Below are 286,852 nucleotides of genomic sequence, written 5' to 3'. Positions count from 1 at the left end.
TTCGAAGGTTTCGATTCCCTTTAAAAAAAAAAAAATCTTGGAAGGTTTATGATTTTTTTTAAGTCCAAGTGCGCAAAGTTCGAAGTCCGGTTTTCATGTTCCGCCACCAGTTTCAGTTTCAAATAACGTTTTCACGCCTCACTGGTTTTCACGAAATCAGGTTTAGAAAAGTTCCAGTGTGATATTTAGACTGCGCGAAGTTGGTCAGGCAATTAAATGAGACGACGAGTGCCCCGGATGCGCTGGAATATTTGCCAGTGCAGTGACGTGTAACTATAGATCAGTAATTGTGACCGACAGCCCGGGGTGGTCATTAACGTGCATTACGAAGTAGTGATCCTACGAACGCACTGTTTAACGATACTCATCCAGTTCGAAACGGCCAGGGGCAGGAAGGTGGTTGAGGTTCAGAAAAACCTTTTTAAGTAATCTGGCAAACTGCCCCCCTACCCCCTTGCATGCTGGTAGTAATCCGATCGAACGCCGCCCGAGTGACGCTGGCATATATAGTAAGTTTAGTTTGTACATGATGCAAAATCCTGAGACTGGGAATGAAATTTGAAAGAAAAAGTGTAAGAAGACAGAAAAAAAAGGGATAGGACAACGTCTCAAACCTAACTCAGCTGAAAACTCAGCTCAGGACAACGTTTCAAACTCAACTCATCTGAGTTTGAGACGTTGTCCTGTCCCCTTTTTTCCCTTCTTCTTACACTATTTCTTGCGCATTTCATTCCCAGTCTCGGGATTTTGCATCATGATCAACATACACCAACTCGCCTGCACCTTGACAATTTTTTGTTTGTTTGTAATTGCTTTGGGGGTTTATTTTCTGAGGCGGAAGAAACGCCGAGCAAAAAGCAAAGAAGCTGACGCCACTTGAGGTCGAGGAGCGTCCTACCATACCAGTGGCGTCGGAAGAGTAAAAACGGGGGGGGGGGGGGGGGGGGGGGGGAGCTCCAGTCTCTCCACCCCCCTCCCCCCCTCCCAGACATTTCGGACTGTTAAAGAACACAATACGGGGAAAGAGGGCATGGTCCAGCTTATTTTAATCTAAATTATTTATGCATATGTATAGCTACTGTCGCTCTTCGCTGCATAAAAGATCGCGTAGATGGTCATTGCAGCGAAGCGCTGATGTAACGCTGCTCACGTGCCGTCAGGTACTTATCGTATGCCATGAGCAAGTTTTGACGGTGCGATACAAAGCTGGTGAACGCTCCCGTCGGCACGTGCTTAGCACGAGGTCAGCGCTATGCTTGTAGCGCTCCGCTGCATGTGTGAGCAGGCCTTTAGAAACCCGTTGTCAGGAGGCACTACTCGTCACATGCTCGGTGGCTCGAAAGTTCAATGCTATGTCTTTTCGACCTAAATAACTGTGCCATTGGTAAAAATAATCAATAAATAAACATAACAATAAATGCAAAAATAAAAAGCTGGAGAAAAAAAAAACACTATCAAGAACCCGCCGGAAGTGTTGTATTCTTGCATATTCAGAGGCCCAGAACTATGAAACAAGTTTCTCCTACCGAAGTGTACAGGCCAAAAGAAACACGTTCCAAGAACATAAAATGAAAAGAAAATAAATTTTTATGACGCACTGAAATTGAACAATTTTAGAAATCTTCCCCCATGAGTTAATTTATTCCTCAACGTGAAAAAAAAAACAATAAACACATTATTTTGTATTCTGCAGATGGTAATGATATGTACTGTCTCTGGTGTTAATTTAAATGCGATACCCCAAACAATCTAGGCGAGAAAAAAAAAACAAGTTTAGGGCATAATTGTCCGTAGGTACATGTTTGGATATTTATTCGAAACTCGGTCTTGAACAACAATAATCATATCTTAAGACGACACTCACCTAGGCTATATATAGATCATTCTTAAAAAGTTTAAAGGCGCGTTCACACTCTTGCAACCGAGTACGACCGAGAAAGACTTCTTGGGACCGGATGCGCTGAGCGGAGCTGGTCCTAAGAGATCGCAAGAGGCTTAAAAACCGGTTTGGTCTCTCTCGGTCGTACTCGGTCGCAAGAGTGTGAACGGCGCTTAGCGTCTCTACCATAAATAGCTTCGGCTATAGCGCGCTTCAAATATGGCACAAACGACAACTCTCAAAAACCCGTCGTCCTTCCTCGCTCCTTCGGGAATCTATTTTTCTAAAACCAAGCATGCCAGATGATTGAAATAAACGGCATTGTCTTTCGCAAGGAATGCAGCACCCCAAGTAAAATTGCGAAAAAAAAATTACGAATGTACCTCACTGCTTGAATCCAAATGAAACCGCCCGCCGGTCTTTCGAAGTTCGACAAACTTCGACTTTTACCCTAAAAGTTCGAAGTTCGTCGAACTTTTGACTTTTCAGGAATCGAGAGTTCGACAATTTTTGAATTCTTTAGATTAATAAGTTCGAAAATTATCGAATTTCTTAGCGTAGGAAGTTCGAAAGTTCAAAAAGCTTCGAACTTTTTAGTGCAAGAAATCGAAAGTTCGAAAATCATCGATTTTTCGGTCTATCAAGGTCGAAAGTTCGACAAGCATCGAATTTTGCAGCGTAATAAGTTCGAAAATTCGACTTCCGTCAAATTTCTCGATATGGAAAGTTCGAAAATTCGAAATGTTTCGACCTTTCGACCGCTTGATTCGATCATCAAAACTTCAATTCCAAAAAAGTTTGCGGCATCCCTACTTGCCCTACTCAGCACTACGTTCAGGCCCTAAGTACCATAGAGTTAGTACAATAAACGCTAGAGGCTCAGCTGGCGTTAGTGTCTACGGGACTTCCGGTTGCAAATTGAAGCAGACAGCATGCAGTCTACTTTTCCAGCTTCCCTGTGTATTCCTGTGGGAAAACGCACGTGAATTTTGTCTCGTCGCCGGAAAATAACATGAATAACCTTTGTTATTTCGGTTGTACCGAATAGTATGTACCTTTGTAATTGCTTTAGTTACAGCGTTTTTCCTTTACGAACGAACGATGCTAAACTTCGCTATATTTCAGTCCCAAACCTCTGTTCCATGGCAGGTATGTATACGAGCGACGATTATAAGCAAAAAAACGATCGAAAGGAATGTAGAGTGTTCAAAGTTCGCTAGCATTGCGTGTCCTCTCACTATATGAACATGACCCCGTCGTGCATCTTTACGAGTGGTTAAAAAAACATTTGAAACGTAAAGAATAAAGTACGTGGGCTACGAAAGGTGTGTTTTCTTATTCTTTCCTATGTTTGGCAGTTTTTATCGCGCACCTGTTCTCTGGCTTCCCCCTATTTGCAAAGATTTGGAGCGTGCGGGTGGTGATTTCAACACAGAACAAGCATCTTCGCACATATTCATGAGCAGAAAGAATAAAGCAGTGCTTTTTTTTTTCTTTTTTTATCGCAAATCGGACTATATTACGTGACTTTATATTTATTTTTATCGTCTGCAAGCACAAGGAGTTACTTATCCAGTGTTACTGCGTAGTTCTTGCCGTCTCTCTTGGTTTTCCAAATGTCCTTCGTTCGTACTTATATCCCCAATGTTGGGAAGCGTCGACGCCGTGTTCGCGCTAACAGTGTCCGACAGTGCACATAAATACACGTACGAAGCGGTCTTAAAGGGATACTACAACAAAATTTCGGCTCTCATTTTTTGGCCTATATGTGTTCAAAGGAGCAGCATCACATCGAACATACCAATATCTTGTTAAAAAAGTCACGAAAAGGAATTTTAAAACGAATTAAACAATTAGCAAAGAGCACCTGGTGGATGTCGCTAACGCCTCGCTTGTAATGCCCGTCTAGGAACCTTGACAGCTAGTGACAGAGGTTGTCTCGCCTCCGGCCACGACGAGAGAAGAGGGGCAGGAGGAATTCCCCTCTTCCCGAGAATGCCTTTTGTGTGTCGCAGAAGTCGCAAGATTACAGAAGATTAACCCGTCACTCTAAATTCGTACAAAAGCAGCCGCTTCGGCGGCTGGAACGACTAGGCCATCCTCTCGACGTCAGCCTCGCCGTAGCTTCGCTCGTCCTGAGACGACCTACGTCACGATTGCGTTGGATGTCACGTGGTCTCCACTGGGCCTTCTCCGAGCGCTTGCCAGAGTGGGCCATTTAGAACGAAAAATACAGCCACACGGCTCAAAATACAAGCGTGCGATTGTTATTTACGGGTATTGTAGATCATATTCAATCTATTTTTGAACACGACGGGAATATTTCAAATTTCGTTGAAGTATCCCTTTAACACCGTTTTTCATGCCGTGAATTTCAAATAAAAATGCTGTAACTGACCAATTATTTCGTCTGCGTGACTGAGAAATGTTCCAATGTGCCTAGTACGCACAAGTTATTCGTGATATTTGCTCTTATAATCGAGCGCAGAGAGAAAATGCACTCGCTTTTTCCCATAGAAATGCATTGCGGGAAGTCAATTTCTGACTGCTTGCTGTCTGCTTCAAAATGCAACAGCACACTAGCGCCAGCTGAGCCTCTAGCGATTATTGTAATAACTCTATGCTAAGTACTTCACGTTGTGGCGCTACTCTTACGGGCATGTTGTCGTCACGACATTCCATCGAAGCTTCACAGACATCCACGAGGTGGTTTTTAGATATTGTTTTATTCAGTTTAAAATTCGTTTTCTCGCGTTATCCTACGGAATATTGGTATTGGTGGAGTCATATTTTAACCCTCTTTATGTTCAAGAATTCGGTTTCCGTTGACATCGCCGTTAAATTCACTCCTGCCCTGTAAGCTCCAGCCGCGGCCGAGGTTAATGGAGTATAACAAAAAAAAACAAAAAAACTAATGTCCTTACTCTAGGTATGGAATTCGGGTCCATATCACAAGAGCGAATGACATTTTAGCGAACAGCGACATTTGAGCGAATGGACGTTTTAGCGAATAACGGGGGCGCGCGTTAACCCATCCGGCGCGCTGCGCTTTACGCCGCTTCGCGGCGACAGCCTGCGGCAGCTCATTACTAAAATATGAACCCACTTGGGCCCACCCGAAAACGCCGCTTCGCGGTGTCCGACTATTCGCTAAAGTGTCGTTCGGTGAAACGCGGGCGTTCGCTAAAACGTCATTCGATCAAGTGAGTGCCTCCCTAATTCTAAGTAGTTTGTAGCAACTGCAAGATAGTCTCATGACCCCCACTACGAAGGAACATGTTCAAGCAAGTGTCTGAGGAAAGTGTTTTACATTCAAATTAGATGCACTCAAATATTCAGCTTCTACTGAATTGCAGTACGCCATCAGATATAGAGTGTGGACCGCCATACGCAGATATCCTACCTGCGTTTCTAGCTGACTATCTAAAGCAATGCTTGAACCAGAGGGCCCTATTTTCCGGAATCGTAATTTTTCTAAGTCGTCATAAAAAATATATAATTTCTGGATGTTTCTGGACACAAAATCTAACGGCGAGCCACACAAGGGTACCGCAGATCAACTAACGCCCGATGACTCCATTTCTTTTTCTTCCAGATTTGAAAAATATAATAATGTAACAGCAAAAACATTATGCGAAAATCATTTCCGGAAAATCAGAACAAGGATCCCGACATCGGCCATCCGGGATCCAATTCCACTCGTACAGGGGAAGACCTTCCAATTATAAGCGCGCCTGCGGACCAACTCCCTTCGGACGAGCAAGTCCGGTCTAATGCAGCACAGCGGCCCACCAATGTACCCACAAGCCCAGCTCCAGCGTTCTCCACCGACCAGCGTTTGGGAAACGTTGACGATAATTTCCTGGACGTTTCCGGCGCTCGGAACTGCACGCCCAGCCTTGGGGAGCCTCCACCACCACCTCTGCCTCCACCGCTCGATTCCCAGCATGTCGTCGAAGCCAGCTCGGACCCCTCCCTCCGCCGCTTGTCCGACTCTGACCTGTTTCCAGAGCAGGGGTCGTCGCTGCAGCACTTCCGCTCGGGCACGAGTCTGCTCTCCGATCGCCGGTTGAGTCTGCAGAGCTACACTATGAGCTCCAGGGGGAACCAGCCTGCCGATGCTCCAGGAGTCTTTCCTAGACCACCAGAGGTAACCACAGCTGATGGTGCAGGACCACGGGACGTGCCACGAGCGGAAGAGGAAGCTCTTTCTGGAGCTCCGCCAGAGCTGCAGCCCTGGTTCCGGGACGAGTCATCTGAACCGCGGCAACCTCCCCGCAAGCATTCCGGCCTCAAGGGCTTGGTTAATACTGGGGCCAGCTCTGTGTCCCGCATCACGTACAACATCTCACCGTCAGTGTCCTCGCAGTCCGTCGCAGAGGCCACGAGCCCGCCTCCAGAAGAAAGCCTTGGTCGGCAGTCATCAGAATTTGCAACGTGCAACCACACTGTTTCCCACTCTGGCAGTCTAGAGACGATGACGTTGCTGAACAAATGGCCGTTGCTCAGAAAGCAAGGTACTGAGCCGAGGACAACGTCTAGCGTGGCCCCACTGCTGAGGCAAGGACCATCTTCAGTCACCGTGCATCAGCAGATCAACATGGACATAATGCTTAATTTGTCCGAAAGCGATGCAGCGGAAAAGCGGAATGCTCCGCACGAGAAGAGGCTCGACGTTCCGAAAGCACGTGCAAAATCTGCTCTGGATGTGCGATCTGAATATGATCCAGAGGAAAGACCGGCCCAGGTCGCGAAAAAAACCAGATCCGTCAACTTGGAAAATATCAAAGAGGAAGACATAATTGAACTAGTGCGTTTTATTAACGCTGCTTTTGCATCCCAAAAATCCGCATCTGGGACAACAACTATACGTTCTCAGGCACTATCATGTCCCGAACAGCAGAGTGACTTCATTCAACGGGTAGACAGCGAGCAGACATCAACTACAGAAGAGGCTGCTAAGATATCCCACATAACTCCCTCTGAAAAGGCCAGGAACGTTTGTTCAAGTGCATTGCTGACTGAGGAATTAATACTCGGGCGACAACAGCCCCCACAGCAGCTTCCAGTAATTGTCGCTGACAAGTCGTTGACTCAACCCAAAACCGAAAAAGACCTAGCCCCTCAACAGGTCATACAGGTAAAAGGCACGCGGGTAAAGCGTGGCTCCGAAAGTATGGATCTGATCATTAGATTCCCAAGCATGGAAGTTCTCCTACGGAAACCATCTGCAGAAAAACCTAAAGAGGTTATTTACGGAGCAGAGCGAAAAAGATCGGTGAGCGAAAAAGACCAGGCAAGCCCATCGAGCTGGCTCGGCGAGTTCTTCACGGCAGCAGACGCACCGCGAGTCGGCAGTACCATCGAGAAATTTAAACGGGGTCATGAAACAATACTCCCCCTTGCCGAAACAGAAGCAGGATCACAAGCAGGTGCGACAAAATCATCTAAAGGGGAGCCTGCTATTCAGTCAAATACTGCATTAGAATTTGACAGAGACGAAATGCTTCCATTTTTCGAGGGAAATGCACCTTTCTTGTATTCTAACATGGAACACAGAAAAAATAAAAATGACCTACAGCAACAAAAAGCACCAAAAAAGGGCTTAGGAGAAAAAAATATCTCATCGCGATCAATTCAGTCTGCCAAAATTGATGTGGAAACTGCTGAACCTGATAAGAAAATTGAATTACCTAAACCGCAATACCAAGAAAGAATACCACTTCAAATAGATTCAGGAATGGCACAGGCTGGAGAGAAAAAAACAGTCTTAAGTATAGAAATGCTCCAACAAGTGAAGGTCAGAGAATTAGCTGCACATACTCGGACGGTTATCAAAACAGCCTCGACAAAAGATTGTCACATACAGGTAGCAGCAGGCCTGCATCTTGACATATCTGATGTGCAAATACCAGGGCAGAAACGGCAAGACCAAAACCTCCAAGTTTCTGACGGAACATTGCCGGCAGTGGTATTTTCATCGGAGGTTGCTGAACAAGCAAAGCAGCTGAAGGTCAGACCGGTTTCCGGAGAGGCTTCTGAAATTTCACAAGAAACTCCTGCGCTGAAACATCCAGTGGAAGAAATACCCGAGGTAGAGTTCCCAGCTGGCGAGGAATTTTTTCCAGGTGGAATTAGAGGTATCCAAGGAAAGAAACTGGAGTCTAGGATGCCTGTCAAAGGACCTCTTAATGTGGCATCAGATACCATCTCAGGTGCAATACTGCCATCCATAATACGCGAAGAATTACCATCCAGCTTCGGTACTTTCGGCGTAATAGAAGAACAAAATATAATTGAAGAGGTTTCAGAAACCCTACCAGATAATACAAAATTATTTGTAAAGGTGACCATAACACCAGTGGTGTCAGACGGTGACTTTGTGCCAAGGACACATCAAGATTTATCGAAAGAAGTTCTAGAGTGTGTTCCTGAAACAGATCAAAGGCCTATGGCGTCGGAGTTTTACACAGTGATAAGCGAGAACACTATCACACAAGGGGAATTGATAACTGAAGATAAAGAAAACACGATGGTGTATACAGAGTTTCCTACAAAAGTGCCAGCTGCAAAGTTTGTTCCTGAGACACATCAAGGGCCATTACCATTGGAGTATTACGCAGAGCAAAGCGTGATGCCAGAAACTGTGATGAAGCATAGAAAGCCTTCTACAGAAGTGCCAGCTCCAGAGCCTGTTTCTGAAACACATCAAGAGCCTATGCCATCAGAGTATTATGCAGAGCCAAGCAAGATCACTGTCCTGCAAGAAGAGGCTAAGACAGAAGATCAGCAAACAATGATAGAAGTGCCAGCTCCAGAGACTTTTCCTGAAACACAGCCGGAGCATGTGCCATCAGTGTATTATGCCGAGCGAAACAAGGACACTCTCCTGCTAGGAGAAGATGAAGAAACAACGAGAGACATGCGAGGTTCAGAGCCTGTTTTTGAAACAGATCAAGAGCCTATGCCATCAGAGTATTATGCAGGGCCAAGCGAGGTCAATGTCCTGCAAGAAGAGGTCAAGACAGAAGATCAGCAAACAATGATAGAAGTGCCAGCTCCAGAGACTTTTCCTGAAACACAGCTGGAGCATATGCCATCGGAGTATTACGCCGGGCGAAACAAGGACACTGTCCTGCTAGGAGAAACAATGACCGAATATCAAGAAACAAGAGAACTGCGAGGTTCAGAGCTTGTTTCTGAAACACATCAAGAGCCTATGGCATCAGAGTATTTTGTAGGACCAAGCGAGGTCACTGTCCTGCAAGAAGAGGTTAAGAAAGAAGATCAGCAAACAACGATAGATGTGCCAGCTCCAGAGACTTTTCCTGAAACACAGCCAGAGCATATGCCATCGGAGCATTACACCGAGCGAAACAAGGACACTGTCCTGCTAGGAGAGGCAATGACCGAAGATCAAGAAACAAGAGAAGTGCCAGCTCCAAAGACTATTCCTGGAATACATCAAGAGCCTATGCCATCAGAGTTTTATGCAGGGCCGAGCGAGGTCACTGTCCTGCAAGAAGAAGTTAAGACAGAAGATCAGCAAACAATGATAGAAATGCCAGCTCCAGAGACTTCTCCTGAAACACAGCCAGAACATGTGCCATCAGAGTATTACCCCGAGCGAAACAAGGACACTCTCCAGCTGGGAGAGGCAATGACCGAAGATCAAGAAGCAAGAAAAGTGCCAGCTCCAAAGCCTATTCCTGAAATACATCAAGAGCCTATGCTATCGGAGTTTTATGCAGGGCCAAGCGAGGACACTGTCCTGCAAGAAGAGGTTAAGACAGAAGATCAGCAAACAACGATAGACGTGCCAGCTCCAGAGACTTTTCCTGAAACACAGTCGGAGGAAATGTCATCGGAGTATTACCCCAAGCGAAACAAGGACACTGTCCAGCTGGGAGAGGCAATGACCGAAGATCAAGAAACAAGAGAAATGCCAGCTCCAAAGCCTATTCCTGAAATACATCAAGAGCCTATGCCATCAGAGTTTTATGCAGGGCCAAGCGAGGACACTGTCCTGCAAGAAGAGGTTAAGACAGAAGATCAGCAAACAATGATAGAAATGCGAGCATCAGAGACTTTTCCTGAAACACAACCGAAGCATATACCATCGGATTATTACACCGAGCGAAACAAGGACACTGTCCTGCTAGGAGAGGCGATGACCGAAGATCAAGAAACGAGAGAAGTGCAAGTTTCAGAGCCTGTTTCTGAAACACATCAAGAGCCTATGCCATCAGAGTTTTATGCAGGGCCGAGCGAGGTCACTGTCCTCCAAGAAGAGGTTAAAACAGAAGATTGGCAAACAACGATAGACGTGCCAGCTTCAGAGACTTTTCGTGAAACACAACCGGAGCAAACGCCATTGGAGTATTACCCCGAGCGAAACAAGGACACTCTCCAGCTGGGAGAGGCAATGACCGAAGATCAAGAAACAAGAGGAGTGCCAGCTCCAAAGCCTATTCCTGAAATACATCAAGGGCCTATGCCATCAGAGTTTTATGCAGGGCCAAGCGAAGTCACTGTCCTGCAAGAAGAGGTTAAGACAGAAGATCAGCAAACAATGCTAGACGTGCCAGCTCCAGAGACTTTTCCTGAAACACAGCCGGAGGAAATGTCATCGGAGTATTACCCCGAGCGAAACAAGGACACTGTCCAGCTGGGAGAGGCAATGACCGAAGATCAAGAAACAAGAGAAGTGTCAGCTCCAAAGACTATTCCTGAAATACATCAAGAGCTAATGCCATCAGAGTTTTATGCAGGGCCGAGCAAGGTCACTGTCCTGCAAGAAGAAGTTAAGACAGAAGATCAGCAAACGACAATAGAAATGCCAGCTCCAGAGACTTCTCCTGAAACACAGCTGGAGCATGTGCCATCAGAGTATTACGCCGAGCGAAACAAGGACAGTCTCCTGCTAGGAGAAGCAATGACCGAAGATCAAGACACAAGAGAAGTGCCAGCTCCAATGCCTATTCCTGAAATATATCAAGAGCCTATGCTATCAGAGTTTTATGCAGGGCCAAGCGAGGACACTGTCCTGCAAGAAGAGGTTAAGACAGAAGATCAGCAAACAACGATAGAGGTGGCAGCTCCAGAGACTTTTCCTGAAACACAGCCGGAGGAAATGTCATCGGAGTATTACCACGAGCGAAACAAGGACACTGTCCAGCTGGGAGAGGCAATGACCGAAGATCAAGAAACAAGAGAAGTGCCAGCTCCAAAGCCTATTCCTGAAATACATCAAGAGCCTATGCCATCAGAGTTTTATGCAGGGCCAAGCGAAGACACTGTCCTGCAAGAAGAGGTTAAGACAGTAGATCAGCAAACAATGATAGAAGTGCCAGCTCCAGAGACTTTTCCTGAAACACAGCCGGAGCGAACGCCATTGGAGTATTACCCCGAGGAAAAAAAGGACACTGTCCTGCTAGAAGAGACAAAGGCCGAAGATCAAGAAACAAGAGAAGTGCCAGCTCCAAAGCCTATTCCTGAAATACATCAAGGGCCTATGCCATCAGAGTTTTATGCAGCCCCAAGCGAAGTTACTGTCCTGCAAGAAGAGGTTAAGACAGAAGATCAGCAAACAATGATAGAAATGCGAGCATCAGAGGCTTTTCCTGAAACACAACCGAAGCATATACCAGCGGATTATTACACCGAGCGAAACAAGGACACTGTCCTGCTAGGAGAGGCGATGACCGAAGATCAAGAAACAAGAGAAGTGCAAGTTTCAGAGCCTGTTTCTGAAACACATCAAGAGCCTATGCCATCAGAGTTTTATGCAGGGCCGAGCGAGGTCACTGTCCTCCAAGAAGAGGTTAAGACAGAAGATTGGCAAACAACGATAGACGTGCCAGCTTCAGAGAATTTTCCTGAAGTACAGCCAGAGCATATGCCATCGGAGCATTACGCCGAGCGAAACAAGGACACTGTCCCGTTAGGAGTGGCAATGACTGAAGATCAAGAAACAAGAGAACTGCCAGCTCCAAAGCCTATTCCTGAAATACATCAAGAGCCTATGCCACCAGAGTTTTATGCAGGGCCAAGCGAGGTCACTGTCCTGCAAGAAGAGGTTAAGAAAGAGGATCAGCAAACAACGATAGACGTGCCAGCTCCAGAGACTTTTCCTGAAACTCAGCCGGAGCTTGTGCCATCAGAGTATTACGGAGAGCGAAACAAGGACACTCTCCTGCTAGGAGAAGCAATGACCGAAGATCAAGAAACAATAGAAGTGCCAGCTCCAAAGCCTATTCCTGAAATACATCAAGAGCCTATGGCATCAGAGTATTATGTAGGGCCAAGCGAAGTTACTGTCCTGCAAGAAGAGGTTAAGACAGAAGATCAGCAAACAATGATAGGAGTGCCAGCTCCAGAGACTTTTGCTGAAAAACAGCCAGAGCATATGCCAATGGAACATTACGCCGAGCGAAACAAGGACACTGTCCTGCAAGGAGGGGCAATGACCGAAGATCAAGAAACGAGAGAAGTGCAAAGTTCAGAGCCTGTTTCTGAAACACATCAAGAACCTACGCCATCAGAGTTTTATGCAGGGCCGAGCGAGGTCACTGTCCTTCAAGAGGTTAAAACAGAAGATTGGCAAACAACGATAGACGTGCCAGTTTCAGAGCCTTTTCCTGAAATACAGCCGGAGAAAATGCCATCGGAGTATTACCCCGAGCGAAACAAGGACACTGTCCTGCTAGGAGAGGCAATGACCGAAGATCAAGAAACAAAAGAAATACCCGCTCCAAAGCCTATTCCTCAAGTACATCAAGAGCCTATGCCATCAGAGTTTTTTGCAGGGCCGAGCGAGGTCACTGTCCTGCAAGAAGTTGAGACAGAAGATCAGCAAACAACGATAGAACTGCCAGCTTCAGAGACTTTTCCTAAAACACAACCAGAGCATGTGCCATCAGAGTATTACGCCCAGCGAAACAAGGACACTCTCCTGCTAGGAGAAGCAATGACCGAAGATCAAGAAACAAGAGAAGTGCCAACTCCAAAGCCTATTCCTGAAATACATCAAGAGCCTATGGCATCAGAGTATTATGTAGGGCTAAGCGAAGTTACTGTCCTGCAAGAAGAGGTTAAGACAGAAGATCAGCAAACAATGATAGATGTGCCAGCTCCAGAGACTTTTCCTGATACACAGCCGGAGCATATGCCATCGGAGTATTACGCCGGGCGAAACAAGGACACTGTCCTGCCAGGAGAGGCAATGACCGAAGATCAAGTAACAATGAGAGAAGTGCAAGGTTCAGAGCCTGTTTCTGAAATGCAACAAGAGCCTATGCCATCAGAGTACTATGTAGAGCCAAGCGAGGTCACTCTCCTGAAAGAGGTTAAAATAGAACATCAGCAAACAATGATAGAAGTGCCAGCTCCAGAGACTTTTCCTGAAACACTGCCGGAGCATGTGCCATCAGAGTACTACGCCGAGCGCAACAAGGACACTGTTCTACAAGGAGAAGCAATGACCGAAGATCAAGAAACGAGAGAAGTGCCAGCTCCAAAGCCTATTCGTGAAATACATCAAGAGACTATGCCATCAGAGTTTTATGCAGGGCCAAGCGAGGTCACTGTCCTGCAAGAAGAGGTTAAGACAGAAGATCAACAAACAACGCTAGAAGTGCCAGCTCCAGAGACTTTTCCTGAAACACAGCCGGAGCATGTGCCATTGGAGTATTATGTCGAGCGAAACAAGGACACTCTCCTGCTAGGAGAAGCAATGACCGAAGATCAAGAAACAACGAGAGAAGTGCGAGGTTCAGAGCCTGTTTCTGAAACACATCAAGAGCCTATGCCACCAGAGTATTATATAGGGCCAAGCGATGTCTCTGTCCTGCAAAAGAAAGCAAAGACGGAAGATCAACAAACAACGATACAAATGCCAGCTCCAGAGTCTTTTCCCGAGACACAGCCAGAGCCTATGTCATCAGAGTATTACGCAGGGCCATGCGAGGTCACTGTCCTGCGAGGAGAAGTAACGACAGAAGATCAACAAACGGCTATAAAAATGACAGCTCCAGAGCCTTATCCTGAAACACAGCTAGAGTCTCTGCCATTGGAGTATAACACCGAGCCAAGCGAAGTCACTGTCCTGCAAGTAGAAGCAAAACCAGAGGATCAACAAACAACGAGAGAAGTACCAACTTCAGAGCCTGTTCCCGAGACACAGCCAGAGCCTATGCCATCGGAATCAGAGTATTACCCAGGGCCAAGCGAGGTCACTGTCCTGCAAGGAGAAGCAATGACCATAGATCAACAAACGAAAGAAATGCCAGCTGCAGAGCCTGTTACTGAAACACATCAAACGCCAATGCCATCAGAGTATTACGCAGGGCCAAGTGGGCTTGCTGTCCTGCAAGAAGAAACAAAGACAGAAGATCAACAAACAACAATAAAAATGTCCGCTCCAGAGCCTTTTCTCGAAACACAGCCAGAATCTGTACAATCGGAATATTACGCATGGCCACGTGAGGTCACCGTCCTGCAAGTAGAAGCAATGACCGAAGACCAACAAACAACGAGAGATTTGAGAGCTCCAGAGCCTGTTCCTGGAACACATCAAGAGCCTATGCCATCAGAATATTACACAGGGCCAAGCACTGTCGCCATGCTGCAAGGAGAAGCAAAGACAGAAGATCAACCAACGAGGATTGAAGTGCAAGCAGCAGAGCATTTTCCTGAAATATATTCAGAGCCTATGCCATTGGAGTACTATTACGCAGAGTCAAGCGAGGTCACTGTAGAGCCCACGTCTTCTAAGTTCTACGCTGAATACACCGAGATTTCACTTCCAGAGGAGGCAGTAAAAGGGGAAACCATTCTTCCTTTGGAAGCAGAGCGTGAAGTACAAGGAAGAGAATTGCAGTGCAAAGAAGTGGCACAAGAGCTTTCTACTGCTGATGTAGTTTCAGAACAGCGTGTAGAACCCATGCCCTCTGAGTACTATGTTGCACCTACTGAGATTCCACTTCCAGAGGAGGCAGCAAAAGAGAAAACCATTCTTCCTTTGGAAGCAGAGCGTGAAGTACAAGGAAGAGAATTGCAGTGCAAAGAAGTGCCACAGGAGCTTTCTACTGCTGATGTAGTTTCAGAACAGCATGTAGAACCTATGCCTTCGGAGTACTATGCTGCCCCTCCCGAGATTCCACCTCCAGAACAAGCAGTAAAAGAGAAAACCATTCTTCCTTTTGGAGGAGAATGCGAAGTATTGGGAGAAGAAGTGCAATACAAAGAAGTCACACAAGAGCCTTTCACTGCTGAAGTAGTTCCAGAACAGCTTGTAGAACCTATGTCTTCTGAGTACTGGGCTGCACATATTGAGATTCCATTTCCTGCGGAGGCAGTAAAGGTGAAAGAAATTCTGCAGATTAAAGAACAAACTGAAGTATTGGAAAAAGAAGTGCACCACACAGACCTTCTGTCTGAGCTTCCCGCTGCTGAGGTAGTCCCAGGAAACCCTGAAGAGCTTATACCTTCCGAGTACTATACCGCACCTGCCAAGACTCCTATTCAAGTGGAGGAAATAAAATATGAAATTTTGCCTTTTCAAAAGAAAGACCCTAACATACCGGTTGAAAAAGTGCAGTATGAAAAGCTTCCTTCAGAGCTTTTCTCAGATAAAGCTTCATTTGAACAGTACGAGGAGCACACGACTTCTGAGTGTTATGTTGCACCTTGCGAGATTCCTCTAGAGGACATAGAAAAGGAGAAAGATATTCTAATTCCCACGGCAGCCCTAGAACAGTATGATGAGCCTATGCCTTCCGAATACTATGCAACATCCGACATGATATCTCCAACAGTTGAGACAGTAAAAAACACATTTCTGCCCTTTGATGAAGCAGAAAATGAAGTGCCGGAAGAAAAAACTCTGTATCAAAAACTTCCTCCACAGCTTCTTGTGGCCGAGGGCTTCCTACAGCAGTATGCTGAGCACATGCCTTCTGAGCACTTTGCGGCCGCTGCGGAAATTCTTCTGCCTGTTGATGCAGTAAAAGACAGCATACCGCCTATTATTGAAGTCGAACTTCAAGTACCGGACGAGGAACCAGACTATAAAGAGCTCCCATCAGACGTTCCTGCTGCTGATATCGTCCTAGAACAGTATGCAGAACCCATGCCTCCCGAGTACTATGCTACAGCTGTCGATATTTATTTTCCAAAAACAGTAAAGGAGAAAAATATCCTGCCTCTTGATGCCGAACCCACAGTTCCGGAAAAGGGCATGCAATACAATGAAGTTCCATCACAGCTTCCTTCCACTGAGGCTGTCTTAAAGACGCTTGTCGATTCCATGCCTTCCGATTACGATGCTACACGTACCGGCATTACTCTTCCAGAGGAGAGATTACATCGGAAAGAAATTTTCCCTGTTGAAGAGACGGAACGCGAGATATCGGGAGAAAAAGAGCTGTACGCAGCACTGTCTTCAGAGTTACCAACAATTGAGACCATTCTAGAACAATGTGCAGAGCCCATTCCTTCTGAATATTACGCTACACCTACCGAGAATCGACTTCCACTAGAAGAAAATGAGATTTTGTCTTTTGAAGAAACACCTCAAATACTGACAGACGAACTTCAAGAAAAGGAACTTCTGTCTTTCGTAGAACGATATACCGAGCCAATGCCATCCGAAAACTATTACATACCTACCGAGGTACTTCCAGTGAAGCCAATAAAGGACGAAATTGTGCCTTTTTTGCCATCAAAATCTGATGTACCACAAAAAGAAGTTGAGTATAAAGAGCTTCCTTTAAAACTTTCCACAACTCAAGATGTCCTAGAACAATTCATAGAACCCATGCCTTCTGAGTACTATGCTGCATCAATTGAAAGCCCCGATCCAAGCAAGACACGAATGGACAAAGAAATTTCGATTTCTGAAGCAGAACCTGAAACACTGGTGAAAGAATTGCAATGCAAACAAGTTGTTTCAGAGGCCCCAATGGCTAATATTTTTCCTACAGATGTCTTAGCAAAGGAAAAAGAAATGTCACTTTTTAAAGATGCAATGCCTTATCAACCGGGAGAAGGGGTGAAATATGAAGAACTTCATTCTGCAAGTGAATCAGCTAAACTTGACCTAAAGGAAGATCTAGAATTTCTACCTTCACAATTAATTTCTGAATGCAGTGAAATTTCTCCTCTCCCTCCGACAGGTGTGGATGTAGAGGAAAGCGCTAGTGAAACTGGCGCAGTGCCCGTTGAAGCTCTAAAAAAAGAAAGCGCAGAGGTCTTGAAATATTTAAAATTCATAGACAAAATGTGTACAGTGGAACCTCTTCCTGAAGAAGCTTTGATTTCAGCAAAAGCAGAATTTGATAAGCTTTCTTTTCCACCTGACAAGAGTAACTTCAGTAAAGAGGCACAGGAGCGACCCAAGCTGAGTTCATCTGAGAATGACATAAATCTTTCAGTACCCCTAGGCGTTGTTACCAGAAGAATCCTTAGGGAAACTACTGTCACAGAAGAGTTCCAAAAATTATTTCCTTTAGAGCCTGGAATTCTATCTAGTTCATCTCAAGGAAAGGTTGACGAATCTGGAGGTCCAACATTACAACCTTGGGAGCCCACAGAACATTTTGACGTCATTACAACACGGAAAGAAACAAAAACGAAAGAGAAAGTGGAATACACTGAGCCATACAAAAATGAAGATTTCGATACGACTGAAATTTCATTGGATAGTGGAAGTGTGTCGAGAGGGGCATCCAACGAATATCTCACTAAAACAATCGTTTTACAATGCAATAAGGAGGAGGAAGTTAAATATGCAGAACCGCTATACAGCTTTTGTTCTTGCACTCCTGAAGAACTAGGAACTGAAGTTTCAAATACAGCTGCCCAAAACGAATGTGTCGTGCACACAGAAGACACGACGGGGACATATGATAGATCTCATGAAGAATACTTAACAAGAGTAGCAAAAAAGGAAACGGTCGTGAAAGAAACATTTCAAGTAATAAAGCCATTTAGACCCCCAAAACGTGTAATATCATCTACAAAACAAGAAGGTTTGCCGGGAACCTCACAAGATACCAAACAAGGAAGCAAACTCACAAAAGCTTTATCAAAAAGCATAGTTGTTATAGAACTTAGAGAGGACACAAGGCCACGCAAGAAATCAAGTGTGGAAGCTGACCTGAATAAAAGTTTAATGCTTACAGGTGACATGCCCACCAAGGAGGCCGGAAAAGAACCTCATGAAATCAATGTGACCATTGAGGGGCATGTTCTTGATAAAGGTACTTCAAAAAGCTCGGATCATTTTACTATTACAAGAATAAAACAGTTTCCAGGGACCTCACTGGACCAGGGGACAGCACCCTTTACTGAATTTCAAGAAGAACTTCCATCCGTAGAAGAATTAGAACAAAGATTTCGACCTCCGATGGGACTACACCGCGATCTGCTATCGCTGCACGAGTTTGACATAGGGGCAGCACGCGACCATAGAAAACATATTTCTTCCATGGAAGGGGGTGAAGAAACCATTACAGCTTCTAGTGATGAGCCTACATTTCCCTCCAGAATAAAGTTAACTGACACACCAGCCAATGAGCATCCTATGGAGGCAACTCCGATTGAGGACTATTTCCCCTCCAGTGATACAGAGGGCCACGAAACTGGCGAAATTGAACACAAATGCCACTTGGTAGCTCCATCTGTTCATGAAGGCGAGTTGGCACTCAAACCACTCGCACAATCTAGACAGCTTGAGCACCCACAAGAGCCATCATCAGTCCAGGAACCTTTCCATGGTATGAACAAAGAGCCAATAACAGTAATTCATTCAATGTTCACATCATACAAGGACACGTCCCTTGATAAGGCACCGATCCAACATAAAGACGAGAAGGATGACCAAAAAGAGATGCATCAAGATAAGCTAATGAACGAACAGGACGTAAGGCCATCACATAAGCAGGTTCCGGAAGAAATTTTGATAATGGCATCGTCACCACAATCTCCTACATTTCAACATGTTCTAGCACCAACTGCAGCTAAATTAAAAGCAGAACCTGCAGAAATTACCCCCAGTGAAATTCTACCAAAAGCTGATCCTCAGAAACCCACTGAAGACAAATTGGAGCTGTCAAATGACGCGCCAGAGTATGAAGCAGTCTCGGAAGAAAAACATGCAATTATTTCTACATTAAAAAGCACAGTAGTACAAATGCCTGCTGAGTTTTCCACAAAAACAGAAAACATTCCTGACTCCGAAACAGAAGTTGAACTTGAAAAGCCTGTGACTGAACACTTCCAGTCATCAGTTGATACGTTAGAGTCTCAAGCCATGTTAGGAGAGGGACCTTTAGTGATTCCTACTTCAGAAATTAGTGTCGAACTGATGCAAGCTGAGAAGTATGGAAGTGCAACAGAGATTTCCGGAGCAGAAACGGTACCAGCATCTCATTGTCAAAAGTCTTTGGTTGAAGAATTCCAATCATCACATGCTGTTCCAGCGTACAAAGTTGTGCCAGAAGAGAAATCTTCAGTTCCTGTTTTAGACATTGCAGTAGATGGTGCAACAGCTGAATATTACGTTGAAAACTCGCATATTCCTGCCGCAGGAACAGTACCAGCAGTTGAGCCTCAAACGTTTCAGACTGAACATATTCAAACATTATCTGGTGCATCAGGACATGTGGCTGTGCCAGGAGAAAAACCTATAGTGATCCCTACCTTACAAAGTGAAGTAGAAGTAATGCCAGCCGAATATTATTCAAAAGCAGTGGAGAATTCCATCGCTGAAGCTGTATTGGCAGCTGAACCTCAAAAGCCTGTGTCTCAAAACTTTAAACCAACGTGTGCCGCCCTAGAATATAAACCTGCGATTGAAGAGGAATCTGTACTGCTTCCTCCATGGAGGAAAATAGTAGAGCCAATGTCAACTGAATGTTCTCTAAAAGTTGTGGAGATTCCCTCTGTAACAGTGCTACCAGAAGTTCAGCAACTTCTGGATGAAGAAGTCGAACCCTCGTACGCTGGGCTAGAAGAGATACAAATTGTAGTTCCGACCTTGGAGAAAAAAGCAGAAGCATTGCCACCTGAACCTGATCAAAAAAATTATGAGATGCTTGGCACAAAGATGGTACCAAAAACTGAACCTCATAATCTTGTGTATGAAGAATTTGAATCCACAGAGTATGAACACAATACCAACGACATGTCTACTATGGCGGACCTTGCCCTCCCCACTGCCGTAGAGTCCACGTCAACAGAATACTTCGAAGAAGTCCAGAGAATGTCAACCATGGACACCCTGGCTGACCTCGAGCAGACCCGGCATGGAGAAATTAAAGGTTCATCAGAAGGCGATGCACAACAAGGTGCAACGCTTCCAACCGAAATATCCTTGCCAGTGGAGTACTATACAATCTCCTCCGAGGTTTCAGCAGCAGAAGCAAGACGGGAAAAGCAGTCTACCGAAGAAAGTGAACCACGCTATGCAGCTGCAGAGTACAACGTCCCACAAGTAAGGCAGGAATTATTCCCCGGGGCTCTAAATGTTGTACCTGGAGAATACATGACACCGTCGGACTCCAGCAGTTCTGGTATGCTGGTCACACCTGAGTACTCCGACACTGAAACAATGAAAGGTGTCGACCCACTGTCAATGCGTGAGTCAGAACGGCGTTTGCTGGAGTGGTACCCTTCAATCGAAGTTTCGCACGAGACACCCCAACCTTCGGAAGTAACGGAACCCCTAGAATTGCCGTGTAGAACATTGAGTGGCCCACCGACGAAACTTGCCTTAGTGCCGTTGCAAGAGGGCATTGAGTATGCGAGCCTCTCCTCCGTAGAGTACCTTTGCGAAGATCTTCTGGAGTCATACCGCAACACAGATATTATGAGCACCTTGGCCGATGTGCAGTCTGAACTCTTCATGTCTGTTGGAGCACAGGAACCGAGGCAGGATCTGGTGGCGGCCCCTCTAATGGAGCTTGGCTCGGCACTGTGTGGGAAGCGCCGAAGCTCCGACGTGTCGGACTGGTTAAGAGAGGCGTCAACCTCGCAGGTCAAAGAGCTCACAACACACCAAGAACAGCTTGCAGTGTGTACGCTGCCAGGAACCAGCACAGATGTGGGCCACATCCCCTGGACGAGCCAACTGGACGAGCTGGCCAGCGAGAGCACACCTGTTGATGAGCTCAAGTCGGCAGAAGAAGTAAACGAAACCAGGTGAGTTTCACATCTAACTTGATGAAAACATTCTAAGGAATTAAGCCTGAGTTCCAGTAAGGAAGACAGTTCTAATCGTATTTGTAGTTGTCCCTTCTCTCTCAAGTCTCCCCCAAGGCTAGAATATCTATATGAAACCAGCCCACCTGTATTATTCCTTTAACTTAATTGAGGAATGGTTTATTATTTTTCGTAATTTGTATTAATATCTTCCTTGTGTAGTGCATCAAGTGTGAAGACAAGTAGGCTCATAATCCGTGAAAGCAGCAGTACAAGCATCCGTTCACGCCATGTAGGTAATAGACTGTGCCTCACCGACTTTGATTAATTTTATGGTGATTGTAGCATTCCTATCATCACAATAAACATTATGAAACCCGAAACTTGCTTTAATAAGCATACACCCCACCCCAAACCATTAGCAGACGCAATTTACCTAAAGAGGTCATGCAACGACGCATGGACGCATGATGGCACTATTTAGAGTAAATCAAGTATATTCGCGCGCAACGCCACTAACCTGGGCTTCTTTTTTATGGTGCAAGTTCAGGAATAAAAGCGGACTACTACTTTCAGTCTCTTAAAGCTTGATGACGAAGTCACTGAGGTCGCAATGCTGTTGTAGCCGCAGGGATGGCCCCTTGGGGACGATAGTCAAACGCGCCCCTTAGACTGCACGCAAGCATAGCACAAGCACTCGACCTGGGCTGGTGATCGTGGCAATCAGTGCCTCGGTGAACATTCTGGTCGCTGCTTGTGTCCAACCGCTGTTGATGGGAATTGCCGAACTTTAAAAGGAAGTTTTAGTTGATCGTTCCGATAACTCCGATAACTATGCCCAAAATTCATATGACGCCTCTGCGTGCACATGCATTTTATTATTTTTTTATTTTTTGCTTTGTGAAGAATGTGTTCTTTTTTTTGAAGTGCTTTCATTCGAATGCACAATCGGCAAAAAAACAAGTGAGACGATCTTGAAGTCCTTTTGGACCTGCTGAATTCCAGTTTCGACGTGATAATGCTTAATGAGACTTGGTATATCGATAGCGTAGACGTTATTAACCTACACAATTGTAACAGCCATTTTCTAAACCGCACTGGGTGTCGAGGGGGGGGGGGGGGGTCTCGTTACAAAAGATTATCTTGTCTTGACGCCAAACTTATCTCAAGCTTGAGCTGCACAAACCGCGACTTTGAGGCAATGCCACTACACTTAGTAATGCCGTCTTTAGCATTGTATATCGGTCACCTAGTGGTTGCCCTGCCCTATTCCTAGACCACCTAGTTTTTTTGTTTTGTTTTTTTTTTAAATTTTATTAACAATAACAGGTATGACGTAGTATGCGGAGGAGACTTTAATATCGACATGCTGAGTGACACCACTTGAAAAGAGAGATGAAAAGTGTAATCGACACACATGGCTGTTTAAATGCAATAACAATCCCTACACGAATTACTTCAAAACAGAGACAACTATTGATATGTTCGTTACAAATTTTGAGCATGAAAGTTGAGCGATTCAATCATAAGTTTCAAAATAAGCGACCACCTTCATGTACTTCTTTGTATAACAGGAAAACACAAGAGTAAAAAAATTGCAAAACCCATCCACCTCACGTGAAAATGGAGGACCAGCGAAGCTATTATTTTTAGGACAACTTTACTACAACTATACAAAATCTATACGATTTACATATGATTACAATGAAGACACGTACACGCCTTCGTTGTTTAATTGTCTTTAATTCTTAGTGACTAAAGTGATAATTGCCTTATGGACACTATGGTAAACCGCCATTGGTTGTATTTTGACTTTGGATACATTCTTGCTAAACGTGAGGTCGATACACGTTCTGTTGTTGAACTGTTCTAGGTTTTACAGCAAAATGGGTTCTTTATCAGCGATGCTGATAAAGGGCCCAAGTCTCTTTATCAGCATCAAGGGAAAGAAAGGAAAGTTGCAAGTTGATTTAGCTGAGATAAGTCCATTTCCCTATACATGATAACAAGGGGTTAGGACCTCACTATCTAATAATGTCAAGGAAGGCTGACTCACACGGGTTGCCCCCTCATTTTATTTATACTTGCCACGACCAATCAGAACAAAGGAGTGCCGTTTAAACGGGAGTGTTTTTTGTAACATCCACAGACACATTTTTTTTCGAGATCCAAGCAGATAACAGCTTCGCTGTAAAAAGCAAGTCCAGAAACACAACGCTGTTTCAAGGTCCTTCTATGAAACATTTAGACGCATTTAGACAAGAACTGTCGTCTGCGACTTGGGATTCCTTGTTTAAAGGGGCACTGACACCCCAAAGGTCGTATTTATTTTTATTGTCTAAAACGATGTAAGTTGCAGTCATAGACACGCAAAAAAAACCGCACCGCGAAAAAAAATTTTCCCGGGCCCGCGCGCGCCTTTTTATTTTTGGCGTTTGATTTTCCCGCCTCTCGCCTCCTCGCTTCTTTTGATCGGTGACGTCAAGAATCAGGAAATTTAGAAGCTTTGTAGGCGACATCTCTATAACATTTAATTACGGCAATCCTAAAACATGTTTTTTAACGCAATTGCGAACGCACTACAGCCCTTCTTTTTGAAATACCAAAAATCGGGAGTTCGTTGTGGTGCCGTCTCCTGGATTGGTATCCTCCAACGGAAAACAGGCGACACCGCTCAAAACCGGTCCGCCGCAACGAGCCGGCGCTCGCTCCTTTCCTCCTCGCTTTGGGTCGCCATGGCAACAGCAGGGAGTGGAGAAAAAAAAGTGGACTCTCAAGTCTCACCAATTTTTGACGTCAAGGCACCGGCGCCGATCGCGCGGGAACTTCGAATTCGGCATTTGGAAATTGTTTTTTTACTTCACGAATACTGAATTCCCAAATTTCAAATTTTGAGGGTAATGTCCCGGCATCGTTTTCGATCGTTTCGGATAATAAAAAAAAATATGATTTTGATGTGTCAGTGCCCCTTTAAGTTAAAAGATGTTGACATGGCATACGTGTTCATAAAAAACTTCCGATGTGTACATAAGTCCCCTTCTATAATTTTAGCGTTCAAGAAAAACGCATAAACCATGGATTACTGCAGAATTACGCTGGAGCAAATTCATATAAAAAACGTGTTATATCAGAAGTATATAAAAAGCAGAGGCACAAGTGACCTACATTCAAGACTTTTCGTAATAAGGATAAAAAGAAAGTGCGCTCTTCCAAAGCGTCATACTTCAATAAATCGTTTAGGTCGACTGCTGATAAAACGAATATCACCTGTAAGAAAATCAATTCGTAACCAAATCGTAGCTGGTCATAAGATGCTATTGATACACTTCATATCGGGGGCTAGCAGCTGTCCGGGACTTCTTTGGCCAATTCCTTTAATCGTTTATTCGTGAGCATCGCCCGGCAAACAACTACTTCTGGTACAGGAAATACCAAAAATGATTCCATTTTTTATATCCAGTGGCTGATGGTGGGGTAATTTCCGTGTACTCACAACTGAAAAACAGCAGTATGTGTGATTATGACGATGTTCAAGCTCAACCTATAAAATATGTTTTCGACCTGATAACCCCGTGCTCATCTCATGTTTTCAACCTATGTTTCGAGGCTGGTGTCTTCCCTAAGCACATGCAAACACCAAAGGTATCTGTGATACATAAAAAGGGTGACAAGAACAATCTGAATAATTATAGGCCAATATCGATTCTCCTATATCTTCCGAAAGGAATAGAAAAGCTACTTCATAAACATTTAACCATATTTTTAATAAGCACGATGTATTAACGACTTGCCAATACGGTTTTCATAAAAATTGTTCAACTGAATCGGTGCTTCTTGCACAAAAAGAATTGATTTTGAGTAACTTCCAAGCAAAAAGGATGGTTCTTGAAATTTTTGTCGACTTTACAAAAGCTTTTAATTTTTTAAACCACGGGTTCTTAAAAAAAAAAAGCTCAACCTGTTAGGTATGCGAGAACAAGCTCCGTCATTATTTTGGTCATACCTACAGTATCAACATCAGTATGTTTATATAAATAGATCCTCCTATCATGTGAAGCCTATCCTCTCGGGGGTTCCACAGGGCAGTATACTTGGCCCCCTCCCTCTTAATAGGTACATTAATGGCATTGCTTTAATCAATCAAAACGCCAAACTCACAATTTACGCAGATGATACACGCTTATTTTTTCCAGGTGTAACTTGTGACGATATTATAATTAGTGGATTCGGCACAGCGCACAAGAAACGAAGACAAAGCAGAAGGGTGTACACAGGACAAGATGACTAGAGAAATTTTAGAGGCCCACACGATCAAAAAGAAGGGACTGGTCAATGCGTAAGCCAAACATCGGTCATTATACATAGCAAAGAGACATGTTATCTCGACACGCACCGAATTGGCCATGATGGTGTGGAATGATGTTGCTTACAGGCGCTTGTCCTGTGTACACCCATCTACTTCGTCTTCAGTCTCTTGTGCGCCGTATTGAATCGCAATGACACCAAGCTTCTGCCGTGCTTCTTGGACACCGTCGAAATTGTCGCGCATAATCCTGGTTGTGACGTCGCAGATGGGACCCCGACCGTGGGCTAATTCGCCGATTGCTTTTAGGTTGACTGTGCGAATGGGGTACTATTGCATCGATCTAGACCAACATATGATGCACAACATCCCCGCCATGGCTCATCATTAGAGCTACTGGAGGCTTCGCCCATGAGAAGCAAAACTCCGCCTACACGGAGCCTACTTCCGACTAGAAAAGCACAGCAACAGGTGCAAAATATCGTCAAGCAGTCACTTCCATTAACTATACGAAGTTTTGGCTTTTCTTTTTTGTTCTTTTTTAAGCGGTAGTTTTATAGGTTTAACCACACTGAGATCACGTCACCAAGGTCACGTAATGCCCATGGCTTCACCGTTGGTCTCGTAAGTGCCTGTTGCGTAAGCTGACGTGACCCGTCGTCCTCGACGTGGTCCTAGAGGTCGTCTTTGACGTCGACCTTTGACACGTTCTCCCTGATATCATCCTAGAGGTTGTCCTAGATGCCATCCTTGACGTCGTCCTAGAGGTCGTCCTTGAGGACGGTCTCTACGACGTCGTCCATGAGGTCGTCCTCGACGTTGTTCTTGACATTGTTTCCGATATTGTCCTCGACGCCGTTCTCGATGTGTGCACAGCATATTACAACCATTCATCATCGTACCATTTTCTTTCCTAATTGTTTTCACTAACGATGTTCCTGTAAAGCAACCGCATTTCATCGCGTTTGGGGGGGAGGGATGTTTTTTAGATATAGAAATGTGGTCTCAGCAGGTGAGTGATACAGCCACTGGCAAATCATCACGATAAGTGTGGTAATCAACTATAGTCGACGACAGGTTAAGAGTAAAGTGGAAGCTCCTCCCGCTTCTTTCCGCATTAGTAGAGCAAACGCTGGAGAGGAGGCGACCTCCCCTCCAGCGTTCGCTCTATTAAAGTGGAGAGAAGTGGGAGGAGCTTCCACTTCACTCTTAACTTGTCACCAACTATAAAATCGTTTAATTCTTTTAACAAGTGAAATCAAACATATGGTGCCAATTAGAAACTTGCTGAGCATCATTAAAACCATTACCTCTGGTACAACTGGCCAAAAGCTGGCAGTGCAAAACACAAATAAGCACACTGCTAGTTTGTCTTCGGCGCACGGCGATTATCATCCGCGTTTCTGCACAAGTGGTTACTTCAGCGTGCCACCGCGTTTTGAAAGCGAGCCCATCTTTTCTTTCTAACGATTAGCCCACTATATTACAACACCTGGCTATAACACTCACCTGCACAAACTGGCTTTCACAGCTTTATTTAAAACAAATATTTAAAACCTAAAAAATTTTAGAAGAACCTGTGTAGTGTTTATTTCCCACCAACTGTATGTGGTTATAGAAGCATACATACTACAGTGTACCATTGTTAGTCCAGGAAAATGGCACATTTTTACCGAGTACTAGCGAAGCGGTGTAAATTTTCGCTGGAATTTCGGGGGCAGAGCCTTTCCCAGCAGATCTTATCTGCTGCAACAGACAATGAACCAGACAAGGTCCACGCAGTATAATGTTGATGCCGTCGCACTTTGACCGACCATAAGCACAGATTGGACGCCGTGGTGCGCTGGCATTCGGCTAGGACTAGGACTCGGTGCATTGGCGGACGCTTCATTTTGGGCCAAGGCCGAAATGCCAAGTCGTAGGAATCGCAGTGTACCGTTTCATGAAGAGCAGGAAGCGAGCAGGCCTTGTTTTGTCTGGGTGGTCTTGAACAGTCACTAAATGTGCACCGCCATTTTGGTGCTTAGTGCAGGGCCGGCACAACTGGCGATTGTTACCATTTGAAAATGAGACTTCCCGAACTTTAGGGATGGTGTAGGGGATCTCGAGTGGCATCATCTTGCTCCATCTTGGACAGTTTTGGTAGTTCCGAACAGGAAACGGAAACCTGTTTCCTGTTCCGATAAAGCCTCGGATAACTGGCAACAATGATTTTCAGCACCGAGATGGCTCAAGTGTTGTCACTCTAAAGAATAGTTAATGAAGTGGCTCTAGCAACGGGTCCTCATCGTTTTGTCAAAACACGTTTCGTGGACAAACATTTCATGAACATACGTTTTGTCGACACTAGCATTTCATAGGCACTTGTCATGCTAATTGCTCGCCGTAGGGACATTTCGTCACGCATGTATCACTGGAGTGCGTGCTAACCTACGCAGTCCACCGCGGCTTGTCACAGAAAAGAGCTAATTGGAGCAGTCAATAAAACAGTGTGTCTAAGCAACGATCTGTCGATGAAACTTTGTTCAACAAATTGATTGCAACCGCTATAGCATTGACGAGATTCGAACGTGCCCTACCTGGCATCCCGTGTACAAGGACGACACTGCCCTTTCGCTACTTGCAGCAGCAGGGAAGCGGAGCCTGTGGACGCCTTCGAGCTGGCAGCCCCCGCTATCGCCTTGTCCTTTGCTCTGATTGCCTTCGTGACAGCTGCCATCATTTTCTTTGATTCGGTGCCCAGAGGTACTATCACCCAGCAGGCTAGCTGTACCATCTTGTAAATAAAGCTCGGCTCAAAACCGCTCCACTAGCCTGTCACTGCATGACTGTTAAGCAATGACAACTACAAGCATGTCTTTCTCTTTACAGGGCCAGGGCACTAGCAAGGAGTGGGACCGCGTAATAAAAAAACAAATGTGTGTTTCACCTTGGGGTGTGTTTATTTGAAAACTGTGTCGATTCCTTGCATGCAAATGTCTAACAATGGCTAGAAATTGATTTCCACCGAACTTAAGAACAGATATCCCGCATCTTTTATTTGCAGAAAACCGCGAGAACCTCCATGCTAGTAATTCCTCTGGTTTTGTCTTCGACCTGGAAAGGAAAGGGATGCTTTAGAATTACTGTAGACAAGTGATGGGCCAAACTTTTGCCGAATCGAAAATTCAGCTCCCAATTTTGGGATTCGGCAAAGTCGAACTTTTGGCGAACTTATCTAAAGATTCGGCAAAAATACATTCTTACCAGACTTAACGTTGATATTTAGTTTTTTTTTCTGGAGAAACAAGGTTTTCCAATTTATTTTTCATAATTTAAATTCAATCTGTAATGCATATTGACACAGTTATTACTATGTAAGGTGATATTCTAAAAGATAATTGTATCGGTGTCGTTTTTAGTGACTGCTTGCAGAAGTGGCATGACAACAAGGTTGGGTGGTAGCGGCGCCGTCACGAATCACGCTACAAGAGTCTGTTTTGAGGCCTCATCAGCATAAGAATGCAAGTTTCTGTGCATTGCTAAAATAAATTGCAATAACACTGCATTCTTACTTTCTCTGGGAGTTACAGTTTTGTGTGCGAAAACGAATGCAACAGTTGTTCACAGAAAAGATGATATTATTGTAAATATGCATGTTTTCCGATTTGAGCCACTTGACGTCAGCTTTGCATGAAAGTGTGTGTCCCATATTCGCAACGTCTCGTTTTTAACCTTTAAAATTCCAGTTTCTGGTGTTTAAACACACCGACGTTTAGGAAGATGGGAAGAGTTGGGAACGTCGGATGTGCAACATCAAGCATGATAGCTCTGCGTTCAGTTTTGTGCAGATACATCAAAATCGCGAAATAATAATAAAAAAGCAATATTATTTTGTTTTGGCACAAACTACTTGTGAGCCGAAAACAGGATTGTTATAATTGCGAGGAGTGCTTTAAAGTAACTGTCAGTCAATGTTTCAACTACCTTGTTGCATCACTGGAAAGGTCAAATTTAAATCATGTTATCCAGAATGTACCGCATCATTTGTCACTTGCGCAGTGGACTGTGTAAATTACTGGTCAATCTGTTCATGCGGCAAAAAATATTGAAGAGAACCACACTCGCTCACAAATGCACAATTACCATGTTGCCTACTCCACAACTCGATGCGCGACCGCTGGTTGTACTGCACTGTACAATGGTAACAGCACGACTGCACGGCGTCCATTTGCACTCCATAGCCCTGTTGGACTTGTCGCGTTCTCACGCGTGTGCAGACATTTGCCGAATCTTTGCCAAATTTTCGCCGAACTTTCCTTAAAAAGTTTGGCATGTGCCGAACTTTGCCGAATCTTAAGTTCGGCAGATTCGGTCCATCACTAATGTTGACACTAGCAGCCATGTCAAAGCAACTACCATGATGTTAAAAGGGTCATTTTTAAAATTCTGGCTGAGGAAGATGGTTTTTGGAAGATGATGTTCATGCTGAATTGCCATAAAATACTAAATGATAGCTTCTTTCTAAAATCCCACCTAATGCAAATTAGGCAAAAAAATTGTTTAGAGGAAACCTTTAACAGTATTTCATAGGGCTTGTTTCTATGAGGTGAGCCCAATGTCGCTAAAGGGTCATGAAAATCTTTCCCAGGCCGCTAAACCTGGAGGGCTAGAGTGCAATTACTAAAAAATTATAGAAAATAAAACAACATTTTGCATCTCTGGCTACTAATCTCTAATACATAAAAAAAACACTATTCTATAAAACAAAATAAAAAATAAAAGAAACTTGCCATCTGATTTTTTTATTTACATCCTAAAGCATGGTTGGTTGCAAAATGTACTAGTGCCACCATCTGGTCCTCGAGCACTGATTGGCCGCTAGAAGTCAGCGTTTAAACTTTGGTTCCAGTTGTAAATAGCAGTGATGTGATTGGCCTAAGCCGTTTTGGAGCACCTTTCGGAGCAGCCAAAACAGTGTTTTGGAGCAGCAAAAGTGGCTTTTGGAGCAGCCAAAACAGTGTTTCGGAGCACCAAAAGTGGCTTATGGAGCAGATATTCTTAGAAAAATAAAAATATTTGTTTCAGGTGCTGGACAAACGAGGGGCACTTTGTTTGCCGAAATAAACAAATTATGGTCAAGTTCAACCACCTAGGAGTCTTTCAAGGTGTAACTGAAATGTCAATGACATGACACATTTTGCAATGCTTCAGTTAAATTATACATATATATGTACCCACTATATATAGATAAGAACCAAATTTCACATATTAAAATTTAATTGAAAACGACCAGCTTTGTAGTAAATATCACAGCATTACGTTGACTAGTGATATAATAAATGGAAGCAGCCTCCGACTGATCAAACTCATAGCTACTGCAGTGCAATGCGAAATTGCACACAAGAAAGAGGTGCATTACATCTAGGGGGTATTTTTTGCTTTTCGAAAATTTCTGCAAAGCTGCTGAAGCTTCGCTTTGGCTTAGGCTAGTAATGAATGTCCACTTTCAATGTCACCAAAGAGACATTGAGACATCCCACAAGTGTAAAGTGCTGTATACGCGTTACCGAGCAATTCTGAAAAACCGCTTGCCACCGTTTTACCGATTCCCGACGTGCCAGATTTTCATCAAAAGTAAATGTGAGACAGTGGATTGTAAGCGTCCCGGCTGGTGCCTCTGTCGTGCAATCAAGCTTGCATGCACGTCAGGGCAACTTCGGCAGGTTTGCACCTGCACGTGCTTCGTCGCGCGAGCGGAGACGGCTGTTCGATTGAAACCGAAACCATGCCTCTCCGCTCTGTTGCCAACTGGTCTCCAAGAATGTATGTAAAATGTAACTGCCCAGCATGCGACAATGAGCAGTCCAGCGGTGCGTGCTTGCAAGGCCGGCAGGCGAAGTACAAGCTAAACATACAGAGAAAAAGAACATGAGCGCATCGATGCAGGACATCGCGAGTCAGAATCAAAACGTTCTTGGAGCGCTTTGTGCAACGACTGAACTCGAGACAAACAAGCGTGCTGTGCGGGTTCGGCGTGCAGACATTGCGTTATTTGCTTTATCTCACTTCTCTTCACCAACTTTCTTTAGCGACAAAATTTTATGTACCGGGGTCCCTCTCGAAAGAAAGCCAACCAAGAGGAACCTGGTAATCAATACTTCCACACAGCAGTCTTTGAGTTAAAAAGGGATTTTTGTAGTAGCGTATGTTTTAAACAACAACAGGAATGTTGATGAACATGCGGCGGTCCTTATGTTTCAATTTAGGAAGCTCCATATATGTAGCGACGTGCGGACTGGCCGGCAGGGACAAAATAGTTTTCCCACGGCCGTTGCTTCCAGAAGCGGGTGTTTCAGCTCAAAAAGTAACTCCCGCCGCGCAAAAACGTAATTTCGTTTCACAGCCTGACGGCATGGCTGCTACCCAGCACGTTAGCGTCGGAGCGTCCGCACACGCCCGCATCTATCGTTTAAAAAATTAAAAGAAAAAAAAAAAAAGACGCGAGACGAGATTCACGAGACTGCGAAAGAAGAAACAGCGGGGAAAACCATGCGAGACCGGATGGACGATTGATGTAATTAAAGCAAGGGTGCAGGCGAGCCGGTTCAATACTGACATTGGAGTTTTGTTCCTGTCCTACGTCCCATCTTTTCCCCGGCTCCGAGGTTACAATGCCACGATTGATGCAGGGTACTTTGTTTCGGGCTGCCGCTTGCGCCACCTAGCTCACGCATGCTCAATTACGGTACTCAGTTTAGTTTTGAAAGGCGACCAAAACTGGTCCTTTGGCGCAGACTTGGCGCAGATTACCCATATTTTGGCAAAATGTAGCAGGACATAGCAGGGTTAGCCCCTTGGCGCAGTTTGGCGCAATTGGCGCAGCAATCACATCACTGAAATAGTTGAGTTAAACTTGCAAATTTGCAAAGTCAGCTAAGTCTGGCAGGCGAGACATTCACACTAAATTTACCATGATTACCGGGCTCAGAAATGCTAATAAGTAAACATACTGCGCCGCTCAAAACACGCCGTATAACCTTCAGACTTTATACGTAAAATAAAAGAATGTATGTTAAGGAAAAAAAAAAAAAAAGATTTTAAACAGCCTGGATGATATAGGAATTCACAAAATGAGTTTACAATTTAAAAAAAAAAAATATTTTAGAGCTATATCTTTTTGCGCAAAACGAATTTGTAGTTGGTGTGAGCAGGAGCCGCCACTAGTCACGTGGTAGACCTGAGCGCCACCGCAAGTTACGCCGGAGCCATTCAGCGCCGCCGCTGAAGTCCCCCAACCCCCCCGCCGCCGCCGCACGCTGAGCATGGCGCACCACCGGCTGAAGGAGTTTCTTCACGCCGCTGCCGGAAGAAAGCACTCTGACGCACCGCCGCCGTGAATTTTCGTCCGGCGCACAGGTCTATCAAGTGATGCTTGCCACTCTTTTGGGAGTTTCCTACAAGCTCGAACAGTTACTTTGTTGTTGTGGCAGAAAATATTGAAGAGAACCACGCTCACACAGTGTGGTTCTCTTCTGCTAGCGCCGCTCTCCCTTTCTTTTTCGGTGTCGTCACCTTTGGCAAACTGCGTATAGTTGACCCTTCGAGAGATGGCGTCGAAAGTGTGTGCGCTCGGAAAGCCCGAAAAGCTCGGCGGCGGCTGTGGGCCACAGCCGGCGCAGTCGCGCGGTCGTGCGTTTTCCCGCTTTGCGACAGCAAAATCATCCGTCTCCTGACGACCTAACCAACTAGCCCGTCACATGATCCTTGTACATCCGTCTCCGTGGTTAATTTTTTTTTTTTTTTTACGCGCGAAGTGGTGGTGCAGCCTTTAGTTTGAAATGAAAATGGTTTGTTATATCCAATGCTCAAATAATTTCTTTTTGTCAAGGGTGCGTCTATACACCAACGTAACGTCGACGGGCGCGCGCACCCAACCTTGTTGCGTCAAGTTGCTGCAAAAGGAGCGTCTATACTCTGATGACAGTCGAACGTAACGTAACGTAGCATGCCTCAACGACCGTCGGCGAAAGTTTCGCCGAAGTAGGCCCTGCTCGAATCTCGGCGTCGACTGGCGACGGTCGTTACCCAGAAGCCTTTACGCCAGCTCCTGTGTTTGTCGTCCTAGCATTGTTGCCCCAGTCGGGCATCGGTCGGGCTGTGTTATGTGTTTGTCTCAGGCTTGTGTCATGCAGTGTAGCTGCTTATCAGTTGGATGAGCTTGTGTTGGCGCACAGTTTGCTGATAGTCGTTGTGTTTACTCTGTTCACTCGATGGAGTGAGCCAGCATGTCAACGTGGACCTGTCTCGGAGCCGTGAAAATGTGTAGACCTAACGACACTGCGGAGGCGCTTGAAGCTCTTCGACGGACATCAGCTTCCCATTTCGGGGTCATACCCGTGAGCTTTTTAAGCAAAAGGCTAGTCGCGAGGTTTGTGCACAAGGCATGTTAGAACCTCGTCGCTACGAACCACCATCTGCTTCTGTTTCGTTCATGTTGGTCGACAAGACGACCGGCTGACAGTTTTGTGTTTCTTTGACTGACCGCGCATGGCTTTCGTCAGGAAATAAATGCTTTTCTACGCAAGCTGTCTTCATTATTTCTTGGCTTTCGGGTGTACCACAATGCGGAGATGTCAACTGCCGCGAATCGCAGCTTTTGACACATTTAACTGCTTTCATCATCACCGTCACAGGGCAGCCAGGCAGCGCTGCAAGTTGCGAACAGAAGCGCAAATTCGCAACCAGCGAGACCAAACCACGCGGTCGCCATGGTGACGCACATGTGCAATGTAAAGCAACTCGTTGGAGCGCATTGAACGACACCAGACTATAAACACAGCTGACAATTCCTTTCGCAGCGCAGCGAGGCAAAGTGGACGACGAACGTCGTTTCACGTCGTCAGACGTTAGATTCTTCAACAGTAGAGTATAAACGTGCCTTAAAGGGATGCTGAACCGAAATTTGGATTCCACAAAACACGTGGCAAAAGAGTGCAACGGGATGCTACAAACACCAAAACATCACACATACAGCGATGTCTCGAACAGATGACCGTATTTTTCAAGAAAGGGAGGAGCATTTGACAGAAATGTTCACGTCATGTTTCTCCGAGAAAGAGAGAGAACGGTTTCGCGTCCTCTCCGCCTCGCGGCCTTGAGGGAGCGAAGTGAAGAGAGGAGGAAACTATGTATCTTCACGGTCACGCGCTTCGTCGGCCTGGTTCAATCTCGACCTCTTTTTCCAAAAATACAGCCGTCCATTCGAGATATCGCCTTACGAGCAATGTTGTAGGGATTGTAGCGTCCCGCCTACATCTCCTGCATTGTTTTTTCTGAAATCCAAATTTCGGTTCACCATCCCTTTAAAATGAAGATTTAATACATTGCCGTCTATGGAAACTCTCAAGGGGAATTGCAATTATTTCGTTATATCCTTTTTTTCATTATCGCCAATAACATTATACAAAAGATTTACTGTAGACCTAAATCTTTCTCTTCGTTGCATATTTGTTTTCTGGCATTCTTTTTTCATCCAAGCTGCTCAAAAAAAATTTATTTCCCCTGCATATGTATTTTAAGATACACTTTAATTTTTAACCAAAGCATTAAAAAAAAATAAAAAAAAAGTTTCTATTACATGCATTTTAGCACTTAATTTTGCAGCAAAATTTCCTCCTCTCACCCTGCCGAGGTTTTCTCAAAAACTCAACTATTTCAAACTTTGATTTTTAGAGAAACACGACCTACCAAAGAAAAAGGAGCCTAACTATAGATAAAATATTTCTGGCTTGAAATTGGGCCTGCGGATGTCATCATATAGTTGAGTAAGGTACGTTGTTGGGCTAGTTGGTTCATCTTAGTAAAACATATAAAATAGCGCAACAGAAACAAGGACAAGAAGTAAACAGGACAGGCGCTACCTGTTCATCTTAGTAAAACATAAAATAGCGCCTGTCCTGTTTACTTCTTGTCCTTGTTTCTGTTGCGCTATTTTATATGTTTTACTAGGATGTCATCATGCTTTTAAAGGAATGCTGACCTGAAATTTAAAGCTCACAAAACAAGGCTGGAGCAATAGGCGGGGCGTTGCAACACCCGAAAACATCACTCATACAGCGATATCTCTAACAGTTGGCCGTATCTTTGGAAAAGAAATGTGTGACTGAACACGGTCGACAAGGCCGACGAGACATGTCACGTAATGATTCTCATTCTCTCTCCTCTTCGCTTCGTCCTCCCTCGAGCAGGTGAATCGAAGCGAGGTGGAGAGAAGCGAAGCCGGTTCCCCTCATTTTTAAAAGTTCAATGAGAATTGTGATGTCACATTTCTCACTTGATTGCACCCTTCTTTTCCAGTAATACAGCCATCCGCTTGAGATATCGATGTACGAGTGATGTTTTGGAGTTCGCAGAGTCCCATTCAACGATTCTGCGTCCTTATTTTGCAAAATACAAATTTCAGTTCAGCATCCCTTTAAAGGCCGACGTCCAGACTCGAGATCCTGCAAGGCAGAAGATCCTCCTCACCATGGGGGAGGAGGAAACAGGCAACGGTGGAGAAGGTAGAAGGGGGGGAGGAGGAAGCAAGGGAAAAGTGCAAAGCCTGAACTGGTCGTCGGCCCTTAAGCACTCCTGGGTCAAGCGAACCAGACTTTTTTTTCTCAAAAGCTAAGTTTGCTAGGCCACCATTGACTCACCCCAGTTGCGGTCCCGCTGTCCATAGCCTTCCTTCTGGTATCCATCCCGGAAGCCTTGCATACCTGAACAAAGCACAAACTAAAGTTTATGGAAAAAAAAATGGAGCCTCATCTACTTGATCAAGCATAACGGTGTCCATACATAAAACTAAGAACCGAATAAACGTCCGAATTAGCGAGGTCTACATTTTTAACTGATCGTGAAAACGCAGTTTCAATGAAACCGTAAAGACGTCGATTGTCGAAACGACGCGTTACTTCAGAAACCAGAGGCACTACTTCGTGTTTTTTCCATGGTTTAGCGGTGACAAAATGGGACGATTTCTTTTACGTTGTGTTTATTTTCTAATTACCAACCACAGTCTAAGCTCATTACAACAGGCCTGGTTACAACAGATACAGTGTAGACCGCATATAACGTATGTCGCGGGAGTCGCGAAAATCCGCACTATAAGCAGTACCGCGCTATAATCAAAACATCAATTTTTCAGGCCAAAATACATGCCATGAGACAACTTACCTTTGTAAAACAATTTATTTTATATTAGATGAAAACTAAAGCTTAGTTTGAGGAAAGTCTTCATTTCACCAGACTAGGACACTTCTCTCTCAAGTGTGTCACTTGAAAGAAATGAGTGACTTTTGCCTGACGCAGCCTTTTAACGGCGTAGCGGGTTGCGGACGGATGTTGCAAGCGTTCAGGATTGCTAACCCTAATCACTTTTCTCCGGTGATGAAAACGCGTGAAAATTCGCATCCTTTATACGGTACGCACCAGTAATACCTTCAACTTGAGCACAGGCATGAAATGCTCCAAATCCGGGCGATGTTCGAAAACACAAATGCTTAGAAAGCACCACTGTAGTCGAAGTAAACAAACACGACGATACGGGCATTTCTGCTGTCTTGAGAGTGCCGCCACGACATCGCCGCACGAGTAGGTGAATCTTCCCTTCTAGTACGTGCTGGATTATCATAGCATCACACAACGAAAATTCAGTCAAGGATAGCGCTTTTACGCGGAACGATAAGCTCTTGCCTCGTCAATGACTGGCCACGCATGAAAGGCAGGGAAGATGCAGACGGATGATGCGAAAGGGTCACGTACCGGTGTTGCGTCCGAAGAAGGAGCCCTGCTTGAGCTCCCAGAGGCGCTCGTTGTACTCGACGAGGTTGGTGACCTTGTCGCACAGCTGCAGGGCCAGGGCCTGGATGCGGGACGGCTCCGTCTTGTGCAGCACCACCATCAGGTTCGGCTCATCCAGGGACGCCTGTTTGGGTGAAGACGCGGGCGGAACCAATGCGGCCGCGTTAAGTCGCGCCAGCCGTGTCATGTGACGGACCATATTTGTGCGGAGTTGTAATGGATACATCAATCAATCACCCGAGAACCGAGGCACGTGATGGCAATGTAGGTACATGCACCACACACACTTTCCTTGACTTAAAAAAAGATTCCAAGTAAACAATCACAATGAGGCATTAACAAGCGCAAATGCTATGCGTCATTCACTTTTTTAGATTCAAGATTTAAAGCTGTAGTTGCTGTGTGCAACTACGCTCGGAGCACGCTTCTTGGTGCTTGAGGAATTCTGCAAAAGGTCTATGCGGAGCGCAAGTTCATCTGCTTCTTTTGCAGGGGTTGCAGTGACACAACAACGCAGAGCTCCGATTGGCTCCAATTGAAGGATCGTGGGTAGACCTCAAAGCAAGCTGCCCCGACGTCTACCGACTATCCTTCAATCAGAGCCTATCGGAGCTCGGCGTTCTGACGTCACCACAACCCCTGCAAAAGAAGCAGGTGAACTTGCACTCCGAACTGAGAAATGCAAGCGCATCGAGGGATTTTCAAAAGCAGGGGTTCTCAAACTTCTTGGCCTCACGGAACCCCAGGAAGCCTCAAAAATTGCTGCAGAACCCCCCACCCCCCCTTCCCCTCCCCATTTGCTGACCGAGAGGCAACATATGCACAATTGTAGGCAATTTTGCTTGTGTTGCTTCCCACATATCCCCACCATATCAATTGTAATGTCAGTACAAAGTGAGATGAAGGCGCTTTGCATGGTCCCGCCACGCAGCCTAAGGCATGAAAGGGGGGGGTTGCAATTTGGGTGTTCGCGGAACCCATAAGACCAGCTCGTAGAACCCCTGTGTTCCCCGGAACCCAGTTTGAGAACCCCTGTTCTAGAGTTTCTGGCGACGTCCAGAGCCCCCTTCCCGGGATCGAAGGTCTACAGGGGAGGAATTGGAGGCCGGCGCAAGAGTAGGAGGAGGAGGAGGGAGACCCACCATGAGTTCCTCCCCGATGATCATCTTGCTGACGATGGAGTGGACGACGGCCCGGTTCAGCTCGAACATGTCGGCCAGGGTCTCAATGGAGAGAGAGTCGTACACGCACGAGTAGGTGAACAGGTACGTGCGCAGGGACTCCTCCTTGATCTTCTGGCCGATCATGGCCCGCACTGTGTCCGCCTGATGGAACAGGTCCCACACCTTGGCATTCATCTTCTCGTTGATGATGAAGCCCCGGCAGGCCCGCCAGTTGCCCACCCGCATTGCCTTGGAGGCGGCCACAACATGCTCTCGCATGCTCTCCGGGGGACCTGGAAGGGGCCGTGCGGACAGACTCTATTAAGTTAAACATGTGATACAAACAAAAGCCTTCACTATGGCAGAACGTCGGCAAGACATTTTTTGGAGCAGGAACCCCATCTCAAACCACACTTCACCAAATTGGGAAAAGAAGTCTTTGATTTGCAAGCGGCAAACACTTGAGCAGTGACACTGTGATATTGTTCTCGGTTCTTCTGCTAACTTATTGTTTTCGTAAATAAATTAAGCGGTACCAGTACAGTCAGAGCAATAGCTCCGACACGTCATGCCAAAGTCATCAGGCATTGGGTCGCGTTCACACACCGTGGAGTGCCTGAACAAAAGCATTTGGAACAAAAATAGACATCTGACCATTTTGTTCCAAATGCCTTTTGTTTTGTCTTTTGTTGCAGAACATGCAAAAGTACCTCCCCCAGCACAAGCTCTTGGCATTCAGTTCTATACCATCTTGTTATCAACTTTTTCTTTTTCTTTTCTTTTCTTTTTTTTTTTTTTTTGGAGAAGGCGCCTTAAGTGGGCGTCAGGTACTACAGAATTGAAATAGACATCTGACCGTTTTGTTCCGAATGCTTTTGTTTCGTCTTTGTTCTGAAGCGCGTGAAGGTGCATCTCCCGGCACGAGCTCCAGGCATCGACAATTCTATGTCTTGTTATCAATTTATTTTTTTTTTGTTGCAGAGGGCAGAGTACAGTGGGTGTTTAGTACTATAAAAACAATACATTTTACCATTTCGTTTCAAACACATTTGTTTCTTTTTCGTTCCAGAGTGCATCCAAATGTGTCTCCCGGCACAAACCCTTTGCATTGACAGCGCTACAGCATGTTGTTATCAATTTTTTTTAGCGAGCACATGTAGTAGGCATTGGCTACTACAAAAACCCTAAGCATAGACCGGGTTATTAAAGGGGCCGTGCAACTATATTCGCTTGGAATGTTTATCACTTTACACGAGCTTGCTGGAACTAGTGGGACCGAAGTGTACTCGCACGCAACGTCACTGACCAACAAACTCCTTTGTTGCGGTGTAATTTCAAGGACAAAAGCGAGCATTTTTAATCCGAAAGCATTAACTATCCCATAAAGAAAAGCCGGCAGCGTCTGTAACTGCAAAAAAAAATGCGAAAGAAATGCCCATTCTCGATTGGGTGAGCAAAACGGCTTTTAGTTAGCCGCTGGCGGCCGCTTCACCAGAGCGCGCGCCTGGCCACCGCTCTCGTGTCAGGCGTTGCAGGAGGGGAGGGGGGCTGCGACCGCTTTACAAGAGCGTGCGCTCGTCAACCTCGGCAGTAGCAAAACGCGGCCATCCACGCCAGTACACCGGAGATGAATTAAGGGAGCAGAAGAACGACATTCATGCTTTTGCATTCACAACTGATAAAAAGTGCTCAAATATCCCAAACAAAAAAAAAAAATTTTCAATTTTTCTTTTTTGCAAAATTTGCTGAGCACAATGACAATATTTGAATGCGGCTCATGGATTCGACCCGAGGATTGCATGAGCACTCGATTTGGGCTCGTGATAATCAATAGCTCGACAAACATTCGGGGGGTAGTGGCACGTGTGCAATCGCTGCAATGACGACAATAGCCTAACCGTAACAATGTCTGGAACACGGCGAGTCCTGTGCTTTGCCAAACCCAGCGCGTGGCTATGATCAACATTGGCAGCCTACAATCGGCTACAGATCACGTGGCCGTTTGTTCTAGCTGCAAGTCAAGAAAGTGAATGCCGCTCGTTTTTCTTAAATTTGTTTGTGACTTCTATTGCGTGCAGTGAAAAACGAACGCATGTTCCATGGGACGTCAGGAATTTGTTCTAAGCAGTATTTGCACAAAGTATGAAAATTGTTGCATCGCCCCTTTAACGCTGTGGCATAGCTTAGTGATAAAGCCTCCTCTTTGCACGCAGCGGACCCAGATTTGATTCCCGAAGGGCGCCAACAATTTTTTTTTAAGGATTTGGCAACATCGCCGACGGACGCCCTGCATCGCCAACTACACAACAACAACTACAACATCAACCATGGACGTAGATTCTAATGGTGGAAAGAGTCCACAACGGCTATTGCTGTGAAATTCTTTTAAACTTCTGAATTATTACCAGGTGCTTGAAAACTGACATTAAGGGGATACACTGGCTAGAGATTTAACTCCTGAACTACTCAAGTGATCAGAATTAAATTTTTATGGGAGGTTTAACATCGGATGTATGCGTGTTGTGCAAACTTTCGGCTCTCTAGGACAATTGAATATACCTGCATAAGATGATGTGTCACTCTTCGTTAAAAAATCTGATATGCATATGAAGTTATTAAGCACCATTTTGACTGCTTGAATATAAAGTGGGGGATGTGGGGCTTTGGGCTAACTAGATTTATAACTCAAATGTATATATTTCAGGATGAGTTATTACCTCAAAATATGAGATGGATATCTGTCTTAATTTACTGACATAATGAACGCACCCCCCCCCCCTCCCCCCCAATAAGCATCAATATTTTTACTTTTTTTTTTTTCTCACGCAATGAACACACTTTTAGTTTTCGGCTCCGAGAGTCTCGAACTGCGTCCAACTTAGCTAGCCACCAAGCCCACCCAAGCCAATTTTCTTTTCCCGCCAGGCAGCCAGGCCAAGTAAGCCAAGCCAAGCCACTCTCGTAATGGCTGTAAGTGCGTAGTTGCGGAAGTGATGAACCGTGGAACCGAGCAGCGCGCACAACTAATGAAGCTGGGGTCGAGGAATTGCCCAGCCCCGGACATTCTTTGCCCATCGGATGCATTGATGTCAACAACACGCTGTCTGTGGTCCCCTTTTGGATAGAAATCGTGAAAGTGGTTAGGCCTAAGAACGGTCGCGTCGCTCCGTGCTGGGCAAGCTTCGTAGGGCACTTTTCCTTCAACAAAAAGCACGCCAAAAGCACCCTAAAAAGGTGCGCAATTTATAGAGGATGGTTACTGTGGCGCACGCACTACCAGCCCTGGGTGCACATCTGTCAGTGGGGACGTGCCTCATCACCCTGTCGTGTCATATTAACACCTATAATGACATTTGCGCAAAGTGTGCACATGCAAAATTTTTATCCCGCGTAATGAACCCACACCCCAAATATGTCCCAATTTTTCGAGGAAAAAACTGTGTTCATTACGCGAGTAAATACGGCATCTCAATTTTTTGAAAACATAGTTTTTTCTCAATGAGGACTTCAACTTAAAGCAAAATAAAGTAGACAGCCCGATTCCCAAGGAAATTTCAGTTCAGAAACATCTTCTTGATTGTGGTACTGTTGAGATTGGTCATAACGAAGTCGGTTATAACAAAATAGCAGCTACAGTGAAGCGATCCCTGTTTCCCATTCCTTTCTGCACTTCGTTAACCGAAGTCAGTTATAACGAAATAGCGGATATAGCGAAGTGATTTCCAATTCCCACTGACCTCGTCATAATTGGTCTCGACAGTATCGGAATACTTTTACCTTCAAACAGAAAATTCCTTCGTATGAAATTTGCAGCAAAGAGTGGAACTGAGAAAAATGCATTCAAACATTGAACTCCTTTACATTGTTACTGCCTCACAATGTGTTGACAATATTTTATATAAATTTGACTGTATTTGGCATATGGTTATCAAATTTAGTGTAAGAGTGTATAATTAATTTCTAAATTTGAAAACCTCAAATTTAAAAAATAAATAAAAAAAATAAAAATTTACATTTTTAGGACACTTTTTAGAAAAACAAATGTCTGTAAAAAAAGATTTTGAAAAATACTCTTAACACCCACCAACATCCAGAGAGTATCCCCAGAAGGTTTCATTTGTTTACAGTTCCTAGTCCTTTTTTTTTTTATAAATTATTTTCAGTTTACCAACGCTAAAGAAAAGGTAGAGGTTCGAGCACTTTGAATGCATTTCTCTTCAATCCACTTTTTGGCATACATCACACCTTAATAAAACTATTGTTTCAGTATGAAACTATGGAGAGACTTAATATTTGCAGCTTACATGCCGAAATTTTATGGAGCTGGTTACTAAGAACTTAGATGTTGAATTTTCAAGTTCCTTTATTATTAAAAATTGTAATTAACAAGACTTAATTTTACAAAAAAAATCAAATTTTTTTTTATTTGCAAAATGCATATTTTTTGTTTATTTTTATAGTGGTTGATAATAACAGACAAGTAGTTGATAATAAGGGGGAAGTGTGAAGTGGTTGATAATAAGGGACAATTAGATCTAATCTTTTTGGAGCTCAAGAAAGCATTCGATAAGGTCAGTCATAAAAATACTACTAAATTAAAATCACTCATGGGAGAGAATAACGTCGTTATTGGATCAAGGCATTTCTTATCGATCGTAAGCAGTTTGCAGGTGAAGAAAAATTGCCTAAAATAAGTCACGTTGAGTCGAGGAGTGCCACGGGGTTTGGTGCTTGGGCCGCTGTTTTATATGTACATTAGCGACCTCATAATTAATTTGCCCATTCAAGCCAGATTATTAGCAGATGATTGTATTATTTACACTGGTCAAATCTATTGCAGACCAAATTAGGTTAAATTAATATTTGTCTAAAATAACTGATTGGTGCACATCATGGCAGATGTCCCTAAACAAGCAAAAAACCCTACACATGACCATACCAACTCTGACAGTTCTCCCTCGTGCTGCTGGCGCTTGACGGCTCATCAACACGAGAGCACGAAACGAAATGGAACACTGTTTATGTACCTGGTCCGGAACAAAATATTATAATTCTTGTTAAAAAAAAATAGGCACTTGGCGCCTGTTTTCATCAAACGAGACATCTGCTTTGACGATGACACGACCTAATCGGTATGGTGCTTTCGTTACATTAGTTCAGAATTATCTAAACGAGCAGAACACAATAAACAACTGTGGCCACTAACATAGAGTAACCCAAAAAATACAGCTTTAAAAAAAGAAAAAATCGGAGAGTTTTGGCGCGGCATTTGCGCTTTGAAGCAGGATGGCACAGCGAAAGTGGATTGGTGCACAATGGCACAATTGGCACAGCGCTTCCAGCCCTGTGTTAGGTAGCCGTAAACACAATCTCACAAAGAAGCACTGTATCAGAGTTACGCACCAACAAGAGGCTGGCGCTCCGTGTTGCGTAGCTGGTAGTGGAATGACTTGCTGATCATCCTCTTGCGACCATCTAACTCGTGAGCTGCACAGGAAGAACAACGAATCAGGGCACTGTGAGCACAACAAAACAAGACACGAAAAAGTTCACCTTCCTTTTTCACCGTTTGTAATCACTGCCCAATACAAATGCCATGTAACCGTTGCCATATAACAGACATCACTTAAGGTACTCTGTGTTTTTCTAAAAGCCCACTCGCTACTCGCATGCGCGTCCCCCTGTAACCCAACACGGAGTGAAGCGAAGTCACTTTATTTTATTATGTTTCCCAATCACACTCCAAACAAGTTGTAGGCTTAACTTGACTCATTATTGTCCCAGTCCCAGCCGTTGCCTCTGTGCATATCCTGCCAATTCATATTCACACATTGCGCTTTCTCCTTGGTTCTTTCTTTTTCCCCCATTTTCCTAGCCCCATTGTACCTAGAGTGCTCCCTAACTTTTTCTCATGCCCTCATGCTCCTTAGACCCTCACAATTTAAACTTTCAGTTAGGTGGAAGTGTGAATGTATAACAATGGCTATGAAAAAAAAATCTGGCGGTAATTCAGACTATGCTTCCAGAACTGAACAATTTGAAGGATTCCTTGTGTTTGCGTGTTCCACAAAGTATAGTGCCCAAAGGGCAAGAGAGAGAAGAAAGAAAAGCTGACCGGCCATCTGTGGGATCTCGAGCAGCATGGCCGAGACCAGGTAGACGCACTCGAGCAGCTCCAGGTTGATGTGCTTGTGGAAGGGCATCTGGCGGCGCTTTTCAATTTTCTCCTGCTCGGAGGTGCGCTCGTGCTGGCGCTGGGGCAACAGGCCCTGGGAAGGAGAGACGTCGGTCAGTCAACGACCTTCCCAAGGACGCCCTTGGACAAGTAGCAAAGCGACATCAACGGCCCCCACCCCCAATACGTCGAGCCATTGTAGATTACAGCCTCCTGTAAGCTTACAAATAACGAGATCCTAGTGTCAAGCTTTTGTCGGTATTTTCTCAGTCATTAAGATATAGCTACGTACAGAGCAACTAACTGTGTCCAGCTTCAGTGAACACGATTCAATGAAAGCATACAATGAAGTCATGTTTACTTTTCAACAGTTTTGCAGTTTCCCAGCACCTTGTCACGCCAAGACAGCGACGAATTTTGGGTCCGAAGTCGTGCGTCGAAATTGCCCCGAGCTCGATACAGGTGCTGCACACTTCCGTGAAGCGGCCAGTCAGCTTCCTCGTAATAATATCTGTGGTTGTTACTTTTCAGGTTTCCCATACAGCAGAAGCTTGCCAATTCAAAGTCTGTCAGGCAACCAAGGGCATTTGTATTAAAAGGATCAACAAATAGTTGCATGTAGAAAACCAGGACCTTTCTTTCTTTGTAAACAATGTCACTGCGACATTGTCACAGCACACCTGAATGTACAGTTTAGCTTCTGGCTGGAGGTGGTTTTCTATTTTGCTAATTGTAAAGTCTGACACATTGTATGGCATTTCTTGTTCTTCCTCTGGCCAGCCAACTGGACAGATAATACCGTCAGAATTTTTTAAGTACAGATCATTGCATCGGTTGACAAACTATGCAATCTGGACAGCTCGTGAAAGAAATAAAACTGGTAACTCTATCACCCTGTATGGTACTTGAACTGCCCGTAATGATCACTACTAGTACTTCAGAGCCGGCAAAGTATTTGCAAATCACTCGCAAAAGGGGCTAACCTAGAATTAGCGCACCCACTAGCTTGCGAGCAATCCAAGCAGGGGCAAAAGCAGCAGCGTCCCTCACCTGAGCCAGCATCTCCTTGGCACGGCCGCCGCTCTGAATGTCCAGCAGCGCATTGTGGGCGTCTCGGATGTTGCCGTGCCGGAAGGCACACAGCCCCAGTTGCACCAGCGCCCGGTTGTACATGATCTGAAACAGCGGAGGTCTGTCCAACGCCCCTCCACACACCACTCCCATAACTATGTCGGCGTGCATTTCAAATGCCCAGCGTTAGCCCGGAGGCTTGCACAGAGAGAAAAATGTGCATCCAACGGGGCTATATTTGAAGTCAAGAGCTAAGAATGCGTTTGGGAGATGTGCTGACGATACTTTAGCTATGCCCGCAATAGTTTGTGCCGGTGATACCTTAGCCTTGCCACTAACAAAACTTTTTAAACTCTTTAGGAATGCATTGCTTGCAAAAATTGTAGAGCCCTTCCACCTCACGTGAAGATGAGGGACCAGCAAAGCTGTTATCTTTACGACATCTAGGACGATGCCTAGAGGACGACGTCTAGGATGACCTCAAGGACGACGCCTAGAGAACGACGTCTTGGACGACCTCAAAGACGACTTCTAGGACGACCTCGAGGATGACATCTAGGACGATCTCAACTATGGCTTTTAGGACAACCTCGAGGACAACCTCAAGGAAGACGTCGAGGATGACCTCAAGGATGACGTCTAGGACGAGCTCAAGGACGTCTTCTAGGATGATGCCTAGAAAAATTCAGCTTTTCCACTCTGGTTTTCACCAGAGTGGAAAGGCTTCTGGAAACATAACCACCATCCCTGAACAACGGTGGATGACTATGAACGACGCTCATAGACGGCGGTAGCTGTCTGGAGTTTTGTGTCGACATTTCTTTGTCCAGACACGATAGTGGGGAAACTAGCCCCTAAAGCTTCGCTGTAATATAGCCTTTCTTTACTGTAGAACTCATTTGATTTAATATTCAAAATTATTCTAGGGATACGACTACTCGATTTGTACTTGATTCCGTCCTAATACAGTGCAACCCATTTATAGTGATAATGAGAAAACCTGAAATTTCAATCGTTAAACCGATTATCGTTGTATATGGACTAGACGCTGATCATCTCCAGTTTAGAAACTCTAAAAAACTGATCGTTATAAGTGGTACGTTGTTATATGCGGTATCGTTATAGGTGGGTTGCACTGCACACATACATAGTGACAAGATGAGGACGGCAGGACGCGCTACTGAAGCTAGGAAGGTGACGCTGGAGGCGGGACAACTGCCAATCCCGCCCTCTCAGCAACTATGGCGCACACGATCCAAGAAAGCAGGGTGGGCCCAGAGAGGGCGGCCCCACCTGCGTGGGCACGTCCGAGTGCTGGATGCTCTCCTGCAGATGGGACATAAGCATCAGGTCCCTGGCCTGGTACCAGTTGTCGTGCAGGGCGTGGTGGTAGATGTGGCACAGGATGGCCTGCGTCCGGATCCGGTCCGTGCTGTCCTTGGCGTAGATGTACTTGCACAGGTGCTCCATCTGCTCCAGGCTGTTCAGCGTAGAGCGCATCGGAGCCACCCGCTCTGCCCGGTGGACTCCCTCCTCGTCCTCGTCACCCTCGGCCGGCACGTCCGCCGCCGGGGTGTCAGCCGCGGCTTCTGTCGGGGCCACGGCCGGGGCCTTGTTGGTGTCTTCGGCCGTGGGCTCGGCTTCGGCTGGGGCCGGCTCGGCAGCGGCCGGCTTCTCAGCCGCTGGAGCGTCTGCAGACTCCTTCTCTTCGCCGCCCTCACTTGTCTTGGGTCGGCGTGCCAGCACGCTGGCATCAAACTGCAGACGAGAATCGGGCGTCTCGGTCATGATGCAGCACAAAATGTAGGCAGATCTATTTTCTACGTGCCATCAGTTATCACTGAGTAGAATTCATTGCCAAATTTTATTGCATTTTGGCAATCTCAAAGTGAAGGAACATGCCCCATACTCCGTTTTATGTTGTACCGCAGCAAAGGCTAGAAGCACGAGCTCATGCGTTGGCAGTTGCCCTTAATGCACGAAAGCTTGTGCTGCCGACCCTAGAGCAAGGACCTCATGTTTGTAGTCTTTCCTGCGGTACATGCTAAAGTAAAATAAAGTATAAAAAGCATTGTTAATTCCCCATACAGTCGTCTGAAATAAATGCCTAAATACCGTATTTACATAACTGTAGGTCGACCTATTTTTAAATTTTGAAAATCGGAATTCGAAGGGCGCGGTCGACTCACAATCGGAACCACAGTATTCAACCACCAGCAAAGCCAAAAGAGCCGCGATATTGGGAACGCAATCAGTTTACAACGGGCTCAGCCGGCTATACCTGTATCATTGCGCCATACTGTCTGCTCGTTTTACAATTAGCTTCTTTTTATTTGCACAAACAAATATCAAGATTACGGTGATCGCGATTCTCGCAATGGCACAAATACACAGCAGCGAACGCCGTGCGGTACACCGTGCCGCGTGACGGGCGAGGCGGCACACCGAGTCTCGGGTCGGAGGCACTTGACGTAAGAGCCATGCCGGAACTGGCGCAATGAATTCATTGGAGAGCCATGATATTGTTTCCAAAAATTCACCATTAATGTTAGTGCGCCTTGAAACAACTTGAACCCCTCAGACAATTTTTGAGTCGAGAAAAAACAACAAGGCCCCACTGCGAGATATAGGTGCACCGTGCTATTCACACAATGCCTGCCATCAAGCGAGCACTATTTAATTTGTTGAGGCCACGAAATAAGTCGAACATTGAAAGCAAAACAGTATACTTCCCTCTGAAGCATACAAAACTGCATGCATTTGTTTTCCTCTCATTCTTCAGTGCACTCGTCTTGCAACCCTGCTTACACTCTGCCATTTCGTAAAACTAGGAATGCGCAACAGCTGCGACATCTCGGGGACTGGAAGGAAATCGCGACTTCTACACATCAAAGATTCCCCACCCGTCCTTCTCTGATCTGCGAGAGACCCCCCCCCCCCTATCCCTGTTGGCAAACCAAGCAACAAAGGCCTCCTTACCTTGTAGTAGAGGTGCTCGATGCGGCGCAGGTAGATGCGGCAGAGCTCCGAGGCAGAGCCTCTGCCCTCGAGGTAGCTCTGGAGGCGCTCAATGATGCGGCACACATTCTTCTCGTCCTTCAGACGCTCCACGTACTCGGGCGAGTGGGCGTCGCAACCCTGGGGAAGCGGCGACCCACTGTTAGGGCCCATTCCGAAGGGAAGCGTGGTGGCCGGCTGTGCCAATGCACTGCAGCTGAACGGCGTGCGAGGTGAAAGCTCCCGCCACAGACTTAGTCACAGAACCAAATCTCTGCTGGTTTCAACACCCTGTTGCAAAGCGTTGCTACTCTCTAGAACCGTTTCCGAACACAGCTTTTTTTGTGGTGGCTTCAGCAGATCGCAGGACTAAGAATACAATAGACTCTCATAAATTCAAACTCCAGAAAGTCACAAACTTTGCTTGAATCATCGAAATTTTGAATTATCAAAAATTCATCTAAATTTGATGAAAGACAGTGCATTGACAGTGCTGTAGCACTGTCAATGCTTTTGGCATTGACAGTGCTACAGCAACATTCTATTATCAACTTTTTTTCTTTTTTTTTTTTTCGGAAAGTTTATTTATACTACAAGAATCCTATATTTTACATGTTAGCAAGCATGGTTTCTGGGTACTGTCATCTTGCTGCTATGACGCCAAGCTAATCCGATTATGACGCCTTGCTAAGGCGTCGTAATCAGATTAGGGCCTCGCCCAAGCGCACCCGAAGTGAGCAAGATACCGGAGGCCATACTTGCAAACATGCATAAGATGGGTTGTCAAGGGACACTTCGGCATTTTCTTCATAGTCCCCAATTTGACTGAAAATTTGATAACACACAAACAAACACGGCCGAAATAGTGACCCAAATATTGGGCCAAAATTAAATTTTTTCGCAAAGCTATTGAATTTACACTTTTGATCCACACCGTGTGTTTCAAAGCGAGTCTCTAACAATGAAAAAGTGACGTCAGGGGAAGGCAGGGGTTCACTCTTTGCACTGTAGACTCTCTTCCCAACTAATTACAAGCCTTTTCATGGCATCAAACGAATGCTAGGGAAGCTCGCTCCAGCACCTGTGCAGCAGCACAAATCAAATGCTCGGTATAGTCCATTTTTAGACTGCCCGCCGCTCGACCTGCAAGCCCGCCTCCCCCTGACGTCACGCCACTGAAAAGAGTGGGCATATTCGAATGTTCATTTTGGCATCATTTTCACCTGCCGATTTCACAAAAACTGTTCTGAATTTTGAGGTACTAAATAGCATACATGACGTCACGCCACTGAAAAGAGTGGGCATATTCGAATGTTCATTTTGGCATCATTTTCACCTGCCGATTTCACAAAAACTGTTCTGAATTTTGAGGTACTAAATAGCATACAGGGAAGAGTAAACGCCAGTGATTCCGAAAATATAGTAAGTTGGGGTAGCTCAATAAATCGCTGAGTACACGTTTAATGCTGTTGAGTAACTCAGTGGTAATGCCTCCGCTTCGCACGCAGCAAACCCAAGTTCGACTCTTGCGGGTGGCGAGTAATCTTTTTCAAGGATTTAGCAACATAGGCAACGAACACCGTACGCCCTACTATGCCAACTACAACATCAACCACTGCACCATCATCCTCAACTACACCATCAACTACAACATCAACAATGGATGTCATCTTTTGGTGGTGGGAAGAGCCCATAACAACTATTGCTCTAAGAAGTTGTCTATTGTGGACCACTAGCCCCGTTGAGCGCGCTTCTTGGCGAGCACCGGAGCACTGCGGAGAAGCAACACCTGCAGAAGCGAGCTCTATGGGTGTTGCTTCTCTGCAGCGCACCACTGCTTGGAAAGGAACCACGCTCAATGGGGCCGCGAGAACAAAAAGTATGAACTAGTACACGAAAACGCCATTCGAATTTGGGACGCAAAAATTGAAAACCGAAAAATTGTGAAAATACTGATTTTCAGAAAATTACACTTTTGGATTGTATATTCCAAAAATTACCTACTCCTCTGTAATTATCACCCCGTAATTCACTGAAAAAATATGTTTAAAAAAAATATCTACATGGACCCGGCGGCTTCCAAATTGCGCTAAAGATGCAAAATTGAGCCGAACTTTGAGCGATTCCACCACACTTTCAACGTGGCGGACGGCCGCTGTATTAATCTTGTTTTGAAGCAGAGTTTTTTTTTTTTTTTTTTTCTTTTTATTGCCCTTCAAAATAATGTCTGCAGCATAGTTTTGGCATAGTTTTCTGCAGCATAGTTTTCCCGCTTCGCTAAATCGAGACATAAAATACTTCAATGGAAGCAAGATGGGGAGACGAAAAAAATATTGTTAAATTGTGAATTTCATTAGAGCGGGGTTCGTTAGATTGAGGTTCAACTGTACTACAAAAAGATTGAGGTACACCAAAGCACTTCTTATGAGTTGTGAACATGTAAATTATTATTATAATGCAATTAAATGAAAAGGTGCAAGCGGGCTGGACAAAAATGACGAAAATAATACCTGGAGAAGGGGAACAAGAAGGGGAACACACGTGTTGGCACGCTGACTGGTGCTGACCTGGCACTGACGCACGCAAGGCGCCATGAGGTGGCCAATCGTTGAAACTGACGCGCAGCGTCAGTTTTAACGACCGGCCACCCCATGGCCGCTGCGTGCCCGGTGAATGGGATCCCGGTCAACGCGCGCTAGCCAATGGGATCGAAGCAGTGTAGAAGGTGCCGTGGCTGACGGGCGAATGGGAGCTGGCTTGACTTGGTGAAGGATTTAAGAGCCGTTTAGCGTGGTTTCAAAGCCGATGACGTCGGCCCGCTCCATGAGACCAGATAATGCTTTCACATTAAAAACCCATCATCCAGTTGAGAACCGGAAGTGGGCTATCTGCACACTTGCGCGACCATGTTGCAACTTTCAAGAGAAAGAGCGAATGCCTCTCTCTCCCCACCTCTCCCATAATACATTCGACATAAATGTCTCCGAGGGTAACGAAACGCCACCTTGACATCGTCAGCCAGTGATGCAAAAGACGAGGCAAGCAGTGGCGCCTACCTGTAGCATCTTGGTGAACTCCTCGTCCATGCGCTCCACCACGGTGAGAATGCAGCCGCGCACGCGGTAGGGAGGGGCCGTCAGGGACTCGGACTCCTCGGCCACGTGCTCTCCGACTGAGATGTTGCTGTTCTCCGTTAGCACGTTGATGCACAGGTCGATCTGCTCCATGCACCTGCACCATGGGACGTTCGAGTGGCAGAGTTCGATTTCACGTCTGCAACGTGCCGAACAGGTACCCCGTGCAAAACTTGGCCAGCTCAAATCCGACGTAAATTGTTACAGAAAACGTGCGATCGAGCTTTCGTGGCTGTTCGTCGTTTAATCGAGCAAGGACAACCGAACACAAACATAACCCGACGTCGATCAAACCTACATGTAGAACCGTTGCATTCAAAATGTTTTTTCCAGATGCCGTCAGTGATTGAAACAGGCTTCTTGAAATTGTTGTCATTTTGGAAACAACATCAGCGTTTAGTCACCCCCATCTGAAGCGCTTTTCTGTTTGGTAGTTATGCTTGCAGCGCAGTGCTCTTACCCCTTTTCTGTTACATTCGCCGACCGATTTTTCAGACTTTGGCAGGGGCCGGAAAAAAAAGTCCAACAAATAGAGCAGTCCGAAAAATTAGCAGATAAAAAAACTTGCCTTTATTACGTCTAAGCGGGCTAAGAAAAGCAGTCAATAGAGCCCTCCTTCGGGTTATGCCTCCGCTTGCATTCGGCCACTTTCTATTAGCTTGAGAATCGCTGCATTCTTTTCTAGCATTATGGTCGAGTACTCTCCGCGCGTTTTAGCGACGCTTCGCAGTGACGGAAGAACAGAAGGGGCCATGACTTCCAAGCTAGCGTAGTCCATAAACACGATTCACCGAGACGAGATGAAAGGCGCAAGTCCACGACTGCAGAATGGTGAGGGAATAAAGCAAAATGGTAACAACAATGAGCTAGAGGAAAAAAAAAAGTCGTAGCATAGCGTCACTTAGCGGTAGGACTTAGCTAAACTCAAGTAGCGATGTCAAACCAAGCCAATCCATGTGCAGCCAACATAAAATCAATGGTGTATTCTCGGTAGTGTTTTCCACTGATCGCTCACGACGATTTTGTCCGCAAAATCTAACTTTCGGACTTTAAGCTGTCTGAAACATCACTTGTGAATACCGTATAATCGCTTGTAAGGGCCGCACCCCCGTATTTAGGACAAAGTATGGCAAAAAAAAATTGTGGAAATTATTTGTGTATGCGCTGCACCCCCTTGTTTTTGAGGCGCACCGACTGTAATGCCATGTTTCTGTGAATATATATCGCTAGGTGGCGCTAGCCACCGCCCGAGCACGAAGCGGCACGTGTTTACATCCTTGATATTTGCTCTCCACTCATCCGTATCATCATATGGCATAACGGCTGTCGACCTCGATCGTAGTTGGCCGCACTGTCAGGATGCATTTATGTTGAGGCAAGGCATTGAGAAAAGATAAAGGATATGTCAGGTTCCGTGGCAAACGCGAGGAATGGGGATTCAGCGGGCTCAGCTCGCGCATACACTCAGGTTTCCGAACGCCACTGTACGCTCCGGGGAGGTTTCCTTTTGTTCCTCGATTCATTTCAAAGCGTCATGATTTGTCTGCCTTATCGTGCAATCTGAGAACTATGGGCTCTCAGATCAGTTCAACAGTCATGCGGAATTGAAGCCGAAAGTTGCCGCACATGCTATCAAGTACGGAAAAAAAAAAAAAGAAAAAGAGTGTATTGCGCAGTATGTAAACTACAGTAAAACCTCGTTATAACAAAGTTGAAGGAGCGGTCGTAATTATTTTGTTATAACCATTAGTTTGTTATAGCCAATGTCCATTTCTTCCCACTATTAGCAAGCAAGGGAATTCTGATTGCTTTGTTATATCCATTAGTTTGTTATATCCCATTTTGTTATAACGAGGTTTTACTGTAATTAAATCTGACTGACAATTGAGTTTGGATTCCGGAATGAAGGCTTTTCCGACCAGTGCAGCCGAGCGCGCTCATGTACGTTCATTTAGGAATGTGGATACAGATATTTTCTTTTAATCCGTGTATGTGCCGCACCTCGAAAATTTGCCCTCAAATCGGGAAGACATAGTGCGGCCCTTACACGAGTTTATACGGTATGCACTATTTCTATCGGGTAGGTCACGGTTCCTCTTTTAGGTCTGAAATATCAAACAAGTCAAAATTATCGGCGTCCGAAAAATTGGTCGGTGACCGCAGTTTCTTTTGTATCTTTTTATAACATGCTGCCTTAGGGTCCAATTGAATGCTAGCAGTACTTGCAAGAAAATAAAAAATTAAAATTCTTCGTCCCAGTTAAAGCAACTTTAAAATGATTTCCTCTTTCGCCACATTCTCTTCGGGCTTAGCCCTTAACATTCATGAAGTCCCATCGGTAATGCGCCTTTCCGTGCCTCTACTTTTCAGCGGGGCACGTGGAGGTCTATCACTGTCGTTAACAAAAAGAGAGCAGCAAATAACGAAGCAGGGTTATTGTCTCGTCCTTAGACCATACTTGCGACAGCATGTGCATGGCAGGAAGGAACTAAAAAGTGATTGAGATATCTCGGCTTCCCGCAACCGCAAGGGTTAAACTCAACCGAACTGTCACGGTCCTCTCTTCAAAGATTCCCCTCCAAGTCCGTCTTCCTGGCAGGGGTGCACTCACTTGTGCCACATGTCGTGCTTCATGCAGGTGGCGATGTTGGGGTTGTAGTCGAAGATGGCCGACACGACGGCAAAGATGATCTTGAGCTGGAAGCCCGGCCCCAGGTTGTGTGCCTGGGAGATGGTCAGTAGCTCGCTGAGCAGCTCAATCTGCTCAGACCGATCCGTGCCTTTCTTGCCCCTGGCTGCCAGGATCTCGTTCAGCTTCTTCAGCACCACCGCGTGGTTGATCTCTGCATCCTTGGCAAACATCTTGGGCTTTTCCTGCAAGAGCAGAAGGGGAAGGGGCCGTCAACGGAAGACAGCCAAGCTCTAGCAACCTTGGCTTTGTATTGCCTTATAAGGCCAAAAAGTTAAGCTCCTCGCACAGGGAGTGAAGGGTGACAACACAGTGTCGAACTGCGATTAGAAGATGCAGTGGATAAGCAAATGTGTCCTCGTCAGCTAGTAGCAGCGACGGCTGCCTTGCCTTTTCTATAACAGTCAGAAATTCCAGTGGATATATACCAATGAAGAACCGAACCCTGGCAATAGGCATGCAACAGACAGTTTTAACAGGGCGTCACTTCTAGATGTCTAATGTGTTTGCATTGACCCCTAAGTAATCTGAGACTCGGGATATTCTTGGATGTTTAACCACGACCAGCTCACCTACAACCTAACATTTAAACAACTTCAATTGTACGGAAACGTTTTCAAGTTCCTAGAATATTAGATGAAACAGAACAAGCTTCAAAAAAGAAACATGTTCTCCGAGCACATTTCTTGGCCCCTGTGTGCTCTGAAGGCACGTATCACCTGCAAAACCATTTCACCACCCAATACGTTGCCCATGAGCTCACAAAGTAAGCATAAATCTAATTCCTCACTTTGCAACTGCAAAACAGACTCGAAGAAGGCCCTCTTTAAGAGTACTCAAGTTACAACACCTAATGTAATTGAGTCACAAATACAGTTACATTCTTTTTTGTATGTGTCCAATCATAGTTACTGGCCCTCGTAAAATGTATCCAAGTTACGTCCCAATAACTTCCAAAATATCCCACGACATCAACATTAAACAGGACTACCGACCAACGGTTCAGTTTTCCGAAGCGGAAATGATATTGGCACAGTGCCTTCTTGATTCCACTCTCTGCTCAGAGCAGAGTCTGAAGCAGTAACAGCAGGCATGAGACGAAATCATTGTGCGTATGCGTATTAGATGGCCCACATTTTATAAGCACCCGCAACCGAACTAAGCAACGAGTCAGTCCAAACGCATAACAGAGTTGTTTACTGAAGCTTCGCTGTAACTCAGGAAGTACCGCTCAATTATGGAAACTGCAACAAGTTACGGCGCCTCGGATCTGTCCCTCACCATGATGAGGGGCACGCCCCCCTTGACCTCCTCCCAGCCCTCCTCGTCGTCGTCCCTGCGCTTGTCCTTCTGCTCACGCTTCTTCTCCCGCCGGCGCTGCTCCTTCTGCTCGTCCTTGTCACCTCCGGCCCTGCAGCCCACGGACCACAAACAATGACGTATTGTAAATCTCAAATTTATCGAAAGAGAGTACCATATTTTCCGGTCCGGGGACTAAGCATGTTTCAAAGTTGAAATTTTGCACTGTGCAGACTATACAAGAATTCCTTCTTACGAGGTCCTTCATTAGGAAGAGAGCGATTTTGGGAATGACAGATTACATTAATTATGATTTTTGTATTGCAGTTAAATCTCGTTATTGCAAACATCAGACTAACTAACTTTTCACACTTCCGAAAATTTCAAAAAGACCTTCTGATTTCTTATGGTTTCAATGTAAAAATATTTCAGTAGTATGAATTTAAAAATGTCAAATACATCAAAACAATGTACTTAATCGCTTTTGTATGTTGCAAACACCTCAATATTACAAATCTATTTCCTAAACATTCAATGGAAGAGTCAGAGTGCTCCCGCTAGTTGGCGACCTCTGCCACTGGGCAGCTTCCGAGACCGACAACTATCGTCATCAGCAAACACTGGCGTGCAGCAAATGCACACTGGGCCGCTAAGGTCTTATCTCATACTCGATACAGTATGTCGGCTGGTGAGGCTTCTTGCCAACTTTCAGGTGCCGTCAGCTTCGGTTTGATTTTCTTACAGTAAGTTCTTCTGAAAACGGGACTTCTGAAAACACCAGACCAAGTAAAAGGTGGCGAGCACCCAGACAAACACAACGCAAGCGAACTGTGGAGCAAAGCTACCGGGAAGATTGCCGCAAACCCTTCGATGGAGTTCGAAGATTACTTGCAGTGCATTGATGCAGCATGGATGTCAACAGAGCCAACAACCGACAACGTTCTAGACAACGTTCACGAATGCCACGAGCTATCCCAGCCAATCCAGCGCCGGGAGAAAATTGCGTGACCTGCCGGTTGGGCAGAGCGCCACAGGGAGCTCAAGGTCACATGACACTCTCTTCATGCTGGATTGGCTGGGATGGCTCCTAGCGTCCGCTGCGCTCGGACTGAAGGTGAAACGGAGTATAGACAACGTCCACGAAAAAAAAAAAGTGCAGCGATAGAGGCGCGGAAGCAGCGCCTGCAGAACAATGGGGAGTATTCACTTGCGGCCATAGCTGTGTGCGCGACTGCTGAGCATGTGCTAAAGGCGAGCTTCCAGTTCTTTTGCCACGTGCATTCCGCACTATAACGATTGCCGGTCTTAGCAGCCTATTAGTGTGAGCTTGTTCTGAGCATGCGCTCAAAACATCACCCTCAAATATGTCGTCCAGTGAATACCCCTTATAGGAAGAATCCGTTTCCACATCCAGCGTCCCGAGTGCCATCGCCAAGTTGTGCATGTTTCTTGGAAGCTGTCTTTGTGTGTTGCACCCACCAGAAAGAGATACCAGATTTATTCTAATAAATATTCAGTGTTTCAACACGTATAATGCTTTTTGATCGGAAATGACCAAGCTTTGTCTTATTGTAAAGATACGTCATTTCTTTTGTCCAATTTGCTTATAATAGTGCCACTCTGAGTTATTCACTATAACAATAATATTTCAGAATAACAAACGATTTTCAACCGTCTCGTGAAATTCATTATATCAAGATATGACTGTATACAAGCTTTATACTCTAATAAAGCAGCAATTTTTGAAGGCGTGCTGCGTACAAGAATTTTTTTTTCGTACGGACAATGTTCAGGATATGGACTATGCACCGGTTGTAAACTATCTAAGAAAAACCTTTTTTTTTTTTTTTTTTTTCAACTTGAAATTTGTTTTTGCAGGCAACAAACAAGGTGCAGCCCGTAAAATATGATAATGGTCCCTTCTGACCAGTCTGGGCCAATTCTAAACAGAGCCCCGGCTTTAGGAGAAGTCTAAAGGTAGCACTAATGCGATGTCCCGTAGCTTGAATTTTCGTCCAACTTGGCTAGAGCAAGCCGAAGCAATTTAAGACTATGTCCGCCCTTCTCTCATTGGGGGTTTCGGGTTGATTTCGCGACGAGCTCGGCATGGATGCACCGGGCTTTCGTAAAACCACGTACCCCACCGGCTTCCGGAAGTGGAAATAATGATCATGCTACAAAAGGTACACTCGTACACAAAAGGCATAGACCAACGGATCGTCGCTTTTCCAACCCGAGCCCCTTGCTGCATTCCCGTAGGTGTTAAACGCATCTTAGATAATCGCTCACTAACGGTGCGATGGAGTGTTTCGGTACAGAATGGGCGCTCACGCCGGATCCGCTCAGTCATCCACAACCGCCACAAAGCGAATCGCCGCGCATTTCGCCTTTTTTCGGGGTCGTCGATCTGTTGTGTCGGCCCCGAGCAACTGGCGAGATACACTCACTTTTTGAGGAACTTGATGGCCAGGTTCCCGCCGTACTTCTCGTCGTCACTGGAGAGAGAACTCTCACCCTCGTCGGAGGAACCCCAGTCCATGGAGTCGTCATCCGATTCCTGCAACCGAGCGGGAAATGTCTCGCACGGATCTCGACGCCAACCGGTAGCAGCTGCGTTTTACGCTCCCCGGTGGAGAGCCTAGAGGCCTCCCAAACTATGACCCATCGCAACCCTGTGAACCACGAGACACCGTCTGGAGTGACGACCCAAGTTGACCGCTCTTCGTCTGCTAACAGTGCATGCCGAAGCTCGTGCAATTTGACAATGCCAAACCAACTGGTTTCGAGAGACCGAGTCTCCAAAAAAACAATAGCGAAAAACACAACAGGATGAATATAAAATGAAAGAAGGCTCAAGCCAGAGCAGCCTCCGAAGCACATTAATACACGATTGTGTAATGCTTTTTACAACACCCAGTGAACTGTAAGGAGATGTGTTCCTAAAGGCCCGTCCAAACAGAATACTTCAAAAATTGTAAGGCGACACAACTCCGACATAAATTGTGTAGCGCTCTGCTTCCATCCTTCTTTTTTTTTTTCCCCGGGGGAGGTTTTTTTTGTGGAATCTTGCCTATGTCCTCCACGGGGGCCTTGAGCATGCACAACACATCGGTCCGGACAGCCACTCACAAGCTCTGTTGGCCGTCAGTCAATCGCTCAAGGCCTCCGCATCTCCTCAGGTCCCGAAAATGGGAAAGGGAAGGGCCGTGTTCGAAATCTTACCCAAATAGGTCCGAGCTACTCTCCAGCGGGTCATGCCACGTAATAACACAGATAGTGCGACGCTGGACACAGGTAGGTTTTTGAACGCAAAGGTACAAAACCCTTACTCTGGAGTAAGGACAAGTAGATTTTGGAACATGATCAGGAATACAAAGGCCTAGCAGAACAGTTGGACTGCAATAGCAGGTAGCGTGTGATGTCATGTCTGACGAGCACCAAGGTCACCGAAAAGCAGAGGAAGAGAGGAGGAAAATTATGATGTTTGCTTGGTGCTGTTCAGATAGACATCGGGCTGCTGGACACTTCAACTTCCACAATTTTTTATGGAGTCGTGTCGCCTCACAATTTCTGAAGTGTCTTGTGTGGACAGGCCTTAACACTCTCGAATTTGAGAACCACACCTCCAACAAGTAGTAGAGAAACAATTTTGTATCATTCAAAAATAGACATTTGGTTTTCTTTAAGCCACAAAAGGCCAATACAAAATGTCACCCCAGAATCTTGATAACGAGGCACATCTAAATTAACTTTAGAAAGGAACATTCAAAGATACACCCCCCCGAACTCCGGATGCCACAAGCTGATGCAAGCCTTTTGACAGCTTTCCTTCCTCGTCATCCAAGCGAAGCAGCAGCATTAGAAAAACCTGACCTGGCCAACAACCAGTGATGTCAAGGACTACAACCAGCGGGAAGACCAAAATGGCTGACCAACACAGACGTAAGCTTCCGAAAGCCCAGTTCAAAATAAAATTTTCCATTCATTTGCAATTTCAGCCGCATGATTGAAACAATGCATCACTTACAATATCAATGCCTAACCTAATCTAGCCTATAAATAATGTAATCTTTTGAGTGAAAAATTTCTTTTTTCTTTTATCTATATAAATGTGTTGAGGGAAAAAAGAGTTTAGAAGAAATGACACGACTGAAGCGGCTTGTTTCAAATAAAGACGTCACCTCGTCGTCAGAGCCGCCCTTCATGAACTTGGAAGCAGGTTCATCCTTCTCGACCTTGGCAGCTGGCTTCTTCTTGAAGCTCATGTCGTCGTCATCATCAGAGTCTGAAAACACAGTTGCCAAGCTCAAATTTTTATGACCCATAGCATTAGCTGAAAAGTCATGCACGCAACAGATCCCTTCCGAAAACCAAAGGCATCTGAGAGACTTGATCGCCGCCAGGATCAACAGCAAGTTAGAGGGATGCAAAACAGTTTCAAGGTGCCGTCTTCTGGAGTGCATCTGGTACAATAAAACAAAGACGTACTAGAATGCAGCTGTTAGCACCAAAAGATTTTTGTCAAGTGTGAAAATGTTGGGAGGGGGGGTGGGAGTAAGACTGCTTTCTTAAATAACTTTGTACATTTTACTTTAAAACAATGCCTCATCAAAGGAACACTGTAAAGAACTATATTCATTTATATTTTCTTACAAAGTAATATGCTTTATAGAATTAAAAATAAATCCGTATCCCCAAAGAGTCTGTTGTAAACGACATTGTGTTACAACCTTATTAAGCGCAAAGCCCATACTAGTCATTGAGCCTGCTACTCAAAACTCGGCACAAACTACAACTCTGTTTGCCACCAGAGTCTGTAGCTCACTGTACAAAAGGCCCTCATTAAGTTATGTACCAGTGTATATGGAAAGCAATTCTGAAGAAAATAATTTACCTCCCAGTCTTAAAACACCTTCAAGTTCAACATATGATTTTCACATTGATTTTGAAGTCATAATTCCTCGAGAATAATGTTACCTAAGTTATGGGGTATGTGAGACACATAAATTTATTCGCTCACAAAACAACTCCCAACTCAGGAAAGACCCTCCAGAGGTCAGCTCTGGGCTAAGTGCCGTAAACCTGACACAGCGATCCATCTCTACTCAAGTTAAAAAGAGATCCTCATAAGGAAAGTTATCACGCTAATGATGCGCCGAAACTTCCGTCCAATTTGCTTTTATCTACAAGTTCCACATCGTAGTCAGCTGGATAACAGCCCGCTTAAAGCTGCACAAATCGATTTACAAAGCACCAAAACAAAATTTTAGAGCCCAGAAATCGCGCCGCGTAGTGTTTCAAGACCACACGGCCAACATGCAAAGTGTGGACGTCTGCCCAGAGGGTGACGCGACCTCTAAAGCTTACCTTTTTCGTCGTCCTCGTCCCGCTCTTCGTCCTCCTCCTCAGGGTTCTCTCGGTACCTGGTGATGTCCGCCTCGTAGTCCTTGCTGTACTTGCGCAGCTTCTGCCGTAGCGTCGCCAGGGACTTGGAGTTGTTCTTGGACATGTTCTTGCGGCCCTCGCGGTCCTCCCAGCACTGCCCCCAGAGGACACCGTCAGCACTCATCCGTGTCGCACGCAAGAAACGAAGGCCAAGCATCCTGCTCTTTCCCACCGCAGAGCCGACGACAGGCATTGTGAACTGCCACGCGTTCGTGTCACGGCGACACTCTTTCCGATGCCCAACCTCCGGCACACGCTCATAATACTCCATTTCACAGTAACTTGGCGAACTGCAGGTCTACGGCCACTGCGACCCAATAAGAGAGCGTCGGAGTGAGACACGTCACACTACGTTATGGGGAGTGTGCATCAATGCGCTAAATGCAAGGCCTGGAGAAACCGGCCGTCGTCTGCTGGCCAAGGGTCGTCTGCTGCGAAACCAACCGACTTCGGATGAACGTCCACGTCTGCAACATTTTCGTCCGCTAGAAATAGCGAGCTCTCAGGGAACAGTTCACAACCGTACGCTCAATGTACCCTCAAATCTGCGACGGATGCTAATGCTGGGGCCCGTGCGATGTTTTGAGCGGAAACAGTCGATTGCAAGGCCGTGATCGCCAACGGCCACAGCGTCGCTAGAAAAAAATCTTGAGCAAATACGGATGTGACGTCACCTTTTTGGTTTAAATATCATTGCAACGCATAAATTTCTGATTACAGTAGAACCTCGTTGATACGTTTTTCAGGGGACCGCGGAAAAAAAGCGTATCAACCGGGAAAGCGCAGCAACCGATAACGCACTTAAAGGCACTCTATATAAGATAGAAAGCAGCTCTTATGCAATGGTTTATTTTATGCACTTACCGACTTCTTTTGGACTCAGACACGTTCACAAAAACGCGTAATATCCACCTGCCGCTTCGAATTAATGGTATGCAGTAAAAGTCGTTTCTCCAGAAGCCGCAGTCCCCTCTCACTCTCCGCGCAGTCATGAACGTTTACGTAGCGGCGCAAGGTGTCCAACGCAGCGATCGCGTCCGCAAACGTGGGTGCAGCGTAATCGTTGGTTTTTTGTTCGTCTTCTTCATTACTTTCTTCGTTGTCGGCAGTAGTGAGGTCGGCCACAATGTCCGCTATGCTCGATATCCGAACGATCAGCAATCTCTTGCGCCTTCTCTCGCAAAATCCCTCCGTCGATGTTGACACAAGATGCCCGGGCTTGTTTGAACCATACCAACAGGGCCTCCTCTAACTTTGCGTGTTTTGCCCCCCGAGCCTGTTTAAAGCCTGGTTGGCCTGGTTGGTAGAAAGGAGCCTTCGCCTCGATCTCCTTTCGTCTCGCGACGATACTGTTTAAAGTTGACGGCGCGAGTCCAAGCTCTCTTGCGACCTCAGACCTCTTCCGGCTGGGATTTCGATCCACCGTGCGAAGTATGTCAAACTTCTCTTTAAAAGAGAGTGCTTTTCTTTTCGGGATGTCATGGCCGTCGTCAACGCGCACGCACTCAGAAACGGCACTGTTCACGCAGTCGAGCTGTCGAGCGGAACAGAAACTGGAAGTGCAGCCGTCGCGGCGTGCGTGCGGCGCGTAAACAACTCGCGCCGGAGAGAGAGGACAGATGAAAAGAAAGAGCAAGAGAGAACGAGCGTTTTCGCAGAGCTCAGCAAAGCCCAGTCGGCCCAGTGAGGAGACCGGGAAAGAGGGGGAAAGGAGTAAAGGGAAGGGGGGCGCCCGCGTGCCGCGCGGCCGCGCGATCCGCGCTGCGTGGTTCGGCTGTTCGGCTCTGCTTCGCTTCGCTTCAAGCCGGCGTGGCACCTTGGCGCACGGCGCGCCGAGGCGCCGAGGCGCCGCGATTCCGGCACTTTTGGACGCAACAACCGGGAAAGCAGACGTAACAGGCAGGAAACTAATACATGTATCTCTATGGAAGTAAAACGGGACCGGCGTTTTTGAACGCAACGGACAGGAAAACGTATCAACCAAGAACGTATCAACGAGGTTCTACTGTATTTATTCCTTATTTTTCGTATCTTCTTAATAAAGATGGAATCGCGCGAGCTGAATTTGCCGTTAAAGAGAGAAAGAAGCCCAAAACTACTTTTTGTCACAAACGGCGGTGTTGCTGTGGCAGTAGCAAGGCCTCCGTAGCCTCAACTATGGAGCGTCACCAAGTGCCTTGCTCCGGCGCTCTTATTGGGTCACGGGGGCCGCAAGCTCCTCAGTTCACCGAGTTATTGTGCCCGGTCGCGTGTATGCACTCGAGGCCCACGACAAGCAGAAGCGTTTGTTGGAGGTGGGACAACCTGAGGACTGCCCTGCCGCTCTACTCTTGTCCGTGACTACAGTAAGGTACCGCAAAAGCGCCGCTTCATTCCAAAGTCCTCCGTTAACATTTCCCAAACTTAAGAATTCCGCAAATTATACGTTAAAGGCCCGTTCACACTCTCGCGACCGAGTAAGACTGAGAGAGACCAGACCGGTTTTAAGCCTCTTGCGATGTCTTAGGACCAGATCCGCTGCAGCGCATCAAGTCCTAAGACGTTCCAAGAGGCTTAAAAACCGGTCTGGTCTCTCTCGGCCTTACTCGGTCGCATATAATGTGAACGGTGCTTAAGCACCCGATTTGACCGGAAAAGCGCCCGTGTATAAATTGACCCAATCTTCAGTGAAAGTAAGGTGGTTGCTCCTTTGGTATCTTACGGTACAGAAGAGTGGAGAGAAAACGCTAACTGCCTGGTCTGTGCACGCGCTCTGCAAGTCGTTCGGGAGATAGACCCGATGCCGTGCCGGCCATCTTTACATTTTTTAATGGCTGCGACGGAGTCGACTGTGCTGCTTTCCATATGTTTATAAGATGTCTGTCTCTAGCTAATATTGATTTTCCTTCCCCCTCAGATGCATCCCAGCCACCCTTTGACGAGACAACATATTTGCGGGGAACGTGAACAGAGTTTCTGCTCGAGAAATTCGACTCGCAAAACGCCACTGGCCTCGTGTACAAAACCATCGGACCGGTGCCCTTGAGGAAAGGAACAAGGAGCGAGAGGTCGCCGGGCGTGCGGCGAGCAAAATGCCATTGCGAACAATCGGCCACGAAACTAATGAAAGGGGGGGAGAGGGAAGATTTTTCGTGCCGTGGGCTCTTCCACAAACAAACGAACGCACCCAAGACCTTCCCGATGCCGCCACAAGAAGAAACCCAATCAAAGGCGCTTGGTTGAGGGCCTCGTTCCCGCACATACCTCCGACACAAAGTCCTCCAGCTCCACCAGGCTCCTGATGTAGAACTTGGGGATGTTGCCCCCTTCCTCCTTCTCTATCACCATCTTGGCTTTCTGAAACGCCTTCGTGAGGTTCTCAAAGCCTGCGAGAATAGTCGCGAGGGGAACACTGTACGCCGACGTGCAGCTCAGACGTCGTGCCCGCTGTGGCTGGAACAAGTTGACCTAGCAATAACAAGCTGACCTAGCAATAGCACAAGACAGAAATTTGTTTTCTTGTTGCCACTCCACTCTGAGCAAGCCCACTTAAGGGGGGACACTGCACAAAAGTGTCAAATTTTGCACCTTTGGCTTTAAAGGGGACATGGGCATAAATTTCAAATTTTTGTGAAAAGTTTAATTTTTTCAATTTTTAGGTTTTAGAAACTAATTATATACGCTTACACTAAAATTGATAACCATACGCCAAATAGTTCCATTGATATAAAATATTTTAACACATTGTGAGGCAGCAACAAAGTAAAGGAGTTTAATGTTTGAATGCATTTTTCTCAGTTCCACTTTTTGCAGCAAATTTGTATGAAGGAATCTTTTGTTCAAAGGTAAAAAGTATTCTGATACCACAATCAAGATGTTTCTGAACTGAAATTTACTGGGGTATCCGGCTACCTACTTTATTTTGTTTTAGGTTGAACTTCTCTGAGAAAAAACTGTTTTCAAAAATTAACATACTAAGTCAGATATGCATCTCATGTTTTGAGGTAATAATTCTTTCTAAAATATTTACATTTGACTTATAAAAACTAGATTGCTCGAAGTCCCACATTCTCCACTTTATAAGAGACAAAGATGAAAGAGCGTGTTGGTGAAAATACAGGAGTCAAAGAAAGAATAAAAACACTTAGGGACAAGGACAGACAGCACAGTTCTTTCTTTGTGCTGTCTGTCCTTGTCCCTAAGTGTTTTTATTCTTTCTTTGACTCCTCCACTTTATATTCAAGCAATCAAAATGGTGCTTCATAGCTTCATTTGCACATCATAGATTTCTTAACGAAGAGTGACACATCTTCTTATGCAGGTATGTAAAGTTGTCCTAGAGAGCTCAAAGTCTGCACAACACAGCTATATCTGACGTTAAATCTCCCCCGCAAATTTCTTTCTGATTACTTGAGCAGTTCAAAAGTTCAGTCTCTAGCCAGTGTCCCCCCTTAATATGAATTAAATTTGCAGTACATACTAGTAGTTGCAAGGCACAATGCAGTGCAAAGTTTCATCTGTGTACATGAATTGTGAAATAAATTATAGTCGGTTTCATCAAGAACACAGTGACATTGTTTAGAAAAACTGTCGTTAGAACACTAATGTATTACCCAACATTTTTCTCCTCTAGATACGCAGCAGCATGCCTGAAGAGTGCAGCAGTTCCAAAAAGTAATTTATTTTATGCTAACAGTGCGCTGAATAAATAAATAAATGTTTTACTTTTATGTCGTCGACAAATTCTTGACATATTTTATAAAAGACATCCACAAAATAAAAAAAACAATGCCATCATTGCAATTCCCATTTATTTCTAATTAGGGAAAACAATGATAGAGCCTTTCCTTCTGTCCCATTACCAAACCATAGTTACCCTAAGGTCCAATTTATGCCAAAAAGTGAAACTGAGTAGAACGCTTTCAAAGTGCTCAAACTTCTATCTCTTCTTTAGTATAGGTGGACCAAAAATAATTAATAAAAAAAGAACTATGAAGTATGAATGAACAAAACTTTCTAGGACACACTCTAGATGTTGGTGGATATAAATATGGCACTTCTTAGAGTAGCATTATGAAAACATTTCTCGTTCATCAGTATTCTGTTACACCTATAGTTGATTCCAACATACAAAGACTGCTTCCTTTTTATCGATCTCCAAAAACAAAACTTACAAATAAACTTTTTTCTGTTTCCTTTCAAACAAAAACATGCAAAAATATGCAAAAGAGGTCAGGCAATTTAGAGCACGGGTTCGCAGTTCTTGCATACCAAACGCTTTTTGCGGTGTTCAGTTGTGGCGGTGGTTGGAATATAGAAAAGTAATTTTCTAGATAAATAAAGAAAATGAAAGAAGGTAATATTTTTTTAGATGGTTGCACATGCAAATACCCAGTTACGATGGTCCACAATATTACTCGGAGGAAAAGAACACTCCTCGAACAAAGCTCGACATGATGCGCACTGCACACTGATTCGACAAGCTAGTCGAGCCTAGTTGGGCGTCTCAACCATCTGTAACACTGTATACCAGTTAGACTGAGTGTGCATGATCTATTAGTTGGACCATGCCAGAAGATTCCAGATGGCTGCATAAGGCATGAAAGCATAATGCACATTCAATGTCATGGTTGTCTCCTTTTTTGTTCCCTTGTCTTTGGGTGTTTTCTAGTACAATCGTTTGCCAGCTTGCCGGCACAATAACTTTGAATTTGAGAGAGCACTTACTTGTTAAGAGCTTGCTCATGTCTTTTATTTTCTTGTGGTTCTTGATTTGTTTGATTATCTCCGTAATCTCTTCATACCTGCGAGAAACAGATATCTCTATTCAACTCTGACATAGAAAACACATCAACCAGCTGCAAGCAGTAATTAGACATTTTGGGATAGAGCCCGAGTTGCACACCCCCCCCCCCCCCCCCCCCCCAAAAAAAAAACACACCAGATGAAGATGAAATAGTCCTAACATCACATCATCTCTCTTTCCTTGTAGCTCTCAATTGAAAAAAAAAAATACACCTGTCAAAAGGAAAAAAAATCTATGCAGTTACAATACCTTGCAAGGTAAAAAATGGTGACACTCTTTAAAAATGAGGGGGCTTGGCATCGAGAAACTAACTACAAATATCTAAAAATAACAGAACAAAAAGCATGGCATTATTTGTGACACCTTATAGATCGGCGCGCTGTTTACAAACAAACCGGTGTTTGCCCACACCGGGTGTGGGCACTGCGCGTGCGCAGAAACCGGATTCACGGGAAATGAAGTGTCTCCCTATGCGCAGTGCCGTCGACAGCACCACCGCAGCTGCATGACGTCAGAGCCGCGTGCTAGTCTATATGCGAGTGAATTTAGCAACTTCAGATGTCTACCGGCTCTGAGAACCAAGCAATCAAAACCTGATACGAGAAAAACAACTTAAACACCACTAATCTTAAAAAAAAATAAAAAAAAACTACTTTGATTTTAGAAAATACAAGTTTAAAAATGACCGACCTATCTACAGGGTGTTCTTTTGTTTTTTGTTTTTTTTTAGTTTAACGTATTTGTTTAAAAAAAGCTGTAAAAGCTACACTTATATGGTTTGCGCGGGTGAGTTATACGGCCAGGGGGACATGGTCTAGGGGGATAATCGTAATGATGAGCTGGCTAGTTAAGTAAAATTTGTTAATTTACTCTTTAATTCGTGAAAATAGACATCTGGTTCAATTAGAAACTTGCTGAGCATCAACGAAAACCACTAAATGATTTTAGAAACTGAGCACGTGAGAAGCGCAGTAGTGCACTCAAGTTACAACTCCTGCAGCAGGAGCAAGGTTACTGGTGCCATAATGCGCCCTTGAGATTTTTCCGTCTCTTATTATAGCTTGAACCTATTGCACGAGCAGTACCTTTAGCGCACTACTACGCCTCCCATGCACTCAAAGTATTTATAAAAATTATTGATTTTGTGGTTTTCAATGATGCTCAGCAAGTTTCTAATTGGAACCATGTTTACTTTACATAAATAAAATGTTAATTAACAAAATTACCTAATTAGCTGAATAATCGTTACGGTTAGCCCCCATACTATGTCCCCATGGCCATATAGCTCACCTGCACAAACCACGCAAGTGTAGCTTTCACGGCTTTTCTTTTTTTTTTGAACAAATCGGTTAAGCGCAAGAAAAAGACACCCTGTATATTTAAAGCTTCCATTCTTTACTATGCACTAGCAAAAGGCTCTGATATTACTGCCAAGTGTATCTGTAATTCCCTCATATTACAATGTCTATTATATCTCTCTCCATCCTTAATAATGCTTTCAAGTAGCCAGTTAGAGCCACACTATGTCACAGGAGTGAATTACAGTGTACGACTGAGAGGCAGTAAAAACAGTTTACAACAAACATGTTCCAATGCCACCAAATAAATGCTCATTCGTGAAACCTAAAAAGGTGAAATATTGTTCCTGGGGTCTTGTGCCAGAACCTAAGAAGAAGTTTTAATCCCAACGTGTAGAAGACAGATGCAAAGGGAAGCTCACCTTTTCTCACGGGTGCTGCGGACCACCCGCTTCGTCTCTTCTTCATCGTCGCTGAAGGCATACGCCCTGCGAGACAATCAGACGGATCATGCTAGAGCAAAAGGAGCGCTTTGCAGTTGGCCTATCTACTTATGCTTATAAAAACACACTTCTGGCTCTTGTAAACATGGAAGTGCCAAGAAAAAAGGTTTCTTTCTATTTACTGCAGCACAAAATGCCCCAAAGGAAAGCCCTATTGTTCAGTTATAGCTGTTCACTCTGAGGAAGCTTCATTCAGCTTGCCATTCATTGAGAATCGGTTTCATTATTCCTAGAGTAAAAACATATGTAAACAATGCCTGTCACATCACAAAAATTAACAACCTGAATTAAAATTATTTTACAGCTTTGTTCTTTCCTTTCTCTACAATGTCATTCCTTTGCAACACTGAGAAAGCTGGCCAAGAATTGATGCTCTACTGTCAAATAGCAGGCAAGCACCTATCCAAAATAATATAATTATGCCAAAACTTGGGGGTCAATTGTATATATACTTTATAGTACCTAGCCAATGCCAAAGTCTACAAAACAAAACAGAGGAGTGATGGATGAAGAAAGAATAAACAATTAACTCTGGGACAACACAACCACATCTTTCCGACGTGGTTGTGTCGTCTCTTCTCCCAAGAAAAAATAGAGCTTACAAGAATGGACATTTGGGCTAGTTGGTAAGCGTTCATGATGAAAAACAGCATGAAATACAAGGTAACAGAGGAAAGAAATACATACATTGTATGTATTTCTCTTCTATGTGTCCTTGTGCTTCGCCCTGTTTTTCATTAAAAAAAAAAATAGAGGGCAGGCGGTAGCACTAGCTTAGACGCATGCTCAGCATTCGACAGTATGTAACGGTAAAGACTTGTCTACACTCCAAGAATCACAATTTTCAATCTCGGAAAGTATAGCTGCCCAACCGAACCACAGTCAATTCTTGTTTTCCTCTTTCACTCCTGCAATTCCCTCACAGGCTGGGAGGGGGGCACTAAGAAAATTGCTATCCCTTCAAAGAACCGAGTTTGTACGTCTGTTTACAATTTCAATGTGTAGCTTCCGCACGCAAACTTACGATGTGACGGCGACTGCCTTCTGCGGAATCTGCTCCTCCTCCGACGACTCCGATTCAGACTCGGAGTCCGAACCGGTGGCAAAGAAACGGCTCATGGTGGGCGATTACCTGGGGCCAAAGAAGGAAAGGGTTATTCACACCATTATGAAGGCCTTAAAATACTATAAACAGCATTCATGCAAAGTGGCTACATGTGCACCTTTCTTAAGAGAAATGCACAGGTAGCCCTGCATATTCTGTTTAGTATGTGACACTTCGAAGACCCACAACCCCTCAGATGTGAAGCAGATTCTCTTTTGGATTTTGTCTTGGTGGAAGAGGAAGCAATTACTTAATTTTCTGTTAAAAAGGGATCCTTTCATAGATGAAAATTCAGGCTTCTTTAGCTCATGAACTGTCACTGACGACGTTTTCAGAAAAACTCCTAGCTGCAGTCGGTGACGGGCTATGAATGCACTAGGAGCTTCGCCTCCAGAGTGCACTTGTTGCCCTCCGCCAGAATTTAGCTGCAAGTGCGACCGTGTTATCAAAGACCGTGAGCTCGTAGTGGAGTCTGTGCATTGTCTGCATTCTTAACCTGTCCCCGACTATAGTTGACTGTGCCCCTAAAATAATTGTAGTGGAAGCAACATTAAATGAGGAGCTATTGGTCAGAATCAGAATCGGCCACTTATGTTCCAAGCAAAACAGACTAGGATATAAAATCTGTTACTCTATGAATGCATGCCCATGTTGAGAGTAACAGCCTTGGCACAACAAAGAAGGTAAAGCATACAAGCTGGTCCAAAGCATGCAAGGTTTATTATTTTTAATAAAATTGTAATAAAAATAACCTGTCACTTTCCTTTTTTTTTTATGGGGAGAGTTTAAATTTTGTGTCAAAGTTCGTACAGTTTCTGGCTCATATAACGTGTATATTCATTGCATCTCAAATAATGATGTCTGTAGCTTGGTATAAAATGTGGACGAAACCAGGATTCCGCAGGACCCACCTGCGTAGATTATAGCTGTGAATATGGCCATTTCACAAACCTCACCTTGGTCAAAAAGAAAAAATTCGACCTCTTTCTCTTTTTCACAAGAAGCTACACTTTGAAATTTGACTACATCACATCGACCACTGAAATATAAATATCTACGAAATATTTTGCTGACTCAGTGATGGAGCTGAAACTGTCCGGCATATTCTACAGCGGACGGAATGTTGATGCCTGTCTACAAATGTTGACTTAACAATACGTGAGCTCGGTGGTTAGTGTAACTGCTGTATGCAAAGCAGAACGGATCCAAAATAGAGTATGGTGCCATATTGCAGCTGTTTCCTTGGGTCGTCATCGTGGACAACTAACGTAAGATGGCAATCGGATCACTGATACGATGGCTCCAATTCGTAGTTCAAACTTGAAAGGGAACGGAGGATTAGGAGGTACGAGTCAAACCAGAGAGCGATGACAGCTTTTGAACGACTCAGGAAAGTCCGGTCAAGCCTAGACCTCTTCAGGCAACTCAAATTTCGTCTCTGTAACTACTCCACTTTCAAAGTGTTGTCCGTCCACGATAGTTTGCCAGGAAACAGTGTGCCTCATAACGTTTTTGAGCACTTATTTTCCGTACTGTCACACGTGGATGAGAGTTGAATGGACGAAGTCGGCAGGCGGTGATCAACAGGACCGGTTCCTTCTGGGCGCCGGACTGTCTGTGTTGTGATGAAGTGCCAATTCTACGTACCTCCGCAACGCAATTAAACAACTCCCTAAAGTAACAACGTCTGGAAAATGAATACCTACGAGATGAGCTAAAGAACATACGCACCAGTAATGCCAGTAAGAACCCGAAGAAGCACGGCAATCCGGGAAAAAGGGCTAAGCCTGGGAGAGAGCAAAAGCGCATGCGCAACTTTGTCCAGGGTTGCTAGAAGCAGTTTCAGTCTGAAATTTTATGTGTCAAAATTTGGCGAAATGTGAGAAAAATGTGTAACCAAATGAAAATCTGAAAGTGACAACATGGCGCCAACTCAATTCCTTATAAAAGGAAACAAAAAAATTAAGGTAAAATAAAAGTAATACTTAAAATTTTGTTTGGATGCACCATAGAGATCATACATACTTTTTTTTTTTTCTTTATTGAACTCAGGTTGCAGCACAAGGTGCTATGTCATAAAATACATTTTTGCCCAACCACTTGCGGGCGAACTATAGTTCCTTCATATTTTTGATCTCATCAAACAAGTGAGCCCACTCTGGCGAAGACTCTGGAGTCCTACAGTACACCGACTGGACCTCGCTGACAATTTCAATGAAATGTTTATGCACCGATTTAATTCCGGGGTCAGCATGCCGGAATTCCATTCTGGTTTTCCATATACAAAACAAGCCAAGGACAATGAAAAGGTCGTAAGGCACCGACTCACTCTCTTCGACCGGCAAGTATCGAATCGTCGCCGGGGACAACAAAAAATCTTTTTTTAGGGTCCTTTGCAGGATGTCCCAAAAAAACACGGCGTCCCAACAGTAAATAAAGACATGGTCGATACTTTCCGGCGTCTTACATAGGAGGCAATCCACGGACCACGGGACGAAGATACCTCTGTCTCTGAGCCAGGGTTTGACAGGCAATGTCTCGCTATGCAACTTGAAGAAAACGGACTTGACTGCCGGTGGGACGCACATCCGTTTTACACGACGGAGCACGTCTTGCCCGGGACAGTGGCTATACACGTTTGCAAGTCCGGCTTCAGGGCGCCGCCATCTTGCCTGTCTGGGGTGCGCTTGGACCAGTCATAATCCGATCACGAAGCCTTGCTAAGGCGTCGTAATCGGATTATGGCCGCTCACGAGAGCGCACCCCACTGAGGAAGATGGCGGCGCCCCGAGACCGGACTTGCAAACGTGTATACAGTGAGCGGTACAATGGAGCAGGAAAAAGTATCTCGACCAGATCCTGCCTTAGTTTCTTTTTCGTGACTTTACCAAGGTATTCCATGGAAAACCGGGCTTGTAAAAATAATACAGCATCTTGGACCTCTTTTAAAAACCCTGAAAGACCAGCGGGTTCGGTACATTTGCTTGTAACCAACATTGTGGTCAGGGAGTTCGCCAGTCTCATCTGGATTATGGTGCGCAAAAATGGATGGTTCTGATCGCGCAAGAAGAAGAAGCGCGACACGAGCTTCCGGACGAAAAGGTGCGAGAGGCCAAGACCGCCTGACTTGACGCTTCGGAAAAGGTTATCCCTCTTCATCCTCTCCCATCCGGACTTCCAGATGAAAGTGGCGAACACCCTGTGAAATTTCTGGATGTTCATCCTAGAACATGTTAAAGCTTGCATTATATACCATAGTTTGGCGATCAAAAAAATATTGCAGACTGTGGCACGCGCAAATATCGACAGGTTTCGATTAACCCAGGTGTCCGCTTTCACCTTTAAGTCTTTTGCCACTCCCGCCCAGTACCCCGTGGTATACCTTTGTAGCACTCCAAGGGCACCCCAAGGTACTTACATGGTCCTTCTTCCCAATTAATGCCTGCAAAATAACGAGGCTTTAAATCCCACCTGCCATGCCACACTCCGCAACATTTCCCCCAGTTCACCGCGGCTCCCGTAGCGTTACAAAATTCTTTGGTGAGCATAACAATTTCCATGACGCTCTCTTCGTCGCTACAAAAAACGGCAACATCATCAGCGTACGCAGACACTTTAACCTCGACGCTATTTAAAAGAAACCCGTGAATATTCCTATTAGCAATTACACTCAGACAAAAAGGTTCCAGGTACAAGGCAAACAATAAAGGCGAAAGGGCACAGCCCTGTCTGACAGATGAAAGTACCGGGATTTTCTTAGAAACATTATTATTTATAACAAGCCTGGTGGTGCAGCCCTTGTACGCCATTTCCACTCCCTTTTGAATCAGTTCACCTACGTTAACAAACGCTAAAATACTCTTTATGACATCGTGTCTGACTTTGTCAAAAGCTTTCTCCAAATCTAATTGAACCATTGCTACTCTACCCCTACCCACAGTTTCAAAAATACTTCTCGCTACATGAATATTAGTTTGAATAGACCTTCCTCTTATCCCACATGTCTGATGATCCCCGATGAGCGTTCCAATAACACTCTGAAGTCTGCGCGTTATGATTTTCGTGAAAATTTTATAATCTATATTACATAACGTAATGGGCCTATACCCCGTGACGCTAAGTTTTTTAACTTTATCTTCCGACTTCGGAATCAAGACAGTATGGGCTTCCGCAAATGAAAGTGGTAAAGAGTGGTTTTCATATGATTCGTTAAAATACGCTCACAATACTGGGCTAATGGCTTCTTTAAATGTCTGATAAAATTCGGCACAAAGCCCATCAGGTCCGGGTGTTTTCTGTCTCGCTAACGAGTCTATGGCTCGCCGAATTTCTTCTAGGGTGATCTCCCCCTCAAGCCAAATTTTTACTTCATCATTCAGCTTCGGCATAACTGACAAGAACTCATTGAATTTAGAAATTCCTACTGGGGTCGGTTTTTCCCCGAAAAGTTGCTCGAAGTGCTCAACAAAAGCAACTTCGATCGTATTTTTGTCCTTACTGACTTTCCCTTTATACTCTATTTCCCTAATCTCGCGTGTCAAGGCATACTTCTTTTCCTCAGCCAGAGCTCGTTTCGTTGGCATCTCCCCCAGCAAAAACTTTTCCGCGCGAGCGCGGACGACTGCCCCTTTGTATTTCTCGAGGTACAGTTTTTCCAGCTCTAGTTTAACATTTCGGATGTCCTCGCTACTTGAGCCGGGTCGTTCACATTCCACTTGACAGAGTGCCTCCAGGTCTCTTCTCAACTGTCTTTCACGGGCTCGACTCTGAAATCTGATATTGCTTGCCCTTTCAATCGCAGCTAACTTTATGTCTCGCTTAAACTCTTCCCAAGCTGCGCTTATACAAGGTCTTTTTACGGTGATAGCCCGCAAGTGTTCGCTAACTGTAGCAACGAAACGTTCGTCATTTAAAAGCGACCGGTTTAATTTCCAAAGCTCCCAGTTAAATTGGGTTTTTACTTTCTTTCCTTCCAATTTGAACACTTACAAGGCAATGATCGGTAAAGAAGATTGGCCGCACACGGTATCTATGCGCTTGTCTAAGTGCGTCTGCTGAGACGTAGATGCGGTCTAGTCGGGCGTGCGAACTATTTTGAAAATGAGTGAAACTGACTCCCTCCCTTCCAGCGTATACGGCTCCCACATCCTCGAGCGCACACTCATCAACAATTCTTTTTAAAAAGCTTGCACTGCTGTCACTGTACGGTGTAAGAGCAGACCTATCCCTATCTTCACATACACAGTTAAAGTCCCCCATCAAAACAACAACCCTGTCACATTCTACGTAATTACGCAAAAACTGAAAAAAAAATTTCCCTATCTCTTGCATTGTTGGGTGCATAGACGCAAATGACTCGCCACTGCACTCCTGACAGCACAAAATCACAAGAAATAAAACGACCACATGCGTCAATAACTACCTGCACACTTTCACAATTCACGGCCTTCTTTAAAAAGACAAAACACCCCCCTGACCGCCCCACAGCATGACTTACAGCTATTTCGTATCTCCTAAGATAAGGATTGAGCGCTCTCTCGATATTATCGTCTGTCTGCATTTTGGTTTCTTGTACCGCAAAAAAGTCCAGTTGCTCGTCTTCTACTAGTCGTTGCAGCTGGTATTGCTTTTTCAACGAGGACAACCCTCGGACGTTTAAAGTGGCGAATCTAAGAGCCATTGCGGTGCAACTACAGACAGTCGGCGAGGCTACAACACAAAAAGCCGCTAAGCCAAATCGTTATATGATGACGAAAGTACAACACTCTTACTTGAAATTTACCTAAAAAATATGGTTCAGGTTCAGTGGTTACAGTTTCTTCACTGTGGGACCTGCGGGGTCCTCCCGTGGTCCCTGAGCGGCGGCGTGGCGCCGGCCTCTCTTGGATGTCCCCGTCTGCCACTTGTGGAGCGGCGACTCCTGCAGGTTTCCAGGTTGACCCGGGTCCTGGGTTGGTGTTGGTTCCAGGGGACGCTTGGCAGAACCGCTCATAGTGTCCATCTCGCCGTCCACCGGGTCGTCTTGCCCTTGGCTGGCAGCCAGGGTCGGCTTGCGGAGGGCGTAGTCGTGGTCACAGTCGTCTCCCTGAAGGGCCGGGCCGCGTGCGACGTCGTTGTCTCCTGGCTCAGGAACGTCCGTGGCGTCTGCTGGAAGCTCCACCGTGGCCGAGACCTCGGTTGGTGGGGCGTCTGCCCCACCAACCGAGGTCTCGCCGCCCCTGAGGTTGGCCGCCCTCCATTCTTCCTCCTGCCGCCTCCTCAGCTTCATCTTGGTCCATGATGAGCTCTGAAGTGTCGTCTGCGGTGCCGCCATTGGTCACGTCTGCGTAGGTCTTCCTGCAGTCGTCGCGTAGGTGGCCGAAGCGCCGGCAGCTGTCGCATCGTAGCACACGGCACTCTCTACGGATGTGGCCGGTTTGACGGCACCTAAGGCAGAGCGGGGCTCTACCCGGGGCCAGCACCAGGGCCGTGCATCCTGGGAGCCGGAGTTGGTGCGGCAGCTTCTCGAGCGTGACGCCTTCCTTTAGGGTCAGCCTCACGACTCTTGTTGTCGACTGCACGCCCTCAAAACCCTCGACGCGCCAGGCTTCTCTGCCGACTTCCTCCACCTTGCCGTACGGTTCCAGGTTCTTTTTCACAACGTCGTCAGGCAGGTGGAAGGGCAACCAGTGCAGCTTCAGCCTCACCTCAGATTTTTCCGGGTCGATGACGACGCAGCGCTTTCCTTTGACTTCAAAGGTTGCGGCGCTCAACAGCTTTTTCTTGGCCAACGACGTCTTCAGGGTCACCATCCACACGTGGTTCATTTGGTATGAACCAAACGCGGCGATTTCGCCTAGCACACCGGCTTTCTCGAGTCCTTTTTTAAAATCCTGGATGCGATAAGGCCGAGCTGTTATGTCCGCGTGTAGGAAGACTGAATTGAGGGCGTGAACACCCGTGGGCAGGGGAGGCAGAACGATCCTGTAGCCTTCGTTCGATGATACAGCAGATCCGCGGCTATCAGTAGCCGTTGTTACCGCTCCGACGGAGCTCATAGCGATACGTCCGTTCGCTTCGAAAACCAAACGACGAATCCGAGATCATACATACTGACTGGATGCACAGCAAGGCGGGGGGATCATCATGATCGTCATCACGGGCCCCTCTTTACCGGTACAGTTTCGGTTTGAAGCCTTGTGCAAAGTCAAAAGTCAAATTGGACGTTTAGTGTTTATACAGTGTAAGGTTGGTCTGCCAGGATGAGGCGACACTGGTTTACACTGTAGATGAGCAATTTTGCCAGTGCAGTACGACTGCTAACCTGGGGTCTTTAACGTGCTCACGCAGTAGTGATACACGACCGCACGCCGGTACGATGCTCATCCAGATCGAAACGGGCAGGGGTGAGGCTCGAACCCAGGATCCCTGGGTTCTGCAGCGCGAGCTTTCGCTCCACGCGCGTCGAGCTGGGTGTGCGCTTCAGCCCACTCGGCCACCGATCCCCCCAGCCTTGTGCAAGCATTGGTGCAAGGGTGGCGTTTCTCACCTCATAGCGCTAAAGCACCTCTGCCCTGGGAAAAGTGGCGCCATTCATTGTTGTGGAAATGCTCGAGACACGTGCCGAGCGCCACTTCTGGGAAGAACATGGCACCTGAAATCTAGCCCAGTCCTGTGCTGTGCAACCATGATCTTCCCAAGGGCTGAACGTTGCACGTGCCTCATGCATCGATGCGCCTCGCTACTTTTGAAACATGAAAGGGCTTTACATAGCGCCCACCACTGTGGCGCCCAGTACAAACTTTTTTTATCCAAGTTTCACGTCACGGCTAGGTTATAATAAGGACGAATGTCATTTCTCCAACTACATTATGCTCTAAGAGCGGAAAATTTAAAAGTTTTTAGTTATAGTTAGTATTTAAAATCAACCAAAAATACTCCAAAAGCCGGGAGACGTCATAATTAAAATAAGAACACCAACTTGACATAACAGAAAAAACATTTTCATTAGGCGTTTCGCCTCCCATGCGGGAGGCATCATCAGTAGTTACACATCATTTGCTGTGTAACTATTAGGCGTGTCGCGAACCGGCCGCGGTTTGAGTTCGACCAGGTTCGACTTTTTCGCACTTTTAGTGGAAAGTTCGTCGAACCTTGTATTGAGGTTCGACTCGTGTGCGCATGCGCGACAGGCTGACCAGTTGGCTTCGGATTGGATGGTAATGGCTAAGAGATGAATTAAGTGCAGCGTTGATCGGCTATTTCGGCTATTTCAGTCAATACAGTACTAAAAATCAAGTTATTAACTTCTTCAGTGAATAGAATTAGTTTCTTTTAATTGGAGCTGTTCACACAATAAAATAACCCTTTGCATAAAAAAAGAAATTCTCCAAACCTAGACATGCTTGTATCAAGGTCTGGCCACACTGTTCACAAAGTCGAACCAGTCGAATCTTGTGAAAAGTGCGAAGGTTCGTCGAACCGGTTCGACCCAGTCGAACCCCGAAAGTTCGACCAAAAAATCTGGTTCGACAAAAGTTCGCGACACCCCTAACGTCTAATGAAATTGTTTTTTTCTATTGGGTCCCCTCGATGTGTTAGCGTCTGTCTTGCAAGTAGCGTCAAATGCGCCAGTGCGCAAGGCTCGTGTCTCGAGCGGCCCTCGGAAGCAAATGGCGGCGCGGCACTCAAATCAGCGGCCCTTAGAAGCGAATGGCGGCGGAGCACCAGCTCGAGGCACGTGTCTTGCGCGTTTCCACAAGAACGGTTGGCGGTACTTGAAAGCGTGACTTTTATCAAGGGACTTTATTTTCTAGTGGCCCCCATGGACACTCTGCTCCCTTTAGAAACGAGAAACCCTGGGCATATAAAGAACAATATTTTGTTACCTGGTAGGCAATACTGCGCAACAGCGTGTGCAAGAGACGCCGTATGGAGCTAGCAACCGTAACTGTATGAGCTAGGCTACTGAAATGCCTAGGTGTTTGGCGGTGTTTTCTGTGGCGCCATATATGTTGAGTTGAGGTGTTCTCACAGACCTTTGAGGTGGCGTAATTAGCGCGAATGTGAACGCACAGATTTATTAGTCCAACGGAGCTGACACGTTATTCGACCCATAGAGGCTATTCAGTTCAAGCGTTCACTGGCGGGATAGCCGAGGTGAAAAGGGGCTTCCCTCTCCTCGGGAGCGCGAGGTCCTGCAGTTCTCCGAGCAGCGCCTTGAGACCCCGTTCGACCTCCTTGCCGAACGAAAGCCCGATTACGAGAAGCACAGATGACACGAAGAGGACCACGGCCACCGTGAAGACGTTCACCACAGCGTCGGGGATGACCGGAGTCAACGGCTTGCTTTTCTGCACAGTCATCACCTCCGGCAGGCAGTCGTCGGGGCATTCTTCAGCGTCCATGCTTTCGTCGTCGAGTTGCCGGCGGAGTCTTCAGGCTTCGAATGTTTCTAGGTCAGCGTGATATATGCATGAGGGACCGAAAGAGGAATTAAGGCCTAAGCCGCCTAGGCTTCGCTATGCCCAATCCACAGCCCCTGCACGAAAAACTAGAGCTTTTCCGTATAGCTTTCTCGGAAGCGCCATCCGGTGGCTGCCGTGGCTGGTTGCGCACAGTTTAAAGGAGCTGTGCAACGATATTCAATTGGAATGTTTTTCTCTCTACACGAGCTTACTGGCACACCTGGGGCTCAAGGATACTCAGACGCAACGCCATTGGCCAAGAAACTTCTTTGTTGCGGTGTAATTTCAAGGACAAAATCGATCATTTTCATTCAATCTCTCCTTTGCAAAATTTGATGACGTAACTCGGGGATCGCAGTGCACCCAAGTGACGATATTTGAATGCGGTTCATAGATTGGACCCGAGCATTGCGTGGGCACTCGGCTTGGGCTCGTGACAATTGCTAGCTCGAGAAGCATTCGGGTTGTGACCCGTGTCCAATCGCTGCAACGACGACAACAGCCGAGTCATAACAATATCTGGAACTCAGCGCGTGTCCTGCGCTTTGCCAACCCCAGCGCGTGGCTATGATCAACACTGGCGGCATATAATCGGCTCCAGATCACGTGGCCGCTTGTTCTGGCTGCGAGTTGAGGGGGTGAACGCTGCTCGTTTTTCTTTAATTTTTTTCTGGTACTTCTATTGCGTGGGGTGAAAAACGAACGCGTGTTTCATAGGTCATTAACGTTAGGGATCCGTTTTAAGCGGTATTTGCGCAAAGTACAAAAATTGTTGCACAGCTCCTTTAACCTGCGCAAGCTCCCGCGAACGTGTGATTCTCGCTTATCTGAGCCTGACTGATCCAGCGGTGTCTCGGCACTTCTGCGGTTGCCGAGTTTCCACATCTCGAAGGCACACCGAAAACACCGCGAAAATTCGGTAAGATGTAGAATTATAGATGTTACAAAATTACTAGACACTATAGGGAGTATTCACTGGACGCCATATTTGTGGGTGCTGTTTAGAGCGCATGTTCGGAACGAGCTTCTAAGACTGGCACTCTTGACGGTGCGGAATGCACGTTGCAAAAGAACTGTGGAAGCTGGCCATCAGCACGCGCTCAGCATTCGCGCACACAGCTATGGCCGCCAGTGAATACTCCCTATAGGAAGTATTCGCTGGGGGCCATAGCTGTGTGCGCGACTGCTGAGCGCGTGCTCATGGCTAGCTTCCATGCAGGGTTCTTTTGCAACGTGCATTCCACACCGTCAAAATGGCCGGTCTTAGCAGCCTATTAATGGGACTCCTTCTGAGCATGCGCTCTAGACAGCACCCACAAATATGGCGCCCAGTGAATACTCCTTATACTCGTTTTCACCTCAAGAAAGAAAGTGTGTTCTACGCATTGTTCATACGCCGCGCGAAGTAGTTCTTACAAGACTTGGTTGTCGGAGTAAGAAGCGATTCTTATGGCGTTTGGAGTGTGTACGTGTTTATAAGATGACATCTGTCTAATCTAAAATGTACCTGCATATATCTTAATTCTCTACATAAAGAAAGTAATGCTCCACGAGAAGCCGGACGTTTTTTACTACTGTTCTTGAGATGAAAACGACATTGTTGTGTGCAGTGCAGGTGAAGGCAACGCCAGGCGAGGAGAGAAAGGGCAAGCACTGGGAAGTTTGGGGAGGAGGAGAGAAACCTGCATGCCCTTTTTATACGCTTGGCGTTGCCTTTGCCTGCACTGCACACAACTAGTAACACGGAGTATAGAACTTTAATTAGCTGTTATTCTGTCCTGAAGAATGTCCTTATTTTTCGCGCTCTGTGCACCTGGAATATATACATTTCAGTTTGATCGTGTTGTCTCATAGCCTCCTCTATACTGACAAAGCCTGGCAGATCGCCACGAGACGCGGCCGCCGAAAGTGAAAGGGCAGAGCGACAGAGGGCACGGTGCAGTGGTTTAGGGTGCCCACATGTCTGTCTGTCTGAGGGTGAGGACATCCATTCTTGCCCTGACTGTGCAAGCGCGCGACGCTCTCGACGCACTCGGTGCGTGACTTGGGCGGTAAAATGGCGTCTATATGCATTAGCCAAAGCTACGCGCTCGAGCTGAGTGACACCAGATTGCGCGCGTTTCAAAATGCATTAAAAAAGTGACCGCGCATCTCCACGTGGTGAATGATGTTGATTGGGGCGAAGCTCTGGTGGTGCTAATGATACTGATTTCGCGATTATATACGCATTTGACCGCAGCGCCCTCTCCTAGCTGTATATACGTTGAGCGGCTACATGCAACGTTTCATCCATGACATCCCCAGCTCTTGAGTTACTACCACATCTCAGAGCCGATGGACTAGAAATCCACTGGGGCCTTCCCGCACAGGTTCGAATCCTGTCGACTGCGCAAAGAAGACAGATGGGATGGCAATTGATCGATGTGAGCACGGACGCCGGACAAGGCTAGACCCTAAGGAGCTTCGCCCCTAAAAACGATTGGGCGGAAAAATGGCTGAGATGTCACCACTCAAGCAAAAGCGCGCGTGTGTATGAAGGCCAAGGAGATTTGAAGGGTAGGGGGGCATGACGTCAGCCGCGTAGCCTCCACAAGCTATGCTCCCTTGACGCCTCGCCTCTTTCTCATTTTCCTCCTTACCCTCCTCAGTTATTATAGGCCCAGCACGTGACTGTCGCGTGGCTTGCTTGCTTCACGCCTAGCCTTCGATCTGATAAAACCTACCCGACGGAGCGCGCGCAAGCCTGCAAGGAATCCTGCTACAATCAACTACGTATCCATCTCGCACGTGACATGTCACGCGCGCACCAATTACCAGAGAGATCTGCGCTCACGTTGGGCACAATATCGTTTAAACTTTTTATGACTAGGCTTCACATATATTGCAACGTGCCCCCTCCTAGTACTTGTAAGCTCCTTGATGAAGGCACTCTACAAAGGTCTAAGGCCCCTGTACAAAGGTCATGTAACGGGCGCCCCGCTGCGGCGAGACGCCGAAACACACTAGTCCCGAGCGATGGAATGTCTGCTCATGCTTCTCGCGTTCCTCGCGCTATACCGCTTCGTTTCTCGTCGGGTTTGAAAACCATGTTTCGGATCCTCGCCGCTGCAAAAGCTGTGCTCTGAATATCAGACTCCCCGAGGATCGGTTGAGGCAGATGGACGGGGAGCAATGGGCACGAAAGGTTTTCAGCTATTTACACATGAGGAGTATAGACACAAAGTGGAGACAGCGCAATAGGAAATTAAGAGGAAAGTTTTTAGGCTATAGTGGAGATACTGAAGAGCAAGTCTCTTAAGAAGAAAGCTAAAGCCACAGAAAGAGATCGGTGGCTAGAGGGATTGCAGACAAAGACAGCTCTGGAAAGCTATTAGATTAAACAAAACAGTTATTGTCAAAGAAAGCATTTATGACAATTCTAGGGGAAGCTCATTGTTGTTTGAGGCGAGGACGGGTGTTCTGCGAACCAGAACATACAGAGCGAAGTACCAGGAAATGGATACAGTGTGCACTGCTTGTGGAGAGGAGGACGAGACGGCTGAGCACTTGATACTCTACTGTAAAGGGCTCCACCATATGCCTACCGAAGACCACATAGATTTAATAAAGTCATTGGGTTTTAGAGACAGCGAAGGGAGAGTGGATTTCAAGACTAGAGATTACCAAGCAAAGATTAAGTGAACGGTGGCAGAAAGCGAGAGAAAACTAGGTATTTTCTCCTTAACTAATGGCAAGGGTTTTTTTATAGCCTCACTTTCTTTGCAGTGCGGAGTGCATATGGATTTCACATTTAAATATTCTAAGCTTAAATGGTAAAACAAAATGGCTAGGTGGCGTAAGCTACCGCCCGATCCAAAGGGCTCAGCCGGATTCATCCATCCATCCCGAGAAATGCTCTGTGCTACCGAACGAGCTTTTGTGCTACCAGATCTCCTCGCGCTCCAAATCCGCGACCGGGCACTCTATGGCTCCGCCATCGAACTGCCAGGCTTTGTGACTTGAGTATATAGAGAAGGCTATGGTTGTATATATGCAACCCGCCCATAATACAGAATGCCCCCCCCCCTTCCCCCTTCTTCCCTTTCCAAAAAAAAAAAAAAAATATGCAAGGCTTTTTGCATCGCTAAAATAAACTACGCATCGCCGACCGCTCATTCTCCGATCAAGTGTAGCGCTATCGGTCCGAACAAGAGGGAGTTTTCGTAGACCGCGTCTCCCTCTCCGCTAAGCTCTCTGCAACGAAGAAGCCGCTACTGCGCCTGCGCGCCGACGGCCTTGACTGTAGAGTTCAGGGTATCGTAGCGGGTTGCGGGGAGCGTTGCGGAACGGCGAAAAAGATCTACGAAAACTGCCTTTTATGCCAAAAGTTTCAGCACTCTTGGAAAATGGCGGCCGACGGAGCTCTCGAATGCAACCGAAAACGGGCGAAAACGGGACCCATTCTCCCATTTAAAAAATAACGCATCTTTTAAATGACATAACGGCTATGCTACGTGTCACTAGTTGCGTGCAGTACAGGCGAAGGCGGCGCCAGGCGAGGGTAGAAAGGGCAGGCACTAAAAAGGTTGGGGAGTATAGGAGAGAAACCTCCTCTCCTCTGTAATGTTCCTAGTTCTCCCTTTCTCCCCTCACCCTCCATTTCCCTCCTCTGCCGTCCCGCCTTCCTAGTGCTCACCATTTCTCTCTTCGCCTGGCGTTGCCCTTCATGGAGTAATACGCCAAAACAACAGGGGCAAAAACGAAGGGAGAACTAGACAGGACGCGGCGTAACTTTCAACTGAATTGTTTATTTGGATGACAGAATTAAAAAAAAAAAGTTGCCTTCGCCTGCACTGCACACAACTAGCGACACGGAGTATAGTATGCCTAGTTTATTTTTGCAAGAAAAAAATCCTGCATTTATTTTTTACACGTTGTATATTCGTATTGCTTATCACTATATTAGCACCACTGTTGCGTTACTTGATAATGGTGACAGTAAATCAGGCGTACATCTGTAGTATAGTTAGTAAAACATATAAAATAGCGCAAAAAAGATAAGGACAAGAAGTATACAGGACAGGCGCTAACTTTCAACTAATTTTATTCAGGAAAAGTCTTTGTCTTTTTTGCGTTATTTTATATGTTTTACTAAGATGAACCAACTAGCCCAACAACGTACCATACTAATTTGTAATGGTCGTAACCTTTCTGACTACAATTAATATGGATCCCGTTTTATCAGCTGAATTCAATGAAAAAAGCGACACGTCCATCCGTTATGCTCCGGCAATGAGAAGCCAAAAAGTTAAAGCGGCGATGCAACAATTTTTGTACTTTGCGCAAATACCGCTTAAAACGGATCCCTGACGTTGATGACCTATGTGAAACACGCGTTCCCTTTTCACTCCACGCAATAGAGGTTCCAGAAAAAAAAGTTAAAGAAAAACGAGCAGCGTTCACCCCCTCAACTCGCAGCCAGAACAAGCGGCCACGTGATCTGGAGCCGATTATATGCCGCCAATGTTGATCATAGCCACGCGCTGGGGTTGGCAAAGCACAAGACACGCGCTGAGTTCCAGACATTGTTATGGCTCGGCTATTGTCGTCGTTGCAGCGACTGGACACGGGCCACTACCCGAATGCATGTCGAGGCATCGATTGCATGTCACGAGCCCAGATCGAATACGTATGCAGTCTTCGCGTCCACTTTGTGAGCAGCATTTGAATATCGTCACAGCTGGGATCACAAAGCTCGATGACGCATTCCCGGGGATCGTGCTAATTTTTTTGTTTAAAAGTATCCCCTTCCCCACAACCTCTTCCCTTCCCTTCTCGCCCAATGTATCAGCGTCCAAGCCAAGAGCTACTTGACGCACTCCCCTATTCCCTTTACCCTGTACTATGGTCAATAAAGCGCTTACAACAACAACAATATACTGTTGCCATTGACCCCACAGCTCCGTCATCAAATTTCGCGAAGGAGCAAAAGGCGGCTTTGAAAAGAGAGACTGAAAGAAGAGCTCCGCTTTCATCCTTTTATTTCCGCCGCGACGAAGACGCTTCTTGGTCAGTGGTGTTGCGTTCGAGTATATATATATTCCTGGGTCCCACTAGTGCCAGGAAGCTGGTGTAAAGTAAGAAATATTCCTACCCAATGTCGTTGCACGGCCCCTTTAAAGCCGAGACCGGAGCGTAAATGTCTTCAGTCAGTCCTGGATACCCCAAGGTGACCTGACTTGACGCCCACCACTGTACTCATAGCCACGCTATACTCTATTTCACCTTATGATGTACCGCAGGAGAGGTTACAAGCGCGAGCTCCTTGCTCTATAGAGCACGTCTCGGCGGCACAAGCTCTCGTGCACTAAGGGCAGCTACCAACGCTATGAGCACGCGCTTCTAGCCTTCCCTGCGGTACAACATAAGATGATATGAAGCATAGGAAAGACTTGCCTGCAAGAATGAAAAAAATAAACGTTCCTCCAATTCAGTCCAATGAAATGATTCACACGGATGAGGGGCACGTTGCAAGTCTGCGCATTAATTCTTTTTTTCGGGTTCCTGCGTATGCAGGTCCCCAGCAAAATTTTAACATACACCGGAGATAATGAATTTATATATTGTTGCCATGGTGCCTCATGCAATATATAATAATACTATACCTGACCGCCTTGACTCTGCTCCCTGCGAAACGGAGCAATGTATTCACCGCATAGCATCATCACTAGCGCTACCACACGGATATTACAAGCCCGTTTTGTCTATGGCGCGTGCTCCCATTCGACAGGCATGGCTCTGGCCCTGATCACACGTGGTGACTAGCATGGGGTTCGTGCTCGGGTCGCAAGCTTTGATGTTTTTTTGTGGTTTTTTTAGTTGCCCAGAGGGAAGGCCCGCAGGCATGGTAATGGGATTAGAGGAAGGCGGAGAGGCCGGCGCCATTGACGAAGTCCAGGAGACCCCGGGCGCTGGCGTTGGAGGTCGATGCGATGGTAGTCCCGTCGACAGGATGAGAGGACCGTCTGACTGTTGGCGCATCCACTGCGGGTGCGCCGGAGCAATACTTCCTGGTGCCGGGACAGGCCAGGAGGAACCTGGGCGTCGCACGGTGGGATTAAGGCTCGCGTGCTTGGCTGGATCCTCGTCTTGGTCGCCAGGGGTGTCGCCAAGGGTCCATGGGGAGGGTGTGTCTTTGCAGCTCCTCTGACTGGGCTGCCCATTTAGCCACCTCGTGAACGGCCACGTTGTCCTGTGCACAACCGTGGCCCTGTAACCCAATCGATGTTAACCATGTTGGCGAAGTGGTTCCGTATAATGTGGATCTATCGAACAATGGTGGTCCTACTCTGTTTGGTCTGTTTCAATTGCCTGGTGGCCTGGGCGGAATCAGTGAATATGGTGACATGAGTAATAGAGGAATCATCAGAGGCTGCGACAAGGGCCTCATAGATGGCTTGCAGCTCAAGCAACAAAGGAGACGGGTACGATGCAGCGAACTTCTTCTGATCATCTAGGTGAGGATGGGCGTGACTGACGAGTGCGGCAGCTCCTCCATCACGCGGACAGGCAGCGTCCGTGTACATGATGCAGTGATTCGGGGAAGAGGGAGTTGGGCTATGGTCCCAGGGAGTTTGACGTGCCCGGCGGGAAGTCTTGACCTCCACGGAGGAAGTTGCTGTATCTGCGCGACATATGGTGAATCCTTATAAAATTTGGGAGCATATAGCTGATGTTTTGCACCCCGAGCTTGGGTGCGTTGGCCACAGAGTTCTCTTAGGGTGTTCCGATTTGATGTTTTGTAATGCTATATATAAATACATATATATTGATCCGCTTTGCTGTCTTCCCCTTTCCCTCTTATACGTTCCGACAGCTGCGTATACGGGCAGCGGAGAGGAGCTTGCCGGAGATAAACTCACCAGAGAAAATGCAAGGTGAAGAATAAAAATTAAAATGAATTAAATAGTGCTTTAACTCATGATTTCAATCGCACCAATTACAGTTAGTGGCTTATTTAAATCAACCCTCCCCCCCCCAAAAAAAAAAAATGGAAATAGGCATTTTCGTTTTATCATTTCTGTATCATTTTGCAATTTTTATGGACATTTATTTTATATTTGGAGCAATTAAAGAGGAAATAATAGGTATTTACTATCAGGCAGCCCTTTCTAAAGACACATAAAGGGAAAACCATTCCTAATTTCTGGCTGAAGTGATACAAATCATATGAATCCGATAAAAATAAAATAAATCAGATTTATCTGATTAAAAAGTTATAAAATTTTTTTGCTTTTTTGAGAGGGGTTGGACAAAAGCTTTTAGCGAAACCGTCAGATACGGAAAATATATACGACGGCATGCAAGTGCGGTGCTCATCCAATGAAAATGGCCAAAAAGCGTGCTTTACGCAGTAGCGTCACTAGGTTCAGCGGCACCCGGTGCGGTGGCCCGCCGCGGAACCCCCCTCCCCCCCCTCCCCTCCCCCCCCCCCCCCCCCCCCCGTGACGCCATTGACTCTACACCATATCTTCAAACGCCAAGGTTGGAACACTATACTAATTCCACTTCATCGCCATCTCTTTGTAGGATGACTTGCACTTTCCGCAAAAGGTCGGTTGTTCCGCCATTGTATACAGTGGTTCAGACCTTCTAACAATCTGCACGTATCTTTCGAAAGCTCGCCTATCGTACCCGTCAGGATCCCTTCTGCAGCGCTGCAGCGGGGGTTTTCGCTTGTAAAAGCTTGGTCTCCTGGGCAAGTTGGTAATGACATTCATATTAAAAATAGCGCAAAAGAGACGGGACAAAAAGACGAAGAAGCACACAGGACAAGCGCAAGCAAACATCCATTTTTTTGCTTTCGCTTCACGGGCTTCCGCTGCACGTGCTCCGAGCATTACTTCGTTTCGATGAAGAGGTAGAAGCTGAGTCAAGGTGGGCTTCCTTGATGCACGGGGATTCCATCGAGGGCACACGTATCCTTCACGCCTTCACGCGTTCGGAGATCCAAGTCGCGATAAGATGTCATCGTCATGGCGCGTCAAGCCTGCTGCCTTGTAACAGGACTTTTTCTCTTCTGGTTCAACGTTCGTAAGTTTGCTTTTACGCAAGTTAAATGGGTCAAACCCGGCCTAGTGTCATAAGAGAACCGAGGCGCGTCGGGGGACCCGTGTTCGTGTGCGAGTAAATGGAACGAATTGTGTAAAATCTGCGGTAAATGTTACTCCGTTCGGGGTAATATATGCCGCAACGCGCAAGCAAACATCGAAAACTTTGCAAAACCAAAAATCGTTAAAAAGAAAAAAAAAAAAAAAGGGGGGGGGGGCGAGGGGGGGGGGGGGGGGGGGCACGAGGAATCGCTTTAAACCTGGACCGTATCCAAATCGGTAGCCGCTCATTTCGGTGCTCCGCGATATATATCTGAAAAAATAGCAATTATAATAAATGAACACAAGAAGGATGCCCAATATGGCTAAGTGTACACCCGTAATTAAGGGTCTAGAAAGGGTGTTCCAAAAGCAGCCATCGCTACACCCTTTCAGAACCCCTATTTCAAGTATACACCCTAAAAAAAAAATAATTCTTGAAGGGCGCATAAAGGGTGCGAGAAAGCGACCTAATTCACTCGTCTCAAACGGCTATTCGCGGCCAGAACCACGCTTGGAGCCGCTACTGGGCAGCACGTGATTGTCACGTGATACCCGGAATGTGAGGGTGTCGGTACAGTTACAGAGTAGTTCACTGTAATGTTGGGTTTGTTTGGCGCGCGCCATAGCGGTACAGCTTGATCGCTTGCTTTCGGACGCGACTCGGTGGTTTCGTTATTGCTTTGTAACCGGTGGCACAACATACGCGACCAAAATAGGTGCATGTAAGTTTCCATCCGTATCCAAGAGAAAAACAACTGGGGAAGTAGATAATATTGAAACAGGCCAAAAGGATGTGGGCGAGTGCGATGGTGTGCTCAAGCCACTTATTGAATGCTTCCATAACAAATCGTTATTCTTTTTTTTTTTTGCGAATGTTTTTGTTACATATTTTTGTACGGATTTCATTGGCGCGACTCGGCTCCAATTATAAACCGATAACCCGCCTTTCCTTTTCCCCCGCGCCTGAATTCCTTTCTCCGTGCCGTCCGTGTCGCCTGTCGCGCTGCAAAGGTCTTCTTTACGTTATCCAAAACGAAAGGACGCTCCTATGTCTGATAAACAAATTGGATTCGATCAAGCCTTGCACATTCGAGCAAGTGCAGTAGCTGCGGTGTAGTAGATGCGGCGCAGTAGATGCGGCGCAATGTTGCGATCGACAAAAAAAAGAAAAAAGTAGCTTATGCTGGATGTTTCACTATTTCGCCTACATGTAGATAGAGCGCATCCGGCTTGAGCGGCGTTTCCGGGACGTTTCCCATAATGACGTTACACGTGACGTCACTGGGGTTACGAGTGACGTCACTCGTAACCGCACGTCGCATTATGTGATGTTTCCCATAACGACGTCACGAGAGGGTCCGAGCCTTCTCCCCGTAGTCGGAGCCTATGGGTTAATATGATTGTGATTTAATAAATGGATACCCGTGTCAGACGGCGTTCTAAATAACCTTTTCACAAAGCTCCTTTACAAAATAGGCCAATCTGCTCGCGATGTTGAGTGCGCACGTGCTCTACGGCGTGCGCTGGTTCGCCGATTTTATAAAGGAGCTTAGTGAAAAAGGATCTCTAGAACGCCGTCTGACACGGGTATTAAGAAAGGTTTTCTGTCTGGGGAGGAGGAAGCAAACGGAATGCTGAAAAGAGGAGGAGGAGGTTTCCTCCTCTCCAGCATTCCGTCTGCTTCCTCCTCCCCTGCCCTCCTTTCCAACGAAAACTTTTCTTAACCTGTATCGATTAAAAGGTTAAAAGGCGCGAACAAAACAGGACGAAAAAAGACACATGTACGACACGAACAGGCACCGTGTCGTACGTCTGTCCGTGTCGTACGTGTTTCTTTTTTCGTCCTGTTTTGTTCGCGCCTTTTAACCTTTTGATCGATATGAACCCACTAGCCCCAACCAAAGTTTTATTGCTTAACCTATAACTGACTATAGTGTGAAGTAGACCTCTCTTATTGGCATAACCACGAGAAAACTCACCCGAAAATTGAACCGTTTCTTCTCAATCTAAGAAAATACAACTTTTATTGCCGGGCTTGACTGACGAGGCTGGGTTTCGCGGACCCCCTTTGAGAACCACTGCTCTAGAGTGTAGAGCGCTTGCTATGGAGCGTTGGCACGCCTATTTGACTAAGCGCGCAATTTTATATTGGGCGGTATGTGCAGACGCGCAAACCAATCCGGTATACCTCCGCCCACTTGCACGAAGAAACACACTCAGCTTCCGCTCCCATGCAAGGAAAGAGAGAATACAACGTTGCTCTTTCATGAAGAGTCGGCAGGCACAGCTTCCATAACATATAGATTACACTTGGAGGAATTCAATTACAGAAATTGAATTACTATAATTCAATTACTTTTCCTGGTAATTTGTAATTTATATTAATTACTTTCGGCTAAAAAAATGTACTTGTAATTTTATTACTTTCTAGCGTCAAAAATCGCAAATGTTCAGGCACACTTACAATACTTTTGCAAGATCTTGCGGCGCTGGCGTATTTCCCCCCTGACGGCGGGGCGCCGTGTCGTACTTGGTCGTACGGCCAAAGCTACAGGGGAGAGAGTGTATCCCAACCTGCTCAAAGGGAGGAAAAGGAAGGACGGGAAAGAGAGGCTGGGATTCCCAGCCTTATCTTCCGTTCCTCCTTTCCCTCCTCTTGAGCTCTCTTCCCTGTAGCTTTGGCTGTACTGCCAGTACCCTCTGAAAGCCTCAGCGCTCCACACTCGCACAGACATGCACGCACACACACGGACAACAAAAATAAGGTCGCGTTTTGTTGCTTAAACTGCTGACTGAGAGACAGTCCTCATTGAAGTTCCCCTCGACGGCACCACGTAGCGCCGTCTGCAGTGCGAGCAGAAAACGATAGCGGAAACATGCCGAAATAAAGAAAAAAAAGAAAAAGATCTTCAAGATTTTTATTGCGCATAAAGTTTCTATTTTTTTATTTTTACGAGTTTTTCACGTCTCTCTTCTGTAGCTCGTCTGTTGGTAGTACGCACCACTAACAGTAAGCTGCTATCCCACGTAAGCAAATATGCTGGCGGCCAAGTCTGTTTAAACGTCCTTGGCTGGCGGCGAACGCGTCTTCGACCAGATGATGTGGTCGGAGCCTGACCAGCTCGACTTCGGTAGGTTGTTGCTGTCGTCCGTCTGGCGATATTTCGTTGTCACCGTCCGTTGCAACCGTGCTCGGTGTGAGATTCGTTTTGGTTTTACTCGTTGCCATGTTAGAACGGAATGAACGGTTTCGTAGACTGTAAAACGATTTAACGAAAACTTCGAGAAATAATTTGATACAAGGGGGCTATATTCGCGTCCGTTTTCGTTCCTGTCGCAATTAAACCCGTCTCTTGGTCTCGTTCGCTTCCTGCTGCTCGCGTCCCTTGGGATTTTTTTTTTTCTCATATAGCATATTCGCTTAAATTTTTCAGCCAAGGTTGGGGATTTTTATTGTCCACGAAGTTATTTTTCCATATTTACGATTTTTCCATGTCCCTCTTTGCAGCTAGTCTGTTGGTACCACTAACACTAAGTTGTGCTACCTAACATCGAGGCAAGGAAGCAGCAGGTGTCGTTACCACGACTCGCTCCACCTTACTTCACACCGTTGTTGCAACACGGCTCTTCCCTCTCTCAATTCTCGATTATCTTTTTGTATAAATTTTAATTCTTTCTCTAACCCTTAATCCTTTCAGCCGTTTCTAAGCCTGATTGGACGAGATTCTGAAACTTTATACAAAATTTCGGTTCGGTTCCCCCGAAACGTGGAGTGCTAATGTTACGTGTGCGCTTCCACTGGGGTGCGTTAACTCGCTCTGCCTCAAGAACCGCAGTAAAAATAATAAAAAAAAAAGTCCGGCTCCCTGGCGGAGCATTACTAATTTCCTACTTTATGTGGAGAATTGTTTTAGATTAGATATATGTTATCTTATCCAGAATATAGGTTTCAAAGGTCATAAGCATCGCTACTTCCTCTAATAACCAAACAAAACTTCTCATTTTTTTTTGCGGGGAAGTGTGTGAAAGGAAGAGGAGGCTGTGTGACGTCATCGAGGAAGTGCCTGGAGCTGTCCTCGAACGCACAAACGCAGCTTGTTTCTACCCGAATTTAATATTGACTGTGTATGGAAACGTTGAGAGCCTTTACTCAGTCCCGATCGATGGCGCGAGTGTCAGCCTGTCGTCAAAGGCGGACACTCTATTATGAATATTGATATGGTAGGGCTAACTCTTTACGATGGCAGGAGCGGGAGTATAAGAAGGCGACAGCGGAGTCGTAAATTCCCCGAGCGACGATAGCTCGAAGTGGTTTTGAACCCGATTGGGATTATTCGCGCTCCGGCGACCGAGCAACGAGATTTGACATCGCGATACCGCGGTGAGATTTTACATAAGCTCGGATGCCATCAGAGTCGCCAGGGTCGACGACTGTTGCCGCCTTTTGGATAGATAGATCCCTTACGATGTCATGACCCCGGAGCTGCATTAAAGAGAAACGGTACATTTACTCGCGAAGGACCATGTTGTGGCATCACAGCGTGCATGCCACGACTCACCAAGAGCATTCAACATATCATCATCTAACATAGGGCATCAAGAACACCAACAAAACCGGCCGTTTACATATGTAATAAGCAGCACGACTAAAGAGATTTTGTAATTACATTTATTTGTGGTGTGTGGACACCTCCATTCTCTGTAATGAGCACGATATTGGGGAGTGGATAACGTGGTTTCTGGCAGCGAGGTACGTGGAAATGAGGCCCAAATACCTGAAGTAGAAGAGAAGCTGTTGTTGGTGAAGGGAAAAAGATCACCTGAAATGAAAGCAAAAGGCGTGCAAGCTAGAGGGGAAAAACGTGAAGGGGGACAAAGAAGGAACAGGAAAGCGGGAGCAGGTGACAAATGCAGTCCGAAAGGAAAGAATGGGTTATCAAGTCAGCTGGAAAGGGGAAACAAATTAGGTGAGATGGAGAGGGAATGCGGAATGGTGAGACACGGAACCTGCATAATATCACGCGGGTGAAGTGAGGCGAAAGTATACGAAACAGCTGTTATAGGCTTAAGATATACAGAGCGTGGCTTAGTGGCTTACAATGTTTACTTTTCCTGGTCCTTGATTTCTTGCTCGGCGGTTTCGTCGGCTAATGCCGCTCTCTCATTGGCTGCAAAACAAATTACAAACAAAAAAATCTTTCTCTGGTTATATATATATATAATGGGAATGGGGTCAGATTGACAAGGGCAATCGTTGTGATATTGCGAATAGAGAGGGAAGAAAGTGATTATTGATCATATTGCAATAAAGTTAGGGGGAGGGAAATAGAACTGCTCTATTTCCTTTTCCCTAAATAAATAAATAAAATACATTTCCAATTTTCTGTAATGATGAATTAGAGCGCAGCTCTTGAGGAAGAGGATGGGAGGATACGGAAGGGAGGATATGCCCCTCTCCCCTCCTCTCATTTAGCGGGAAATGTTTACTAAATTTCCCGCAAAATTTAGCGAAAATTTCCCCACTATATTTAGCGGGAAATTTAAAGTCTATAGGAGGGTTTGAACTGTACGAAAAGCAATATGAAACAACGGTCTAGCTACGGCAGGGATGGGCAAAATGCATGCAAATATGTATCGAAATACAAATACAAAATACTTCGTCAAAAATGTATTTAATTACAAATCTAATTACATTTCCAAAAAAGCATTTAACCACAAGATACAAATACAACCAAATGTATTTGGTCTCCTCCAAATACTTTTCCAAATACATTCCTCAAAATTTGCGTCAGCGACTTCATGGCATTTGCAACGGGTTTCTGGGCATCTCATTTTAACTTTCCATCGCACACTCGGGAGTTAGTGTGCGAGGCTCTAGTAACGTAATAGGAATATAATCACAACAAATATAATCAGCTTGGACATAATAGGTGAAAAAAACTACAGAGCTTCAAGCAGTTTCTTTTTTGTCGATTACATTTTGGCATAGACCAACAAAAAACCGAGACTACCAAGACGCGCAGCACTAGCTAGAGATTTTTTTATTGTTGCAACTCGCACCAGTTACGAAAATCTGGACGACCCGCGCATTTAGAATGTTCCAGGCAAAAATATGGATGGAAATCAGGCTGGAAAGCGTCACAAGTTGTCACAGGCACTTATTTAGCCAGACTCCCTGTGAACGTCGATTTCGTCACTATTCTTGCCCTGGACTAGCACCGTAATCACAAAGTCACTAAACGCTTGTGCAATTGATTGAGAGACACTGCATTCGGTACAGAACGTTTTTCTTATTTGCTCTAGACAGTGACAATAAATTTGAGGGATGTATTTTCCCCCACAAAATTGTATTTAATTACAATTGTATTTGAAGTACCGACGTTTTAGTATTTAAATACACACATGAAATACATTACCCAATTTGTAATTAAATACAAATGCAAAATACACAATGTATTTGAAATACTGCCCATACCTGAGCTACGGGAATGAACAGCGCTAGAGGGAGGGAGGGAGGGAGGGAGGGAGGGAGGGAGCGAGCGAGGGAGCGAGCGAGGGAGCGAGCGAGCGACCCATACAAAAATGGTCTATGGACGTCTATGGAAAATCCTATGGTGAGCTATCACCTTCTATGGCCCTCTATGGTCAGCCATTAGAAACCAAAAAACACGCTATAGCCACCTATAGAAAAATGTACGTCTTCAATGCTTTAGAATCTCGACCATTCCAATTTCTATACCTGGCTATAGAATAATTTATGACTACACAGCTATAGACTCGCGACTATTCAATATTCTTTAGCGAGCTATAGAAATATGTATGTCCTTGGTGCTATAGATTCGCGACTATTGAATGTGCTTTAGCCGGCTATAGTGTGGTGTATGTCCCTAAATCTATAGAATGGCGACCATTGAATTTTCTTTAGCCGACTCTATAGCGTTTTATGTCACCAAAGCTATAGGCCTTTGACCTTTCAATGTTCTTTAGCCGGCTATAGAGTGGTGTATGTCCCTAAATCTATAGACTCGCGACCATCGAACTTTCTTTAGCCGTCTCTATAGTGCTTTATGTCACCAAAGCTATAGGCTTCCGACCATTCAATGTGCTTTAGCCGACTATAGAGTGGTGTATGTCCTTAAATCTATAGAATCGCGACCATTGAATTTTCTTTAACCGACTCAATAGTGTTCTATGTCACCAAAGCTATAGTCTCCGACCTTACAATGTGCTTTAGCCTTCTATAGAGGGATGTATGTCTCCCGAGCTATAGACTCGCGACCATCCAATTTTTTTAGTCGGCTCACTGGTTTGCTTAGGCTATAAACCCGCGACACTCTTTTTTTTTTTTTACTGCAGATGTACGAAAGTGGAAGAGAGTCATTCATGCGCTCGATCGGGGTGAGAATTTTCTTCAGCCAGGTTAACGGGGCGTACGTCGCCGAGGCTATACGCCCGCGATTACAAAAGCGTCCTTAGCTGCCTATAGGACTATTGCAGTTTTGCCCGCTGCTTTCCCTGCGCATTGCCTTATTTCGGCGTTGACGTCATCTCAATCTTCCGTTTTTTAGCGCTAATTATCTGTCGTTCCCAGTGTATTTTGTAAGTATATGTATTTCGTAGCGCGCCTTCTACTTTGTCCGTGTCCCTGCCATGTTTGTATTTCTCTCTGCCTGCTGTGTTAAATATATTTAATGTTTTTTTGTGTATATTTCGTCGTTCTCGACGCGGCGTCAAGAACGCAGAGGTGAGCTTTACTCTTGTCACGACGGTTTATCGCGCTATAAAGCCGTCTTTTGGACTCGTATAAAGTCTCGAGAGGGCGGTTTCGAATGCCGATGCACATGTCATCGGTGTAGGTAGAGCAACGACGTAGCAATCTCGACGCGAGTGCTGACTGCGCCTCGATCTGGCCGGCCGCGCTCGCTCTGTGGAAATGTAAGCTTGGGACTCTCGAGCCCCGTTAGCTTACTGAAGATGCAAGACACTACTTGGTCGTCGCGAATCCTTTGCCCTTCGAATGGCTTCGAGGCCGTTCCAGCGCCCGGCGTATACCCTACGCAGCGTCCTCCAACAACCGTTCGCACAGCATCGGAACCCTCCGTCTGCGAGCGCCGGCGGTTCGCCGTCGCGGGGATTATGTTCGCGGTGTTTCATGTTCACCGCAGGAGTTCATGAAATGCTCCCATTCAAGTCGCAACGATAAATCGTCGGCGCTCGCAGACTGCCAGTAGGCTCCAGAAAGGTTGCGATGCTGCGCGGGCGGTCGCTGACAGGCGCTGCTGCCTAGGGTACGCCGAGCACTGGAACGTTTTCGCCGGCGTTCGCAAGACAAAGAATCTCAACGACAAAGCAGCGCCCTGCATCATCAGCAAGTTAACGCTGCTCGAGAGTCCCACGCTCACATTTTATCAGAGTGAGGCGCAGTCGTCTCTCATTTCGCGATTGCTGCGTCGCTGCTCTGACCAAACAATGGACCTTTTCCACATACCGACGGCACCAGGCGGTGGCTGCACGAACTAAAAATCGAGGAAGTGACCTACCTGCGCTACCAATCGATACCGGGAGCTACGCTACCAGTTACTTCGCTCTCCGAGCTGCGTCGCGTGCCCAACGCGAGCTTAAAGATGGGCATCTGTGGCGTCCACCCAATCGTTGTGTTTTTCCTTCCGTCCACTTTCTCTTTTCGTGTAACCCAATTATATATATGCTGCAATTACCTGTTCTACTCGCTTATCCACAGGCTCATTCCGAAATTCCTCGATTCTTCGTTCCGACTTCCGCCGCTTGGCATCGGGCGCTCGCGCGTGCGCAGAACGCTTCTCGGAAAAGGTCCATTGACAGTTCTCTCGAGACTTCATGAGCGCTAAATCGACGCGTCTATAGCGCGATAGAGTGTCGTGACAACAAAAAAGCTTACCCCGGCAGGGGCGTAAGCAGCGGTGCAATGTCCGTCAACGTCCATGTCGAGAACGGCGAAATATGCAAAAATAACAGCTGAAAAAAAAATTAATATCATTAGGCACGCGCTACCCTAGGTGCGTCCTATTATCTCTCTGTTCTGCGAATTCAACAAATCAGCAAGCGCTGTGGCTAATTTTTCTTCTTTTTCTTTAAATTATGAGACATTAAACTCATTGGAGCTTCTTGGAGCACACATCCCCACCATGAGTCATCATGGTACTCGGAGATTGTAATTGATGGCAGTGATATAGACTGAACTCACGGATGAAAAACGTATTACGGCACAAATTTCTTAAACCACGCAATCATAGATGCCACAACGATGCAAAGGTTCCCAAAATTGACGTTTAAAGATGCGAACCTAACAGTGTGCACATAATTCAAAAGTGCTTGGTAAAAAAAAAAAAAAAAAAAATATATATATATATATATATATTAATATATTTATTTATTTGTTTGTGGACATCCTGCACAAAGAAAAAGTATTCGCCATTAATTATTCATTTTAAATTATAATGTGGGCTACACGGCGTAAAATATATCGTCAAACCTGCCTCGTTTTGGGTCACTTCTGGGAAGTGCAGCTTTAGAAAGAAGTCCAAAAGCTGGGGGGCCTTCATGGAGCTGTCCTGTTCACTCGGTATTGACAGCAGAGTAGACGCTATGCGTGTTTGAGGCCAATCATGTCTCCGGTTAGGGTCCCGTGACAACTTTCTCGAAGCTGGTGATAACGCTGGACACGGCACCTGCCTTAAGCCCAATGCCACACATAGCATCCACTGCACTATCAACCTTGGCTCGAACTGTCAACAGGATATAAGTGACACATTCTCTCGCTCTGGTCGTTGTTGGTATGCCCCTGAAGATTAGTCTTTGTGATCGCGCCCCCATTCTGGCCTTGAAGGAGCTCTGCTTTTCAATTTTTCTCTTTTCTCTCTCTCCCTAAGCTAAAAGCATTGTAGAAGGTGCGGACTCGGCGGACCAATCAACCGTAGACTTTCTATCGCTTCACTCCGCTCTCTGTGCGCATGTAACGGAAGGAGCGTGATCACGTGGTTTGACGGATGACGTAATAGCCGCTACCGATCCCGGAATGAGGCTGCTTGCGGACCTAGTTTCGCGTGTCGTGCGGCCCGCGGGGCTGCTGTGGATTTCGCTTCTATGGTAAAAGGTATCCCGATCGAAAAGTCCTACCCGTATGTCGGCAACGAGCGATTTCTTCAAAGAAGCCCAAGACATTCTTGTGATGCGTTCAGTGTTCGGTTCAGCAAATGACAGCTTGTGCTACATCGTGGTGAATCTTCACGGATCCCTTTCTTCTCGGTTTTGTGTTTGAGTGGTTGGTCTGCAGTGCCCGTGTCGACGTATATTTCGGATCACATCTTTCAAGTCCGGTATTTTGAACGTAAGTCCGCTGCAACCTATTCGGCGACAATTGACCGCTCTGTAGTGTCTATCTCCTGGCAGTGCCTACCTTCTGACAGCTGGGAGAATAATTTCCTCGTAATTCTACCCCAGTCGCCTGCTATTAGCTCTCTGAAATCATGTGAAAATTGTAGTTAGAATACTGACACTCTTATTCTCTCTGCGTTTTGTGAAAAGACGTTTCATGGACACCTTTTCGTGGATAGACGCTTCATGGACACACGTTTAGTCGGCACTCGTTACGCGAATTGCACGCTGCAGGGACATTTCGTCGCGCCTGTATTCCTGAGGCGCGTGCTTACCGACTTAGCCCACCCGTTCACGCCACTTCTTGGCAAATCATTACAAAAAAACAAAAAAAAAAACATATTTTGGGTTGTTTATAAACGTCACGTGTTGATGAAACGATCTCGATGAAACGTCTTTTGATAAACTGATTGCAGCGCCAATGAGTGGCGACTGGCATTAGAATTTCGGGGGGAAGGAGGGGGGGGGGGAATTCGGCCGGCTGCCGGGGGACTATACACTACCCAGGAATTGCCTTTGGTTCTTGTTTGCTTTACAATATTCTCAGTTGTATAACAGCTCAGTAGTACCTCTTCACATAGTAGAGATTGCTTAGTGTGTGCTTGTCTACAGAATGGGCTGTGTGTAATAAACTTCTAGGAGATTTGAAAACAATACCTTGTGTCTGTTTACCTGTGCTTTTGCAAACACCTGAGTGAGTGCATTTGTTTTTTGTTGTTGTTTTGTTTAAATGTTCGCTCTTTGTTTTAAATGGGGCTATGAAGTTCGGCACGCCTCACAAGGTTTTTTTTTTTTAAAGATGTCCAGTGACAACAAATAATTTGTTTCACATTTCATACGATTGTGGTAAAAAGAAAAACTACAGGCAGCTACGGAACGATGGTAAAGAGACTCATAAGACGAGCTACAGAATGAGCTATAGCGGACCATGCAAAGAGCCATAGGCGGCTAAAGAAACCATAGAAAAAGCCATTAGCAGCTATAGCACGGTGTCTAAAGAAAGCCATAAAGTAAGCCATAGAGATCTCTATAGCAGACCATACAAAAAGCTATAGGCGGCTAAAGGAACCATAGGAAATGCCATAGGCGGCCGTAGCACGATGGGTAGAGAACCATAGGACAAACTATAGAATGAGGTATAGCGAACCATACAAGCAGCAATAGGCGGCTAAAGAAACCACAGGAAAAACCATAGGCGGCTATAGCACGGTGTCTAAAGAGACCCATAAAGTAAGCCATAGAGGTCTCTATAGAAGACCATACAAGAAGCTATAGACGGTCAAAGGAACCAAAAGAAAGGTCATAGGCGGCTATAGCATCCTTTCTAAAGAGACCCATAGATTAAACCATACGAAATTCGATAGCCAAATTTCCATTGAAAAGGCTATAGACAACCATAGCGCAGACCATAAGAAAAGCTATAGACAGCCATAGAAGCGGCTATAGCTAATTGGGCCAATTTTCTATAGCCGGCCATACAAAGGATTTTCTATAGCCGACCATAGACCATTTTTGTATGGGGATGCGGGGGCGGGGACGGACTCGGATTTTTTTAGAATGGCAGCTAAGTGGGTTTACGACTACGTTACTTTGCACAGTGTTTGGTGGCGGCCTGCAGCTCCTGGGCAGTTCCCTTGCGGTATTGGTTGGATGACCACGGCCATCAATCCAAATACAAAACGAGAAGAAAAAAAAAAAGTACTTCGCAGCCGGCAGGATTCGAACCTGCGCGGGAATTTCCCAATGGATTTCGAGTCCATCGCCTTAACCACTCGGCCACGACTGCTTGCTTTTTCTGTTGCGAGACGCTTTATTACATATGCAGTATTGTATACATGGTTAGGGACTAACATACCAAAGATTGATCGCGACTAATTTTAGGTAAAAACGGCTTCTGAACAATAATCGAGCCGTTCCCGACTTCTTGCTGGTGAACTTGACCGACGATGCATCTTGTTGGCTAATCTTCTTTTCGGGAAACGATGCCCGTGTGAACGCGACCGAAAAGGTGGCGCGCCTCGCTTCGGGAGTGAGATCTACCGAGGCCTGCCTAGCACCCGAAGGAGAAACGCTGATGCTGCCGATGGCCGCTCGACATCGCTATGACGCCCTAATTTCGAGGCGCAGAGAGAGCTTTTGGACTTGCAGAAATAAGGGTTGTGGCGCAGGCTAGCTGGTGAACGTTCACACTTGAAGAAACCCCGAGACAAGGAAAAAGGAGGGGACAAACACAACAAAATCTCTGAGACTTCGTTGTGTTTGTCCCTTCCTTCTCCCTTGTGTCGTGTTTTTTTTTTTTTTTTTTTTCCTTATAAGTATGAAGTTTTGGAAGAGCCTGATTCTTGACCTATTCTGTAACTGAGTCAAAGTGGCCAAAGCCGAGGACAGAAAACCAACATGGCGGCGAGCGACAGGCGGAGAAGTGGCCGACACGGGCTGGTGCAGTTGGTGGCGTGGTGCAGATTTCTCTAGTCGCGACGACTGCAAGCACTGCAGATAAATATCGGTATAACTAAGGTGTGTACTTTCCGGTGTTTCGTCCTACAGGAAGAGGGAGAGGGGAAAAGATATAGGTAGAAAAGGTTAAAAAAAAACACACATAAAAAAACTGTACATTGGCCCTTAGGCAGGGCCATAGCGCAGGGCGCATAAAAGAGTCAGGGCGGGTTCTCGATGTCGTGATTTGCGTTGATCAGGCTGTTAATTTTCAAAGACGAGAAGAGAGTCCTGCCTCGACGAAGGCAGGACTCTCTTCTCGTCTTGTCATCAAAAAAGGCATGACTGATCCGCTGGTATGACATATCTAATATACCTAAACATGCAATATAAAAGGTAATCCCTAGAGAAGTCAAATTAAAAAAAAATTACCTATCTAAATATAATTTCCAGGCACATAGAACAAAGCACTAAAAATGACCAACGTTAAAAAAAAAAAAAAAATTCTGAATTATCTTAACAGGACTGCTTCACAGTTCATCACAGTGTCACAAGTCAGCAAAGGCAAGGTTACCATATTCACAGAGGAACCAGTTCTGTTCTACCATAAAGGTGGGTTTACAATTTAAAACAAACCTCTACCACAATTTTGGTGTTGAGCACTGTTCAAGCTGCTCATGGTTGCAACAATAGTGTAATAATAACATTCTGCCATGTGAAGGGACAGAAAGTTATAATATATTCAGGCATGGAGCAGAAGTGTAGACAGGGGAAAAAATTGTCATATTTTGTATGTTTATACAGCCTTGATGTTGGTTTGCCTCAACGGGTGACCGGTCGCTTAGCTGTAGATGAGAATATTAGCTAGTGCAGTACAACCACTAACCTGAGGTTTTTAACGTGCAACACGCAGTAGTCGTTACACAAACACGTGCCGGTACGGTATGTTTATACAGCCTTGATGTTGGTACGCCTCAACATGTGACCGATCGCTTAGCTGTAGATGAGAAATTTAGCCAGTGCAGTACAACCGCTAACCTGAGGTTTATAACGTGCATCACGCAGTAGTGATTACACGAACACGTGCCGGTGCTAAACTTATCCATATCGAAACGGGTGGGGGCGGTGGGGATCGAACCCAAAGGTTCCTAGCGCAAGCTTTCGCTCCACGCTTCGAGCTGAGAGGCGTTAGCACCCTCGGCCACCGGTTCCCCATGGTAGATAGGGAAAGGGAGCGAGGCCAATAGGATTTAAACCCCCCCGCCATCCAAAAAAAATAAAAATACAACAAAACAAATTTTGGCTATGCCATTGGTCTGGAGGGTTGATTCATTGTATCCAAAGGGGGGTATCTAGTCTCTTCATGCTAACAACTCCTGCAGAATGTCACACCTCATTAAAGTATATGTTTTTTTGTTTCTTTTGTGGTAGTTAATGAGTCGCCTCTTGATTACATATCCATACTACTGGAAAAAAGGATTCAGGGAAAGCTTGTCCAGACTTGTTTTTCTTTTAAGATATATCATGCATAGAGCCCTCTTTCTGCGAAAGCCATGCTGCCATCATTAACGTTGTGGACAGCACAGTTACAGTGCGGGAACATTATAATAAGCAAACCAAATTACTTCTTCCTGTAACACCAGCACAGGTGTACCCAAAACATAGAACAACACAACAATTTATCTGTTTAAATTATGGCAACACCTGCACAATTAATGTTGCTTCTCGACTACAGCCAGCATGTCAGTAATTACATTCCACTTTTCGCCTTTTATTTCAGCAGAAATTCTCATGTACACACTCGACTAAGAGTTGCCCGTCGTCGCTCCCACGAAAGTAAGAACAACAATTTGCTTCTTTTTATCCGACAGACTCCCACGAGAAACGAATACGGGGCGTGGAACAGAGCTAATGTAACAGTACTTAAACACAAGACATTCTGTTCATGCAAACATATTGGGAAAAGAGAGGATAAATGTGGTCATCATTTTTACCCCCCTTCCATGCCTAATTGTAGAGCTCTCCCCAAGAATTTTAAGAAAAAGGAATGTATAGTCTATTTTTTCTCTCTGGTTTTGGAAGCTCGGGCATGAAGAAACAAGCCACGAGTGCTGAAATGAGTTCGGGGGTTATGTACAAACATAACAAAACAAAAAAAAAATCAAAAGCTTCCCAAGCAGCACTGATCAATAGTCGGTAGCAATTGCTCGGCGTTCGCCAGGGCAGTCCAACCGCAGCGAGTGCCAAGGACATACATTACGTATGAGCCCCTTCCAGCCCGGCTCGACTCAAACGTTGGCTCGCCCTAACGAATCTGAGAATAATACGGCGCTCTACGGGTCGGATTCTTGGGCACAGCCCTATCCACGGCCGGCGTGTTCCAGCACCTAGGACTTCTTGTACTCGATCCGTTCCACCTTCACTTCGTCGCCGATGAGCTGGTAAACGTAGGTGACCACGGTCGAAGACTGGATGTCCATCAGCACGAAGGAAGGAATGACGTTGCTCTCGAGCGCGTTGTAAGCGCCCGTCGCCGAGCCCGGGTTGATGTAGAACTTGTTCTCGCGCTCGTACGCCTCGAAGCGGTGCGTGTGGCCCGAGATTAGGATGTCCACGTCCAGCTGGCGCTGAATGAGCGCCAGGCTGTCCGGGTTGCCCCAGGGAACCACCTGATGCCCGTGGCAGAGGCCGATGCGGAACTGGCCCACGGTGACCACCTTCTGCTCCGGGTAGTTGAGGTTCTCGTCGAAGTCGCCGCGCACGATGTGCACGTCACTCGCCAGGGTCTTGAGGTAGTCGTAGGACTCTTTGGTGCACAGATTGCCCGTGCAGAGGATATGCTGGATGCGACCGGGCACCAACAGTTTCTTGAACTTGACCGGCAGGCTGTGGCAGCGGTGCGGGACGTGCAGATCGCCCAGAACCAGGACTAGCATGGCGTATCTGGTAAGGTCTGGTCCGTTGCCGTGCCTAACCCTTTGCCTACGGAGCTGGCGGTTTCCACAAAGCCACGGCGGTTTGTCCGATCACGAAGAAAACACCGCCTCCAAGATGCCAGATTACAACGACGTCGCCACTCTGCCCTGCCTCGCTGCAACACGCCTTGTTCGCAAAAAGACGCGCGTGACTTCCGGTCCGTTGTAGTGACGTCATATCAACATCCGGTAGAGTTTAAAGGGCAAATCGAACGCGTGCCATTTTTGTTCATTTTTCGTTTCGAGTTAGCTTTGCACGACGGCCGGGAGGTGGAGAAACCGATGAACTCGAGATTGGTCGTTTCTCCGGTTCTCCGCGTAAAGTCCCAGATTGTGCAGCGGTGTCCTTCTTTCTTTCGACGATGCCGCGTTTATCATGGAGATTATGGCCTGGGGTGGTCGATCTCCACCTTTAGCATGCGAGTCCCCTGCCTCTCGGAGGCACTGCACTGTGGCGTCTCTAATTGCGCTACGTGAGACGTCGAAGGCGACTTTGCTCTTGGTTTCGAGGAAGTTGCCTTGAGACGCCCGTATGCTCGTACTGCTGGATGTGCCGCGAAGTCTCAACAGGTGAGCGTATGCAGGTACTCGATAACACTGAAGGGCAGAGTATTGAATCTCGTACTTTTTGTCCGAGTACGCGCGAGTGCTTTCTAGTGTTTAAAAGTGCGCCGCTTCTCTGTCGAAGGTGGTGGAGGAAAACAAACAAACTACTACAATAAGAAAAAAAAAAAAAAAATGTAAATCTTGTCGATGTCCTTTGGAAGTGGCTTAATGCAATAAACCTGTTTTCTTCGGATTGTTTCGTTTCAGGTACCTTTCGCCTGTTGTCGCGGCAGCACTGACAGCAACCCGTACGTAAAGCTTGATGATTGATTATACCGTCCGTTGCATCGTAGAGGAAAATGTTATTTCTAGCGTCACCATTTAATTGAATCAGTGCATGCTGTCGCACAATGCTGGAAGGACTCTGCAAGGAAACCTAGACCTAGCTAGCTGTTCTTTGGTCCGAGGTACTAAATTCAAATCTAAAGTTAAGAAGAAAAAAAGGTAACGCATGAAATTATTTTAGTTTAGATGATACATCCAGAGAGTTATGTCGGATAGTTTTATAAGTATTGCCTTTATAGTAAGCCTGTCAGATGTTTTCTAAATAATGTCCACCGTCTTTGTAGGAATTCCTGTCAGACTTTTTTCTGAATGTCCACTGTATTTGTAGGAATTGAGCATATCAGATTTTTTTTTTTCTCTAAATTTCCACTGTCTTTGTAGATACCCCACAGGCCTGACAAGGGCAAGGAGTTCAACATGCCTTCGGACAGTGGGTCCATGGCGGCGAGCAAGATGCTTAGGGATTTCCGGTACGTGCCAGACTTGTTCATCAAACTTGCAAGTTGCAAATGCAGACAAGGAAAAGATGGAAGCTGTCAGCAACAGATATAGAAATGTTGGCACCTATCGTTTGTCGTGGTAAAGCAACCGCAGAGGCTTCGGCCCCCCAAGAGCTCGGTCAACATATGACAGAGGCACAGAGTGCTGTGGCTCAATTGGAGGCTGATGAGTCACCTGACTTTGGAAGCGGAGCGATTGAATACCGTGCACTTAGTGATAGGTTTTGGGACGTTTGTGCAGGGTGTACATCATGACGTGGAACGTGGTGTGCCGTGGGCCCATCGAGGACCTCCGGTCTGCCCTGGGGCTCGAGCCACCGGTCATACCAGAGGCCCTGCCTGACATGTACGCCATTGGGTGAGCATCGTCAACGGCTGCCGTTCATGCGTGTTGATTAACACTGTCGGCGTCGAGACGGGAGTTCTCGTCCCGCTTGTGCCGCTCGTTCTGGATTACACTCATGCAATTTGGATTTCTAAGGATGCAACACGGATGATCGGACAGAATTACAGAACCATGCTACTAAAGTTCGAGAAAATTACGACTTTTGACTGTCTTAAACTCATACCTGCCAAGTTCGGACAAACCTATTCCGGGAGACTTTTTAAGCCCGGAGGAAGCATTTTTTAAAAGTAATATTGAAAGTGATTTTACATGGAGACAACTTCATTACATTTGTATCGCACTGCTCATGCTAGCAAGAAACAGCAGGACTTTGCTATCATTGCTGTTGTCTGTTGAGATGGCAAAAACTCCTTGAGTCTCCCAGGTAATACGGGAAATTTAGCAGGTATGTGAACTTAAAGGCAACCATTTTATTGTTTTGAGCAAGCCAGCCCCAGAACCTTTGTGTGTTTTCATGCCATCAATGCAGCCACAGCTGGCAGAAATCGTGGAGGGGACAAGCACATTGCCGCCCACTGCTGATCCAGTTATGCATGTGTTGCTAACTCAATTATGGCAGTACTTTCAGGAGTTCGAGCCGGTCAGCTTTCGCAACACGGCATTTAGGTTTATGCGTGGAAAGGTGTAGGGGAAGGTAAGGACAAGACAAGTTCCGTTCAACTTGTGTCGTCCCTGTCTTTTTCCAACTTTTCTTATATCTTTATTTTTTTCAGTGCCTTTTCTATGCATCAAGATGAATCAAGTGTCTGAATTATCTACTTTGACGGTCTATAACTGTTATGACCATCCGCAAGAAAACCGAACCCCTATTTTTCCCACCACAAAAACAAACTAGACATCGCGAAGATCTCAAGCTCAATCAAAATGTAGCCCCCTCCATTCGAGCAAGATGCCAAAGTTTCAGCACCAACCATTATCTTATTCAAAAGTTATAAGCAATTTTCTGAAAATTTCAATGGAAAAATGTCGGCCAACTTAGCTCTCAAATACATGAAGCTCTATGGCGCCAGAAACCGAAAACGGGCAAAAATGGCCCTTATTTTCCCACTGAAAATTTCAGAAAATTAACTTTTGAATAAGATAACGGTTTGTGCTGAAACTTTGGCATCCTGCTCTAATGGCTGGGGCTACATTCTGACGAAGCTCGAGCTCTCCGTAATGTCTAGTTTATTTTTGCGGTGCGAAAAATAGGGTTCGGTTTTCTCGTGGATGTCTGTTACACATGGAGAAGTTGAGTGCAGTACCATAGTTTTCTTCTTCTTGCTGGTATTCCGTGACCAGCTTCCAGGAAGTGAGTGCCAGGCCCCAAAACCTGCTGTCTCAGGCATTCTTCGAAGAACCCTGGATCCAGGCCATTCGGAACGCCCTGCACAAGTACAGCTACGTCAAGGCAAGCTAGCTGTCTGCAAAAGCGAAACAATCTTTCTAAAAAAAAAGGAAAAAATAATCTTTTTTTTAAGTATCAGCTAAGAATGTTAAAGCGATTGTCTGAGGAGAACTTCCAGCCGAACGCTGACGCAGCACTCATGTCCCATCCGTGTCCCGTGCTGACCTTTGGCGGGTCACATAGAAAATTTAGCACCATATGTTCTCGTTATCTAGGAGGTGTTGACTGTACCTAACAGCCTGGGAGAGGCCGAAGCTAAGATCTTTTGCCTTGCAGAAGATGGAGGTTGTGCGCAGGTTTTTCAACCTAAAGGCCATTGTGTGTAGGTGCAGTGTGGGGGCAGTCTGCCGTGTCCAACTTTCTACAGTCTGCTGTAACGCGAGGTCGACACTCACTCGTTGCTTTCCATGACTCTTTGACTACACTCGCTCATGAGATGCTGAAGCATTTTCAGAGGTAAAAAGCTCATGCTGGAGGCAGCGGCTTCTACTGCAGATCTTGCATTGCAACAGACTGTGGTGCATGCATTCACACTTGTGCCCTGTTGCAGGTGAAGCATGTGAGGCTGCAGGGGCTCATCCTGACCATCTTCACCAAGCGTGAGCATCTGATCCACTTGCGAGGCATACAGTCAACATACACCCGCACTGGGCTGGGCGGGGTCTGGGTGAGCCATGGAGTCTTCATATACCGTGAATTACTTAATTTTTGCGGGCCCAATATTTAACGAATTTTGCAAAGTGTAGGTTTAGAAAATGTTTTGCAGGCACAAAATTTTGCGAGTGGGAGGGGTATGTCATGTGTTCATTACCCTGATGTAATGTATTTGCGTGATTAATGTTTCGAGATGTTTTTCTAGTCGTGAAATTGATAAAAGTTTAGTCGATTACAGTAAAAAAAAGTCTAAAGGAAGAGGTCTGCCACCTTCCAGCGTATTTCGGCTGCCTTGGAACAGTGGAGCATCGATGAAAACATTGGTGGTACCAATGTGTCCAGTGCTAGCAAAGGATTAACAAATACAAAGTAGCAAATTACCACTTGCAGGGTTGGTATGTAGTCTTCTCTAGCTTTATTTTGTCAGTGCCTACGATTAGCCGCACTCTGCTTCTGTCTCTACCCCCTCTCCCCTCTTCCCTGGCGTAACCCCTTTGAGTGGCTGATGGGTGATGAGCTTGCACAAGCCGAACCAGTTGCTATAAAATATAAAATGCGGCAACAAAAAAAAAAGGGCAGCAAAGTGATGCAGTCTTTTCCACTCTTGGGTGGGTCTGCACGTTTTCATGTGTTTTGTTCCCACTGTTAAAAACTCAGTTAAAATAATGTCTTGTGGCTGTCACTTCATTCCTTATGCTCTCATGATAATATGAAGAAGAAAAGAAAAAAAGTGGGTCACAATGTGACATATGGCTTTCTCCACTCTTGAGCTTGTGCCGCTTAATGTTCGCTCGGAATCCACGGCAATGCAAATAGTCTACATCAGTATTTCCCATGCTGGTAGACAATAGCTTTTTGATTTTAGAGCTCATTTTAGCTCTGTTGAGTGAGCTGTTCCCACTGTAAGGGGGCACTACAACGAGGCAGCGCTTGTGGTAGTGGTGTTTTGAGTCTGATTGATCATTATTTCAGTATCATGACTATATGAGCTCTATGTGATTGAATCCAAAAAGTCAAGGCCTGTTTACACACTTGCGACTGCTTTAAACCGGAGAAGCTAAAAACTGGCTTTTTTAATCCTTTTGTGATGGCCTACGACCTGCTCCGCAGCAGCGCAGCCGGTCGTAAGCCGTCACATGAGGCTTTAAAAAACACTGACACCCCAAAAAAACAATTTTTTTTTCTTAGGCGATTTATTGTGGTGTCAGAAGACTACCCAATCAATATTTTGCTACAGTGTCACATATATTTTTCATAAAGACAAAAGACTCAACTGCTTGAAACCGAAGCTGGACTGGGAAGGAAGAGCAATTATAAAGCACGAAAAAGATACCGGAAGTCACGCGGCTCTGCAACTTTATTTTTTCAGTCAACGTATTTGCAGCTTTTTAGAAGCCACAAAAAAATGGGCGTCTTATGTTTTGTTAATTTCTAGTATTGAGTGTGTGCCTTCGATGACCCACGACTTTGATTATCTTTGGTGGTTGTGTCTAAACCATAGAAGCCAGCCAGTTCTCGATCGGCGGTTTTCGGGCGGAAACGCAATGAGTTTTGAACCGTAATTAAATTGTGTTCTGGGTTGTTCTGCTCTCATATGTCATGTACAAATTAAGAAACCCGGGCGACCTTCAACAAAGGTTTTTGTGTATGTTTGTAATGCTGATTCGGTAGCTTCCACTAACTCCTAAGTCTTTTCTGTACCACATGGCCTCAGTCATTGTTTAAACGAGTAGTAGTAGCACTAGTGGTGAGATCTGCCCCATGTCCATTTAATTTAAAGGACTAGATTTTAACATTACAAGGGTATAGCATAAGGTACTGGGTCTATCAAAATAATGAGATTAAAATAGCATTGGATGATATGGTATTTATGACAATGCAATTAATGCAAAGGCGCAAGCGAGCTGGACAAGAATGATGATAATAATCCCTGGAGAAGGGGAACAAAGAGCAAACAAATATGTGGGAGAGATGGTATATTAACGACTGTGCCAATAAAGTTTAGTAGCTGTGTTTTGAGACGTTTTGTGTGTTGTCCCCTTTTTCGTCCGCTGTCTCAGGTTTTTCAGAAATGTGTAACATCAACCAGCTTGCCTGCCTACTCTATCTACAAATATGGCTTTGGTAAAAACGATAGCTTTGGACAGGAAAATGAAGTGGGCGATATTTTTTTTTTTAACACTGAGTGTGTTTTATGTGGTGTTTTTTTAAAAGAAAATTGTCACGAATGAGCGTCCTAACAAGCGTCACAGACACTTGTTATGACGCTCTGCCAGTTTAAGCCCCGGCAGGGTTTGGACCAGGGTTGGTGTGGTGGCATTTGGATGCTATAACCACTAAGCTACTAGCACAGCTGGTATGGATTGGTCGATATTTTATTTGAATGCAAAAGTGTTGGCATCAGTGGCAGGTTTTGGGTTGACCTAATTAAATAGTAGTAAATAAATGAAAACAGAATTAATAAATCTATAATAAACAAATAAAAGATAAATGAAGTAAATAAATCAATAAAAATAAAATAAAGAAATAAAAATAAGCTTCAAAAAAGGTAACAAAGTAAAAATAAATGAAAGGAAAAAAAAAGTAGAGCAATTTTTTATCCCAGAATGACATTTGCCTCAGTTTGTTTTGTTCTGTCCACCGTGACAAGCGGCTCCCCCTTTTCTCGTACATCCTCGCAGGGCAACAAGGGCGGAGTGACGATCCGCCTGTGTGTCTACGGCTGCTCCATGTGCTTTGTCAACAGCCATCTTGCCGCTCACGAAAGCGAAACATTCCAGCGCGTCACTGTGAGTGTGCCTGGCTCGCGATTTGAGCCAGAATCACAGTGCTTTACATCTAACTGCTGTAGTGCATATGCCCCCTTTGCCCCCCCAAAAAAAAAGATGTACAGTGCCTTTTCACTGCCAAAATAGACTGTGCATCGCCGAATGATCAGTCTCCACTAAAAACATAATGCTATCGGTCCACACCAGTAAAGTTTCAGAACTAACTGTTTTATCGTTAAAGTTATAAGTGGTTTTCTGTAACTTTCATTGAGAAAATGGGGTTCATTCTCGGTAGCTGACGCTTTTGTCTCCACGTATTTGTGGGCTTCGTCGGCTGCCATTTTTCCGTTGAAAATTCACAAAATTCGCTTATAACTTACAAATCCGATAACGGCAAGCTCTGAAACTGCGGTGAAACCTCTAGCACTACGTTTAAGTGGAGACTGAGCGTTCAGCCATGCATAGTTTATACTCGCGGTGCAAAAAAACTTGTTTTTTGTGGGGAAATTATAAAGAAGCAGAGGTTTGTGGACGCTCAGACATAGCAGTCAAGTCAGAAGCCTTTACGTAAAGATACGATAAATAAAGTAGAAGTGAACACCGAGTTATCCGGGGCAGTCACATTGCCTGTACGAGACAAGTGGGATCAAAGGTCAAGGGACTTGGCCCCATCGCTAGTGACAAAAGTAAAGCCCATGCCAAATAAATACAGGGATTGGTGCTATACAAAAGGCTTCCTCGACTCGCAGGTCTATCATATTTTAGGTGCACAATGTTTTGCTTTGTTCTGATCAAATTATTTTGGCACATAACTATTTCTCAGTTTACAAGAAACAGGAAACATCTCCCTGTAAAGTACAGTGGACAAGTCGCAAACATTAATGCCTGCTCTTTCGTTTCCAGGAGTATAACATTATTATAGAGAAGCAGAGGTTTGTGGACGCTCAGGCAACAAATATCTTGACTCATGAGTAAGTGAACGTTCAAGAGACATATTCTACTCTGACAGATGCTTTTGTTTGCATTGTGAAACCATAAGTTTTGTTGTGGCACTACTGCAAGATAACAATGTTGTGTGCCGGCTTGAAGGAACCTTAAAGCAAATTTTAATTAACCCCTGGTTGAATAATGCTCAGAACAAAACTTTGACATGAAACGATTAGGGACCAAGCTTTTTGTTTCATATTCTAAAATTTGTATTAAAAAAAAAAAAAGAGGAAAAAAGAAAAGCTACTGTTGTCTTTCTTCACTCGGCTCAGGAGATTGAAAGGTCAAGTGCGGGGGATTTAATGGTTGCGGTGGCATACGAAGACGAGAATTAAAAGCACATGCTTTGCTGGAGGCGTTCTCCTCTTTCTTTGTATTGCAAAAAATCAAAGACAATTAACTTTTCTTTGACATTTCACAATAAGGTTTTGGGTTATCAGCTCTGGCAGTAGTTGTCTTATTGGAAAATAGTGCTTTCTACCTTTAATACCAAGTTTTTGCTTTAATGCCCTCTGTGTATGTTGTGCCAAATAGTACTCTATAAAAATAAGTACTGGATTTTCTGATTCGTTTATGGTCTCTTTAAGAGTGACAACCTACTACAGATGTTAAAATTGTGTGGCAAATGCATGCGCTTCGTTCAATTGAAGTGGCATTTAAGTTTGGATTGTGTTTGGATTAGAATGAAGCATTCAGGGAGAGACTGAGTATAATGAAGCTGCAGACTGCTTCAGGGCATTTTAGGTATATCAAATTCAAAGGAAACTAGCCCCATGGTTATGCATTTGTTAGGAATAAAAGCAGCTACAGTTGTGTAAATTACAGCAAAATATTGTGGTGAAATAACTTCTTAGAAGAATTGTCATTTTCAAAACATATAAAAAGCCATTTTTCACCTAATTGACTTATTCACTTCTCCTAACAAATTTATTTATCAAATATATCAAACCAGATATATATAATCACCGTGAAAAACTAAACAAGGCTGTGTATATAACATTCTTCGAATTTTGTTTGCATCCCTAATGTCGCCATGTCGTCCTATTAAAGATGAGCAGGCGATACCTTTATAGCTCTGAATAGATCCACTGTCACCCGTTCATAATGATTCATTGGAAATCTGTAAGGAGGCCACTATGTCGGTGCAAAGCACGAATGGATGTTGGCACATAGGCAAAGTCGGTCTTCATAGGGCATGCATGTTTTACCAGTCCCCCGTACCGTGTTCTGAGACTGCGAGATGCTGTGGTCGTTGCAGCTACGCGTTCTGGTTCGGAGACCTCAACTTCCGCGTAGACGACTGCACCATGGAAGAAATGAAGGCGTCCATTGAGAACGGCACATTCGACCAAATGCTTCAGAAAGATCAAGTAAGTGCCATCAGCTGCACTATGCAGGAGTGTATAGCTTTGAAGTGGTTTCAGATTCGTCTCAGTGAAGCCCTCTCTCAATCGGAGCTTTTAGAGTGTAGAGTGCGACGCAGTTGGCTTTTTTCTATTTTTCTTAGCATTGAAAAGATGTAATCGAAATTACTTAAGTTATAAGAATGGCTCATCTTTTGGGGTACCAATTCGGCCGGTAAAACTTTGTGACCCTCTGAGCACCATCTACGCAAAGTGCAAAAGAGTGTGTGGCATGCTGCGTACAAGTAATTGCAAAATAATTTATCCACACGTCTCATGGGCAAAGAGTTGTAAATTGCTTTTAAAAGTCGCTACAGTAAAGGCTTATTTTCAGGACTATGTTTCACTATATCAGTCTTTACTATAGAAAAGTTCTAATGCTCTGCTAACTGAAGTGTGGTTTGTCAGATTCACTCTGTGATGTGCACATTCCAAAATGAAGGGTGCCATTTTTATTAGTATTTGAGGTTGTGTCTCTTCTAATGTTGAGTAAAGCTGCCCTCTAAAATGGCCACTTCAGCCCAAAAGCTGCTCTTGAAGCTGAGAATTCACTCTCTTCGACACAATTTCATCTCAGACAGACCAAGGCACCATGAGGTCAGTGTCATAGTCAAACATCGCGACATGCTCGTTTTTCCGAGATATCTCGGAGAATGGGACTTGCTTTGATGTTTTGTCACATTTTCAATAAAGAAAAAGACCATATGTGAGTATAGGTATAGTTTTGGGTATTTTTGGACCCTTGCAGCATGTAGATTGAGTTATTGTCATAACCATTTAGAAAAATTGGGTTATGGGGATATTTATACAGCGTGTAGTTGGTCAGGCATTAAAGTTGTGACGAGTCGCACGCTGTAGATGAGCAATTTAGCCAGTGCAGTACAACCGCTAGCCAGTACAACCTAGTCAGTGCACCACGCAGTAGTGATACTTGACCGCGCGCCAGTACAATGCTCATCCAGATCGAAACGGGCAGGGGTGGGGCTGGAACCCAGGATCCCTGGGTTCTGCAGCGCGAGCTTTCGCTCCACGCGCATCGAGCTGGGTGTGCGCCTTAGCCCACTTGGCTACCGATCCCCCGATAACCATTTAGTACCCCCTTAAAAGGATGCTGAACCAAAATTCGGATTTCACAAAATAAGCTTACAGAACTGTTCAACAGGGCGCCATAAACCACGCAACATCATTCATATAGCCATATCTCGGGCGGATGGCCGTATGTCTGGAAAATAAAGAAGCGAATGAGCGAGATTGTTGACGTCATCTTATCACAGAAGAGTTGAGAAGAAGGAGAAATGGCCTTGGCTCCCTCTCCTCTCCGCACCCTCGCGGAGCCAAAGCGAAAAGAGGAGGAAATGTGAATCGCGAGGTCACGCGTCTTTTCGGCCTTGTGCGAGCGCGCATACGACGATCCGTTGGAGATACTGCTTTATGAGCGACGTTTTGGGATTGGTAGCGTCCCATCTATCAATTCTGCGTTGTTTTCTGAAATTCGATTTTCGGTTCAGCATCCCTTTAAGCAGTGGCAACTGAGAATACTCTTTAAAGAAAAGCTGTGTTAAAAAAACATTTCTTAGATGACCTGGGTAGGCTACACGTCACAAAATGTATCTTTTATGAAAAAATTTAATTAATTCAACATTTGTTGTTAGACACAATTTAAATGCAGTCGTAGATGCAGCGTATAGGCCATCCTCTACCACTTTTTTCTCCAGTGTCTTCTCTCGTAGCACGGAGGGCAAAAGGGCAGAGGAGAGGTATGTGGTGACCTCACCTGTACGCTTTCTACAGCCAGTTAAATGCTCGCAACATAACTTCCTTTTTGATGTCACTGCAACATTGGCAGAAGTTACTTTTCAGCAGGCAAGCGTGAGCAGACAAGATATCTTAATGCGTCTTGCAACATAAATATTGCATTCCGTAATTTTTTTTTTTTTTGGGGGGATGTGTATTTTGTGACAAATGTGTTCTACCCAGACAGTTAAAGAAATGTCTTTTTGTTGTTGCGCAGTGCCCTTTTAAGGTGTGATGCACGACTGGGATACATTTGATGCACACTGCTGATGTGTTTGTCTTTGCACTTTGCAGCTGAATCGCGTGAGGAGCAAGGGTGAAGCATTCCACGAATTCATGGAGCATGAAGTCACCTTCCCACCAACCTACAAGTTCCAGATAGACCGCATGGGCTACAATTTCAGGTGCCACACTCTTAGACCGCGCCAAATGTTTGTTCTAGAGAGAATCTGTTGAAAGGGCGCTCTCAAGCATTGTCATATGCAGTCATGCTCTCCTCCCCATTTCAGATGTCCAGTAAACTGAAGTTTTGCTTAGAGCAGGGGTGGCCAGACAGATGTATGCAAAGAGCCATAAAAAGAGCCATCTTAACCGAAGTGCTGCAGTAAAAAGGGGGTTGTGGCATTTTCGAAATAATTTTGTTCATATTAGTTGGTGACCACAGTGCATTCCACTTATACAGCAGCTAATATTTATGTAATTATGTTACCAACCCCAATGTCATGTATCTGATTGGTCGGATGTGTGCTTGGTGGCACAAGGCCACCAAGACACAAGTTATTTTTTATTGTATATCTTTTTTTCTGATCCAGTGGGGGGTGAAAGAGGGTGTGGGAGTTATGCTTACTGGGAAATTACGAGCCACACTTTTATAGTTAAGCGCCTTTATAACGAAGTCTGCGGGACTGGAAAAAACTTTCCGGTGTACAGATAACTTTGTTGTAGTAGTTGAGTGGGAAAAATTTATCACGCGAAACCGAATTTGTGTTATTGCATACTGACATACCCGCGCGACATTCAAGGTGTTCTAGAAAAATGTAAAGCACCAAACATACCTAGTATGAGCGGCACCAGACACGAGATTTTGTATGTTTACAATTGACCTATCAAAAAGGGGAATGGTGGCCGAGTGTGGTAGTGCACCGCAGCTCGGAGCATGTGGGGCGAAAGATTGCGCTCTAAAATCCAGGCATCTTAAGCTCAATTACCATTTTATTTTTTTTTTTGTAAATAAGAATTGTACCGGCACATGTTCATGTACTCGCCACTATGTGACACAATTTTTTATTGACGCCAGGCTAGCGGTTGTACCGCCGGTAGCGCCACTGGCAAAGTTTGTCATCTATAGCCAAGAGATCAGGTGCTCCTTGCTGAATCGCAACAATTACTTGACTGTCGACATCGTCCCCTGATCACGAAGTGAATGGGAGGTGTTTACCGACCGTTTAAATTTGCCCTCTTCTAAACCGGGCGGCGGCTTGCGCCACCACGTGTCATTTGCAGGAGGCTTTCGAAGCGGCTGCGCTGTTTTCGTAGGAGAGAGCGCAGCAGCTGTGGCAGCACTACGTAGCAGAATTGGCTGTGCTTTCGGGACACAACAGCTGTAGCGCACGGCGCAGCGAGTTGCAAGGATGGGGGGAGGCACACAACCGAGCAGACCAAGCCCTTTCTCACATCTGTGTGGCACAAAGAGGGGGGCACGTTTTTCTGAGCGGCTCTACAGATTTCATCTAGATTTTAACAACACGGGTAGTCACAATCACATTTTCTCGACCGCATATTAACGCTGCAAGGCGGAACAATTTGGCACTCAAATCAAGCAAAACTAGGAATCTTGGATCCTGATGAAGATTGGAATGTCGGTCGAACAAATGCCAAGACGGCATAAAGAGAGTTGTAACTGCCCGTGAAAATTACTCTTGTTTGCGCGGGTCCTACATGTACGTACATGCAAAATAAGAAAACGGGTGCGCACATTGCCCGGACTGAGGTTGAAAAAAAAACTATTTTGGAGCAGAGTGGCGTGTACTCAAAGTCGTGAGCAAAACAAAGGTATGGACGAGCACGTGTGACTGAGGTGCGGCGCCGCCTCCGTTGCACTGCTTCCGCTGCCGCCGCACAGCGCATTCTCGGTTTTGGGTTTGTGTTTACATGGCGCTATGTGACCATGTTGCATTGTACAGGTTTCCTATGCAGCAACATAGTCGTGTAGTGCCATCTAGACACATGGTTGCACACTAAGAAACTATTTAGACTTGAGAACGTGTGGCGTGGCGACGGCAGAGGGGCGCAGCGGCGGCGGCGGTCGTCGCCATTGTCGCGGTATTTCTGTTCTCAACACGCGTCACTTGAGTGCAACAATTTACGTAAAATCTATTACTTTTCACCTAGGAAATTTATAATACCGGTCATTTTTGCTTTGTGGGGCCGTGCAATTGCTTCGTTAGACAGGAATCCATTGTGGTAGTCAGAGAAACACATCAAACGCATAGAAGACTGTCCGGGGCTTTATTTTACTGTGTTAAATGGGCATTTTCGTTGTAGAGGTGTCCGTTATAAAAGCGTTTGACTGTACCTGCAATGAGCCGCATCGAGCTTGGGAGCTGCAATTTGCCCACCCCTGGCTTAAAGGGACCCAGAATTCTCTTGAATCTTTGATTGAACAACAAACATTCCTGCATTTCGAGCGATACCATTTAACAGTTGATGTTGACTGCACTTAGTGCAATCGACCTGACAGTTGATGTCGACTGCACTTTCTGCAGCCATCGCAAGCCAGCGTGGACGGACCGCATCCTGTTCCGCTTCACCAAGAACGCCTACGAGAATGTTGCTCTTGATCTGAAGCAGCACCAGTACGTCAGTCATGACCTGTACATCCAGAGCGACCACAAGCCTGTCTCCGGCTTCTTCTCACTCAAGGTGGGCCGCCTTGTGACTCGTTTTTTCCGAGCCTGCACTGTTCTAAGTGAGTGGATGGATGATGCTGGCTGTGCTACCACCCAAGACAACAACAACAAAAACAAATGTGGGCATGTTCCCCCGCCAGGTGTTTGCCAAGCCGCTGCAACCAATGATCCACTTCCTGCCTGTGGGCACCTGGATCATCAACCAGGACAGCTTTGCTTGGTACTACACGAGCGCAGACACAGAGCTCAAGTCCTGGGACTGGATAGGCCTCTACAGGGTGAGTGCACGGAGCGCCCTCTCACATTCTCGCAGCTAGTAAAACGGTTGGCAAGTAACAAAGCTTGGAAACAATGTTATGCATACTGCACAGAAAGATGAAAGAGCTCGTCTCATAGTGATGCAGCAGTTATGGTTCAGTCACGTTCGAGATGTGCTTAAATTAAAACGGTGCCCAAAACCACCCAAGGCTAGTTAAAAATAAAGCAAATTGAGCGCTCGACAAACCCATAGGTGCTTGTACAAACCCTGGGTTTGCTGGAATACAGTTTAGTTTGAGAACCTACATTATAAATACAAGATATGTGTGGGACTCCAGATATAAGAAATTAGCCTACGTCATGACATGACATAGTCAGCACCTTATTTTTTGATGCGTTAGCATTTATTGCCCCGGTGCATGCAGCCGTCTTTTGTTTGGACGGTCGTGGTTCAAAATAGACTGGTTTTGCAAGGTCCTGCCGCGGCTTCCGCTGTGCTCCTTCGTTTCGTTGGTGTTCGCTCGTTACATCCACTTTACCTCTTAATGCAAGAGGGAAAGAGTCTTCTCGCATGCTTCCAAGGACGTTCCACTGTCGGCACACACTCCTCTTACTGGGGCACCGGGATGCAGGCAGACGGTTTCGTTTCCCCAGTAGGCACAACGTAAGCGACAATGTAAAACTGAGGCGGAGTGACGCCGCTGTTTGCGCGAAACCGCCGACACCCGGGAGGGAAGATTGGTTCTTCGAAAACAACAGTACGCGGACCGTAGGCGGCGATTGAAGGAAGGTGTGGTGGCTGCATGGGAAACCGCCATCGCCCGGGAGAGCAGACTGGCTCTCCGAACACATTGGTATGCGGACCAGCGCGAGGTTGGAATTCCCATCCTTCGTTGAGTCGGAACTTCCACGCAAAATCCCAACGTGTAACGCACCGGGGCAATAAATGCTAGAGCATTTAATAACTTTGCCATTCCTCAATTCCCACGGATGTCCCTCCTCAGGAGAACTTCAACAGCCTCGAAGACCACTTGGGCTACGTCTGGGCATCGACACGCCCCACGGATGTCTACCCAACCCACCTGCGCTACCGACGCAGCCGCTCGCGCTCCTCCCGTGGCAGCCAATCGCGGCTCTCGCCGGTCAACGCCGTCTCGCCAACCCCCGGCACGGGCAGCGGGGTTAGAGAAGGCTCCCTGCGTTCGTCTCCCAACCTCGATGCCCTGTCACGCTCACAGTCCCTCGGCCGGCCCCACAAGGTTGACGACACGCCGGACGACCTCGTGGCGCACTCGGACGACGAGCACAGGCGCCGCCCGTCGGCCAAGGAATCCGTCGTCATGGCGTCGGCAACCACGGTGACCACCGTGGCGAGCACGACAAAGGCGCCCGGTGGGTCGACCGACCGATCGAGAGTCAAGGTGAGCTATCAAACCTTGTGGAAAGCGAAATCTGGTGCTTCGTTTTAATGAAGATTGCACTTATCAGTAGATTTTCCCAGCAGCCATAACAAGAAACCGACACCGAGAAGCGTTACACTCGTAGGGAACCATAAAAAAATACTTCCGTCCCCCGGCAGGATTTGAACCCGCAACTTTAAAGCTCGCCCTACAAAAAGATTTTCTGCTGGGTGGGAAATCTTTGCTACCATTCCCATTTCCCGCTCTCCCATGGCTATTTTGACTGAGGGGGACTCCTTTTGTTGCTGCATCCTGGGCCGGGCCCAGATATGCCGGGATCTTATCCGGGCTTACCTGGCCCTAAGATGCAGCAACAAAAAGAGTCTTCCGCCATCAAGATAGCCGTGGGAGAGCAGGAAATGGCAGGGGTCTCAAACACGCAGTCCGCGATTATCTGGGAAGCGGCCTGCAAGCATCACGTGGGTACAAGCCACACCTTCCCATGCCTCGAGCACTACATGTGCTGTAAATAATAGTTTCATATCATTGATTCATTTCCACTCGGAAAGAGACTCTGCTCATGTAATGTGTTCACACATTTTGCACTATTCTGTTATTACATATTTAAACTGAGTAATGCTTCGTCTAGGTATTTGCTTTTCGGTCCTTTCTGACAAATCTACCGGAACGGCAATACCGCTACTAGTCTACAAGACTATCTTTTGCTCAAGGAGGCATCTTGACTGCACAATCTCTCTCTCAGCAGGAGCAATTGCTAAAAATAAATCTATGAGCTCGGCTTTTAATATACAAGTATTTTCTTGCATGCTGCTATAAAAATCAACAGGAAAGCGAAAGCTCTCTTATGGAGAGAAATTTTTTTCAATTTCTGTTGAGCCTAGTCAATTTGTGTGACAGGGCATTGACAGTGTGCTTGCTCTCGTTCTATTGAAAAATACCAGCACATTGGCATTTTAAATTCGTCATCACGTCAAGTGTGCACCCGAAGTGGTAGTGTAAATCAAAGGTGAAGTTGTCACTGGCAAAATGGCAAGCTCATAAAAATTGGAGAGCACAAGGTCTCTTCTTCAGAAAACTTGTAAGTTGTCACTAAAAGCATTGGCTGCAAAGCAGCCGATGCTCCTAGCATCAACTATATTTTTTAATATTTTCTAAAAAATTCTAGAATATAATTACCCTGGCCCTCGATTTTTCGGGGGTGAGCTATTTGGCCCCCACACTTAAATGAGTTTGAGACCCCCCTGGTCTATGGGACGAAAGAAGAAATTCAAGACGTGCCTAAGGTCACGTAAGAAAGGGGATTTCAGAGGTGTGTTTAATAAATTTCGAGACTGATTTTGTAGCGTAGAAAGAGAGAACAACACAATGATGCGCGTGCAGCAGTCGGAGGAAGGAACCTTTGTGTCTCGTTATACCAAAGGGCGTCGCTCTGCGAGCATTTGGAACTGTGCTACACGTGTTTGTTTGACCCCATGCATGATATCTCTCCATAGGCTGCAAACCAAAGCAAGAGCAGACATAAATTTTCTGTCAAACTTGGCAAATCTAAAACAGAAACCTCAAAAATATTAAGAAGGCTTATGTCAAAAAGCAGTGAGGTGTGCGAGGTGTTTTAAAAGGCACTCGCACCTAAAGAATGGCAGAACGTCCCTGAGGTTGGGGAGTGGTCGGATAAGGCTGCCCTACCGCTCTTCATCTTCGATCGAGCACTGTTCTGCCATTCATGAACCGCGAGTGCCACTTAAAACACTTTGCAAAATTCACTGGTTTTTGACACAAGTCTGCTGAATCATTTCAAAAGTCTCCCTTTTTATATTTGCCGAGTTTGACGCGCAGAATTGACGTTCGCTCTTGCTCTGGTCTGCAGCCTATGGCAAAATCACCATTGTGCCTGTGCACGTGGTCACAGAAACTCGTGTAGTGCAGCTCCAGGTGTTCACCGAGCGACACCCTTTGGTATAACGAGACACACAGGTCCCTTCCTTCGACTGCTGTGCACGCATCACTGTGCTGCCCTCTCTTTTTATGCCACAAAATCAGTCCAGGAGTTATGACTTCAAAGTGCATAAACGTCTCCCAAAACAGGTACTCACTTGATTACAGACACAAAAACATACACACAGCACTGAACTTGCAACTCTTTGTATTTGCATTTTATCCTCGTTTTCTTCTACATACTGTTAAAACAGAATCTGCAAATTGTTTTGTCCTTATTTTCTTCTCCACCTATTAAAACCAATAGGCGGAGAAGAAAACGAGGACAAAACAATTTACAGATTGTTTTAACAATATGTAGAAGAAAACAAAAACAAAATGCAGAGTTGTGAGTTTAGTGCTGTGTGTATGTTTTTGTGCCTGCAATCGAGTGACTGTCTACTATTTTGTGAGATGTTTATGCACTGTGAAGTCAAAAGATGAAACACCAACTAGCTCAAGCTGCTCAATCCAGGAGCTTTTTTTATCGCACCTCGTAGTTCGGAAAAAAAACTTGACATGTTACAAACAAAGAAAAATTAAAAAGAACTGCAATGTCCACCACAAATCTCAAAGAATGCCACAGAAACAAATCTGTAAGGACCGACTCTATTCATAGTATCAAGATAGACTGATTATTTTAATTTTATTCATTTGTTTTATTTGAAATACTGCAGGCCCTTTTCAGGACCAGTAGTCTATGCAAGAAGATGTGAACTGTAATGCAGCACTGTGCACAGATAAAAACAATGTTCTATGCTATTCTATTATGCTCAAGTACATAATGTAGTGTACAGCAATATAGAAACAGAAAACACTCAGTATAGAACTTGCAGGTGCATGAACTGTATACAGTTGAACCTCGATTTAGCGAAGTCACCGGGACCCCCTAATTATTTCGTTAAATCGGGAACTTCGTAAAGTCGAGAAAGACATTCTTCGGGATAGGCTGCGCGGGGAATCCGAATTTGTTCGTTAAATCAGGAAACTCGTAAAATCGGGTTTCGTTAAATTGAGGTTCAGCTGTATAACAGTGATTAAAACACTAGCATTATTGATTACAGTAGCAACAGAAAAGCGACGAAATTCCAGCAAAGTGTACCGTCTCAGCCTTCATTGTGCCAACATCTGGTTTATGATTGGCAATGCACACTTACCTAGTTATTTTGCTGGAATCATTGCATCGTGATTGTCTTTGCAGCAGTTTGGCAGCGTTCAACGAGGTCACTCGAGTGCGTAGCGAGGTAGCACGCTTGTCTCAATGCCCGTTTTACCCTTTCTCTGGGACTAGTGGTACGGGCCTTAGGACCACCCTTCCATGTCCGTGAGTCTTGATCATATGTGATGAACTTCGAGACGCACAGAGTCTGCTGCAGAGAGCTGGGCACATGCTGCATGCGTTTTGGACCTCATGCGACTGCAATGATCACATGGCGTCATGCGATGTAACACGACGTCACAGGACATGTGACCTCACCACGTCGAGTGACACCGTGATATCATATCTTGAGCAAGTGGTAAAAAATGTGTCTTTTGGCACATCAGAAAACAAGGAGGGCACTCCAGTCAAAGGGCAACGTAAGAATGCACGAGGAACGCGCAATGATGAGGCAGCCAAGCACCTGCCGTCATTGATGGAGGTCAGGGGGAAACAAAAGCACGTGGACGTAAACAAACATGCAAGGAGCGCACAAACTTGCGTACCGTATGACGTCCTCATAGGGCCTATGGGCTATGTGGACGTCGGTCTTTACAAACCCTATGCGTAAAATGAATGTATGTAGTCTTTATTTCAGATAAAAATATTCTGGAATCTAATTCTCAGATGTAACGGTTTTCTCGTAAAAAAAAAAACTAGCGTTTAATCGCACCCCGCGTTAAAAGTTGTTTGTTTTTCCCTCTGCCAGGGGTCCTTCGCAGCCGGTGGCTCTTCCAAGAAGCGCCCGGATGCAATGGTGACGTGGAAACAGGGAGCGCAAGCGTCCCCCTCGACCTACAACAGCCTGGACGAGGCGGCCGAGGCGACTGGCGTGGGCTCAACCGGCACGCCCACGCCCGAGGTCGGCAACGCGTCTCCCTTCGAGAACAAGACTGGCTCCGACCAGGAAGAGGAGGTAGGCTGAGCGTTGGTGGAAACGCGCCGCCAGTCTAGACCTTCGTTTGCCACCAAGATAATCATATCGCGACCCACGACATAGGTCCGGACATAATTTTATGGGCACTAGCACGCACGAGTGCCCGTGAAATGGCGGTCACTCGGATGGTATACCTTTTCCAAAACTTCCTCAAGGGACATTTGCGGTTGCCATTTCTAGGGCACGAAGCGTGCAACTGAATCCGAGCGCTTGCCAAACGCCGACACGGCTATCGTGACTTCGATTTGTGCCCAAACAATGGCAGACTCAGATAATTGACGTGGCGTGCATTTTGGAAAGGGTCTATTGACTGAGTATGTTGTCACAGACAGCGTAAGAATGGCAGGGCATATCTTTGGGAGGCCCTGCCTTTGGCACGTGCTTGTTGCCTTCCGCCGCACTTTGACCACACGTGCACGCTGTAAGCTCACGAGACACCAAAGTGTTATCTAAGGTAGGTAGCTCGCACCGGTTGCGGGACAACTGAAAGACCTCCCCGTCATTCTTATCCTGTCGGGGACAATGTGGTTCCCCCATGGAACAACCCCAGTAGGGGAAGCACGGACACGTCGCAGCGGGTCCACACCAAGGAGAGAGGTTAAAGTCGTTGCTGATGCTGCCCGCCGTCTCTGTCGTGGCGTCCCGAAGGTGTCGTCTACCCGGGCGGTCCTTCCCAGGGGTGACGTCTCGGGATGTGGGCACTGGCGAGGCTTAGGGAAGGACGACGTCGCTGTGTGTCCTGCTTTCCCTCGAGTCCGGTCTGACAGGATCGGTCGATTCCGCGGGTTTCTTGCCGGGGGCTCTCGGTGTAGCGGTCTGGGTTTCTGCGGGGCTCAGAGGGTTCTGGAGCTGGAAGTGCCGACTCTGCACATCGGGGTCGGCGTTACGATCGAGGCCCCTTCGGCGAGCCCGGCGCTCTCCCTCGCACTTCCCTGGGGCTCCTCCTCCCGCTCGGACTTGCTTCCGAAAAGAGTTGCTTTCTCTGCCAGATCTGGCTTCGCTGCTTTTCCCTCTGCCCCTCCGTCTTTCCCTTCTCTCCAATCTCCCAACCGGTTTTCTGTCCTTCCCTTTCTTCTCCATTCTCGTCGGTGCCTCTCTCTTGGACGACACCTCTTTCGCTACGCTTAGGGGCTTGCCCACGTTTCGTGTCCGTACGTGTCCCCCATCACCACAGAGAACATCACAACTGTAGCAGTACGAGCTTAGATCTACGATGCGTAAGTAAGGCGAGCAATATAAGAGTTAGTTCGACGTGAGCGTGTTGGTGAAGTTAAATGAAAACAGAAAAAATAAACATATTGACGGACAGAACAGCACCTCTTTCGCATTATAATGTCGGAAAGGTGTAAGCAACTCGAGATGTTTTGCGTTTGTCTCCTTTTTCATCCATCATCTCCGCTAAATATGTAACCATCTTTACATTGAAATCTATCATCCGCCAACCAGGTGAGCGTGGTTACCACACCGCGGTATCACCACCACTACAAATTGCTTGCTAATAAGTTAAATGCTCGAATTTGATTCCACCAAGTGTCCGCGCTCTACTTTTCTCGTGATTATTCATTATTTTGGGAAGGGTGCGCACTTGGCACCTGGCAGATTGGCCGTCAAGTCTTCCTTCCGTGGCAGCCTACCTTTTGCCCCGCATACGATCGGCCACCGCATCGCACAATGGTGATCGTCCGTTTCCCTACGATAGCTTCAAATGGGAACTCTGCACTGTGCACAGACCTTGCTCGCTTGTGTTGGTCGCACCGTAGCAAGGCCAACGGAGAGAGCACAGCCATTGGTTTGACATTATAGCATGCACGACTAATGGCATCGCACCACCTGGAAGGGTGGGTAAGCCGTGCACCAACACTCCCCTCTCCCCCTCCTCCTTCTGCTGCATAGTAGGTTAGGGACTGCGTATTAAGACCCATTCGCACCAGAGCATTTGCTTACATCACCTTCAGTTAAGGGAGCTCGCGTTTGCTTATGTTCAGAGTCTCTAAGACATCCATATTTTTTTACGAAGTGTGGTAACCAATGGACTAGCTTTTCGCACGACATACAAAGCGCCCAGTGCCTCGCAGAAAAAAAGTAAGCTAACACTCCCGTGCAAGCGGGCCTTCTGTACCGTTGCATTTGACAACAGCGTCCGAGTGATTTCTTTCCACGGCGTGCAGGTGCCGGAGTCCCCCCTGGCCAGGGCACCCCCCCAGTGTGCCCCCTCGGAGACCCCCCAGGGACAGCCCCGGGAGTCCCTCACGGGCCAGGCCCCCAGGGTCCCCCCCTGCCCTCCAGACAAGGTGTTCTACCGCGTCCTCTTCGGAGACCAGACGCTGCTCGTCTCTGGCCGCTACCGGCTGGTCTACCTGCGGGGGCAGTCGGACGTCCTCGGCATGAGCGAGCCCTTCAAGGTGCGTCTGCGGCTAGAGCACGCAGGTGGCATTTGCACGGTGCCCGCTACGCGTCTTCGACTGGTGCGTTTACCACGCTCTCAAAAGGCGATCCCTCGCCGACATCGCGAGTCACTCTTAGTTGGGACGCCTTGACCACAAAGACGCTCGCGTTTTCCCCGATTTTTGCCAAAACTTCTTGGACAGTTCGGCATGATCATGACATTTAATGTGATGTGTACGTCGTCTGTTGCCACTTTGGGACCACCTTTGACGCGTGGGTGATATGGGACGCCGAGGACGCCGGTCGAAGACTCGTTCCGAGCGTCATGTGTTGGCGGCTAAAGCGGAAGTGGGACGCAGTCATGGTCGTCGTATTTTGAGCAGCGGTGGCACCACATTGGCATCCTCTACGGAGAGTGCAGTCTTCCTTCGCGGCAATCTCGAGGCAACGGTGCGGGCGAGTCGTAAACACCCCCCGGTAGTTTACTGCATTACCTATCGGATAATAATGTAATGCCTGCGCATTTCCTGCGCCAGTTATTGACGGGAGTGTGTTGCACCAGTAAGGACGCTTGCCCCGTTGTTGTTGTCATTCACCCGCGACGAGTGCACTTTTAGTCCTTCATGTTTGCCTCCTCGTGCTTCGTGAATACAAGTGTGTGAAGTTGCACTTTGGGCAAGACTCTCGCATTTGCACCTTATTCGAGCACTAAAAATAATTGATCCTAGTCTTTGGGGTGAAACTTAACATAGAGCCATCCCATCCGGGAATTCGGCATTACACAACTCCAAAGGCTCGTTCAAGCACTTGCGTGTTCTGCTTACGACCGAGTGCCTATGATATCTTGCGACAAGAGAAAATGCCGGCGACATCTATGACACAACCCTAGAACTGCGTTTCACCAGGGCAAAGGTTTTGCTGCATTTGCACGACGAAATGTACATGCCATGTACAAGAGACGGTCGTTTATAACGTTGTCAGATTTTAGAGCGCGGCACTTAGGCTCCCGTTTCTAGCTTGAGCAACGTGGCGTCGCCGTCAGCGTAACCGTAACGTGTTTGCGTAACACGACAGCATGACGCGTCGGCATCATTGTAACCGTAACGCGTTTGCGTAACGCGTTGGCGTTACACAAGAGCTTGAAAAATAGAGCGGTCTCATTTGCATCAAGATATCACGCAGCATGTAGCTATCCAGGTGGCCCTTCAGGGCTTTATTTTGCCACATCACGTAAGTTTCCACGCTCACGTCTTTACCTTCACCAGCCGTGGTACAAAAGATTAGGTCGTGCCTCTGACGGAAGCAATGAAACCCCCCCTCAGACACAGCGAAGTCGTGGTGTTTCAAATGTAGTGCGAACTCGGCTGCCTTCGCCATAATGATGAGGCCGCTAAGAACATCTTGGTTTCTCATGTCTTTAACCCATGTGATGAGCACCTTCTCTAAATCCGGGTGTTTGGCAGAGCAAAGTCTTTTTCTGTCGTGGGCAAAAACTTCAGCTTCATAAGCATCCTCGATTGTTTTTTTTTTTGTTACGGGTGTATACAGACAACATGGTTCTCGGGGTCTCGTGCTTCTGGGCAATTTCGACCTTGCTCACTTTTCCTGCGTCTAGTTCACGCAAAATCTCTACTTTCTCTCCGAGCGTTTGGCGTGATACTTCTTTCGGGCCAGTGCACCCGATGACGACATTGTGGTCTCAACGCACATAACGCGTATACAGCTAACACCGCCAGCCAAGTCACAGGCACAAATGAAACAATCGGCAATTGCACATTGGTGGCAGCAGCTCAACACAGTTGACCCGGTTCAACGAAGCACAGAAGCAGAACTCGTAAAGAGGAGAAGGAGAACAAAGGGAGGCTGGAGGCATCAAAAAGCGCTAAAGAAACCCTCTTGAACTCCCTCTGATGATGTTCCATCCATGTGTGCATTCCTAGTGGCCCACAGTGGATACCGACGACGTCTCGCGGCAGCAACGCGCTGCAGTGTTTAGCAATGAGGCTCCCGCAGCGCCACCTATCGCTTGACTGGGAAAGCTCACGCATGGCGGTGTGCATTTTAAATTAAAGGTGCTGGAAACGATTCGAGCGCGAATTGACAGGCTGTTTTACCATGTGCCTCTATGCAGCGTGACCGGACCATGGCGATTGGTTCGAATTATCCAAAAGTATGAATTAATGAGTTGTGAATTAATGAGCTTTCACTGTATTCACCAGTGGAAAGGTGCGACTGCCTGTGATTTCAATGTATATCTGAATGTCATAAAGCTGATGGCGCATGCAAGGAAGGTTACTAGCATAGAATGTCCACTGAACCAACATGAGAAAAAAAACAAAAAAACCTGGCAGGGGTGAGGAGCAGTTAAGAAAAAACCTGGCAGTGAAAGGGTTAATGGGTCTTTCTACGACATGGTTTAAACGTTAAAGAGGCCACAGTGAGAGTTGCTCCCCGACACCTTTTTGTGAACCATGTTGATGATTTTTTACCCCGTTTCTCTCTTATTCACGCTTCCCGTAGTTCATTAATAATGTTGAAGTCGATTCTCAGGGAGCTGTGAGTATCTCTCGTTTAAGTACAGCTTTTAAGCTTTCAGTAGAGAGTAGTTGCTTTATAGTAGGCAAAAAAGGGCTTGCCAATAACACATTTTCTTTGGCTCCTTGGCTGGCACGTTGGACGAAAGCCGAACTGCACGGTGTTTCTACTTTGTTGCATGGGTTTATGCAAAGCATGATGCTGCATGTGCGAATGCTTGTGTTGCTTGTCTACAGTTTAATTTTCATTTGCAGGGACAATAATAAGTCACTTCAGTTTCTGGCACGAAATCTGCTGCATGTCTTTATTTGCAACTGAAATCAAAGTTTGTGCTCTAAACTCTTTTTGTGGCTGTAATATGCCCAAGCTGGCTGCACTTGGCACACGTGCAGGAGCATGTTTGTTTGTTCAAACCCAGATTTTCTGCAAATGTACACATTTGGCAGCAACTTCTTTTTCGACAGCACGGCACACGCTACAACAGTGACTCATACCCTTGAAATGGTATTCAGGTATGCGCAATCGCAAAATTGTGACAGAGTAACATTTATGGCCCATTGAGTGGTTGTAAGGAACTACTAAACATACTTTCTGCGTTCTGCGACATTGTCTTTTGTCTTGGGAACATTACGGAGCCGTGGTGTTGGCTGCTTGCTCTCGCGTCATGCCAGGCTTGGCGTCAAGGTTAAGACTGTTGATAGCAGCAGACGACGGGCATTTTTAAGCAGTTTGCCTCAACTGCATTCTTGAAGCACAAAGCACATTATATATAGGGTTCTTCGTTTTCGGGTTTTATATTTTTTTCAATTCGGTGGGAAAAAATCGGGAGCTATTTTTCCAGCTGATGATCGGGGAGAAATCGGGTTTTATGTGAAACAATTCCTAAGTTCGGGTTTTTCGGTTGAAGTTTATAATTTTCTTTAATCTGTACATTTGTTTGTTTGTTTTTCTTTTCAAAATCGGAGGGTAAAAATTAGGGCTACGTTTCAAGCTGGTAATCGGGGAAAGATGAGGGTTTTCTAGAAAAGATTTTGGAACTCAGGGTTTGTTTGGAACAAGCTTCCAACCACTTCCTCCTCTCCAGCTCGAGAAGATTTTTCTTGACCTGTCGCTCTCACTAATAACCAGAGTCCAACCTCTTATCGCATCGCAGTGACATTCTTTCAGTATTCTTCCTCCCTCTGGAACACCTCCCATTGAAAAATGCCACCCGTCTCAGAATATTGGCTGTTCCTACCAAATCACAGTTTTCAGTGCAGTCGTGCCTTTTCCTTCTACTGTGTGCGGTCGAAAACAGAAAAGACCGCTTCATACAAACTTTGCGGCAAAATGTTCACATTAATGAAATATTTGGGGGATCAAACTACGACACCGACCAAAGTTCACTTTTAGCTAACGGGATCTACCAATGTTACCACGAGGTCGGGTAGCTAGCATGTGTTCTGCAAACAGTAATCTCGAAATTTAGGGAGAAATTGGGTTGAACCCGATTTTTAAAAAAAAATGTTTGGGATGTAAAAATTGGGCAAAGTCGGGTTTTACCCGAAAACGAAGAACCCTAGATATATATTGTAACATTGTGTATGTTAAGTTCAACATTTTTCAACAAATATAATATTAAAATTAAAATTTCAAAAGGTGTACCCACCGTTTTTTTTTTGCTTCACGGCCAAAACAAAGTTGTCTCTCCGAGTGCGCCGACGTGCATGTCCAAGCTGCCAGTGTGTCGTTTTATTTTGTTTCGTTGTCACCTTACGCATAACTTGCCTCTTTCTTTTTTTTTTCTCGTGCGAACATAAGGTGTTTCATGCAGGAAAAAATTTACCTGAGCCTGTTTCTTCGTTCCAGATCAAGGCTGCAGTCAGCTGAAGCGTCCAAGAAGTTGCTTCGAGAGCGGTGCTCGGTGCTCCTTGGATGCTCGTTCGTGTGCGTCTGCACGAGCACTTGCTGCCTCTTGCATTTACGGAAAACAGTGCCTGAGACTCCCGTGTACATAATAGCGACCCAAACTCCGTTGTTTTCCTGCAAAGTACGGACGGCAGGCCTCTTGCGCCGCAAGACATGTTGTGCAATTAATTTCGCAAAGGATGCAAAATGCGAGAGAGAGCAAAGAGCGGTTTTTGCGACGACGAAACTATGCGGAGTCATATTTACGGGGAGATATTCCTTTGTACAGGTGGAGGATATCAGGTTGTCCATTCGTTTGTTTGTTTTTAGAGGCGAGGCCTCGTCAAGATGCACGGCGGTGTCGCACCGGCACTTTCCGCTCAAGTTGGAACGAGATTTGACCATACTTTCCAGCCGCAGTTAGCGCCGTCTAATGCTCGACGTCAAAGCTTTTGAGGTGCAGCTCCGACCTTTCGGCAAAATCTCCCCGTAGCTCAATACAGCACTTGGGGTATAAGCAATCTTTCCAAAAAGATAACTGTTGTATGTGTGTGATCTCAAGTCTAGCTGAGCGAGATTGCAGATTTGATGAACTCTAATCAGCAGACCTAAGGTTCACAATATTTGTCGCGAATTATGCAACTTGCAGCAATGTACATATCCCTACTTTTATCGCCGATTAGCGATTGTAAATATGTGATCTATTGCCTAGTTTTAATAAGCTTTTTCTTGACAAATGAGGATAGGCATTTCTCGGTGTAGGCTCACATTCTGTTGGCTCGAGGGTTTGCCAAAGTCTTTGAAGTAATTGGTGGCGCGACGTGTGCCCTTGGCCAGAGAAGATTCCCAAGTAATGAAATGTGCACAATTCACCTGCGCACAGTTTATTGTGATATTTTGTACCGTATCGTTAAAGCACACCTAGTTATGTATGATACCTGTTTACTGGATATAATAAAAGTTGCCAATGAGAACCCCTTTTTTTTTGGTTGATGACATCCTGAACGACCAGGTTGCCTGTATCTTGCTTCATTCTCACCGAGTTTTGGCTTTGTCCAGAAGTGAAAAGTGGATTTTGCTTGCAGCTAGCTGGAAAAGAATGAATTATTGTCAGAGATGCTCTTGAATTACAAATTAATTGCACGGCATAGATACGGTGGCTAAATTTCATAGTATGCTAACCAAATATGTTTTCCTATAGTGTTGAGTGGCAGTGTAGACACCTCACCGCAACTGAACTTCAGTGAAATGGAACTATTGAGGGGCCGTGTGCAAAATGATCTGGAGATAAGCTGCCAGAAAAATGGGTTTGAGTGTCAAGGAAATCAGCTTTGGGTTCTCTATTTTCCATGGGGAAATCCCAAAAGACCTGGACAAGGAGTTGAAACCAAAGGACAAGGAGTTGAAAAAACTATTGCGTACGCTGAAGACAGTTGAAACTGCTTACGAGTAGGAATGCAAAAGCATTCCTAAATGCAGCGCATTCCTACAAGCAGCGCACCACATCTCCCTTTTTCACACTGCGCTCCGGCGGTGACATCACGCTACCCCACTGCGCAGGCGCAATGAACCCCGCCGGCTCTATGGCTTCCATGATGGTGCATTTGCGTTGCTGTGCTTTTGGCCAATGGGAATTTAACTGCCGTTTTGCTGCTATAGACAACGCAGGCTTCGCTCCATCGGACAGTTAATGCTTTCACATTAATACCTCGTTCCTGCAATAACTATTAAAAAAACTCGCTTAAAACACTTAAAACTGCCTACATGTAGGAATGCAAAAGCATTCCTATGCACAGCGCATTCTTTTCCGCTGCGCAGGCACAGCGAACCTCGCCGGCTTCATGACAGCTTCCGTGACAAAGCATCTGCGTTGCTGTGCTTTTCTTTGTGTTCTATTTCTGAGGTGCGTCCGCCAGGCACGTAGCCAGGGGGGAGGCCCATAAAGCCCATCTATAGGTCATAACTGTCAAAGAATAATTCTAAGTGGAACATACCGAGAGTACAAAAATTGTTGCTTGCCCCTTTAAGAATAAAAGTGAAACAGTAGCAAAAGACAATTACCGTGATGATGATGATGATGATTTTCAGTGCACAGTCTTCCAAATGCACACAATGTTTATGTCGGTGCACGCAACAATGAACTGCCCGTCTGGGCTGAGGCACACAGCATTCACGTTGATCTGCAAAGAAAAAGCACTGTTAGAGCTGCAACGAGACAGGTCATAAGCCACATTGAGCCACTGCGTCCCACGTCTTAAGTTATGCTCGGCGTTGTGCGGCTTTGCAAGGAGCTTCGACTGCACGACTGATCGTACGGCGAGAATGCCCTCCGAGATTGTGTGCTCGCGACCTTCGTGCCGCCATTTCGCTGCAACGTGCCCACAGGTTATGATATATTAGCAGTGTGACCGTGGCATTAGTATTTCGTTCCGTGCAGATCACATTGGTGCAGTGTTCTTTAAACTGTGAGTCGCAACCCCAACGGGGGGCATCACGAAGCGGCTTGAGAACTTGAAAAAATGCGAAGTGGGCTCCTCTGCAGTAGCATCGGTAAAACCAAAGTACAGGTCGCTGCTAAACATTGAGTTGGAACCGAGTCAGTGCCCCAAGCTCCGCCCTCATTTTAAAAAACCGCTCCAACAAAGAAGCTTACTTTAGTCATTAGGAACAGTAATTTCTGCTGGCACATATTTTTTAACACACTGTGTTCTACAAGTAATTTTTTTATGAAAGAACTGTCTCGAATGGTGTTGTGAATGAACGTTAGGATTGAGCGTCAGGAACCAGTCAGGAACGAACATCGTGAACTATCGACATGAACAAGCGTCGGGAACGAGCACCATGAACGACTGACATGAACTTTCGACACGGATGATCGTCGTGAACTGGCAACACGCTGAGATAGTGACACGACGTTAAGGTTATATATAAAGCTTACAAAGGCCCAATGTAAACTCAACGTAAGACACCCCAGCAGGGCTCAAACCTGAGTCGCTGCAATGGTGGTCAAATACTATAGCCACTGAGCTGCACAGCACAGCTGCCCTGGCAAGTTTACGGTCTCAACAAGATGTGCCGGCGAGAGCGATGTGACGTCGTACTATGTGACCGCTCGCCTCATTGACTTTGCACATCATGCGAGAGCCACATAAGGTAGCGCAGCGCCCGTGCGGCACGCCCATTCGCTTGGTCTCACCCTGGCTTAACATCTGTGGCGTACAATGAAAAAACTAGCATAAACCACACACAAAGTGTGGTTTGCGCGGGACAAATTGTGCTCCCTGGTCTCTGTCCACATAATCAAGCTCGCATAATTTTTTTTTTTTTTGCAATGGTTTTAATAGTTTGTTGCAGTTTAAGGAAAGCAAGACAAGCCCTCTAACAATGCCTGCTGCTTACTATGATTGGTGGCTTCCTCCTCTCCACTTGACTTCTTTCCAGCATTCACTCTACTAAAGTGGAAAGAGTGCAGGGCTTTGTGGGAGGAGCTTGTCCTCCTTCCCCTAGCTTATCTCTGATTCACTCTGACTAATAATTGTCAAATAAAATTTCGGCATTATAATCACGATTACTATAAGTACCAAGCAACTAAAAAACCACAACTAGAATATTTATAACTGATTTTGCTACTTGCGACACATAGTACCAGACGAATCTGAGGGAGCATAGCTCCATTATACTAGATCTGTTATGCCTCATCAGTAATTCTTGAGACAAACCTCAAACGCTAGACCGAAATTTACTGCATACTATACTCCATTCCACCTTCAGTCCGAGCGCAGTGGACGCCACGAGCTATCCCAGCCAATCCAGCGCCGGGAGAAAATCACGTGACCTGCCGGTTAGGCGGAGTGACCGGAGTGACACAGGGAGCTCAAGGTCACATGACACTCTCTCCACGCTGGATTAGGTGGGATGGCTCCTAGCGCCCGCTGCGCTCGGACTGAAGGGGAAACGGAGTATAGATGAGAACTGTGTTGAGTGCTGTAGAATGCCACATTTGCCAGACTTCCGTTTAGAAATCTACAAAAGCTGCGAGCGGAGAATCCAAGCTCGAGAAAACTGTCGTGCCGCAAGTTTGCTCGAGCGATGGAAAGATTTCAAAGGGCTTGTCGGCCGACTGTGTTCACAAGCTGCAATCTGGCAATGCGCTGAAAGTTCCAACTTGCAGACTTGACCATATTTAGCTTGAATTTATTCTTACACCTGTTTCGACACAGAAGGTTGAACGGGCATCGTATTAGCATGCACTCGTGAATTTCTGAATTAGCGACAGAAAGATTCACAAATGAGGCACACATACAACTTGGAACGTACCTTCCCACCCTTTTCGTCCACCGAAAAGCCCTTGCTCTCCAGGGTAGTGGGCCAGTGCAACGTCTTCAACGGTGGCATCAACGTGTCTCCACCGTTTGCCAAGTCGTACAGCCAGATAGCACCAGCATCGTCGCCACAGGCAACAATATCTAAAAGCAAGCATAAACCCTTATGTGTCAGAGGCAGTGAGAAATGCTGCATTCCCCCCCCTTGGCTCCGAACAAGCCTTCCCACACTTTGAAAGCTATCGTATCCTGAAGTGCTGCTCACATCCGAAAGAAGTCCAAATGTTGCCAAAGTGTTCACTTTGTCAAAATTATGACACTTTTTTTTTTTTTGTCTGGCACTGTCCTTTGATCGTGCAGTATCTTAATGCCAGTGCCGGGAATGCTGCAGCGTACTGCATTCTTTTTTTTTACGAGGGGAGCAAGTGATTTGGTATATTTTGAATCGCAGATGACAAGAAAAGTGGCCCTGTATGATGACCCGTCGGAGCTGAAAACAGTTTGAATTTATGTTTAAAGAAAGCACTGTTACTTTTATTGCACTCAACCAGTTTTTATAGCATTCGTTTTGCTGAGATTAGACGATGGGTGAGCACATGCCAGCAGACTCCTAGGTATGTTTACTATATACCATAAAGTCTTAAAAGAACGCAGAAAAATGAAAAGATAGACAATGAAATATTCAAATATGTGACAACAAAATTTTAGTAAAAATTTGTGATAAGCACGGGTGCTATAAGTATGCTGATATTTGCTATGAACTCACGTCATGGGTACAGCAGAAGAAAGCGGACATGGCGCATTAGCGCTGCGTCCATATTCTTCTCGTTATCTAATGATCATTCTCGTTAGATGAAAATAGGCACTTGATGCCTGTTTTCATCAAACAAAAATAACTTGCATTAATAACCATAAAAAAAAAAATAAAAAAAAATTTTTTTTTTGGCACTGTGTTTGCGTTTGAGAGCAGGATGGTGCAGCGAAAGTGGATTGGCACACGGTGGTGCAGCGCTTCCACCCTTGATTTGGTGCATCCCAGAAAAAGGTTGGGCATTCATTCAGACTACCAGGGAATACCCAATTAGCGAGTGTAATCTCGGCTACACGACGCCCACTGCTAACCGGAGATCTGCGGGGCATCCTTCTGGCTTGAAGGCATCAAAGCAACTGCGAGAGTGTACAGGATGGCAAACCCCGAGATTGGGTGGAAAAGAGTAAACACAGTAAGAGGGAGACAGAAAACTTTTGAAATATGAAATGCTCTTTAAAGGGGCACTGACACATCAAAATCTTTTTTTTTTTTTTTTTATTATACAAAGTGATTGAAAACGATGCCAGGACATTATCCGCAAAATTTGGAACTTGGGAATTCAGTATTCGTGAATTAAAAAAACAATTTCCAAATGTCGAATTTGAAGTTCCCGCGCGATCCGCACCAGTGCAGTGAGTCAAATTACGCGGTCTCCAGCGACCCATACTTTCTTTCGGACCTCCGCTTCACGCTACGAAGCAAAGCGCCGTTGCCACCGCAACCCGAAGCGAGGAGGATGTGAGCAGGCGGGATAGAAGGGCGCCGGCGTGGGAAAAAACCGGTTTCTTCCCCGACTCGTCGATCATCCTCTGCTCGTCGCTCGAGCGCCGCCAAGTTTTCCGAGGAAGGATACAAATCCAGGAAGCGACATCTCACCAAACTCTGATTTTTGGTATTTCAAAAAGAGGGGCTGTAGTGCGTTCGCAATTGCGTTAAAAAACATGTTTTACGATGCCGTTATTAAATGTTATAGAAATGTCGCCTACAAAAGCTTCTAAATTTCCTGATTTTTGACGTCGCAGATCAAAAGAAGCAAGGAGATGAGCGGCGGGAGATACAAATGCCAAAAATAAAAAGGCGTGCACGCGCGCAAGAAAATTTAGTTTCGTGATGCATTTTTTTTTTTTTGCGTGTCTATGACTACAACTTGCATCGTTTTAGACAATAAAGAAAATACGACCTTTGGGGTGTCAGTGCCCCTTTAATAGAATCCCTCCCAACCACAAATCCCCAAATTTTGTCAGTTGGTCCATCAATCTGTTTGTGCATTTTCTGCTAAATTTAGTGGGGAAGTTGACGTCGCGTGACCTATGCACCAAGAAGAGAGGTCATGTGACCTATACATCAATCCAGTTTCCCCGCTAAATTCACGTCTTGTGACTTAAACACTAATTCAGCTTCCCCGCTAAATTTAGTGGGGAAACTGACGTCCTGTCACATGACCTCTGCACCAATCCAGCTTCCCCATTAAATTTAGGGGGAAATTGACATCACATGACCTAAACACCAATTCAATTTACCCGCTAAATTTAGCGAGGAAATCGGCATTGCATGACTTACACCAATCCAGTTTCTCCAGTAAATTTAGTGGGAAAATATATATCCCGTGGCACTCCAATTCTCTCTCCTTCCTTTTCACACACCCCCCCCGGGGATGTCATTCCTGCCTTCCTCTCCCTCCTCCTTCCCCTCCCCCGATCTCTGGTCACATGATGCACCAATTCAGTTTCCTTGCTAAATTTTGTGGAGAAATTTATGTCACATGACAGTTCCCTCTCCTTATAATTGAAACAAATGCTTCTAAATATTGCATTTGACGCATTATAGGACTTTGTATATAAAGGTTGTTGCCATTTTTTTTTACTCTTTTCAACCTCAATCTGGTCTGCCATCATCTTCAATATAAGTACACCAGCTTACCTGCACTCTTAAGGTGTTCTTTGAGAGTGAAAGAGAGAATGCTTCCCAAGCAAAAATCAGTCCACTTCCAGCTGGATTATGGAACTGGAAATGAGGCAGTCCAGCTGGAATCCAGCTGGACTGCCTCATTTCCAGTTCCATAATCCAGTTGGAAGTGGACTGATTTTCGCCTGGGTTGCTAGACAGCCTATTGCATTCCAACACACCTGTTGTTGCAGAAGGGTAGAAGTAGTCCACCTGCGTGTCGCTCCAGCGACAGGTCTGCTCGTAGCTCACACGAAGCCTCTGCACCTTACGGGCGTGCCTGTCCCGAGACTTGAGGTTGGCAGACAGGCTCCACCTGCCTATCATGCCGCTGCCCGAACACTTGCTCACTGCAATGAAACAAAGCCACGACAACTGTTTCCGTTCGCAGGCGTCGGCTTTTGGTTGCCGTCGTCTAGAGACGGGGATCCGCGCTTCAAAGGGTTGAAACATGAAGAGATTCATTTCTAACGACTGAAGATGTCTTTTCAAGTCTGCTGTAAATGTATGGCACTTGAAGGGATGTTGTTTCTGCAATGGAGGCGACAGAGCATTTGAAATTTATTTGAAATGTATGGTCATCCCTTGCTGGGGTGAACGTATGTTTCGACCCAGGAATTCCGGCTATACTAGAATTTGCCAAATACAGTGGCCGCAAACTAGTGATGGAAGCAGCATTTGAACCTTTTAGTAGCAGGTTCTGTAGCATTCAAAATACTGGTATAGAGCAGCCGCTGACGCTTTTAAAGCAAATGAAAATGAAAAAAAAAGTGATTGCATATCTAAATGAGTTTGTGATAATGATTGCCAGTTCCTCTTTGATACTAGAGCATATAACTTATCACATTTTGTGCTAAAAATAAATAGGATGCAAAAGAAACAGCCTTCTTTTTTTAAAAAAAGGGCTCTGTCAGAGCGGGGTCCCTTTGAAACGGGTACTAAAAATGATCGAAAAATAAATCATAGCCCAAACCTTCAGTGCAGCAAAGCCTCCTTCCGATCCCCGTTCAAACACTCGGTAGTTTAATTGGCCTGTAAATATAATTTCTGCAAAATGCCAGCAAAAACCAGCATATCCGCTACACCAATAAAAACGTGCCCCCAAGTTTTATGAACCTGCCAAACTCAAAACTCTAATATAAAAAAACTACAATAACAACCACTGACAAATATTATAAAAGTCTACACTTGTGCTATAAATGTGACATTGCTCTTCAGGTGCACTGGAACTAGTGTTAAATCAAAGTTTGCTGCTGGTTTATTCGACAGCTGCACAAGAACTACAGTATTTACTCAAATATAGAGACCAGTGTTTTTTGTTTTTTTTTTCCTTATCTTTTTTTTCCGGCTGTTTCCTTCTTTTAATTATTATTAGATATTAATCTGTAATGAAGACAAAGAAGGTCAATCCGTAATAATCCGGAGAATGAATTCCGTGCCTATTGCGCTAACCCTCCAACAGGTCAGTCGCTGCTCCTAGCACTCCGGTGTAAAGCAGTGAAGCCCAACGCATGCACGCTCATATGTGGTGAGATGTAGTGAAGGTTGACAGGAGCGGCGCAAGTGCCACGGTACTCTGCAGTCACGGCACGAAGGTGTGTGGCACACATGATAATCGAGTGATTTCACCAGGAGCACAAGATCCTGGTTCTGTCTCATCACAGCATACCACCATCTTACTATTTTGCAAAGTTTTCTCGAGACTTTTAGTTCCTGACCTCGCAGACATCGTCTGGTAATTTAGACAATGTCGACGATCAACTGGCCAGCGCATCAATCGGCCAGAGCGATTGACAAACAATCCTAATGCTTAGTTTCACCTGAAGGCGACGCTACAGCTGACTCTACGAGTTAATGGGACCAATTAAACAGCATAAAAGCACGACATCACGGCATTCATCTCCCTGTACATGTTTTTTCATCGGCTAAACCAATCGAGTGCAATGAATGCCCCATGACTCATGCTTTTAGTATGTGTGTTCAAGGTTGTATGCGTTGGAGCTTTCGATTGTGCTCAGACCTAAGATGAAACAAATTATATGGCGAGCAGAGACGTCATGAAATATATTCATACCCTTTTTCTTTTTTTTTCTACTTTTCTAAATATTAGGGCCGACCAAAATATGAGCAAAAATGACGCTTTGGCACAAGATGTAGCAGACTTTCGTTCATGGCGCAATCTGGCGCAAATGGCACAGCACTTCCATCAGTGCCGCGAACATGTCCCATGTACCCGATTCGTGAAAAACTGGGGTCGCGAAAATGAAGAGTTTTACAGTATTAGGTATAGCCTCCGAAAGATGATGAAACGCATGCCTTAGTCCCAATAAAATGAATTGTTGGGTTAGTTGGTCAAACATTATGGACACAAAACAGTCCTAAGGACAAGGACTAGTAGAGGAAGTGGACAGGATGGACACTTCTTCTACTAGTCCATGCGTCCACTTCTCCTAGTCCTCGTCCTTAGCGCTGTTTCAAGTCCATAATGCTTTGTCCCAACTCGCCTTGTAGATTATCATACTATACTCGTGAACAACTTTCTGCAGCATTTCAGAAGTGAAGGGTGTGCGTGCATAGCTTTAATCAGCGCTCGACATGCACAAGTGCCCGTGCACTCGTAGTTTTGACTGCATAGCCACAGAAAGTTGTCCACGAGTTCAATACCCCAGTTTTACAGCCGATTTGTGACTGCACACTGTCAGCGAGCGCGGCTGGAGCACACTTACCGACTATGTCGTCAGATGTCAATACCAAACCATCGACAACCGGTTCTCTTTCTACACGAATTCCATCTTTTCCAGGCAGCTCAAATTGCACGCAAGGAGATCTGTATAGAAAACAAAGAGGTTGCTCTGCTTTCCAGTACATTTTGAAATATATAATCTAAATGCCAAACCTAGCTTTGACCAAGGCAGACGTATACAGGCATTGCTTATAGTAGAGAAACAGAAGTTTTGCTACCATCATTTCTTTACATTCAGAAGTCAAACAATGCTGCACAAAGTAGAACATCACACACAAGCTCATACCAATATATGCCCATCAACCCGTCCAACGGCTGTCAGCGTCTACACAAATATTGTCACGAATGACAATTGATAAGGCGATAGGGTTGCCACGTGCCCGGTTTTTGACCGGCCCGGCCGGTTTTTTAGACAGCAGGCCGGTTGCCAGTCCGTATAGGTAAGACCGGCCGTCACTGGCCGGTTTTTTGACAGCCATCGAAGCGCAATTGCTTTTAGCTTATTTTGTTTTTCCGTTTTTAAGCGACAAGTTAACAACTACAATGATAAATATTTGTCGACGAAAAAAAAAAAAGTTTAAAATTACACAAACACTGTGAGGACACGTGATTAGAGGAGGTGTGCGGGCAAGCGTGGCAGAACTCCCTGAGACAGGGGGGAGAAGAGGGGTACGGTTAACACAAAACGAAATGACCACCGGGAGCGCGATGGAAAGCAGGAAAATGAGGGAAAGCGAGAAGACGCCGGCGGACAACTCGGCAACAGGCCCTCCCGATAGCTGAGCCTTCTGGCAGGTGTTGGCTTTCTTAACGATTGTCGGCATCTTGACAAGGACACGCACGGCGCTTCATCCGTCCACTGTGACGGGCGGCGTATGCGCTTTCCCCTTCCACTACACATGATGTAATATTGTTGTTGTTACCTTAAATCCTCGTCGTTTTTTCCCCTCCCTCTTTGTTCTCCATTTAATTGTTTAAGTGCCAAGACCAGAGAAACGCGCCGACGATGTCTAGGAAGAGCTGACCGTCTCTCGCAGCTGTTGTCACTTTGTTGGCTGCCTGTGTCCCAAAAGTAACCTTCCCTTCCCTTCAGACCTCCATAGTTGTTTTTCTTTTGCTCTCACTCGGACTGCAGGTGACGTCACTTTGGGCTCCTTCAATGGTGAAACAGGTTTTCATAGCGTCAACCGGTTTGCTCCTAGGTTGATGACGGCAGCATACTCGCAGAGGAAGTCCATTCCGAGAATAACGTCCCTCGCACAGTCTTGCAGGACGACGAACTTCACAGGGCACGTTTCACCGCGAATCTCGACGCGAGCAGTGCATCGGCCGACTGGTGTGATCAGGTGCCCACCGGCGGTTTGTATTTGAGGGCCTTCCCACGGCATTCACTTTTCGCAGGCGGCGAAAGAGCCTCCCACTCAAGACTGAGTAGTCTGCTCTGGTGTCCACGAGTGCCGATGCGTCGTGGCAGTCGATAATAATGTTTAGGTTGTTGGACACTGATGCAGGGACGTCGTTGTGATGAGAAGCGTCGAGAGAGTGGGAGTGCTCTGGCGTCCTTGCAGGCTCTTTACTACGGTCGTCTTCGGCAACGCCACCTCCAGGCGTTGCCGCACTTAGTTTTCCCGACGAGATAGGGGGGACAGGCTGTACTGACGAAAGCGGCGGAAGGCTGTACCGACGAAAGCGTCGTGGCGAAGGCGAACGGGAACCTCGGGGTCGAGTTGGCACCGGGGACAGGGGTCGTCAGAGGTATCCCTCAATGTCACGAGGGCGTTCGCCGTAACTTGGGCGAGGGTCATTCGGCGCGAACCCTCGTAGGCTTGTTTGACGGCATGGGCACCTCCGGCGGACGTGGTCGGCCTCACAGCAGTGGTAGCATGGTCGCCTGTCGGCCGTCCGCCACACGACTGTCTTCCTCAACGAGGGTTGCTCCGGACGGACGTACTGGACCTGTCCTTCCTGACGCCGAGGATACTGCGGCATCAGAGGGTCTCGTCGGGGTGGTGCTGTGGCCTAGCGGTTAGCTTGCGGCGGTCGTCAGGCCATGGCAGCGTAGCTCAACGTTGGTTCCTCTGGCGTCGTCGTGTTGGTGGAAATTTCAGGCTGGACGGCTCGGTGAACCTCCTCTCGGACAACCTCGGCGGGCGATAGTGAGGACGGGCTATCCGCAGCGGGGAGCATCTTGCGGAGCTCTTCCCGGACGACTTCACGGATGATGTCGCGAATGCCGGTGATGCTAGGGCTGATGTCGTGGCCCAATGTAGAAGCAGCAGCGATGCTCGAGTGCCGATGGTAGTGGCTGGCTCTTGCGAGGAGGGCACGTTCCATGTTCGTGGCTTCCTTGACGAAATCTTTGACAGTGGCTGGAGGGTTGTGAACAAGACCACCGAAGATGTCATTCTTTACGCCTCACATCAGGATCCGCAGCTTCTTTTCGTCGGTGGTTTGGGGGTCGGCGCGAGCGACCAGGCGCAGAACATCCTCAACAAAACTGGTGATCATTTCGTTTGCGCCCTCGGTCCTCATTCGAAAAAGGTCCTCGGCCCTCTCCCGTCGGTACAGGTTGGTGAAGGTCCGTCTCAGCGCATCCTTGCAGGCGGTCCGCGAGGTCAGGGAAGTTTCGCGATTCTCGAACCAGTGCCGGGCGGTTCCTTTGAGCGCGAAGTAAAGACTCTGTAGGCGCTGTTCTTCCGTCCATCGGTCGTGCTGGGCCACTCGCTCGTACTGCTGTAGCCAGTCCTCGACGTCTTCATAGGGCTCACCATGGAAGGGCACGGGCGTACGGGCGGCGACGGGTGAAGCGGTCATCCTCGCGGTCTTCTTCTTTGGTTTCTGTGGCAAGGGTTCAAATTCCGGGGATTGGCATTGGTACGGCGGCTTGCTCGGGCGTTGGCGTCTTCTGCGAAGGGTAGCCTTCCGGGGCTGAGCACCACTTGGCCGGGATGTCTTCGGAGGGGTACGCTCCACGGGCATAGAAAGCTCTACCCCGCACCTCCACCAAAAATGTCACGAATGACAATTGATGAGGCAATGATAACTGAAGAAATTAAATTTTTAATGGGGCGAACTTGTGCCTAAAAATAAAAAAAGGGAACAGATGAAAACAGAGAGTGTCGCGGGCGTCGAAGTCGGCGTGAGAGCAGAGTCGAACGCGGGGGCGAAAACTGACTGCAGCTCGCCACGCGGAGCCCCTTATGTACACGCGTGGGGTTCTGGAAGAATCGGCATAGAAGGTTCTGCGTGTAGAACATTCTGACCTCGAACAAGCGACACGGTTTTTGAATTTACCGGAACATTACGTCAGAGTCTGCAAAAATGTTTCCCTGCGGCAAGGAATCGAGCCCTGGCTTTCTGCGTGGAAGGCGCGTGCAATAATTATTAGGCCACGAGCGCGCTGCCTGCTTGGTCAGCTGTGCTCGCGGCAATATGTAGCAGCACGCTGCCTTAGACAGTCACCTGTAACAAAAGTCATGACACCAACAAAACTAACACCTGGTGATAAAAGTGCAAAGCTGTGATTTGAGCCACACCTGGAGTCATCAAACAGTGAGGATTAAGTATACCGAAATCTCACAACCTCAAGTTTATAAGCCAACGATCCTCGCTGATAGGAAGGGGCACGAACAGTCAACGCTGTAAAAACCTGAAATAAAGCTAAACATTTTCCCCAACGGTTCCCAGACTTCCCACGCCTCCCTCAAGTTTCCCTACAGGATCCCCGACGTTTTTCCTCGGGGTTGGGTACCTCCACTCTCTGGCATGCTCCCCTCCCTTGCAGCAGGCACTTCACCTGTCAGTCTTCACGAGGGAACCCTCGTCAAAGTCCCATGCAAAGAGTCCGCCGTGGCAGGCCGCCAACAACAACCGATGCTTGCTGCTCACTTGAAGCTGCAGGATTTCGTACTTGGGCAGTAGCGTCAGCAGTTTCCTGCCAAAAAATGTGTGCACACATTACGGTATGTTTTACATTTAAATGACTGGCTTCGCGGAACATACTCGACTTTGGTGCTGTAGCTGGGAACTGTCGGGGCTCCAATGTCCCACAGGTGGATCGTGTCATCCGTGCTGCCACCTGTCAAGCGCAACAGAGAACGCAATGGGGATATAACTCAATATGGTTCAGCCATCACCATAAGTGAACTCGACTTTTAGCAAAATGTTACGCATGATGCCATTGCACCGTGAGTGAGTGAGAAAATGCTTAACTGATTAAAAGAAAGAAAAAAAGGGGGAAGGGGGCGTGCCTGCAACCCTTGGCACTGGAGGTTGTTCCTACTTCCTACTTCTCCCCCTTCCCTTCCCCTTCCCTTCCCCCCCCCCCCCCCCCCCCCCCAAGAAATATAACTTTCGTGGCGCGAAATGTAAGCTGAATGAGGTATGTGCTCAGTGGCAAAGCCACCGCAATGGCCACTGATGCGATGTCGATGCACGCCACGTGTACTCCCATGCAGACTGGCGATCTTTCAATATACTTACAAGACAGCCATCTGCTCCGCCTTCAAAGTTGCTTCACACCTCCAAAAAGAACACACCTCCAAACAAGGCAACCTTCCACTGCATTGGACCACACATGAGGATTAATCTCGGGATAAATGGTCCCTCAGACTAAACCTCCCGAGCTGCACTGTGTCTGTGTAGTCATACATTAGGGGACTACACTAGGCTTGCAATAATTCACACTTGGATATTTCATACTTCTGGTTAATTCAAACGAATTTAAAAATTTTTCTTGTCCCGCTATGTTTTAGAGCGCAGCTCTTAGGGGCCCGTTTCCGGCTTGAGCGGCGTCGGCGTCGCCGTTGGCGTCGCCGTCGGCGTAACCGCGCGGTGCATCATGGGAAATGTCCCATAATGCACCGCGCGAGCCCCCCACCGGGGTCACGTGACCTCGTGGGGGGGGCTCGTGACCCCCCCGAGGTCACGTGACCCCGGTGCATCATGGGAAATGTCCCATAATGCACCGCGCGAGCCCCCCACCGGGGTCACGTGACCTCGTGGGGGGCACGTGACCCCCCGAAGTCACGTGACTCCCCTGAGGTCACGTGACCCCCGCCGATGTCGCGTGACCCCCCAATGACGTCATCGTCACTGATGACGTCACCGGCATCTACATCGTCATCGTCATCATCACTGATGACGTCATCATCACTGATGACGTCACCGGCATCCACATCGTCATCGTCATCACTGATGACGTCATCAGTGACGTCACTGATGTCGTCACCGGCATCCACATCGTCATCGTCATTGATGACGTCACCAGCATCCGCATCGTCATCGTCATCATCACTGATGACGTCACCGGCATCCGCATCGTCATCGTCATCATCACTGATGACGTTACCGACATCCGCATCGTCATCGTAATCATCACTGATGACGTCATCAGTGACGTCACTGATGTCGTCACCGGCATCCACATCGTCATCATCACTGGTGAAGTCATCAGTGACGTCACTAATGACGCCATCGGTACCCGCATCGTCATCGTCACTGATGACGTCATCAGTGAAGTCAGTGATGACATCATCGGCATTTGGGGGTCACGTGACCCCCAAGGTCACGTGACCCCCCTGGTTAGTTGAACCCCCCCCAGTGCCCTTCCCTCCTCCTCCTCAAGAGCTGCGCTCTAATTCGGCGTTACAGGGAGTTGTAAGCGGCTTTCACTTTTTTAATGCATTAATAAGCTGCTTAATTCGAGCGGAGTTTTCGCCTAATTCACACTTTTTGTTCTCACGGCCCCGTTGAGTGTGCTTCTTCCCGAACACCGGTGCACTGCAGAGAGGAAACACACGCAGAGCTTGCTTCCGCGAATGTGGCTTCTCCGCAGTGCACCGATGGTCAATGAAAAGTGCACTCAACGGGGCTCAACCAAGCAAACATGAGCTACGAAAACGAGCACCACCCGGAAATTTCCATAACTTGCGCGGACGCTGTGACGTGGCGGCATGGCATAGGTCCACGTGACAGCGTCTGAGCGAGTCTGTGCGAGGTGCTATGAAAACTGCCGCTCAATGCCTTTTTCATCGCTCACACATCCCGTGCATTAGACAACTTCTTGGTATGATGAACAAACTTAATTTTGCTTTGAGTTGTCATGTGCTGTCTAACAGTCCACAATAAGGAACATTTTTGAACAACTTATGTCATACATTTCACAAATATTTCATGCGTGGTTTACCTGCTTATGATCAGTAGGCCTATGCAGAGGAAACCCTTACAGTGAAAGAAAAAGAAGACCCTATACCTGCGTGTTTTCAAAATAAGAAAGTTAATCGTCAGTGCCTTGTTCTGCGTGTATTTCTCTCCTCTTTGTCCTTGTGTTTCGCGCTGTTTTTCATCATGAATGAATACCAACTAGCCAACTCTCCGTTCTATTAAATATCTGCTTTGTATGTGTAGCCCTTCATATGGGAAATCATAATTTTAGCTTGCATCATATTTAGCTGAATTTCTGATAACTCATACTTCCGATAATGCAAACAAAAATCCTTGACTTCCTGGAGTTTGATTTAACGAGAGGCTACTATATTGAAAGAAAAGTCCTCGTTTGCACGCAATATGTTCTCTGCAGATTACACAGGGGACCATAATACATGACAGTTCTCAATTATTGACCACTTGCTCCTACACCGGCATTCGTTACTGCTTGTCGGCCAATGCACTATTGCCATTTAATTAAAAAGAGGAGGTACATCCAATCAAGCCCTAATTGGGGACCCAACGTTTCAAGGCCTCCTTGTCCTCTTCTTGAGGAGTGACTGAGGTAATGGCTGTTAAGAAACAATGTTTTTATTTTTTTGGCTTTGTGTTTTTCCACGGTGGTGCATTTCTCATTGGGTTGGTAACATCGTAAACCCCATTACATAGACTGTTTTCTGCAGTGTCGAAATGATCTGGGGGCTGGCAACTCACTGAAGAGCCAGGTGGGGTGTTGGGGGCAGAAGGTGAGGCAGTTGATGTGCTTCTTGTGAGCGTCGAACGAGTGGTAGCAGACGAGCTGTTCTGGATGAATCAGGGACACCTGGCACGCCTTTCCCGCCACGGCCAGCACCGCACTGGGCCGGCCCTCGATAGGCAGCACACTCCATGCCAGACAAAAGAACTCCTGTGACGCGGTTACGCAGAAATGTCCGGCTTTAACTCGGGGGACGCACTAAAGAGAATGAAGATATAGTTCATTCTATATAATGAGATAACAATCTGGTTCAATTACAATGTCCTCCTTTGTGTCACTACTTTTTGTAGTTCGATTTTAAAGTGCGGCTGCGATTTATTGCGTCAACAACTTACGTCCGCATGTTCTTTAACGCTTCACCGAGATGTTTCACAATGTGCGGAGTAACAAAAGTGCAGAGTCAGCTTTGTTCGCTCACCTCTTTGGGATTTGAGTGCCTGTAGCGCTTCACGACCGTGCCCGTGCTGCAGTCAACGAAGTTCACAATCCTCCCGCCACAAGTGGCAAAAACACTCTGCGACGTCCCTGCAACACAAGCGATGGCAGCAGTGTGATCAAATAATATACTAATAATAGGGAAGACTGCACCATGACAGTCAGATATGCGCTGCTAAGACATGGTTTATATTAAACATTCTAATCATAAACTTTTTTAATTTCACTCTTAAAAGGGAGATGCAGGGGAAAGAAGAAAACAAGAAAACTACATGTCAGTTTTTTCACAAACAGACGGCTTAGCATAACACATGGAATTCGTAATGGGCAAATAAGAAAAAAGGATGCACGTAGTTTGCAACTTATTCAAGTCATGCCCCACTAATGACAAACAAAAATAAATACAGGCTATGAAATTTACAAAGGCAGGTTTTCCGAACAACGGCATTGAAAGTCTCCAAACAGCGTGGACACCACAAGATATATAAATTAAAAACAAACAAGCAAGGATGTGCAAGTTCTTCATAAACTGCGTTCCATGTTTTCGGTATAGACCATTTTCACGTAACCTCATACCAGCGTGCAAGTGATGCACCCTCGACCCGGTGCATTTTTGGATTGTCCGCTGACCAGTGTTGGGTAAAGTACATCTCAAAACTACATGAAGTAAAGTACAAAGTCAGTGAGAGGTTATGTACTTCAAGTAAAGTAGAAAGTACATTGGACACAATGTACTTGGAAGCAGAGTATTATTATTAACCCCTTGCCTGCTAATAATCAGCGTCACTCGTGCCTCCCCTTATGGACCATAAAGCCCTACCATGAGTGCGACTCGCAGTTCGGTTTCAGCACTTGTTTAGCGCGCTCTCTGGCAGATGGCTAAACCACCCCTGTTGCTCCATTTACCTTGGGCAGTTTGCTCGCTTGTTGTGCCGTTTGACAGACAAATAACGCTCCTTTTTAACCAAGAAATAAAAAAAAAAAAACGCATGCGAGCGTTTACGCTAAAACAACATGGCTTTGGCGCGGAAGTCCAGCTTAGCCGACAGAGGTACAAGACCTGCTTTTTGATTGGGATTAATGCTCAGGCACATGTGACGACGGATCCTTTGGCCTTTCCAATTTTTAGAAATCAGACGATAGTTAGGTGGGCAGTGACAGAAGTGATGAAAACTATTTGAATCCTGCAAGCATTCCAACAACTTCGGCGCCTGCACGTCAGTGGGACTTGGACCAGACGTCCTGATGTAGAGCAAGATATGACACCTGGAAGTCGAGGAAATATATTTGCCTTATTTTATTGCAAATTGCCCGCTTAAAATAAAATTTAGCTGCATGTTCCTTGAAGAAAAAAATGAGTGGGCAAGAGGTTAATACAATGTACTTTCAAAGTAAAGTACACATACTTTTCAACACAACCTTTCGAGATGCCCTTTCATTCCTTTATGGTTGTATGGATGCTTTGCCCTGGGGTAATCGGAGGTGCATCGGTTATTTTCGGAAATGGCGGCAAATATTGGATAAAGTCAAGTGACCACGTAGTAGTTGTTTTAATCTTGCCAACAAACTATATAACACAATCAACTTTAAGGGACTTATTTGTCCACAAATCATTGTTTTGCGATACAAAATTAACAAGATCAAATTTGGGGAATGTACTTTCAAGTCAGGAACTGTACTTTCCGCAAAAAGTACCAGAAGAAAATACTTAAAGGGGCCCTGCAATCATATTTAAGCGTGTACCTTTTTTGCGGTTTCCAGGTCTTTTGGGGTTCGGGCAAGCCTGCGGGCACGGAGAGAGTAACTAAACATCAGTGCGTCATATTTTAACCGGACGACGCGGAAACCTCCTCCACCTACGAGGGCGACCCGCGTTGGCGAAAGCGCGCGATATGTGACGTCTTTGGTCCTGGGCTTACTACTGGTCAGAACCGCTAAAATCTTTTTTTTTTTAGTCGAGATACAAAATACAAGTGTCGCAAACCGTTTCAATTATGTATGGAAGTAATTTTTGTTCAGTATTTTAGATCAGAAAAGAAACAAATGCAGTTTATAAAGTACGGAAACAAGAAATGACCCGTCGACATACCCACCACCAAGCGGCGGAAAAAACGGCGCATACTAGAAAGGGCTAGTGGGATGAGGCGCCGACAAACGGCGTGCGTAGAGAGGTCCCAGATCTACGCGTCGGCGCTGCGGTCGTATGGACAGGAGGATCCGACCGGTTCCGAGCGCTCCGAAGGCCTTCGGCGAGAAGCTTTCCCTTGCGGTTTGGCCGTTTCGCGGTATGGCAGCGCGAAGTGGATCCCATTCTGAACTGAGATTTACCCCGTGTTTGCTGTCGTTTGTGGCCAATGAAGTGTTATGTTGAATTAGCCTTTAATTGTGCAGCAAATGCAATGCGAGCCGCCCTGACCGCCCGCTTCATACAGCCTATCCAACACGTGCTTTAGTGGCGCCTTCTCGAGCCGTCGACACGGAGTGCGGCAGCCGTGAGCGCTCAATGAGTTCACTATCCCTCGTCTAGTTCACGGCCACTCAAGCCAGGACCTACGACGTCATGAAGGAGGTTATTTTTTGCTTGTTTTTGGAATTCTAATTTGTCTATAACTTTTAAAATAAAGCAAATTTTGAGAAAAGAAAAGTATCATTAAGTTACTACATTCAGTGCGCTTAAGATCGGCGCAAAATAAAAACCAGTCAAAAAGTTGTTGCAGGGCCCCTTTAAAGTAACGCACAAGTTTTCTAAACCTACTTGAAGTAGTAATTTAAGTGCACTGTACTTAAAGTGCTTCCCAACACTGTCGCTGACACAGGGTACGCAATCGCCAAGGGTACGGGTGAAAAAGCTTAGAGACGGACGTCATGCGAGAGTTAGTTCCGAGTGTTGATTTTTATCATGTTACTATTTCTGAAAATCGATGGTTGTATGGCTATTATTGTGTCGTCGTCAGGTGCACAAATAACTTTATTAAGCATAAGAACAATCCCGGAAAGTGTGTGATGAGCAAAAGAAGCTGCAGTGCGAGTGTGGCTGCAATGTTATTGAGCTTCACACGTTCCCCATTGATTCTTATTTATTAAGTCGGTCGACTGTCAGTGTGAATTGCGAGGGCTTTTTATCATACTTATCGTCATGTTTAGGCTAACGACTACTTCATCTAAGGCAACAAGACCAATTCCAACCCTGTGTCAATGCTTTGATTGGGTTATCACTGCAAGCTATATTATCACAAAAAGGTATGTGAAGGGCATGAAAACGTCTGCACACCACCGTCTTGTCCTCGTTCTTTCCAGGAGGCAAGCTGACGGCCCATCATTAGTCAGCTCGATTCAACTGGCCAAGTTCAAGCCATACCGACCACAGCCAAGTCTAGCCAAGTACCCCCCACCCACACTGCTGCCTATGCAGACAGTTGCGCTATTACAACTAGCAGGCATTTCAGGTTTCAAGCCGCTCGACGGTGGCGGTGCGACTCTCAAGATGGCGTTTTGACACCATCGCAGCCTCTGTGCAAGAAGCAGACGAACTTGCACTCCGCATAGCGTTGCTAACTCGGTCGTCTGCGAACAAGCCCAACCTTGACCTTGGCAAGTTTTTTTTCTTTCATTTTTTTACAGCAAGAGAACTGTGCCTTGAAACTTCAGACGGTGCACTTGACCTGGTCAGAGCACATTTGGCGAAACTTTTAACTTTCCATGTGCAGGCGCCGATTTTTCCGGCTCGTTTTACAGCAAAAGGTTTGCTTGGGACACCCATATGAATTCGGTCCCTATGCATGTACCCTGGAGGGTAAGAAATTCCACACACTCCTCCTGTCTTCTTCAACAGAAGCCTCTGTGAACGCCGTTATTTTGTCCGCCTAAAAAGACAGAATTTATAGAAAATAAACCGTCCTCCAAAACAATTGGAATATGAAGAAAATGTAATGTAAACTTTGGAAATGCGGAACCCTACTGATAAGAAAACTGCCAGCGCACAAAGTTGAGAAAGAGAGATGCACCAGTGCAGGCTCACCCATAGCGGCGTGGGTCGGTTCAAAGCCAGCTTGCCAGACTTGGGTGCCGGAGTCATTTGGATCCAACGAGTGACAGCGCAGGAATGCAAACACTTTAGCTCCTTTTATGGTACGCTGAAAAGGCAGCATGAGAAAAATATGGAAACTTACAAAAGCATTTCTCAAAAATGGCCTCCTACAGAGCAGTGATCCTGAAATGGGGGTCCGCGGAACCTTGGGGGTCCGCGAAGGCATGCCTTATCAATCAAGCCCGGTAATAAAAGTTGTCTTTTTTTAAGATTAAGAAGAAACATTAAAATTTTTGGGTGAGTTTTTTTGTGGGTATGTCATTGAGAAAAGTCTACTTCACACTATCCCTTAGTTATATCAAGTTATTAAATAATTATTATAATTAACCTATACCTTCCCCTTTACCTCACCAGAAACGGGGTCCTCCATCATCTCTGTTGACCCACAAGGGGACCGCAAATTATCAGTGGTTGAGAACCACTGCTACAGAGCATTTATTGTCGTTGTCCCCTTAATTTTGCAGCTCTTTTTAGGGTTTCAGAATCTAGTTGTCTTCTTTTTATATTGTCCCTGTCAGTTAGTTTCTATCTTTTGCAATACATAGGCATGAAAGGGCAGAGTATGGCGAGTATATCGAAGCACTTCAATTCAAAATCCAGGGTCGAACGAGTTAACATGCATGATGTTTCCTGTTGCATGGCATCGAGGTTACCTGTTGTTGTTATAATCAGCATGACCCATATGAAAGTAATATTGGGACAGGAACTAATAATTTTATTTTCCTTGATGCTAAGAAATATTTAGAAGAAACCCTTGCGGGTTCAACCATAAACCAAAGTGATCAACAATGATTTCAAATACTAATCCTCTCTCATGCAAAATATGGTGGACCTAATACTTTTTAGCATTAAAACGTCGGAGCACGTAGAGCGAAAGCTTGCGCTGCAGAACAATCCAATCCCCAAACCTGCCCATTTCGATCTGGATGAGCATCGTACTGGCGTGCGGTCGTGTATCACTACTGCGTGGTGCATGTTAAAGACCCCAGGCTAGCAGTCGTACTGCACTGGCTAAATTGCTCAACTACAGCAAGTGACTTGTCGCAACTTTGAAACTACTCGCTGTATAAATATCCACACAACCACTTTTTAGCATTAAAAAGTGGAGTAAAGGCTGAAATTACCGTTGGACACCATTTAAGGACAAAGGAACACAAGATCACATAAAAAAACACCGTTTTCTGAATACAGGACACTTTAATTTGTCGGCAGTTGGCCGAAACAAAGAAAGCGTATGTATGTACCATAATATCCCAAGTCATCGCCCATGCCCCTGCCACCTGAAATTCATAAAAAAATTAAAAAAAATGGGGTGGGCCATGTTTTGGTGGGTAAACACAAAGTTTAGAAAAAGCAAAAAAACAAAAACGCCCGTTTTCTGTACATATCTAGCACAGCTGCGCAAAAGATACATTAAATTCAAAACTTGAATTAGTTGCATCGTTTTGAGCAAGAAATGGTCATGAAGGAATGTTTTACTATCGCAATGTTTGTTGCTTGCATACGAGCGATGAACACCGCCGATCGGCGTACCGCACAAACAGTTGTTCCGTGAAAGCATGTTTCTAACACCGCTATGTTCTTTTCATTAGTATAAAAAAAGAAAAAGAGTCAACAAGGAAATAGAAAAAATCAACCAGGTGCAGAGAGTGAGCGAGTGGGCAAAAGAAGTGACGAAGAGCGATGCTAGGGGAAACGGGAAAGCTGGCAATTGCATTGGGCATATATTTTAGCAGTGGGCCAAGTTGGTCGCCTTGTCAATCACAAAGAGTGGGCTCTTCTGCAACTTTCTTGTTTGGTGCATACAAGCGTGCGTCTGTACACCACGTGCTATCAACGCGGGTTGAGGCGGCGGCGCTGTGTTGCGTGGGCGGCGCCACAAACACAAAGCTCTAAGCGGGACGCTTTGCTGGAATGTCTCTGTGCAGCGCTCCAGCAAATCTTTTATTTACCTGTTGGCTTTATCGCAAACATTGCACAACATGACCAGCCGCGGTTGCAATGTCCTGGGAGGAGCGGGATCGCAGTGACCTTATTTCGATAGAGACGGACCTTACACTCTGGGATATGGGGCGCTCGCTGACCTCGCAATTCCTGAATGGGTTACTGCTTGTGTTATCTTTCAGACGTCTTTTTTTTTGTCCGACTGAACTCTTTTGCAAGCAGAACTAAGTTTTATTCTGTTGTTTCTATCGTTTTCCTTTTGCACGCATGTACACCGACTTTGGGGTCGCAAAAATCGGGGAAGAAATGTGTAAACAGAGAAGCGCCTTTCCCTCCTTCGTTTTACTTTGTCACGGACGTCCTCCAACTGCAATGTCCGCGGCCGCGTCATGCGGGTAGGATGAACGCTCACGGATCGTGAAGTCTGCTGTTGGAGTATCTGTCAAGGTGGGCGATCACTCCGTGTTTTTTCGGAAATCGATATTCGCCCAAAAAGAAAGGTGAGTGATGACTCGGGATATTACGGTAGTTAAACCTCTTTACGGTCAAGTGTCCGATAGACCCTTTACAAAATTTTTCAAACACCAAAAAGCACACTGACATTGTAGTTTCTCATGCAAGAGAAAGACCCAAAGCAAATAGCTCTTCGCAGATGCAAAGCTGTTTCCAGATACACTTCCTGTTTACTTTAAATTTCTACCACAGAAAAGGCCAAAACATGCTAGTTATGTGCAAAGTGATGCTTCCATGCTTATCACTGCTAAAGAACTTGCACTATTCAAGCACTAAAAATTCCTTTCACTAAAGCCATGGACTGCGTAGAATCACAGCTGCAAAGAACATTGCCCTTCACCTTGACCTTCTGACGAGCATCTTCTTTAGAAAATGCTTTTTGTAGGCTCTTTCTGGGTGCTTTTGGAGCTTGAGCTTCCAGGGCCTTGACCTTTTTCGTCGGAGAACATTGTAGTTCACAAGTATTGGATGTGGTGGAAGAACCTTTGCTCGAGAGGTAGGCTTTCAACGGGGTCGTCTCTTTCCGATTGCCGTTGGGGCATGACCGCTTCGTGGGGGATGCAAGCTTGGAAGGAGTTGAACTCTCCTTTGGAGTCGATAAAAGCTTGTGGGAAACTCTGGGAGATGAAACCAAACTTGCGCCACAGACTTCGGCATTCTTCCTGGGAGTTCTCAGCGAGCGGTTTTTAAGCTGAGAGACCTTTTCTTTGAAGATCTCTTCTCCAAGAGACTCGACCTGCAAACGCAAATAGATCTAGGTTTAGCCCAAAGCATATCCAAATGTTGTCATCTCGCATTTTAAATAAAGTTTCAAACTGTTTCTTCTTTTACCCCAAAATTACTTGGAAAGGTTATTTCTAGCATAGACTGTGACAATAAAAAAAGCTCCGAACCACTAGACATATGCCAGTGAAACCTGTAAAACACTTTTACACGGACTGCAGGGTTTAGAAACTTTTTGGCAGTCATGCTGACCTCATCAGCCCATTGACCTAGATGGCACTTAAAATATATAGTAAAAGCCTTATATAGACGAGTATATTCTAACAAGGTCTGGATTCATTGTAATTTTCATAAAAATTGTCATAGTTCGTAAAAATCAGGATTATATCATGATTAGTGGCAAACGCTATGCATAAGTGATGACTTGAGGACTCTGCTACCTCATACAAGTTTGACTGCTAACAGCCTAAGCAGTTAAACGGTGTGGCATTTGAACTGCTATTAAACAGTAGCACAAACAGGACAGAGTCAGAGTTGCAGACCTTAAACTTCTTGAACTTGGGCGGGAACTCGTTGCACTCAACGTTTGCTCGACGTAGCTGCCTCAGAAAGTCTTTCTTGAGCACAGCTACGTCATCGTCACTCATGTCAGGACCCAGCCTGCCTTGAAAGTAGACCTCCCACATGCTAGCGATCTGTGGGAAAAAAGGAAGTAAACTGATGCAGCCCTCGCTGAAAATTTCTGGGTCACCGGATGTCCGCTCGACTACAGATCATTTCACTAGGAGACCTCTGGGCGGTGCCATTTTGTTCGAGTACAGCGCCACCTACCGTATTTTCTCGTCCATAGTCCGCAGACTATATAGTACATTGTTTAAAAGTTAATCTTTTGTGCTGTGCAAACTATATATATTTTTTTTTGTTTTTTTTTAAGGTTGATATTTGACACTGTGCGTTTTATGCACAACCTGTTTTTACTAAATGTTGATATTTAATGACGTGCGGATTATACACAAGGTCATTGCTTTTGTTTTCTGTTGCAACGGAACAATGAAACAAGGTCATACTGGCACTGTGTTTCCCTTGCCCTTAGACGAAATTGGCGCCTGTGGACTATACATCGGGTGCAGACTATCTAATGGTGAATTCCACTCGCTGATCTTGAGCGCTCCAAAAGCGCTCCACTTGGAGCGCGCATATTCCGCTCGGAGATCTGGCTCAAGTTGGTCATCCCCCGCTCGTAGATCTCTGGCAGCGCCCGCTCTACGGAGTGCCTCAAACCCCGCTGAACTTGCTCAGCGGGATTTCACAGATCTTTCCGGAAGTTGACAGAGCGGCCTACGTGATTTCCTTCTAAATCGGCAGTGTGCATGCGCGGCAAGGTTGGAGAGGTCGGCGGGCCGGTTGGGTCGTCGAGTTGGATCTGTTTGGGTGCGTCGGTTGTTAACGCGGGATTGTGACGGCTCGAATGCTTCTACCTCACATAGATCAGGGATAGAAAGCCGGGACTGTGGAGCGTGGTAAATCGTAAGTGCTGACATTTGTGATCGTAAGAGGAAGAACAAGAAAAAGAATGACAGAAAAGCCGGAGGCAGACGCAAGGTTAGGCCTCCTCATTCTGCAGCCAATGATTGTTTACCTTTTTACACTGCATGCCGCCAGCATTTTGCCGTGCAGTAAAAAAAAAAATACGACAGAAAAGCTGGAGGCAGACGCAAGGTTAGGCCTGCTCATTCTGCAGCCAATGATTGTTTATCTTTTCACACAGTATTCCGCCGGCGTTTTCCCGTGCAGTAAAGCAAGAAAAGATTAGGCAACGACCATGCAAATGATGGTTTGTTACATCTGTGTTTGTTAAAGTCGTACCAGAAATCTGAACTCCACCGCTGGCAACCGCTGTTCGTGCCCCGCCGCTTCGAGAAGGCCGAAAGGTATGTGATGGTGCCTACGCGGACGTCTTCGTTATTTGTGACATGGGTGCCGTGGTATGTATAATTAAGCTAAGCAGTGACAGTTGTCACTGATCGTCGGAAAGGTCAGTCGGCTGAAGCATTGATGGGCTTTTCAAGTTCGAGCAGCGGCCATTTTGAACGGCGGAGGGGGAAGCGGTGGGGAGGAGTGTGGGGGAGGTCGCTCCAAAAATGCAAGCTTATCTTCCCCTCGTCGATTCGGAGCAGAATTTTGCCTCCCTCGCGGATTTTGGAAAGCGCTCCGGATCTATGAGTGGAATTCACCATAAGGAAAATCTTTTTCTTTTTTTCTTTTTCAGCTGATGTTGGCTTTTGCAGAATTACAATGGGTGCAGACGGAATTACAATGGGTCTGGAAAATATGGTACATACATTTGGGCATTTCAATGGAACCATAGAGGTACAAGAGGGAAAGGGCATGTGCCCGATCCTGATAAGCAGAAGACAAACCGGCTATCCTCCACGGGCATTTCAACCGATTTGGTGGGGTAAAAGAGCGAAAGGGCACACGCCGTTCACATAGTTTGGACAGTTCTGGTAGACTCTACCACCAGAACTGCCCAAACATGAAGGTTCATTTTCCTTTCCCCTTTCACCGTAGTACAGTCATCCACCTCCAGCTTGCACTTGGCCTCTGCCGGGCTTTGTCTGTACGTGCATTGAAGTGCTATCAAAGGCAGAATGCTCACAGTTAAGAGCACCTGCGTCCAGAGACTAAACTCACTTGAGGCAAGAGCTTCTTGTCGCCGCAGGCTTCGAGTTTTCTCAACGGGTTGCAGCTGGACCCGTCCAGGGAAGCCAGTTCGGGTAGCAGCGACACAGCAATGTTTCTGTCTGCGGACTTCAAACAGGCAGGGCGTCAGTTAACAATACATATTCACCAGCGCAAGAGTTGAAAAGGCGTACTCACAACAATCGGATTGCCCGTAACCATCAGTTCGGTGAGGTTGGGGTAACTCTTCAAGAAGGTCAGGTCCTGGATGAGGTTCTCCTCGACGTTGAGACTCCGCAGCTTGGGGAGTTCCAAGTCGGGGAGGGTCCTCAGAGAGTTTCTGGACAGGTCCAGGCACTCCAAGTTGCGCAACCCTCGGAAGTTGCATGGCTCCAGGACACGCAGCTCCCTGTTACTCAAGCTGGGGGAAAAGAATTCACAATTTTCAGAATTAATGGTTTGAGAGTAAATGGACGTGCGGTGTACCAGATCTCAGGCAACGATGCTAAACGTGACCTAGGGCCTTAAACTCGTCAAACACAAAGTTAAGGTCGAAGTTTGCGGATCGTGCCAATTGGACTCGCGCTACGATGACGCGGCGCTTTTGTCGCCTAAATCCAATTGGCGCGCTCCGCAAACTTTCGGCTCCGACCTTGTGTTGGACGAGTTTCGAGCACTTAAGGCCCGTTCACACTCTTGCGACCGAGCACGACTGAGAGACGAGATCTCTTAAAACTTCTTAAATGTTTTTAGAATGACGGAACACACTGGCATTGTGGCGCCATCTATGCGGTGACCATGGAACTGCATTTCACAAGAGCGAAGGTTTTGCGGGATTTCCGAGGTCAAATGTGCGTAATACCCATAGAAAGGCTCGTTTATAACATTGACAAAAGTTTTTCGAGCCAAAAAAGAAAGGATAACGCGCGAGAAATAAAAAAAATATGCCGGACCGCCGAGTTTACACTGCTTCCCAATAGATGGCGCCAGTGTGTTCTCCGGTTTAAGAAGTTTTAAGGAACCCAGGTTTAAGAGGTCGCAAGAGTGTGAACGGGCCTTTAGATTGAGCTTCCCAGTCACCGTCGTTAGACATGGATACTCAAGTCCTATGAAGACTCCTTCTTTCTCCTCTCGATAAGCACAAAGGGCAGTAGTACTAAAAAAACGTTTACTGCGCAAAGAAAAAAAACAAACAGGCAAATTAATATCGAATCACTCCGTCGACAGATCGCACGAGTTATTCCGAAAAGAGTAAAGCTATACGCACTCCGGAGTGCGCTTCGGACGGAAATGGCTATACGCACTCCGCTTTTCTCGTATAAAAAGAGTGGACACAACGAGTTTCCAAAGTGGTGCCATGGCGGAAGAAGAAGAAGTGCTCGCCATTGAACGCCCGAATTTTCGCCTTCCGATTTTAAGTCACTTACTGGGGCCCTTGTGGCCCTGGGACCTGCTGCAAAGAAGGCAGCGATTTAGCAAGACGCAAGATGAGCTCCAAGGAGAGCAGCATGACGGTCCTCGTTGACCGGGTAAATGAACAGGCAGTGGAATGCTCCAAGCAGTCCAAGGAATATCGTATCATTCTTCCACGTCTACCGACAGGTATGCTAGTTACAAACTCTCTCTTTCTGCATGCGGACATGTCCGGAAGGCCCTACAAGGCGACAGACTTCAAGGAAGTTCTGTTTTCGATGATTGAACGAACCGATCTAATAGCATTGGGCCCATATCAAATGAGCCATGTCTGGATGGCTGTCTTCGCCAACGGAGCCGCAAAATGCAAAATCAAGGCATGCGAAGAGCTTGAGATCAAGCAAAAAAGGTGCCTCGTGATTGATCCAACCAAGGACGAAATCAAGATGAAGCTTCTGTGGCTACCACCTCAGCTTCCAGACAGTGAAATCAAGAAGGTGTTGGAACCGTTTGGAACGGTCAAAGATATAACAAGAGAGAAGTGGAGATTTTCAGATCTCGAAGAAACAGACACCCTGACCCGAATAGTGACCCTCGCCCTCAAAGACCATCTCACGGTTGACAAGGTCCCACACACGCTGAACATCTACGGAGTGAACACCCTGGTGGTCATTCCCGGACGACCTCCGCTCTGCCTGCGCTGCAAAGCGATTGGCCATATCCGCAGGCAGTGCTCGACCCCCCGCTGCACGCAGTGCTGGCGATTTGGCCATTCGACCGAGGAATGCATTGTTACCTATGCATCTAAGCTACAAGGTAACGCCTCTCCAGTGGCTGATGTGAGCGAGCACATCATGGACGTCGATGAGATGTTCACGAAAGACTTGGAACCAATGGGCGAGTCTCAGGAATCCCACGAAAATACCTCCAGTTCAGGTGAAGGGCCCTCGGGTCAACATGATGAAGCACCCAAGCCTAGTCGGGAAGAGGTCTTAACGCAAGAAACGCTAACTAGAACCAAGGACGACAGCTCAACCAACAAAGCCAAGGAGGCAAGAAAGTTGTCCATCCAATCAACTTCGCCTACTTCGAATGAGGGAAAAGACGAGAGGACGACAAAGAAGGCGAAGGTGGACACAAGTGAAGCCCTCCTGAATGAGGAACCTTGCTGCTCTAAAGATGCCCTCGTCGTTAGCGAAGATGAACGAGGGCGCGTGGACTTGCAAGAACAGCGGGGAAAGTCGAAGTTTAAGGAACGGAAAAGGACAACCTAACCCGATCAGAAGCCAACGTGTAAATGACCACAGTCAACCTTGGCACCACCCAGACGAGTACTTTCACCATATGCTCACTTAACGTTCGAGGTATAAATTCGCGCAAAAAACAATATCAGCTGTTTCGGTTTTTAGAACCGCACAACATCGACATAGTAGCACTCCAAGAGACAAAAGTTTCTGAAGGAAATGTTCTGTTCTCGGCAAACACCCTATGGGCAAGCTCATACGACATCTACCACTGCCCAGCAATTGATTATTCTGCTGGATGTGCGCTCTTGTTTCGAAAAGGTTTTGACTATCGAATGTGCAGTTTAATCGAAGGTGTGGATGCAGGAAGGCTCCTAGTTGCTAATGCCCTTATACAAGGAAACCCCTGCCGCATAGTCGTTGTTTACGCGTACAATGACCAAGCGCAAAGAGAAAACTTATTTAATCAAGTAAGGATACATGCTGATACCAGATTCGATGTTATTATGCTCGGAGATTTTAACTGTGTTTTGCATGTCAAGGACAGAATTCCGAACAAGAAAATTATGGACCCAAGTGTAGACGTTCTCCGAGCTCTGGTTAGGGATTGCGACCTTATAGATGTTTGCACAACACAGAACGTTCTTCAATACACACACTTTCAGGGTTCATCACATGCGCGTTTGGACCGAATCTACGTACCTGGTTCGGCTAGTAGAGCACTTAGTAACTACAATGTGATCCCTACATATTTTTCAGATCATTGCCTGGTCATTGTCAGTGTAGGTTCGGATCGAAAAAGAAGAAAGGAAAGACCACAGTCATGGGAATGTTGGAAAATGAATGAAACATTGTTAGGAGATAATGAATTTCAAAATGCAGTAGAAGGTCTCATACATGACCTCGAACAAGTCAAAACCGGGTGGTGTCAAAGTTGGGATCTGTTTAAAATGAGGATACGGGAACAAGCGATTGAGAGGTCATCGATAATTAGGTATTATGAAAAAAAAGAAGAGAAGCGCTTAAATGGAGACCTCTTATACCTATACAATCTTGAATGCCAGCAGCCAGGGATGTATAAGAATGAAATCAAAAACATTAAGAAACAAATCGAAGATTACGACAAGAAGCGCTATGAAGGAGCTGCTGTGAGGACTCGCACCCTACAACTAATTGAAGGTGAACAGCCCACGAAGAGAAACATTCATGCTGAACGAGAGTACGTCCGAAAAAAGTCAGTGTCAGTGATAAAACTAAATGGTCAAGAATTGACAAACGAAAACGATATTCAGAATGCATTCGTCTCTCATTACGCCGATCTTTTTGCAACAAGTAATAAGTCTCCCCATCCACGGCTGCGTGAAATAATAGCAAAATTGCCCAGCTTAGAAAATGAAACGAAGGAAAAACTAAATTCTCCCCTTGATATACAGGAGATTACGCAAAACATCACCGAAATGAAAAGTAATAAAGCTCCCGGTCCTGATGGATTGCCTGCAAGCTTTTATAAAAAATGGAAGGAAAGACTAGCACCAATTCTTTGCAACGTTTTCAAAGAATCTTACGCCGAGGATACCTTGCCACTGTCGTTTCGGAAGGCACATACCATACTTATTCCGAAAATCAAGGACCCAATCAAACTGCAAAGAGTTGAAGGCTACCGACCTATCAGTCTCCTGAACTGTGACTACAAGATTTTGGCTCGAATGCTGGCTGGAAGACTTCAAACAGTAATAAGTCGAGTCGTCGGTGATCATCAGACATGTTCCATCAAGGGAAGAAACATACAAACTAATCTCCACACCGTACGATCAATGTTGGAGATATGCCAACGTACACAAGACTCTGCAGCTATATTGCAACTTGACCTGGCAAAAGCCTTCGACAGAGTGGACCACTATTTTCTTTTTGCGCTCTTAAAGCACCTAAATATTGGCGAAATTATTGAAAAAGGCGTAAAGCTTTGTTACAAGGACATATCGACAAGACTACTTCTAAACGGATCTCTGACAAAATCTATACTAGTTCGAAGGTCGGTACGCCAAGGTTGTCCACTCTCGCCGCTACTCTTCAATATCTACCTAGAGCCTCTCTGCAGAAACATCATCAATGACAAAGACATACAAGGGTTTCGCCTTCATGCGTGCGAAGTCAAACTCCTGGCTTACGCGGACGACTTGGTCCTGATCTGCTCCAACAAACCAAGCATCGTAACAGCGATGTCACATGTCGACGACTACTGCCCAGTGTCTGGTGCTTTAGTGAATAAGGATAAAAGTAGTGGTTCGTGGTGCGGGGAGTGGGGTACAACACCTGCCAAGTTCGTCGACATCGAGTGGACAACGAGCAAGCCGCAGCTTTTAGGTGTGCCACTGAATGTCATGGACAATCCGAAACCCATGTGGGATTCTTTAGAAACCAAAGTCAAGTCCGCCGTTCGTATATGGAAGCTAAGATACCTTTCCACGTTTGGCAAAGTTGCCGTTTGCAATATATTTCTTTTGTCAAAATTAACATACATTCTTCAGGTCATGCACTGTTCTAGACTTACAGTTAACAGGTTTAACAGGATTTTTGCAATGTTTATTTGGAATTCAACGTACGAGCCCATGCGGAGATCAAACCTCTTCCGACGAACGGAGGACGGCGGCCTAGGTCTTGGGCATATCTTTGTTAGGCAGCTAATGGCGAGATGGAAATTTTATCGAACACCACAGCACCCGTTTCTAGAAACGTGTAAAACATATTTCTTATCAAAGTACACAGGAACAGCAGTAAATACAGAGTCATCGAGCAAAACGATCACTTTACGCGGCTTCTACAAAGAGGTAGCAGACACCATTGACTTCCTGAGAGCACGGTTTACCGGTGACTTCTTAGAGACATGTTCCAAGAAGAAGTTACTTAAATGTCTACTAACTTCTTTGTTTCCAGACCCACTGTACCGATTGGGTGTATTTGCTGCTCCCCCTAACTGCGAAACTGATGTTTTAAAAAGAGTCAAACGCTTGCCCATTCCACCGAAGTGCAAGTCGTTCTTTTTTCGCTTTCACTCGCGGACAATACCTGTAAAGGAGTGGCGAGAGTCACGGGGTTTTGACGTATTTTGGAGCACAAACTGCAGGCTCTGCAAAACAACTGAGACATTCACCCATGCATTTGTGCTCTGTGTTGATGCAGTCTTCTTCTGGGACGTTTTCAAGAGGACAGTGAAAAAAGACTTTGAAGTCGAAGAAAGTAATTTCCGTTACCTACATTTTGGAGACCAGTTAGATACGGTTCTCGACACATTAGTTGTGATAGGTTTATATAGCCTGTGGAAGACACGGAAAGTTGATACGGACGGAGGGGTTGCCAAACCGTCTTGGGTGAACTTTAAGAATATTGCCACATTCGTTTGTCAGAGCATGCTAGCGTGCTGCGAAGATAATGAAGAATGGAAACAAGCCATAGAAGGCATCAGTCGTTCGCCTGACGTCATATGAGTCCGTGTCACTAGACCAGGATTTTAACACTTTAGGGCCCTCTTTGCCAACTCCCTGTAGTGGAAAACTGAAGTGTGCTGTACATCCTTTGTTTCCAACTATTTCCGAGCTTTCTAATATTACTAGTAACACTCTCTTTGTGTAGGTTGACAACCGTTCAATTCTTTTGTGTCTTTGACGCTTTGTACATAATGTAAATTGTATATAGTGTTCTCGTGTAGATACCCATGTAAATAAACACTTTAAAAAAAAAAAAAAAAAAAAAAAAAAAAGTGGTGCCATGGCATAGCGGTTAGGGTGTCCGCTTCAAACGCAAGTGGACGCGGGTTCGATCCGCGGTGGGCCTACTTTTTTTTTTTTTTCTCAAACTTTTTGTTTTGTTGAGGCATTTGGCGATATTTACGACATTTCCTTTTTTCGATGACCAGTAAAAAACAAAAACAAAAATCGAATGTTGTCGAGAAACTTCGCAGAACTAAATGGTATCGGACTCCCTTTCCGGAGGTGTGATCGGGGACAGCGGGGCTTGGATTGCCGGCTGGACGCCGCGAAGCGGCGTGTACTGGTTACGCTTTGTAATTAGCAGCCGATACTGTCGCCGCGAAGCGGCGTGAACGCAGGCGGGGGGCTGTGTTAACGAGCGCCCCAGTGATTCACGCGCCGTTCGAAAAGGGTGGCCCGAGCGGCATGATCTCTCGGAGGAGTGCGTATAGCCATTTCCGCGCGAAGCGCACTCCGGAGTGCGTATAGCTTTACTCTTCCGAAAATCGTGGCTTAAACTTTGTTTGATGCGGACTAGTTACAAGAGAATTCCATCTGATCTGGAACTGCAGGAAACCGAAATAGTGGCTCTAACGATCTCGACCGAGAACGAAAGTTAGGACAAACCAGGTGCATGCGCACATTAACCCGCAAAACAACAACAACAAGGAAAGAACAATCGCCGGTACCGGTTGGTCTAACGTTAAATTCGTCTCCCCCACAAGGTTACGATGTAGCTTCGCTACTCACTCCAACACCTTGACATCTTTCAGGGACTTGCACGCACTCAAAGCGAGAATGTCGTCCTCGGAAACCATGTTAAAACAAAGCTAAAATCAGTGTGGCTAAAAGCTCAAGTCAAAGATAAAATTAGATGCCTCGCACGATAACTGAGCAAAGTGAAAAATGCGCGCCGACGCGCGCTGCTAGGCGGGCGCGTTGAAGTATGCTGCCGATGCTGCTACGGCTGCTACTCAGCTAAAACAGGAAGCGGAAGTGGTTGAAGTGTGACGTCACCACATTACTTCATTTGCAAAAGGCGGTAACATTTGCACGCATTGGCATGGGCTGCACGGAATGACGGGAAACAACATGGCAGGCGACAATGGCTGATGTAGTGCGTCGGACGGACCAGTATTCCCCAAAATCGAGCCCTCGCGGGTCTCGTTCACCGGTTGTGTCTCGCCAGGACACAACCGGGACGCTCAAGACGACGATATCACTCGGCAAGACTCCGGCCATCGTCCACAGCGGCCCCTTTTATCTCATGAAAGAGCCCCCCAGTGAGTTGTCACTCGTCGCAGTATCTGCCGTCGATCGATTGATCCCTTATCGACCTCGATCACTGGTTCGGGTTAGCGCGCCTGGTCAGGACCATTCCGGCTAATCCACCCAGGACTTTAGCTGTAGCATTAGTGGCGGCGGGTCTGTGCCTTCAACAACCGAGGTCTCCTGTCCGTGGGATACCAACGGAAATCAATGTGCGGACAAACACACCTACCGTGGGTTAATTAATTAATGTACTTATTCGTGTGCATATATTGCCTCATATCACCTCCGTAGGGAATTCGAAACCAGCGGGCAATGGATGCTTTCTAGCGTTGCAAATAACACTTTCTGCTGTACTGTGCTACGTGACAGGCGTAGAAAAATAGCCTTACGTTTTTTGTTAAAGGCAGTGGCAGCAATGCTTTCCCTCACTCTTAAACAAGTACGGGTCATAAAAAGGAGGCGAGTGGTACATTAAATGGCACACAACCGTTAGCCCGAGAAGGTAGAAAGGAAGATGCATATTGAGGCACAAAATATAGGAGCTTTAAAGCTGTAGCTTAGACAGTGCAAGCCACCGCCCGTTAGGAAAGGTACAGTTGGTACCGTCGACTCTCCTGTCTTACATCGAACAAGGTACATAAAAGGAAAAGAGCTGATTACATAGTTGAAATTCACTCGTTGCCACATCTGCGTTCATTGTTTCCGATCTTCCATGGCATTCGTATGGCCCACATTGAGCTGTACGTGTCTGTTAGTCGTGGCAGACAATAAGTGGAGGCCCACTCTGAGCACGTGCAGAGTACCAGTGTGCACAGCTGTGGCAGCCGGTGAATGCGGAGACAGTTGCCGTCGTCTTGCGCAGGAGTTGCGGTGACGTCACAATGACGCTGAGTTCTGATTGGCTTTGATCGAAAGGATCATGGGTAGACCTGAATGCTAGATGCCTTGAGGTATACCCACTATTTTTCTCAATCAGCCAATAAGAGCTTGGCGTTCTGACATCATTGCAACTGGTGTGGAAGTAGTAGATGAACTTGCGCTCTGCATAGCTCCTGTAGCCCCATCGGGCGCTCGAGCAATGTGTGACACTCATTTGTCTCGTGCCCCCAACCAGAAAGCGAACTCACCGGTGCCACCAACCTGATGGTCTCATATGGCCTGGAGCATTCCTACAACAAGTTCAGCGGCCGGAAGGTCAAGGACCAGCTGAGTGCCTTCCTGCCCAACCTGCCCGGAAACATTGATGCACCCGGCGACCAGGACAACAGGTTATCGCACAGTTTTTGCGCTGGCCTCGGGGAGCCTCTCGATAGATGGCGCGGAATTCCATCCGCATGGCTCGTCTTTCGGCTGACGACCTAGGACTCTGACAGAAAAAACATTGTTAGCCTCCTCCTTTGAAAAGAAATATAAAATTGGTTAAAATTGAAACACCATTTCGCACCAAACCAACACCATCTAACTCTCACTGAACCGTTTTGCAGAACCACGTTGTTGAAAACATCCTTCTTTCTCGCTACTGTGAATGAATGGAACACGCTTTCCTGGGGTGTTGTTAGCTCAGTGTCGCTTGCTACTTTTAATCTGAAAGCATTAACTGGGGGTCCCATGGAGCGCGGCGACGTCATCAGCTGCCGCACCAAAGAGCAGCTAAACTCCCCGCTCCCACTGGAGCTAAGTGAGGATGCGATTTGAAGGATCCCAGCTTTGAAGCGGCGCAAAATGCCGAGCCAAACGGCAAATAAATTCCCCTCTCCGAGTGAAGCCGAAATCTGATGGATAGGGCTCTTGTTGGCTGGCGCGCATCATAGTTTTAAAGGACACATGCAAAGGAAAAAAACATTTTTTTTTAGACAGCTTAGATGGAAAAAGGATGTCATAAAACGATTTTACAACGAAGAAACAAAATTTTTAGAGCTATATTTACGGCGCTATACGAATTTGTAGTTGGCGCTCGCGGGAGCCGCCGCTGGTCACGTGGTAGGCCCGCGCGCCGCCGCACGCTGAGCGTTGTGCGAACGCCGCTTCAACGCGTTTCTCCACGCCGCCGTCGCCGCCGCCGCACAAGTTCGTCTGCTTCGGGGCGCCGCCGCCGTCGTCTGGCCGGCGCAAAGGTCTATCACGCCTGCTTGCGCTTTTTCAGGAGTATCCTTTGGGCTCTAAAAGTTACTTTTTCGTCTTGGTTTTTTGTTATACTTCAAACAAAGATGAATAAGTTACTTTTACAGGCCATAGGAAGCTTTCGAAAGAGAGCAAGCACCACGTGATGAATAAAGACCAGTCACGTGATAAATACAGACCACGTTTACGCGGTGCCCGCGGGCGCCAACTACAAATTCGTTTTGCGCCGTAAATATAGCTGTAAAAATTTTTTTTCTTCGTTGTAAAGTCGTTTTATGGTGTCCTTTTTCCATCTAAGCCGTTTAAAAAAAAAAGTTTTTTTCCTTTGCATGTGTCCTTTAAGTAATAAGGCTCCCATTGGTCGAGGCGCGTCAGTTTCAAGGAGAGCCACACATGGTGCTACGTGCCTGCACCAGAGCACGCCGGGAAAAGGAAGCGTTTGGATGGCGGAGCCTCCCAGAAAGAGCCCGCTCGAGCATAACAGCGCGGCCACTTCACGAGAACGCGCGCAAGAACAGCATTCATGCTTTCGCATTCACAACTCGTTAGAAGTGCTTTGGTGTACCTCGAGCCTTTTTAATGACGCTCTATATAAGCACTTTGTCGCTTAGCTAATTCACTGTCCTGTTATTTGTCCATGATTACCTTGGTATGTTGCACGGCTACACATTTATGGCTCCCTGCTTTTACGTTCAAAGTGAATGCTGGCAGTATAGACAAATATATTAACAAAAAATCAACTTGCCGACATTTTGCCAACTTCTCGGAATGATGTTCATCTTGCAAGTGCAATGTGATGCGAAAATGTAGTTGCCATAAGTGATTATCAATATCTCGCTAAAGAGAGAGAGAGAGAGAGCGAAAATAAATGGTTGGTTTGGAAAAATTGGCATATATTTGGCTGGAACCTTACTTCACTGCATGGTTACAGCAAAATCTGTGATTTATTGTACCCTCAGGGCCCGAGGGCAATACAGAGGGGAGTGGCTTACAAATGGAAATTAACACTTAAAAGAACAAAATAACAACCTAAGAAAATAGAAACACGAACTTAGTAACCATTAACTTGGAAAATTGGTTAAACAACGTTTAAACATAATGACGTCTGTTGCACACACAACTGACGATGGAAGGTGGCTCCACGTGATTGTTGTTTTGGGGATGAACGAATTATAAAATGTAAAAGAGTGATTTGCCGCCGGCAGCTTGTTTGTGTTTCTGTATCAGATTGCTTGCTGACATTGTTGAAGTGATGGGTGGCAGCGGACAGCAGTATTTTTAGGGGTTTAATTTTGCTTTTGTATATAAATGTTTCTAGTTTCATCTATGAAAGCATTAGCGAATTGCAAGAGCTTGCTTGCAAAGCATATGTGTGTTATTCTTCAGTGAGTGGTTTCTAGTACATTTGCGTGGAAGTTCCAAAGATCTATGCTTTTTTTTCTTATGCACAGTGTATTTTAATCTATTCCATTTGTAGCCTTCTCTTCACTGCATATAAAACTTGTTTCCCAGTATGAATGACAACTAAGAGACAACGGAAACCTCTGCGACACAGATTGCTCCATTTTGCCACAATTTCACTTTTTCACAATTGTCACTTCATTTTTGTTTCAAGGAACGCGTCTGGAATGCTCTCTTGTCCGACCAATGTTTAAAACGTGTTTAGCCTTGTAAACGACGAGAACTACCACTAAGCTCTGCGACGCATTTTACGAGCTGCGACACCTTACACAGTTTCTTTTTTTTCTGGGCAAAGAAAATCATTATCATTTGATGATGATTTGCTTTAACTGGAAAACAGTGGCCCCAAGATTTGATGCCCTTACTCCTTTGAAGAGGAAAACAGCTTTTCTCTCCCTTGTCGTTTGTGTCCAGACGCTGGTTATTTGCGTCTCCTAAAACAAACATTGTGTTGGCGTCACAGCTCCCTACGGTCCCTGATCGAGAAGCCCCCGGTGGGAGGAAAGGAGTTGCTCGCGCTGTCGGGAGCGCAGCTCGTCGGCTTCCGGCTTCATCCCGGACCGGTGAGGCCGCCTCTGATTGCTTCCGAAACGTCGCTAATTGTCTTTCGTCGTCTTCTTCGCAACATTTCAGTTGCCGGAGCAGTACCGCATGATGAGTCAGCAACCGCAGCGGAAGAAACACAAGCACAAGAAGCACAAGCACAAGATGGGCGACACTCCCAACCACGAATCTCAGCAGCAAGGTGAGAATGCCGTTGCGGCGTACTCGTTTGCTACGGACGTGACGGAGATGGGGGAAAGGAACACTGGACACAAACTTTCTAAATACTACTACTAATTTTTTTTTAAGTAAAAAAAAAAGATGGCTGCTACTTTTTCGCATTCATAGGAAATTTGTAAATGTACAGTAAATCTTGGGCTGGTGAGTCGCTGGGAAAGTTGAGACCCCCAACACTTAAGATTTTATACTAATGTAGACACCGGTCATAGTAATGCCTGCCTTTCCAAGCATGTGTAGTAAGAAAAGCTAGGGTAACAATAATGAGAGCAAGTACATAGTTTCTTGTACCACGTCTTTTTTTTTTTTTTGCATTTGTGTTGTTATTTGCTTATTTACGTACATATGTAACCAGTTGGTTCACTGTAGTAGGGCTGTGTTCAAAGAAATGCAAATAAAACATTTTTGGGGCAAAGTGTATGTCCTTATTTATCTTGCCAAACTCTTTTTTTTCTTAAAGGCATTCTAAAGATGTAGGCACACAAGTTTTTAATTTAGGCACTAAAATCTTGCATTCCTACATCTTTAGTAGAAAGAGCTTCTAGTGAATGTGCCATTGTTTTTATTTATTTATTTATTCGTGGTACCTACATTCAGCGTAACCATCAGTCAGAACAAAATAACAAAAGCAAAGTCACAAAAAAGTGAGTGGAGTGAGTGACGCACATCTTATAACTGGTGCAACTATGAGTTTCTTCTACTGCATTCAGTTGTCTTTGTAGGCATAGTATCGTGTTTCCACATATGGGATTATCTCACTGTTTCCATAAAACTCCGTGCAAGCACCCACTTAGTTCAAGCACCGATAATTAACATTTCCCTAATTTGTTAATTCTGCATATTATACGTTGCGCTCCTGATTTGACCGGACAAATGCCCACGTCTAGATTAACCCAGTTTTCAGTGGAAGTGGGATTTTAAAGTATACTTCTACAGCGGAGCTGTTAAGGGCTAGGTTCCCCAGGATCGTGTCCGCGTATGTCGGCACAAACCTACCTGGACAGCTATCGCCATCTATAGGCGACGGCAGCAAGCACACAACCAGTATGGTTTCCGCCGTCGCTCGTGGATGGCGGCAACCTTTCCACCTACAGTGTAGACCGCATATAATGTATGTCGCGGGAGTCGCGAAAATCCGCACTATAAGCGGTACTGCACTATAACCAAAACATCAATTTTTTAAGCCAAAATACATGCCATGAGACAACTTACCTCTGTAAAAGAATTTATTTTATGTTAGATGAAAAATAAAGCTTAGTTTGAGGAAAGTCTTTACTTCACCAGACTAGTACACTTCTCTCTCAAGTGTGTCACACATTTCGATAGAAATGAGCGACTTTTGCCTGGCGCAGCCTTTTAACGGCGTCGCGGGTTGTGGACGGACGTTGCGAGCGTTCAGGATTGCTAACCCTATTCACTTTTCTCCGGCGATGAAAACGCGTGAGAATTCGCATCCTTTACACGGTACGCGCCAGTAATACCTTCAACTTGAGCACAGGCATGAAATGCTCCAAATAAGAAATCCGGGCGATGTTCGAAAACACAAATGCTTAGAAAGCACCACTGTAGTCAAAGTAAACAAACTCGACGACACATAACGAAAATTGACAGTCAAGGATAGCGCTTTTACGCGGAACGATGAGCTTTCACCACTCACAACCGATGCCATGTTTGCGGATGGAAGCAGCCGGCCCGCGACCGGCATGCAACGCGCGCGAACACTTCTCCTTGACCTGCAATTGGTTTGTCGTTGCAGTTTCCAAATTCCAACGCAGCGGAGGGACGCATGCACGTGAACGACACGTGCGTGCGTCCCTCCGTCGCTTTGGCAACTGAAGCCTCTCTCTTCGCTTCTCCCCGCTTCTTCGAGCAACCTCCTTGCCTCGCGAGTGCCGCTTGCGGCTCGCGCCGTTATCTCCGTTATCTAGTGTCGCACAGGGAAGCGTGCTCGCTGCGTCGGTCGGTCCGGGTCGGTCGGCGGGCTCATCCAGAAACCGCACTATAACCGGTATTTCCCTTCGCGCGCCTGCATTTTAAGCGGTATGTAATTACATGGACTTCTATGGGAGGCGAACCGGTGGTTTAAAAAAGCTGCATTATACCCGGTCCTGCACTAAAAGCGGTTACGTTGTAAGTGGTCTATACTGTATAATTGAAGAATGGATAGTTGGGCGCGTTGGTGTGAATTCGTTGTAAGAAACAGCGCGAAAAACAGACGACGACGAAGAAGCACACGTAACAAGCGCAGCGCTCGTCACGTTTGTTTCTTCGTCCTCGTCTGTTTTGCGCGCTGTTTCCTACACTCCTACGCTCTTATCAGTTTCGGTTTGGACTCACGATGGGTCGGCCGTGCACCCTTTCGGGGAAAGGAGACAGGCTGCGGAAGGAGCGGCGACGTATGCAGCAGCGCGAATGGGTCCGTAACTGCTGCAAAGCCGCTGTCGCCTCGACTTCCACTGCGTCCAGCGCTTCGGATTCCCTTGCCAAAGAGCACATCGCTTGCCTGGAAAGCCGCCGCCGAGAACAGAACCAGCAATGTAAAGGGCGCCAACGGGTCAACACCACGGACGATGATCGTGCCACGGAGTCGAAACGCCAGGCCCGGCGACGACTGCACTCCACGCCGGCTGAACAGTTCCCGGGTGCGATGGCGAAGTTCCGGAGGGAGTTTTTGGAGAACCCATTTGTCGTCACGTGCGCTGTGTGCGATTGACTCTGATTCGCCAGAGACGTATCCACGATCTGCGGCATGTCGGACAAAAAGAAGCTGGAATCGGGCGCGTGCGCGTTGCGGCACTGTATCGAGTACAGCTCTGTTGGTCTTCCTTCTTCACGAGAGTGGAAAGGCTGAACATTTTTTTTTCTGTATCATTTGTTACTCAGAGTTGAGTGTTTCGATAATAATGCGAGACTGCATTCTTTGTTTTTCTGTTTTCTTCAGAAAATGCATCGGACGCGTCACACGAAAAGAAGCACAAAAAGCAGAAGCGGCACGACGAAGAGAAGGAGCGCAAGAAAAAGAAGAAAGAGAAGAAAAAGAAGAAGGTGAGTTGCGGGCAAAGGGAGGAATGTCACCAGTTGCTCATTTACTCGTATAAACCACCGCAATAGTGAATAGATTTTCTGAGCAGTAACTTTAGTTGCATTTAGTAACAGAGACATTCTGCGAGTTCACCCAGAAGATTTGTCACCGTAGGTTGAGGGAAGAACGTCGTCTGTAGTCCGACTTTCAGTGAGAGCCCAAGCATTACGAACTCAAGCACCATTTGGGTCGTCAGCCAGAGTTGAACTCGGCCACAACACTTTTGCCAGAGAAGCGCAGACCACCTGCTAGGAACAATCCGCACATACAAGTGCCGGAGGATGCCCTTAAAGGAAGTTTTTATCAGTTGTTTCAAAGTTGTAAGTAAATATAGAGCACATTGCATTGCACTCTTGATTTGCCTTGCATGACATATAATGTCTTAGGAATTTAAAATCGGGTATGTTGTATACTTTGTCAGAGTCAAGGCGGTCACGCAACCAGGCAGGAAGTTAATTCACCTTCAAGGCTCTTGGTAGCTTTTGCTTGTCTTTAAGAAGAAGGTGACCCCAAGTGTAGAACATCAAGTGCCGTAAAAGTGGCGTTGGGCTTACATACTTTAGTCGTGCACGGTAAATTAAACTTAAAAGAAAACATTACAACTAAAATTGTGTAATTTGTTTTTTTATTTTTCAAACAGGGTCAGTGCCATTGCTGCTACATTAGGTTTCTGTCAACTTCTTTCCACTAACATGCCTTTGCATGCCGCTGCTCTGAATTGCAGAAGAAGCCTTCGAACGCTTGAAAAGTAAAAAGCATTTGGAAGAAGAAAATGCAGAACATAAAAAAAAGCATACAGGTGCTCCTGGAGCAAATGGTCCGTCCGGAGAAAAGCGGGACAAATCGTTAAAGACGTAACAGTCGCATCAAAACAGGAAAGATGGATTCTCCAACTCCTTGCCTTTAAAAATGGTTTGGTGATGGGTTACATGTATGGAATGAGCTGCAACCCCACATTGCGATTGGAAAAAAAAAAAAAAAAAAAGAAGAAGAAATAGTGTGAAAATATAAAAAATAAAATGCTACCTAAATGCTTTTAAAAATTGCAGCAAGTGATATATAAAAAAATGTATAGCAGGCCCTAGCCATAGGTGATATTTGTTTTCTCCCAATAACAAGTAGATTTTCCTACCCTTACTCAATACTGCAAAAGAATTCATGTGCAAAAAAAAAAAAAAAAAGCTTGAGATTGATTTTTTTTTTTTTTTAATAACATTATTGTTTGGGGAAGACGGTATCAGTATAAATTGATAATTGGCAACCAGTTATTTAAGATCGATTCAATAACTTTTTGAAATAATTGCCTTAGCTGGCACATTCCACTCAGAGATTTCGTTGTGCATCATCGAAATATTCCATAGCGGCGAAAACTGAACTCTGCTCCTGGCTATTTAGTGGTAAAGCTAGGCCGTTTACAGTCTGCCGCACTGAAACTATGCCCATAATAAATAGAGGTGTCTTACAACCTCGGTTGGGAAATGCTGCACCATTTTTTTTTTCAGCTTCAGGTTTTAATACACGCAACTTCATCCAGTTCATTTGCATAGTATGCTTTCTTTTTTATCAAGGGGTGATAGTGCTTCTGGCAACCAAGAAAATAATTAAGATTTGGGAGGCAACCTGCTAAACTTTAAGAATTTGAGAATTAACTTCTCGCTGCAGGGTTGCACACCTGCTGAGAAAAGCAAACAAAAGTCGAATTGAACCCAGAGGACCAGCGTGAGAGACTGCAAGTCATCTTAATTCTTTCACCTCTCCGCTAGTATGCATTCAGTTTATTTAAATCACTGCTGTTTTCGGTTTTGGATAGCCATTGAAATTGTGTGTTATGGATTGTATTATTTGTAGTATTGACAGTGTGCCTCAAATGGCTCGTTAGTACACTTTGCTTCATCGTAACTTGGCAAAGAGCGAAAGCTATGACTGCCTTGAGTCAACCAGAGCAACAGAGCCAAGCACGTGACAGCTCTCCGCAGGAGAGGAGCACCCCGACGATATATTGTCACATGCCTCACTCCAACGCGCTGATTGGCCCACCAGGGTTGTAGCCTTCGCCGTTTGCCAAGTTACGGTGAAACAGAGTATAGTCAAGTATTCAGAGTTCTGTGTAATCACTGCACACGACAGGACGGCCGTCTATCGACTGGTGGTTTTGTTGTGGATAAAAGCCGGATTCGGAGTCGCCGACATTTTCTCTCAGTTGTTGGACCCTCGTGGGTCATGTCTTATAAAAGTCTAAGCATTTCTTCTCAGGCCCTTTAGGTTTTCGAGGTGACTACGACACACAACACGTGTCATAAAGCGTGGGAAGGCTGCCCTGTGCAAGCCTTAGAGTGCCTGACCCCTTGCCGTGGTCCCCCCTTGGCGTCCGCAGAAACACAGTCCCGAGGCCACACCAGCCAACCCGGGCAACCCGGCCCTCCCCAACGGAGCCCAGAGGGTCATGTGACACCCCGCAAGGACGTCGTCGTCCCCTCCTCCTCACCCCTACTCCATCCCGGCCCTTGGGGGCAGTAGAGAAATGTATCAACAAAGAATGAGTCTAGATGATCATTGTGTCTTCGTCTGCCTGGGACTCGTAACAAACTCGGATGCTTTTGCAGGAACAAAAGGGGGATCGGTGGCCAGGTGTATTAGAGCACTGCGGCTCGGAGCATGTGGAGCGAAAGCTAGCACAGCAGAACCCAGCGCTCCTGGGTTCAATCCCCACCCCTGCCCATTTTGATCTGGATGGGCATAGCATTGTATCGGCTTGCGGTCGTGTATCACTGCTGTGTGGTACATGTTGGAGACCGCTGTTTAAACAAACACACAATTACAATTGTCTGAACAAAAGCTTGGGTTATCTCTGTCACAGCAGCAGGACAGTCGTTGGGGCTCTGCGCAATTTTGTTTCTTCCCTAATATGTATTTAGTACATCCAAGTGCAGATTTTCTCTGTCTGCCTGTTGGCTGTGTAAATGAGTAACGATAAAATACTGTAAAATTGCCTACTCGAAATTTTAGGTCTTCGTCTCCGCCTTCTCAGCTTCGGTCTTACGTGACCGATCCCGTCGCGTATGTACTAGAAAAGCGGCTAGTGTGGAGGAGCACCTCAATTACCTAGGTTGCCTCAGAACTCTATGGCGGGTGCCTGATATTTCCTTCTCTTTATTTTTACGTCTCGAAGGTAGCGGGTGGGCGCTTATTGCATGGGTGCATGCTCTGTATTTTACGGCACATTGATATAAATTGAAAAAAGGGGAAGTATACGATCCAAGAACAATGTGTTGTCTACCTACCTTTTTTTCGAAGTTCCATAACAGTTTAATGCAGTGCTTCTCAAATGGGGATTTGCAGACCCTTTGGGATTACCGAAGGCCCTGAAAAGTTGCACCATCAGTCAAGCCAAGCACCAAAACTTTTTTTTTTATGGATGCTGGCTGTTCCACAAAGCTAGATAGACTGAATCATGTGCACCGAGTGAGTAGGGTAGGTTATTCTCTGTTTCAGGGCTGCTAAGTTGTTTGCACATATTTAGTTTCCTTCCTTTACCCTTTTGTTGCAATCGTTCAATCCCAACAAACAAAAAAAAACAAAAAAAAGTAAGACTGTGGAAAGAAAAAGTGGGGACAAGGGGAAGGAAAGACACAAACTCCATCCAATGTAGGAAATATGAAGTGATTGGCACACATTGCCTTGGTAGATTTCAGGATAATGCTGGAATCCCCGTTTAATCAAGTTTTAGGAAAAGGTGACCATCTGGAGATTCGGCATGTAGACTGCAGGGGTTCCCAAACCGTGTTTCAAGGAACCCAGGGGTGCTTTTATCCCCGGGGTACCCTCATCGAAACCCTTGGAAACAACATCAGTATTTGCCTAAAGTTCACTATTTACTCTGTAGTATACCAACCTTTCTGACCCATCCTCTCACTGTACTCCAAAACTGAAAGGTAGCTCATAAACTCTCTACACAGTTTATTACCCATCTTTCTGGGGAGGTACATGGGGAATGGCAACAGAAACGTCCCTTAAAACTCGACCTATTTGGAGACTTCATTGCAGCATTCATTGTCCCAACCTCACACACAATATCCTTCCCTGTGGATGCAAAACTGGTAAGAAACCTTTGGAAAAGGATTATGGCTCGTGGAGAGCCCATCGATGCTAGACCTAATGTAACCGTCCATTAAAAGGCCTGCAGAAAAGCTTTTAAACTTTGCTTGTACTGGAGACAGCCAAGTAGTTGGAATGTGTAAACATTTGGACCTTATTGATCATCTGCAAATGACATTTATGATTTAATTTGACGCACATTTTTGCGGTTTGGAGTATTGGAGTTCTTAAAATATTAAGAATTAATGCCTCCAAAATTTACATTTGTTGCAAGTAGCTTTACTACTTTGCATCTTTGCTCTTGTGCCAGACTTCACCGTTTCATACTGGTGTGCACACAGCAAGTTTTACTACTAATCATTGGCACATTACAAGTGTGGCTGATGCTGCAAAGTCCCTTGGTTGATTTGATGGGAGAAATTTTGCCACTATTGCAGGTTCAACTTCCTGTGGTTACAATTACAGATTTACCCGCAATTTTAAAAGGGTCCCAGAAAATATTGCCATACTTTTGGCACATGCTGATTATCCTCGAAAATGGACCCCCAAACCAGTCTTGCCAAAACCGGGAAAACTAGAAATCCCGTATTGAATCTGCCGTCAAACAAAGATGCCCAAGCTTCAGTGTCAGAAATCCTAGTTTCCCTTCATTCCATCCAGAACAGGTTTTCTTTCTTCAGGAAAGACTCCTCCCATTTCCTTCATCAATATTGGGAAGTTTTCAAAGTATTCAGTCATATGCATGGTGCATAAAAATTTTAAAAATCCCATGATTTTTTTTAACATCAGTTTTTAATAAATGTTAATTTTCTTGTCCAACACTAATCTGTTGTAATATTAAACCCCGAACCCTACCTATACATGGCTTGCACACAATGGCAGTTCAACCTTCTTTCTGGTGGCAGGGAGTGCCTCCTCTCCCCCATTTTGTCCAACCAAGTGACACCAGTGCAAGCCATGTATTGTCAAACGAACAATCCTTGCCTTGCTTGTCATGTTACATTGTTTTACAACTCATCAGGAATTTTTTTTTTTTTTTTTTAAATTGAACACAAATATGGTTCTGAAATGCTTATGCAATAAAATTGTTTGTCACAAGTGTTTGCTGAAAAAGGATTTCAGCGAAAATTTAAAAAGTTCATACTCAGTTCACATTAAATGTAAAATATTCTATTCAATTTTTAACATTGGTGTTTGGTTCACAGTTAAGTACACAATATTTGCACACCTACTTCAAATAGATTAAGACTGGTGTGCTAGTATCGCAGATCTTTCCAGTGGACACGAGGCTATGCCACGGTGGAAGAAACACATTTAGGTGATGCCACTGGCCGCTTGTCCTGCAGGAAGCGAGTGAGCAGATAGTGTTCGGAGCTAGCCTCAAACCAGTAGTTAGTTCTGCGCCACGGTATCAGGTCCCTCCTCAGCGGCGTAGCGTGCTCGCCTTTTTCGCAGTGTGGTGGTGTGGCCAGTGGCTGGCCTTGTGTTGTGCTTGGGTGCTGTGTCGATCACAGGTGCCACCATCGTGCACGAAGGTGAGCCTTAACCCGAAGTAGAAAGAAGGAGAACACAGATTTACAGACTCTGGCGACTTGGTGGCGACAATGCGGTACAAGAAGCGGTGAGCGAGGGAGTGCGGTACCACCGCTGGGAGAAACAACAGGAACGGTCGGTTTGGGAGGGACCCCATACTTGGGCGCCATCTATCCTCGTGCAAGTAAAGCGCTCGGTGTGCCGAATATGATGTGGCCGCCACGCCGAACAAAGTCATCACTTGTATGTGTTTCTTCTACCTTGGGCAATGTATACTATTCAAGCAATCCCTAAAAAAAAAAAGAAAAAGCCTTGTCCTATATCTGGCAAGATTTCTTGCAAACCAATGTCATGCTGGAAATGCCATTGTTACTGTAGCTCAACTGTTTTGTGTCCATGTATAATGGTTGCCCCCTTAAAAAGCAAGCACCCTGTACATGTCACTTTCCACGTGCAGAGCACCCAGTTTACAAAACAAATTTCAATATACTTTTGCATGGATGTCGGGCAACTTTTGAGGATGACAGACTAGTGCCAGCTCATGGATCCAGGCAAACAAGGGCTTGGGGTCTCCCTCCCGGGCCTCATTTATTGGGTTCCCACTGTCCTTCGGTGGTATGTACACGCTGGCGGCCCGCTCAGAACTTCATCTTGTGCGGGTACATGCGGTTTCGCAGGGAGAAGGTGGCTGCCAGGTAGTGGAGTAGCATCTTCTTCTCCGGGTGGGCCTTCACCGCCTCCAGCACCTGCTTGTCCACCTCCGCCTGTGTCTTCTTGTGCTCCTCACTCACCACATGCTCCTGGCACGCAAAGACAGACACCGTTAGGGCGGCATTGCACACATCACAATGCATCCTTCCGTTTTTTTTTTTTAACAGTGAGCTTTAGAGGAGATGTGTGAGCCAACACAACCGATACACTACATTCCACAAAGCCTGGTCAGAAGGCCTTTCTCAAAAGCAGATACCAACATGGTCAGAAAGAATGGCAATGAAGCTGCAATAAAACAAATCTCCACTCTGATCATCCCAGCATTGAGAGCGTGTGTTGGAACACTTTCCAGTCCGGTCAGAGACGGTCGCACCTGGGCGGAAGGATAGTGCTCCCCCTTTATGTCTGGCATCTTCTGGCATGAGCACCCCGTTAGCTTCAGGGTGCCCCTTGCAGTTGTGCCAACCCTGCTCTAACACCTCGTTGCATGTAGACACTATTCTCCCAATGCTGAAGAGCGTTGGCAAAACGCCTATTCTCGTGTTTTTGGAGTACCTGACTACACCACGAAAATTATACTTCGGAAAAGCTATCCTTTTCTCTCATGCTATAATTAGGGTTTCGTGTTTTCAGAGTTCATTTTTCGTCAAATTCGGGTGTATTTGGAGTTTTTGTTGCCAAAAATGTGGAGTTTATCGAATTTCCAATTCTCCGAAATTCAGAGTTTAATTTCGTAGTGTTTCTTAAAGGGACACTGACAGGGTATTTATGCTCTCCGAGGTTTTTAGTTGTACGTGACATATGAGAGCTCAACTACCCAGAACAGAATTTGCGGCTCAAAATTCGGTTTCTTTCCGCCCGAAAACCGCCGATCAAGAACTGGCCGGTTCGAGTCTCGCTCACTCTCTTTTCCGCGGTCACGGGCCGTTTTCTAAGGTATCGATGCGACCACCAAATTTAATCAAAGTCGTGGGTCACTGAAGGCACACACTCAATATTAAAAATAGAAAGAAATATGAAACCCATTTTTTGTGGCTTCTAAAAAGCTGTAAATACGTTGATTGAAAAAAAAGTTCCACAGACAACCGGAAGCATTCTGTGCGTTCGTCGTTTCGCATACCGTGGGACTCGCGGGGACGGCGATGTCAGCGGACGACGGGCGTGGGACCTCTATTTCAGAACTGTCGTTCGCGGTACCGGCGAATTCTGTCTACCGTTAAAAGAGAAATTTGGGACTGATCAGAAAAATTGGTATTCATCCCGTACGACACGCCCGGCCACCAAGCTGATTTGCACGAAGACGTCGCCGAGCCGTCGCTCCCTTCTCGTGGCTGAAGACATCGCTCACGCAAACGTCAAGCACGACGTGTCTACTTCGAGTTGAATATGCACGCGTACGATTTCTTTACTAGGTGCGAATGTCCCCAAAGCGTGGTGCTTCCCGACTTCGACCCGGGAGTGCTTTTGCTAGAGAAAAATCGACAGCAAACTTTCCAACTTGGTTTACCGGCTGAATTATTACTAAAGAAAGAGATCCGTCACAAACGAAATGCCCCAGTAGCTCAGTGGGAAAGACGACCGGTTCACACGCGGTAGGACAGGGTTCGATCCCCAGTAAAACTTTTTTTTTTTTTTCAAACATTTTTCGATGTTTACACATCTTTTTCTTTTTTTTTACAATCATCACTGAAGAAACGAACAAAAAAAATAACAAACAAATGTTGCGGACGATACTTCGCTGGATTAAATGGTATGGGATTTCCGTTTTGACAGCTGCGAACTCAATGTAATCACTTTCCACAAAATGCAAGGAGCATATAAATCAGGTAGCGTCCGCTTTCCGAGGTGCCCGTATATGTTCCACAGGAATTGCAGCCAGCCATTGGTCCCGATCCTGTCGATCTTTCGGAAACTCTGTCGGACAATGCCACTTTTTTTCGGATGCAGGACATGTGAGCCAGCTCTTCACGCAACATCTTGGGTGTATTCTTTCGGAGCCGATCATGGAAATTCACCACGGGCACTCACTACTCATCTCCAACTCCTCAGTGTACAAAACAACTCATCTTGGAGAACAACGAGCGGAACAAACATAACTGCAAAAAAAATCGCACAGCGAGCAGTTCCCGCACGCCGCTTCGCGCGCCGCATGTCGTGTCGTCTGCTACCAAAAAAAAGAAAAAAAAAAAAAAACGCGCGGTCGGGTGTAGCCACGTGACTTCCGTCACTCACTTTCTTCTCTCCACTTCTCCGACCTCCGTCGGGTTTCGGTTTCGGTTTCGAGCAGTTGCGTCTTTTGGCTTTATAAAAAAAGTACGCTACTCTGTTGCAAAATATTAATTGGGTAGTCCTCCGACACCATAATAAAGCGCCTGGCAAAAAATAAAAAAAAATTTTTGGGGGGTGTCAGTGTCCCCTTAAAGGGCCCCTGAAAAGAAAAAAAAGTTTTTTTTTAAACAGTCTGGTTGGGACACGCGTGTCAAAAAATGAATTTTACGCGAAAAAAAAAAAAAAATTTAGAGCAATATTGACGGCGAGAGATTTATTTGAAATTTTACGCGCAAATTCCTGGTCATTCAGCTCGGCTTCTCATTGGTAACCATGGTCATTCAAATCGGCTTCTCAATGGCCAATAGAATGAGTGACAGCTTAGATGTTGGTTATAAAATCTTCGTGATCTCTTGAGATCGCCTTTTGAATTACATATTTTTAGGTTTAAGAAACAATCCATCGAATGATTGTCGCAATTGCTTACAAACGTTTTACAAAATCATAACTTCCGTTCGGATACTACAACAAAACAACAAACAAACGCTTCGCCATTTTGTTTTCTGTCGTGGTCGCCGTCGTTGTAACGCGTCTCGCATACCTCGGGTTGTTTTATAGTTTTATCGAGTTTATATGTGAAAACCTTCTGAAGAGGGCTTGTTGCTTGTGTTAGTTAGTCATCGTAAGTACTTAGGAAGTGGCGCGGTGTGACAGGTTTTTGTTTTCCTGCTCTTCTTTGCGTGATTCGTGTGTCCCGTTTACCCCATCTTTTGTATGTTTTCTGGCGAGCGCCAGTGCCAATTTTCTTTTTAGATATCGGTTCCCGTAAAGAGTTTAGTGAAGGCACGCAGCACCGCACTCAACGTTTAATAAAAAAATGAGTCACCACTGCGTGTCCTCGCGGCGGCTTGAAGGGTCGTGCGGCTCGGACGAACTCGTCGAGGCTCCCGCTTCGCCGCCTTCCGCAGCGAAGTGGGTGCCTCCTCGCGAGCGGTTGTCTCGCGGCGATCGGAGCGGACGCCTTCCGGCTGGCGAGGCGTGTCCTCGTACGGGCGAAGGCCCAGCTGCTGGCAGCGTTGAAGCAACCGACGCTTCAGGTCGGGGTCCATCGCGACGAGTATGTACTGTGTGACCACGGTACGTGCACGATACGACGCTGAACGTCGTGCGACCGGCAGACACAGGGGCTGTGTTCCAAATCTCCTAATGGATCCGAGTTATTCCGGCGGATCGTATCACGTGACAGCACAGATTGAAAAACGCTGTACGCGGGTAGGTTTTAGAACGCCAAGGGTACAAAACTCTTACCCTGGGGTAAGATCGAGTAAATTTTGGAACACGGCCAGGAAGTAGCAATGGCTCTCGTGCGGGGCGCAGCCAAGCCGATCCACTACGAAGAGGCGGGGTGTACCTCTCCTCCACGCGCCCGAAATGCCGAGAGAGAAAAAGGTGGAAAGGAGGTGACTGCCGACTAAATTGCGTCTAACGCGGTCAATATTGCTCTAAAAAAATTTTTTTTTCGCGTAAAATTAATTTTTTGACACGCGTGTCCTAACCAGACTGCTTTTAAAAAACTTTTTCTTTTCTTTTCAGGGGCCCTTTAATAAAAATAAATAAATAATATCCAACGACAAAAGTTGCACACAAGTGTTGCTTCGATAAATGTCAATACCTTAAAATCAAACTCCTGGAGGCAGTCGCTGGGAAGCTTGTATTTATTCCATACTATTCCATCAACCTACTGCGTGGACGCATGAGGTAGAGTTGTAAAGGATGGAATAAAGAAGTTCCAACTGTCCCCTTTCCCCACTTTATGCAAGCTCTATGGTCCATGGCTTTCACTGTTACAAAAACACAACACCACCTCTCTCTAAAGCACAAACAGTATGACCCAAACTGAAAACATAAACAGTGACTTCCGTCGTGACCCGGAAGTGCAATGACCTGTTGTCCTGACCAAAATTTGAAACAAAAGTGTGGTGGCATTTTCCCAAGACCATTAACTCTATGCACTGATCAAACCATTAATTGTAAAATACTTTTGTCTGTGTGTGGGCATTGGCACATCAAAATTCAGAGTTTCTCTGAGAAATCCTAATTGACCAAAACTTTACCGGCGGGTGTTTTCCAGTTTTTCGGATTTATCCGAAAACACGGAACCCTAGCTATAATGAGCCACCTCTAGATCCACATTTCACTAGTGAACAGCCTATCATCACTAGTGTTTGAGGGAACCAATTTGTTTAAGATACTTCACAAAGGACGGCAAATGAATTATCTTGAGTATCTCGTCAATATGGGCACCTCCATATTCCCCCAAAACCGTACAAGTTAATGAGACAAAACGAAGCGTATTTACCCAGTTTGTCCCTAAAAATTTTGTCCAGAACAGGTATCCATACTTATGAAATATGACTACACAACTTTGACGCACCACAACATGGCAAAGGGCAACGTTAGGGTCCCCAAAGCCATTTAGTGCGACGAAATGCAGCATGTTGCTCCAACAAACTCAGACAGTCCATTATCTATATGTGTCGCTAGTTGTGTGCAGTGCAAGCGAAGGCAATGCCGGGTGAAGGGAGAAAGGGCAAGCACTAGGAAGGCTCGGGAGAAGGAGAGAAACCTCTCCTAACGTTTCTAGTGCTCTTTCTCACCTTGACCTTGTCTTCCATCACACCTTACTATAGTAAGTTATAGGTCAAGATGGTAGCGGCAAATGCCACTCAAAGGGATTCATATATCCCTCCGCCACCTCCGCATTCAATAGTGTCCCATCGTTTCCGTGACGTCGTGGCCAACGCATGAGAGGGTTTTGCCTTCCTGTGAATATTTGCCTTATCTTTAGACTTTGACTTAGCGTTCTGGAAGCCATGAGAGGGAGATTAGAATTTTCCCCCTCAGATGGAAACAAATACGACTATGGGGGGTTAGGTTCCCCCCTCCGATGGATACAAAGGGTGCTTTCAGGGGCTCGGTTCCCCCTCCAATGAATACAAAGGTCGCTTTCTTAAAAAGTGGGGGTTGGAGAAAAGTTGGCATCACTCTGTAGCCCTTATCTATTCATTGAAGCGGAACAAGGGGTGTTTCCAGAGAACTACTCTTTCGACTGCGAATGGATCTGAAACGGGTGCATTACGCTTATGGGAGGAGCTTCTCCTACACTCTTGACTTGTAACCGACTATAGTGCTTACCCTTTCTCTTTTCGCCCTGCGTTGCCTTTGCCTGCACTGCACACGACTAGTGACACGGAGTATAGTGCCTCGCTCTAACACTCCAATTTTTTTCAAGTGACTATAAACAACTTAACCTTCGTGGACCTAATTTCCTAAAACTTTGACTCTAAAAATATTGCAAAAATTTGTCTCGCAAATTAATCACCCCATATAAATCACAGAGCACATCACTCCGAATCACAAAATCTTATGCCTTCAAAATGTTTTCGAAACCACGCTTTTCGGAATTTGCGAAATAAAACTTGTTTACAGTTAGCCAGAACAAAGTATCAGAAATCCGCTCGCAACTCGCTCACGTGGCATTCAAGAGGCCACCACAGCCTGGACGAGGCAGTCAAATGAAACTGATGCGGGCGGAGAGAAGACCGACCTGCGGCTTGGCCTCGAAGATCTCTCCCTCGTCCTTGCGTCCCCTCTTGGGGCCCTTGTTGCGCTTGAAGTAGCGGTCGTCCAGGCCCTCGGGCAGCTTCACCTTGCTCAGGTCCAGCTTCGTGCTCGTGGCAATCACATAGATCTGGTTGATGCGCCGCAGGGGGCAACCGTTCACCCCGTAGGGCCCCGTCACTAGCAGCAGGCCTGTTTTCAGCTGCTTCAGGAACACCACACGCTGCGAGGACACAACACCTTTGTCGGCGTTTTCGGCAGAGCACATGTCGCTCTCGCTACATTAAACGATTGACCGCCACCGTCAAATAATATTTCATACGCCCACGATCCGCAAGGACATCAAACGCGTGCCTGTCGGAGCACTTTCCAGTCCGACCAGCGAGTGGTCGCGCCTGGGCGGAAGGATAGTACTCCCGGACTCTGTCTGGCGACCTCCCTCGCATGAGTGTCCCAATCAGTTCGGGGAACCCCCTGCAGGCGTGCCAACGCCAAAGTGACGGTCCGACCAAAGGTGGAGTCAACTTGGGCAATAAGTAAAGACGGCAGCAAGATGCCTTCACTTGGAAGGAGCGCGGTCCTCGACGTACCTCCATCAGGGGAGCCCTTTCCCGGAGCCTTCGGCCCTGTCCTGGGTCCAGCGTGTACTAGATGGCCACGCTCTCCATAGCAACTATGATTTCGAGCCTGCGCAACTTCTTTTTACATATTAAAGGGGTGCCCAAACAGGACACTACAAAACGCACGGCTCCGACAAATCGTGAAAATTGAAGCGGGCGCGTCCGCTTCAATTTTCACGATTTGTCGGAGTCGTGCGTTTTGTAGTGTCCTGTTTGGACACCCCTCAAGTCTCTCCTGGTTTCTCTGCCGCAAAAAGTACTGCACTGACACGAATCTTTCCACTGGACAGTGCAAGACACTGAGGAAAACTGCCTTTCCACCGAAGGGTACTAAGTTCGGGAGAAATTTCTCAGCCACGGCATTCCTCAAAGATCTTCTGGGTTACCCACGCGTCGACGCAGCCGCTCACCTTTCCGCGGTGGGGTCCAGCCAGCAGAATGAGCACAGTGCCGGGGGTGATCCTCTTGCGCAGGGCCACGCGGGTCCTCGACGAGGGCTTCATGTGGGAGGTGCGCTTGTGCTGGGGACTGTCCTCCGTCGGGTAGGAGCGCCGCTGCACCCAGACACGCCACGCTCAGCACACTCCCATGCAACACATATGTCCGGCTGCACTCTCGAGGATGATTTACACACATTTGTTTTGAGTGTTCTCTTATAACCGCCTACAAGAGAACACTACCGCAATGCCCCGAGAGATAGCACACCTAAAATCAATAGAAAATCTGATTAAAATAAGGGGTAAACTAACTTTCAATGTGCCATTAAAAAAAAAAAAGTTGGAAAAATGCTAGCTTTAGATTTTGTGACTCTCGAAACTTGCTATTGCAGGAACCACAGATGACTGTCCTTCCCACTCAGCAATGTCCGCTTATCTCCCGCCAGGGTTAAGTAACGCCATTTTTGCCGAGGTCATTACTGGTCAAGGTCCTGCAATAGCTACAAGTGGGCTATCTTTCAGTATTCAAAAAAAAAAAAAAAGCAAATCGTGCCCAAAATAGGGGGCGGGCTATCTCTCAAGACAATATGGTAGTGTGCCAAAAAAAAAAAAAAATGTGTTTCCAGCTGCTACAGCAGGGTCACATAGTTTATGGGTCGCATTAGCACCAGGAGGTGACAAAAGCAATGATCGCCTGCAAGTGCCTCCACCTTTCTGACCACTTTCCTTCTCTCTACGCAAAAATGCAACGTATGCGCACATCACTTAATTTTCCCGGGAGGTGTCCGCCATTAAATTGCAAACGCTCTCCATGGTTCGAGTTCCTCCCTCTCGGAAATCTTGGCTCTCCAGTGAACTTACTAGCACAAATTACCGGGTAGCCTGGACTCCTGAACTGCATATACAGTTGAACCTCGATGTAACGAAGTCGGTAAAATTCGCAATTTACTTCGTTGCATTGAAATTTCGCTAAATCGAAATTTGGCTTTAGCATGCGAAAAAAAAAAAAAAAAAAAAAATTCCGAAACATTTTACGGGTATGAAAACTCACCGAAAATGACATTTATTTAGGGGCAAAGTAGTCCGCGAGTTTTGCTTGCGCCTTGTCCGACAGTAGCAGCGGCGTCGGCGGCGTCGGCGGCGTCATACGGCGTTCGAGCGCCCAGAGCGCTTTCACGGCATCTTGCTGCCCATGCGACGCGGGTACCTCTTCAGTACGTCCATTGCGTTGAGCACTTCCCGAGTGCTCGTGATCTCGGCAGTTTCTTCCGGATGGCGTCCAAAACGTTTGCTTTCTCATCCAAAGAAAGAACTTTACGTTTCTTTATGGCAGCAAGCACGTAAGTGAACCGCCCGGTTAAAAAATAAAGCTGTTTAGTTTAGGCGGTGCCAATGTTTCCAACCTACACAGCACCTACACAGCACTCTTGACCGCACAGTTTACTTGCCCCCTTGCGCCCACAGTGTGCTTGCGCCTTTGCTTTACATCACGCTCGCAAGACGATAATCGGTCTTTTCGGTCTTCTCCTAGATGGCACTGGGCACTGCCCGTGCGGTCGCGCGGTCGCGCCATCACGTCGCTCCCCCGCTGAAGTTGGCTCCCGCGCTACCCGCGGTACAGTGGACTATGATGATCAGTGAATGTCAGTGGTGATGCTGTTATGCCGTGTTAACTTTTTGCTCGGCATTTTCTGGCCAGCCTCGCGGAATCCGCTTTGCCGCATGCCTCGCCGGCGCTACCGGCGCCGCATCCTCGGGCAGCCTAGGAACGTTGGAAGGCCTGTCCCCGTGAAGTAACCTATCAAGCGCTCGCGTTTGCGTATAATTTTTTTTTTTTAACCACAATTTTTTTGCAAAGTTGTTTTTTAGAGTTGATTTATTTATTTCCTTCTATGGCAATGGCGCTTCGTTATATTGAAATAGCTGCAAAATAGACTTCGTTATATAGGGACTAAAAATACATGGGGTCTATGGGCAAGAAATTATGAAAAATAAAATACTTCGTTAAATCGAGGATTTCGTTACATTGAAGTTCGTTATATCGAGGTTCGACTGTACAACTTTATACTGTTTTATGCACCATTCGTCAACCGTGTGCTCCGAAATAATATTGACAATGTTACAAGCGACCATTTCTTGTAGGTGGTACCTAGATGTGATCTCGCAGATACTGCAGAACTTTTAATATAGTTACACGCAAATCGAAAATCTTTCAGGGTTTCCCAATTAATGTTATCCAGTGCGCTCTCTGGTCGTAAGCTGTAGAAGCCGGGCACAACGCAGTCAATCACCAAGCGCAAATGCCTGGATCAGCCTTTAAACTCCACCCTCAGTCGCACCTGCAAGACCCTGTGCACCCACCTCCTTCTTAAGGGGCAGCACCCGCTTGCCGCCGTTCTTCTCTCCCTTGACCCGCTTGACGGTGACCCTTTTCTTGCGCTTCCTCTTCTCCTTGGTCGGAGGGGCGTGCTTCACCTTAAACAGGCCCCGCTTGTGGAACATCTTGGACCGGGAGAAGAGCCAGACGCCTCCAGGCAGCTTGTGGTTCTTCGACACCCCCGGGACGACCGCCTTCTTGGCGTCGGGGGCTGCCGCGGCCGCCGCCTTCTTCGGAGCTTTCGCCTTGTCGCTCATCTGGACGAAGAAACAAGCGACCTGGACGGTTAAAACAACATTCCGGTCGCGACGCTCCAAATCCCGCTTTCTCGAGATCCCCATGCGACGAAGCCGGGACTCCCAAACCACTGCCCTCTGCAATCACTTCAGAAAACATAACTACCAGCAACCTCTGCATAATCGACGGCCCCTGGTGGCTAAAACACAAAGCTGTCGTGGCAAGTAAGCTTGCCAGCTTTCCTTTTTTCGTGGTGTGCAAGTTCATTTCTGTAAACAAATATTCATACCGCCTGGTGTTCTAAATAGGAAGTAGTGAAAGCAGGTTCAAATGCATGACAAAAATTGCCGAGTCACAGCCAGAACGAGAATGACAGAGATGCTTCAGATGTCCCACCTCCAGCAGGAGCCTTCTACTTTCGACAAGGCTTGGGCATTTCGTTACCCTCGAGCGTGCACGTGCGGTTGAAGTGGGCTGAAGTGCAACGCATGCGTGCTGGAGGCCGAGTATTCAAAAAAGCACCCCGACATTCTCACCTTGCAGGTGGCTAGACTGCATAGCCCTAACTATAGAATAAAACTGAACTGAAGCCAAGCTTGGGAGCGGGCCGGAGAGAAACTGCTCTAAATAAAGGCTCCCACCGCAAGTTCAAACCGTTGCCAAAATTCTTTGTATCCTCTACCGTAAAAAGCCCCCAGAAATCCACCTTTATTTCGCGCACGTCCTACCCGATTTTACTGCTCGTGCTGGCTTAATTTTTGGGATGCAGTAGCAGATGTAGGAGCTCCTGGCGGGTCAGACGTCACTTTCATCACCCGATCGGGCATTCTCTATCCCGAAGCATGTAATCGGTGCTTTCAGTTGAACAAGCTCGGCTTCCAAAATCACCAGCAAGCGGCTGCAAGGCAGGATGCGCCACGATCGACCCTCACCTGACAAAGCCGGTATGTATATATATATATATATTTTTTAATTCGATACCATTAACTATGACTGCACCTGCATCGGGAGCCTCTACACGATTCCCCGATGTAAGGGGTTCAACGGTCACGACGCGGGCAATCGTGTTAACCTTAATTATGTCCCCGACTTTCCATCCATGCGCCAACCGGCGGCTACGGGCTTTGGACACGTCACTATGCTTCAATATAATCAGAACAGACGACATTTTAACAGTAAGCTCTAGCATGCAGCAAACACACAAGACAAACCGCCTGTAACCTCAACGACTGGGCAGTTTCTAGGGCATAGAAAACAAGGGACCATTTCACGAAAGGCAGCTTCCCCCTTCGAAAGAGTCGGTGATACTTGGTGAAACGTGCAACATGAATCGGGTCGATCACCTGGGCCAAATGTGACACCGCTACGCTAACCACGTACAACTGCTTCCCCGCTGAAAAATTGGCACTGCGTGTACTTTTAGCGAGCACCTTAGTACAATTAACGAATTTATCGAGCTAGAAGGCGCTCCGACAAAGAGAATTAGGCGCAGAAAGCAAGACCGGCCCGGAGCGGAGGCCGTCACAAACGATAAGTTTGGACCACATTTGTAGCTACTACAGAATCGGGACTCCAAAAATATTACGGCGAAAAGGAATAGCGCAGATCTTAGAACCTTACAATAAAGTTTATGAGCTCGGATGTCAAATTATTGGCAGCAATTGAGAAGGATTTTGGAACATGCAAAGTAGAACACAGACATACCTCAGCAGCGATTTGAAAAGAGAGAGAGCCACCTGGCGGCGCCCAACGTTGTTTCACTTGTTTAACATTGGTAGTTTTTCCCCGTCAAAAAGCGCTAAATACCAAGGAAAAGTTGCGGATTTAAACTAAGGATTATATTCCTAACGAGCCTGTCCGTAAAGTATACCAGATAACAGAAAAATTAAAACATAAAGAGGACGAAAAACACACGAGTGTTTTGTCCTCTCTATGTTTTCTCCCGAAGGTCGAGTTCGAAAGGTTTCGAATGTTCGACCCGCGCTATGGCTCGAATCTATGGTCGAAATTGAAAAAAAGATTCCTCGCAAATTCATTAAAAAAAAAAAAAAAATCTTGAAATGCACGTGCCAGAGCGTTGGCCAGAGTCACTGCTTTTACTGAAAACGGTGCCCATTATTTCCCTTCCTTCTCAGTGCTGTGGTGCTGACGCTTCATCGAAAAGTTCTGACACGGTACGACGGTACTTTGCAAACTATACATGTAATGCTGGCATAATACGCACAACTAAATATGCAGGACACATTCACATAGAGGCATCCAGGCTTCCCGGAATTGTTTAGTTGCTGTGGACGTTTATTTTCGGCGGGATGACCCGAAAGTTCAGAGCCGAGAGAAATATATCTTAAAATATTAATTTGCTTATTCGTTATTTAATAAACATTCCAAAATATCTCCAACAAAATGCGTGAAGTTGGTGTCTTCAGTGCGTGCTACAGACACATATTCTTGAGCTGCTGCTGAAACCGCAGATGCCACCAAAGATGCCACATCAAACCTCTGGGGTGGCAAAGGTGGCAACGTCTTCTGCTTGTAGAGGGCCACGAAGAGGAGCATAGAGATGATCGACACGGACACGGTGGTCAGAATGGCCCCCACAATAACGCGCCGCTGATTGCGCACATGAGTCTGCTGCATTAGCTCTACCAGGTTGTCGGGAATGCTGGTCGCTTGTTGTACGGTCGTTGTGGGAGGTTCGATCGAGGGCTGAGTATGGCTGGCCATGGGGAATGACACACATCTGACGGAATGGACGGGATATGAATCATGAAAAACGGGACGATCGCTCCTTTGACCAGTGGCCTTGACTACGATGTTGTAATCTTCTTTTCTTTTTGGATGGCTCCGGACTTGGAGCGAAAATAAAGGTTTTCTCTCTCTCTCTCCCTCTCTCTCTTCTTTTTAAAGGAAATAACTTCTCTCAATAATTAACGACACTGCGTTTGTTGCTTTCGTAAAAGTTAAATATGTCTTGTGGGATCTTGCTTTAGACATAATGGTCGCAACCGCGAATTCGAAACCAAAACTCGTGTTGCAGCGGAGTAGTGAAACCGGACCACGTGCGGTTTTAGCCGGAACAGGTTATGTATCTGGCAACGTTGTGCGGGGCGGTCTCCTACTCTCCGACTTGTGTGGAATGGCCACTGGGAATGGCGCACTTACGTCTGGGTCGCCTGCAAATAAGTGACAGTTCCGACGGCGATCGCGACATTCTGGTCGGCAGCGACCTATGTGCGTCGTATGACAGCACTGAAGTCGCCGAGGCAGGACACTCCTGGTCAACTGCACTGCGTACGTTGAGGTTTTTAGGCGATACCCGGTTTAACCGATCACCCTTGTAGCAGACGCGCTCTGCACCGTCTGTTCAGATCTCGCTGATTTAATATCGTTCCAAGAGCGCGATCCGTCCAAATCGTAACCACTGGATAATTGGATAGTGACTCGAGTAGCTTTTCTTTATGCGTGTCACATCGTCGTGCGGGAGATCGGGACCTTTGTAGGAACGTTTTCTGCCGTTTGCTTTCGATGTGGGTCGCTCGGATCATACTTCGGGTAACTTTCCTCATTGAGCTCTTGTTTTTTATGGAACCCTTTAGATCACCATACGCGGAGGAAACCAATTTTGTGAGTGCACCTTTAATTTTTTGGGGCCCAGTTTAAGTGTATGCAACTCCGTCAACGTTGTGGACGCCACAGTAAACCGTCAAATTTTCTCTCTGATTTTAATTTGACGTGACTTCCTGCCATTCGAGCTGGCGAACCTATCTGTCAGACACTCGTGCAAGCATTGTTTGTTTCATTTGTGTATGCCTGCGTAAAATTGCGAACGATTTGTGATTTATTTCATGATACCGAGTTCATCGAGTACATTTAATTGTGAGATACACAAATTCTGCAACCGTTGTGGAAGAACAGTAGCTCGATGCAACATTAATTTTATACGTGATTTCTATTAGTATGCTTGCTGCATTCAAGTGAGACAAATCAGTTAGCATACCACATTGACCAAACTTAACAAAAATAATAATGTTTTGCCTCCCAAATACAGGAAACATCAAAGTGTCCTCTAAATCCTGCCAGAGTGTCAGGAATTAGAGGACATGACAGCCAGTAGATGGAGCTTCGTGTACACCTTAGGAAGGGGGCCGCGGATGACGTTGCAGGCCGATGATCCACCCCGCTGCACCCCACGTTTCTAAGTATCTTCATGGGGCCCTCCTCCATTCACGCTCCAGGGTGTCAACACATTCTTAAAGTCAAAATTGGGACTTGTCTAGGTCACCCTACAAACCATGCCTACGTAACAGCTATGAATGTGCTTCTGTAGCTAGATATATACTGTTTCTCTGCAGGGCCTAAGGAAGATTGGCAGTTAATGCCTGCAGATACTTTACTAAAGAATGCACCTTACTCTGCGAAAATCTCATGGCCGTGGAGCCGACGGCTTTCGATCGCATAGTTTGAACGGCTGGACACTCGCAGCCTCGGGGTTTTCCCCTTTCGATTGGTAGGGGTGGCTGCCGCTATCGTAAAGGCACCTTTGTGAAAAGTTTCAATACACTGCTTTCATTGGTTTATTTCTACAGTTTTTGATGGTTTACGGTTACTGGGGTAACTGGAGTCGGGGTTTCTGCCTTCCGACGGAATGCTCCAGGGTCCGCACAGGTCCTTAGAAACCCTTGAATTCGGAAATGATATTTTCAAGTCCTAGAAAACCCTGTAATTTTTAACAGTGCTTTAAAATTTCCTTGAACTTTGTGATCGTAATCATCAGCGTTGCCTTTTTGCGATAATAAAGAATGACTACTATATATATTTTTACATTCATATTAAAGTATATTCAGCTCGAAAATTTTAGATGAGAAAGTTTTGGGTTCATCTGTTCCATTGTGCATCTTCTGGTCTTACTTGGTTTTTCCTCAGTGGTTTGCAGTCGTCACATTTCCTCAGCCTGTTTGTTAGCAGCACTTGGTTGGCTCAGTCCGCTGATGCTACACATGGCGAGTAGTGCGCGTGGACATACTCGAGGTTGTGTGCGATGTCCAGGAAGTTAAACTTGCATTGGTCGTGTCTTACCTTGTGGGAAAACCTTCAGTATTTCGTCTGTGAAAGAGTCGTTGATAAAAAAGCTGAGAAAGCCATATCAGTTCTGTGACACACTGTGGCAACGTGAGAATGACAACAGATAGCTCCATGGGCCACAGCTTGCCTAAGTGGTCAGTCAGTTGATCAGCAAGTGGAAAACCTGAAGATGCACAAGTTAGCAATAAAACCTTCAAAACCTGAAGATGCACAACAAAATGCATAAGTTGGCAATAAAAAACATTCACAGTGTGTTAAAGAAGTTGTGTTATGGTAAGACTACCAAGTGCAACACTGTTTTTTTTGTTTTTTTTAATATATTTACAGGGGCCTCTAAGGTCCCTGAAAACCCTCGAATTTTCGTCTTCAAAACCTGTACAGATGGCGTGGATGTGCCCTACGACCTGTCCAACTCGGAGGAGCTCACCCGCTCCCACAATACGGAGCTGAACAGCCCTTGCGGGGAAATTCCACCAGACCGTCTGGCCAAGTGCTGGCAACTCAACTACCATGAAGCCGCCATATTCCTGGAGGTACATCCGTCCGTCTTATAGGTGGACGAGCCGATCTGGTTTACGGCCGTCCACTAGCTCCTCGAGGTTCTGGTGGATTTCTCTGCGGTTCCTTGAGGCTTGTATTCAAATATACAGGGTGTTTTCACTAATGTGGTCTGCTCGGTTGAGTTATAGTGGCCAGGGGGACGTGATGTAGGGGTCTAATTGTCACGACAAGTCAGATGATGAACTAAAATTTGTTGTAATTAACTTTTTAATTAGTGAAAATAGATATACAGCGTCAATTAGAAACTTGCTGAGTGCCATCGAAAACGACTAAATCAAGCAGCTGAAGAAAGCTTTGGTGCACATGCTTTGCTTCACTTTTTAATTAGTGAAAATAGATATACAGCGTCAATTAGAAACTTGCTGAGTGCCATCGAAAACGACTAAATCAAGCAGCTGAAGAAAGCTTTGGTGCACGTGCTTTGCTTTTTCTGGCCCCTGAAAATGCATGAAACTTTGATCCACTCATGCTGATTTTTTATATTTTAATCGTCCATGTTTCTTGCACTGCCAACCTTGTGCCTGTAGCGTGACTTTAGCATACCACCACACTTCTTACGCTCGCTTTAGAAAATTTACTGATTTAGTCGTTTTCGATGATGCTCAGCAAGTTTCTAATTAAAACCACGTCTTTATACTTCACTAACTAAAAAGTTAATTAAGAAGTTTTATAAAAGTAACCGGATTATCGTGTTGATTAGCCCCCTATGTTATGTGCCCCCAACCATATAATTTTCTTGCACAAATGCCATTGGAGTAGCTATCACGGCTTTTTTTAGAACAGTCTGTATAGCCGAGAAAAATGCCTTGTATGTGGGGTCCTAGACTGAAATAGATGAAAGTGTATTTTTTCACCTTTAGCCTACATTATGCAGCTTCTTGTTTTCATGGTTTATTTTTTGCAGAAAATTTAGATCTTATTCGAGTTTATTTTTTTTTGATTCCCAATTCTCCGAAGTACGCAGTTTAATTTCGCAGTGTTTCCTATTAAAAATAAATAAATAAATGAATAAATATTATTCAAGTTGAAACATGCTAGACAAAAAAGAAAAACCCCAAAAAACGCTTGTATCAATTAATATTTCTTCAGCTGGATTTGGCATTGGTGCACTGCTATTGGCAATACTAATTCGCACCACGACAGAAGTTGCACGCAAGTGTTGCTTCGATAAATGTCCATACCTTAAAATCAATAAACTCCTGGAGGTAGTCGCCGGTAAGCTCATATTTATCCCATCTTATTCCATCAGCCTACCCCGCAGCCGCACAAGGTGGAGTGGTTGAAAATGTAATTGAGAAGTTTCAGCTGCCTCTCTTCCCCATTTTATGACTTCTCTAGGGTCTATAGCTTTCTCTGTTACAAAAACATAACCTTTCCTTCCTCTAAAGCACAAATAATATGGCCCAAACTGGAAACCAAAACAATGAGTTTTGTCGTGACCTGAAAGTGCAATGACCTCTTGTCCTGAATGAACCGTGACGAGATAAGCAGTAAGACCCCTTTTGACAATGGTCCGAGATTTGAAAGATAATTGTGGTGGCATTTTCCCAGGACCATTGACCCTGTGCGTTGATCAAATTGTGAAATAACATCTTTCTTCTTTGTCAAAATTTGAAGTTTATTGGATAAATCCGAATTGACCAAAATTTATCCGGCAGGTGTTTTTCAGAGTTTTTCGGATTTATCCGAAAACGTGGAACCGTATCTATAAGATATATTTGTGCATCACATGGTCCCTCGCTGCGCAAGGTAGTCCTGTTTTCTTCTGTGCTGAATGTTGGGCAAAAGTGTAAAGGTTATGGGGTTTTTCTGATTGACAAAAAGGATTTACCAATGGACATTTTTAATCTGGAGCTGCTGTACCTACAAGTGTCGCATCTCTGCAGCATGCTCAAATCACTATACAATGTCTGTCACACCTAGCATATGTGGGCCAAGTATCTAGTTTACTCTAAATAGACTGGAAAAATCTGTTTTACCCAGTGAATGAATTACACTATAATTTGACACAGACGTGGTTAGTGGATGTTATTTATTTAATAAAAATATGAATGGACAAGCCTACTCAGTAAAAATTTATAAAATAAAAACGGAAAGTTTTTCGTGAGTTTTCACTTGTTTTAAGTTGGTGCGAGAAAGCATTGTTGGGGTCCATTGGGACATTTGATTGAATCAACATGGAAAGATTATTCTGACTTTGCCTCCGTTCCTTGTTGCACCCAATCAAATGGCCTACAACGTGGCATCGTTTTATTCATCAAAGAAATCCTGGTTTTTGTTTGTCCCGTTTGGTAAAGGCATGCAGCTTCTTTAATGTTTTCACAAAATAAGTTCACCATGTAGCCACTTTTTGTAGCAAATTACAGTGTCCTAGCATCTAAAATTGATATTTGAGATTTATTTCCAGGGGGCTAGGTTCCTTTGGCTGATGCTGTAGAAGATAGAGTAACATACACTACAATATGGCAGTTTAAAGACCATTTAATGGAGAACTTAAGAAGAATATCTGAAATCCCTCGTGTTCCCATGCTGCAAGCCCCACCTGCCCACACATTCCTGAGAACCCAGGCCAAAGGAGCGCGAGAGACAGCATCCCTGGCTCATTGTTTTTGTAGCACACTTGCTGGGAGGTTTCGTCACCTCCCAAGACAGGAGGAAAGCGTCACCTCTGTCACTGGCACAGAGTTGCAGAGGGGGGTCAGAACAAGGACAGGTTGTTCTAGCCCTTCCAACGTTGTCTGTGTTTCTGATCCCAGGAGGGTCAGAACCAAAGCAAGTTGTTCTGTCCCCCCCCCCCCCCCCCCTCAACGCTCTCTCTTGTTTTCCGTTCCCAGGAGGGCCAGAACAACGACAAGCTGGACTTCCACCCGTGCAGCCACGCGGCCCTTCCGGCCTATTTGGTGGTGCATAACCGGCTCTTCTACTGCCTCGACCTTCTCTCGGCCGTGGTACTCATGAGTCTGGCCCTCATGGAGGAGCCCGCCCTGCCAGGCCTGGACGTGCCCATCGCGGTGGGTAACCCCCTCCTGAGGCTGCTCGTAGACGTTGCCACTCTTACTCGGCTTCTCGGAGCCTAAATGCCAGTGGCTGCCGGGGACAATTTTGAACTTTTCTGAGCGAACCCTTCGCATTTCTGCATCCCTGGCTTGGTTTGTAACAGACGAAGCAGGCTGCATGCATCTGATATAGTATACCTACTTCGATTGTGCATGCAGGGGGTAATGAATGTGATATAAGACATTAGCTTCTGAACAGCGAATATGGTTACCATGGATCTTGTTATGTGTATTTACGTATTACATTCAAACAATACTACCCTTAGTAGGGGAGACAGAGGCAGCATCTGTGGTAGTTAAAAGAAGAAATGTTTCAAGCCTGGCAGGACCTTCGTCAGTATGAAAGAGATCTAGATCAAAGAATCTGACGAGAACAGAAACATATTCCTCCTCTATGCTTTATATATCTGAAGAGTTTGTTTTGAGCCCTATAACCAGCCGAAGTGAAAAATTTGTTCCAAGGGGTACCTTTATAAAGTGAAACAAGGTGATAAGTGTTGGGCATAACACAAACATTTTAAAATTTACTTTCCCAAAAAAGCCCTGTCTCTGATAATTAGTAGCTGCATGTCTGAACATCCATGTCAACACTTCTGCACAGTGTTGCAAAAGGATTTGGAAGGTGCCTGCATTTTGTGGGTGGTCTTACAAACAAAGCATTGTGTGGACCTACTCTGGTATGCCTTTGACTATGCTGTGCAAAGCTCGTTAAACGAAGTGTAGTTCCACTTTTCTTCTTTAAACACCTCAAAGCATTATTGCAAACCCTACTTGCTGTTAATTTTTTCTGTGCTTACTCTGGACCGTTGCTCTGCTTTCTTATTGCAAGCTACTCCAGCAGGGATACTTGTACCTTGCTGTGGCTCGTAAGTACTAGTTACAGTAACACGGCTTCGTTCAGCTGCATACTAGTGGCATGTGAAATGGGGAAAGATTGTAATATCCCTTTTCTTATATCGCAGTTTCACGTCGCCGTGGAGTTGCTGGCTCTGTGCGTCGTGGCCGCGGAACTCGTCATGAAGCTTCGCTGGCTCGGGCTTCGTCCCTTCTTTGCGCACAAGCGAACTGTTTTTAAGGTCTGGAACACTCACACTCCTCGGAATCTTTGATCAGAGGCCCCGTTCAGAAGGCTTATTGCATTTACGGGTTTCTCACACAACGTGCAACCTACTTATGAGAAACTACCTTTGTGATAAGCATCTTTAGGGGGAGATAGGGTCTTGAAAAGTGAAAATTACAAAAACAAAAGATTTTACAAAATATTTGGTTTTCTTGATTAAAAGGTCACATGACTACATATTTCCCACTTATTAGACTCAGAAAGCTCACACCTATTTAGTAACATAGATTAAAAGTAACGCATTCTAGAAAGGAAGAAAACAAAATGAGGCGGTGTACAGAGTTAGAGTGCATGGCAGGATCAAAAACAGGTGCCTGGTCCGACATTAAACAGTTGGTAAGCGGAACACGCTTCAATGATCAGGCAGTTTACGATCATAATTTCGAAACTGTTTTTTTTTGTTTTTGCAGAATTAATTTTGTTACAATTCTCCATTTTGTCCTGTATCCTCGTATCTACAACTTGGATCTGAATAATTCTTTTTTTGATACCTGGTAGGTTGGGTTCCTTTTGGGTAGCTTATTTCTTGTGAAATTTGGAGGGTGTTTTTCGGAGTTCATTTATGATAGATTCCCGATTCCCCGAAATTAGAAGTCTAATTTTTCTGTGTGCCCTATTTTTCAAAATTCAATATAGAAACAAGCATTATCCAGACATAAACCTGACATAAATTTGAAAGAACTCACCTGCATCGAATGATATTCCTTCAGCTAGATTGGGCATTCGTGTCCTTGCCATTGGTAATGAGTGCCCCACAACAAAACTTGTAAACAAGTGTTGCTTTAATGCGCATTAATACTTTAAAATCACTGCAATCCTTGATGTAGTGTCTGGAAAGCTCGTGTTCTTCCCATCCCATTCCACCGCTCAATTTTCTGGCTGCACAAGGTGGAGCAGTGGAATGGGATGAACTTCTCCCAAACTGAGGTGGAAACTGAAAACCAGATCAGTGGGTTTTGTTGTAACTATTCGTGTGCGAGTAGTGCATTTTGAGTTCAAAGCGAATGGTGGTTTTGACCGAATATTTTTTTTAATTGAATATTGAAGATTTTTTCTAAGCCTTTCACTAATGTTGCACCCTTTTTGAAACAAAAACCCAGCTGAACTTCTGAAGCTTGTTCCCAAGCTTCCACATGTCCATTTTCTAAGCTAAGTTTAATGTAACTGTGTTTAGGGACTTTGGCTACAAAAATTCAGATGCCCATAGTATTGGGATGGCATAATGATAATAATTGTGTTTTATATCTGCTTATATACAGCTGGAAGTTAGTTATCAGTCTTAGTGGGCATCTGGTGTCTTAGCTGTAGATGAGACATTTAACCAGTGCAGTACAATTGCCAGCCTGGGGTCTTTAACAAGCACCTCACAGTAGTGATACAGTGATACACAACGGCACGCCAGTACGATGCTCATTCAAATCGAAACAGGCGGGGGTGCGGATTGAATTCAAATTCCTGGGTTCTACAGCACGAGATTTTGTACCGCATGCTGCGAGTTCTGGTACGCTAACCCACTCGGTCACAGATCCGCCCTTGGAATGGCAAGGAAACAACGGATTTGACATAAAATTAAACCTATAGAGATGCCCAGCTGTACCTACTCAAGGGGATTTATAGGTCTTGTGATTCACAAACATCTTTTCTTCAATTTCGATGCAAAAGAAAAGAAATAATTACTCTCAAATTTTGAATGCAAGTTGTCAGGGCATCTCTGCTTAACATACTGTATACTCTCACATAATAGCTACAGTTTAATTTTGAAAATTTTACTGCAATGCCGGTATCCGCATTTACAAAATTTCCATTTCTTTTTTAAATACACCAGGCCCGTGCGTGCACCATACCGCTTTAAAAGGTTGTTTCTCTTCCGATCGTGCAACTGCAATATTTGTACTTTTTGAAATGTCGATTGGGGAGGGTTAGCCCCATTGAGCATGCTTCTTAGCAAGCCCCGGTGCACTGCAGAGAAGCAACACCCGCGGAGCCCGCATCCGCGGGTGTTGCTTCTTTGCAGTGCATCCGTGCGCGGTAAGAAGCGCGCCCATTGGAGCTAACCCGCTGCAATCAACACTTTGAGAAATAGGAATTTCACAGTTCATCTCGAAGCAAATATCAAATAGCGAATTATTCGAAACTACTATTAGAAAATTTTAATATTTGTGCAAGACTAGTTCTGACCCAAAATTACAATGATTTTAGAAATTACACTTCTGAACAAGACTTGACGGGATAAATGGTAAACTGCCTTTTATCCGTAGTCTGAGATTTGAAAGGAAACTAGAAAGGCCTTTCTTTCTGACCACTGACCCTGTGCTCTGACCAAGCTAATCTCTAGAATACCGTGTTTTTTTTGTTTTTCTCAACAAGATTTTTTTGGATATATCTGAATCTATGAAAATTTTCCCAGGGAGTGTTTTCTTTTAAATATTATTGATTTTATTCGAAAGCACATCACTCTAACCGGTAATTCATAGAGTTCAATGAGACTAAGACTTCTGAAGAATGCTGAATGTAGGACTTTCCAATTGGCAATGAAGGTTCAATTCTAACTATCGTTGAAAAAAATCTCAACATCTAAGGACTTTTTTTAAGATAAATCAGAATGTGCGAGAATAGGAGTTGGGAGAGAGAGAGAGAAAAAGAGAGAGAGGTGTCTTGTGAAAAAAAAAAGAGTCACGGCAGGTAGACTGACCTGGTTCTCTGTCTCCTGTCACGTGTCCAGTTGACCATCCTGCTGCTCATGTTTGTGGAGGCCCTGGTGGTGGCTGCACGCCAGACCAACCACTTCAGAGTCCTGCGTGCCCTCAGGCCCATCTTCCTCATCGACAACCACTACCTGGGCGGCGTGCGCAGGTGATGAGCTCACACCTTTATGCCCCTTCCTCCCACTCACCGCTGTCGGGTTGCTTCTGGACTAATGCAGTCCAATAGTATGCTTTTTGTTTATCAATGAAGCTGTCTGGCACTATATTTAGGGTGCCTAAATATCCAGACATCTTAAACCTGGGACCAGTTCCTAAACTGGGTTCGTCGAGCACTTAAATCTCGAGTTATTGGCAACGTGCCGAACTGGAACCGCCGCTGTGGTCGGCCTTTCATAATTGGCCAAAAGCCTGATAATGACATCTTTAGTTTGATTCGTTATGCTTTCAGCGATGGAAATAAGAATAGTTTCAGACTGTCAACCTTGACGGTATCGGTTTAAGAACGCAATGAGTCCAAGCTTCCGCCGTGCTGTTTACGGACACAGTCAAACTTGTTGTTTACGGCTGGTAAAAAGTGGTCAGGATTACAAAGTGTCACATTATGGCAAGGCAAATTCTGGTTGTGACATCATGAATGGGAGCCGTAAGAGTGTGCCACCAAACTATCTCTGTGCAAATATTTTGAAGTGTCCTCGACATTCTCCATTGAAACAAAACATTCAAAAACCTAAGGTATGTTTCAGAGCATGGAAATATTCTAAAGCATTGAAAATGTAATGAGTTGTTCCCGGGCATTGAATACATAAAGCATTATGTTATTGTTATTACTCTTCATACTATTTCCTAAGGCAGCCTCATCCTTTCGCAGACTGACGCGGCAGATTCTGCAGTCGCTGCCCCCAGTCTTCGACATGCTCGTCATCCTCTTCTTCTTCATGACAATGTTTGCCATTCTAGGTAACCCCCACTTGCATTCATTGTTGGAACTGAAACCATTTTCATACCATAGCCTCGCATAGCATGCGGGGTCATCGGCAATCAGGCAGAGACTGGCGCTTTGGTCCACTGCAACAATCCCAAGCTGGGCGGACAACTAAACTTCTGATTTGTGCTCAAAGTGTGTTGCAGCATTTCCGGCAGCGTTTTCATGCTTTTAAAGCTAGCTTAAGTAACCCCTTAAGTGCCTTAGACGAGCTGAGCTCGTCGGCCACTTTTTGGCTAAAAATGCCGGGACGAGCTCAGCTCGTCCAGTGGTTTTTTTCGGTTGCCCTCGATTCCACGGACGAGCTAGGCTCGTCCGAGTAGTTTTGCAGTGCTGATCATAGATGGGCAGCACTCGTATTAGTTGGCAAATATTTTTTTCGCCTCCACTGATTTTCGCGAAATAAACTTTTCAAATTTTATGTGTAATACAAGAGGAGTAACAATTCAAAATAAAAAAATCTGGCACTTTTAAGTTACTTTTGGAAAAAAGAAATTGGCACTTAAGGGATTAGAGAGGACTGGAAAACAATGGAAAGACCAAACACCGAGCACCCTTTTATGTTTTTGGCTCCAGTTGTTTTTCTGGCTGTGTACTTGGGCATACTGTAAACCACTTAAAATTTCTGCGAGAACCGATGTAAAAAGGAAAATGTAATACAAGTCAAATTGTGAATACAAATTTGTTTTCAGGTAAGTCTGATAAAATCCGAAAAACACTCACCAGTGAAATTTTTCCTAATTTGGATGTATCTGAGAAACCCTAAACTTAAAAATTACAGTAACAAAAAAAAAAAAGAAAATAAATAAATTAATAAAGACAGTAAGTTTTGGTTAGTGGTCCCGAAGAGAGGCCACTTTAGTTTTATATCTCGGATCATAGACTAAAGGGAATTTACAATATATTTTGTCAACATTCCTTCAGCACAATAGGTCGTTGCACTCGTAGGTCACGGCAAAAGCCACTTTTCTGGTCTCCAGTTTGGACCATATACTATTTGTGCTTCTTAGAGGAGGTTAGGTCATGTTTTTATAACAGGGAAAAAATATGAACCCATAAATTTCAAAAGAAGGGGGGGGGGAGGGGGGGTGCAGGGCAGCGGAGTTTTTACGCTTCCCGGCGACTGCTTTCAACCAAAGCCAATCAGAGGCTGGCGTCGTTCTGTCACCTCTGAAACTCTTGCACAAAAAGCAGACGACTTGCTCCCTGCATTGCTGTAGATTGCCAACACATTCGTGCTTTTGTTAATAGTATGGCATGCCGCGTCCTAACGGCTTGCCTCGAAATCCCATCTTTCAGCTTACCACATGTTTGCTGCTGCACCTGAGCAAGTAAGTCCTGTTCCCTTTTGTTCTAGCATCCTCCATGAATGCCCATTGTGCAGTATTCTGCATCTATCCCTTGCCGGCATCCACCTTTGACTCGCTTTCAATGGTTATTAAAATGACCTCTTTTTGCAGTGAACATTGAATGCATGTACATAGGGAATACCTGTAGATGGTACCTTCCTTGAGGTGTCAATGGGGCTATTTATTTGAGAGAGGTTTCACAGTATGCCAGTAAAAAATTAATTTAGTGGGGAAGGTGTAATTTCACCCCTACGACCAAAAAAAAAACAAAAAAACAAAGAAGTGGTACGTACAAATGTTTTTGTTTTTTGCTTTTGTTTTGAGAGATAGACACTCGGTTTACGTGTCAAAGATTGAAGAGTCAGCAAACCGTACGAGATGGGTATGGGGATGGTCAGAGTGCCGTGGCTTTTTGGGAATTAGTCACAGTTAGCATCATGAGTAAAGCTTGAGTGGGATTCATCATTGGTCAGAGGGGAAAATAATATATTATCATCATATGCAATTGTACCCCAGCCCTGGAATAATACCACAGATTTTTGTGAACTATATTTGTTTAATTCAAAGGACATGCTATGGAAGATTTCTGTGAAGGAAAGAACCCCATTTTTATACTACTATTTTCATCAACCTGGAGTAAAGAACAAAATGATGTACCCAATTTAGTTATTTTATTTTTCGACAGAATTTAAATTGCGGTGTTCTTTTCTTCATATACGAAGCCTAAAATGAAATGCTTCGGTGATTGATTGTTAGACATCGGGTCTCCAAAATGTTCGCCTGAAACATCCAAGTTCAGCTCGAGCAGGTTCCTGCCTCGCGTTTCGATGCAGTCACGTTTCATTCCGCATAGACACTTAACGTGCCAGTGCCAGCTGTGTTCGTGCGGACCGAGTTTAAAAAAAAAAAAACTTTCCGTTACGTTGCAGTACTTCAGCACACTGTACGACAGTTTCATGAATCTCTTCGTGCTCCTGACCACATCCAAGTGAGTTGAGAAGTTACGCGTTTGTCAGAGTACCCTCGCCTTAAATTGCATTGGAGACAATTTGTGCACGGATTCTACGCTCCTATACGGAGCGTATAATCTATAATGGAGTGGCACTTTGTTAAGATCAAGTCTAGATTATAGCCACCAACAGAATAAACATGGCTGGGCATTTTTGAACCCCGGTCTCCAGCACGCGCTCCGTGCCTTCCGACGCACTTTGGCTGTGCGCACGCGCTCGAGGTGCCCGAGACGTGATGCGCTGTCTGAGGTAGGGAGCCTGTGCTGGGGGCGTGAAAGCTGAAACTCTTTCCTGTTATTTTCACCCCGTCCGTGACTGCAAATGGCCCATTGCCATTTTTGTCGTTTTAAAGCGATTAGCTTTCTTAAGACCTTCAGGCCACTTTGAGGTATGTTTCTGGCCTACACACAAATTCAGTTTGCCCGGTAGATTTAGCGGGAAAATCGACCTCGCGTGACCTCAGCACAACTTCAACTTCCCCGCTAAATTTGGTGGAAAACTTGACGTCGCTTGACCTCAACACCAGTCCAGTTTCCCCGCTAAATTTAGCGAGGAAAATGACATTGCGTGACTTCGGATCATGTGATCTATGCACAAATTCGATTTCCCCGCTGAATTTAGCTTGGAAAGCGACGTTGCACGATGTTGCGTGACCTACACACAAATCCAGTTTAGATTTAGCGGGAAAATTGACGTCTTATGACATGTCACAGCTCTTTCAGTTATGTCTGATGCTAACCGCTTAAATCAGACAGCAAGATATATACGTAATTGGTTTTGTTTAGCTTTGTTTTCTCCATTGAATTCACGCAAAATAGGTTAGATGAACAGGAGCCTCCAAAATGGCCTTCTCTACAATGTCTTCATGCGGGGTGGAGGCCTTTCCTTGACGTGTCTTATCTGCCGCGACTGGTTCCAGTTTTCCCGACGTGATGATCCCGTACTACGCACGCTCCAAGTGGGCCTCACTTTTCTTTGTGGTCTTCCTCCTGGTTCACCTCTACTTCCTCATGAACCTGGTGAGCAGCTCCCTGCCTTTTTTTTTTCCTGGTACTATTCAATGACTGTATCTGCTGCAAGTAATACAGGTTAGGGTTCCTGGTTTTTGTCATTTTTTTTGTTTATTACCATTCAGTGCAATACATCGGCATTATTTTGCTGTGCTTAAACCGCCATTTATTGATATTTGTTCCCCGTGGGTATGACTCTGTGAAAAAACGATGCAAAACGCGCATTACAATGGAACAAATGGAGATAAAGGAAAGCAAACAAAGTCAGAGCAGCGTAGACATTATCTACCAGCTCCCCGATTTTCGTTGCTTGAGCCGTTTCAATCAAATATGCCTGGAAGGGCAGTTGCACTATGATTGTTGCCTGTGGCTATATTTGATACTATGTACAGTAGTATTTAGCATTACTGATTGTTCCCGAGAGCACAGAAACTCTAATGTTTCATTTAAGATCCGCATTGTGGTGCCGCAAATAACGGATTAAAATTGCAACCCAGTAAACTCTAATTTAGTCGGAACATGTGCTCGAACCTGTGGGCTAGATAACAGCAGTAGCCGATTGCACACAGCGCATACAATTAACAACTGCACGTTTCACACTGTACGCTTTATAAAGGCTACATCCTAGATTTGGGCATGAAAGCATGAGAGCTGGCCCTGCATCCCGAAATGGATGGCAGAGAAACATTTGAGTGCCGATGCAAGAGGCATGGCTTTCCCCCTCAGGTGCTGGCGGTGGTGTACGAGCGCTTCTCGTCGCTGGAAAAGGACAAGTTCCGCAAGCTGCTGCTGCACCGCAGGAAAGCGTGCCAGCAGGCCTTTCGGCTCCTGGTGAACCGCACCTCCCCGTCCTGCCTGTATTTCTGCCACTTTGAAGGCCTCATGCGCTACTATAAGCCACGTGCCAGTGAGTGCCTCAGTATTCTAGGGGGCATTAATTTCTTACTGTGCGGGATACTGGCCTTGTCCGCATGGCAGAGTTTACTGTGTTTAGACGTGATGGGAATGGACAGCTCGGTAAATGCAGGCAGACAGAACCACGACAAGACAAAGCTGTCTTGTCGTGATTGTGCCTTTTCTTCTTCTGCACTTACTGAGCTCTTCAACCCCATGATATATGTATACCAACTGGCCCAATTTGTTACTTTCATACTGTATTATACACCGTCTCTCTTATAATTTGGTGGTGTAATTTTATATCTATTAAACACGCAGGACGGAGAGTGACGGGATTTAGCTCTGCGGCTTGTGTCTCGTGGTTTGGAATTAATTTGAACTTTATTTTATACCATGAGATGAAATTGTATTGTGACTTCGTCCCGTGGAAATTACTTTACGATTTCATATTGTATACAATACGAGTAGAAAATTATATCTTGATATTCTAAATTTGTAATGTAGACTGCAAATGAAAATCACTGCTGTCCATGGTCAGGGCGCACTGAAAAAATAATTTTCGCGGCACTTTTATTTTTTTAGAGCAATACGGAATCCTATCTCAAACACGAACGAAGCCGCAACTTTTTTAAAAATGCGTACATATGGACCCACCCAAAGTAAGAGCTTTTAGCCTTTGCGCAGCTGCGCTATGTGAAAGGGGTGACAGCGACACCAACGTCTCGAGCGTCGCTTTCTCCACACAGGGAAGCGCACTCAAAGGAGCTCCAGTGGACGTCATAAGGAGTAAAGAAATATTCAAATCAAACTTTATGGGATCCAAGGATCAAATTTAACACAGCATTTCTCGGGTCAATATGTGATAGGCAGGACAGGTCTTAAAAGGACGAGTCATTTCATCCAGAAATTGAATCAGATACATTGTTTCTTGAATTATTATGTTTGAGAGTTAGGCTGGATCACATAACAAGACAGATCATGTCACCTAAAGTTCAATTCAAATACACTATTACTTGAACCTATATTTGGGGGTTAGGATGAATATCAAAAGAAGACACGTCAAGTCCTTCTCGTGTTTCAGAGCGGAGAGAGGTGTACCTCATGTTCAAGACCATGGACGTGTCCAGAAATGGGTTTCTGTCCCAGGAGGACTTCCTTCAGGTGTATGAAGCCAGCACCCTGTCCTGGGAGGCAAGTTTACTACAGATTAGCTTAGAGCACTGGAAGTAAAAGCTGCCGGCTTCCCATTCTTATCTGGATGAGTGTCGTAATGGTGTGTGGACACACAATCACTGCTGCTTGATAAGTGTTAAAGACCTCAGATTAGCAGTCATACTACACTGGCCAAAATACCTGTCTTCAGTGAAAACGGACCAACTTTCTAACCGGGTGGCAGCCGATCACGGCAACACATACATTCGCATGTGCACTCACCGTATTATAAAAATTAATTTGAGTACTCCCTACACCCACTATGCTGACAAAGTTTACATGGATTTATCAAATAAATACGTGCATTTTTGTCTCAATATTACGGACCACTTGCATTATGGAAAATTTTGGGGGAGTGTAGGTGTTCATTTTGATGAGGCATCACTAACACACATTGAAAACCCCAAAAACCCCTGCTATAAGGTCTTTAGGAAAAGTTACAGTAAGGATAACACCCGAGACTGTGGTGAAGACGGTTAACTTTTAGTTGGAGGAACTTTCCCTTCTGTGTCTGTTCGTTCGACTAAAAGTTCTTAAATTCCTCCACCACAGCTCGCCTGCGCACTCACAGTCTTTTCACTATGAGTGTTTCTTTCGGCTGTTCTAGATATGCTTTAAATTAGGGGTGGGCGAATATTCGAAATTTCGAATACGAATCGAATATTATACATTTAATATTCATATTCGATTCGTAAACCAAGTCTCCGGCATTTTTCGAATATTTGTTGTAACACGAATATTCGAAATTAATTGAATATTCGAAAACATATTCACAAGCGTAAGTTTTGCTTTCGGCTTTGGTTAGTTAGGCCCATTAACAGCGACATAGCTGCATGGTGGCTTCAACCTAAACTGGTGGCGCCGGTGTCAGTAGCGGTAATCTGTGAGTTTCTGTGCCCTTGGGACTCCTGACTTTTTAAACTGCTCACTTTCACGTTCACCCACCCGTGTTATGGCGGATGGAAGTGTTAATTTTGAGAGGAACCGTCTGCGAAGCGGAAGAACAAACAGGAAACGGCTCCAAAACGAAGAAAAAGGAGCGCTATTTGGAATTATTTTGCCAGGGTGACGGCTTCGATGGCGCAATGTACGGCGTGCGACTCAGCGCCCACGGGGACGACAACGCCTCTTGTCAACCATCTCAGAGCACATCCAGCGTTGTTGAAAGAGTGTCATGGGATTACCGCTGGTAAGCCAGGAAAAGATCAACTGACGCTGACGGACTTCGATCACCGCATGGAGCCCCTGCCAGAAAAGAGGATGCGAGCGCTAAATAACAAGGTGGCCGCCGTGGTGGCACTTGATTTACAGCCTTACAGCATTGTGGAAGACCGCGGCTTCAAAGAACTTCTGACAGAAGCCGTTCCCAACCATCGCCTTACCATCCTGATCTACACTCTCGCGCATGCTTGTGCTACGGATGTATGACGACACCCGAAACAAGGTGAAAGCAGAGCTCAACAACGCCTTTGAAGGCGGCGCTGCCGCTGTTGCCTTCACGAGCGACATGTGGACATCGCGTGCTAATGAAAGTTACGTGAGCTTCATCCGCCATCTTCTCACTCCAGAATTCATGATGAAGCGGGTCACATCGAACACTTGACACATGGCTGCCAGTCACAGTTCAGTGAACGTTGCAATCATGCTGTAGAAATGTGCGGTGACTGGGAGATACCCGATGAATTTGCGACGTTCATTGTAATGTATAACGGGCGCGACATCCGTGTTGCAGTAAGGGGACTTCTGTGGACTGAAAGAGCATGCTTCGCACATACGCTCCAACTGGCGATTAATGACGAGAGATCCAGTTCACCGGCCATCGATCGCGTGTGCAAAAAAGTGAAGCATATTGGGGGACATTACAAGCAAAGTTCATCAGCTCAGAAAAGGCTTGAAAAGTACCAAAAGAAGATGAGAAAGGACGCATTACGTATGGTGCAAGACATGGAGACGAGATGGAATAGCCAATATCTAATGTTGTCTCGCCTTCTGGAACTCAAAGAAGCAGTCAATGTATAACTTGTTACCTTGGACTGTGACATTGATGAACTTAATTGGTTCATCACAGTGGAAAGATGTTTCTGAATATGCGCAAGCATTGAAGCCATTGTTTGATGCCTCTCTTATTGCCAGTGCTGAGAACTACCTGTCTTTGTCCTCCCAAGTTCCTATGATTTTGGTATGCCCCACTGTTGGGGCATCAGAATTTCCCACAGAACTGATAAGATTAATCAAGGCACGGTTCACTTTGTATAAGGTGGACAAAGAAGCATGCCTTGCTGTGTTCTTGGACCCACGTTCAAGTCCACTATTTGTAAAGCTGAACAGAAAAAAAGTATTATTATGGCTAAAAGCTCTGGTGCTGCAAAAGCTAGCCTCATGTGATGCTACTGAAGCCGGATGCTGCAACAGAGTCAGAAGAGCAGGGCTTAACACCTTCAGCAATGTTTGGCAAGCATTTCACCATTTAGTCAAAAATGAAATGGAGAGCGAAGTGGTTTCAGCTTCAGTATAAGAAGTTGTAGCTTATGTGGAGGAGGCACTGCGAAAAAGAGAAAGTGATCTGTGTGAGTTGTGGCGAACTGTCGAGTGCTGAAGATAGCCGAGTCTGGCGAAGCTTTGCATCAAATACCTGGCAAAACCTGCTACCTCTGTGCTGAGGGAGAGATTTTTTGCTGTGGCTGGAGGTGTGGATCCGCTCGAAGGGAGCGCCTCCTACCTGACCATGTGCAGCAGTTGATTTTTCTGCATGACAACTTGTGATCTTCCCTACAATTACAATTTTCGTTTTTGTGTTTTTATTCTCGTCAACACCAGTGCCTCACTGGTGTTAACGAGAATAAAAACACAAAAACGAAAATTCTACTTGTAGTGACGATAACAAGTTGTCATGCAGAAAAATCAACTGCAGTTCTGCAGTTCATAAATCAAGAAATCAAAAATCAACAGAAAAATCAACTGCATTTCCGACATGTGAAAATAAAAATGCTGTAAATAAATGTAACTGCCTTCGACTATTCAATATTCAATTCGATATTCGAAGCTAACTATTTGTATTCGATTCGTATTCGAAAATATTAATATTTGCACACCCCTACTTTAAATAAAAAAAATAATCATGTTATACACAATCAGCCACTGCCATATTTACTTTTCTCAAAATTTTTGCCTGCTGAAAGAATAGCCAGTTGTAAAAGGCCACCAGGTGAACTAGTGTTGACAGTTCATTCAGTTTGTCTCAAAGGATAAAGCGTGAGCATACCATTTGTTGCCTGTGTCATTATCGCTATCACATCACTAGGGGCACGGCAAGATAAATTTTCATGGGCATCGTTGGAGGTGAATTGTAAAAGCTATCCGTGTCTCAGCAGCTTGTTCATAAACTAAGGCTAAACTGCATTATTACAAGATTTTATAAAACTTTTTTGTTTTCTTGTTACTGCAGAGGAAATGGTCTGATTCACCCTGGTTCAGTGAACTCAAGAGACCCTGTGAGAAGAAGTTATTTCAAGGTATGATCACACTTGCTGCAGCTTTGGCCAACTTATCTTGTTTGCACATTATAACCAGTGAAACCAGTCATCATTCTTCATGATTTGTAGCGAAAATCAACATCTTTACCGTTTTACTAAGTACTACTGCTTAGCTCGCTTTTATTACTTTAGAATTCAGAATATTTCGAGACAAATAAGTCTTTGGGGGCTTGTTTAAAATGTATGCAGGTACTAGTTCCTAATGCTTTTAGAGATGTGCATTGATACATTATGAAGATTGGAGGGAGGCCTGCATAACGTTTGTACACATTGTGAACTTGACCACAGGGTGTGCAGAAGCTAGAATAATGTCAAAAAAAAATTCAAGAATGGCATTCCTAGAATCAGTGAAAAATACTTCATGCTTTTTGAAACTTTGTGTAAATGGATGCCTCAAAATTAGTGGACATCATTTACTCTGCAAAACATTAAAACTTCATTTTAAAATAGAACAATATATGGCTGGCTTCCGTGAGATGAGCAGAAAGTCACAAGAGTGTAAAAAAAAAAAGTGAAAAATTGAGCGGACGTTGTTGGGCAGGCCAATAGTGTTCCCAAATTAAGTCTCATAATGTCTTTTGTTTCTTGCCCAGGTGCCTACAGGTTAATAACGTGGAAATGGAGCAACGTCATAATTTGTAAGCAGCTTTGCTCCTCTTGGAACACGTTCTCCTACATGTTCAAATGGGGTTTCTGGTTTTCGCGGTTTCTTTTCGACCAGGTTCGGCGTAGTAAATCGGAGTTTATTCCACTTGGAGGGGATCGGCCTTTGCCAGTTTTTGTTTCGCATGATATCAAAAGCAGCATATAATATCAACTAAAAAAAGGATGTAAAGCAAACTGCTACATACTTAGAGCAAGTATAGAATATCAGACATATAATCACTTTTATAAGACTTGCTTTAACTTTTTCCGATTGTAATTGCTAAAAACAGCGATCTTTGTTTACCATGGGGACCTGGACCTATATTAATATTATTAACTAAAAACACAAGATGCCCAAGTAACATCAAAATAGGCTATATAGTTACCAAAATTGCCGATGCTTATCTTTTCCCACGGTTTTATTGGGACAGCATTTGGCACACATCTATTGGTGTTCGAAAAGAATATGAAACGAGAAAACATGGGTTACAGGCCACTCGCATCTTTACGAGTTGTGCAATGTCAACGAGATGCATCTTAACCCCTTAACTGGGGACTTTTTTGACCAAAAATATCTGTGAAATCGGGAGTTTTTTTTTAAGTGTTTTTAGCTCTCGAAGGTATAACAATAATCTCAAAACCTAAAACAAATTTATTTATATCAAGTTGGATGTGCACCCCGGCACTTCCTTCAATCCGAAATGGATCTTTTACTGTGGTGGCGTCTTGCCATGTTGCAGTGGACCCCGAAGTTGATGATGTTACAATTGTTCTGCTGTGTCATCTTCAATTTGCGTGTCAGATCCCGGGGAGCATTCCATCGAACTCAAGAAATCACTATCGCAGTCGCTATCCTTGCAAGTAGTTGGCAGCAGCTCAGCGATTTCTTCGTTGGTCAAGGGATGTGCTGGCAATTGCTGGACGCCATTTTCCAAACAAACAGTCAAAGGTGTCATACAGGAGTCTTCAACCTTTTTTTGTGGTGCCATGTATGCATCGTTTTTAAAACAAAAAATGTTTCCAATACACAAGGATAGATGGCGCATCCTACCCACACGCTAAATTGAGCAAGCGTTTAAAGACGCGCTTCCCAACAGCAGAAAAAGTGCAGCGCGTCTATAGACGCGCCCCCCAATCTGCGGTCAAAATCGATGGGCGCCTAAAGGCGCGCTCCCAGTTAAGGGGTTAAGGGGGGACACTACCCAAGAGGGTCAACTTTTGAGCCTATGGCTTAATATGAATTAAATTTACAGTTTATACTGGCAGTTGCAAGGCAAAATGCAGTATGAAGTTTCATCTGTGTACATGAATTGTAAAATAAATTATAGTCGTTTTTATCAGGAACACATCGACTTTGTTTAGGAAAAATATTGTGGGAAACTAATGTAATACCCAACATTTTTCTACTCTAGATCTGCAGCAGAATGCCTGGAGAGTGCAACTGTGAAAACAAAATTTCCAAAAAGTATTTTATTTTATGCTAACATCGCAGTGAAAAATAAAATAAATTTTTTGCTTTCTATGTTGTCGACAAAATCTTAAAATCTTTTATGAAAGACATCCACAAAGTCAAAAAACAATTTCACAGTCGCATTGCCCATAAAATTCCAGTTAGGAAAAACAATGAGTGAGTCTTTCGTCTTGTCCATTAACAAGCAATAGGTTTCCTAAAGTGAAATTTGTGCCAAAAAGTGGAATGGAGTGCTCCAACCCCTACCTTTTCTTTAGCATCGGTGGACCGAAAATAATTTATAAAAAATTAACTATGCTGTGTAAACTAATGAAACTTTCTGGGAATACTCTCTAGATGTTGGTGGATGTAAATATGCCATTTTTCAAAATCAACTTTTTTTACAGAAAAAATGTTTTTTCTGGGTAGTGTCCCCCTTTAAAGGGACACTGACAGGGTGTTTATGCTCGCCGAGGTTTTTAGTTGTACATGACATATGAGAGCCCAACTACCCAGAACACAATTTGCGACTCGAAATTCGGTTTCTTTCCGCCCGAAAACTGCCGATCAAGAACTGGCCGGTTCGAGTCTCGCTCACTCTCTTTTCCGCGGTCACGGGCCGTTTTCTAAGGTATCGAAGCGACCACCAAATTTAATCAAAGTCGTTGGTCACTGAAGTCAGACACTCAATATTAAAAATAGAAAAAAATATGAAACCCATTTTTTGTGGCTTCTAAAAAGCTGCAAATACGTTGATTGAAAAAAAAGTTGCACAGAGAACCGGAAGCATTCTGTGCGTGCGTCGTTTCGCGTATCGTGGGACTCGCGGGGACGGCGATGGCAGCGGACGACGGGCGTTGGACCTCTACTTCAGAACTGTCGTTCGCGGTACCGGCGAATTCTGTCTGCCTTTAAAAGAGAAATTTGGGACTCATCAAAAGAATTGGTATTCATCCCGTACAACACGCCCGACCACCAAGCTGATTTGCACGAAGACGTCGCCGAGCCGTCGCTCCCTTCTCGTGGCTGAAGGCATCGCTCACGCAAACGTCAAGCACGACGGGTCTACTTCGAGTTGAATATGCGCGCGTACGATTTCTTTACTATGTCGCCAATGCGTGGTGCTTCCCGATTTTGACCCGGGAGTGCTTTTGCTGGATGAAAATCGGCAGCAAACTTTCCAAATTACAGTTTACTAGCTGCATTGTCACTAAGGAAGGAAATCACCCAGTGAAAAGAGCTCAGTGGGAAAGACGTCCGCTTCACACGCGGTAGGACCGGATTCGATCCCCAATGAAATCTTTTTTTTTTTTTATGTTTACATTTCTTCTTTTTTTTTTTTATAATTATCACTGAAGAAACAAACAAAAAATAACAAACGAATGTTGTGGACGACACGTCGCTGAATTAAATGGTATGGGATCTCCTCTTTGACACCTGCGAACTCAATGTAATCACTTTCCACAAAATGCAAGGAGCATATAAATCAGGTAGCGTCCGCTTTCCGAGGTGCCCATGAATGTTCTACAGGAAATGCAGCCAGCCATTGGTCCCGATCCCGTTGATCTTTCGGAAACTCTTTCGCACAATGCCACTTTTTTTCGGATGCAGGACATGTGAGCCAGCTCTTCACGCAACATCTTGGGCGTATTCTTTTCGGAGCCGATCATGGAAATTCACCACGGGGACTCACTACTCATCTCCAACTCCTCAATGTACAAAACAGCTCATCTCGGAGTACAGAACAGCGAGCGGAACGAACATAACTGCAAAAGAATCGCGCGGCAAACAGTTCCCATGTCGTCTGCTACAAAAATGAGGAAAAAAAAACAAAAAACGCATGTTTGGATGTAGCCACGTGACTTCCGCCACTCACTCTCTTCTCTCCACTTCTCCAACCTCCGTGCGCGGGTTTCGGTTTCTGTTTCGAGCAGTTGCGTCTTTTGGCTTTATTAAAAAAATACGCTACTCTGTTGCAAAGTATTAATTGGGTAGTCCTCCGGCACCATAATGAAGCACCTGGCAAAAAATGAAAAAAATATTTTGGGGGGTGTCAGTGTCCCTTTAAGGGCTGGAGTGCGAAATTCGGCCTTCCGAAAGAAAGAATGAGATGACGAGCTTAGCATCTGAAATAATTCAGGACTCGTGCTAGCTATTTTGCTACCATGGGCAGCTAATGCGTGACTCGGTGCTCGGAGCAATGAGAGTTGCATTTAATTCGCATTGTGCTCAGTGTTCCTGCAGTCACTGCTTCATTACAATTGTAGATCAACCTAGTTGGGCATCGTTTGGAGTCTCCCTGCTTTGTTATTTTGTTCTCAGTTCACATATAACAATCACTGGTTATGGCAAACTTGATAGCAGTGTTTTGAGGGGTGGCACCACCTTCAACTGTCGACTTTTAAACCATTCGCTCAGTACTGATGAAATTCGAAGGGTCTATTCATCCCGTTGCTTACATGCACTGTATGACGTTTCATCTCCGTAGGACAATTCTCTGATATGGTACGGGGGAGGTATACAGCTATAAGTCACCTCACTTGGCAAGGAAATCTATCGTATAAAATTTCCTGCAAAATATTGAGCATTTCCAAGCTTCAGGCGTAACTAGAACATAAGGCAGGTGCGGCTATCTATTTTTTACCCTGATATCGGCGCTTTTTTTTTAATGCAAAATGACAGTTCGAAAGGCATTCCACTGTAATGAGGCATTTTCTCCTCATCAAAACCTTAATTTTTGGCAATAAGAACTTCATTTAAATAGAAAAATAAATATCTAGCCGCTTTCCTCATTAAATTTGAGTTCAGAAGCATCTATAGTGAAGAATTAATTCTGCAATTTTTTTAAATGATAGATTTTTTAAAACGAAAGTTGCTGCAAAAAAGTGAGACTGAAAAAAATCTATTTGAAGTTTCCACATCACCACATTTGATTTTACTGGTGGTGGTGGCAACTGAAAGGCACCAAAAGGATAGGTGGTGCCTTCTGCTTACACCCAATCTTTTGCATGGCCTTGCTGAGTGTCGTTTTGTTGCCGACATGTGGACATTGATTTTGAAACGAGTGAGGAATTGGATATGCTTGCAATACACGAACCAGCGTCAGCAATTATAGGCAGGGCAAGCATCATCGAAATACAATGCAGACAAACCTACGTGACTTTCTATAAATGAATATTGGTTTTAGTTAGTTTTCTGTTCAATCAGGGCGGGCTTTGCGATTCTTCGTCATGTGCATAGCCTCTTCCATGGGAAAGCTGGACATCTATAACATTCTTTCCCAAATGGTGTTCATTCTCGACCAAATATGTTTAAAGTACGGAAACTGTGAAGAAATGCTCTTTCCATCGAGAGTATGATCATCATTCTAGGGTGTACTGGTGTGAGGCTACAGCTGTTAGATAAGAGGGAACATAGAAGTTTCACATTTTCAAAACATGATTTTGCATCGTTGGCTTACCAAAAATGTTTTATTCCTCCGTAAATATTTCAGATATTGCAATAAAAATTTGCGGGAGTGTGCTCTATTAGTTATTGAACCACAATAAATAAGAATGAGAAAAAAGTTTTTTTCTTTAAATATTGCAAATTTTAGGTGGTATTCCCCCTTAATGATCAGTACAATGGAGCATTGATTTTGAGTTCCTGACGTAGCCTGAGCGTATGCTCAGGCTACGTCAGGAACTCAAAATCTATTTAAACTTTAAATAACTTTAAACTGCCTTAAAGTGCTTTGAAGTGCTAAGGGTACTTACTTTCTGAAAAGATTGTAAAATACTGCATTACTGACTTGACTCTTTGTAAAAGGACCGTAGTATAAACTAAATGAAAAGGTCCTTAATCCAAAACACTGCTTCCTTGTTTGCTCATTACGCTAACCTTCTCATTGCATGTGATCTCTGAAATGAGCACAAGTTAAGCTCTATATTTGTTGGACTCCTTCCTTGCAGACATGGTCATTGCTGCGAGCTTCATGTGGCACATCGTAGAGATCACAGAACTCACACGTGAGACTTGTTACGCTGTTTGGAATGCTCGTCCTTTCTGTGTTTGTGAAACCTATTGTCAAGGGACTGTAGAACAATTTTTGCTTGCAACCTTACAAACCAGATGGTGCGTGTTGTCGTACCAGTGTTAAAAACATCTTTTTCGTTCATGTTTCATGGAGGAGACTGTTTTCTTCTTACAATTCGCCAACAACTAACAATGCCATAATACAACTACTACCACTATGGCATCACCACTACAGCACTCTTGAAGACTACAGAACTTAGTCTTCAAGAATGCTGTAAAGGGGCGCTGCCTTTTCTCAGTCTGATGAATTCCATAAACCAGACAGTGTTTGATACATTGCCCCAAGGTTGTTCCATGCAAGTGGCACTTTCTCCGCTTGCAACAAATTCCTAATAAATTATACAAGTTTGAAAGTATGGCCTCAGAGTGCCGCCATCTTGCTTTGTTGGTGTGCGCGTGGGCTTGTCATAATCCGATTACGGCGTCGTAATAGGATTATGGCCGTGCCCAAGCGCACCCCAACTGAGCAAGATGGCGGTGCACTGAGGCCCATACTTGTAATCGGGTGTAACGAAGCAAATTTTGCAAAACAGGTTTTTGTTGCCAGCGGGTCTGACTGCAGATATTACAAATTGACTATGCACCTACCGTAAAACATAGAGTAAGCAGCCACACCTCATTATAGCTACTATAGTCGCTGACCGATTTTTCGGACTTCACAGGGACCGATGAAACGTCCGAATAATGGAACAGTCTGAAAAATCGGCAGATTAAAAAACTTGCCTTTATTACGTCTAAGCGAGCTTAAAAAAGCCCTTAATAGTGCCCCAATTACTTCAGCTTACGCCTCCGCTTGCTTACGGCCACTTTCTGTTAGCTTGAGAATTGCTGCCTTCTTTTCTAGTGTTATGGTCGAGTACTTTCCGCGCTTCTTAGTGACACTTCGCGGCGGCGGAAGAACAGATGGGGCCATGACGTCCAAGCCAGCATAGTCCGAAAACACGACTCACCGAGGCGAGATGAGAGGCGCAAGTCCATATCTGCAGAATGGCGAATGAACGAAGCAAAATTGTAACAGTGATGATGATAATGGCATGCAACTAGACAAAAAAAAGAAGCCGTAGCATAGCGTCACCTAGAGGTAGGACTTGGCAGTACTTTAATAGCGCTGCCGAACCAAGCTAATTCCTGTGCAGTCAACATAGAATCTAAAATGGCGGCTTCTCGTTGGTGTTTCCCGCTGATTGCTCGCAACGATTTTGTCCGAAAAAGTCTAAATTTTAGACTTTAAGCGGTTGGAAACATCGGTCGTGAATATGCACTATTTCCATCGGGTAGGTCACGGTTCCTCTTTTAGGTTTGAAATATCGAGCAAGTCAGAAATATTGACGTCCAATAAATCGGTCAGCGACTTACCATTTTTTACAAAATTTGGGCATTATGGTACATGATTTATACATAAGCATGTATAGCATACCTGCTCTTTCTAAGACATCTTTGCTGGCCAAAACATTCCCTTTTCCTCAAAAAAAATTTACAAAAAAACAATACAAAAAAAGTCCGTCCCATTCTCCCAGCCTCTTTATTTTTTTCGAGGGTGCACGAAACAAACAGCAAGCATCTTGTATGCATAAATATGGTTGTGTACTCGAAGTTCAGTAAAGTACAAGAAGGACATAAAAGCTGCTTGTGTTTTTCTTTCTCATGTCAAGATGGAGGCATGTCGTTCCTTGGAAATGGCAAGACTGGCTTCTCCGCATGGCTGCTGATCGGGCTCTTAGCATGCGAGTAATCTTGCCCCTTGGGCTGTGCCGCACATTTTGTGCAGACGGCAATATAGTACCCACGTCTGCTTTGCCTTCCAGTTTACGTCACGGAGATGCTCTTGAAGATAGCGGCATTTGGAGTTTCTGAATATTTTCATAAAGGATGGAACAAGTGAGTAGCGGTGCCCTCAGCTGGATTGACTGCGTTTCAGTGATTTTTGACGATCGATAAAAGACTTTGGTTTGTGCCGTTGTATTAGCTTCACTTTAGTTGTGCTGCTTCAAGGTTTATAGTAATTATAACAAAATGGAAAGTTGGGCTAGTAGGGACATCGAAAAAGGAATAAGTACCTCTAAGGCAAGGAGAGAGAACAATATTTTTTTGTCATTGAAGACTTTTAGAGTTCTTAATTGGGCGCCATCAGCTTGCCGATTTTGCACTCTGTGCATGTGGCAGTTTACCTACTTTAATATCACGAAAGATGCCCCACCCTCGAAAGGTAAACCGATCCCTATTTTTGACATGATTTGCTCCCTATTTTTTTTTCAAAAACACCAAAAGATAGCCCACTTCCAGTAATTGAAGTGCCCTGGTCAATGGTGACCTCAGCCGAAATGGGGTCTGTTAGCTACGGGAGGAGATAAGCAACCATTGCTGACTGGGAAAGAAAGTTGTCTATTATACTCCATTGCTCCTCAATGTGAAAACAATTTTAGCAAATCACCAAATACAAAGATAGCAGTTTTTAATTATTTTTATTGCACATTGAAGGTGAGGCCACTCCTTATTTTTACCCCATTTGCCCTTGCTTTTAGGTGGGCCATCTTTCGAAATGTTATGGTATATGGCGTGTGAGAGTCTTGTGTAGTATCCCTTATTTATGTAAGAATAAGGGATACTCTTTTTTTTTTATATCTTGAATATCCGGATGAAGAGATGCGCTAAGGACTGCAACGAAGCAGATGCCTGTGCTACATTGAAGCTTCAGAAGTGGTCACATACCATGCCTCAACCATCTGCAAGAAAGGCATTTGCTCCGCGATATTTTTATCTTTTATGACGAGGAATCCAGCCATGGTTCTGTCTCCGGAAAAGTTTCAGCTTAGGTGCAGAGATTGCAAAGGGTGCTGATTTCGAGCGCTGAAGCATTTTTATGTGTGCAATTGATTCCTGAAATTTTCTGGCGTGTAACGGGTCTGTCTCTACTTTCTTTTAGGTTTGACTTTGTCATCATCTTGGCTGCCATTGTCCTGGGGTCTGTTGGAGCTTTCCTGGACGCCAACCTTTTGCGCATTCTAGTCTTCCGTTCCTTGAGGCTGCTCAAGTGAGTGGTTGCTTCGAACCTCTAAAGTCGATACTGGTACTCGCAAGACGACCACAAACACGTTCCAGCCATACCTCTAAACTTAAAAAGGAAAGCTGAGCAAGAAATCTTTCCCAAGACGTTCTCAGATAAATCTTATGCATGTAAATCAGGGGTTCCGAAACTCTCCTATCTTAAGGAATGCTTAGCTACTTCTCTCGACCGATAGCCGAAGAACTTCTCCTGATCTCGGCATTCATGCTGTAATGCAGTGTAGAGTCCTGCCAACCTCGTGCAAAAATGGTGCATATTGCCTCACACGTCTTCGAGTAAGCGCTCCTGTGGCCGAATGGTTGTTTTACTTGGCTCCAACTCAAAAAGGCCCAGGTTCAATGCCTGGGCCGGTTTTCTCGAAGCGATGGTAAACCCATTTTGGTAAACCACGGTGCCTAGGAAGGGAAAAGTACCTAGGTACTGTACTAAACGGCTAGATATAGAACAACAATAATTATTTTTGATTGGGCAATAAGATGCGCCATCTATCGGTGAAACAAGCCAGTAATTTTTTTTATCCTCTTTTTCCGCTAGTTTTCATCGATCTAGTATGGTATTTTAAGTCAAAATATAGTAATATTGTACTTGAAGACCAATTTATTTGCTTCCGATGGTACGAAGAAATTTTAGCTACTATGCTAGAGTTTGTCGACGAATATTCGAAAATGTAAGAAACATTTCCTTCAATATGTTTCGCCATAAACAACGCATAACGTTCCCGTGTTTCTTCCAGTCTGGCAACGCCGGTGCTGTAGTTCGTTTTCGTTCCTTGCGGCGCACGTTTCTTCGATTCCTGCTGATCTCAACTGTTTGCCTTGTCTTCCGTTTGCCCAACCGATTCACCGGTGACGAGAAGCTAATTAAGCTTCTCGTCACCGTTGAATTGCTGGCCACCGGGGATATGTAGAAACCTCAATGCTGTCGGCATACTGTCGGCGCACTGTGAACAAAAAAACAGTACAATGTCTCAGCTGTTCACTCGGAACGAAGACTTTATTGAGGATAACCCCCTTTCTCTGCAAAGTAATCGCTGCTCACGAGTTGGCGTGCATAGTGTAACAAATTAAGCATCTTAGTATAAATATGTACCAACACTCGTTCGCAAAACATTTTTTTTACTCACCATAAGAACACTTGCAAGGCTTATGTACCGTCATATGTCTTAGATCCCGGACTGCTGAAGAGTGATGCGTTCGCAGAATGCCGCCGTCGGTTAGTTTAGTAGTCCCTCTGAACTATCGCTTTGCTTGACGTGCTAATAGGTTGATGGTGAGTCATTAATATAACAGCCAGATCGAAATGAATGTTCAGCAGAACCAAGCAGAACTATTAGCCCTCATTAAGCGACGCCGCGGCCATTTTGCTTCTAGGTACTGCTCCTCCCTCGGCGCCCCTGCTCTCCCAGTCACGTGACCTGGAATTCCCCCTTCTAGGGACAATAGTTAACTTTAAACCACGGTTTGCGTTCGAGAAAACGGGCCCTGGAAGCGGATGCACCTTTTTGTTATTTCTGTAAATGTCTCATTCGGGTAAATTCGAGAACCCTCTTGTTTGATGGAGGTCCGAATTTTCTATGCGCCGAACCTCCTACGCCGATTGTTCCAGAAGCCCACGCGTGTACATAAGGGGCGCCACGTGGCGAGCCGGGGCCAGTCTCACCCCAGCGTTCGATCCCGCTGTTACGCCGCCATCGACGCCTGCGATGCTAGCCTTCTTCAGTTTTATTTTGGGGACAAGTTTGCCCCATTAAACTTTTAGTTTCCTTCATTCATTGGTCGCCTCATCAATTGTCATTTGTGACAATATATACTAGGAAGTATTTGGCATCATCTTATGCATCAAGGGATGACTCATAACTTCAGAAATAAAGCTTTAACTAGAAAAGCACTTTACTTCGGGGACGGTTGAGAAGGTTTTGGAATTCAGTGAACCCTTGAAGGTACTCTGGGAAGCACCTGGGTCCTTGGGAACCATGCTGTAAACGACTTCATTTTCGCGAATTTTGCTACTTGGAGAACATAACAAAAAGTGTTCTTGCGAATATATTGCTCGACGGTAACGAATACATGACATATCACTCCAAGTCGCAAAACAGTGTGCTCGCGAAACGTTTGCCCAAACCCACACACTCTTTCCAAAGTTCGCTAAATGTCGAGTCCGCGAAAGTAAAGTCGATTAGTACATCATTTGTTGTGTCTCTGTGACTTTGAGGTGAAGCTACATATTGAGCGCAGGAATTCAGCGGAGTATACGAGTGATCCCTCCCTCAGGCTGTTCCAGCTGAAGAAGAGCTACCACGACGTCCTGGGCACGGTGTTCATCCTCATGCCGCGGTTCCTCAGTGTGGGGCTGGTCCTCATCGTCGTCTACTACTTCTTCGCCATCATCGGCATCGAGGTGTTCTCAGGTTACCAGATGGAGGACTGCTGCAAGTGAGTCTCCCCGACAATTGTAAAAATACTAAACCTAGGAAAAAAATTTTTTTTTCTACCTGGTTAGGACAGGCATGTTTCAAAAAAAAATGTTTGTCGAAAAAATCTTTTTTTGCCCAATATTTACTCTACGATACGAATTTCTCGGTTTGCGGGCAAAACCGAAATTGTACCTCTGTGGGATGATGATGATGAAAGCATTTTTATCCATAGTGTGCGCTCTACGTTCGCTGGACCTCCGAGCGTACACCATGCTCCGTTCACCCTTAAAAAAACACTAAAAGAAAAAAAAAAGAATTATTTTTTTAAAGGGCATATATGAGGACATACTTTTTAAAATAATTTTTCCACGAAAATATATAGTATTTTTTTTTCCATGCAATGTTTATTTTGTTAGGTGGAGGTCATGTCCACTCTAAGCCACACCCACAAATCAGTGGCCCCGGCCATTACCACTAGACTGGCTTGGCTGCTCGACCGAACACGCTAACAAGCGTAGTGTCTTTCTTTCGCGACACCTGGTGCATCTAGCCTGAAAGTCTAAAGGCCCGTTCACAGTCTTGCGAACTCTTAGAACTGGGTTCCTTGAAACCTCTTACAATGCGAGGACACACTGGCGCCATCTATTGGGTAGCAGTGTAATCTTGGTGGTCCGGCGTATTTTCTATTTCTCTCGCGCATTATCCTTTCTTTCTTTGCTCCGAAAACTTTTGTCAACGTTATAAATGAGCCTTTCTTATAGGTATTACGCACATTTGACCTCGGAATTCCCGCAAAACCTTCGCTCTTGTGAAACGCAGTTCCAGGGTCACCGGATAGATGGCGCCAGAGTGCCAGTGTGTTCTCTCGTCCTAAGAAATTTTAAGAGGTTTTAACAAGTCTCGTCTCTCCCGGTCGTTCTCGATTGCAAGAGTGTGAACGGGCCTTAACACTATGGTGCCTGGAACGCGTCTCCGACTAGTGTGTTTAGCGCGTCCAAAAAGGTGATCCCTTGATTTCCACCTGATGACGTCAGAAAAGTGTCATGCTGTCGCCGGTCGCGATCCTGGCGGCATCCCAATAGCTGTGGTGTTTGTGGCAGACGCCTGTTCTGCTGCAGGTCGCTCTCCAGTGTGGCAGTTCATGAAAGCTTCGACAGCCAGAAGTTGAGACGCTGCGATGACTGCGACGTTTGTGTTCGGTTGTGCTACTCGCAGCTTCTCGTTAGTATTTCTACGACCAACCGCCAGGGTCGCGACATGAACAGCATGACACTTGGGCTTCAGTGACGTCATTTGTTGCCACTTTGGGACCACTTTTGATGCATGGGCAGCATAGGACGCTAAGCACACCAGTCGAAGATGCGCTCCAGGCACTATACTAACACCGCCTGCTAGTCGTGCGAGCATACGCGTAGCAGCCTCCGGCATTGTCTGCTATTTCATCGCCGTATATCGTCATATGCAATGCCCGTGAGATGCGGACGCAGAAGTTGCGCGTCGGCGTTCGTTTTGCTCCGTCCGTCTGCTATTCTGCCCCCTTCTAAAAACGTCTGAAACGCTCAGGCGACGCGACCATGAATGCGGTGTTCTAGCGTTTCATCATGCATGAGCCACGGTCCAATACAAGCGTATGTCAGTGTCTATCGATGTGCTGTAATAAGCGACCTAGAGAAGTAAAAAAATCAACAGAATAAATATGCAGTCTTTCTAACTTTACTGTTCTTGTTATTTTTTTCACATGGCATCCACGAGCAAGGTGGGTGAGCGTCATGATGCACAATTGAAATGTGACATAAAAGTATTCACTTTGGTAGGTCAGGTGCACTGCAAAATTTGAGAGCCTCTTGTCTTTTGAGGCAAAATGACAGGAACATACCTGGACAAACTTGATGCGAGCCGAAAGGTTTGTCTTTTCAAAAATGGTTATCATATTCCGATGTTCAGTAAGAACTGCCACTGTCCCTGGGGGGTAGAAAGTTGCCAAAGTAATACCGGCACCAAAACTGGGTGACTCTAAAATTATTTCCAATTATTGCCCTGTTTCTCTTCTGAGTATGCGTAGTAAAATTCTAGAGCATGTGGTGTTCAAGCATGTATCGTCATACCTTGAATCTAACAATTTTTTTACCAGTGCTCAGCATGAATTTCGCAAGAAAGTGTCTACAATTACGCAACTAGTCGAAGTTATTAACGAGTTTGCCTCGGTTATTAACAAATGGGGACAGATAGACATAATTTATTTAGACTTTTCAAAAGCTTTCAATCTCGTATCCCACGAAAGGTTGTTAAACAAACTGTGCACAACTATAAACAACAATCAAATATCAAACTCGATTCAGGATTACCTGTCTCATCGGCGAGAATATGTGCAGTTGAACACCGCACGCTCTTTCTTTGCTCATGTCTCTTCAGGTGTCCTGCAAGGGTCAGTGCTCGGGCCATTGTTGTTTTAATGTTCAGTAATGACATTCAGACTGGAGTTCCTACCAAGTTGCGACTGTTTGCAGATGATTGCATTCCTTGTCATGAAATTAAGAGTTCCGCTGACTGTGAAATACTACATTGTTCTTTAGAAAAGATTCATATGTGGTGCAAAGATTGGCAAATGTCAGTTAATCTTACTGCAACTGTGTGTATGTCCATCACTCGAAAAAAGGATCCTATTTACTTTAACTACGCTATGCTGTCGGAAGTCATAATCTACCTAGAGTGTCCTCCTTTAAATAACTTGGTGTCACCATAATGTCCGAGTTGAACTGGAATACGCATATTCCAGTTCAACTCGGACTGTGCATATGGAATATGCACAGTGGACCGCTAAGTGGCCGTCTGGCCACTTAGCGGTCCACTGTGACCGTTGCGATTGCGGGCCCAACTCTGAAAAGTGCAGCCCCATCTTTGGTGATACCTGTGTCATGGGCCATTACAAAACAAAAACGGCAAGAGAAATTCACGAAGCCTTCCTGATTAGGTCCCACCACCGCATTATTTGTATAAGCGCTCCCTCTTTGTCCTTGACTGATAAAGAATTCTACTACTTGATGAACCAATGACGCTGGCATTTGAGGGGGGTGGGTGTTTTTAGACCATATCTTTGGTGTTCCGTCAAGTGTGCTTGCTTTTATATTTTATTTTTTTAAATTCTGTCTTCCAAATAAACAATTCAGTTGAAAGTTACGCCGCGTCCTGTCTAATTCTCCCTTCGTTTTTTGTCCCTGTTGTTTTGGCGTATTACCCCATGATATTGACCAAATTGTTGCAAGAGTAATAAATAAACTTGGATTTTTGTGCAGGAATTTTAAACATGGATCACATGATGCTAGGTTGTTATATAAAACGTTTATTAGACCCACCCTAGAGTATGCTAGCAGTGTCTGGGACCCGCACACAAGTTGTAACATAGTAACATAGCTGATTTACAAAGAGTTCAGAGGCTTGCAGTGCATTTTATTTATAATATGTATTCTTCCTGTGTATCACCCACAGACTTATGTTCTAGAGCAGGACTAGAAACGTTACACGAAAGAAGGAAATAAAATCGGCTGAAATTGCTTGACTTAATTGCTAACGATGAGCTGGGAATAGTAAAAAATCAATGCATTGAATTTTTTTGCCCCAGAGTAACCAGGTTTTCACATTAGAAGATACTCAAACCATATAATTATAAAAATTATTCATTTAAATATTCCTTCCTTTTTGGAACAGTAATTGACTGGAATAACCTGCCACCCAATGCCGTTAATGCAACCACCTATTCTGATTTTTGCAATGTTCTTTGTCAATGCGTGCACCATGAAATATTTGTATTTATGTCTTTTCCACTCCTGCTAAACCTCGAAAAAGGTTAGCAAAGCACGGGGCGGGGCTTAGCGGGCTGCGAGTTCACCTTTTGCACCCAAATTGCATCTAACGGCGTAAATATTAATACAAAAAATATCTTTTTCGTAGTAATTTTTTTTTTTTTTTATATACATGTCCCATCTATACTTTTTAAAAAAATACTTTTTTTTCCTTGCAGTGTCTCTTTAAGCTGAGACTAAAAGCTCTGCCTTCAGCGCAAGCTTTCTGTTCTTGCTAACACAAGTGTGAACACGCAGGCACGCGCAACCAAAGCACCGCGGAAGCCAGCAAGCTTGCGCTGAAGGGAGAGCTTCTAGTCTCAGCTTCAGGGTAAACAGAGTATAGTTGAGTACAAATGCTATCATCATCCCACAGGGGTATAATTTCGGTTTCGCCTGCAAGTCGAAAAATTTCTACTGTAACATAAATATTGAGCAAAAATTATTATTATTATTTTTTGTGAGGAACATGGTATTTTTTAGATTTTACTGTCCTAACCAGGTAGAAAAAATAAATTTTCTTTTCCTAGGTTTAGTGGGTTCCTAAGTGCTAGAAAAGAGTAAAGAGGATTGCACTAGGTTCCTTTGCAACCTGTTTAAAAGAACTGATGGTGTGACTAGCTGAAATGATTAGTTTACTAAGCCTTGAAATGCTTGAAGCTAGGCATTCAGGAAAGAGGTTAACGTTTTATGTACATGATATATAGTGGCTTAACTCAAATGAATCACTCTTTTAAAGAGTTCCAGTGTCATGAGCGAGCACTCATCTTAACAACAGAAAAATGATAAGTGAGTTTTGTGCATGATACTTTTAAATGTTTGTTTCTTTGCCAGGACAGTAACTGCGTGGAATAAGTTGCCAAAAATTACCGTTGATGCTATGAAAGTAAAAAACATCCATTACAAACTTGGGGAGTTACACCCTTGTGAAAATATTTTGTAATAAGCTTGTTCTCTTCTACGAGATTTTTTTTTTTTTTTTGCCTTGTTGTATTGAAGTTTCTAATGTTAGTTGTGTGGGTCTTTTTATGCTTAGACTCGGATGACTCTGCAGTATTAATAAATAAATTAAAAAAGGCATCCTTTTTCGCGAACTGCGTTTTGGGGCGAGCACAACCGGAATTGCTAAGAGGTCTTCAGGAGATTAACAAATCACTTGCTGCAAATGAAATTAAATTACATTTTGCATCATGTTCAACAGCATTAATTACACTAAAGGCTGGTTCCCAAATTTGCAATCGAGCGTGGCCGGCTACGTTACAAGCGCTTGCAACTGCTTACAACGAGTTGCTATGCCATGCCCACGTGCAGCGATGCCCGCGTGTATTTCCTAATTTTTTACACATTATATATTCCTTCAACATGTGCTCGAAATAATTCTAAGAGTGTTATAAGCGACCATTTCTCATGGGAGCAAATAATCACAAAACCCTCAGTCTACAGTCGGTGACAGGTTTTGTACCCGCGAGCTTCGTCGCACATGCGGCCGAAGCCTGGTGAAAGGCAACGAGTGCGTGCTGGAGACGGAGCACCTGCTGGGTCCTTAGCCTTTCACCGACTGTAGTTCAGAAAATGTAGGCAGAGCAGAAGTGTGCCAGGGCTGCCCGGTAGATAACACCAGCACGTCATCCCGCCGTTGGCAGTTGCGAACGGTTTTAACGCAGTCGGTCTCACTCAAAACGCAAATCTGCGAGTTGGCCTTAAAGGGACACTGACACCCCCCAAAAAATTTTTTTATTTTTTGCCAGGCGCTTCATTATGGTGTCGGAGGACTACCCAATTAATATTTTGCAACAGAGTAGCCAATTTTTTTAATAAAGCCAAAAGACGCAACTCCTCGAAACCGAAACCGAAACCCGACGGAGGTCGGAGAAGTGGAGAGAGGAGAGTGAGTGGCGGAAGTCACGTGGCTACACCCGACCGTGCGTTATTTTTTTTTTTTTTTTCTCCTCTCCGGTAGCAGACGACAGGACATGCGGCGTGCGATGCGGCGTCGGAAACTGCTCGCCGTGCGATTTTTTTGCAGTTATGTTTGTTCCGCTCGTTGTTCTGTACTCCAAGATGAGTTGTTTTGTACATTGAGGAGTTGGAGATGAGTAGTGAGTGCCCGTGGTGAATTTCCATGATCGGCTCCGAAAAGAATACACCCAAGATGTTGCGTGAACAGCTGGCTCACATTTCCTGCATCAGAAAAAAAGTGGCATTGCGCGACAGAGTTTCCGAAAGATCAACGGGATCGGGACCAACGGCTAGCTGCAATTCCTGTAGAACATATACGGGCACCTCGGAAAGCGGACGTTACCTGATTTATACGCTCCTTGCATTTTGTGGAAAGTGATTACATTGAGCTCGCAGGTGTCAAAACGTAAATCCCATACCATTTAGTTCAGCGAAGTATCGTCCACAACATTAGTTTGTTATTTTTTTTGTTTGTTTCTTCAGTGATGATTGTAAAAATACATATATATATATATATGTAAACATCGGAAAATGTTTGAAAAAAAAAAAATAAAGTTTCACGGGGGATCAACCTGGTCCTACCGCGTGTGAACCGGACGCCTTTCCGACTGCGCTATTGGGGCATCGCTATTCTGGTAGATCTCTTTCCTTAGTAATAATTGAGCCGGTAAACTGTAAGTTGAAAAGTTTGCTGTCGAATTTTCTCTAGCAAAAGCACTCCCGGGTCGAAGTCGGGAAGCACCACGCTTTGGGGACATTCGCAATTAGTAAAGAAATCGTACGCGTGCATATTGAACTCGAAGTAGACACGTCGTGCTTGACGTTTGCGGGAGCGATGTCTTCAGCCACGAGAAGGGAGCGACGGCTCGGCGACGTCTTCGTGCAAATCGGCTAGGTGGCCGGGCATGTCGTACGGGATGAATACCAATTCTTTTGATCACTCCCAAATTTCTCTTTTATTGGTAGACAGAATTCGCCGGTAGCGCGAACGACAGTTCTGAAATAGAGATCCCACGCCCGTCGTCCGCTGCCATCGCCGGCCCCGCGAGTCCCACGTTACGCGAAACGACGAACGCACAGAATGCTTCCGGTTGTCTGTGGGACTTTTTTTTTTTCAATCAACGTATTTACAGCTTTTTAGAAGCCACAAAAGATGGGTTTCATATTTTTTTCTATTTTTAATATTGAGTGTGTGCCTTCAGTGACCCACGACTTCGATTAAATTTGGTGGTCGCATCGATACCTTAGAAAACGGCCCGTGACCGCGAAAAAGAGAGTGAGCGAGACTCGAACTGGCCAGTTCTTGATCGGCGGTTTCCGGGCGGAAAGAAACCGAATTTCGAGGCGCAAATTCTGTTCTGGGTAGTTGAGCTCTCATATGTCACGTACAACTAAAAACCTCAGCGAGCATAAATACCCTGTCAGTGTCCCTTTAAGCGACTTCGGTTAATGTTTGTTTCAAAAATCTTACATCGTACACATTTCTTTTTCAGGAACACAACGGTGGAGGTCTACTTCGCAACAAATACCTCATCAGGCCCTGGATATTTCTACCTCATGAACTTCCAGAACGTTGCTTACAGTTACGGTACGTACGGTCTTCTGTCCTCTGTACAGCCGGTACAATATTGTTGGTAGTAGAGCTAGTTTTCGAGAACAAAATATTCGTTACCTCAGAGTCTGTACCACCATGTCAGGCGTACTTCAACTCTACCTAATAAATATTTATTATTAATTGGTCTATAATAGGTCGGGGAAGCGACGCTTAAAGTGAGGATGTTTGAAAAGATGTAGTACTAAATGACTCTGTGGTACTTCCAAAATGGCATATTCTGACCCCAGAAAAAGATAAGCGTTTAGGAAAATAGCAGGGCCTGACAAACTTTTCTGCGTGAGAGTAGGGAAAGAGGCACCTAGGATTATGCCTACCGGCCTACCGGCAATGTAACCAGCGCTTGTGTGTCGTGCATGTTCCTTTTCTCTGTCCTTGTCTTTGTGTGCGCTGTTCTGTTCATCATATCATCATACCAACTCGCCAACTTACAACACTTCTGCAATGTAACCAAAAGCAGAAGCCCAGAAAGGGAGCAGAATAATTTGGGAAAGGTACCATTAAGTACTATTTGAATGACTCTAAATTGGACAGCAATGGTTAAAATTCAACATGAAATATGACCAGCAAGATAGGGTTGTGAATATTAAAACTTTGTATAGTTCTTTCGAATAATGCATTATATGAATTCCCTTTGAGATGACCCAAAATATTCATACCTTTTGAAGTGTCAGTCAAGCAATGCTCGCGGCGAGTTAATTAGCTAAATTTAGAGCGCTTCTCTACGTGCACCGATGCAATGCGGAGAAGCATTGTCAGCAGAGCAGACACCGCGATCCTGTGAATCTTGCTTTGCCGCAGCGCTGCCGCGTGTCTAGGGAAAAGCACACCTCCAGAGCGGGACGATGCATGTGCACGTGTGGTGTATTCAGAAATAAAAACTGGAAGCCAGTGGATATTAATATCTAGCTTTCGGTAAAATTTTCGAAACTAACTACATGGCTATTACTCAAGAATATACGAGAGACAGCAATGTCCTTACATGCTACACAGATTATTAATTGTGATTCTTTTTTTGCAATTTGAGATTGAAGGAGGGATATTTGGGTATGGCGAGAGGCCTTATAAATCTCCTCGATTAGTTATAACTAGGGTTCCGCGTTTTCGGTTTTTATTTTTTCAAAATTCGGCATACTTTTTTCAGTGTTTATTTTAAAATTCGATTTTCGTTTTTTTTTTTTTTTCGGTGTATATTTATTCTAAAAAAATTTTACCTGTTTTTTTTTGGTGAACATCAAAGAAACACCATCGGACACTGGATCAGATGATCACTCAAAGAATAACGGCACATATATAAACGTAATCTTCGCTAAAACTTCCGTCAGGACACACCTAAAAATCGTGGAATTCGCGGGCATAATCTTCAGCACGCTTCTTTTTCCTTCCCATTCTGACGGCGTGACCGTCTGAGGTGATGACCGTACAGAAACCAGTGAAATGGCAAAACAAAATCTATTGTATTTATGTTTTTAACCACAGGGAAGTTTGAGAGAGGGTGATAAGAAGGTATCAACGGCTTTCCTCGATGTCTTCTGAAGTGCATAACACCCAAACTTTTTTTAGGAGCAGGAACTTGGCAAACTAAGCCCGATCACAGAAAGGACACAGATGTCCCGCGAAGGCCAATCTTGACCTCTTTTGTTGCATGTTGAACCTTGGAAGAGGGCAATCACGAAGACGTCACACAATGTGGAATCTTGCAAAGCCCTCTCTCCCCTCCCCCCCCTCCCCCACCCACCTCGACGCGGCCCTAAGAAACTAACCTTTTTCGGTTATAACCGAATTTTAGAAAACGGATTTGACATACTTTTATCGGTTTAAACCTAAAACGTTGAACCTGCAAACTGACCTTTTTTGGTTAAAACGGAATTTCCAAAAATGAATTCGGCGTACTTTTATCGGTTTAAACCGAAAACTTCGAACCCTAGTTATAACAGGGCGTTGCTCTAGGCTTTCTTTTATGTAGAAACCGTCTATTACTTGATACCCCTACGTAAGCCTTGAACGGTTCGATCTATTAATTCTCCTAAAATCTTCCTTGCAGTGACGCTGTTTGCCTTGATGGCAGTCAACAACTGGTTCATTATCATGGACGGGTACGCCGCCGTGACATCCGAATTCAGTCGCCTATTTTTCATGTCCTTTTATCTGATCACCATGGTGAGTGGTTCACACTGGCAATCCAAAGTTACTTTCATCCTGACAAGTGATAGATTTCCCCTATGTATGGCCAAAGACGGCACAAGGTCTGAAAGTGCAGTCTGCATTTGTATCACAGTATAGTCTCTTGCAGGTTAAGGATAGCAGAACAAACTACTTCCGCCAAGCGCTTCGCTCCCTCCACTTTAGCAGAGCAAATGCTGGAGAGGAAAAAACCACCAATCACAGAGAGCAGAGCTTTGTGGGAGGATTTTGTCCCGCTATTGTTAACCTGCAACAGACTGTAGCGGCACCCCAAAAGTGTGATAGATGCTGCATCAATCCATTTCATTGACAGTTTTGTGCAATCAGTACAAGCGGGAAATTTCCAGAATATGTGGTACACCATTACAATATTCCGACGGCTTTACCGTCATGTTTTGCTTGGGAGAAGGAGCAATGCTTTATCAGTAGGGTTCCCGGATTTTGTATTTATTGTTTATGTGGTTTGTTGTAACAAATAAGGAGTTATTGAAGTTACAAAATATCTGTGTTTATCGGTATTTATGTCATATCGATGTGACTCCAGTAAATAAAATCACTAAAATAAAATGTGAAGGGCCAAACACCAATGTCTGGAAGCAAGTGACTGTTCTTTTGATTGGTCTTTCTTATATATTTTTAGTAAGGCAACATTACACATGACAGTGTCTAGATTAGTATCTGCTGCAAAGTATTTTCATATAGGATGCTGAGAATAAACAAAAAGAAAGAAATAGCAGATGGTCTGTTAGACTTTTGGATTTGTATAAGCATTTTAGTATTAATTTCAAAAACAAAAAAGAGCCAGTAAACAATTAACTCTGCCAAACTTGGATTCCAATAATAGCAAGCTCTACATTGAGACCAAGCACCAGCTCACTTGGTAGCAAAGGAATGCTCAGAATAACACTCAAGTTAGTACTAGTGATGAGGTTGAAACTACCGAGGCATTCAATCAGTTGGCATGGTTTTATTGACTATAAAAGTTTTACTGCCAAAGTAAAAACAATGAACCTAATAAAAAAAAGCATTCTCGTCCATCCCCAATTGGCCACCTGTGCTGCTGAGCATTCCCATTTGCCTCGCTACTCTTAGGCTCAAACTTTTTGTCTGATTTCCCACTTGATACCTTCATTATTTTAGGAAGAGTAGAACAACGCCATTAATTATTGCTCGCATGGGGCGTGTTTGCGTCACAGCTTTTCTAGCTGAGAAATTTACATCCTATGACTTGACAAGCAGCAATTTTGAGTCATTTTCTTTTTGGAAGCGAATTAGGTCAAGATGTTGACTTATAAGCAAAAAACTTCTTTTTCTTATTTCTAGGTTGTCCTCCAAATCGTGGTGGCCTTTGTTTTGGAAGCATTCATATTCCGGATACAGTACAAAATGAAGATCGGAAGGGATAGCAAAGGTGATGATTGTGATGATGTTTAAAAGGGTATGAAAGTGTTTTTTGAGATTCTCGTTTTGTTGTCATAACCCAATCTACGAGCTCTAAGCATCCTAAAAAACTTGAAATTACATTCATGGGCAGCCAATTTTCATATTACAAACGTGATGAAAGATTGCGTTTTTGCAATCTTTTATCTTTTGATACGTGATAAAAGATATGAATTTATTTGTGATAAAAGATTGCGTTTTTGCAATCTTTTATATTTATCAATAAAAGATTACCGTTGTTGCAAAACGACAGATGGCGCTACAGAACCTTGCTGAATATGTTTGAACGACAGACTGTGCTTGTCAGCCACTCGCGGGCAACGAGTTTTCGCATGGATGAGCGGCCGACCAGTCCGACTCGTCCATGCAGGAACCCATCGCTCGCAAGTGGCTGACAAGCGCCGTCTGTTGTTCGACCATATTCAGCGAGGCTGCCCATGAATATAATTTCAAGTTTTTTAGGATGCTTAGGGCTCGTAAATTGAGTTACAAAAGTAAAATGAGGATCTCAAAAAGCACTTTAGTGCCCTTTAAGGGGTATTTGTGGTGCAAAAGCTTGATTGCTTGCCATTCGGGAGGTTCGATTGGAATGCAACATAAAATAGACAGCAACGGTGATCCTCAGAACAGACTCGCTATGAAATACAGTAGGCTCGCTATAATTCAAACTTGGATATTTTGTACTTCCGGTTAATTCAAACAAATTTCAAAATTTTTGGTTGTCCAGCTATATTTCTAATGTATTCATAAGCCGCTTAATTTGAACGGCGTTTCCGTGCATTTCATAATTTTTGTTCACGGGCACCGTTGAGTGCACTTCTTTTCGAGCTCCGGTGCAGTGCAGAGAGGCAACACCCTCCAAGCTTGCTTTTGGGGGTGTTGCTCCTCTGCAATGCACCGGTGCTCGGTGAGAAGTGCGCTCAACGGGGCTCCCGCAGGCACACACGAGGTATGAAAACGGGCGTCGCGCGGAAATCTCTATAACAATTTGCGCAGACGCTGTGACGTGGCGGCATGGCATAGGCCATAGTCATAATTTTATCTTGCATCATATTTAGATCAATGTCTGATAATTCAAACAAAATTTGTGGCTCCCTGGAGTTTGAATTGATGAGTCTACTGTACCTCTAAGAAAAAAAAACCTTTGGAAATGCAATTTTCAAATACTTTGCCTCACACAAATACAGACTCGGACGACAGTAAATTTATGCTCCCAGATGACGTGCTCCTTACAATCTGTGTGGCCGACCATAAAAGCAATGGTCCATTAAAATAGTTTGATAAAGAAGGGTCCATCGCCATTTCACATAAGCTCAAGTTTTAATGAAGGGGGTTAGATTAAATGGGGCCCGTAAAACTGCAATCGCCAAAGCGACTCGCGGTGAAACAAGCGGACTTCCTTCTCCGTGCATTTGTTGTGGCGAGCAGCCGTCATCTGGCGTCTCTCCACCCTCCAGAGGACAACCTGGTGAGAGTGGAGACGCGCATGTCCAAGGCCGAGATTGCACTGTGCAGCGACCCTACACCGCACCCTCCAGCTCCGGAGCCCCTCAACTATGCGACGGATGCCGCGGCGGACACGCTCGTCTTCCGTGGCGTGCGCTGGAGGACCAAGTTCTCCTTCTGCCTCAAGATGTATGCGGAGGAGGTCAAGGTGCGTGCGGCCTTTGGGAGATTCAGTCGTACCACCAGCTCTTGGAGTTTTTACATCCGCGCCTTGGATGCAGCCTCGATGGTTACGCCAGGCTGATGACGTCACGGTGTTTGAAACAGCGGGTGTCCGACTGTGGTGCTGGAACAGTGAAGAGTCCTGAAAGAAGAAATTGTCAGGTCGTTTTTCATCGCATCACATCACCTGACACAGTCATGTGATGCGACGCCGTGACGTCATTGCACGTTTGCAAGAAAGCTTCAAGGAGTACAGGAACTCTCTTTGGCATCAGTTTACTTTGTAAAAACTGGTGTGCCCTGGTGACTTTGCCAATGCAGACACTGCAAGGAAAAAAACAAAAAGTTGTAGTATTAATGGACTCTTTTCACAAGAGTGTGGCATCTAATGGCTTCCGAGCCAATTGTCCGAGTCCGCCATTGTTTGGGCATGTGCGCCGATTACGTGTTGGACGCTAGGGCTGCGTCATTGTTCAGCACAAACTCTGCTCAGCACGTATTAAAAACGAGTACTGTGTCAGCATTCGGTGAAGACTCGGATCGGATTGTTTGCTTTGTGCACAAGAAATGGAGGCCGCCAATGCAGCTTGATGGGGTTTCGGAAAGGGTCTATTGGACGGCGAAGTGTCGAGTTTTTCGGCGTGTTCCAAATTAGAGTAGCCATTGCCAACCTCCCCGCGAGTTGTAGGAATTTTCGAGCCCACTGAAAAAAACTGGGGACGACGTGGTCATTGCACAGAGTGCATCGGCGACAAAAACGCCGTATTGTCTAGAAAAACGACGATTCGTGCGGCCATGATGATGACGCAAAGCAAATGGAACAAAAAGAAACAAAAATTCTCGTTCGCTCAATCATGTTGACAACGACCAGGGGGCACGGAATGCATCCCGTGCGCCGCACAGGGATGCGGGACACTAGCATGAACCACACTCTACGTGTGGTTTGTGCTAGTTTTCTTATTGTGCACCAGAGATGTTAGCCAGACCTCAACGTCGCATAGCGCTCCCAGCATGCCACCCGTTCACGACACTTCTGTATGTCGATTGCTCCCGACGCTCGTTTGTGACAATTTTCTCGCAGAAAACAACTCGTAAAACACATTCCATGTTAAAAGTGGTTGCCGCATTCATGCGCAGCGGCCGGTTTGTCTGTCCTCTTGCTACACACAAGTGTAAATTCCCATTTTACTGCAATCATAGTTGTAAAATCAACAAAACTCGTATGAAGCATTGACATTCCTATCAAGAAAGCAATTGTTTTAAATCCTTTTATATTCTTGCTAGAAGCAGATGCTTATTTGGTCTCAATAGACCTTTTGCTAAATTACCCAAGCACCCAGGAGCATGCTGGGTGTAGTTACATGTGCTGGCGTCTGCAGCAGTTACAAACCTTCTAAAGCGCGACATCTTGCATGTGCATTCATCAACGCTTTAGTTTGGTTATTTCCAGCGAATCTTTTATGCAGGGAAGGCTAGCGCATAGACTTACATTCCCAGCATTCTCGTTGATGCTTGGGTAATTTAGCAATAGGTCTATTCCTCGTAATAGTGACGTAGTGGTGCTAGTGCAATAATGCAGTATCCTAGAATGATCAGAGCTGTAATCGGCAAAGCAGAAGACAATCTTTTGGATTCATACCATTGCCATTTCTGCCCCGCTGCTGTAGTAAACTTTTAGTGAAAGTGTCAGATTATAGTCATCTAAAAGCCAGGACCTTTGTTGATTCGTTAATGAGGTGTCAAGGACTCCATCTCTCAAAGGTGGCCGCATGACATATAAACTGTGTACCTCGGAATTCATGCCGACCTTAATGCGCATCGCAAGTTTGTTTGCTTGCTGCACTGGGGTTGTGACGATGTCAGAACGCCGAACTCTTATTCGCAGATTGAAAAAAATAGTGAGCAGACCTCAAGACGTCTAGCATCGAGGTCTACCCATTATCCTTTCAATCAAAGCCAATCGGAGCTCAGTGTCGTTCCGACGTCTCCACCACTCCTTTGCAAGAACCAGACGGCTTGCTTAGCTTGCGTTTGGCAGCAACATAGACTATTTCGTCACAAAGTGCTTGGAGCTTATTGTTTGTGTTGGCAAAGTTTTAGGACATGAGCGGAAGAAATCGCGGCCATCAATTCTTTAGGAAAACAACTTAAGAATTAAAAATTATGCAACGCTTTTACACATACCTCGCAGTTCAGACCGAGTAATGTGAAGTGACCACGAGACTTTGCCATTAAGTAAGGAATTTCCCGTCTTTCCCTTCAGAAATGGCAATAGTATAGCATTATTATTGAGAAGCAGGACCATGTGAAGAGCAGCATCCGACAGATAACTTTATGGCACGTTGCAACCCTTTTTGCTCATTCAGGAGTGGCTGGATCACGCAGAGCTGGAGGAAAGGCGCTCCAACGAGTGGCTCATCCTCAATGTGCAGAACCGCGAGGGAGACAGCACGGCGCTTGAAGCAGGCCACGAAAGCAGACGGACGTTCACCCTATGACCACCGGACAGGGACTTCGTCGTCCCCGGAGTTGCACCGTTGTCGTCACACATTTGTACATGCAAGCGGAGCGTATTGAAAAGCGTTTTATGCTAAGGAAGATATGCGCTGTGATACAGCATCTTTGAAAAGTGCAATCCTTGTGTCAACCATGCAACGGCGTAGCATGAAGAAGCGCTTTCCTTTCAAGGCGGGCGCATAGAAGTGAAGAGCATTTACGAAAGTTGTCAGTTTTTTTTTTTTTTTAGCATGGCCACAAAACTTTTATGGAGACTTCTCGCATTTTGTGCGACGATAAGTGGTGTAAGCGCGGACGTAGCTGTTGTTTTTCAATGTATACCATGCTTACATTAATTTGATGTGAAACGATGCCATTGTTGTAGTTTTAGTAGTCTACTTAGATTTTTAGCTGGTGTTGAGATTATTTACACTACGATGAAAAATGGTGATTCTGCCAGCAAATCAAAGTTTTTACAAGGACTGCAGTTCCTACGAAACAAAGTGCCTTTTTTGTGCTAGCGGGCACACTGCAAGTGTTCCTCCGTGCAAATCTTTACATTATGTACGACTTAATTTTTGTGAATTTTCAATGCCGATAAATTTGTGGGAATGTGGTTTTACAAGAGTGACCGTGTTGTTTCCAACATCCAGGATCTTTTATAGGTTTCATGGAGTTTACAAGATGTAGAACTTTTAAAATCAAAGCCACTATTTATAGGCCCCTGCAGAACAGAGTAATAACAGTACATACTTAAAGATTGGCCAAGATTAGTGTTGGTAAACTTTTTCCTCAGCCGTTCCAACAGTCTTAAAAACTTTGATCCCCTTTTTATCCTGTCGTGCAACAAAATAGAATTGGACACCTTAACATGCTCCACGAAAAGGGGCAGCGCTCAAGTTCATTATTATGCAAGAAGAGTAAGAATTTTACGTCATGCAATGTCAATTCTTTTTTTTACACGGAGCAATATCAAAAAGAGTGGACTGCAACATTCATCATGTATGCAATCTTGTAGCGTGCTTTTCGAAGTAAGGCTGTCATTCTCTGGATCTTTTCTAATGTTGAAGCATATACACTTTTTAATATCTGTTGACGCCATATTCAACTGCTTTTGCACAATACAGTATGTACTTTCTTTACCGAAAACCAAATCTCACTGCCCTGTTTACTCTGAATGCTGCCTGCCACAATGTTTCCCTGCATATTTATAATACCGTGTGCACGCACCCCTCTAAACATTGGTGCGATCCAGACTGCAGGCTCTCATCAATCAAATGCGACAACTCGGGCAAACATCAGCGTTCTCGACTTTCCAGACAGGTGGCTGCCACGAGGAACCCCACAAAAACAAAGCAACACTCCAGCAGCTCCTTTGGCAACTAGTGCACAAGTTGTTCCACTAGTCTATTACAACACACACGCGGTGGGTTGCATCTTTGGGATCGAGCCGTGCCGCCGAGGAAATCCGCATGGTTGGTGTGATCGCTGAAACACAAAGACACGCAGCTGCTCTTCAAACATCAAGAACCCGAAGGAAGTTCCGCGGTGGTGAGGCCAAGAAAAGCATGTTGCGAACTGTGGAAAACGTTGGAGCTCATTAAAACCGACGCAGTTTTTACTGTAGAACTCTCGCCTGCATGCCAATGCCCCAATGGAGTCCATTCGGAAATTACAATGAAGCATTTCGAGTATTTGGTTCGGCTCATTAGAGACAAAAAGAAAAGGACCCACACGTGCCCAACATTAAGTCCCGGTCGCCTCAACTGAAACGGCAAAGAAACCGACCTTAGAGCTGTGATCGAGGAAGGCACAAAAAAAAAAAAAGCCTCTGTACATGTTCGGTGAAAGTTGGAACAAAGTGCCGCAGATTCGCTGCTCACACAAACACAACACACTATCCTCTGCATCAACATTTGCAGGAATACTTTGGATAACTGACCAGCTGGCACGGTCCATGAAACACTCCCAAGGGACCCTGACCACAGCAGGTTATTTCACATCGGTGTTACACTGCAAAAAGATATTATCGATGCCTTGCAAGAGCCGCGGTTTGGTGCATCCTCGGTGTGTCTCGGCCCCAGCGAACATCTCTCAAAGTAAATGTGATCCAGAAATGTTGGCGCCACTTCAACATACTGCCTTCGGTTCGTAACAAAAAACCGGAAAAGGGTGCAATGCAGCGAGCAATCAGTGAGATCGATTTGCGTCGGCCAAGCCTGCTATAGGCCTTCCAAGTCTGCTTCGGTCACCACTTCCTTGTCCTTGAAGATGGCTTCCACAGCCACCTTGGCTGCCTTGTCAGACATGGTGTTCTCAGCCACCAGCTTGTGAGAGAGGAGCTTGCAGATCTTCTTGAAGAGTTCTTTGGATACCTTGTTCTCTTTGTACTTTGGGTAGAGGAAACGGTTGATGTGCTTCGCTGCCTGGTTGAGGTCTTCCTTGACTGAGGGCTTCTTAGCATCTTCGTCTGCTTTCTTTGTGTGGCTGTTTGGCTGCTTTGCTGTCCCCTTTGCTTCTGCCTTGGGATCTTTTCGTGCGGCAGACTCCTTCGTAGGCACTTTGGAGCCCTCGGCCGTGTCTGGACTCTTTTTCCGAACCTTATCATCATCCCTCGCTGCGTCCGGACTCTTTTTTCGAGCCCCGTGATTTTTTGCTCTTTCTGGGCTCTCTTTGTGAGCAGTGACCTCTTTTTTTCTTGGCTTGCCTTCCTTCGGAGCTGATGCGTCGTCACTGTGCCTCGACATTTTGGGCGAAACCTTCCTTGTGTCTTTCGCCTTACGCGACTCTCCCTGTTCACCTCTGATTCGCTTCCTGCACTCGTCGTCCGCCTCTTCGACAGGTGACGCGGCCTCCCCACTATCCTCTAGGGAACCCTCCCTCCTTCTCTTGTGAGGGGATGCTTCAAAAAAGTACCGTATGGTCTGCTTGTTTTCGTCGTCCTCGTCCGGTGTAGACTGCGATAGACTGGCAAGACTCCCGCTTCCGCTCTCTCCTGACTCGCTGCTCACGGCAGTGGGGCACTTCACGTCCTTTGCTTCGGGAGAGCCCGTCTTACCGCTGCTGCTGAGAACAGAGTCGTGCGAGCTGCTAGAGTCGTCCGAAGACAAACCGAGCGCAGCCAGCCTGGCCTTGCCGTTGTTGTCCGCAACACCGCGCACTTTGGTTTCCTTGCCAGAAGCTTCCTCACTCTTTTCCTGACCAAAATACTTGAAGATGGTGTGCAACCTTTCGGGCTTCTCCTTTTCTACCTTGGCCTTTTTTGCCCCTCGCTCGGGGCCGCCGTAGGTTGCGAGCAGTTTGTGCAGCTGCACGGCCCTCGTGTCGTTCCGAAGTGCCACAAACAGGTTCACCAGCTCCTTCCTGTATATATGGACGTTGTGCTTCGTCTTGAATACGGCGAGCTCGTGCTCCGCGGCACAGTTCTTGATGTCCTCGGAGGTCAGCTTGGGGGTGTCATTGAAGGCCTCCCAGGCCGTATAGTTCAACTCCATCTCTTGCCTCAGCTTCGACACGTAGTCCTGGCGCGTTTCGACGGAGACCTCCTTGATCGCCGAACACTTCGGCTCGAGCACGGAGCAGTTTTTCGGGATGCTCCTCTTCTTGGGCTCTCCTGAACTGCCGCTTTTCCGGCGCTTGCTGAATTCATTCTGTATCAACTGCGACAGCGCCACTGCGGCTGCCCTGTCGTTGCTGTCGCCGTCGCTGTCATCGTCAGAGTTGTAGGACTCCGTCTCTATCTTCTGTCCGTGTCTCCCCCCGCCGTAGAGCTCGCTGTCGAAGCCATTGCTCCGGCTCGTCTTTTCAAACTTTCCCGTCAGCAGCGTCCCGCGGAATGCGGAGAGGCGTGCCTCGAGGCTCTTGGACTTGGCGCATGCATCGCAGTTTTTGCCGCAGCGATCCAGGTCGTCTCCAAACTCCCGGCAGAGGACCGCGTGGCGGCACGTTGTCCCCTCGCAGAACTCGACCATCTTCTCGAACGCCTTGGCTGCTGCCTCTGCGACCACCTTGCCCCTGTTGTTACGAGCACGCTTCCCGTCCTGCTGAATCAGAAAAGTTATGGCCTTCCTGTCTCTGCGGGAGTAGTAGATGCGGCAGTAGGACGGCCGGCCATCGCGGCCCGCCCGGCCGGACTCCTGGTAGTAGGCGGGCACGGACTGCGGCACCGACCAGTGGGCCACGAACCGCACCATGGCCCTGTCCACCCCCATGCCAAAGCTGACGGTGGCGGCAATGACAGGCAGCCGGCCTTCCGTCCACTCTGCCTGGTTCTCCTCCCGCTCGGATGGCTTCATGCCTCCGTGGTAAGGTTTGGTGAGCAGGCCGAGGGACGTCAGCTTCAGGCTGACTTCCTCGCACGCGTCGCGCGTCCTACAGTAGACGATGCCGCTGCCCCTCCTCTTGCAGTCCTCCGAATCCCAGTCGGCGCCAAGCGCCTTGAGAGCAAAGCCCTTCAGGTTCTCGAAGGGCTCTTCGAGCGCTTCTTTGAACTCCACGTCGTAGTAGAGGTTGGCCCGGAAGCTAGAGGTCTTGAAGATTGCCACGGGCTGGCGGAGCCGCAGCTGGACCAGGATGTCGTCGAAGACTTTGGCGGACGCCGTTGCCGTCAGGGCGACGACGGGCACGTCGGGAAACATGTCCCTCACCCTGCCCAGCTTGAGGTAGTCCGGCCTGAAGTCATGGCCCCACTCGGAGACGCAGTGGGCTTCGTCGATCGCGAACCTGGCCAGCTTGCCGATCCGGTGCAGCGCCTTGAGGATGCCCTGGAAACCCTCTGTCGCCACCTGCTCGGGCGTTACGTAGAGCAGCCGAGTCTCGGGTGACATGCTCAACAGGTCGGACCGGACGCGGTCCCGCTCGGACTTTTTCATGGTCGAGTTGATGGTCTCCGCGTCTATGCCCAGGTCGCGGAGCTTCTGCAGTTGGTCGGACATGAGCGCAATCAGCGGGGACACCACCACGGTGACGCTGGAGTCGGGCGTCACTACTGCGGGGAGCTGGTAGCACAGCGACTTGCCCGCGCCCGTAGGCATGGACACGAACACGTCTTGGGCGCATTGTGCGACCGCTTCCACAGCTTTCTCCTGCAGGCCGCTGCGGAAGGCCGTGTGGCCGAACACAGTTTCAAGGGCCTCCCGGAGGGCGCACGACACTTTTTTCTCACTCATGCTGGCGGCGACGCGCGTTCAGCCCCACGTGTGCTCTTCTCCGTGGCTGGCGTCATGCGTTTTTCATCCGCACATTCAGCTGGACGTCGCTTCGCTCATCTCCCGCCGTAATCCGCAGAACCCGCAACCACCGCAACGACGAGGGCTACGTACAGACCAGACGTGGGCCAAGCGCAGACGGCTCCGTTCCAATATATGTCTGAAGAATAGCCGTCTACGGTTTCTTCGGCTTGTTTTGTTCACCGATTTCTGTTACTACAGTTCGATCAGCGCACGTTCCAACTGCTGCTCTTTCAAGCTGACGGTTTATGGAGGAAAACAAAAGAAAGCCACATGTTTTTCTTCGATTTTCCAGGTGTATATTTTTCAAACCCACTTCCTGTTTATTTAGTCAGCTAGTTTGCCTGTGGTTTGCCACCTGTTTTCTGCGAAGATACCAACCATACCAACAACCTGGAAATAATAACGACGAACATGCAGACTGTAAATGCTGTATGATTATCGATAATTTAATTCAGTTAAGTTAAACGTGGTAGGATCCAATGATTCACTTTATTACTGTAATTTTGGTAATTTCGACCTTTCAGCTCGCGACGGCAGGGGGCCAATTTTAAAAACACCGAATTTCGCCGATTTCGCTTTAGAAATTCCTCGGTCTGCGTTTGAGTTGTGTTGATTTCGCTCACGTCGAAAATTCACAGAAAATTTATTTGCATAGACCACTTACAGCAGAGCAGAAAAATGTCGGGCTACACGAAGCAGTATCTGGAGGACAAACTACGAAAAGAACTTGACGCAGTTCACATAGTAAGTGTTCCCGGTCAATCCTCACGGACTGTGTGATCGTGCCCGAAACTTGCCGATGTCGAAAGACTCCGAAACAGTAGTTCAACACGTGGTTCAACTCATGGTTTCCACATTTTTCCCACGCTTCCGCAGGACCTCGAAGACATATCAGACGGATGCGGTGCCAAATATAACGCGATCATTGTGTCTCCAAAATTCGAGGGTAAAGCTCTTCTGGAGAGGCACAGGTGAGGGTGCAGATTTGTTTCGCTCTGCGCAGTAGTTTCCTCTCTGGGGGTGAACAAGCACTGTCAAAGTTATGATCTTTGTGTTTCTGTGACTGGTAGAATACACTGGAGAAATGACAACGCTTTTGAAGCTCTGAAATCTCTTTAGACATACCTATCTGAATGCAATATAACACCGTACACCGTTTTTCTTTTCCCGGTGCAGGATGGTGAACACCATTTTGGCTGAGGAACTCCAGGTGATTCACGCCTTCTCGCAGAAGACGCTCACTCCGAAGCAGTGGGAAGAAAAGAAGCAAGCGTGACAAATAGTGTACTTATTACGCCTTTTAAGAGTGGTAAAAGTGTGGTCCAATTGAGCCTTCTGTACTCTCTCTCACAACGTAAATGATAGTAATCGTTAATTAAATGCGTTTTGAATCTGTCGCTGAAAGTTAAACTTACATGGTTTTCATTGATTTTAGCTTCTCATGCTTGAGCTTATGCGGAGAGCTAGTCGTCTGCTTCAAAATGCTGCCGAGTTCTGATTGACTGATTGGAAGGATGGTGGGTAGACCTCAATGCTAAATGCCTCAAGGTCCACCCGCTATTTTTTTTTTCTTTCAGTCAGCGAATAAGTGCTTGGCGTCTTGACGTCATCGCAATCCCTTTGCAAGAGGCAGACAAACTTGCGCTCTGCATACGTTTCTCTAACTGTCGCCCAACATGAAGATGATCGCCAGGCAGACCTTTAGTAGATCAAGCAAAAATACTAGGCTCCCCCCTCCCCCGGCGAGGGAGTAGCCAATTTTCCTCTGCTACCAGCTGTACCCATTAGAACGGGCGGCAGCTAGCGCAACCTAGTCGAGAAATTAAGGACCAAAAGTATAATTTCTTTACTTTGCCAATTTGCTTGCCCTCTGCAATTTCGTAACTATCATTAGGCGGTGTGGGATATCACCAGGGCGCAGTGGCGTCACGAGGATCAGCGTCACCCGGGGCAGTAGCCTACTGCGACACCCCCCTAAGCGCTGAACCCAAGGCGGTCCGCCCCCCCCCCCCCCCCCCCCCCTTGTGATGCCACTGCCAGGGCGACCTTTGAGAGATTAAGCAAAAAAACTAAAAACCTCCCCTCCGCCCTCGAGGGAGTCGCCAATTTTCCTCTGATTAAACCAAGTAGGCGTTGCCCCGGCACCAAGCCCACTGGGAGACAGGGTGGAGTTTTGGGCCAGAGCCACGTGGGAGGGAGTCCAAATTTTCCTCTGTCCCCGGCTATGTCAGATAGTCGTACGTCATTCAATTTTCCCTAGATAATTTCCACCAGTCTTCCAATCTCCTCTTTTTTTTAAAATGCACTTATCGTCGACTCTTCTGCACACACCAGCGTTCCGGCTGAATCCGTCACCCTCTCTGGGAGGGCGGGAGCAAGCCCTGTGCACCTTAACACCACATGTTCTGTTGTCTCATCTTCTCCTTGCAATACAGCGCAGCACATATCCATTTCCTCACACTTTGTCTTATATCTCCTAGTCTTCAATATTCCCGTTCTAGTCTCGAATACTATCAAGCTCCCCCGTGAATTATCATACCAATACTCCTTCCTTATTTCCTGTTTTAGTCCCCTATGCCATAGTTAAAGCTGATTTTCCCTGCATTCTTTCCTCCCACATCTTTCTCTCGGCTTCTTTTACCTCCTTTTTCACAGGGGTAGTCTGCTCTGCGCCAGCACTTGACTGTTGGTATTTGAATTGTTTGGTTTGTCCATCTGGTGGGTGTTCGGACTTTTCATGTACAGGTGCTCCTTGCCGATTGTGCATCTTCAATTGCGTCTAGCCTTTGTTCAAATTTCAACTTTCTGATCGCCTCTCTAACCTGGAAAGATGCCCAGCCCATGTCTCCCTCCACTCCTTCATTTGGTGTATTCCTATGTGCCTCCAGTGCCACTCCACATGGACCTCAGATTTCATGCATAATACCGCATTGCCGAAAGACAACCCTGGCACCACGACTCTTTTCCATACTTCCGTTACTACTTCAAATCTATTGTAATTCCATAGTGCCCCGTGCTTCATAATTGCTGCGTTCCTTTTTCCTTTCTTCAGCATATTTTCTTCCTGTTCTTCTAAGTATTGCTTTCCTTCATTCAGCCATACTCCTAGGTATTTATAATTCTCTACGTGTTCTATTAAAATGTATTGAATTTTCAGTGGGTCCCCCTTCTCGTCATTATAAACTATTATCCCAACTTGTCGCTACTGAATTTCTGGTCCAGGGAGTCTCCTTCCTTTCCACAGATGTCGGCTGTTCCCTTTCCATCTGGTGAGCAGAGCCCGCGGTCCGCTCTAAGGAGAATTTATTGCCTATTTTTCTGCCCCCAAGTTCTCAAGACTGCTAAGGGCACTCGATGGCGTTTCCGGCTTATTTTCCCTGACTGGGCTCGCTTTTTGACAATTCCCTGATTTTTCCCGATAACTAAAATTTCCCTGACAACTCCCGATTTTCCCGGTCGCTAGACACCCTGTCAAGGTTGTCCTAAAAGTCGTCCTCGAGGTCGTCCTTGAAGTCGTTTGAGAGGTCATCCTAGGTGTCGTCCTCGAGGTCGTCCTAGAAGTCGTCCTTGATGTCATCCTAGACATCGTCCTAGAGGTCGTCCTTGAGGTCGCACTATAGGTCCTCGTTTAGGCGTCGCACTATAGGTCCTCGTTTAGGCGTCGTCCTTGAGGTCGTCCCTGGGTCGTCCTAGACGTCGTCCTCTAGGCTTCGTCCGAGACGTCGTGAAGATAACAACTCTGCCGGTCCTCCATCTTCATGTGAAGTGGAGGGGGTCTGCAATTTTTTTTAAACTAGTGTGCATTGCCCAGGGGTGATTGGAGTGCATCAGTTATTTTCGGGAATGGTGGTAATGACTCTACAGGTTTTCCCACTCATTTTAATCCAAGCGACGGCCAATTTAATCTAAGTGCCACCCAATTTAATCATAGCAACACACAATTTAATCCTTGCACTACTCAATATAATCCCGGGGTCAGTGAATTTAATCCACAATATATATATATATGCACTTATTGGTCTTCAGTGGTCGTGTTGTGGTATTTAATTCAAATTTATGGCCAATGGTCAAGAGTAGCTTGAAGTAATCAAAAGAGGAATAATACTAATGTCAACTGAGTTCATTATAGATCAATGGAAGCAATAATAACACAAAGTAATCAAAAGTAATCATTAATTGCAAATGTACTTTTATCATCTGAACTGTAGCAATGTTAAGTCGAGTAATAAGAACGGTTAAACAAAACGTCCCTCCAGCTAAAATAAATTAGAGTGCGCCACAATAACTCGAGGTGCGGCGATCGCTAGAAACAATATGTCTTGACCACAAGGTGCACTTATGCTTCGTAGAGCAATCGCCAGAGGACACTGATAGTACCGCGGGCCACGCAGAGTGGTGTTCGCACTCATATTGATCGTGATAGTCCAGTATGCTCTATGGGGAAGACACATGTCCGGACGTAAACATAGTCACGATAGCGGGGCATTACCTGAATTCAAGCGGTGCTGCAAAAGTTAATTCGCCAACTATATCGACCAAGCCCACTATACAAGAAGCAATGCCGACCTCCCACCAGATGCCCGGAACCAGAGACCTCGCAGGGCCTCACCGAACGCCCAGGAGGAGGAGCAGTTGGAAGTCATTCTCAGAATGAAGGAGGAGTCATACAGCAAATTTTGGCGCCCCCCGAGACCAAGGGGTGGTTTTCGTATATGCAGGGTCGCCGAAATATATCCAGAAAATTCACCATTTTCAGGAAAACACACAAAGGCAAAGAGAAAATGAATATCCACCATTTACTGTGCTTTGCTCGGTCTGCCATAACGTCTTCCTGGCTGAGATTTTCTGAACGTCTTGGCAATGCTATAAACTTGTGTCTTCTTGTAGACCACGCAATGACTTGGTTAGGCGACTTTTCGGCGTGAAGTGATTTGAGTATTGCTGCCCTCCGATCATATTCTTTGCTCATTTTAGAGCAAGTCGTTAATTGTTTATTATGCGATGATCCGCTGTCGAATCACGTTGCCGCAGAAGCCCGATACAGCCGGTTAGCTTCGCTGTATTGTTGGGAGACGAAATCTGGAAAAAGTCAGGATTTATCTCGACTACCCCGTAGTGACAGTAAATTACGTACCACCTGGGGGTACGCCACTGTGTTGACGCAAATTTCCTATTTGCACATCAAAAAGTATTATGGGTACTTCTCCTCCATGCCACGTCTGCCAGTCGAATTTCCCTATCTATGCATTACTCTGGGTGCGTTTAAGAGGTGACACTGGCTAGAGGCTGAACTTTTGAACTACTCAAGTGATCGGAATGAAATTTTCAGGGGGGATTTAGCTTCAGATGTAGGTGTACTGTGCAAACTTTCAGCTTTCTAGGACACATCTACATACCTGCATAAGATGATGTGTCACTCTTCATTAAGAAATCTATGATATGCAAATGAAGCTATTAAGCATCATTTTGACTGCTTGAGTATAAAGTGGGGGATATGGGACCTTGGGCTATCTAGTTTTAATAACTTAAATGTAAATATTTCAGGAAGAGTTACTACAGTAAAACCTCGTTATAACAAAACGGGATATAACAAACTAATGGATATAACAAAGCAATCATAATTCCCCTTGCTTGCTAATAGTGGGAAGAAATGGACATTGGCTATAACAAACTAATGGTTGTAACGAAATAATTACGACCGCTCCTTCAACTTTGTTATAATGAGGTTTTACTGTACCTCAAAATATGAGATGCATATCTGTCCTATGTCAATTTTTGAAAATTTAGTTTTTTATCACCGAAGACTTCAACTTGAAACAAAATAAAGTAGATAGCCCGATTCCCCAGTAAATGTCAGTTCAGAAACATGTTGATTGCGGTATCAGAATACTTTCACCTTCGAACAAAAGATTCCTTCGTATGAAATTTGCAGCAAAAAGTGGAACTGAGAAAAATGCATTCAAACATTGAACTTTACTTTGTTACTGCCTCACGACGTGTTGAAAATATTTTATATCAACGTAACTATTTGGCGTATGGTTATCAAATTTGGTGTAAGGGTGTATAATTAGTTTCTAAAACTGAAAACCTCAAAATTGAAAAACTAATTTTTAAAAAAAAATTTAAAATTTAGGTCCATGTCCCCCCTTAACCTAGAAGACTGGAACTGGCATGGCTTAAACCCGTCAACTCTGACAAGTTGGTTTAAGGCGCGAGTTCCGTTTGGTCTAAACCTGTACCTAAATACGGGTACGGCCAAGCCAGGTGCTGGAGCGACAGACAACCAAATGGTTACCACCGAATCCAGCAAGTTTCACGCGAACGATCATTGCCTTCTAATTGAAAAGTATCGGGGTGTCAGCATGGGTGCCAATGCCAACATGACAAAGTCTGACACCTCACACGTGCATGGGCGATTCTCGGCACAACAATTGCTAGAATTTTATTTACTGCATCGACTTTACGCCACATGGCAACGAGCTTATCAACACATTCCCGTTCAAGAGCCACATTGGAACCCCAATCATTAATTACAATCACAACTTTGAAAATGGCTGGCTACCTACATTATGTGCACCCCAATGTGCAGTGACTCCAAGACGTACATTGCAACATCTTTTATGAGTACGATTAAAGCAATACCTATCCTAGACTTCGTTAAAACAAGACCAGGTAATAAGCTCCTTTAAAAAGCTGCAACATAAGGATTTTGATTCTGATGCGACAAACCAATTGAATGAGAGCACAACCACCAGGGCATTGGGCAACTACCCATTTCTGGCAAGGCGCAACCCAGCGTGTGCTTTGGGATCCTGACTGTAAGTAAAAAGTCTGTAGACTCTCTAAGCAACGACAACAAGTTTCAAGACATGTCTGCATTTTTTCAAGTGGACACGGAACTGGTCCTAGACACTAACGACAGTATATCACCCATGAAGAAGGTCAACAGTGCCTGTGACGAACACTTTATTAAGATAAAGTTCAACAACTCTAGTATATTCCTGCCAATAGACAAACTCGCCTGGGCCATTACACGTACCACGAACAACCAGCATCCAAATATGACTATCTTAAGCCGTAACAAAATTTTCATTGCTTCCTCCCACAACTCCTACATTGATCATGTGTAATGAGGTCTCTCATGACCTGATCCCACTCTTTTTCTGCGCAGGTTTGTACGCGGTCGTGCTAATCAATTTCAGACTCTCCCAGCCAGTTATCAATTTCCAGGTGGTCGTAGTTGCTTTGCAACACCTTGGCCACGACGTCTGTCTTTCCTCATCCCGGACGCACACCCTCACTTCAAATTTCCTCTCCGTATATCCCATCAAATTTTCCACTAGCAGTTGTAGTATTTCTCCTTTGGCCCGAACCAAAAATTCCATTGCCTTCCCACTTGATGATTGCAGCTCGTCTTGCAACATGGTTGCACTGTCGTCGTTGGCGCTATCGAAAGGGATATATATATATATATATATATATATATATATATATATATATATATATATAATTTTTTTTTTTTTTCTAAGGGACCAACAACATTTTGTTTATTTGTTTTTTAATTTTAACGGGACTTGCACATATACTTGTTTCTCTCCGAGACTTGTCGTTTGATATATGGCACGACCCGGTGGGCCAATTAGGACCCCCAAAAATTTTGACGTGACCAATGGGCCATGACATTTGGTGACCTATACTTTTTAAGTGTGTGCGTAAAATTCTGCATGACAACACCAAGCACGACTGGGTGCGGCCGCTTTTCAAAAAAGTTTAAAAATGGCCCAAACCAAATTTCTAACACCCCCCCAAATTGACGGGCTTACAATTTGTCAATATTAAAAATGTTTGCAGACGCTTACCAAAATGATGTACCTGATGTTGACCTCCAGTCCATCGTTATCCTTGACTTGTTCCGTGGAGGTCTATCTCGCTCGAGCTGTCCTCGACAAATGAAGCTTGGTCTTGGTTGAACATGCTTGTGTACAGACATGGCAACAACCAGATGCTCTGCTTGCAACTCTGTACATGGCAGTATTGTTCGTCATTCAATGACAAGGTGTCCTAATCCTTTCAAAGGCTATGACACAAATGTGTACCTCTAAACCCCTCACTTTTATTTTTTTGGGAATATATTGTATATTGAGCCATTTTAAGAATTTTAGTGGAATTCTACTTTATTTTCTGGCAACCAAAGTTTGTAAAGAAAATTTGAGTGAAAATGTTTTTCGCCAAGAAAGCTTGTGAAGAAAATGTTTTCCAGGATAAATGGCAAGTGCCGTTTGAAAGTGCTAATGAATATCTCGACCCCATTTTGAGGTGATTAGTAGTACCTTTTGAGCAGCAAGGGCACCGATACAAGTGTTGCCGTTAAAATTTCAATATCTTTGTAGATCACTTTTGTGTGCGTTTCATTTTTTGTATAGAGGACAGAAAGATCTCTGAAAGAGAAAGTGTACAACCTAAAGCCAGGATCCTACCAGCACACTGTGGAATCTGTGTGGGCCATTAGAAAAGATGCAGTGGTCGCCATATTTTCTTACGCATCCCAAAACAACACTAATTATGAAGTCAAGTTCAGACTTGTAGGCTCAGCAGAAGTCTCCAGTTGTGTGGTTGCATCTTCAAAATGCGTACAGCCAAGCATCCAACATGCAGGTCTGCCATAATTGGGCACTGTCCTTCTGTCAAAAACAAAAGATTTTATTTTGAAAGCAATAGCTTTATGGGTGACACTTTGCAAAGATTTCGTCTTCGTCGCTCGTCGTCGAAAAAGTTTTCCCTCCCCACTTTCCGCGAGGGCGGGAAGTCGAGACTCTCTCCGCCGTGCCACGTGAAGCGAGCAAGGACAAGCAAAAAGGGCAGCCCTCGCATCCCGCCAAGAATTGCGCAACAAATGGCGAATCGTGTTGTCTGCTCGAAAGATATTTCGAGCAGTGGCATTTCACGTTATGCGAAATCCCACTTTGGCAGTATACAGTTGCTACTCGTAATGTTGGATGGTTTTAGAAACTTCCACCGCACTTACCCACATACTTCATAGATCACAGGTGGCGGTCGTCACGTCAGCGACACAAACCACAATGGCTATGAGAATTAATCACGTCGCACCTCCATCCTCATGTACACCCGCCAGCAATATGAAAGTGAACACCTTACCTGGTTTCTTGCCTGTTTTACGGCTCCCTAAAGCTATATTAACTCTCAATGTCTCAAATGGTACGTGGCTTGGGGGTCTAAACTTTGCGTACTAGCTCTCTTGAGTGACACCCTTTGGTATGAAACATAAAGGTCCTTTCCTTCGACTGCTGCGCCCTCTCTTTTTCTGCTACAAAATCAGTCCCGGAACTTTTTGATCACACTTCGTAATTATGTGAAAGGCAAAAGACAACTTTGGGGTGAAAGCTAATGAGCCATATCTTGTGATTCTCTAGCAAAAATGCGAACTGAGTACCATCTTTTTTCGAAAGCTTCTCTATCGTGCTTTGGAAAAAGGACAAAGAAATGCAACAAGTGAATCAAAGATAGTCTTATTTACACACAAGAGTCTCTCATCCCAAAAAAGCCCCGTCAACCCGAGTCTTCTTTGGCCTTTGACTCATACTTTTTCTGGCGCTTCGTCTTTTCCCTCTCCAAGAAGTTCTTGAAGGACTCATACTCTCGCTTCTCTTCCTCGTCTGAAAAGACAAACAAATATAAGTACAGTTATTAGATTTCAATGAACATGTTGGCATGCTTGTTAAGAAAATGAAAGCCAAAAACAAAGAGTGATAATAGCAGAAATGTACAGGCTGTAGATATGTCATTATCCCTGTTTGCATAGCAAATACACAATATTTAGCATGCATTGTTTAAGAGAGGAATACAAGTTGAACAGTTATTAACTTAGAACTGCTATTAACGGCCGTTGTAAGTGAGGCAACTATTTTTACTGTCAACCTGAAAAGACAGTAGTATGAGTTGCTAAACTACTCCCAAATACCAACAGTTAGCTTCAAATTTTGAGATAGTCGCGAGAAATAGGGTTGAGCACTTGTTAAGTCCGAGAGCGGAAATGCGGGAGGTTCTCTGTGCGGCTTGTAATTCGTCAGCTCTCCCTTTCCTTTGGTTCCACCACAAACTTGCTAGTGGTTCCTTCTCTCAACCATTGCCACTATCACGTCTTGTTCCGTGCAAGCTCTAAGATTTTGATTTTTTGTTCCTACTAAGGAACCTTGTTCACTCTCCCCTCGCGACTGCAGTTGGCGACAGGTTAAGAATGCAGTCTATAGTAGCTCCGCCTCCATCATAGACTTTCTACCTTCAATGACATCTCGGCGTCTCGTGAACATGCACAGCTGCAACATGACAGAAGGTAACGAGCGCATGCTGCAGGCTGAACTTGTCTTGCACTATTAAGCTCTCACTGACTACAGTATTGCGGAGAAAAAAGATGATGGGCAATTGATGTCCCCAGCATATTTTTCAACTTGCTTCATTATTATAGAGTAGGTGGCCACTTCATATGTCGTCTGCCTATTTTTCTAGCACTTCAAAAGTAGGGCTGGGTGCTTATTTTACAGAATTTTACGGTTTATATTAGGGCCATGAAGTATCGTCCACAAAGCATCAGATAGGGTCCTGACGCCATAAATGAGGTAAACCTTACCCTCGTCTTCCATGGGCTGGCCCTCCTCTTCGGATGAGTCGTCGCTCGATCCATGCTGCACGTTGATCTCGGTGTCGTCCGAATGCAGGACGCCTGTTTCCGAGATGAGACGGCGGCAGGCATTAGGACGGCCGTTGTGTGAGGAGTGGAATGCAGACACGAAGAATAAGCGACCAGAACCAGCCGGGGGAAGGTACAATCTTAACTACAGTCACCACTTCCATGAAAATTCATATTTCTCAACGTCCCAACTTATATCTACTAGGTCCTACATTAGGCAATATGTCATCTATCGTTACTGGCTGGATTTAAAAATTGTAACAGCTCCTACAATTTAAACGGAGAGTGCACCACAGAAGAGCAGAAACTTTCCACCAGCCCATTCCACTTTAGTGAGAGCACTTAAACGAGGGCGTTTGGAACGCTTCATTTACAGGAATGGGGAAAGGCAAAAACACTCGAGAGAACACGACAATGCACTCTCCTTTTGGCATGAGATAGTTCCACCTCAGAGGCAATAAGATCCCTTTGTTGCAGCGTTTGGTTGAGCCAAATTCTGCATTCGACGTTCCAGCGTGACAAATGCACCGTACGGAAGCACCCTCGCAGTAAGTCGCAGCACCGTACCGAACCGATCCTTGCATGTCTGATTCAGCGTTGCAACAACGGTGATTTGGTATTCGTTTTTCGAAATTTTTTTCCAGCCAATAAATAAACAACGATGCGCAAGAAAATAGGAAATATGTGGGAATCGCAAGTATTTCACGGCTACACGATGAATGGCACCAGTCTGTTCTCTCGCTGGAAGAGATAGCGCGAGGTTGTAAGTGGTCGCAGGTAGCGTGACGGGGCCTCCGAGTGCTCCGCTGCGCTTCCCACAGGGAGCTTGCTCACCTATGAGGGGCAGGGCATCCCCTTGGGCCACATCCAGCCTCAGCCTCTCCAGCTGCTTCTCCTGCGCGGCAAGCGTGGCTTCTTCCTGGAGAAGAAAAAAAAGATGTTTTTACGTTTAAATACACTTACAGATGCAGGCATGTTTGTAAGGGTGTTTGTAAACGACTGGTACCCCTATGCAGTTCTCAATATAGGCATTAATTCTACATACCTTCTCCTTCTTCAGCTTCTCATAGACTTTCTTGTAATCTCTGTAAAAAAAAAAAAAATGAAACTGGCAGTAAGTTTTAAAAAATGGCCATATTATTGTATTTAAAGGGGTGATGCAGCAATTTTTGGATTTTGAGGACATACCGCTTAGAACGGATCCCCAACATTAATTACCCATAAAACTCTTGTTTGTTTTTCACCACACGCAATCGAAGTTGCAGCAAAAATTAAAGACAAACGAACGGCGTTCACCCCCTGAACTCGCAGCCAGAACAAGGGGCCACGTGATCTGGAGCTGATTACATGCTGCCAATTTTGATCATAGCCACACACTGGGGTTGGCAAGGCACAGGACATGCAACGAGTTCCAGACATTGTTATGGTTCGGCTATTGTCATCATTGCAGCGTTTGGACATGGGTCACTACCCGTATGCTTCTCAAGCTATAGATTATAACGAGCCCAAATCGAGTGCCCATGCAATCCTCGGGTCCAATTTATCGGCCGTATTCAAATATCATCACTGGGCGGTACAGCAACCGCCCACCTATGCCATCAAGTTTTGTGAAGGAGGGATTGAATGAAAATGCTCCTTGAAATTACACCGCAACAAAGGAGTTTCTTGGCCAGTGGCGTTGCGTGCGAATATCCTCGAGTTCCACTAGTGAAAGTAAGCTCGCGTAAAGTGAGAAACATTTTAATTGAACATAGTTGCACCGCCCCTTTAAGGTCTTTTGAGTAAACTTTCACTCGGAAGAACAAATGAACTTTGATTGAACGACGGATCGCCGCCGAGCAGTGAACAGGACGTGCCAGGCCCACTCACGTGTCATACTCGTGCCTGGCCTTGGCAAGGGCGGCGAAAAACTCAGGCACTCCCTTCCCCGTGACGGCCGACACCCCCACCGCACTCAGGTTGGAGTAGAACTCGTCCAGCACAAGGCTGAGCGAGCGGCTCAGGTTGGAGATGTACGAGGTCTCCCCCTGGAGGGACTCTTGGAACGCTTCGAAGTCCTGCATCCAGTTCATTGCAAACTGGTGGTCCACAACGTCCACCTGCGGGAGCAAGAGGCAGCGGAGTTGTCTTCCTCGAGTTGGCCCCAAGCTTTCCCCGCTCCGCTCGTCGACAAACTCCCTCCCTCCACCAGACGGCGGGAGGTAAATTTTTTGAAGGTGCGGTTCCGTCGGTCTACGGCCACTGCTAACGTGCAGTACGGCCATAGATACACTCGCTATGTACAGCTTACCTGTAGTCGCATACAGAATGAGAATGGCAGGCCGCGTCGTTCGTAAACCCTGCCTTTAGCGTGTGCTCCGTGCCTTCTGCCACGCTTTGACTGCACACGCGCGCTAGAGGTGCACGAGATGTCGAAGCGTTGTCAAAGGTAAGAAGCTCGCGCTGTAGGCGGGACAACTGAAGCTCCTCCATATTGTTCTCACCTTGTCAGTGACTATAGGATTTTCTACCATCACATTAAAAACAACAAAAAAATTGAGTTAGCAAAATAAGTTGCAAGTTGGTGTCCTTCATTCACTTGGTACTCAATGATCACTGTCGCTGCACCTCTTCCGCAAGACTGGACAGACCCGCTGCTAGCCCGCTTTGCCAGCACTGCAACCCAGACCTCCTTCCTTCCTCCCTCCCTCCCTTCCCTTCCCTCCCTTCCCCCCTCCTCTCCTCTCCTCCCCCCTCCCCCCCCCCATTACCGACAACAAGGAGCTCGACACAGTACATACCTTGTTCATGGCAATGACAAAGGGCAGCTTGGTCTTGTAGAGGATGCTGCATGCATACAGCATGTTGGACATGAAGGTCACAGGGCTCACGCTGCGCACCGTGTCCATCACGTACACCACCACCGTCGGGAACTCGGAAGCCTGGAACGGGGCAACGGCACTACATCGCTTTCCGCCCTCTTCAGTTGGTCCACACACGCAATTTTGTATGCCCTGCCAAAGGGATTTCGGTGGTGGAGGGGTTGTCAGACTTTGCAAGGGGATGTACCCCTCACCAATCTTCCCTTGAGTCTACTTTATGCTCCAGCCCGACCAGGGGGTTTGCTGCGGTATTCCATATTTTGTGCTCAACAGCTCCTCAGCGTTAACAATAAAACTCCTCCATAGCAAAAAAAAAAAAAAAAAAAAAAAAAGTGACATTTACAGAAAATATTTTTGCTATCTTCACTATTATAAGCACACTTCAACTTTCCTTTACTATATCCACATTGTTTCTAAATCGGTCCTTGCTATAGAGAGGTTCTAGAGCAGGGGTCGGCAAGCTTTTACAGCCGCAAGCCAAGTCGTCCAGAAGCCGACATGGAGGGGGCCGGACGGCAAGTTGCGAACTGTGTCTGGGGAGGCGAAGAAAAGGCAAAAAGGAAATGGAGACATTATCTGCCAAAGTATGGGGATGCTAGACAATGCCAAATGGAAGTGCTCCTTGAGTCTTTGCGAGGCAGCTGGAAGGGAGGGTCTCTTTCTGGTGTCATACCGGGGGCTGCATAAAAGTGCCTCGTGGGCTGTGGTTTGTCGACCCCTGTTCCAGAGTATCACAGTTTGAAAGCCACCCATGCAACATCCTTGCCCCACTGTAAATATTCCTCTCAAGCAAAGATGAGCAATGATGAGTAATAGCTGAAACAATAAGGCCCAATTTATTTGAGAAGCAGAAGTCAGTTTCCTGATCACGTTTATTGTGATTTCAGGATGTGTCATGCCATGACCACTGCGGTAATTCTGCACAATTAACGGTGGGATAAGTCTATGTAATCTAATATACTAGGCTCTTTTCATTGAAATCACATTTTTCAAACTAAGCCAAATGGGAACTTTTGACATCAGGATAATGTAATTGATGAAGAACCTCAACTACTGTTAACTACACTTCAAAGGGTCTCAATTTCCAACGAAGTAGAATAGCCATTTGAGAACCAAAAATTAGATGCTCACCAGTGTCTCCGTAATGATGCTGCCAGATGCTGACCAGGTGAACACCTCTATTTGGCCAGGAGTGTCGAAGATGACATACCTTTTGAAACGTAGGCAAATACAAGGCACGTGCATAAGGTGGATTGGAAAGAACATTACCCCTCTTTTCCTAACTGAAAGCAAAGTAACTCACTCTAGTTCAGACTTCCGTTTCCTTATCAAGTTCATGACCTGAAAGACAGTGCAAGAGTTTCATCCAATCTCGAGTCAGTTGCCATCCACAGTAACGATGTGTCAAGAGGAGACAGGTGCATAGAAACGAAAAGAAACCATTTTACGAATCACACTGCAAAAGACTCACTTGATCGAACCTTGTCGAGAAGAGATTTAAAGATGTGATGATGCCGCCGTTTGGTCCAAGACCGTACCTACAAATTGCTAAGGCAAACCTCACGTGCAATAAATTTTTGTTACAACTACCGCTGGTAGTATATGCACACGGTTTGACTCACGCTCTTCAGCGAGTACAGGGGTCAGACTGAACCAAAGTGAAGATACTGAGATATACAAGAAAACACTCTCTTCAAACATCAGAAAGAGAAATACCTTTCATGTTTTTTATACTATATTCGCCCCTCCGGAGTGACAATGTTAAGCTGTAACACTGCATCGAGTGCATTCCAGAAGCTTTTAGCATATTCCAAAATCTGCCGATATGAAGGCTACATCACTGAAAAGTGTGAAATGGAAAATATTACTCATCCATCTTGAATGATTGAAAACAGTGGATACAACCAATGTTTTTTGGCCATTCTAGGGGTAGCAGCTTAAAGGGAAGCTAAAGAGGTTCTTGAAAAAAAAAAAAGTTAGAGGTGAATTTTTGAGTATTTTTATCCCGTGAATCTCAATATCACGTTTGTTTTACCCGAAGATGTAAGTAAAAGCGAGAAAACACGAAAACCCTCTGACCAGTCGTTACGTCATATAGGATCTTTCGGCCACCAAGCACATGTCACTCGTGTGGACAGCGCGTGCAATTGCTTGTTTGCCAGGTATATTCTCTCGCACTGACGCCAGTCGTGACATCTTTTCCTAATCTTTTTGAAAAAAGCAAGAATGTGCGTACATGGCTTTGATAGGCGCTGAAGATGCGCGAGAGTGGAGATTCCGAAGACTCTGTATATGGCGTCACGCTCTGGGGAGGAGGGACTTCAATGGTACTTTAAAAATTATTTTCCGCAGCCTCCTTGCACCAAATTGAAAAATAATCTCGATATTCGAGATCCCGGAGGCCAAATGAAGACAATTTTAAATGTTTTTTTTTCTCAAATACAAAACCGCTTGAGCTTCCGTTTAATTCTTACCATGACACCTAGCATGGTAGCCTCTCATGCAGTACAAAAGAATAACTGTTTGCTCATGGATGAAGCAGCATTCCACTTGAGCCATATAATTTGCTGGCTGTGAATACGTGCTGGGCAGAGATGCAATTATGGCGTCTGTCCCTACACCGTATGGGAATTTTCACTCTTGTGAAATGAATAGAAGATTGCTCCTCTGGGAAAGACTCAAGTTAGACATCCAAAAGAGACTACATGACACATTTGTCATACACTGAAATTCCTGCTGCACCGCTCATGCTGGTTTGCACAAAATCTGAGAAATGGTGATAGTATTGTTAGAATATGATAACAATCAATTGACATATATCAGTTCTTCATCCAACTGAAGCTAGAGGAGAGGAATTTTTGACAGTGGATGCCAGGTGCTGGTCACGTAAGATAAGCAGAAATTGCCTCATAACTTTCCCTTGTTAGAAAAAGTTTCTGCAGGACCTAATCAACTGTTAGTGCTTGAAGCAACTTTGAAAAGCTATTAGACTAACAGCATGCAAGCTTTCAGAAGAAACCATTTTCCTGTGCTTGAAGCAAAGCATGATATACAAGAAAAGGATACTGCTTCATGACTTCTTTGTACTTTACGGTGTCTCTGATATCTGCAAAAGGAAAGTATAACAGTCATAAATAAATGACCAGCTTCGAGAGGAAGTATGTGGCTGAAGACAGATTCATATGAGCTGCTCCTACCGACGTTGGCTGGGTAAGGCACTTCGCTGCATGCTGGATCCAGGTTCACAACGTATGGAGGCTTTTTAATGGCATGGAGATGGGCTGTTATCCTCTGCAACGATTTGTGAACAATGAACACTTGTACAGCAAGCATGTTGCATTTAAAGTGTCTACTATCAATGAAGGAGCCCGTCTCCTCTTAAAGGGGCCATGAAACGAATTTTGGGTTGGAATGAATGATTTTAAATTGGAACTTTACTAATCGCATATTGTTTAGTTCGCCAAAAGAAAGAGGCTAGAAAGTCAAAGGCCAGCTTTTCAGTACGAACATTTCAAAATATAGCGGACTATTTTGTACCTTCTTGCCTTCGAAAGCTCTCCGCCTTTTCACTGTGATACATCCGCGGTTCCAAAAGCGCGTCACCGGCGCCAAACTGATGTCAGCAGAGCCCAGCTCATGCATTGGACACGAGAACTGCGTCACTCGGACGTATGCGCTCGTCAACAGTCAATCCGTCGACGAATATTTGGATTCGCGTTCGTGGCCAATGAGTGCCCTGACGGAACTTATTGTCACTGGGGAATCACAAGTACGATGGTGTGCATAAAAAGCGCGGTGGAAGCTAGGAGTCATCGCACCGGTGCCGAAGGAATGTCACAACCACATGATTTCACAATTCGCATTTGAGTTGAGGATTAAAGCTAAGGAGGAAGAAGTAGAAAAATCGTTTCATGACCCCTTTAAGAACTACAAATAAAACTTCTATCTTACAAATAAAAAAATGTTAACTCCCGACACTTTGGCAGCATTGTCCCATTTGTATATCATAAAATATTGAGCAACACACACACACACACACACAATGGGGGATGGGCACTTGTCCGGTTATCATTTTACACATAAATGTTCTGTGCATATTTTCCAAGATCTTACAAATTTTAGAATGGACGCTTGTCCGGTCTTCAATTTTACATATAAATGTACTGTGCATATTTTCCGAGATCTTACAAATTTAGGAATGGGCGCTTAGTGTGGAATGGGTGGATGCACGGCGTATTCTACAGTGTGTGCATTTCGGTTGGGTTTGAGTAATGTGTAGTGTGAGAATTCCCTTGCTGCTACCCGTCTCAAAGAATGTCACAATGCAAAGGTTCAACAACACATAGTAATTTGTTCACCGTCATCGCCCGCGCCGCTGCGACGGCCTTTCATTAACGGCGGAGCGCCGCTCACATGGCCAATACTGTGAACGATTGGATTTCCAGGTTGCCCACCATAGTTAATTTGTGAGGTATGGAAAGCACAGTTTGTTTGCTTACAACAATGGAAGTGTCTAAGGTAATGGTAACTACATCTCATTGGCTGGCCTGCTGCCTCCAGCGGTGGGAGTTACAGCTGCAAACTGGTGCTCAGAGCAAGAAAAGAATCACAATGTTTTCTTCGGGTAGCTATTTAAAGGTCTTCAGTGCCAGCCACACAAAGAATACACCAGCCAGCCACTAGCTACTGTGTTGAGCTGCTGGGGATTATGCACTGAGAAACTGAGAGACAGGAGGGAATGAGAATGTGCGGGAACGTTAAAATGCCAAGCTGTGCTTCAAATGATTAGTGGACAGGCCTACAGCTGGTTGCCTTTGTCTCCACTGCCCTCATTAAAAGCGTCCGAATGCGAGAGCCAAGCACCGGATGCCAGCATTCCGCATTGTAACGCATTCAACAAGTGCAGTGGAGGGAGGCAAGGGCAGCTAGCTTTAGGTCTACCCACTAATCATTCCAACCAGAGCTCGGCACTCTGAGGTCCTTGTGCACTCTCAGTTTCTCGATGCATAGCAGACTAGCATTGAAACGTTGCCAACACCAAGAAGACTTGCAAAATGTTACAGTAATGTACAAATAAAATGATAGCTCTTGCCAGCACTTTTTTTTTTTTCCGAAGCAGAGTGCCATTGTAGGTGCGTCAATGCCTGGATAGCCAAGCATCGGCACAAGGCTAGTGGACACTGGCAACACTGCCCATCCAGTTGGAAGCATTGTGAAAGGGATGCAATCTGGTTAGTTTCAGTGCCCGCAGACCATTCTTGAAGACGTGCCGACACCTTGAGTCCAGAACGTCAGCACGTCCATAGAGAAGAAACTGTCAAGTGTGAGCCAGGTGACTCTGGCAACATTGGGCAACGCTTTTGCCCGGCGCATTTTGCCGCCACATCAGTTCAATCATGCGAGTTCGTTCATTAAAACCTTTTAATCAACCTTTAACGCTGTCCACCCTCTGTGCTGGTACGTGCGAAGGAAGTGATCCAGCATTTGTACACAGTGTTTTACCACTAAGGTGTTCCTAACGATTGCCTTTCTGATCATGAACGTCTTTTCAAGTCTCACGAGTTCAGACGTTCCCTGGCCCTTCACGGCATTCAGCAACACTCTTCAGCTGCTTATCGCGCCGCAACTAATGGGCTCGTTGAGCCAAGTAATGCGACACTTGTTTCGGTGAAAAAGGCTAGTGCCATGTCGTCCCTTTGGGAAGGAAAACTGAATGCTGCGGCCTTTGCCGTGAACGCAACTACAAATGCCAGTTTACAGTTTTCACCCCTTGAATTGCCACATGGGTATGTTTCCAAATTGCCAAAAAAGAAGTTATGGCATTCAGGAACTGCTGCCCAGGAGACGAGACTTCTAGACTTCGTAGAACTTCACAGTGAAGCACAACAAAGCTCGGCGAGTCCAACAGCAACAAAACATCACTATGACAAAACTCACTGTGATACTATATTTCAAGTAGGCCGGCTTAAAGGGATAGTGAACCGAAACTGGGATTTCAGAAAACAATGCAGGAGGGGTAGGTGGGATCAGGGGCAGATGCAGGAATTTCCTGAGGGGGAGGGGGTCAGGTGTTGGTCAGCAAACCATATGTTTAGGAACCCCCTCCCCCTCTCCTTCGTTTTACGCCCTAAAATTTACACAAGCAGAAATCAAGAGGAGGGTCAGGACATCCGGACCCCCCCCCACTAAATCCGCCCCTAGGTGGGATGCTAGAATCCGTATACCGCCACCCATGAGGCGACATCTCGAATGGAAAGCCGTATTTTTGGAAAAAGCGGTCACGATTGAACGAGACTGACGAGGCGCGTGACATTTCATACATCGTTTCCTCCTCTCTTTGCTTCGGCACCTCAAGGTGGCGAGGCTGAGAAGACGCAAGGCCGTTTTCTCTGCTTCTTGACTTTTCTCGGAGAAACAAGACGTCAACATATATGAAATGCGCCTCCTTTTTTTTTTTTTAGAAAAATATGGTGATCCATTCGAGACATCGCTGTATGAGTGATGTTTCGGTGTTTGTAGTGTCCCATTGCACGCTTCTGCCGCAGCGTTTTGTGGAATGCAGATTTCGGTTCAGCATCCCTTTAAGCGCCAGGAGCCTGTGACCGATGGCACAATGAAACTCGCCCCAACATTCAAGGGACTGCACTGAATCACTAAACAAAAGACTACAACCACTTATGCGGTCTGTCGTGCCACCACCCATTCAACCAGTATGTTGTCAAGAGATGAGAAGGTCGCCCATTCCAGGCAGATTAAGCGATTCTGTTCTCCGTATGTTGACCCAGTGCTCTTTCTTTGCCAGCAATCCCACCTTGCCAGTTCTCATGCTGAACCTTCGCAGGCAAGAACAAATGGTGCTGAAGTCTTCACAGAGACTGTTGTGAGCTCTGACCGAAACGTCCCTGCGGAAGGGTCACTACGGGCTGCAGGCCGTCCATGGCGCCACGTGTAGCAGCCTAGGTGGCTGGACGACCATGAGGAGTGAACAGGCTTTTCTGACCGTAACACTGTCAAAGAGGAGTGTGAGCCAGCTAACTCTGGCAACATTGGGCGACGCTTCCGCCCAGTGCGTTTTGCCGCCATGCGAGTTCGTTCATTAAACCCTTTTAAAGGGCAAGTCCGCTCAATTCCGAAGATTTCGGGATAATGATTGATTTCGAATTAAAAAGCCCTAGTAAAACACACTACGTCATTTGCTTCGTGAAAAATGGGATATATATTTTTAAATCTAATTTTAAACACGAGCGGAAATCGAAACCGAAACTTCGGCTCCGCCTGGCAACATTAGCCTCGGGTCGCCAAGTACATGTCGTCTGGACCGCACTCTTTGCCACGTTTTGGTGTCCACGGCATTCGACGACGTCTGCACAACTGCGGCATAAGTCTGCGTGCGTGGTGTCCGTAGTGTGGACGAAACTCCGAGAGACAATAATCACAACCGGTGAGACGACGACGGCGGTAACGGCGGGCGGCCGGACGGCTCCCAAAAAACGCACTGCGCAGGCGCGTTACACCAATCACGTGGACACCGCTGAGCGCCAAGAGGCAACGTTGCTGACGTCATGCGCTACGCTTGCTCGGAGAAGTGAAAACAAGCAAAAGGGGGCCATGATAATGATGTTTAGCTCAATGTTGGCTCTGCCCATGCCGTAGCCTTGACTGCGCTGTTGGTTGCGCCTGAATTCGCCCGCTCAAGTCAGCCGATTTCGGCAACTTGGCGAGGTGCAAAGTTTGCCGGACCGTTTAAGAAACATTTAGACAGAACCGCGTCGTAACATTGCACGTGTGGTCTTCCTAGGCGATACTGAAGAGTACTGCACTGTTTTTTCAAAACCAAAAATGAAGCGGAGTTGCCCTTTAATTAACCTTTAACGCCGTCCACCCTCTGCAGCAGTACGCTTTACACAAGGGACATTCCTCCACTGTTCTTTTCTAGGCGATTCCCTCGCTGACACATTTCTGTTTAGGAAAGCTTCGTTCGTGACTACAGGCGCACTGTCGGAAGCCTGTAAACTCGGCCCGATAGTTTAGGCATGGTTACGCCCTTTCCTACTCCTCGCAGCTGTTCTTACTTGTGAAGATCTCTGTTCACGAAAGGGGGTCTCACCTGAACCCAAGTGGTCTTCCCTGAACCTGCCATGCCAAGCACGATAACGCAGGTGGGCAACGGGCCGTCCGTGCTCGCCTGGCTCGGCTCTTGCGCTTGGCTGCTCGATGCCATGGCGCCTTCAGAGGAAAAGCGGGACAATGTCAGAGCTGTGAACGTCCCCTATGTTCTCAAGGGATTGAAAGCGTACGACCGCCCCCAAAACGAGCACACCGAGTTCACTCATCGGACTCGTCGTGAGCTTCCGTGGTTTGATTCATTCTGTTGTACACCATAAGGGATTGCAGTGAAGTACTGTTGTTGTCTTCGGGCGACTGTACTATCGTAAATATATTAAGAAAACATGTGAATTTGATACGAACCTGTTGAGTCCATCAGCAGGCAAACGAGTACGCGCGCGCGTCCCTCGTGCACAAGCGTTTTGGAGTTCCGGAAGTAAAATATAAACGAACAAAGCACTTCCGTTGTATTGTCACGTGGTCTGTGACGTCACGAGCGGCTCGCGATTGGGTTTCAGTTTCAGTTTCCACGAGATTTTCCTCTTGTCGTGAGTGCGTTCTGGTAAATTGAACACCACTACACTGGCCGCTCTCGAGGTTTGATTAGACGCATTGTCGGTCGTGACAAAACCACTTGTACGGAATTACAGGAAAAATTTACCAATGCTGAAGCACTGGTAACGGCAAGGGCAGACGCGTTTTATTTTGTGTAGGTACCACTTTTATAAGACCAACAACGTGCAACACCTAAATTACGGTGGCTAGAAAGGGGAAGTGTGACGGGCGCCGCATGCGCGCAATGATCAGGAGGGGCGCGATACGCGATGAAAATTTTGAGAGAGCCTAGATTGTAGAGTGGGTCCATCTCAAACCACGGGGAGCGTTCACAATTTAATGGCGGACGCCACCGGCAAAGATTGGTCGCAAGTCTCGCTCGCAAACGAACAACGTGTTCGTCACCTCTTCGCAGCTCGTATTGCAAACGTGATTCATACACCACGTGAACCCCATTGATCAGTTAGAAAATCTTTGTAATGTAGGACCTCCCAAAAGTTTCCGGGGCCGCTGACTCGCCTGCTGGATGCAGTGCCCCCTAGCGGCCCCCAAAAACTACTTCACGGAATTTTCATCGCGGAGTTCAGGCGCACGAAATGTAGTTGCAGAAACCTGAGTCCAAATATAAAGAAGCTATGTGACTTTTCAGCACACGCACGGCGGAGCGCGCGTGTTGCGATCACTCTGGTTGTGATCAACGGTTGCGATGAAAATCTTCGCACCGCGAGAGGTGCAGCAATCTGCAGGCGAGCTGCAGGCGAGCAGAGGCGAGTCGTTTTCATCGCAACTCTGTGCAGTCCTTCACTCCCGCCCGTCACACTTCCCCTTCCAGCCACCATACATCCAAAATCCTCGTGGATTTTTTTTTAAACATTTCATCGGTTCCTCCATTAGTAATAAATGGTGGCCACGCTTGCTTGATACTTGAGATATGTAAAATCGCGCAAAAACGTTTTTTTGTTTCGGCTTGTTTTGACGCAGTGGCGTAGGCAGGAAAGGGGAAGGAGGGGTCGAACCTCTTCTTTTTTTTTTTTCCTTTGACCAAAATAATAGTTTTTTATTTCTTTTTTTAGAAGACATAGAAAGACAAATTAAGACGTCGTCCTGTCCCTTTCTGTTTCTTCGACTTTTATGTTCCTTTCTACCCCAGTCTCGGGTATATTCAACATGGTTGAGCGTTTTAGAAACGTTGTTTGGTGCTAAGCACAAACCGATACAATGGCGCGCTCGTCGACTTTGTGCGTTTGATATCCCCGGCTAAACCAATCACGCGCACAAAATGCCCCCGGATTTTGCGCTTTTTTCGGTGGGCGATTGGTCTGCCCGGAGATATATAGCAAACACAGTGATGTGATTCGTCCGAGTGATTGTGGAGACCCTCTTTGGAAAAGCCCCCAAAAATCCTATTTGAAGCAGCAAACCAAAAAGTACTTTTGGAACATTTAAAAAGATACTGAACCGATTTTTCGAACTCACTAAACAAGGCCGGGCGGATAGGCGGGAAGCTGCAAAACCAAAAAATATCACTCATACGGCGATATATCTAACGGATCGCCATATTTTTCCGGAAACAAGTGCGCGATTGAACCCGGCCGACGAGACAAGGCACGTCACGATTCCCATTCTCTCTCCTCCTCGCTACGTCCCGTCAAGCTGGTGAACCGAAGCGAGAAGGAGAGAAACGAGGCCGCTTCTCCTCATTCTCAAATTCTCCCAGAGGACAGTTAGGTCAAAGAACTCGCTTGATCGCGCCCTTCTTTTCCAAAAGTACGGCCATCCGTTTGAGATCTCGATGTACGAGTGTTTTGGAGTTCGTAGCGTCCGGTTCAACACTTCTGCAGCCTTACTTAGCGAAATCCAAATTTTGGTTCAGTATCCCTTTAAGTACACATTTCATTTTCATTCATACCAGTGCGAATATCATGTTAAGATTTATGTGAAATATAAGGGTTATGATGCAGGCTAGCTGGTGAACGTTTTAATAAAGCCCAGTAAGAGGGGAAAAGAAAGGGACAAACACAAAAGTCAAAACGCAGCTGCAAATTTCTTGTAAACAGCACGGGGGAGAAGGAAAATCTTTGAACGGGACGACATCGTCGACAGACGGCTAAGGTACCTCTGTTATCTCGCACGATGCTGGTAGATTTCCTACCTAATGTTATCTAAAGTGACGGCAGGATCATGTGTGACATTGCTAGGGCATGGCAATTGCTGCTTACCTGATTTACCACCGACTGATCAAAACAACCATACTCGGCGAGGGCGCCAACGTCACGGATAAATAAATATCTATTTGAAGCATTCTTCGTTTATTAACGGGACCAGTTGGCATCCGGGCAGGCAGGCCAAGTCCAGTTTAGGCAGCACGGTGGTGGCGGCACTCGAGCATAGGGTGTCCCAAGTCACCAGGCTTGATCAAAAATGGACCGTAAAAATCGACGCCTTCACGTAGCAATCTAAACTTTTTGTCAAAGATGTCCCGTACGAAAATGTTAGATCGGAGCGGTTCCAGTTCGGATCTGCGGGATTCTAAACTTGTGGATAGTTCCGATCCGCGCGATTCTGGGTGTAACCAGTCGGATCCAGGGAAACGCAACGCACTGGAATTGCACGGTGTTCGGTGGTTCCGATCCGCTGCCGTTGTTCCAGTAGAGTCTGCTCCCAGCCAGCGGGCGCGCACATGCGTGACTGGAGGAGGGGAGGGAGGGGGAGGGGGGGGGGCGGGGTCGGCGGGGAATTTTCGCGGTTTCTCGCAGGTCACGTGTTAGGGACAGGTGCATCCGCTACGCAGGCACTGCGAGCGGGCGTTCTCCGCGCGCGCGCCTGGCTCTGTCCATTGTCTGTTGCAGTCGGCGGCAGCTCTCCGATCGAGAGTTTAATCAGTTCAGTTTCTTCACTCTCTTCGGACTGCCGGTCGGCGTTCGCCCGGTGGCGACGTTCGCGCTTCGGGCGCACGGATACTGACGCTACCATCATTACCCTGGATGGACACCCACTGACCTCGGCTTTGAATCTTTATATAGTGTGAGGCTGCCGACCCATTGCACTTTGGCTCGGCATCTGAATGCGCTTGGCGCTGGTGTGCTTGGTGACAATACTTGGACAACTCGGATATCGCTTGCCCGCCGACACTTCCCGATGCACTCGACACTGGATACTGTGCTTGTGTGTTCTGTGTGAGTGTTCCGTGCACCGTGTTTGGTGACGACGCCTGGACGACCGTGTGCGTCGCCGGAATTACCGTTGCGCTCACCACTGGACTTTACAATAGTATTTCGCGCGATGCCCTTAGCCGTTACAAGCGAGAGATCGTCGCGATTTCAGACCCAGTCCGCCTGGGTCTGAAATCGCGACGATCTCTCGGTTGTAACGGCTAAGAGCATAGCACGAAATTCTTTTGTAGAGTCCAGTGGTGAGCGCAGCGGAAATTCCGGCGGTACACCGCCTGGGTCTAAAACTGGGGCTGGAAATGCGCGGTTCCAGGCTGGATACAAACTGGTGCCCCAATTTTGGGTCTAGGCGGAACCGGCATTTTTTATTCCGGCCTGTATCTGACATTTTCATACGGGGTATTTCGCAGGTCGGTTTTTTCTTGTAAAATTACAAAGCGTAGCTCCATTTCTGTAAAAAGTAGGGCCAGGAAACTTGCCAAAATAAACGGCGGGCGGCGACGCAGACGACGAAGTCGTCTGCGTCGCCGCCCATCGTTGATCTTCGACATTCATGGAAGCTTCCGTTTCCATGAATGTCGAGCAGAAACTGGTGATTTCCCTACAAACCCCCTGGGAAATCATTGGTTTCTGCTCGACATTTATGGGAAACAAAAGAGGGGAAGGACGTCGAACGGCCCTCGCCTCGACGCAATTTTGCAAACAATGCCAACTGTTTTCCCGCCTCCCAGAGATAATCCGCATAGAGTCCTTCTCATAGCCGAAAATAGTTTTTCGGGTTGGAGTCAATCGCGGCGTTTTTTTGCCTTGGTGCTGGAGTGAAAAAGGTAAGCTTTCCCCAAAACGTGCCCCAAGACGAAGTAATCTTGGATTTCGTCCGATCGTTAAGTTGTGACTGTCGTCGACTGTGACTGTGTTATTTTCTTTTCAGATAACGCTGCATCGTGTGCTACATACAATATATATTGTTCGAATGTTAACACTTGCTAAATTGTATGTCCGTGTCCTGTCAATCGGTAAACACGTAATTTGTGAACCTGAAAAAGGCATGCCTTTCGGCTATCTTCGGTTGTAAATTATTTTAGCTAAGCGCTTTGTCGCCTGACACGAGGCTAATCGGGCGGCGCCATCAAAACTTATCGTAAAAAAACAAACAAACACGAAAACTAACATTCCAGTCGCATACGCTCTGTCGTGGGCGTACAAAACAAATAGTTTGCATTTTTTTTTACTTTATTATTTTTCTTTTCAAATGTAGTACATAGCATTTTTAATGTCCCCGGGAAAATACCTACACCATAAAACACAAGATACACCGGGAAAAGACGATAATTCAGTCGCCAGCAGTGTTTGAAACCGCTTTTATGCAGGCTGCGCCTATCGAAATCACAGTCCACTCGGTTAGGGTTAGCAGGGACGCCGGTGAAAGTCTAGCCTCAAACCCAGTGACTGGGCTCGAAAACGGTTTGTTGCCCGTGAAGTAGAGCGTTTCCCATAGAGCCTGCTTTGAAAAAGTGGCTTCTATCCGTATGCGAGAACCGAACCAGCGTTACTAAAACACTTAGTTGGGGAACTCACCCTTGAAACCTGTCGCTGGCGTCAACCGAGAGCGAGCTAAATACGATGACAGCGCTATCCTTTAGCGATTCATTGGATGTTCCCAGAGTACCGAAACTTCCAGGCTCGAGGAGCCAAGATGGCGGCTCAATTTGTTTTCTTTGGTGAGGTCACCATAAGCTTTTAGAAAGCATATTTTTGCGTAAAAACAAAATAAAAAAAAAAACTCTTTTTGTAGAAACTTTTGTTGGAGACAAGTGCAAAATGACAGGCGCGATATGCTTTTTAAAACATTAGTTTACAAAGTCTTGAGGTAGAACTTTAATATTGTTTTTATACAACCATGTCTAACCGGTGACTTCACGGAGCGCGTCCCGACATATGCTCGTCCTGACATCGGTAGTAATTCGCGGCGCTTCTGCTAGGTAGATAGGGATTGGCGTCCCTGGAACCCTTTCCACGGTATACGCCTCGCAAGTGGGCTCATTTTCGTCTTCTGCGCATGAGAAAGGAAGTAGCGGTGACGTCAGAACCCCGAGCCCTGATTGGCTGATCGCGACCCCCTATCTCAGCGTCGTCTGCTCCTTGGTAACGTCGTCTGCTCGCAACGTCGTCTGCGTCTGTCTTACCTTTCCTGTGACTTTCGGAAGTGCAGGTCTTTACCAGCGAGCTCGACTACGCCTTTCAGAGAGGGCAGACGAAATAACTCGAGCGGTGCGTTGTTTTTGTCTAACAACTAGCAGACGCGCATCAAGGAGGGAAGTCAAAGGACTCATTGGCGAGGTGTCCCGAGGCGCCGAGGTTTGTTTGCTAAGAACCGAGAGTGAGCGTGTTAGTGTCCGCAAGTTCCCTCCCAAATACTTTTTCCCTCCTTTCGTGTGCGGCGAGACTCCACACTCTTTAACGGCGTCGGCGGGTTGGCGCAATTAACGTCGTCTGCTTTACGTCTGCTAGTCAAAGCTATGGCTGCTTTACCTTTCCTGCGTCTGTCGGAGATTCACCACTTTTTCACCGGCGAGAGTCACCTTTGCCTCGGAAAACAAAGGGATGACAAGAGGAAGAGATTGACCTCTTAATCTAAAATTGAGGTCAGCGATCAAAGTATATGACGGGAAGGGTTCACAAGGGTCGCGCGGGCATATTCCATTCAGCACGCCAACCGGTCATGGGCAGACGGTCGCCGAGTCGGAGGGCCTGCTAGGCCTATCAGCCGAGCTCGCTTGGTCGTTGTCGGTAGAATCGTGGCCGTTGGAGCTTTTCCCGGGTGTTTGTGGATCCAGCGTTTTTGTTCGTCATGGTCTGTTTCAAGTACTTTTTACTTTTTTCTTGCTGCTTGAAGTCGGGACGCGTGAGAAGCGCACGTAGAAAAATAAAGGTCCGCTGGTCGTCGCGACCGCGACGCTGTCGGCCATGCTGATTTGATCGTTAGAAGTGCGTAAGACAGCTTCGGAGCTGCCGTAGGATTTCGTCGTAACCTGCGCAAAACTTATGAAAATTTCGTTTCGTGAATACGAATTTGTTCTCAAGTTTTGTCTTACGCATATTTTTGGCGGAAAGCCGCAGGAAAGGTGAGACAGACGGAGACGACGTTGCGAGCAGACGACGTTGCAAAGGAGCAGACGACGCTCAGATAGGGGGTCGCGATCGGCCAATCAGGGCTCGGCGTTCTGACGTCACTGCTACCCCCTGCGCCAGAAGCAGACGAACTTGCTCTCCGCATATGTCTCGGCGCCAAAATGGCCAATGAAAGCCAAAACAGAACCGTCGCAGCAGACGCTATCGAATGCGATACTCCCTAACGGATATAGCCGTGCAGTTCTTCGAGTGACCGCTGCGGGAGAAATGGCGGCGTTGCAATCGCCGTTAGCTCGGTTCAAGTGTACGGATCGGTGCCACTTTTTCAGAGCAGGCTCTATGGCAGTTTCCCAACTGAGATGTTCCAGTAATGTTGGTTCAGGTCGAGTCCCACAAGGGCCGATGGCGCAATCTCGCATTGCAGTATCGCAATATAGCCATATAAATTAACTTTCATGTTTTGACTAGTCGCTAAAGGGTGGCGCTGTTATCGTATTTAGTTTGGTTTCGGTAGACGCGAGCGGCCCGAGTTGCAAGGGCGAGTTTCCGAATTTAGTGTTTTAATAACGTTGGGCGAGGGCGACGTTGAAAGTGGCGCGCGCCATGTTGGAAAATATAGTTCATCAGCCCAGGCACGTAGAGCCAGAATTTGGATTCGGGGGGGGGGGGGGGGGGGGGGGGGGGGGGACACGTCCATTACAAAATGTTGTATGAGGTGGAGGGGGGAGAGGAGGCCCCCAGCCGGAGCGGGGCGCCCGTTACATGACTCTCTCATCCGTTGCCCTGCCGCTCTACCTTTTCACTTTCGGCGGCCGCGTCTTTTAGCGATCTGCTGGCCGTACCCCTTGATAAAGGCGTTTTTTACAAGTACAACTAACCATTGCTGTGGAAACTCGCAAGGCACGTGCCACGAGCGGGTGCTCCGCCGCCATTCGCTTATAAGAGCCGCTCATTTCAGTGCTGCTCCGCCATTTGCTTTTAAGGGCCGCTCGAGACGGGCCTTGTGCTCTGGTGCATTTAGAGCTACTCGCAAGATAAAAGAAAACACATCGCGGGGCTTTAGTTTTTGTTTGTCACTCTAGTTCGATTAGAGCATAATGTGCTCGGCTGTAGACATTTCGTGAGTATGAATATAGCGGAATGTCTTGAAATTTGACCATTGTTTTGTTCGATATGGTATCTCGCAGCTGCGGGGTTTGTTTTGTTGGCGCGAATCTACCGCAAAACAAAACGAAGTTTCTGAACGGACGGATGAGCTGGTGTTACATCGAGAGAATCGAGGCAAGGTAGCCGGTCCTCGTCTTCCGGGAAAACTCTGAACCTCTGCAGAAGAGTAGCGACGTACAGGAACATCTGGACGTAGGCCAGTGTCTTGCCCGGACAATTTCTTCTTCCTAGGAAGAAAAGCAGATTAGTTATGATAGAATAAAATACAGTTCTTAGAAGAGTGAGAAAAAACAAACGTAAACTTGTGAATAGGTTACGAGGGAAATTCGTTAGGCGTACGGGATACTGACAGTGCCTAGAGCAATTGGCGGAAATATAATAGGCCAAGCCATATAGCAAGGAACTGCGATCAGGCACGTCCACAGACCGCAGAGAACTGTGTTACAATGTTATGTAAACAGCTGGGAGAGTGATTCTAGGATGGTGATAAATAGTGCCTATATGGGGTGTCGTGACCACGTCCTGGTGTGGATCAGAGATAGTCGTGAGCTTTCAGTGCCCCGCGCACGTTTGGTCTTTATCATATCTCAGCTAATTATACGGCAATATGACGGAAGACAATATTTGGAGATTGTCAGGAAATATAAATGTAGTTTAATATTTCCTAATTTAATTGCGATGTAGTTTAATCTTCGGAAGCATCATTATCAATAAAGAAGTTAGCTAAAAGTTTCAGGTCAAATCGTCGGTCAGGCAGGGGTTATGACCTCTACTGTTCGCTATTTATTTGGAACCCTTTTGTTTAAAGCTGTTATATAATGATAACATACGGGGGTTTAAGCTCTCGTCACGTGATGTTAATGTGCTGTCTCACGCAGATGACAAAGCTGTTTTCTGCGACGACACGGAAAGTTTGAGAGAAGTTGTGAGAGTGGCTGTTTCTTTTTGTAAGTTGTTGGGAAGTGTCATCAATTGGGGCAGATGTGTAGAATTTTGGCATGGCAGCTGAAAAAGCACGCCCGCTGTTTTCGAAAACATCCAGTGGACTTGTTCACCGGCAAAGTATCTCGGTGTTCCTCTCGAGCGCTACCGTGACACCACGGACTATTGGAGAGAGGAAACTGAACAAGTCCGAGAGAAAATAGTTAAGTGTGTGTGTGTGTGTGTGGGGGGGGGGGGGGGGGGGGGAGGTCGCGACATGTCAATCTTTGCTCGTTCGACTGTTTGTAATCTGCTTATCGTGGCTAAAGTCTGGTTTGTACTGCAGGCGTTATGGATTTCAAGGGTCAACGTTCAAAAACTTCACAGAGTATTTGCAGTTTTTATATGGGGTTCGGGATGGGAACGAACCAGCCGTACTAATTTGTGTCGTTCTGTCCAAAGTGGAGGGTTGGGTTTAGTCCATCTGTATCTGCGACAGGTTGTGTCGAGGTTTACTTTCCTGTCCGATCAGAGGGATTTCTTTTTGGTATTACAGGCTAGACTCTGGAGGAGTTTACCTGATTTTGTTGTTTCGTGTAGTAATGTTGAATGCCCAAGGGTGCGAGGGTTTTTGTATGAAGTGGTACGATATTTTCAGTTTTTGGAGGTGCGTTTCTCGAGTGACGTCTCGCGTAAGAGGTTGTACAAAGACTTAATCGGTGTGGTGTTACCGGAACCAATGTATAGATCTTTATAATAAGCTGGCTTCGGAAATGATGTTCTTAAAAAACTTAAAAGAATGCCAGTTAGACCTTCTGTAAAGACGTTCTTTTTTTCAACCGCATAGCGGCACGCTTTCCGTTAAACCCTGGCTTGAGGAAAAGGGGCTTTTCGTTAACTGGTCAGTAAACTGTCTTTTATGCCGCCAGCCCGAAACTGTAACCCACATATTTTTGGACTGCTGGGACGCAGCATTTCGCTGGGACATTTTACAACACACCCTAAAAAAGGATTTTCCAATAACAGTCTACGGCATTCGTTTCGTTCCTGTAGACAACGTAGGGGCGTGCCCTATGACATGTTTATGGCGCTTAGTCTACACAGTATATGGTGGACAAGGATGGCTGTGCGGCACGCCGATGTAGACGCGCGTTCCGTCAGAGATTATTTTATTGACAGTATTGTTTACGTCAAAGAAGCGTACAAAACGCAATGTGAGCCACCTGAATGGCTGCCTGTTCTGGACAAACTGGTCACCCTAAGGGCATTTTAAACCAATTGGGCCCGCCAAGGTAGGGCAGGACTTTTTAACATTGAAGTTTAATGTACGTGATCTCTCGTTTGTTGTGCCATGCAGAAAAAAACAACAAAAACAGTTCGCCATGTCGGCAGCGCGCTTGGGTCCTACGCGAACGGGCCGAAGTTCGATGCCTGGTAGCGAATGCACCTTTTTGTTATTTTTGTAAATGTCGCGTTCTAGTAAATTTTGAGCAGCCAGTTGCTGGTTCGAGGTCCGAATGTTCTAAGCACCGAACCTCTTACTCCGATTGTTCTAGAAGCCCAAGCGTGTAGTACGAAAGGAGCTCCGCGTGGCGAGCTGGAGTCAGTCTCGTCGCAGCGCTCGCTCCTGCTGTTTCGCCGACATCGACGCCTGCGACGCTAACGTTCTATTTTGTTTTGGGCACAAGTTCGCCTCATTAAACGTTTAGTTTCACTAGTTATTATCCGCCTCATCATCTGTCATTCGTGACAATATCATATAGTCCTCCCCCTTCTCCACTCTCTTTTGAAAGATGTGATTGTGTTGTCCTACTTTTAATTGTTTATTCTTTCTTGGCAATGTATGTCACAAATATACATACATATATATATATATATATATATATATATATATATATAAACGAATATGTGCAGATGAATGAACCGTACTTAATCCAATGAATTAAAGAAGCCAAGTTTTTCAGGAACCCGCCGAAAGTCAAAAATTGGCGGAGCCAGGATATGAACTCTGGGCCTCCCAATGTCCGGTCGGGTGTGCTAACCACTACACCACTCCACCTTAGCTTTCTGGCGTTTCCTACCTGTCTTATTAATGCACAAGAAACGAAATGTGTCCAATCGGAGGTGTTCTGGAAACACACGCCGCCGCGTGGAACGCGGTACGACGCTTAGTGTCACGTGGTACGTGCTCGTTTGTGCTCCAGAAATCCTCCCACTGTTTGTCTCGCCCCGTGTACATGTAGTATTCTTTGTTTATGAGCTTATTTAGAGACACGGTATCATCATCATCTGCGAGAATCAAGAGCCACGTTATTGAATATACAACACGGGCACTTCACGTCATCGTACGTGGTCTCCGAGGGGGATATAAACGAATATGTGCAGATGAATGAACCGTACTTAATCCAATGAATTAAAGAAGCCAAGTTTTTCAGGAACCCGCCGAAAGCCAAAAATTGGCGGAGCCAGGATTTCTGCAAAATCGGCACGATGTTTTGCGAAATCGACAGGTTTGTGCGCTGTGTTGCTCATTGCAGCGGTAACACGGCGTCTCCGGCTGACCACTGGAAGTGGTGGCTGCCCGGTTCGTAGTTCTACACATTTTGTTGAGGTCTGGTTTGGGGAGTTTCAGCTCCTGTTGTTGTTGCACTGCACTCTCAAGTCTGATGGCAATATCGTAAGCTTGCTTGAATGTGAGTTTTTATTCTGCAAAAAAGACGTTGTTGAATACGCTCATCTTGAACTCCGCAGACGAAGCGGTCCCGAAGCATCACGTCCAGCGGCAGCATCGTTGGATTGGAAGCCAATATACCTCCGGAGCTCGACGACCCCGCTGACGCTGTGCCGCCGGCACTCGACGAACCCGCTGTCGTCGTTGGCGATGTAGCTGTCGTCAACACGCCAAAGTTACAGTCAGTTGCCAATTTCTTAAGTGCTGCCACGTAGCAAGCAATTGACTCCCCTGGATGTTGATCACGCCTCTGAAATTTGCTTCGACAGAAGAGTTCGGATGGTCTTGGATCGTAATGGTCCCCTAGCAAGGACATAATTTCGTTGAAAGAAACTTCTCCTGGCTTGTGGGGTGCAACTAGCGCTCGAACTGTGTTGTAGGTCTCTGCGCCGCATAAAGTCACCAGTAGCGCCCTCTTCTTTCCGGCGTCTTGCACATCGTTCGCCTGGAAGTAGAAGTCCAAGCGCTCCGCCCAGGCCGACCACGCAGTACCGTCGAACTCTTCGAGCTTGCCTTGCAGCGCTGACATCGTTCAAACGATGCAAGTCTTCCCTTTTGCGGTTCTGGTCCGCCTTCGTCTGCGGAGTTCAAGATGAGCGTATTCAACAACGTCTTTTTGCAGAACAAAAACTCACATTCAAGCAAGCTTACGATATTGCCATCAGACTTGAGAGTGCAGTGCAACAACAACAGGAGCTGAAACTCCCCAAACCAGACCTCAACAAAATGTGTAGAACTACGAACCGGGCAGCCACCACTTCCAGTGGTCAGCCGGAGACGCCGTGTTACCGCTGCAATGAGCAACACAGCGCACAAACCTGTCGATTTCGCAAAACATCGTGCCGATTTTGCAGGAAGACGGGTCACATTGAGAAGGCTTGCCGAATGAAGGCTCGATCCGGAGCTGCACAACGCTCGACCAACCTGGTGAGCGATGACCAAAACGAGACTGATCAGTCAGTAAGTGATTTTGACATGCAGGAACTTAACGCTGTTCGTGCCAGCGTCGTGGTTCCCAAGTACCTCATAACGCTTAAAGTAGAAGGAAGAGCACTAGAATTTGAAGTTGACTCTGGTGCAGCAGTCACGGTCATCAGTCAAGAGACCTACAGGCGAACATGGCCAAACAAGCCACCTCCGTTACAGAAAGAGGATATGACGCTGCAGACGTGGACCGGTGAAGGACTCCGAGTTCTCGGTTCAGCGCAGGTACACGTAAAGCATAAGTCTAAGGACTATATCCTGCCACTCCTAGTCACAACCGGAACAGGATGCAACCTGATGGGACGCAACTGGTTTTCAGCACTGCAGATTCGACTCAGTGGTATTCACCACATTGAGCAAGACCGTACTATCACAACGGTGCTCAGCGCGCACAGTGAGGTCTTCAAGCCTGAGATCACAGGGTACATCGGACCAACGGTACACTTGGAGATGAAAGAAACAGCAACACCCAAGTTCCTTAAAGCCCGACAAGTACCATTTGCACTACGGCCAGTAGTTGAATGCGAATTGCTAGCATTGCAGAAGCAAGGCATTATAGAGCCGGTTCAACACTCCGCGTGGGCAACGCCTGTCGTGGTTGTCAGGAAGAAAGATGGATCCGTGAGGCTCTGCGGGGATTACCGCAGTACCGTGAACGACGCAGCAAAGCCGGCATCCTACCCGCTCCCGACACCGACGGAGGCTCTATCAAACCTTCAAGGAGGAACTGTCTTTTCGACCCTTGATCTCGCGCAAGCGTATCAGCAGCTGCGAGTAACGGATACGACCGCCGAAATACTGACGATCAACACGATCAAGGGGCTCTACAGAGTGAAGCGACTACCTTTCGGAATCGCGGCCGCTCCGGCGATATTTCAACGAGTCATGGAAACCACACTCGCGGCCATTCCGGGAGTTAGCGTTTACCTTGACGATATAATCATCAGCGGAACAACTCCAAGTGAGCACGCGCGTCGGCTGGATGAGGTACTCTCACGACTGGAAAAGGCAGGGCTGAAGCTCAAGCAAAGCAAGTGCTTCTTCGGCGTGAAGGAGGTCAAATTCTTAGGTCACCGCATAAACGCCGAAGGAATTCATCCAACCCAGGACAAGATCCAAGCAGTAGTCGAAGCCCCAGAACCAGAGAACAAGACGCAGTTACAGTCCTTTTTAGGCCTCCTGGCGTTTTACGACAGGTTTTTAAAGGATCGCGCGACAATCGCGAAGGAACTGTACGAACTACTTGAACAGAACAAAGAGTGGAGGTGGGAAGAAACACACCGAAAGGCTTTCAAAAAGCTGAAAGATCTAGTGGCCAACTACACTGTGCTCGCACACTATGATGGAAAACGACCTCTAGTGTTGTCTTGCGACGCCTCACCATATGGAGTGGGAGCCGTACTTGCACAGCAAGATGCTGATGGGCGGGAGGCTCCGATCGCTTTTGCATCCAGAACGCTAGGCAGTGCCGAGCGGAACTATTCGCAACTGGATCGTGAAGGCCTCGCTATCGTGTACGGAGTTCACCACTTCCATCAATACATAGCTGGGAGGTCCGTGACCATATTCACAGACCATCAGCCTTTGCTAGGTATCATCGGCTCCAACAAGCCTGTTCCACAAGTATTATCACCAAGGATGACTAGATGGTGCGTGAAACTGGCAGCCTACCACTACGACCTGAAATACAGGCCAGGAAATCGTCACCAGAACGCAGACGCTCTCAGTCGGCTTCCGTTACCACACACAGAAGACGAATTGAATCCACCTGGCGACATCTTGATGTTTGAAGGATTGTCACGGCCTCCTCTGTCAGCGCAACAGGTAGCAGAAGCGACAGCAAAGGACACTGTGCTGGTTGATGTGTTAGAAGCAATTCAAAAGGGCACTCTTCATCGACTCAAATCACCAGAGTTCGCACCTTACACAAAAAAGGCGGCAGAACTGTCGACACACCGAAATTGTGTGACATGGGGGGCACGCATTGTGATCCCCACGCGGCTGAGGACGGACGCGTTGACGTTGATTCACGCGGGGCACCGTGGAATTATAGCAATGAAGACATGCGCACGGAGCTACCTCTGGTGGCCCGGTATCGACGCAGACATAGAGTCATTCGTCGCAGAATGCACTGCCTGCCAGACCCACCGCAAGACACCACCGAAGGAGCCCATGCCAGTCTGGCACATACCCTCCCACCCTTGGGATACTATTCACGTGGACTTTGCGGGTCCAGTTGAAGGCCAAGTTTTTCTGGTGGTCGTGGACGCATACACTAAATGGGTGGAAGTCCGAGTGATGCGAAACATGACTACTGAGTAATCAGGAGTCGCTTACGGAAAGCACAACGAGTAGCTTTACTCTGCGATCGTGATGGCGGCGTGACCGAATGTGCCTGCATGCGCAGGCACGTACACTGTCTGATGTCGCAGAAGAAGACGAGGGGCGTGTTCTTCTTTTTCCATGTTATGCCGGACATAACACCTCCCCCCACTAGACGTCATGTCCATATCTTTGAGGTGGTCGCCGGTCTCGGGAATTTCTTCGAGTGCCTGAAATGTCAGGCTCTGCCGGCGGCACAACAGGAAGCGATTCCTCGGGAATAGCAGTTGTGCTGTTGTCCCTGATGGTTGTCGCGGGTTGCGGAGCCAGGTCATCACGGCTGTTAATGTCCCATGCGGGTGCCACAGCTGTCTGTGGAGGTTGATTATGCGATGCCACTCTTCGCGGCCGTATATGGTTGGTGTGCCGGCGAATTGAACCTTGCTCTACCCGAATCATCCAAGAGCGATGTCCCAGCTGACGTTCGATCACTCCCGGTATCCACTTTTTACCGTCTGGAAATGTTTTAACCCACACTGCTTGGCCTACATTCAGCTTGCGTGGGTTTGTAAAGGTGGCAGTGCTTTCAGGTGTCTCGGGGCTGAACGTCTTTAGTCGCTCGAGAGCAGACGGAAGTTCTCTCCCAAAAAGCATCCAAGCAGGTGTCTTTCCTGTTGCCACATGGATTGTTGTATGTTGTTTGAATAAAAATCTGGCAACCACACAATTCAGATCTTCTCTTCCTCTTTTAGCTAGTGCCATTTTCAGCTCTTGAACCATGCGTTCAGCTTGGCCGTTAGTTGCTGGATGGTATGGCGCGCTTGTGATCGATATTACACCGTTATTCCGGTAGAAGGTCTTGATGTCGTCGGACACAAACGCCGTGCCGTTGTCCGAGACCACCTTCCGGGGAACGCCGAAAGTTGCGAAGATAGCCCTCAATTCTCTAATGACGGCAGCCGACGTCATGTTTCGCATCACTCGGACTTCCACCCATTTAGTGTATGCGTCCACGACCACCAGAAAAACTTGGCCTTCAACTGGACCCGCAAAGTCCACGTGAATAGTATCCCAAGGGTGGGAGGGTCTGTGCCAGACTGGCATGGGCTCCTTCGGTGGTGTCTTGCGGTGGGTCTGGCAGGCAGTGCATTCTGCGACGAATGACTCTATGTCTGCGTCGATACCGGGCCACCAGAGGTAGCTCCGTGCGCATGTCTTCATTGCTATAATTCCACGGTGCCCCGCGTGAATCAACGTCAACGCGTCCGTCCTCAGCCGCGTGGGGATCACAATGCGTGCCCCCCATGTCACACAATTTCGGTGTGTCGACAGTTCTGCCGCCTTTTTTGTGTAAGGTGCGAACTCTGGTGATTTGAGTCGATGAAGAGTGCCCTTTTGAATTGCTTCTAACACTTTAACCAGCACAGTGTCCTTTGCTGTCGCTTCTGCTACCTGTTGAGAGGAGGCCGTGACAATCCTTCAAACATCAAGATGTCGCCAGGTGGATTCAATTCGTCTTTTGTGTGTGGTAACGGAAGCCGACTGAGAGCGTCTGCGTTCTGGTGACGATTTCCTGGCCTGTATTTCAGGTCGTAGTGGTAGGCTGCCAGTTTCACGCACCATCTAGTCATCCTTGGTGATAATACTTGTGGAACAGGCTTGTTGGAGCCGATGATACCTAGCAAAGGCTGATGGTCTGTGAATATGGTCACGGATCTCCCAGCTATGTATTGATGGAAGTGGTGAACTCCGTACACGATAGCGAGGCCTTCACGATCCAGTTGCGAATAGTTCCGCTCGGCACTGCCTAGCGTTCTGGATGCAAAAGCGATCGGAGCCTCCCGCCCATCAGCATCTTGCTGTGCAAGTACGGCTCCCACTCCATATGGTGAGGCGTCGCAAGACAACACTAGAGGTCGTTTTCCATCATAGTGTGCGAGCACAGTGTAGTTGGCCACTAGATCTTTCAGCTTTTTGAAAGCCTTTCGGTGTGTTTCTTCCCACCTCCACTCTTTGTTCTGTTCAAGTAGTTCGTACAGTTCCTTCGCGATTGTCGCGCGATCCTTTAAAAACCTGTCGTAAAACGCCAGGAGGCCTAAAAAGGACTGTAACTGCGTCTTGTTCTCTGGTTCTGGGGCTTCGACTACTGCTTGGATCTTGTCCTGGGTTGGATGAATTCCTTCGGCGTTTATGCGGTGACCTAAGAATTTGACCTCCTTCACGCCGAAGAAGCACTTGCTTTGCTTGAGCTTCAGCCCTGCCTTTTCCAGTCGTGAGAGTACCTCATCCAGCCGACGCGCGTGCTCACTTGGAGTTGTTCCGCTGATGATTATATCGTCAAGGTAAACGCTAACTCCCGGAATGGCCGCGAGTGTGGTTTCCATGACTCGTTGAAATATCGCCGGAGCGGCCGCGATTCCGAAAGGTAGCGGGTTCCTGAAAAACTTGGCTTCTTTAATTCATTGGATTAAGTACGGTTCATTCATCTGCACATATTCGTTTATATCCCCCTCGGAGACCACGTACGATGACGTGAAGTGCCCGTGTTGTATATATATATATATATATAGGGTGTTTTTTTATTTTTACAGATTTGTTAAAAAAAAAACATGAAAGCTACACTTATGCGGTTTCTGCGAGTGAGTTATACGCCCGGGGGGACATTATGGGGGTGGCTAAAATTTACAGTCAGCCGGCCAATTAATTACAATTCAATTCGTTAATTAACTTTCTAATTAGTGAAAATAGGCACATGGTTTCAATTGAAAACTTGCTGAGAGTTGTCCAAAACCCCTAAATCAGTCATTTTCAGAAAGACGTTGAGCGCTTGAGAAGCGTAGTAGTGCACTAAAGTTACCACTCGTGGAGCAGGTACAAGGCTAGCGGTTGCGTTAAGGCGACCGCGCAATTTTTCCGCCTCTTATCTAGCCCCAGCCTTGTACCTGCTCCACGAGTGGTAACTTTAGTGCACTACTACGCTTTTCACGCGCTGAAAGTCCTTCTAGAAATTACTGATTTAGGGGTTTTGGACAACTCTCAACAAGTTTCTAATTGGAACCATATGACTATTTTCACAAATTTAAAAGTTAATAAACGAATTTTAATTAATTAGACGACTGATCACAAAGATTAGCCACCCACATAATGTCCCCCCGGGCGTATAACTCACTCCCACAAACCGCATAAGTGCAGTTTTTATGTTGTTTAACAAATCTGTAAGAATGAAAAAAAACCTGTATATATATATATATATATATATATATATATATATATATATATATATATATATATATATATATATATATATATATATATATATATTGTTACGTTTTTAATTTACAAAAGGACGTCCATAACCAAATCAGACCAAATTAGAAGTGTGTCACCAGTGATGTGATTGGCCTAAGCCGTTCTGGAGCATCTTTCGGAGCAGCCAGAACAGTGTTTTGGAGCAGCAAAAGTGGACTTTGGAGCAGCCAGAACAGTGTTTTGGAGCAGCAAAAGTGGCTTTTGGAGCAGCCAAAACAGTGTTTCGGACCAGCAAAAGTGGCTTTCGGAGCACATATCCTTAGAAAAATACAAATATCTTTATCAAGTGCTGTACAAACGAAGGATACTTTGCTCGCCGCAGTAAACATATTATAGTCAAGTTAGAACACCTGGGCGTCTTTCAACATGTAACTGAACTGCCAATGACATGAAACATTTTGCAAGGATTCAGTAAAATGCTACATATATGTGTATTCGCTATAGGTAAATAAGAACCAAACTGCATATATTAAAATTTATTTTAAAATGACCCGCTTAATTATTAAATATCACTGCATTAGGTTGACTACAGGTTTTCCCGCTCATTTTAATCCAAGCGACGACCAATTTAATCCCGGGGTCACTCAATTTAATCCAAGCGCCATACAATTTAATCCAAGCGCCACACAATTTAATCCCGGGGTCAGTCAATTTAATCCACAATATATATATATGCACTTATTGTGTTCAGTGGTTGTGTTTCGCTTACACATTTGGTACCTTAGAACAATTGTTTATACAATTTGAATTTTGGGGGGCAATTGAGTATTTGATCACTAATGCGATTACTTTGAGTTACTAGTCCCACTATTGACGAGGCTTAATTGATATGTTGGTTACTCTTTTTAGAGCGCAGCTCTTAGGCACCCGTTTCCGGCTTAAGCGGCGTCGCCGTCGCCGTCGGCGTAACCACGCGGTGAATGATGGGTAAATTCCCCCGCTAAATTTGGCAGAAAAATTTCCCCGCTAAATCTAGCGGAAAACTTTTCCTACTAAATCTATCGAAAAATTTTCCCAGCTAGATTTAACGAAAAATTTGCCCCGCAGATTCTAATGGAAAATTTTCCCCTCTAAGTCTAGCAAAAAAGTTTCCCCGCTAAATCTAGTGTAAAATTTTTCCCGCCAAATTTAAAGGAAACTTTTTTTCCCGCTAAACCTAGCGGAATGTTTTCCCCGCTAAATCTAGCGGAAAATTTGCACAGCCAGATTTAGCGAAAAATTTGCCCCGCAAAGCCTAGCGGAAACGTTTCCTCGCTAAATCTAGTGGAAAATTTTTCCCGCTAAATCTAGCGGAAAATTTTCCCCGCTAAATCTAGCGGAATAATTTACCAGCTAGATTTAGCGGAAAAGTTTCCCCGCTAGGTCTTGCGGAAAATTTTCCCAGCTAAATCTAGTGTAAAATTTTTCCCACTAAATTTAGCGGAAACTTTTTTCCCGCTAAATCTAGCGTAAAGTTTTCCCGCTAAATCTAGCGGAAAATTTTCCCAGCTAGATTTAGCAAAAAATTTGCCCAGCAAAGTCTAGTGGAAACGTTTTCTCGCTAAATCTAATAGAAAAATGTTCCCGCTAAACCTAGCGGAAAATTTTCCCCGCTAAATCTAGTGGAAAAATTTTCCAGCTAGATTTAGCGGACGATTTTCCCCGCTAAGTCTAGCGGAAAATTTGCCCCGCTAAATCTAGTGTAAAATGTTTCCACTACAATTAGCGGGAAAATTTTCCCGCTAAATCTAGCGGGAAAAATTTCCCGCTAGATTTAGCGAAAAATTTGCCCCACAAAATCCAGCGGAAAAGCCTCCCCGCTAAATCTAATGGAAAATTTTTCTCGCTAAATCTGGCGGAAAATTTTCCCCGCTAAATCTAGCGGAAAAATTTCCCAGCTAGATTTAGCGGAAAATTTGCCCCGCCAAGTCTAGCGGAAAAGTCTCCCCGCTTAATCTAGTGGAAAAGTTTTCCTGCTAAATCTAGCGGAAAATTTTCCCCGCTAGATCTAGCGGAACAATTTACCAGCTAGATTTAGCGGAAAATTTTCTCCGCTAAGTCTTGCGGAAAATTTTCCCCGCTATATCTAGTGCAAAATTTTTCCCATTAAATTTAGCGGAAAATTTTTTCCCGCTAAATCTAGCGGAAAGTTTTCCCCGCTAAATCTAGCGGGAAATTTTCCGAGCTAGATTTATCGGAAAATTTGCGCCGCAAAGTCTAGCGGAAAAGCTTCCCCGCTAAATCTAGCGGAAAATTTTTAAGCTAAATCTAGCGGAATGTTTTTCCTGTTAAATCAAGCAGAACATTGTCCCGCTAAATTTAGCGGACAATTTTCTCTGCTATATCTAGCGGAAAATTTTTCCCGCTATATTTAGCGGAAAATTTCCCCCGCTAAATCTAGCGGAAACATTTCCCAGCTAGATTTAGCGGAAAATTTGCCTCGCCAAGTCTAGCGGAAAAGTCTCCCCACTTAATCTAGTAGAAACATTTTCTAAATCTAGCGGAAATTTTTCTTCGCTACATCTAGCGGCACAATTTACCAGCTAGGTTTAGCGGAAAATGTTTCCCGCTAAGTCTTGCGGAAAATTTTCCCCGCTAAATCTAGTGTAAAATTTTTCCTACCAAATTTAGCGGAAAATGTTTTCCCGCTAAATCTGGCGTACAGTTTTCCCCGCTAAATCTAGCCAAAATTTTAGATTTAGCGTAAAAGTTGCCCCGCCAAGTGTAGCGGAAAAGTTTCCCCGCTTAATCTAGTGGAAAATTTTTCCCGCTAAATCTAGCGGAAAATTTTCCCCGCTAAATTTAGTGTAAAAGTTTTCCCACTAAATTTAGCTGAAAATTTTTCCCCCTAAATCTAGCGTAAAGTTTTCCCCGCTAAATCTAGCGGAAAATGTCCCCACTAGATTTAGCGGGCAAAATTTTTCGCTTAATTCAGCGGGGAAAATTTTTCCGCTAGATTTAGCGGGGAACATTTTCTGCTAAAGTTAATTAGAGGGGAAACTTTTCCGCAAGTTTTAGCGGGGAAATTTTTCCGCTAAACAGCGAGGAAAATTTCCCGCTAAATTTAGCAGGAAAATGTTTCCGCTAAATTTAGCGGGGACATTTTTCCGCCAAATTTAGCCTAGAAAATTTTACGCTAGATATAGCGGGGAAAAATTTCCGCTAGGCTTAGCGGGGCAAATTTTCCGCTAAATCTAGCTGGGAAGATTTTCCGCTAGATCTAGCGGGGGAAATTTTCCGCTAAATATAGCGGTAAAAATTTTCCGCTAGATATATAGCAGAGAAAATTGTCCGCTAAATTTAGCGGGACAATGTTCTGCTAGATTTAGCAGGAAAAACATTCCGCTAGATTTAGCTTAAAAATTTTCCGCTAGATTTAGCGGGGAAGCTTTTCCGCTATACTTTGCGGCGCAAATTTTTCGATAAATCTAGCTGGGAAAATTTTCCGCTAGATTTAGCGGGGGAAATATTCCACTAAATGTAGCGGGGAATATTTTCCGCTAGATAGAGCGGGGAAAATTTTCCGCTAAATTTAGCGGGAAAAATGTTCCGCCAGATTTAG

At 45.7% G+C, this 286,852-nt stretch overlaps 10 protein-coding genes and 1 non-coding gene across 16 annotated transcripts; 4 read left to right on the top strand and 7 right to left on the bottom strand.

Moving 5' to 3' along the window:
- Positions 1-28,397: 28,397 nt before the first annotated feature.
- On the bottom strand, positions 28,398-71,717 carry LOC8023344 (eukaryotic translation initiation factor 3 subunit C). The gene is made up of 20 exons (XM_040205192.3): positions 71,616-71,717; positions 69,795-69,902; positions 68,690-68,755; positions 66,891-66,967; positions 64,428-64,549; positions 61,107-61,278; positions 59,921-60,024; positions 58,187-58,296; positions 55,722-55,851; positions 54,363-54,625; positions 51,674-51,848; positions 48,600-48,758; positions 46,914-47,378; positions 45,600-45,725; positions 44,490-44,643; positions 43,778-43,861; positions 38,354-38,667; positions 37,173-37,335; positions 36,065-36,127; positions 28,398-28,481 (listed from the first exon to the last, which is right to left on the bottom strand). The coding sequence occupies exons 2-20, from the start codon at positions 69,887-69,889 to the stop codon at positions 28,453-28,455; spliced, it is 2,871 nt and encodes a 956-aa protein (XP_040061126.1). The 5' UTR covers positions 69,890-69,902; positions 71,616-71,717; the 3' UTR covers positions 28,398-28,452.
- Positions 71,718-100,569: 28,852 nt separating this feature from the next.
- On the bottom strand, positions 100,570-100,651 carry Trnas-cga. Its single transcript has one exon. It is a non-coding gene; the product is annotated as a tRNA-Ser (tRNA).
- Positions 100,652-103,051: 2,400 nt separating this feature from the next.
- Positions 103,052-104,444, bottom strand: LOC8023345 (vacuolar protein sorting-associated protein 29). Its single transcript, XM_002400506.5, has one exon. The coding sequence runs from the start codon at positions 104,235-104,237 to the stop codon at positions 103,689-103,691; it is 549 nt and encodes a 182-aa protein (XP_002400550.1). The 5' UTR covers positions 104,238-104,444; the 3' UTR covers positions 103,052-103,688.
- A 1,110-nt stretch (positions 104,445-105,554) lies between these two features.
- Positions 105,555-131,544, top strand: LOC8023346 (inositol polyphosphate 5-phosphatase K). Of its 4 annotated transcripts, XM_029967216.2 has the most exons (15): positions 105,555-105,637; positions 105,909-106,025; positions 107,355-107,463; positions 108,011-108,127; positions 110,796-110,903; positions 111,786-111,853; positions 113,128-113,239; positions 115,361-115,470; positions 117,832-117,988; positions 118,116-118,253; positions 119,238-119,654; positions 123,536-123,742; positions 125,932-126,165; positions 128,669-128,704; positions 130,532-131,544. In XM_029967216.2, exons 1-15 carry the CDS (start codon positions 105,585-105,587, stop codon positions 130,550-130,552), a joined length of 2,004 nt encoding a protein of 667 aa, XP_029823076.2. In that variant the 5' UTR covers positions 105,555-105,584; the 3' UTR covers positions 130,553-131,544. The 4 variants fall into 4 exon arrangements, with proteins under 4 accessions (XP_029823076.2, XP_029823077.2, XP_029823074.2 ...); XM_029967217.2 differs by lacking the exon at positions 128,669-128,704; XM_029967214.3 differs by having other exon boundaries at positions 128,669-131,544.
- On the bottom strand, positions 131,422-165,084 carry LOC8023348 (leucine-rich repeat and WD repeat-containing protein 1). Its single transcript, XM_029967219.4, has 15 exons — positions 164,892-165,084; positions 157,937-158,159; positions 157,751-157,867; positions 155,599-155,751; positions 154,674-155,069; positions 151,808-151,922; positions 147,773-147,879; positions 147,312-147,504; positions 144,393-144,468; positions 144,187-144,324; positions 140,374-140,474; positions 137,830-137,997; positions 134,888-135,036; positions 132,632-132,750; positions 131,422-131,659 (listed from the first exon to the last, which is right to left on the bottom strand). Exons 1-14 carry the CDS (start codon positions 164,957-164,959, stop codon positions 132,655-132,657), a joined length of 2,100 nt encoding a protein of 699 aa, XP_029823079.2. The 5' UTR covers positions 164,960-165,084; the 3' UTR covers positions 131,422-131,659; positions 132,632-132,654.
- A 133-nt stretch (positions 165,085-165,217) lies between these two features.
- On the top strand, positions 165,218-175,410 carry LOC8023349 (mediator of RNA polymerase II transcription subunit 19). Its single transcript, XM_002400510.5, has 6 exons — positions 165,218-165,424; positions 166,528-166,681; positions 169,459-169,558; positions 169,629-169,740; positions 172,717-172,820; positions 175,232-175,410. Exons 1-6 carry the CDS (start codon positions 165,247-165,249, stop codon positions 175,304-175,306), a joined length of 723 nt encoding a protein of 240 aa, XP_002400554.1. The 5' UTR covers positions 165,218-165,246; the 3' UTR covers positions 175,307-175,410.
- Positions 175,411-179,048: 3,638 nt separating this feature from the next.
- On the bottom strand, positions 179,049-190,718 carry LOC8023350 (60S ribosomal protein L6). 2 transcript variants are annotated; one of them, XM_029967220.4, is made up of 5 exons: positions 190,461-190,718; positions 188,504-188,776; positions 186,116-186,259; positions 185,072-185,308; positions 179,049-179,285 (listed from the first exon to the last, which is right to left on the bottom strand). In XM_029967220.4, exons 2-5 carry the CDS (start codon positions 188,774-188,776, stop codon positions 179,124-179,126), a joined length of 816 nt encoding a protein of 271 aa, XP_029823080.2. In that variant the 5' UTR covers positions 190,461-190,718; the 3' UTR covers positions 179,049-179,123. The 2 variants fall into 2 exon arrangements, with proteins under 2 accessions (XP_029823080.2, XP_040354824.1); XM_040498890.2 differs by having other exon boundaries at positions 190,377-190,463.
- A 1,127-nt stretch (positions 190,719-191,845) lies between these two features.
- Positions 191,846-239,266, top strand: LOC8023351 (two pore calcium channel protein 1). 2 transcript variants are annotated; one of them, XM_029967232.4, is made up of 23 exons: positions 191,846-192,047; positions 194,220-194,371; positions 197,234-197,410; positions 198,418-198,531; positions 201,298-201,428; positions 202,149-202,237; positions 203,562-203,593; positions 204,541-204,599; positions 205,541-205,640; positions 206,358-206,538; positions 207,610-207,719; positions 211,186-211,252; positions 211,867-211,911; positions 217,319-217,375; positions 219,095-219,166; positions 219,248-219,320; positions 220,366-220,473; positions 222,777-222,938; positions 230,211-230,305; positions 232,374-232,489; positions 233,837-233,924; positions 235,411-235,607; positions 237,988-239,266. In XM_029967232.4, the coding sequence occupies exons 1-23, from the start codon at positions 191,906-191,908 to the stop codon at positions 238,117-238,119; spliced, it is 2,499 nt and encodes an 832-aa protein (XP_029823092.2). In that variant the 5' UTR covers positions 191,846-191,905; the 3' UTR covers positions 238,120-239,266. The 2 variants fall into 2 exon arrangements, with proteins under 2 accessions (XP_029823092.2, XP_040354820.1); XM_040498886.2 differs by lacking the exon at positions 191,846-192,047 and adding an exon at positions 192,960-192,992.
- Positions 239,267-239,295: 29 nt separating this feature from the next.
- Positions 239,296-243,729, bottom strand: LOC8023352 (ATP-dependent DNA helicase Q5). The gene has a single exon (XM_002400513.5). The coding sequence runs from the start codon at positions 243,283-243,285 to the stop codon at positions 240,340-240,342; it is 2,946 nt and encodes a 981-aa protein (XP_002400557.3). The 5' UTR covers positions 243,286-243,729; the 3' UTR covers positions 239,296-240,339.
- Positions 243,730-243,908: 179 nt separating this feature from the next.
- LOC8023353 (bolA-like protein 2) lies at positions 243,909-244,745 on the top strand. The gene is made up of 3 exons (XM_002400514.5): positions 243,909-244,092; positions 244,225-244,319; positions 244,525-244,745. The coding sequence occupies exons 1-3, from the start codon at positions 244,027-244,029 to the stop codon at positions 244,622-244,624; spliced, it is 261 nt and encodes an 86-aa protein (XP_002400558.1). The 5' UTR covers positions 243,909-244,026; the 3' UTR covers positions 244,625-244,745.
- Positions 244,746-252,859: 8,114 nt separating this feature from the next.
- On the bottom strand, positions 252,860-265,637 carry LOC8023354 (GPN-loop GTPase 1). Its single transcript, XM_029967209.3, has 13 exons — positions 265,384-265,637; positions 265,022-265,140; positions 260,112-260,205; positions 259,981-260,020; positions 258,386-258,452; positions 258,218-258,255; positions 258,046-258,124; positions 256,834-256,974; positions 255,923-256,152; positions 255,099-255,138; positions 254,888-254,972; positions 253,994-254,086; positions 252,860-253,022 (listed from the first exon to the last, which is right to left on the bottom strand). The coding sequence occupies exons 1-13, from the start codon at positions 265,394-265,396 to the stop codon at positions 252,916-252,918; spliced, it is 1,146 nt and encodes a 381-aa protein (XP_029823069.1). The 5' UTR covers positions 265,397-265,637; the 3' UTR covers positions 252,860-252,915.
- Positions 265,638-286,852: the final 21,215 nt, after the last annotated feature.

Source organism: Ixodes scapularis, unplaced genomic scaffold (assembly GCF_016920785.2).
Source record: "Ixodes scapularis isolate PalLabHiFi unplaced genomic scaffold, ASM1692078v2 PGA_scaffold1__304_contigs__length_218370807, whole genome shotgun sequence".
Classification (NCBI taxonomy): domain Eukaryota; kingdom Metazoa; phylum Arthropoda; class Arachnida; order Ixodida; family Ixodidae; genus Ixodes; species Ixodes scapularis.
This window is presented reverse-complemented; position numbering and strand designations above follow the sequence as displayed.

Excerpts from the sequence above, each read along its gene's own strand:
- LOC8023350 (XM_029967220.4), bottom strand. The coding sequence starts at position 188,776 with ATGAGCGACAAGGCGAAAGCTCCGAAGAAGGCGGCGGCCGCGGCAGCC. Across the intron at positions 186,260-188,503 it reads TGCTGCCCCTTAAGAAGGAG|CGGCGCTCCTACCCGACGGA; the intron begins GTGGGTGCACAG and ends GTCTGGGTGCAG. Across the intron at positions 185,309-186,115 it reads CTGGACCCCACCGCGGAAAG|CGTGTGGTGTTCCTGAAGCA; the intron begins GTGAGCGGCTGC and ends GTGTCCTCGCAG.
- LOC8023344 (XM_040205192.3), bottom strand. The coding sequence starts at position 69,889 with ATGAGCCGTTTCTTTGCCACCGGTTCGGACTCCGAGTCTGAATCGGAG. Across the intron at positions 66,968-68,689 it reads CGCAGCACCCGTGAGAAAAG|GTATGAAGAGATTACGGAGA; the intron begins GTGAGCTTCCCT and ends TGTTTCTCGCAG. Across the intron at positions 43,862-44,489 it reads CGAGATCCCACAGATGGCCG|CTCACGAGTTAGATGGTCGC; the intron begins GTCAGCTTTTCT and ends CTTCCTGTGCAG.
- LOC8023346 (XM_029967214.3), top strand. The coding sequence starts at position 105,585 with ATGCCTTCGGACAGTGGGTCCATGGCGGCGAGCAAGATGCTTAGGGAT. Across the intron at positions 111,854-113,127 it reads ACAAATATCTTGACTCATGA|CTACGCGTTCTGGTTCGGAG; the intron begins GTAAGTGAACGT and ends TGGTCGTTGCAG. Across the intron at positions 123,743-125,931 it reads GCTCCGACCAGGAAGAGGAG|GTGCCGGAGTCCCCCCTGGC; the intron begins GTAGGCTGAGCG and ends CACGGCGTGCAG.
- LOC8023352 (XM_002400513.5), bottom strand. The coding sequence starts at position 243,285 with ATGAGTGAGAAAAAAGTGTCGTGCGCCCTCCGGGAGGCCCTTGAAACT.
- LOC8023345 (XM_002400506.5), bottom strand. The coding sequence starts at position 104,237 with ATGCTAGTCCTGGTTCTGGGCGATCTGCACGTCCCGCACCGCTGCCAC.
- LOC8023353 (XM_002400514.5), top strand. The coding sequence starts at position 244,027 with ATGTCGGGCTACACGAAGCAGTATCTGGAGGACAAACTACGAAAAGAA. Across the intron at positions 244,093-244,224 it reads AACTTGACGCAGTTCACATA|GACCTCGAAGACATATCAGA; the intron begins GTAAGTGTTCCC and ends ACGCTTCCGCAG. Across the intron at positions 244,320-244,524 it reads GCTCTTCTGGAGAGGCACAG|GATGGTGAACACCATTTTGG; the intron begins GTGAGGGTGCAG and ends TTCCCGGTGCAG.
- LOC8023354 (XM_029967209.3), bottom strand. Across the intron at positions 258,453-259,980 it reads TACAAAGAAGTCATGAAGCA|GTACGGTCTTGGACCAAACG; the intron begins GTATCCTTTTCT and ends AGCAATTTGTAG. Across the intron at positions 258,256-258,385 it reads TCTCGACAAGGTTCGATCAA|GTCATGAACTTGATAAGGAA; the intron begins GTGAGTCTTTTG and ends ACTGTCTTTCAG.
- LOC8023351 (XM_029967232.4), top strand. The coding sequence starts at position 191,906 with ATGGCGCACTTACGTCTGGGTCGCCTGCAAATAAGTGACAGTTCCGAC. Across the intron at positions 222,939-230,210 it reads CAGATGGAGGACTGCTGCAA|GAACACAACGGTGGAGGTCT; the intron begins GTGAGTCTCCCC and ends TTTCTTTTTCAG. Across the intron at positions 233,925-235,410 it reads GATCGGAAGGGATAGCAAAG|AGGACAACCTGGTGAGAGTG; the intron begins GTGATGATTGTG and ends TCCACCCTCCAG.
- LOC8023348 (XM_029967219.4), bottom strand. The coding sequence starts at position 164,959 with ATGGTTTCCGAGGACGACATTCTCGCTTTGAGTGCGTGCAAGTCCCTG. Across the intron at positions 155,752-157,750 it reads ACAAGAAGCTCTTGCCTCAA|ATCGCTAGCATGTGGGAGGT; the intron begins GTGAGTTTAGTC and ends TTTTTCCCACAG. Across the intron at positions 155,070-155,598 it reads CCAAGTTCAAGAAGTTTAAG|GTCGAGTCTCTTGGAGAAGA; the intron begins GTCTGCAACTCT and ends TTGCGTTTGCAG.
- LOC8023349 (XM_002400510.5), top strand. The coding sequence starts at position 165,247 with ATGGCTGATGTAGTGCGTCGGACGGACCAGTATTCCCCAAAATCGAGC. Across the intron at positions 166,682-169,458 it reads CCCGGCGACCAGGACAACAG|CTCCCTACGGTCCCTGATCG; the intron begins GTTATCGCACAG and ends TTGGCGTCACAG. Across the intron at positions 169,559-169,628 it reads TCCGGCTTCATCCCGGACCG|TTGCCGGAGCAGTACCGCAT; the intron begins GTGAGGCCGCCT and ends GCAACATTTCAG.